Here is a 243,793-nt window from a genome sequence, read left to right as displayed (position 1 = left end):
AGAAGAGTGGGAAATCAGCAGTTAAAAAAAAAAAAAGCTATACAAACATATGAGAGGGACCCCCGTACAGTTTAACAGATTGATGACACAGCTACAGTCATCTGGTGGGGTTGAAAACACACATGAGCATTCTCCACATCCCCGTTTGAGCGTGCACATAAACAGTGCAGGAGGAAAAAACAAGTGACTCACTGAAAACCAACTGGGACACACAGTGTCATATCCTGTGAGGGAGTGAGAGATGCCCTCCTCTTATTGAAGGACAGATGGATCCCCCAATCTGTTCGGTGCCAGCGTGCCAAAGGACAACTGGCCACCAAACATCTCGCACCTGAGACTTCAGACCAGTTCAGAAATATCCGTTAACTGACTCAAACTGTGCAGGACAAAACCTCGATGTGATGGTGTACTGTTATTCTAGTAAAAGCTCTTGGGCGACCTCTAGCGGCTGCGCAGAGTCTACATGTTGGCATCACACAGCCTATGGTTGGCATGACGTCAACTCGGAACGTACCACTGCATCGAAAACAGGTGTGAAGATATCGATTTTAAAGTCTAAAATACTGTCATTTCTCGCATTTCGTGAGCCTTTCTCCACACAGTAGCAATCATTTAACTCTAAAGGAATTAAATACTTTAACTAAATGGACATAAAATGAGCAAGAAAGGGCGTTATTAAATTCCGTGTTTTATTTCGTGTGGCATACCCAGGAAGTGAACACGGAAAGGCGCCTTTTCTGAGCTCATGTTGTCAGGCAGAAAGTGAGCCGACACCGTTATATAGGTCAAAAAGCATTAAGTCTGCATCACCGGCGAAGCACGAAAGCAGAAACTCACCCCGTTAAGTTCACTTAAACGGCATGGCTACTAAAAAGAAGCGAGCGCCCAACGTAGAAAATGACAGCTGGGTTGTCGTGGCTGCAGGTAGGTCGGCCAGTAGCTGCTAACTGCGCTAGCTTTCTGCGTACGTTGGAACCCATAACAAAGTTGTTAAGACTTAATAACTGACTTTCTGTAGCAATTACTGAAACGGTTAGCCTTTGTATTAGCTTGCATGCTCTTAGCGTAATGAGTAAATAAAAGTTTCTTCCTGGAAATTGAGTAATTACTCATTAGCTGAGTGTTATTACATGTGCTCGTAACTTTTGTTTTGGTGTCCACAGACTCTGTCATCGACTCACAGAAGCACCACAGTGATCCAGCTTTCGTGAGACTAAGGAATCCCTCAACAGGTGCAACTGTACTGTTTGACATTATGCAATACTGAACAAGATAGTAATAATAATAATAATACCAATAATAATAACAGCTTTATTTATGTTGCACTTTCTGATCAAAGTGCTTTACAGAGCAAGCAACAGATAAATTACAATGAAATGATAAAACTGATAAAAACAATATCTAAGAAGACACAGTACCTCACAGTTAGGATTCATATACAGCAGAGAACAAGTGGGTCTTCAGCCTTGAACATCTCTACTGAGTAAGCTTACTGAATGTCAGATGGAGATTGTTCCATAAAGACAGTGCATGGAAATAAAAAGCTCGTCTTCTTTTTACCTCTAGGGACAGTCAGCAGACCCATCCCCTGGGAGCACAAGGACCATGCAGGTTCAGCTCCTTTAAATGTGACAGCCCAGTGCCATTTGCAGCTCTATATGTTAATAGAAGTATCTTAAAATCAGCTCTAACATGAACTGGGAGCCAGTGGAGTGTGACAAACACTGGTGAGATGTGGTCATATTTCATTCTGAACCATCTGTAGACTCTGAAAGCTCCTCTTAGGAAAGCCAGACAGGAGAGCATTACAGTAATCCAACCTAAAAATCACAAACGGATGGATAAGAACCTCAGCATCCTTAAAAGACAAGAAAGAGCGAATCTTAGCAATCCTCCAAAGGTGGAAGAAAGCTGTTTTTGTCATCTCTCGTATGTGGGAGACAAATCTAAGAGACTGATTGAAGATCACGCCGAGGTTTTAAACTCTGTCCTCACACTGAATGATGCTGTCGTCGAAGGTCCAGACAGCATTATTGTTCAGATGATTTAGTCTTTCTGAACCAGTCACCATCATTTCAGTCTTTTCTGAGTTTATTAAAAAGAAATTTGCTGACAGCCAGCACTTCACAGCAACCAGACAGCCCTCAAGCTTCAGTATATCCGAGCGACTGTCTACAGTTATTGCATCGTGCATATAGTCTTTACAGACTTGGAGAAAAAGGTTAAAAACGTCACTTCTGTTGTTGTGGTTTAAAAAAACTTTTGAAGTGTTCAGCTGATGACAAATTCTGCACCACTGATTGAATCCACACAGGATCAGACAGTGTGACCAGAACACAGACACGCCTTTGACTGTAGAAGGCCACGTTAAAATGCAGCTTTGTTCAAATGACAAGATGCCACAGATGGAAAGAGACGGACAAGAACCAGCTGCTGGAGAGCTGGATGATGCCATGTCAGTTTGGGCAAAAGCTAGGCAACTTGAGTGTCCACAACTTTACCATTTCTCATCGAAGAAGCAGCAGAATACGGCAGAAAATATGCCACACGATGCTCTGGATGGATGTGTCTGGCAGCTTATTCCTGTCCCTTCAAAATGTCTGGCGACTTGGCCAAGTGCTTCAGGAACATTGGGACAGTATCTGGCAAACCAGCTTCAACAGCCTTTTAAACTGTGATGCAAATGTGTGACTAACAGAATAGAATATCCTTCATTCGTCCCACAAGAGGAATTTCAGAGCAGGAAGGTGAAGAAAAATCAAGAGAACATATCTGTAAATTAAAGACATAAGATATATAGACTGTATATACAATATTAATAAGAAGAACTGATGAACACAACGATACTGACAGCAAACATTCAAGAATATTTACACAAATGAATTGCAGAAAAGACTTGTGATTTCTGCCCACGATCATTTCCTTTATAGTTTGTGTTTTGGTTGTTCTTCATTTTGTCAACTGTTTTGAGATTTCTTCTTCTTCTTCTTTTCCTTTCGGCTTTTCCCTTCAGGGGTCGCCTCCATCTAACCCTGTCTGCTGCATCCTCTTCTCTCACACCAACTACCTTCATGTCCTCTTTAACCACATCCATAAACCTCCTCTTTGGTCTTCCTCTAGGCCTCCTGCCTGGCAGTGGGAAACTCAGCATCCTTCTACCAATATATTCACTCTCTCTCCTCTGGACATGTCTGAACCATCTCAGTCTGGCCTCTCTGACTTTATCTCCAAAGCCTCTAACATGTGCTGTCCCTCTGATGTCCTCATTCCTGATCCTATCCATCCTGGTCACTCCCAAAGAGAACCTCAGCATCTTCAGTTCTGCTACCTCCAGCTCTGCCTCCTGTCTTTTCTTCAGGGACACTGTCTCCAGACCAAACAGCATGGCTGGTCTCACCACAGTTTTGTAAACCTTTCCTTTCATTTTAGCTGAAACTCTTGTATCACACATCACACCTGACACTTTTCTCCAGCCGTTCCAGGTTTATCAGTGATTTTATATCTAACTGTGTTTATGCTGCTCTTTTCCAGTTCTGTTAGGCAGAATAAAATAAATCACAGATAAACAAAGTGTTTTGTGCTGTCATAAAATATTTGTGATATTTGTAATAATCCTAAGTCAGAGTTTAGTGAAACCTCTAAGTAGAGAAACCACAGACTTCAACTTACAAAATTCCTGCGTGTTTCTAGTGTATTTGTGAAGTGCAGATGCAGAAGTGAGAATAACACAGTTCCCTATTTCTGATTGTGCAGATGCAGCATCTCTCTATATGCTGGGTAGCGGTGATGTTCAGCTGTATGAGGTCAAGGCGTTCGAAGAAGATTTCCACTCCTGGTTTATCGGCCAGACTGTGCAGAGAGGTGGGTCTGTTTCCTCAATACACTGTAAACTCTGATTCAGCTCAATCACAGTCAGAAACCGTTACAAAGTTGGCTCGTTTTAATCATCATCAGCAGTATTTTGGCCAAATTAAAGAGTTCTGGAATCAGCACAGATGGCAGCTTAATTAAACTAACAGATTCAATGAAGTGATGTCATCCGTTCAGGAAACTGCTGCTGTATTGGTTCTAAACGTTGACTAAAGCACTGAACATCTCCACTGTTTTTATATCGTGACGAGAAAAAACTTAAAGTAATTAAACTAGCTACCAGGTCTGTGGTTTACAAAGACCTTCAGAAACTACAAACTGGAAACAATCCTTTATGAAAGTCTTAAATAGTAGTTTATTTCAAAGTGTGAATGCAGCTGATGGTGTTCACTTTTAACATTTAAAAAGATGCGTTTCATTTTTTAAAAAAATTTGAACTGTGATGTCAGGTTAATCAAGTGTCTTAACTGTCATCTTTTTTTTGGTCAACAGATGGGAGACTTATTTTCGTCACACCAATGGATCCGCTCTATCTAATTTTGCCATATTTGATTAAATCTGGCAAAGAGGTACGAAGCAGAAATCCTAATCTTACACTTTCACAGTGTGTTACTGCTGTGCTAGAGTGAAGTTTTTGGTTTTCCCCACTCTCAATAAGCTGTAGGTGAGTGAAGAGTTGGTAACTCACATATCGAGGCAGATTTACTTTCTTATCATTTATTTATGCAGTAGATGAAAGTGTATAGCTTTAGTTTATTGTTACTCTGAATTCCTGCTTCTAATACGTGATTAAAACCACTTATTTATTAGTATCAGCTCAAGGCTGTTTTAACCAGTGAAGACTTAAGTACAGATTGACTCAATTACTAATAGGTTCTGGAAATAGTCTAAAAAATCTTGAGATATAATGTTTGTTTCTCATCCAGGGATAAATACGACTAGTTGTGATGTCTTTAAAATTATATCTATATTTTTTCTATATTTAGGTATATATATATATATATATAAATCAAAATATTATATAACAGAAATTTCCAAAAATTGTTGTCAGAAAGGTATAAGTTATGGAAAATGTTAAAACAAAAGATTATTTGTTGGAAAATGTAATCGCCAACAACTACCAGTGAACAAGATCTGTGCTTGTCCACTGGACTGAATTAAAGGATAAATAAAACATCAATAAAATAAAAAAAATGCAAAAATAGATAGCACAGGGACTGAAATGGAACACCAATAGATTACACTGTGTGCTGATTATACACTGCATAATTACAGTAAAACGTTCTACTACGGAACAGTGTACAGATGCTGCAGTACAGTAAAGTACAGAACAGTCTGTTGGAAAATGTTCAGCAGAATTAATCGTGCATCGGACATATGCATAATATATATACAGAGAAGCAGTGTGCGCTCTCGCATTAAAATCACATTCTCTGTTTTATCTTTTATGTATTAACGTTACCTGCTGCTCAGGGCAAGTTCCAGCCCGTGGATCAAGTTGTTATGGATGAGGAATTCCCCGCTTGCTCCAGGCTGCTCAGCTGCACGCGCTCCCTGGCCTCTTTGCACCACATTGCTGAGGAAAAAGGTGAGGTTCATTTTTTAAAGCTAGTATCTGTGAACTTCAAGGTTAGGCTAAATGCCTTTTTTTTTTTAAATGATGTGCTTCATGATGCTCCTAGAGGCGGGAAGCCTGAAGTTTCATCGATACAGTCAAGAGAGGACCATGAACTGGTTGAAGAAAAAGGTACTCATTAAATCATTTCATGTGAAATTCAAACATCTTTTCATGCTGGGCTGAAGACAGCTTCAACACACTTCCATCAGCGAAACTGTGTTTGTGTAAAAATGTTTATTTTTTTGCACAATGAAACTGTCTTTTTTGCAGGTAGAGAGGACGATTGTTGCCCTCAAGAAGAGAAACATCTCTGTAGGGGAAGGAGTGAAATCCACAACATATATCAGAGTAAAGTCAGAGGCAGACAACCATGAGGGTAACTGGTTTTAACTTCACACTTTAGAGCCCTGAAATTTCCACGTCATCCTTCTGTGAAAAGACGTTTTATTTTTTCCAGTATTTTTGCAAACTTGCAGCATTTAGAATGTTGACCAATAGATGGCAGTAGTGGTGTATAGTTTTTTTCTATAGGTTAATCATAAATCCCTGAAACATCTCCCTAAGTTTGAGGTTGATTTTTAAATCTCCTGGCTATAAAGTATACCAGTAATTAAGCTGTATTATGTTGGTCATCACCGTTATTCCCTCATCTCTATGAAACAGAGGACTATCTCCGCTATGCTCATGGGCTCATATCTGAGTACATCAGTGACGACCTCAGCAAAGCCCTCCTCAGTCACTTGGGGTAAGAAATTGACATCATAATCATTATTAAAGCCTACTCATAGTGACGCTATACATCACATATCGGTTGCTTTTCTCCACAGTTTACCAGAACTCACAAGTCCAAAAGAGACAGAACCTCCTTCCAAGGTACGTTCTGTTTGTGAGTAAAGCCGCTGTAGCAACTTTCTCTCAGTTCTGCATGCTGCCGAAGCTGCCGTGCACGTTCCATCCCTGTAGTCCTCAGCCTCACTCTAACGTAGCTGCATGTTTTTAGGGGGAATTTGGGTTGACCTTTGATTACAAGAAAGTAAGGAAGAAAGTTTGGTGCTGTTTGTCATGAAAAGCATTTCTTACTTCCTCGTTTGGCAGAAGCGGAAACTTTCAGACAAGCCGGTGGAGGCTGAAGAAGACTACACCAAATTCAACAGTGCAGACTTTGCGCGGAAAGTGAGTGTATGCAGAGCAGTCTGCCTGAACAGAGTGAACAATTATCAAAGGACGATCATTTCTTTTCAGTATGTCAACATGGGCAACGCATCATGTTTTTGTTTTTGGAGTATTTTTTTTGTTAGTGTAGTTTTTTTTAAATTTGCTTCCTGCTTTCTTTAAGCTTTCCCTCTAGAGTCTACACATGGGCCAGTGGGGCTTACCTTGTGGAAACATGATTTTTTTTTTTTCTCAGATTGAATTGAAGTTCATGATATGTAATGAATTCCCTGCTGTCTCTGTGCAAGGTCACTGAGTCATATTGATTTTTTTTCCCCTCCCTATTTCAGCCACCCAAAAAGATGACGGCAGCTCAGAAAACTCTGGCGAAGGTGGACAAGACGGGCATGAAGCCAATGTCGTCCTTCTTCAGCCCCAAGGTCAAAGCAGAAAAGAAATGAATGTTTTGTAGCTTCTCATTTGTATATGACATATTTGTAATAAAGAAAAGAAAATGTATTTGACATGGTGTCTTCATTTTAAATTAGGGGAAACAGATAATGGCTAGAAATGATGCATTGTTGTTTAACCCTGTAAGACCCAAATATTGGAAAAAAAGCATAAAATAATAATAATAGGTGTATGTGTGTATATATATGCACACACATTTAAAAGATTTTTTTAATAAAAAATTTCTTATTTAAAAAATTATTTAAAATAATGTCTTTATATTTGATTTTATATATAAACTCATATATGTATGTATACACATATGTATTGTTATTCTTTTAAGCTTTATTTGTTGCTCTATATTTTAAAAATAATTGCATTTTTTTAGTTGTGTATATATATGCATACATATGAATTTATATATAAACTCATCCATATATACAAATTTTTTAAAAATTTAAATTTTTTCATTTATATATATATATATATATATATATATATATATAAATTCAGAAAAATAGCACATATAATTTTTAGTTTTATTTTTTCAGATTTTTGTCTATATTTGGGTTTATAAGTATAATTATACTTAGAGGGTCTGAATACTTCTTTCAACACTTACAAACTTTTGAAAGTCCTTCCCTCACTGGTGTTTTCTCAACATCTATGAAATATCCTTTCATCCCCATTATATCATACATTTCACTGACAGTTTTTTGAAAACTAGAGCAATTAAAACCAGAAGTCTCAGTTGTGTTGGATGCTGTAAAGGTCAGGTCGGGTCAAGGCATGCGTTGTTTTGACCCTTCATGTTTAAGACCATTTCAGCTTTAGAGTACAATAAGTTTAGCTGGTCTTCTGCTATTCAGACAGCCCAGCACTCCAACTTCGCCTCGATGAACCTCACTTAAATGAGACAGATTCATGCGAGTACTCTTTGACTTCCAGCTTGAAAGGAGACATTGTTGCATTTTACAGTTTGCTTTGATACTTCAGAGGAATGCAGTCTCTCCTCTGGTCTGAACCATAAACTGTGCTCGCCAAAATTCCATATCCATCGCAATATTGAACCATTTCTCTTATGCGGTTCAGTTCAAAGACCCTCTTGAGAAGAAATTCTATTAACAGATGGGTCAAAGTAATCTGTAGATGTCGGAAGGAATTAGTTTTTATTTCAGACCATGTAGCAAAAACCATCTAAGCTATATTCCTCCAACTGAGATTAATGTACGTCTCTTCAGAAAAACAAGTGATCCTGAATGAGCCTCCTTTGAAGACATCTGACATGTCATAGCTGGAAAAGCACAGATAATAAAATTAATCAGTTTCAGGGTCCTGGTGTTGTGATATGTATGATGGATGACACTATATGTTTCTTGGAAGTCAAAATTTCTTCTGATAAAATGGCCCATTTGGACCGGTAGAATTTATTTCACCAGTTGTCCAGATTTAAATGCGGTTTCCTTAATTAAGTGTTTTAATGTCATCTTTGACTGAGTGGACAGATGTTTTTCCAGAGTGTGGCGTCCGACCAAACAAATTCGGCTGAGCTCTGTGTCAGCGGTGTGGCAGTGCTTCTGGTTTCAAATGTCCATCAAGCTTCACTGCTTTTTTAATTTGGGCTTGAAGCGCAGAGTCTGGAATGCGCTCTCCACCACTTTGGGCAGGTGGATCGGGTTCCTCTGGAGTCGCAGTCTGCTGCTCGTGGACCCGCTCTGCTTTTTCTTCACCGGGGCGCTTTCGTTGGCACAGTCCTGTTTCTGTTTGGAGTCGTCAGCGACCCGAGGAACCCGCAGGACCCAGTTAGAGTGGAGGTCGTGTTCGGCCGAGCTGGAGGCCACTGTGGGAGGGAAGAGCAAACAGCGAGAACCTGAGATGAGGCTGAAAGAGGCTAGTGGTGTTCAGTCCTGGACCTGAAGGCCCAGAATGTCTCTGGCTTCAATTCTACGCTGCAACAGCTGAAATGAGGCGGGTCAACATAGAATTGTGGGACTTTTTGTATTATAGTTGACATTTTTGTTGTTTTCAGGTCTAAAATCAACATGGTCGCCCATAACCAAACACCACATGGCATTTTAGAGAAAGATTCTTCGAAATATTATATAAACAACTGAGTAAAATGGAGTTATTTCTAAAGATCTTGTAGCAAACCTGTTGACTACTTTACATTAAAAAAGTCAGAAAGTCTTGGAGTCTTCCAGTCTTTTCTTCAGGAGGAAATGACATCATGTGGAGCAGGTCATGTGATCTAGAATTAACACACTTCTTGGAGAGGTGTTTTTGGAACGGGGAACTTAGTGGAAAGTGATTTGTTATTTTCCAGATTAAATTTGATATATTGGCAAAAAAGAAATATCTGACATGATTATCTCATCTTAATAAAAGAACACAATCCAAACTCTTTGTGAATCAGCTCATTTTATTATTGTTTAGCTCATTAGAAGGTGGTTGGTGTTAAATTCAGACGTTATTTAGTTGATATTTTAGTGATATCCAGTCATTTTTTATTAATAAGTGATTGTTTCCATGATAAATAATTATGAAATGTCTAATTACATTATCATAATGAACATAAAAACATTAGTTTTCTTACTTTTAATAAAAATGTATAGAGATATATTCCATTGACTTCAAAAGTCCCTCAATTATAGATTGAAAGTCGCTGGTATAGAAAATCATCTGGCCCCCGAAGAGCTTCACTAATATTTCTATCTCACATTCATACATTAACAACAGCTGCATTCAATTCAGGTGTGCCAGTTCACTTCTACAGCCTTGATGCATGCTGAGCCCTTACTAGCATCATCAGTTACATCAGAGTTTTAATCGCAAAGTACAAGCCAAAGCAGCATGTGTAGACATATATGGATATAAATCTATTGTAAAATAAAAATGAGTTTAGTAACATTTTTGCAAGTAACTGCAGAAAAAACTTACAGAAGCATCACTACAAAAACAGTGACCTCTTGATAAAAAACACCTTTAAGGATAACTCAATTATTTTGCAACAAACAAGAAGATACATTTTGAGCATGATATACATAATTGCATAACGTTATTTGACTTTGATCTATAAAAACAGTAAACTGGAAGGTAGCTAATAACTACACCTGACACATAAGTGATCAAAAGCACATTTTTCTTTCAAATGTATCACTGTGCAAACAGGACAACGAGCTACTTTATATATTAGAATAGAATAGAATAGAATAGAATAGAATAGAATAGAATAGAATAGAATAGAATAGAATAGCTTTGTTGTCATCATACATGGGGGCATGACGAAAATATAAGCAGCAGTACAGTGGGGAGGTAATGAGACCGAATAATAGCAGTAAAATAGAATAAATATGGACAGGATATCACACTTACACAGCATTGTTAAAACAGGCACTGTGCGTTATTCTGGTACATCTGACATTTGCTCGGACTGAAAATGAATTTGCACCATTTTACATGATGCGACTAAGTTTCTGACTAAATGTGACAACGGTAATTTGTCCCATCAACAAGCAGTCAAGCCTGGTGTATGTGAACACAAGCCAACAGGAGCATGAATAAAAACACCTGTACATACACCACAGATGAAAAGAGTGACAAGTGCAATACTTGAATGAATGCTTTTAGTAACTTTCCACATCCAAAACTGATATGAATCATTAAAAGAATCATCACAGACCTTGATTTATTTGTGCATGTTTTTAATTACACACGTCAACCTCCTGTCTACAAAGGATGACTTTATACACAAGTTTCTGCAGCAAATGTACAGATGGTAATGAAAATTTTACTAACACTACTCTTTACTTTTTAAATGTTTTCTGTATAAAATTTAAATTTGTAAAGCACTGTAGCATCTGATCTGAGACATGTATTACCTAATACGTTAGTGGAGTAGAATCTGTTTTACCTGTTCTAGTATCTGATAGGAGTTGGTATTTGGGTGAAACAAATGTGGACTAGTAGAATGGAATGTGTTCTCCTGTTGGAGGACTCCTTATAAGGGTTCTTATGTCCAAAACGGTGATTTAGCTCTTCAGGAGCTGTAGAGTTTGAGGGGTTGGTTGATGATGGTCCCTGCTTCCCTATATGGTAGGCAACAGAGAATCATATGTTGTAACCCCCCCCCCCCATATGTTGAAAACCTATAAAAGCTGATCGCTGGCCATTACTCAGGAGGGAATCAATCGGCGGGCTCCTTCCAGACAACTTCTGTCTGTACTGATGCTGTTCTTTCTTTTAATAAAAAACTAAAAAAGAAAGTCAGTGTCACGGACATTTATTTATTTTGGATGACTATGGCTTATAGTTCATAATAAGAAATCAGAAATCCAGTATCGTGAAATATTAGAATATTTCACTTGGAATTTGAGTAAATAACATATTTGTTTTAATGTAATTACACAAAAAAATTTAACAAATCAATCTGTGCAAAGATATGGAACCAATAGTTTTTTTCACTGGGATCTAATTTTAGAAAGATATTTACTATATTAAACTTGAATTTAACAGTTTAATCTATTAAATAAAACAAAATATCTATTTAAAGTTGCAGGTTTTATGTCTTTTTCCATTGGTAAATTACATTTTAATTTTTTTATTGGCAATATTTTTATATATAACAAAAATGTAAAAGAAAAAAGTTTCAAAAAAGAGTCAAATTTCTCTAGAAATATATATTTTAACCAATGTATCAAACACAAAATAGAATACTTGGACAAAGTGGGAATAACTTGATCTCCAAGAACAATCACATTAAACTCCTCGCAGTTAGAGACAGGTGTTTCAGACTCACCTATGAAGTCAACATCTGCGTGTCCATCATCCATGTAAGGTTTGCGCTGAGGTTCATTGTCACAGCTGGCAATAACGGCATCAAAGAACTGCAGAGTGTCCTCTTCGCTGGGGACCGGAGGGGCCGAGGGTTTAGCTCTTGATATCTGTGGTTAAATGAATGGTAGAGCATTTTGAGTTTAATCTTCCCCCTTCAAGTGTTCAGGGAAAAATGATTCAAGCTTACCGGTTCTTGCTTTTTAGGCGGCGGGGGCGCAGGCTTCTTCTTGGAGGACACTGTGGCCTTGGCGTCGCTGCTTTTCAAGTCACTCACGCTCTTTGTGTACTGCCTCCTCAGAGCCACGAGTGCTTCCAGGTACTCCAGGCAGTTCTGGTTCTGCGAGTACAGCCATATCCTGTCCTCTTGTCTCTGATAGTAGTACAAGGTCGACTCGATGCTCACTGTGCTCTTGCTGCGTTTTAACGTGGAGCCCTCGACTGTCTGAGTTCTCTCTCCCACCACCAGCATGGAGGTGCTGCGGACCAGCCGGACGGTGCAGGCATTGTGGTAGTCCTGCTGGGTCTGGTTCCTGCCACCGCCATCCCGACCTCTGTGTCCTTGCTGGTTGGGACGGAACACATTATTGATCTTCCTGAACATCCCTCTACATAGGCATGGTTACAGACTTGCCTTCAGGTTGCTTATCCTCTGTGTGCCTTCATGAAGATAATGAAGAAATAATCGGCCTGACTGAAGCAGTTCACAGACACCCGCCGCTGTCCAGGGTGCTGAAATCGTCCTAAAAGCAAAAGCAGATCTGAAGCAGGTGTCTAACCTGATCTCAGCATGTCTTTAATGTTATCAGATGTTGCTCAGCAACATTGCTGTAGCAACCGGTGGGTAACTCTACACTTTGTGCCACCATTACTACATCGCAGCAGTCGTGTGTCAGATAACCCACATGAGACAATGTGCACAGAATAACATCCACCTATGCAGTAAACTCTAGGCTTTAACAGTTTAGTAGCTATGAATCCATATGTTTATAACACACCTAATAATGAGAAATATCATAGGAGTATATTATAGGCAAAACTGTCGTGAGTGTTTTTTTTTTCTTCAATTTTAGGGTATGAATGAAACACACTTAAACTCTAAATGACCAATTTAAACTCCCTGGATCTTGTAAGAAACACTAGAATTTATATGATGTTGACTTATGTCTCAGGTTTCCTTTCCTAATTAATTATAAAACACTTCTCTCGAGTGTCATGTGCTGCTATTGTTGGGCCTCCCAGTCACAAGCAGAGGAAATCTAAAGAAAAGAGTCTCGACTGATGCAGACAAGGTGCTTTCATCTCAGGGGAAAGAAAAAAAATCCCAGCCATAAATATAGTCTGAAACTTTCCATCCCTTTCACCACATAACTGATTTAGACTTTTCAAACTTGACTTTAAAGCTATTACAGAGGAGCTCAAATCAAGTGAGGGAAAAGAAAAAAAACATCACAATTGGTAAAAATGAAGTTATATTTCAAGGTCTGTAGACTCAAGTGACTTAGCATTTACATGCTGAAGAGCAGGCACAGTTTCAAGGAGGAAATGATGACTTGTGGTCGTGAATTCACACTTCTGCTTTGCTGCAGACACACAAATAACATGAGGAGAGAAGCTTAAAGCGCTCAGCAACAATCAGCCGACCACAAAGCTGCATCTTTAACCGCCCTCACTGAGAGGATAACACAGAATCTGAGGCGTGACAATCAGAAAACGAAAACAGGAATCAGTCTCTTTCCAGTTTCCAGATATTTCTTTAAAATCACATTTAATATGACTTTCTTTTCTGCTTTTACCTCAACCTCAATCACACACCTGTCTTTTTGCACAGAAACGGAACATGGGCGGTTTCTTTTTGCAGCTGTGTGTCGTTCAGCATCAGCCACTTTATTTTACAAGAAGAAAATCTGACGCAGAGGCAAGTGCATCTCATTTGAGACCATAAAGTGAAGAGAATTTTCATAATTAAGAGCGTAGTACACCAGCTCGTCTGTAATAATCCAGGGAAAATAAGACGTTAATTGCTGTGATCACGTTAAGTTGGCGCATACGGGAAGAAACTGAAGAGAGTCTGGCATTCCCACTTCCTCTTGTGATGCTATAAAACAACATCAGTAACTGAATGCGTGCTCATTCATACAGCTCTTGAAAACACAACACTCTGTAGACTCCTGATAGAAAATGCAGTGTTCTTAAGAAGTCTGTAGCAAGATTTTGATACCCAAATACACGTAGTCTGCTGATTTGGAGGCTGTTATTCTGGTCTAAGGTAGGAAAGTGTTTAAGATAAGTATGATTTGTCTTTACAGTTTTTGGGGAGGTGTCTGTGTTTTCATCACTAAGCCTCCTTTGGACTGACATATTTGTCTTTTGGAGGACCAATATATGACATTCTTAGGCATTGAAATTAAATTAAACTCAGCTAAAATAGCTTTTAAACAGGGATCAGTCATGCAAAACTGTCATCGAGTTTTAAGATGATTTTTCCTGTGTAGCATTTTTGGCTTAATTCAAAAAAACTTTCTTGATACTTTTTGTATTTAACACATAAGGAGAGGGGAATAGGTGTAATAGGTCTCTGCTATATGTGATTTAAATGTACAAATAAATATTAAATAGATAGTTAAAGTCATGCTGTTTCCCGTTTATTAACTCAGCTTCTTCTCTCTTGCAGCCATGCTTTGTGAAGGCAGATTGTTGAGCATGACCTACGGTAACCTGGAAGAGCTGGACTCCCTCCCTCCTCAGAAGGCTCTCCAGAGTGCTTATGGGCTACCGAGAGCAGCTGCTACCCGCATACCGAGCTCCGCCAGACGCACTCCACTCGTTCATCATGGTTCCCCGGAGCAGACAGGCAGCGCAGACATCAGTGGTGCTTCAGCGGAGTCGTACATTTCTCCCCTGCAGTCCTTAGATCCCCAGAGAGCCCGTGCTGGCAGACAGATCTCTCCAGAGATAGAGATCCCAGCCCAGGATCGCTCAGGTGGTGATGCCCCGTTCTTGGTTCCCTCCTTCTGTCAGAGCATCTGTCTAAACTACAGCGACCTCCACATTGGAGGTGACCAGGTTCTGCCTCTATCAACCAATGATGGTGAGCTGAGGGTCTGCACTGATGCCCAGGCAGTCGGCCCCTTCCTCCAGTCCTGTGACGTCCCCTCGGCTGTGGAGGATTCTCTCCCAGGACAAGCATGTCAGGGTGGGCTGCTTTACCGACACAGAGGAGGCTCGAATCGCTGGAGACTGGGGAGTGCTCGTGATCGGAGCTTTTTGCTTCAGGGGCGTGAAGGTCCGTTCTCCAACTCCCTTCTAAATCACTACCTGGAGCAGAAACTCCTGGATCTGTACCAGCAATTTACGATGGAGAACATGGCCAGAGAAGGGGCCCCTGGTTCGGATTCCGACGGAGGCCCCATCTGCCCTCTGCTGGCCTCAGAGCTGGTCCTGACCAGCTTGGACCAGATTACGTTGCAGCTCAGCCGGGAAGGCAACCTGGAGGCCGGCCTAGCCAAAGACATGGTCCTGAGCTGCCTGCTGCGGGTGGCTGGTGACATGCAGTCAAGTGAGATCAGTACTCCCTTTCTGCAGCTTTCAAGCGAGGCATCCAGGGAGCAGCTCACACAGAATAAAGAGGAGTAACCCTGGTGTCAAGGAACTCTCATCCAAATCTCCCTTTCTTTTTAGTTGAACACCAAAAAAAAGGACGGATGATTATTTTGTTCTCCTATTATGTTTTGAGAGGATTTTGAGAGCAAGTTCTGTGTGTGATTATTAATTACCAGGAGAGTCTGCTCTATTTATGTGTCATAATTTTAACTTGCAGCATGTTGTACTGTTTTTGTGCAGCTTTCTCTTTCTAAAAGGACAATAAAGACAGGAACTGAAAACTGAAACTGATATTTCCCTTTTTTTTTCTAACAGAACAACACATCATCAACATCAGCTCTGTGAATGGCAATTAAACATTTCTTATGGTTGCTTATCATTTATCCATCTGTTGTGAATCTGTTTTAGTGGTTAAAAAAAAAAGAGGAACATGATTCAGAGTAACAGAATAAAACCACGCTGAGAGGTTAAAGTTCCCCTTCACTCAAATATGTGTCTTGCTCATTGTTATTTAACTTCGATGTTCGACCTTCGCTATGCAGAATGATGTATAATGCTGGGCAAAAAGCGCGGATGCTTTTAAAACCCTGTATCTGATGTTGCTAACCTTCACCTTTAAATAAGAGGCAGTTCTCCTAGGTACACTGGTTTTTCATGGTAAGTATTTTGTTCTGTTTATCCTGAAAAACTTGCCACATTTCTTCTGAAATATCTTCCGCCCTCATGTAATCCCAGACAGATTTTCTGAGATCAGGACTCTGTGTGCAGGCATCTGGCTGAAGATGATTCTTTATGACTCTGGCTGGAAGTTTGGGGTTGATGTTACACTGCAGAGTGGGTCTGGGACAGATCTGACACCTCCTCCATCTGCCTGATCGCAAAAGGTAAGAATCCAAATATCTTTAGAGCCTCAAACCTACCGCAGTGTGCGCAAAGTTTAAATCTAGAAGGATCTGTTGTTTTGTGTTCACTTCAAATGTGACTTTAAATCGTATACATGAAAGCAGGATTTTGAGATTTCACAACAGTTTAGAGGCCCATTGTTTTCCACTTTATAAGTTCCAGCTCACATAGGCTAAAAAAGAAAAGTTAAGTGAAGTAAATCTGTAGTAAAATAGTATTTGTAACTGAAATGTCGACATTTTTATGGATTCTGGAGGAAGAAACAATAAAAGTAAATCAGCTTGTATGGAGAAAAAAACACAACAGACATGATGTGTATAAGTGCTGATATATAATAATGATATTAGTCACCACAGCCACAATTAAATCAGTCTCATATGTTTTTGTGCCTCACAGATTCAAACTTTATCATGTACTCCCTCACAATAAAGAAGGATCAAGGTCGACTTTCTGACAAAGTCTGCAGTTTGATAAATAGTCACAAGGGGGAAGCATTATCACCTATTAACCCTGATGACACACACCCTCCACCCCTCTGTTTCTTTGATTCCTCCTAACCTTCTCCCTCACCCATCATCTATCCATCCGCCTCCTATCATCTGTTATTCCGTGACGTCATCAGGACTGGGTTGTAAATCTGTAGCCGGGCCAAATTGTTCATTGTGTTTGTGACACCGGTGCATGCCTGAGATAAGGATATCTGCACTGCATGATTTGTGCAGGGGAAAATATTGCACAAATGAGACCCTCCGCTGGGTTGCAAACTGGTGCATTTGCACATGAAAAGTCACATTTATCTTCCCCCCCCCCCCCCCCATTTAAAACAATTTGAAAGACCTGCAACTCCATTCCAGCTCTGAGTAGCCGTGGCCTTCTGAGCCAGTGTTTGATCAGCTTCCTTGTTTCCTGTCCAAACAGAGAGCCACAGGAGGAAACCGTGTTTACCGAGCCGAGTGCCGCAGTCGGAGCCCTGTGAAGTCTCAAGGCCGCAAAGACACATGTTTGGTGTTTCTGTTTCTATCCGGACTGAACATTCCAGGTACATGTTAAAGGGGAACCGAGTCCTTATAGACCTAAACAGAAAAAGCTCACATATAAATACGATTCAGGTCCAGCAGCAGGAGCACATTCAAATAAACTGATTTCCACAAACCTTGGAAAAATGTAAAACAGACCTGTTGTTTCTGCTGGAGGTCAAGAATTGTTTAAAGGGCTGAAGGTAACGCTTCCTACAGCGGCATCTCTAGCAGTCTCTTCTTGTTCACAAATCCTCAACTTCACCAAATTATCCACATTATTCTAATTATTTTCCCTTCTCAACAGATTTACAAAACATTTCGCTGTGCTTTACTTATTTGTGAGCAAATAAAATATAAATAGAAGGGCAAAGAGTTTAAAAATGTTTGTAATTAGCAGTGTTTGTTTTTTCTCTTTAAGGAAAAGAATGGTTAAGGTCAAGCAATGAAGGAGAAGCCATGAAATAAGAGCAGGGACAGAGGCGGATAAAACGAACGGCAAGCTGGAGAGATTTAAAAATGGAAAGAAAAAACACATTTCTCTCATAGTCTAGCAATGAAACTAACAGGGAGGCTGAAGTGTTGGAGTGTCTTTCAGAGGTTCATAAAGTAATTTCCTTGTCACAAAGAGCTTTTAACATGGAGGGCAGTAGAGGCAAGGCCACAAGATTTCATATCAAAACCAAGGTCCCAGATACACTCTCACTATTGTGACTTTAATGCCTGTAGCACTCTGCGGCTTGCCTTTATTTAAAAAAGCTTTTACTATGTAGCCTTGTTAATTGGAACAGTCATGTATGTTTACTTATATTTCTTTTTCTTTTGTGACTGTGATTAAAAAACTTCTATCACAAGTTGTTGGAGCATACTGATAGTCAAGAGGCTTTGGACTCTTTGCAGAATTGGACATGGATACACACGCATGCACACTTAAACACATACACACTTGCACACACTTCCAATTCTTCCATGTTTTTTTTGCATTGGAGAAATGCAGTTCTCATTAAATCCCTTCTTACACATAGATATAGACGGAAGTGGAAGAGCTGCACTTAACATTCATTCAGAAGCTGAACTCTTTCTCCTATTTTTATGGATGGCCTTGAGTGAATGTCCTTTTCCCCCCTCGCCCCCCGGATTACATCTACTGGAGTGACCTAATGTCCAAGTGGCAGCATGCTGGAACATTTAATGACAGCCCTGCTCTGTATCTGGCTGATTGACACTGGGACACATCGGTGGTGGAACAGGAGAACACACATTTCCCGGTCAGTTAGCCGCTCAAGGTTGCAGGGAGCCTGCAGCGGCACTCGTGACCTTGGTTAAGCTACAGCAGACAGAGAGAGACCTTGAGAGACAGCGGTGCAGCAGGATCTGGCTCTCAAAGAGCTGGGAAACATAACATGACGATATATCATAGAGCACACGTGCATGTGGACGGCAACTGGCTGGAAAAGCAGATTTTATCCACATGTGCTTCTTTAGCAGATACTTTACTCTGGACTTGATTGTTTTTAATGTGACTCTCATTCGTGGAATACTAATATTTTAAATCTTTGACAATATAATTCTTAAAACTGATTGATAAAAATATGTTCATGAAACTACAACAGTTAAGTTTTTGAAGTTGCATTTTTTAAAGCACATTAGGCTCTCATGGTCAGTTTCTCTGTGAATGAATTCAGCAGTCGGGATTTTCTTTTGGTTTTGTGTTAAGGATCAAAGTTTGGAAGCCTGTGGTGTAATTTCACAGCTTCTTTATAAAATCTGCTCTGAATCCGCTTGGCAACACTGTCAATGGGATCATACAGGTAAGAGGTGAGCAGCAGCTCCTCGTCAGACATTTTTAACAGCAGGTCAGGTCAAAGCTTTCTAAAAATGAAAGGCAGAGGATTAAAATTTTACTTTATCCATTCTGCAGCAAAAACTCTATTACTCTTCTAAATATTACAGTTTTTCTGTGCTTTAATCACATTAAGCTTTTGTTGTTGTGTGTGTTGCTTGCACACCAGCACTTCTTATGTTTCAGCACAATGTGCGTATTACATTTACATATTTTGCACACATATAAAACTTCTGCCTTTCACACTATCTCCTTGAATTTACTTTTTATGCCTCCACATATAATGTATTTGAATAAAACGTGAGAAAACGTATAGGGTTTCAACTCACTGATGCACAGAATGAGCCTTGGAAGACAGAAATATCTCACACATATGTGAGCTCCAGCAGCCTGTCTAAGAGTGACATGGTGTGTGAAAGAGGCTCATATGGAAACAGATGAAAATGAAATGTTTTAGTGAAAAATTGTCTTTGATTGCTTCATAAAAAAGGCAACTAAAGAAATGCACGAGCAAAAAGGTCTACATTTAAGTGTACTGTCTGCTGGCAGGGGTGACAAAAATGTGTTGTGAGTCTTTGTTCCACACTTAGCGTACCGTATTTGCAGAATTAAATAAACTAGTCTGCGGTAATTAGACTGAGTATGCATTTATTTAGGAAAATTCTACATGCAAGCATAATGTGTTCTGAAATAATAAAGACCAAAACACTAACTTTAAAATCTGCTTCATGGTGTCAGTTTAGCCCCTGAGCCGATGCATTTCGTGTGCTTTATCATGATCGAGGGAATTTGCAGACGGGGCTCAGAAGTTTCAGAAGTTTCAGTTCAATATTTCCGGCACTGAAATTATCCTTCCATCTCACAACAGCAAAAGTGATGTCCTCTCCTGTTGCAGTCTAACTTGACTGATTAAAATGAAGTTGTCCAGCTTTCAGTAGAAAAAAAATGTGAAAATCAAACGCAGCTTTATAGAGAACAAAGGCATATGTAAGAAATACAGTCTGCCAAGGTAGCTCGGCAAAGGATTGCCTCCTATAAACAGGAAGTTCAACAAGTTGAGCTGGCATTTAGCGGAGGCCTTGGCCTTGGCAAAAGCAAACATGTATAGAAAGCAACACCCTGAAAAGAGATGAAAAATTTACTGGTACAAATAAATTGTGAAGAGGAGGCAGAATGATGGGCTAAAGCAAATTTTCTAGTTAAGCAAGGCCAAAGGATGAACTTGAAAAGGTAGAAAAGAAGGAAGCGTAATTGGAAAGAACTTCTTTTTTGTCAAAGAATCTGGGATCATATTAATACAGGTGAAATGTGGCTGCCTTTCAAACCACCGCCAGTTGTCACAATTCAATGTTTTGTTCAGGCAAACAGTGCTCACAACAACTCTTGTCCGAGATGGCGATTATTATCTTTTATGTTCCTTTCATTTATAATAGGTAATACTAACCTCAATCAGACATCTTTATGAGCTGTTGACCATTCCTCCAAGGTCACATGGAGCTCATTGTGCAAAGGCAGATCATTCAAGAAAGACTATTTGAAAATATGCTGTATATACACTAAAACAGAGAGAGTACATACGACAGATACAGCACATATAGTGGTGTAGATGGAGTGTAAGTGCGACATAATGACTGATTTGTGCTGGTTTTAAACTCCGTGTCCACTTCATCCTGTTTTAATGGAAACACATTTTTTGTCTAAACTGGAAGAATAGCTAAATCTAAGATGCCAAAATGTTTTATTAACAATATTTAGACCTTAATGTAAAATATATTAGAATGAAAACACATTTGTTTCCGACTGAAAGAGACACAGTTTACACTGAATGAATTCTGTAAAACAAAAGAAAAATTCAGTGCCATTATTGACTCATGCAAACCAACAGTCACATGACAAAACTTCAGGGACTATTTGGCTAAATTAGCCTGAACTGTAGGCTCTGCCTACATGTAGTAGTAAATTATCTATTGTATGTAGAGCTATTGGTAACACCTATGGACATTTGGAAAAATATTATGCACATTAATTGCATTTTTTTCCTTAAGCTTTTGTAAAATGACTACAGACACATTTTTGTTCTATAGAGGTGCAGGGCTTTATTGAAGGTAGTTGGTGTGAGAGAAGAGGACGCAGAAGACAGGGTTAGATGGAAGCAATTGATTCGCTGTGGCGACCCCTGAAGGGAAAAGGCGAAAGGAAAAGAAGAAGAAGAAGAGGTGCAGGACTTTATATTGCAATGAAAAAGGAGCCAACAGTGAATAAAAATGTGACAAGAGCAAAAAAAAAAAAACATTGAGAAATTGCATGTGGTTAATTGATTAAAAAATGTGTGTGTGTATATATATATATATATATGTATATGAAGAGTTCATTTGCAAAAACAGACAACTCAACAGAGGTACAGCGGGTCAAAAATTCTCAAGGGATAACGTATGCTGAAGCAGCCAGAAAGGTATCGGTCAAAGAAATAAGAGTTAGTACAGAAAATAAGCAAGTGGAGTCATGTAAAGGATGTCAGAAAATTAAGGAACACACATTGATCATGGTGAAAAGGGAGTTTATTCTTTTTATGGTTGATGTAATAAATTGTTCAGCACAAACTGAAAGGAAAACAGAAAAGATAAAAATCATAGTTAAATCAGCAGAGAAATATCTTGGGGTGAAAGGGTTGCACTGGGAGGGTGTGAAAGAAATGCTTAATGGGAATCCTCCTAACTCGCAGACATGGGTTGGTGGTTCTACATGTTCATAATTATTTTGCAGTGGAAATATAACAATAGTTAATACTACAACCCATGTAATAAATTAATATTGGCTTCATTAAATAACGTAGCTGGGCAGATGCAAGACAAAATTGTATGGTGTGGGGACTTTAATGTTCATAATACACTTTGGGGAAGGGTGATATAAATGTTGCAGAGAGGAAACAGGAGTTAACATTAGGTTGTCTTTTAGGGAGTGCGTTACAGGAAGGATTAGCTGTTTTAATGAATTATTTGAGGGCAACGGGGTTAGGAAATAGGATATATATATATATATATACAGTGCCTTGCGAAAGTATTCGGCCCCCTTGAACTTTTCAACCTTTCGCCACATTTCAGGCTTCAAACATAAAGACATAAAATTTTAATTTTTGTCAAGAATCAACAACAAGTGGGACACAATCGTGAAGTGGAATGAAATTTATTGGATATTTTATACTTTTTTAACAAATAAAAAACTGAAAAGTGGGGCGTGTAATATTATTTGGCCCCTTTACTTTCAGAGCAGCAAACTCACTCCAGAAGTTCAGTGAGGATCTCTGAATGATCCAATGTTGTCCTAAATGACTGATGACGATAAATAGAATCCACCTGTGTGTAATCAAGTCTCCGTATAAATGCACCTGCTCTGTGATAGTCTCAGGGTTCTGTTTAAAGTGCAGAGAGCATCATGAAGACCAAGGAACACACCAGGCAGGTCCCAGATACTGTTGTGAAGAAGTTTAAAGCCGGATTTGGATACAAAAAGATTTCCCAAGCTTTAAACATCTCAAGGAGCACTGTGCAAGCAATCATATTGAAATGGAAGGAGTATCAGACCACTGCAGATCTACCAAGACCCGGCCGTCCCTCTAAACTTTCACCTGGAACAAGGAGAAGACTGATCAAAGATGCAGCCAAGAGGCCCATGATCACTCTGGATGAACTGCAGAGATCTACAGCTGAGGTGGGAGAGTCTGTCCATAGGACAACAATCAGTGGTACACTGCACAAATCTGGCCTTTATGGAAGAGTGGCAAGAAGAAAGCCATTTCTCAAAGATATCCATAAAAAGTCTGGTTTGAAGTTTGCCACAAGCCACCTGGGAGACACACCAAACATGTGGAAGAAGGTGCTCTGGTCAGATGAAACCAAAATGGAACTTTTTGGCCTCAATGCAAAACGATATGTTTGGCGTAAAAGCAACACAGCTCATCACCCTGAACACACCATCCCCACTGTCAAACATGGTGGTGGCAGCCTCATGGTTTGGGCCTGCTTTTCTTCAGCAGGGACAGGGAAGATGGTTAAAATTGATGGGAAGATGAATGGAGCCAAATACAGGAGCATTCTGGAAGGAAACCTGTTGGAGTCTGCAAAAGACCTGAGACTGGGACGGAGATTTATCTTCCAACAGGACAATGATCCAAAACATGAAGCCAAATCTACAATGGAATGGTTGACAAATAAACGTATCCAGGTGTTAGAATGGCCACGTCAAAGTCCAGACCTGAATCCAATCCAGAATCTGTGGGCAGAGCTGAAGACTGCTGTTCACAAACGCTCTCCATCCAACCTCACTGAGCTCGAGCTGTTTTGCAAGGAAGAATGGGCAAGAATTTCAGTCTCTCCATGTGCAAAACTGATAGAGACATACCCCAAGCGACTTGTAATTGCAGCAAAAGGTGGCGCTACAAAGTATTAATGCAAAGGGGCCGAATAATATTGCACACCCCACTTTTCAGGTTTTTATTTGTTAAAAAAGTTTAAAATATCCAATAAATTTCATTCCACTTCACGATTGTGTCACAATTGTTGTTGATTCTTGACCAAAAGTTTTATATCTTTATGTTTTAAGCCTGAAATGTGGCGAAAGGTTGAAAAGTTCAAGGGGGCCGAATACTTTCACAAGGCACTATATATATATATATATATATATATATATATATATTTTTTTTTTTTTTTGAAATGTTTTATTTTTTTTCTTTCTGTTCTGACCATCTCTTGACTCACACTCCAGTCCAGTAGGTGGCGGTAAATGCACCTAAAAGTTGGTTGCCAACCGCCAATAAAAAGAACGAAAGAAAGAGGATGAAGTGACTTTTTACAGTGACTAGAAGGAAGATGACTAGAAGAGCAGGTCTTTAACCAGCATCCCTAAAATCCATGGAGATGTAAATTTCCAATGAAATTTTTTTTTTTTTTTGGGGGGGGGGCATATGGGGTGGCCAATCAGATCACAGTGGGGGCCACTGCCCCCCCGTGGCCCCACGTAAGATCCGCCACTGGTCATTATTAAACTACGGAGGAGACGACGTTGGATTTTTGTAGCTCTTAAGGGAGTCATTGAGTCCAGAATATTAGCACAGCTTGAGTTGATAATTTTACTGCTGCTCTTATTATTCACAGAGGTCAAAGCCTTTGCTAGAGCATATAGTTTATTTGCTGAATTGGAATTAAAATGCAACAATGGGCCAAGTCTGTGCTATTATTTCATGTGTTATGGAAATAAGCAGACAATAGTAGAGGAACAAGCAGTCAAGTACAAGTAAATGGTCATTAAAATAACAACTTGATCTTGCCCAGTCTGCATCTCTCAAGTATGATTCATTTGATGTCATTTGTATTCTTTCTTCGTTGCAAGTCAAATAAGCAAGTCAGATAATTACAAACCGTGTATATTTTGTCAAACCATCTATCCATCCTCTATGCATTGCGTTATCCTCTATAGTGGACATAATTAACACACAGAATCATATCAGTGAGATCCCTGTCATTCATCTTTATAGAGTGCAGCTATTTAGCATTAACACAAAAGACAGACTTTTTGCTCTTTGCCTCTTCTGTGTCTGTTGAAGCCAAACTCTGGCAATAGAAAAATTAAACTGTTAAGTCATGAATGCTCTGCTTATTAAATTAATGCTTGAAAAGTGCTTCAATACAACCAAAAATGTTACTTACAAAAGTTTCCGTTCAAAAGTTTGGGCTGACTTACAAATGCCCTTATTTTTAAAAGAAAATCTTTTTTTTTCAGTGAAGATAACATTAAATTGATCAGAAATCCAGTCTAGACATAGTTAATGTGGTCAATGAAAGCTGGAAACAGCTGATTTTTAATGGAATATCTCCATAGGGGTACAGAGGAACATTTCCAGCAACCATCACTCCTGTGTTCTAATGCTACATTGTGTTAGCTAATGGTGCTGAAAGGCTCATTGATGATTAGAAAACCCTTGTGCAGTTATGTTAGCACATGGTGTGAATCTTCATGGAAAACATGAAATTTCCTGGGTGACCCCAAACTTTGACCGGTAGTGTACATGTACATGGAATAGAGTAGATATAGCTGACTGCTAATCAGTTCTGAGCAGAGTTATTTATTAGAAGGCAGTTATGATCAGGTGTCATTGTTTCTTGTCATACAGCCAAGCTAATAATAACACACAAAATCAAGTAAGGACTGTTAGAGCAAAATAAAAGTAAAAATCAAGAGGCAATCTGGGAAAAGTCTGGAAACTGAAGCTGCTGTCAAAGTACCGAAAACTGTAGTTCCTCCAATGGCCACTTGAGGCTGGTTCTAAAAGCGAGTCATTCCCCATAGAACAACATGCTAAATTGTTCAACTTTACAATTGAAATTAGCATGTTTCCAGCCTGGTTTAACAAGCAGTTTGGATCTATAGAGCTAATTAATTTCTCTGTTTATGACGACTGTAAAGGGGTGAATTTGTACATAACTATTAGCTATGATCGTCACCCACAGGCCCGAGCTCATTCAGCGATGGTGGAAACTGTAAGACCAATTTAAAACAGGGACTTGTTGGGTTAATGTTTTTTCTTCTTACCTGTTTAAGTGCAACTTAAATCAGCCAATGCTTACATCTGGTTCCTTCTCTCCTGCTCTCTTTGTCCACATATCATCCATTTTACCGTAAATCCTCTAATAATGACCTGTGTTCCATTAAAAACCCGTCTCCTTTAATGACAGGGTACGTCTTTGAAGAAAGCTCATAAAAGCCGCCTCCCAATATAAGCTTTTTTTTTTGCCTTTTCTTTTTTTCTGTGAAGCGCTACGGCGCTGTACTGACAGCGTGCGTGCCCCGCCCCTCTGCGTTCTTTCGCGCCGTATACGGAACAAGACAGACAAGACAACAACGAAAAAAGCATGGCTACCGGTACACCAAAAAGATGAAAGTTTGACGTAAAGTTTAAAGAGGAGGCTTTGCGTTATGCAGCGGAGTATTCAGGAGAGAAAGCTGCAAAGCACTTTAAGGTTCTTGAAAGGTGTGACCATATGTACTGTAACTGCACTACTGTTTATTACTGTTTTAGTATTGTTTGATACTTGTTTTCAATAAATGAGCTCAGTACATTTTACTGGGTTCAAACTGACACAAAAGATCTTTCTGCTCTTTTTAAAAATTTTAAAATATAAGCCTCTCTCTTATACATAGCTCCTTTCATTAAAAGCCTGGTGCCAGCTACAGTTGAGACAAATAAAAGCCCCGGCTACTATAAGAGGATTTACGGTCATACAGCTGAATTCCCAATAAACCTTTTCTTATGGACACATTTTTCAATACGAGTATGAAACAGTGATTAAAACGCAACTTATTAAGATGACATAAGTGAGTTAAAGTCAATGACTGCACTATTATAGCTCAGAGGTGAAGTAAGAAGCGACATAAAGTTCTGAAAGTCTTTCAGCTGCTGTGTAGCATGCCGATCACAGATGCAGAGAGAGTCTTCTTCCTGAAGCGGGCGTGGACAGCAGCAGCAGCTCAGCTTCATTTAAAGCTACAGACACTGAAACAGCACGGGACAAAAATCAGGCATTAAACAGTGAAATTAACCATCTTTGCAGCATTTAACTGAAGTAAATTAAACTACTCTATACATTAGGGTGGGCTTAGTTTACTGCAGTGCAAAAATCTTAATCTGCCAATCAAAACAATCAAATAAAATGATTCAAGCAAAAGATACGAAAAGATGAAGAAATAGTTTTTCTCTCTGACACGCAGTGGTGTAGAAGTACAGTAAAACTAAAAATTGTCTCGAAATAGTTTCAAAGGTTTCAGAGGATGGTGAGTAATTTCACAGCACTTCAACTAAGAAGAAAGTTGGATACTTTCAGTTAGGAATATTAAAAGATAGAAGAACATTTAGAAAGCATTTTCAAGGTCCTCTGGATCTTTAATCACACAATTATCAAGGAAACAAAGCGAAGTCAGACAGCGTGACTCACTGCCTGCTGGCGAATCACTTACAGAGATATGAAAACGTCTTTGTTGTTTTTCAAGGTGTGTAAGTTTCAAACGAAGAGCAACTCGCTGACAATTTTAATGAGAAATTTTTTGTGGATGAGAATGAAATTTATGCATTTCAGCTCTCAAAAAAACAAAAAGACACCTGATATCCTTGATTTTTGTTTCAAATGTGCATTTCACCTGCACTGATCTTTCCCATATGTGAGCTCTTTCCCTGTTTTCCATTCAGCCCCTCACCCTCGCCTCCCCCACTTACGTCTCTTCCTGACACGCCAACATTGTTATTGGTGTCATAATTTACCTCCTTATGCAAACATGACCCTGTCCTCGATATGCTGTAAGGCAAAAATATTCATACTGTAGCCACTGTGAGACTAATACAGAATGAGATGGGAGGGACATAAATTATTGCTCAATAGTGGCTACAATATTTCATATTTCACTCTGTAGTAGTACACGCATCGAATCACACACACACTCTTTTGCATGTACCTGAGTTTTCAGCGTGGTCCATACATACAAAAAAGGAGCATTATTTCACGGCATGACATATAATCGGACAAGATAAATAGATCAGCCACGACAAGCAGGGATGGGGAGAAAGGACAAGTGTGGGAAAGAGGGAAGAGGAAGGGCAAATTGGATGTTCAGGTGAGGCAATCTGCATTTGAATCGCTGTTATCTGTAAATATGTTTTTACGACGCTACCTCAGAGTGCATCTTTTGTGACTTACTGTCCGAGCGAGAAGGTAGGAGTTGCCAAAGTGAAGGTGGTCTTAAGTAGTGAGGAGAAATAGCCCCCTCAGAGTGGCACCAGGGGGGCTATTGTGCTCTGTGTGGATTTCAGTAGCACATGTACACTCATGGGTTTGACCTTGGCAGCCTCTCTCACACCGACTCCCTTCTCCTCCTCCCTCCCAACATGTTAACCCTCCCTCCCTCTCTCCCCTCCTCCCCCAGAGTCCCACTCAACCTTGGCTAATTAGCTCACATCCCAGTGGCATATGTTCAACACACAATTTACCCACAACAAGGACATCACAACTGCAACATCCCGCCTCTGCCTCCCTTCCTCGTGTTACTGGCATTTTATTGTTGCGGGTTTAATTATTTATCCGTCTTCTTTTGTGCTGGTCTAATATTGAGTCACGATGAATGCTCTGAATTTTTACTTCTGCATGCTGGCGTTTTCTGTCCTTTTATAACATTTAACTTAAAGTTGTTGCAGTCGGCATACACATTTTTTTTGATTAGAGATTAAACAAATGAGTCTGTGTTTTGTAAAAAGAGTTACTCGTAGTCATGATCTTGCCAAGACTTGTAAGTTTCTGTCGGGCTCATTGTTTTTTTCAAGCTTTACCTCAAGAGCATCCCTTTCCCTTAACATGTTTTTCAACTACAACAAGCTGATAAACTCCCTGTACAGCACCAGGTGGCAGGCAAACAAAGTTGACATGTAAAAGAACCAGATAGTTTTCCTTTGAGGCGTCGGGGACCAAACTCATAGGATAATGGAGAGTGAATGTTGGAACTACATTTGCTTGACTTGGGTTGTGCTTGCTGGACGTGTGAACAGGCAACCATTTGCTAATAGGTCTGCCATATTGATTTAATTGATGATAATACAGTACCTATAAAAAGTATTATTCTACTTTGGAAATTTTCATGAAATGCAAAATAAATGTCTGAACAAATATTAAAACAGTGTTTAGTAGATGCAGCTTTAGCCGCAGCTGCAGCATTGATCTCGTAGGTCTCAAGCAGCCTTATACCTTCACTTTGTTCTCTTTTGTAGTTCTGACTGTACGCCTCACATCATTGTCTTGCTGGAAAACAAATCTGAACTGCACAAGGTTGCCTTCCAGGATTTTCTCATGCTTTGATGCGTTCATTTTGCATGCCTACATCATGATGCTGCCACTCCCATGCTTCACTGTGGAGATGGTGTGTTTGCCACAATGTGCACTGTTTGGTGACCGCCAAACACAGCAGCTAGTCTGATGACTGGAAAGCTTGATTTTGGTTTCATCAGACCAGACAGACACAGACAGATTTATGCATGCGTCATATTTCTTCCATTTCTTAATAATAGATTCAGCTGTACTCCAAGAGACATTCAGAAACTTGAAAATGTTCTTACATTCATCCCCTGCCTTGACACGAAAAAGTGTTTTTATTATTATCATTTTTTAAACTTCTTGTCACAAAAGCTAAATAATATTGAACATTGTTCAATGTCAAAAATAATAAAAGGAGAGAACTTCCAAAGAGGGGTGAGCTCTTTTCTTAGGCACTGTATGTCACTATTGTGTCTTTGGCTGCTCACAAGGGGCCTTAAAATCAATTAATGCACTATGAACATTTGTCCTTTTATGTACACAAACATTCTGGGATGCAGCTCAAGGTTTTGGAGGTTATTCTGCATCTCACAAGTAAACAGTGACTGAGACTCAGCTTGCAACATTTCTATTCATTTCAATATATTGTGTGCCTCTAAAGTTCCTCTAAAATGCTTTCAGTTGGAGTTTCTAACACCGTTTGGCTGTAGTCACATTGCTCAAGGAAAAGAAAGGCTCTGAAGAAATGATGTATTAAACATTTTAGTGGCAAAGCTGCTCCTAAGCCTGTGAAATGTCAGGAGTAGCTGAGAGGACCCTTGAACACAAAGGTTGTATGTACTTTTTAGTGTATGTGTCTTTATCTCTTTTTTATTTATTTTGTTAAGTGTGCAGACTATAAATAAATTGAAGCTAAAGACTGTTAGAACCCAAAGGTCCTCTGAACTAACTGTGCACGTCAGTGTTTATACACCGAGATCAAATCATAAACAGTCCTTCGAGTGGCTGCTGCCAGCACTCAGCGTCATTACTGGGTCAACGTTCAAATGTGTCCTTTGATGAGAGCACAGCTGGTGTGCACCCGTCCAACCAGAAACAAAGACAACACAAACACACCATACAGCAGAGCTCAGCTGCACAGTGAGGAAATTACACAAAGATTAACCGAGAAGAGCTCAGTAACCTGTTGGTGGAAGTACGCAGCACAAGGGTCAATATATAATTGAGGGACTTTTTGTATCATAGTCGACATTTTTACTGTTTTCAGGCCTAAAATCAACAACCAAACACCACATGACATTTTAGAGAAAGATTCTTCTAAATTTTATACATACAACTGAGTAAAATTGTTAAAAAGTTATTTCTAAAGATATTGTAGTAAACCTGTTGACTACTTCATATGAAATAAGTCAGAAAGCCTTGGAGTCTGGCCAGTCTTTTCTTCAGGAGGAAATGACATCATGTGGAGCAGGTCATTGTATCTGGACTTGTCAGACACAGATACAATTTGTTATTTTCCACATAAAATTTGATATATTGCCAAAAAAGAAATATCTGTGATGATTGTCTCAACTTAATAAAAGAACACAATCCAAACTATTTGTGAATCAGCTCATTTTATTATTGTTTAGCTCATTAGAAGGTGGTTGGTGTTACATTCAGACGGTTATTTTAGTGATATCCTGTTTTGTTTTGTTTTTTAAATAAGTGATTGTTTCCATAATAAATAATTATGGAATTTGTAAAGACATGATCAAAATGAACATAAAACATGTTTTTTTTTCACTTTTAATAAAATGTATGCAGATATGTCCCATGGACTTCAAAAGTCCCTCCATTATAGACTGACCCACAAACATAAATTCCATCTCCAACAAAGCGTTTGATAGTATTTTGCAAGCTATAAGGTTTTCTGTATAGTTTTTTTGGCAACATAATTCAGTAAAAAAAAAAAAAAAAAAAAAAAAGCTGCAACACCTGATTTATGTCCATATAACTAAAAGCCAAAATGCTGCAGAGTACAGATATGAAAATATAGCTGACAACCTCAGGCATACAGCCTTAGCATCCAGGTTATTTCTACTGGCAGCTGGTTGCCAGGAGGTCTGGAACAACTCAAGACTCCCATGTTTGGCTGGAAGGTGGCCTGAGGCCTCAGTTTGCAGGGCATCATGCCCCAGATGTCACTGTGTCTCATCATTCCTTTTATTCACCCTCAGACCTCAGTTAAAGACTTAACCTTTATAGCAAGCAGAGAGCTGTTATGCAGGCTGGTCTTCCTCTCCACAGTTTCAACACAAACAGAACATTTGTAGTTACTTGCTGTACAAATGGCTAAACTGAAAATATACGAATATTTATACGTTTCATAACATACTTTTCTTGTACATCATTTTTTTGTCATTACAATTCCTGAAACTCTTTCATAAAACACTGCCATCTGAGGCACAGATTAACAGCAGAAAAATAATAAGTTGATTTATGTTTTTTCTAATCTCATTAAAAGAATGGATTATCCATCTTCTTTGAGCCTTAAAACTAAATTATTTAAAGACCTTCTCAAGTGAAAATGAAGTTTCCTTTATTTGCCTTATCACAGTAAAATACAATGTTGTTTTATATGCCGGAACCTTATCATGAATGAGATTAGCAGTCAGCACCATGACTGAAAATTTCCACCTTGGAGCTACAGTGTAACATCTGGTGTTTGAGGAGTAACAAACAAAAGGAACTGATCCTTTCTACGTGCAGTGACAATTATTACATTATTCTTCTCGAGGATCGGTTTCTGGTTCCAACACATATGGCTGAATTGCTCTAATACGGCAATTTCCCATTATGTATTATCAAGTAGTTTTACAGTGCTTGAGTCAGCTGCTGTTAGCGGTGAGATGTACTTTGAGAGAGATGGAGAGACTGATAGCAAATCTCACTCCAGCCTTCCTTCGCTCTCCTTTGGGTTTGCGACTCCAGAAGAGAGAGGAATCCAAGTCGTTGAGACTGCCAGACTCTGAGTTCCATTGCTACTAGCGCAGTCCATCCTTCTGGTTGGTAAATGGAAGGTGGGGTTGAACTTGTCCTTGGTATTCCGGGCAACGACCGAACTGGTATGGTGACTCTTGCGATTGTGCTTTTCATGAAAGCTACTGTAACTGCAAGTGTGTTGAAGTGCTGCTGGCTTTTGTAAGTGAGTACTGGGACTCTCTTGGGGAACCAATAGGAGTTTTATGCTGGCAAGAACATCTCCAGAGAGGCACAAGCTGTTAGTCCCTGCAGTACTGGCTGTAGTTAGGCGGATAAGACCGAAATTTGGGGTCGATAGTTCACTTTTTCAGGAAACTACCAAATTTGGTACAGACATAGTATATGACCTTACAATTGATTTAAGAGGAGTACCCCAAAAAATCTAAGCCCCCTGGTGGCCGCTATCTTGAATTCAAATATGGCCACCTTGCTAAACCTATTTATGTAATATCTCCCTTAATACGGCAGATACAATGTTACTTCCAAGATCTACTCCCATTGTTTAAGGGTCTGCGGATTTAATAAAGCCATTTATAACAGTGTTATAAATGGCGGCCACCAGGGGGCTTAGATTTTTTGGGGTACTCCTCTTAAATCCAAATTTGGTGCTTTCCTGAAAAAATGAACTATCATTTGACTTATCTGCCTAACTATTGGGAGATGTTGGGAATTCCCTTCATCAGCTGGCCTTAATGCACCCATGGTCACATGGCTTTCTGTTAGGGTTTGCTCCATTAGTGTTCTGTTCCATTTAGAACCTGGATCATAAGGCATTGGTTTATGCAACTTTTGGTAACATTTCCTTTACCAGGGAGTATGAATCCCACTCAGCTATCTGAGTTGGCCGGGTTAATTAACCGCCGCCCGGGGTTCGGCGTTGGTGCACGCTGGCTGTACTGTCTCACCTTCAGCCTCGTGCCTGATGTTGCATCTACAGTAGCAAGGAGATATTCCTGCTCCATCGGCAGAGGTATCTCCCTGGCCAGACAAGTATGCATATTAGACATGTCTATCTAATACATTTTATATGGTAATTTGTCCTTTACAGGGTTTGACCATCAATTTACAGTGTTTTATTGTATCTAAATAGCTTTAAAAATCATTCTTTACAGATACTTAATAATTTTCACTGTTCTTTCTGTTTTTGGACAATTTGGTATGATGCGGTTTTTTAAAATATTTTTTTCAGATATTTTTTTCAGTTTATTTTGCATGAGGACTTGTTTCAACAGACATGAGGCCAATTCAGCTTAAGATTCCTCTGTAGTCTGAAATCTTTTCATGAGGTCAAAACACAAAATAAATTTTTCCTTTTGAATGTTCTTGGGGATTTTGATAAATATGTATTTTAGGGAATAAAAATAGTAAGTTCTTTTAGTAAATATTAAAAAATGTGTTCTATATACTGACTGTGCCAAGTTACCGATCTGTAACACAAACCCAGTGTCAGCAGAATGAATACCCGATGCACAGCTCTAAAGCCACTACAGATAAACAAATAAGTAGCCACAATACGGCATATTTTGAATCACAGTAAGTTGGACTACATCCCATTAGCAAAATCATTTGTGCCTGGCCTGAAAGCTGGAATATCTGCTGCTTTGTTTGTTGTTATCAGGGTGACCTTGTGTTTATGCACCAACCTTGAACACTGTTACAAGAGGAGAGTCAAACAGACTACGAACCATCCTATCACAAGCTTTCGTGTCTGTGTGTGCTGTTTACCCACATTCAGTGAGAGGTTCACAGCTGAGGTAAATAATGAGGAAAGTTGTGTTTGTTCAAAGAGAGGCTCTGTGTATCACTGAGCTCTTTTTATTAACTGGTGGAGTTACTACACACGACTAAATGTAAAACCGTAAAGCTCAGAGACAGGAGTAACTACAGCAGTAACTTCTAGAAGATACGGTGGCTCCATCTGCAAAGTCCTACCTCTGACTGGTCAAATTAAATCTGTGCATCACCTGGAGTCAATTTTTTAGTAGTATGAAACCATAAATTTGTCTCAGAGGCTTTAAAAAGATTATTTATGTGAGATAAGATTTAGTCTGATGGTTCTGTTTCATCTAATACAGCTGTCTACATTGACTGTGTTACACTTTATCATTTTCCATGCAAAAAAGTGACCTAAACAATCTTTTAAGATCATTGTGGCACTTTTAAAAGATATAAAATAAGATGTGGCAACAAACTTCCCACTTATAGATCTATAACTGCACAATCCATAAAAAAACAACAGCAAAAACAGCCTATAATAAATCAGCTCAAACAAAAAAAAAGCTAAACCCATACATGTATGAAGGAAAAAAGTGTGTCCCAATACATATCTTTAAATTCCAAATGAGATAAAACAGCTTCAACTGATCAAAAATATTACAAAATAAACACACACACAGACACACACTGGACTGATAACTGACCTGCAGACTCTTTTATGATTGTTTTTTGTGCTTTTAAGAAGTAGTAAAAAGTACTGTGTAAGATGAAACATCCTACGTGTGGAGCTATAACTGCACGAGCCGTGAAATAAAATATGGAAAAGAAAAAAGCCTGTAACAAATCAGGTCAAATTTCAAAATTCATGAAGGAAAACTATGTGTAACTAAATCATATCAAATGGCTTTCACTGATCAAAAACATCACAGAACAAACACACACAACGAAAACAATATCACACCAGACTGAGTTGGATAAAAGATTCAGAAATATTAGGACAACTTACAGCATCAGGACAAACTGCTAGTAACTAGAAACTATATATTGCCTGTGTTTTCATGTTTTTCCCTTTTTAAAGATGTCTGTCTTAGAAGGAAACAGTAAGCTGGAGCTGAAGAAACACTTTTGGTGTTTTTGTGGAATTTATAACATTGTAAAAATTATAGAAAGATGCAATTCTGAGTCATTTTGTGATTCCTAAACTTTGAGAAATCCAGGTGCAATTACTAAAGCTGGAGTCAACATTTTATCTTGAAGTAGCCACCACAGATTTCCAACATGACCTCCTTTCTGTTTCCTCCGTTTGACCTGCGATTCAGTGTCGGCAGGTGAAATATGGAGGAGCAGCGGAGCGACAAGGCAGCCCTCACATTAGTGATAAGAGTAAGAGTTATGTCTCACAATTTGTTACGGCTTGAACGGCTGTGTTGTTGTGAAGACCACCTAAACCGTGAACCAGGTGTTGACCACGGTGACCAAATATGGACCACGGTGACCAAGCCAAGACGTTGAAGGGTTGAGACCAAATCAGCACCAAAGCTGCAGTGTAATGTTTTAGTTCCTAAAGAAGTGAAATGACCCAGAAGTGCCTAATGAGTTGGTTGACTTCTCAAAATGATAAAGAAGAGGAGCTTCACTGTTACCTGTCTCATCCTCTTTAGCATAAGAGAAACCGCTGTGTCCTTTATGAAAGGAAAGACGATAAGTCTGTTTCACAGTTCCTTAAAGGCATTATGGAGGATGCTTTTTTTGTTTAATTTGTCTGATTCACATAAAATGAATATACTGACCTTTAGTGGACTTGTATGTATGGTTTCTAAAAAAATTAAAAAAAAAAAAAACTGTGGACATGGCAGGACCTGAAAAACATCAGCCAATCAATGCGCTCGGACCGAGGCGTTTGGTTTGCTCCCTTTCCTGTCAATCAAAAATCTTCCGGCTCAGGCCTAGTTACGTAGATTACGTACGCCTTGGACTTACGTGTTTTGTGTATGTGTTGCTTTGGTATAGCTTCGTAGTTAGCTGGCGACTTGTTTTGCTCATCTTTTTTTACATAATGGCAGATAAAGATCCAGGGGACCCAGCCGTAAAAGACAACTTCACGAGTGCTACGCAAGTTTCTGGAGGGGGGCGTTTCTTTGTAAATGTTAAAAGGGGGGAGGTTAGAGGGGGTGAGGGAGAGGTTGTATGTGCGCATGTGCATGCTACGTTCAAAGTCATAAGAAATTAAATCTCCTCTAATGCCTTTAAGGTGGAAACATTCAAATCGATTGCCTAACTGTAGCAAAAAATGGCCAAAAATATCCACATCAATGCTCTGCATATGCAATTGTGACCCAGGTTACCAGGCAAGTTACACAATGTTGGAAAAAAGTTTTCAGACACCCCATACTTTTATGAAATATTGCATTAACAATCACTCTTAGGTCTTCAAGTGTAATTTCCTTTAGTCCAATCACAGCCATAATGCTAAACAAATCCTAAAAAATCCATTAAAAACTTAAAGCTGATTGGTTCCATGAAAATGAGCAATTTTAAGCATTGGGTCATTTTGGTAGAATTTAGTTTTCTTAGTTCCAAAAATACCATTTGTATTTGTTTGTGCCTGTCTAATGCAGTCACACCTTTTGAAACACAAAAAACGTTTTTTCTCACAAATATTTCCTGATAATATTTCAGATTGTGTAAAATTTGACAACTTTTTTCCACCACCGTATGTATTTGATGGTAAATTGTTGTTTTTTTCCACTATGTTTGGCTATAAAATTACACAGTTTAACTGCATTTCAGTGGCAAAAATGTCAGAATTTTACATATTTGCTGTTATTTTCACAGTTTCTATAGTATTATGTCACCTAAGTGGGGTCAGATTCTCTTTGCAACGCCGCCAGCTTTTCATATGTTCTCATGAATTCTCTTGCACATCTTTCCTTGACCGTGTTTTCCATTGAGGTCAAGGAAGCGTGTTGAGAAAAACATAAGAGGTGACATTTTAAATCTATTTGACTCCACTCAAGAGCAAGGCAGGGCGACAAGGACTCTCAGGCTCTCTTCAATTCAGAGGTGAAGATATCTCTGGAGCTGTGGTTTAAAACCTGACTGCTAATGTACTGGAGAACGTAATCCTGCTTTGTGTTTTCATCTGGTTGTTTTGCAGATGAACTCTGCAGTTTTGGTTGTTAAATTTTATGACAGAAGACTTGCCGGCCGTCTCCTCCCAGACGGCCTCAGCTTCTCTTCCTGTCTCCTGCATTTAACCTTCATTCAGTGGCTGTGATGAGTAACAGGGAGGCCGGTCACAGTAGCATCAATTCCTACGTAGAAATGAGTCCATTTGCTGGTTGCACTTGAAGCAGGACGTTTAATATCTAATCACAATAATGAATGAGTCCTCTGTGTCTGAGACCTCTTGATTTTGATGTCATCATACCGGTTGGGTGGTGAGAGAAGAGACAAAACTCAATAAAAACACGGTCGATTCTGAGACCTTCAAAAATTGGTCTCGAGACCAACGACAGAACTCCTGAATGGTTCACTTTGCCTGAACTGAATTACTCGAATTTATCTCAATCATGACCTCGTGTTTGCACATCCAGCTCCTTTATTAATCTTTGGATTATTATTTTCTTTTTTTTTACATTTTCTCTCTCATCTCTTTCTCTTGTTTTTTTAGGATTCTTTGCTGCATCTGTCCACATTCGTTTTTGTGTTGTTTATACAATTGCATTGTTGCTTCTATTTCATTTTTCAGCTTCAAAAAACAAGACAGTAAAAAAAAAGAAGTACATTTTACCTCTCATTTATCCAGCACATCTAAAGCCAATGTGTCTTCTTTCGTCCTTCTGACACACACACACACACACACACACACACACACACACACACACACACACACACACACACACACACACACACACACACACACACACACACACACACACACACACACTTTCACTTTGCTGTAAGTTGGTGACATGAGTCCTTGGAAAGTGCAGTATTCAATTTGTAACTATTATGGAGACAAGGACACAGTCCTTTATGTGAGCAGCCACAGAGAGAAAATGGAGGCAGTCACTATAGCAACCGCCAGAAGAGTGCCCAACAAATCAACAAACAATGCAGTACAAGACTTTTCCAGGGGAGCCATTTAATGCAAAGCCTTGAATCATACAAAGTTGTCCTCTTAAGTTTCTGAGACCTGTCTTGGAGTGTCTGTGGGTGTCTAAGCCCCAAGTGTTTGGTAAAAACCTTGTGTTTTTCTCCACACTTGCGTTTCAAGGCCGGCTCGGCTGAATGTGCCAAAGAGCTGTCTTCGTGGGTCATGGCAACCTCAGAATTTCATTTGTGTGATCAGCCTTCAGGAAATGCTTACCGCTGCAAAAGCACGTAACAATACTTAGTTATTAAAAAAAAACATTTTGTATATTTACGAGAAGAATCTGTACATACCGGAAACATCTAAATTATGTGGATATAATGAATGTTTTTCCTCTTTTAAAAGATGCTAATTCCAGAAAAGTTTTGATGAAACTCCATCAAAAAACACAGAAAATCTAAAGCGCTGGAGTCTGTAATGAATCACTTTTTGTCCTTCCTTCCCGCTTTAATTCCCGCTCTTGTCGCTCTCACTTTCCCATGCTCCTCGTCTGAGTAAATATCTTCTTTTGGGTCTGACCTTGCTCTAAATTTCACCACTAGACACGAAAACTGCGGCACGGCTGATGCTGTCTGACTCGGACTGTCTGGATGTCACAGCAATTAGTCTTAAGAAGTGCAGATAAGAGGCAGACGAGTGCGTGTTTGTGTGTGCACGTACACACAAACCACCGATTTGTTTTTACACTTGGTTTTCTTGTATTTCCTGATCTTTGGTGATGTTTCAGAGAAGAGAGCACTGTTTTCTTTGCTGAAGCCTTAAATTACACTAGTTACAGGCATAACTTGTGAGTGCAACTCTGAAATACTGTTTACCAGCTGTAGACAAACACCACCTTTAACAGAGCGCTGAGCTTTCTGAGAAGTTTCCTGAGAGTTATGCGGAGCGGCTGTGAGAGGGCCTCATCATGCTGAGCCAGTTTAAAACTAGGCTCAGGACCAGCAGGCAGCCGGCCAGAGAACGAGTCTGCTGCATATCACTGGAAATTAAATGTACTAACTTGACATGTTGACACGGAAAATCTGAACATTTCAGAAAACTGTTATCAAGCCCTCAGCAGCCAGTGTTACCCCTTAGTTTGCCCTTAAAGTTCAAGCCTGAAGATTTTCATAAAATTAGACTCATTTTAACACTTTTTCTCTATTTCATGCACAGCTATGAGAGAAAATCACATCTCTGTGAAGATTTTTTTTACACATTATTTGATTAAATCTAACAACCTCTACAAACCAATCCATGCAGGACTTATCTGACTCTTCCATGTAGAGGTTAATACTGAGTGAAAAAGGACAAATAACCAGAACTTTATGTCTTTACAACTAATCAGCAAATAAGCAAATAAAAGAAAAAATCTTTGAAGAAGAAATAGAGTCGTACGATCTATTAAAGCAGGAGAGTCAAACTCATTTTAGTTCAGGTTCCACATTCAGTTTGATCTCCAGTGGTGAGGACCAGTAAAATCACAGCAAAATAACCTATAAATAAACACAACTCCTAATGGTTCCTTTGTTTTAGTGCAAAAAAGTGCATTTTGAAAATGTTAAGGAACCATCTTTTTACAAAACATCATGAAACACCTGAAGTTTCTTAAGATAAATAAATTCAGTCAGACAAGAAAAGACAAAAAAACAAGATAAATATGACAAAAATGAGACAAACAACACTAAACAAAACAAAAAAATTGACAAAAAGGTTACAAAGCGACAAATAATGACAAAAGCGAGAAACAGAATGACAACAAATAGGCAAACAACACAAGCGAGACATGAAGGAAACACAAAACGACAAAAAAGATACACAAAACAACAAAAACATGAGACAAACGACAAAAATCTGACAAAAAGGCAAAAAAACAACAAAAACAAGACAAAATATTACAAAATGAGACCAAAACGACAAAAAATTAGACAACCAACACTAAAAACAAAAAAATTTAACAAAAAAGTTACAAAGCGACCAAAAATGACAAAAAGGAACAAAAAACAAAAAAATAGACAATAACAAAATGAGACAAACAACACAAAAGATACAAAAAATGTGACAAAAAATTTACAAAATGACAAAAAAGATATAAGGCAAAAAATGACAAAAGCGAGAAACAAAAATGACAGCAAATAGGCAAACAACACGAGTGAGACAAAAAGTGAACACAAAATGACAAAAACATGAGATAAATGACAAGAGTCAGACAAAAAAAGACAAAAAACATCAAATACAAGACAAAATATTGCAAAAATAAGACACAAAATCATACAAAAAATGAGACAAACAAGACTAAACAAAACAAAATATTTGACAAAAAGTTATGAAGCGACAAAAATGTCAAAAAAAACCAAAAAGGAAGAAAAGACAAAAAAGACAAAGACAAACAAAAAATGTCTTACTTTGAAATCTACAGATATACCATTAAATAACAGCAAATATTCATTATTTATTACTGATTATCCTGTAAAGGCTGCACAGTGTGGTAGTGGTTAGCACTTTCATCTTGCAGCAAGAAGATCTCCGGTTCAAATCCCGGCCTGGGCCTGGGATCTTTCTGCATGGAGTTTGCATGTTCTCCCTGTGCATGTGTGTGTTTTCTCCGGGTACTCCGGCTTCCTCCCACAGTCCAAAAACATGCTGAGGTTAATTGGTTACTCTAAATTGCCCGTAGGTGTGAATGTGAGTGTGATTGTGTGTCTGTATATGTAGCCCTGTGACAGACTGGTGACCTGTCCAGGGTGTCCCCTGCCTTCACCCGAGTCAGCTGGGATAGACTCCAGCACCCCCCATGACCCTAGTGAGGATAAAGCGGTGTATAGAGGATGGATGGATGGATTGATATCCTGTAAAAAAACAGAAAATATGTCAGTTCACTGTTACAAAAAAGAACATTTTTGAGTTTCTTTAAATTTTTTAAGCTGCAGGGTCTCTATGAAAAATTTACTCTCTGTTTTTTCACTATGGATTCACTATTAAAAATGGATTATTTCATAAATTTTTATGGCATTTATATATATTTCACTGTGCTTTCTGGTATTTTACCATTGAAGCACTATTTACATTCTGACGCTATGTTAATTTTTTAATTGCTGTGGACACAATGGTAGTTAAAAGAACATTTCTGTTTTTTAAATTTACAGAACCAAGTCCTGGTAAAGAGCTGCTAGTTCATTTTTTTCTCATTTTTGCTGTTTTATGTATTCATTTCTTAGAGTGTATACACTGTCTATTCATCATCACGTCGTTCCAGTTTATGGCCTCTGATTTTAACTAAATATTCTTCATTTCATCTTCATCCCTTCATGCTGGTCAAGGCTGACACATTTGGTATCTTTTTACACCTTCTGATCTCATTGAAAATGAGGCACTGCAGGTTCAAACAGCATTTGGCTACACATCGTGAGATGGGGGTCAGTGGAGTTGAAGATATCAAAGAAATATTTAAGATAAATTCTGTTTATTCTGTGAGAACGAAGGATGGCTGAGTGGAGAGCTACTTAAGTACATCTTGTACAAATCTGATAAATGAACAAAGGGAGAAAAGGAGGATCTGAGAGGAAGACAAAGGGCGAGCGGCAGGGCGCTGTAGCTGTCTTTTCAACTCTGCTTTTGCAACAAGACATAATGTAATCTCTCCTTGAGACGGAAGGATTTTTATAACCTGCGCTGGCTGGGCCTTGAGCAGGAGAAGAGACAGGCTGAGTGAAGGCTGTTTATCCCGTGCTGTCCTTGATATAAACATGTGAAAAATCTCTCTGTTTTTTTTCTTCTCTTAGCTAAATCAATACAAAGACATTCGGCCTCTGAACAATGTTGCAGCACTACAGCAAAAGTTTTTCATCCTGCCTCTATTCATGATGGTGTCCTTCAAAGCAACAGAGCAGGGGACACTGAGGTCCTGCTTACTTCTATTCCATGAATGCAGCCATGCACTCAATGTCATCCTTTCTCCACACCAAAGACGACCTTCTATGAAGACCCTCGGCTTTTGACGATGTGGGGGGATCTGTTGAACCTCTGCCCAGGATTAGTTAGACAGGACCAAACTTTTGCATCATTCTCCCACACTTTTCCTCCTCCTGCCTGGTTTAACTCCTCTGTAATCACTTCTGATTCCGCTTCAGCCCTCCTCCTTCCTCTCTCAGGTAGCAGCCAACCCTAACCTGTGATCCCTCTAAGGAGCAATTAAGATAAACCCCTAATTCATCTGCTTTATCCCAACCTGTCCTTCCTCTCCGTCTCTCATTCACTGACCTCCACTCTCCCCCATCTCTTCCTCCCCCATCTGCAGCTCTCGCTCCCCCTCTCCACCATCCTCCTTCAGTGACAGAGGCAAGGAGAGCACTGAGTCATGACATCATAATTCACCGGGCTCCCAGTTTTCACGGTTAAATCAATATCAGCGTGTCCGAGTCAAGGTTGGACTGCGGCCTTCACGGCTCAGCTCTTCTTGCTTCTTTCTCATAGAAAATCATATAAATTGTCCCTAAAATAATTAAGCCTTCAGATCCGTCTCTGGCCGGTATTTTTTTCGCTCTTTCCTGTCTGACAAACAGCACTGCCACAGAGTCAAGGTGCTGCTGCTGAGGACAGAGCTGATTCCCTGTCTGTCTCTTCCCCTTACACCTTTAATTAAGCTAATAACAGTTTATTTTTTTTAAAAAGAGGCCAGTTTGGTGTATCAGACTGAGATGCTGCTGCCACATATTTTACTTTCCTAAACTTTCACAGCAGAGCAAAGGAAATGAAAGCTGCTATTGTCCAATTTCTTTGAAAATTTGGACTTTTGCAGAATATTAGAGCTGTGGAAGGCGTGTGGTTTTGTTTGTGTGTGTGTGTGTGTGTGTGTGTGTGTGTGTGTGTGTGTGTGTGTGTGTGTGTGTGTGTGTGTGTGTGTGGGAGAGAGAGGGAGGGAGGAAGGTAGAGAAAGAGGAGGCGCCTGAGTCTGGGGAGGCGGAATAAGCAGAGTCTGAACAGGCTCTGAGAGCGCAGGGACAGACAGGAGCTAATATAAACGTGCTGCCCTTCACTCGGGGGCTATCAGGGGCTAAGAAAACAACGCTACCTCTGTCACTGACCTCCGGCGCTTCAAAGAGACGCGCTGAGCTCCGGCCCATGTAGAGCGGCCAGCGGTCATGGCCACGCTGGAGGGCTGCCGCTGCCGGGGTGCCAGCGGCCGAAACAACAACAGCATCCTCTACAGCATTCTGAAGAGCGACAGCCTTGTGACCGCCGAGGAGCAACAACAACATCATCATCATCAACATCCCCATCAACAGCAAACACTGCAACACTTGTTCCAGAAGACGCCCTCCGCCGCCCCAGCCTCCCTGCAGGAGCTCCGGCAGCAGGCGGCTTGTTCCTGCGGCTCGACGCGCCGCCGCGGAGTCCTGAGCTCCCCGCAGGTGACGTGCAAAGCGGCGTCCGCGGTGCTGGTGAAGACGCTGCGCTTCGTGAAGAACGTCCCCTGCTTTCGAGAGCTGCCCGAGGACGACCAGCTGATCCTGATCCGGAGCGGCTGGGCGCCTCTGCTCGTGCTGGGACTCGCGCAGGACCGAGTGGACTTTGAGACCACGGAGACGGTGGAGCCCAGCATGCTGCAGCGTATCCTCACGGGGCTGCCGGACAGACAGAGCGACTTGTTGGCCGGACAGAGCAGGGGGCGGCCGGGGTCTCTGTGGTGGACATCGAAGCTATCAGAGCCTTTCTGAAGAAGTGCTGGAGTGTAGACATCAGTACGAAGGAGTACGCGTACCTGAAGGGAGCAGTGCTGTTTAATCCAGGTGGGTCTTTATACCTGTGGTAAAAGTTATGATGTTTGTGGCACATAGCTGAGTTATGAGTGCATCAACTCACTTAAGTTATTTATACGAGAAGTTTGACTTATTTGGAGAATTAGCACATTTTGCACACAAACATGCACCAAATAACCCTTTGCAGAGTGTTTGTGTTGAAACCACTCTAAACTTTTCTCTCTACTTTCTTCTCCCTTGCTTCTCTCTCTCCACCCAGATCTGGAGGGTCTGCGCTGTCTGCACTACATCCAGTCGCTGCGTCGGGAGGCGCACCAGGCTCTTAACGAGCACGTCCGGCTGATCCACCGTGAGGACACGTCGCGGTTCGCCAAATTGCTCATAGCTCTGTCCATGCTGAGGGCCATCAGCCCCCCGGTGGTCGCCCAGCTCTTCTTCAGACCCGTCATAGGCACCGTCAACATCGAGGAGGTGCTCATGGAGATGTTCTACGGGAAGTAGGTCACAGGTCGACGGCGGAGGGAGATGAATTCAGCAGCTTCAGCTGTCAGATGGACTTTAAATGTTCCAATAAGTTCATATTGGGTAGAATGAGGAGGATATCTGGGACTGAAGAATCTTTAAGGACTGTGAAATGATCAACTTTAAGCCAGAGTGTGTGTGAATGCATGTGAGAGTGGCAAAGAGAGTGTGTTGAGGGAAAGAAATGTTATAATAGAGGAAAAATACAAAGCAGCTGCTGGAATTCATAACTTATTTGTTTTTATAAAAACTATTTTTCTATAATAATAAAAAATACAACTGATTAAGTGTGTGTTTGTGATGTCTGCACTGTCACCAGTGACACACTTTCCTGTGGTGTGAAATCAGTCCCAGACAGAATCTTATGCAGGAGATGATGTTCCTCAGTACACAGACAGAGATAACAGTGTACTTAAAAATATGACGTATGTCTCCCTGGATAACCAGAGTCACGCTGACTGATGTTAGCTGCATTTGACAGAAGTTACTGATAAAGATTCAGGCAACAGTAGAAGAAGCCGAGGCCCAGAAGGCTACAGTTGGGTCACTCTTGCCAGCTTTTCACTGCTCAGTGTAGCAAATAAGTTAGAAAGTTTAACTGTCTAAATCCTGGTGAAATGCCAAGTTAGACCACCAGAGTGCAACAGCACACCAGCAATCGTGCAGCTCACATGCATCCTTTCTCATCCCCCAGAACACACAGACAGGTGCAGAAATGGTGTAGTTAAAGTGCCTCAGGTAATGTTCTACCCGTCCCTCCATCTCAGACCATGACAGTATGGGATTTTGTGGATGCATGTTAAAAATATCTACAGGAAGAACTTAGACATCTAGCACATATAGACTGCACATAAAGACAAACAGGTAATGTCGACTTTATGCCCTCATCATAAACTATTTCATTCCAGAAGTTCTACAGAAATCTATGCAATGAAATGCTGATCAAAGACTGTTCACTTTGGAAAATGAGACTTTATAAAGCCCCAAACACACGAATCCCACCCTGAGCAGCTATCGTAGTACTTTAACCCTGTTCAAAGCCTCTTCCCTGCTTTGTGTTATTTTGGCTCACAATAATACAAAAACCAAGCTAGAAGGTTAGTATTTCACATTATAACAAAAAATGATCTAAGAAATGTCCAGATCTGTTAGTTAATTAAAGGTGACAGCAAACGGTGAAGAAATTCTCTGTCCTGCATTCAAAAATGTGCTCAAGTAGACAAATGCCAGCATCAAAATAAACATGAGAAGCAACATAAATCATTGTATGTTAAATAATATTTGGATTATGATCACTACGTTTGTGTCAATGATGCAGCAGACAAATACTACTTGGTAGTTTGTGAATCTGGCCCTCAGGAAATTGTAGAGGCTTATTGTTATTGTATTTTCAATCTGAATACGGCCGAAATATCAAGAAGAAGAAACTGGAAATACTCAGAGAACAAGCACTTGAAATTGTACTTAAGCGCAGCACTTGAGTAAATGTGCATAGTCTCTTCCTATAAAGAAGGGGAAGCGAGAATAAGATGGAAAGAAAGACACAGAGCCTGACATACATCTCCACTGCTGGGAGAGAAATTAGAGAAGATTTTCTCTCAGTCAGAGAGCCACCAAACCATGAAATGACCTCTTGTTTCTGAGAAGACCTTAAAACTGGGAATATAGCCATCCCTGGCTGTGCAGCAGCATGACTGTGTGTCTGTAAGCTGCGAGCAGGGAGAAAGTGCAGGTCGGGAGGAGGTTTATTATTTAAAAAGTCACAGAGCAGGAGGGGTTTTCAGCGAGCAGCAACCTTATTAAGCTGCTCTTTGATGTGGAGTGAAAAGAAGTGAGGAGAACAAAGGTTACGAGTCACATTTCTGCACCTGATAGAAGTGTTTGACAGGACCGACTGAGCAAAGCTTGTTAGGGACCTCTCCATTATGAGCTCACACGTTTGCTAGCCCTTATTTGCTCGAGCGGCCGCTGGTGAAGGGAACAAAAACATACAGAAATCGAACACTAGAAGCAAATAAATTGAATTTTCAGTAATTTTGCAGTCTGGCTTCGTATCAAAAACCCCCTCTGAAAAGATGTTTATGAGAGCAGCGGGGCTTTCAAGTGTGCCTCAAAGTAGCAATGGCTTTGTCTCTGTGAATGTTTTATTCCTGCTCAGTTCAGAATAACCACACGCCATGAAAATGGAACAACACTGGAAGGAAGGGAGGTGGTGCCAATAATAACCAGGGCCACTGAAAAACCTGTGATACTGACTGACATCCATGTGAGAGCATCACTGATAACTCTCACATACCTCCTGGTGGCGTGAAGAAGCACTGCAGGAAACGGCAAAACACACACACACACACACACACACACACACACACACACACACACACACACACACACACACACACACACACACACACACACACACACACACACACACACACACACACACACACACACACACACACACACACACAGTTTGTACTTCTATCTTAGTGAGGACATCCATAGGCGTAATGCATTTCCTCGAGCCTTACCCTAACCTTAACCATCACAACTGATTGCCTAAACTTAATCCTTACCCTAACCAAACCTCAATTCATACCTGTTCTCTAAAAACAAGTCTTCACCCTCAAACATGGCTGTTTCAAAGTGAGGACCGGCCAAAATGTCCTCACTTTATAAAAATGTCCTCACTTTGATAGTTAAATGCAGAAAATGGTACTCACCATGTAGCAAGTACAAGAACACACACACACACTCTGAGGACGTTGCTCAGTAGATATTCTTGTCTATCTCCTCTGCACGTTGCTTCTCAATGGGGCCTATTTTCTCTCCAATTAAGTCCTTAATTGTTCTGGGTAATAAAGAGTCTATTAATCCTGTGTCTGCTAATAAAACTCCAGCTGTCTGGCTGGAGGCTGCCAACAGGCAACAGTCGCCAGCGTTTCGTGTGGTTCACGACATGTGTGTGTTTGCATACAAAAACTGCAGCCAAAGTAAACTCCAGCGAGCGGTTGCGGCCCATTTATTATTTTATTTATTGGTACTGATATAACAGCGGTGTTCCTTGTGTTTGCATAGTCTGAAACCATCCCAGCCCTTTTTGTGCACCCCGACTCCAACCAAAAAAAAAATGTCCACAGCCTTGTGTTTTATGGTGACAAACTCTGTCTTTAACTCAATTCCTCATTCCTCTGCCTTTAACTTAGCCTCATCCTGTCTTTTTTTTAACATTTTTTTTTTTTTTACTCTGCCCCAGTTTCTGTTTTTCTCTGTTTTCTCCTGGGGTTGGCAGACATCAGTAAGTCTGCTTTCTGTTTCTGTGTTTACCAGTGTTCAATCACAAACACGCGTTGTAGGTAGTGTTTATTCCCAGGAGATGGCACTGTTTGGCAGCGTCTCACCCACCGGTGTGTTTGTGTTGCCGAGCAAATGTCAGGCATCAAATGAAACTCCTTTGGCTTTAAGCCAAATGTTTCTTACATCAACATGTTCTTTTTTTTCCTCATTTTTCTTTTTAAAAAAGGTTTATCTTCTCTTGGCATTTCTGGGTCTATCTGACAGCAGAGATGGACAGGGAAACATGGGGGGAGAGCAGACAGGATGTCACGCAACAAAAATTCTCCAGCCAGTTTCAAACCAGGGGAATTACTGCTTACTTGGTGAATGTTTTACTCCACAAAGCCTTAAAAACGTATATATCAGTGCATTTTCCATCATAGACTCATTTCATGACTGACACCTTGATTTGTCAGAGCTTAAAAGCACATATGAGGCAAATTTAATTAACTCCGTTCCATCAAGTGTCCTAGTCAGAAGTAACGGTGATCCAGACTGCACAACACAAGGATCCTGGAACTGGCTCACATAAATGGAATGCAGCCTTATTTTTTAATTATATGACTTACACCTGTGCTTTTCCTGCTGTGACAAGCCAAAACATCTGCTGTGAAAACTGCTGGCCTTTCTCCCTCGCACGATGCACCGATATTTTGCTGTAACTGAGGCGGTTTTCGTTGGAAGAGAGGAATATAAATAGTTCATATCTTAAAATGAACTCCTTCTGATTCTCCTTTTAGAACACAATGAGCTGTTTGCAAAGCACATTTCCTAAGCTTCTCTTAGAGGACAGAGAATAAAACGGCACACACACGGACACTGCTTTTCCATTTGTCTCCTAATACTAAAGTACTGTGGTGCAGTTTACTACAGAAGCAGTTGGATGTCGGAGGCACAGTTTAGTTCTGGTTTGCTCAAAGACATTTCGACAGGACTCGGAGATGATCACAGCTGTTTGATTTTTCCCGTGCCAGATTTTTCAGGGGGATAACGGTTTCCAATTCACGTGTTCACACACAGTGGATCATCAAAGGAGTCATAGTTAATGGTGATTGATGCTTAATCTGACTATCAGAGTGGGATCAGAAGTGTTTTACCAACGGCTAAAGTTGGACGCAAAAAGAAAACATCAAAAGGAAATCAATGTTTTTAATGTGCAGTGAGAAAGTAAGGGCAACTGATAATGATTGTGTTTCTATAAAGATAGACATTTCTTTCCAAGTGAAAATTGTGTTTATATATTTATATAAATATCTATATTATATATAGAATACATATCTATTTGCTATGCATACTCAAAAATCACACCTTCAAATATATTTAAAAAGTCTTTCAAAACACAAATGTATTCTTTTTCTTTCCTTAAACATGAACTATCCATATGAACCAAATGAATTATTAGGATAGGAATAATATTATGTTTTAAAAACCAAAACATTGAAAATGCTTCACTTTTGAATCTAGAACAGTAGAGGACATATTTTGTCATGTGGGATTCAAAAGCCACCGTAATCTCTTAACAAACCAGGAACCACACTGCAAGTGTACAAAACCGGCATAACACTTATACACAAATCCTCTTTCTATGGAAGATGAAATGCAAATAAGTATGACTTCTCAAGCAAACTCTTTTCTGTTATAAAAATAGAATTCTTTTTAAAATAATCTACAGATTTCTTTTTAAGGTGAGGCATTTCACTATCACTCTAAAACAGCAAGGCTGTTTGTTTCAATAGAAAATATGAAGCTTTAGAGAGAGATCTGCCAGTCTATCGGTGTGTCTGATTGGAGAGGACCAGCACCTCTCCCCAGCCAGTCCTCCATCTCGGTCCCACAGGACGGTATATTTTTGCCAGCTCCTCCTTCTTTTTGCATATTCTATGATTTTTTAAAAGAGAGTTTCCTTTTAAACTAGATACACCCTTTACAGGTAAACAAAAACAGGTTTCAGCTCTTTCAAAGCTCCTGAAATGTCCAGGCAATTCCAAAAGTTTGAAAAAATGTTCTCTTAAACTACACAAAGATTCGAGAAAACAAACAAAAGAACACAACGGCGCAGGTACATGACATACTGGCTCTCCAAACAAGCGTGTTAAAATAAGAATAAAACCAAACTGAAAGGAGAAAACAAGAAAAAATATACAACTCTGTATAACAAGTTAAAGCAAAGTCCTACAGTAGAGAAGGCAACAGACATGATTGAGTGAAACAAACAAAAGAACAAAACAGGAGAACACTGATGCTACAAATAAATTGAAATATATGTACAGACCCTGTTTTCCTTTTGTTTGTATGTATGCACATTTTTTGTGTATGTGTATGCATGTGTGTGCACAATTGCCATAGTGTTTCTTTAACGTGGAGTTCTCGCGAGTCCGTTTTCTCGCTAGTCAGTGAAACAGTGTTTTCATTATATCCCCTGTAGTTCCTCATAGAAAACAGCCTCTGGAAAAGACGTGCAGTCCACTTGAAAAACAAGGGAAACCGTGTCCAAAAACCTGCTGTGTCTCCGTTATTTGCTGTCAGTTAACAATGACTGGAGCCAAATGGATCCAAAACACTTCTATTTATTTATTTTTGCCATAATCATGACCTCTACATGTGTTCCTAAGAACTACCAGACTGAGCCTAAGCGTGTCTGACCCTGACTGATCTTCCTAAAGCTGAGGCTTAGTCGGCTCATCATTACCAGATGACGCTGGAGATGCTGGTTTCTCTGGGCAGCAGAGGCAGCATGGCGTTGTTGGCGTGTGCCTCCTCCAGGCTGTGTTCTCGGCTCTTTCCGGGAGGCCTCTGTCCGTTCAGCAGTGTCAGTGGGATGTTGCAGTAGGTGTGCTGGTTCCCCAGAGAGGAGAGGGGTGGCAGGGTCCCTCCCGGGGGTATGTCATACTCGTAGCTGCGGTAGTAGTGTTTCTGCCTCATGGTGGTGTGGTAGGTGTTGTGGAACGTCGAGCGCAGCTCCGGGTGGGCGGTGGCCATGGCGGTGGAGGTGGCCGCTGCCATGGAGATGGCGGAGACGGTCTGCAGCTCTCCGAACGGGCCCTGCTCGCTGACGTCCAGCGCCGGCTCATGTGTGAGCATGGGCTCCGTGCGCCTGAACGGCATCTCGTACTGCAGCTGCTTCCAGAACTTGGAGCTGAGCTTGTTGCTTTTGGGCCCGCGCCACTTGATGACAGTGAGGGTTTTAATGGTGTGTTTAAGGGCCTCCACCTCCTGGTAGTTCATGATGCCGCGCAACTCGGCGCACTCGATCAGGATGACTTTGATCTCCCCGGTCACCAGCATGTTGCGCAGACGCGTCTCCAGCTCGAAGATGCTCCAGCCTCGTCGCACCACATAGTTGGGTGTCATGACTATAATGAGGCGTTTGCTCTGGTCCACGCAGCGAGCCACGTCCTCAATATAAGCTACAAGAAACGGGAGGGAAGGAAAGAGAAGAAGAGATGTTTATAAGATTGAGAATATCATTTAATGGGGGCAGAACTCCAACACATAATGATGGATGCAAAACACAAGACACAAAACACAAGACAATGACCGCAGGTGGGCGTCTTGCTGTCCACCTCAAGTAGCTGCTCTAATAACATTCATGTAAGTCTGTAGCTTTAAATGTGTAGTAATACAGGAGCTGTATGCGTGTGGAGATACATATCTTACATAGAGCAGATCCACATGGCTTTGACTGGGCATCAACCACTGATAAAGCTGCACATTCTGCAGGATTAGGCTGCGTCTAGCTACTGAACGGGACCTGATGTTTCAGATCACACTGCAGCGCCACTCTAAGCATCTCTCTGAGGAGCAGGTAAATGAAAGCAGCTGATGCAAGAGGAAAAGACTGAGGGCGAGTACCTCCAAAGAGTCGTGTGTCATCCTGGTAATGCTCATTGGTGAGACCTAAACATAAACATTTTAACATTCAGGTCACAGGCAGAACAGACACAGAAACATGCTCAACACAGTCGTAAAAAGTGGCCGAGTCTCCTCCTCTCACTCATCGTTTCTTTTATTATTTTTTATTTCACATATGATTAATCACACACCATGTTTCCCTGATTGGACATTCATCTACAATGATTTTGCTTGGCACTGATGCTGGCGGCAATTTTCTTTTGATTAAAGGATAGAGGCGGCTCAGTCAGCAGGCTCAGAGCCTTCACACATTTCCCACTGATGTTTAATTCTGTCTGGACCAACTAGGACGTGTTTGCGTTTTATCTGTTCCACATGAAGCCTACAGTACAAACACACAGCATCGCTACTAACTAGAGCACACTGTGCACTGCTGCTACAGACGGATTGCTAAGCAGAGTTAGCACGCATGAGAATATGTTCAGACAGAATTTTCATGGATTTATTAATGCATGGATGAAAAACCAGGGAGGATGATAAATTTGTTCAATATATCAGCTCCCTGTACACACTGTACACGAATATTCCCACATCTGTAGTGCACAGTATGGAAACAGCCAGTGAGAAATGCTATGATCTTCTACTTTTATCCAGAGCGGTTTGACAGGATAGAGGAAAAAAACATCTTGTTGACAGGATTGGAGTGAATATTGCAAACCCCCCCCCCTTTCCCCGATTTTGGAAATTTGAGTTAATCATGTCTTCACCACTTATGAGTGTGAAAATCTTCTGCTTGGATCTGTTTTTACAGCACAAGACATTGAAACACAAGACAGCGACAGTGAAAAACACTGAAGACAAACGACACACAAACACTTCAAACTGTGACAAAGTGGAAGCAACATGCCAAACACTGCAGCAACAATACACACACACACACACACATATTTGTTGTCATACTTTCGTACAGCAGAGCACATTCAGGAACACACACACAGTCATGCTACTTACTTCCTGTTGGGATGAGGTCCCGGTCTGGGATGAAGAGTTTGTAGCCGTAGTGTTTCTCCAAGACGTCGGGGAGGATCTCCAGGGCAAAGCGCTCCTCCTCCCTGGTCTCCTGACTCCACTGGTCCGGATCCACTTTGGTGTAGGACAAATATGCATCGTAGTCCTTGTTCTCTGAAAAGACAGAAACAGCAAAGAGCGGTTTATGAAAAATGTGGTCGCTGACATTCAGCTGGGTCCTCATAGGCTGGTCGAAAAGCTTGAAAACGGCTCGTTCTATCTCAAATCAGCAAATTTTTTAGAGAAATTTCTGCTGAACCATTTCTGATTTCCCTGAAAATTTTATAGCTTGAAATATGGACATTTATGAAGATATTTTTGAAATTGTATCTTGATAATAAGTTTCGAGATGATTAATAAAACAAAAGCCTTTTGACCCAATTTCACCATGCTTGTTCTGCACATTGAAATTTTAGTCTGTATTTGGTGGCAATATCTCAGAAACAACTAAAAATAATAGCCTAAAATCATCACTGTTATTTGTAATCATGCCATTGATTCAGGCTCTAAAATAATGGTTCAGTAGATCAAACAGCGTCTGATCATGGATGAGTTGAAATACGATAAAGAAAACTGAATCTATCATGAAAGGTCTCATCTTTGAGCACACATTAACAGAAGTCAACTAGTGGTATTTTCTAAACTATATGTGATGTATTGTAACTATGCTACAAAACAAAACATATAAAATACTTTTGATATAAAATAGTCAGTCACGGACTTGAAAGAAAGTCTTTTTTGTTGACATTTCATTGTTGATTAAACAGGTAAGACAAGTTGTACCACAAAAACAAAACTATTACTGAATACCCTAATCCAAGAAGAATGGAATTCTGGAAAAAAAAAAAAAAGTTTTGATATATCAATCCGGAATTTCCCACATAGCATTTTGAATATCCATAGTGTATGATAAAAAAAAGCTTCAACCAAATCAGAGGTGATTGAGCAGAAGGCCCCTGATGATTACAGAGTAATCTACACATATTCAGAGAGTCAAAGAACATTTCAGTCCAAACCCACAGCCACCACAGGACTCACCTTTCACAACAATGTTTTAATTGTCCAAACTTCTTTCATCGCAAAATGGCATGTTCCAAGTTTGGGGCTCAAAATCTCATTTATATTTTATACGTCTGTGGATTCTGATGATCGATAATGACTAACAGCAGCAAAACTCACATTCATTCAGGATAAAATGCATGTATTTCACTGCATCAGTCTTCCCTTCCTGTGTCGTCTGTAAAAGGCTGATATAACAGAGTTTTAGAACCTGGCTGCTGGGATTTACTCTCTTTCAGCCACTAGAGCAGAAGAAGTTGGCCACTGATGTTCAGAGATAAGGTCTGGATTGCAGTTTGTGAACCTCCGCTGTCTGTGTAGCCTGGACAAGTTCTTTGATATCAAACTCAGAACAAATCTACATTTTTTCATTGACACTTCTTGAATCCGTTGCATAAATACACTGACTTGCCATTTTAGTAGGTACACCCAATACGACAGCCTCACTGTAAATTCCACCTCTACTGTTTCTACATTTTCAGTTTTTGTTGATGCTGTCAAAATAAGGATGATTTTGGTGGTGGTGCATTGAACTGTAATTCATTTAATAGAGTGTTCCTAACTTATGTATATTCATGTTGCTCATATCACTATAAATATGGATATTACATATCATATCACATCTATATTTCCCAGCAATATGATGCAGATAGTATATATATCAATGCTAAATACAATCTAAATATGTTTTGAATCAAGACAATCCCTTTGACGATTAAATAATTAAACTTTCACACTGGAGTCTTGACTCCATTTGGCCTAAAATAAAAACTTTATAAGAACACACAGCAACAGTGGTTGTGTAAAATCTATTTTTCTCTAAAAATGACACGGATAAAAGCACAAAGTAATCTGCAAAAAGTCTTTCAGCACTTTTTTCAGAAATCAGAGCAACAGTTTTACGTAAGAATCTTTCAGAAATCATCAACAGTTGGAAATCTCCTTGGTTTTACTGTCTAGGTGTTATTTTTAAGAGAATTGAAGAAGCTTCTACACTTAAAACCAAGCAGTTTGTTTAGGATGATAAAATCTCTGAATAAAATTAATATAAAAGCGGAGGGAGTGGAGTTAAGGTTTCATATACAAGTTTTTGTATATATATAGTTATAGTCACTTAAAAATGTCCTTATTTTTTAAAGAAAAGCATTTTTTTTTTTCCAGTGAAGATAACATGAAATGAATGACAAATCCAGTGTAGACATTGTTAATGTGGTAAATGACTATTGTAGCTGTAAACGGCTGATGTTTAATGGAATATCTCCATAGGGGTACAGAGGAACATTTCCAGCAACCATCACTCCTGTGTTCTAATGCTACATTGTGTTAGCTAATGGTGCTGAAAGGCTCATTGATGATTAGAAAACACTTGTGCAGTTATGTTAGCACATGGATAAAAGTGGGAGTTTTCATGGAGAACATGGAATTGTCTGTGTGAGCCCAAACTTTTGAACGGTAATGAGTACATACATAGATATATATATTCAGGAAACTGGTGTTCCTAGTATATTTCTAGCTCCTAAAGTGGCCAGTAAGTGTACAATTCTTAGTATCTTTATATGAAACAGTTGCACTCGCCTGTTTTAAAAAAGACAGACACACACTTAAAGTACACACAGGCGTTGTTATATACATTTGATGTCGTATACCTTTGGTCATGTGGATGTATAAGAAATAAATTGGTGGTAGATACAAAAATACCCAAATCAAGACTCAAGCAATACCCTCTTTCCCACCTCAAACTGATTTCCCAGAAGACAGTGGGAAGAACTGAAAAGGCAGAAAATAGAAAATAGGAAAAAAAGGAAATAGTTCTCGTGACATGTTCAGTAAGTCCTAGTCATTATGCGCTGTAGAAACAGAATGTGGGCCAGCCAAAGAGGGAAGAGGGGCTGTTTCAAAAACTCATGCGCAGCTTTGAAACTCACTGGAAAGGCCAGGACTGTGCTCGATAGGATCCAAACATCAAACAAAGCTTTCAAATTAGCAACCAACCTTGCAAATTAACCACTAGCAAAGTTGGGAAATCAAAAACAGCTTGTATCAGCGGTCCCCGACGGTATGACTTAATCATGTAGAAGTTTGAGTCAACAAAACCGTGTGTAATAGATAATTCATGCAACTGTAGAAACAATCCAGTGAGCTCAGTCATTTTTTGAAAGCAGAGTGAGCCGAAAAATACAAAGCACAAAGGGAAGATACTGGGACATAAACAGACAAATCCTTAACTGAAGCAAAAGTTAACTATGTTCTGAAGAGAAAACAAAAAGTTGCTCTCCAATTTCAGGCTACTATCTGCCGCCCGGGGAAGGCGCTTTCGAGCCGATCCGCTCCCTGTGCGCCGCTGTCTGGCCTTCAGCGGCAGAGGGTGGGCATCATTCCATGACATATTGAGACTGATCTCTTTTTAAATGGGCAACAAATTGAAAATCTGTCTCCCCTCTCCCCTATGCGGTCATGGCAGTAATGTACATACACAATCACATGCACCTCTACACCGGCGGCAGAGGGAGGAAATGGGCTGCTGTCACTGAGATAGAACCGGAGAAGACATCTGTATCTACCAGGGAGCCTGTTTTGGACAGAGGCTCTGATAGAACACACAAACAGACAAAAACCTAAAGTGAACTGGGAAATAAACAGAACACATCTATGAAATCAAACCTGCAAAGGAACAGATGTAACAATTATGCTTGCTTGGCACTGACTTTTAGATAAGAAAGGTCCAGTGGAGTTTAAAAAGCTACAGGAGGCTTTTTTGTGATGCGTTGTCTTTACCTCCGTCCACGTCCTCGCTGCCAAAGTGCCGCCTATAGAACAGCATCAGCTCTATCTTGTAGCATTTGTAGAGGGAGATGAGGAAGATGAGTAGCAGCAGGATCGCTCCCAGCCCTCCTGCCAGCTCCACCGTGTACATGAGCTCTGCTGAAGACAACACACACAGACCAGAAAACAATCAGAACTGCTGAGACAATCATGCTTCCAACTCCATTTACACTTTGGTCTGTTCTGAATAAACCAAACAAGGAAGTCTGCTCCAGGTTGGACTCAAGGTACTCTTCTTTGTTCACCATTTTTGTGTTAAACTCACACAATGAGGCATTTGCATTTGTTAAAAAATGCAGAACGAAGCAGAATCAGTCTTAAAGAGGACATACAGTATTTTGCAAACTTCCAACTCTGTATTTTTATTCTGCAAATGCACTAGAGTGGCTTAGCATGATTCACAGTTTAAAATAAAGCAACTTATTTTTTTCATACTCCTCATGAAGCTCCTCAGCTGAGCCTCCGAATGAACCAGACTGTATGCAGTGCATTCCAATACCCGTGCTATATAGTATGCCAGATAAAGATTTAATGTGTCCTAATACAAAGTATGTTGGCTGCAGTGTGCCAGAAATAAAAGGACGTCCTACTATATTTGGTTGCATTTTGCAGTATTTAAGCCAGCATGATTTTCTGGCCATTTTATCTCACAATCCTCTGTGGAGCTGAAGATACATCACATACGTCACGGTGTCTTGCGCGAGCACAAAGGAAGCTTTAGCTGTTGAGAGTGTACAGACAGACGACAGCTCATTTCACACTGCGGACCGCCATGAATGCATGAGGAAGACAGAGCTTAAGATGCAGCATTATGATGTTCTATGTCCCAATGGATGCACACTGCATGCAATAGTATGTCCTTTGTAAGGGCAGTCACAGCTTATACGTACTGAGAGTAAAAAGAAAAAGTGTGTCATCTGGAACACAGCCACAGCGTGTTGGCTCTGGCTGTCATCAGTTGGCAGTGCCTGACTCCACCAGAGTCTTTTCTAATTTAAAAATTAGCAAAGAGGTGGAGTGAGTGGGGCCATGCAAATGTCTCTGGGCCATGGACTGTCTTATGACGGCACCCAGCTGTCACTTAAAGTGTTCACACCTTTTATTATGCATAATTTTAGGACCTGATACAATTGAAATAGGGGAGTTAGATAAAAATGTGACCTCCCTACAGTTGTCATTAAAGGGAAATCAGCTACAGAGACCAGAACCAATTTTGTGTAATGTTATTAAAATGTTTATTTCTGTGGTAAGGTTACACTATTCAACAAGGGGGTCTATGTCCCCACTGAGACTCATATGAGAGGGCACGCTGTAGGTAAACACAAAAAAAGAGAAAATAATTAGAAGATGGGTTTGATTTCTTTGGAGCAGCTCAGTTAATGGCACGTCTCTGCACTTTGGATGCCATCCACTCTGGGACTGAGAGAATTCTGGACAGGGACGGCAGCATTTTCAAAACAAGAAGCTTTCCTTTACTCATCTCACTGTCACTCCCTCTCTCTCTTCTCGTTCCTCCTTCCCCTCCGTTCATTTCTCTTCTCCATTATCTCCTCTCCATCTCCCCAGAGACCTGGCTTAGGGACGGATGAGTTATGGTGTGTATTAAAGCAGCATTTACCTGGTTGGCTCAGCTAGAACAGGTTCACCTTACTGTATATCTCTGTCACACTGTGGGCTGTAACACTGCATGGCTGCCATGGCAACCACAATGCTCCACATTATCACAGCTTAAGTGCATATCTCTGCAAGTCATAATGGCGTCTGTCATTAGGTTTTGCTTTTGATAAAAAATTATTTAACCTCACAGTCAGAGTTTTGCATTTGTTCAATAAAATTATGTAAGAAATAATGTTTGCTTGACCCCAAACAGCTTTTGACTAAATTAAAGTGTTTAAACCAGAGGGCTTTGTGTCTGAGATGATAGGATCAGTAGGACTCTCACATATAAACGTTACATTAGAAGCTTCTGTCAGCGGCCAGTTAGCTTAGCTTAGCATAACAAGTGGAAACGGCTTCTATCTGCTCTAAAATTCACTCATTGACCCCTTATATGTTTTTTCCCTTAATATATACTAAAACTAGAGTGTAAAAATGCTACAGGAGGGTATGTGTTGGACTAGTTCCAGTTAACTTACTCTCTTGTGCAAACTGGCTGCTGTTTTTTTGCTGTATGTTCTTTGGTTACAGACATGAAAGTGACGCTGATCTTCTTACACAACCCTCTGCAAGAGACTGGAAATACGTGTATGTTGCAAAATCTCAAACTAACTACTTCTTTAACTTGCAAAGACAGCTTTTCTGTATCACTTGATGCATTATCCTGCCTGTTTTCTCATAAACAGCAACTAACACTATGACTCAGAAAAACAGCCCTGTTGTTTTGCACCTCTAATGGCCTATTTATTGGTCTTCCCCATAACTTCAGTGCTTCTAACTCATTATCAGCAATCATCCTCACTCTCTAAGCAGTTTATGTTCCACTGACCACCACCTCCTTTCTTCCTCCTCTCTTTCTTTTAAGATGGAGAGGAAAGGCAGCCCATGGTGACATTAAACCTGCTGCAGGCCCTATGAGTGATGTATTCTTGGAGGGGCTACATGAAATAAACATCACACTAATACGGACGAGAAAGACGGAGCGAGGGAGGGAGAGGGCTTGACTTGAAGTCTTTCTTAAGCATCTGTTCTACTCAGAGCTGCTGCACTGACAGAGTGAGTGAAAATGAAGCTGTCTGCAGTCTGCAAAGTCCACTCAAACAGAATCGGTCAGTCTACAAAGGAAGATCACAGAGGCAGAGATTAAAGTGGGGCCATATAAAGACTTCAGATGTAATTGTATGCTTGGACTTATTGGCCTGTTGGGAAAAGCTGAGGAGCAATTTGCTGTTTAAACAGCCATCAAATTACCTCTCTTCCAGGGTGACAACCAGTGCATGAAGAGAGCTTGAGACGAGTCATGCTAGAGAGCCAAAATAGCTACACAGCTACTTAGGCACTTACAGAAGAAATGACTCAACCAAATGGAGTCCAGCTCTTGGGGAAATGTAAACAAAATAATGAACAAGGCACCTAGAATATTTCCATTTGATGAAATAGTGCAGGCAGACTTTGATTATTATTATTATTTTATCATATAGCTTGAAGAGAGTCGGAAGAAGCAGATACTGAATATATGCTGCCATCAGACAGTCAGAAGGTGACTTTTGAAGCATTTATTGGGAAATGAAACACAGTGTCCTTACCCCGCCTGAACAGCTGGATGGTAGCTTGGCGACGGCCGTTACCATTTTCCACATAGCAAGAATAATTTCCCAAATCTTCCTCCTCCAAAGAGTCAATAGTCAAAGAAATGGCCACTTCCTGTTCACCAAGATGCTCCTTGACAACCCTGCAACACAAATGAAACAAAACTGAACAAGGCTTTCCTTGTTCTGTAGGAGTGACCAAGAACATGTATGTGTATGTACGTGTATGCAATGGGGCTTCAAAATCCATACAAGAGAATTGTTACACAAATATTGTCAGAATTCACAAGGATTAGGCATTTCACACACACTGTGTTCCTGTGTCTTCATGAAGCCCCCCTTTGTGTTACCTTAAGTACTTCATGGTATGTTAATTTCTTTTCTTTCTCTGCACTCAAAACATATGAGAAATGAAAATCAATAAGGGATCTTCCTCTGCTTGTGCGGGGGGGAAATCAAATAATGGCAATGAGAAGAAAATCTTTTTATAGCGGCTGCCATGGCAACGCCAAGAAGGAGAGAAAGTAATATTCCATAAAGTAAATGAGTGTCCCCCGCTGGGCTGGTTGAGCCTGATGGAGGAGAGAATGGGGAGATAATGCTCCCTCATACCTTAGACACACTACTTAGCCTACTTTTACAGCACCCGCAGCACAAATGACACTTTGGAGGAAACAAAGTGCAAATGAGAAACAGATCTCCAGTGTTTGTACACGAGTGTGTGTGTGTGTGTACGGGAGCATGTGTATGTATCATCTACTGTGTTGAGAAGGCGGAGTGGGATGAGCAGAGAGTGTTTGCGAGTGTGTGCTTGAGTGTGTAGGGGGGATAATGACTCTCAAGCATCTCACTTCTCCCTCGCCTTCAAGCCGATAAAACTGCACATAAGGACAGCTTGTTGGGGAGATTTGGCATCAGTAATTGAAAGTGTATCATGGGCTGTGTGTGGAGAGGCTGAGGCAGCGCTGATGATATTGAGCTTGTTGTGCAGTGGGATAGGGGCTGTGGGGCACTGGGAGAAGGAGGCATGGGAATAATTCATGTCTCTCCAGGGAGTGGTGGGTACTTTGAAGCCTCCTATTTCATATTATCACACCATGTGAGCCAACACAGCTCGCTGCCGTGCGCACTGGCGGATAATGACCACCTGAACCTTGAGCGACGATGATGAGGACCTCAAGTTTGAGTCGGTGGATACCAAGGTCCAGGTGAAACACATGAGTACAGATTGAGAGCAGAATGGCAGCTGATTGCACAAACAGCTGGGCTGAAGAGCGAGTTTTAACTGTATCAGACTGTGCAACGCTGCAAAAATGTGCCTGCACTGGTAAATCAGATAGACTGTCAGCTTTGTCAAATGCCATGTAAATTTTTGTAAAACCCTGAGCACAATCCTCTGCTTCTCTTTTCACTTTATTGATACAGACACAGCAAGAATGAGTCAATCATGAACTCATTCTCAACCTATGACTGCTGCAGGCACTTTTCCTTATATACTCTCCCTCCTTCCTCGTTTGCAAAACCTCTGTGTTTGCTCATTTAGTGCTTTAATTTCCAACTTGTTCATTCCTTTCATACATTCAGCTCAATGTACACCTGCAAAACAGCAACTGAATTGGGTCAATAACGTATCGATCGCCTCCTTTATTATGCTGAGCCAGATTTGTTTTGCTAATTTATTAATGTCTGCATGCTATGCTAATGTCCACTCATCCATGGTGTGATAACTGCAACGGCCCTGTCCTGGTGGCACAAATGAGAATTTATGGGCCTGGTTCACCGTAGAAATGAACTCCTCTGAATCAATAGGCTTAGAGTTGGGTAAATAAATGCCTGCAGAAGCTCTGAGCTCAAGGTATGAGTGCTCCCTCTCTGAGCTCAAGTTTGGCTCCTGATGCATTAGTAATAAAGCTAAAAGTGTGTGGGTGCTAGCCTGATGAAGAGAGGTAACCCTTAGAAACATGCCTACTGTATCATCTCAAACTGAGAGAGCCTGGCTCCAGGGAAAGCACAGATTTGTACATGTTTAGTGTCTCCCAGCCTTTCTGTCTGTCTCAGGCTGCCTTCATGGACGCAAAGGCATCGGTTGGGTCTGAAAAAGCCTAAGGTAGCAGCATCAGCAACAGAGAGTGGATGATCGAATATATTATTGATCTGCTGCATGAAATATCGGTATGAATTATTGAAAAGATAACCCCTCAGCCAGTGAACGGGGGAATCCTGGTGTCAGGGAGAAATGGAGGAAGAGAGAAAAAGGAAAGTGCAAGAGAATAATGAGACTGGTTTAACAGAGATTTGTTTCTGTCGCATGTTCGTATCAGTGCACAAGAAAACTCACCAGCACAGATGTGTCTTCTTTACTTTCCTCCTCAGTGACTTGTGCCATATTTCTTTTCCCTCTCCTCTACTTCCCTGTCTGCTCCCGCTCTCTCTCTTTCCTCTCCCCCCCTCCAAACCTCCCCCGTGGCCCATCTGCATGCCGCTATAGGTGGGTGCAGCGAGGGAGATAGCGATAGTGGCGGCAGTGTGAAAAATGGCAGTTGTTATGCATCTGACAGGGCTGTCTCCCCAGAGCTGCAGCCTCTCCAAACAGCCCTAATGGGAAACATGCACACGGACCGGCGAATGGACTTGTTTAAATGTGTAACACCACTAGGAGGGAAGAGACATGTTTTAAATGTCTAAAAGCCCCTGAAAGCGAGGCTTGTTGGGGGAAACTTTACAGCAGTTTCACTAAAACGACACCGTACGAGAGGGAATAGAGCTCAAATAGCTTTTTAAAAATGTGTTCAGCGTGGATTTTAGAGATGGACTTGCAAGGACATAGACTTGCTTTATTGTCAAACTGTGCGGTGGTGAGTTTAAACCAACAAACATGCATCCTATCACACTGGAGATAAACAGAAAAAGAGGTGCTTGGCACAAAAAGAAATTCACGTTCCAAATGAGACACCTACCACCTTTGTAAAGCTGCACAAAAGTCATGCAATTTTTCACAAAATCTTGCACAGGCTCCTAATTAAAAGCCCAAATTAATCTTCTTCCTGGGAAAAACTAAAACACTGAGAATTTATGACTGCATGTTACACGGCAAGGGGTGTTTTTTTTCCGTTACATCTTCTATAAACAATTATTTCTGTGCTTTTGGCACATGAAGTCAATTTTAGCTCACAAATAACACATTAAAAACATTTAACATTTTCAGTCCTCAGACCTTTGATTTTGATGAGGAATAAATGCTCCAATCACCTGGTTAAGGAAAAATGGATGAAACCTCAGAAAGAGCAAGACAGACAAAGATTAGTGATAAATTAGGGAAAAAGCCAACATGAAGTGGCGTCTTAGGAAGGTATTGTGTCACCGTCTGCCTCTGACTCTCTCAGGCTTTGGCGCTCTGCCGGGGGGATGGAGCATCATTCTTCGACAAGATGTTCCCTCATCTGGCGTTTTGATGACGGTGATGGAGAGCTTTAGCCGAGCAAGTCAGTTCAAAATCTCCCATCGCCGTTTAACTGATTTGAGATATGATGATTGTGAAGGTCATAATATATGATTCACATCATTTTCATACTCATCGAGCCCTTGTGACCCCGTAAATACGCACCTCAAACAGGATAGAAATGCTTCATCACTGGTGCGGTGACCTTTCCTTCACAGCTAAACAGAGCCAGTAGGGGTCAAGAGTTCAGTTTGTTCCCTTTAATCTCTCACTTGTCTGTACACGCAATTAACAGAATAAATTGCTTTTACTTATTTTCTTGGAAACATGTTGTCATTTAAGTGTCGTTGAGACTGAAAATGAAAAGCAGGCAACAGAACAACACTCAGCCATGACAGTTATGACACCACATATTGATTTAATTAGTTTTTTTCTGTTTGTTCCACTTCATCTGAAGCTCATTGCACGACAATAATGGCACCATTTCTCAAAGCATCCCTCCCCTTTAAGTGCCTAAATCATATGCACAGTGATGTGATGTTGTCCCGGTTCCACAGGACAATAATATAAGTTAAATCAAAAAATGAAGGTGTCAGAATGAGTGAATAATAACAGATCTCTGCATGATGTTCATACCATAGCAAAATAAATGGGACACGGCAGCTGCTCGGAAGGCGGGGAATAAATCTCTTGGAAAATGGTTGGTTTAGCGTATGCAATTTGGAGTTAATGGGCTAAAACGTGCAATACCATTGGTATCGTCCTTTAATATTTTGCGGCAAATTTATCCACATCTGCTATTAATTCCTCATTACTGCCAAGTCCAGTGAAATGACTTCAACTCCAGCCTCGCATGTTTCTTACTTGATGTCGCTCTCCTGGACTCGCTCTTCATCCAGGTCCTCTATGAACTTCTCCCCCTTCATCCAGTAGATCAGCGGGCTGACTTCACCGCTGTAGCCAAAGAACGCCCGGCAAGTGAGGTTCAAAGCGCTTCCTGCAAAGACAGGAGGTGACACGAGGTCATGTTTGATTGTCCTGCTTGTCTTGTTAAAGCATTTCATGTGCACGGCTCAAAAATGCTGTTGAATAAAACAAGCGACCTCAAAGTCAAACACTTCATGTTGTTTTGTTCATGACTAGCTTGGCCAATTCTTCATATTTTGTTCCTCAAACACATGCACAGTTGCCTACATTTATACATTCACACATTCATGCCAAGCTGGGTTGCACGAAATAACATAAGTTTAACATCTGCCTGACCTCGGGGGAATGCACAGCTTTGATGAAAGCAGACAGTCTTTCCTTTCACACAATGTAAATCTGAACATGTTGGACAAATGTGTTGATTTGCTAATTTGGTCAACAGTACACACACACACACACTAACACACACCATACTGTACTCTGAGAGCGACTAAATAGTAACGAACACATGAGGGCACTCAAGAGCTTCCTAAAATCCCCCTCGAGACCATGTCCGTGAGAGAAAATATGGCAAAAGGAAGTGAGAAAAGACAGGCAATAACATTATTTTATTTAGAGCTGCTGCTGGGTATGAAGGAAGGTCAGGAGTCAACAACTGCAGTTTGCTGAGAGTTGATATGTGGAAGAAGCAGTAATTGTCACTGGGGAGTCGGTGGGGTCTTTGTTCTGTGAATGGACGGATTATCTCTTTGGTTCAACTGAGAGGCCAAGAAAAAAGTGATACTTTAGTCCCAATTAAAATAAAACAACAACTTACTTTTAGAATCCATTGGTATTAGTTCAGTTGAGAAAGACACAAAAGACACAAACTCTTTGATAAATTAGAAATAAAAACTGATGAAACTGCTTCATTACCACCCGTGAACTGTGCATGCTTCAAAGTTAAGCTCGAGCATCGTTGGCATATACTGTACACGTTTATTTTTGCATCCCACTGAAGTGGTTTTCTGAAAATGCCCTGGGTGTAGTAATCACATGCTGCTGCCTCTCAGCGAACCACACAGCAACATGTAAACAACACACAGACGAGGGAAGGCTTGTCGTGCAGCACATAGCGTAAGCCGCATGGCACACTCCCCACGTGAGGACCGGTGCTGCGAATCGCTTCAAGGTGTTACATTTACAGAAGTATTGGGAGAAAGGCATGAAGGGGAAGGATGTGAAGGAGATGCTTTCCCCTGTTTTACAGAAGAATTTATTAGCAGAGTGCAAAGGAAACTGTGCATTTGTTTATTCTGATTAGCATATTCCAGCACCACGGACAGCTCCATGTAGGGAAACACCGGTTATTGGGAATGTTTTCAGATTTATTTGGGCACTGTTCTGCTGCGTTACATTACACAGAGGTGTCCATTTTATTTGTTCTCTCACTGTAATGATCTCTGAACCCTCTGCACACCACTGACAACTCCACACCTTTCTCTCAGATGCCCCGACTGCGCCACCGGTCGCATGTCTTCAAAACCACACTGGCAGGGTTATTTTTAAAAGACTGTTTGTGTTTGAACTAAGGGCCTGTATCCTCTGTGCTCCTCCTGTCCACAACCGAGACACAGCTTCAAAAGATTTCAGAAGGTCACTCTCGGCACAAGGAAAGTTTTAAGGCGTGCGGGGAAGGAGGCTGGGAGGACACCCAGGAATGAACTGATAGTGCTGTCTGTGAGGAGCAGTGGCTGACATTTCCAAAGTTCAACAGCCACTCTCAGCTTGGTATTTGTGCACAGCCGGGCCCTACAAAGGCTACACGCTGTACCTACAAAATAGGAGCCTCCTGTGTGTGATTACAGACACACACAGGTTTTAGTGCAGCGGTACTTTCCTATACAGTCAGATTAAATGATTTTTATCATGAGCATATGGCAGAAATACATATTGTGCTACTGCGTATCTCTGTAGATGATGCATTCACATTTTGCTGTGTTTATAAATCTGCCCCATGCTGTTAGTTTATCCCTTAGATCAACTGTGAACGAGGAATATCATGCTGCCAGCAGCCGCTGCCTGGAGAGGAAGTCTCCACTGAGCTGCCTGGGAATCACAGGAAACTGTTGAAGGCCTCCTGCTGTCTCATTCTAATCCAAATGCAGCACTCCCCCTCTCACAGCCACCTTTTTTACTTCTTCCTACCAGTGGGTGGTGTTGCACCTGCAGCATCATCATCATCATCACATTCACAGACAGACTCTTAGAGCTGGACATTGTGTTCCAGGATGATAAACTACACATTCACCGCATTCAACAAAAAGAAAGCTTTTATTCCAGATTGGCTCCTGGTAAAAGAGTGTCTCCTTCTATTTCTCTCATACACTTTAAAGTGAAGAGGTGTCTTGATTGATGCTGATTTTGACTGTAACGTATTCTCTTGATCAAATCACGTGATTATTATGGGATAGATGGAGTTCTTCTCATCCTTGCTGATTAAAAAGTAGAGACTAAGAGTTTCCGAATGAAGACTGAAGAAGAATCAACTGTCAGTCTTAAAGTAATTCATAATATTTCTTAAATTTTAAAAATAAGACATTGTTACACTGATGATTCACAAGCTGAACCTCATTTGTGCCATTCAGAATATCTGATTAATCTTTTAGAATAGTACTGGATTTAATCATGAGGACAAAATGCTGCCAAAGAAGACTCTATTAAGACCTCTACCGGCATTAAGCGTACCTTCTCCTGCCTTTCCTTTATTTCCCTATTCCAGTGCAGCTGAAATAACACCTAAGTTACTTGAGATAACACTTGTTCTGTCCTGGTGTTAAATACACAAACTGCAGCTGCAGTTTAAATTGGCAGGATGAGAAACAATTGGATGACTGTGTTTGCAAGACAGTCTAAAAAGATGTGCAAATATTAGCCAGGCAAAGAGAAGCAGTCTTACATGAGCCTGGCATGACTCCGTCATAATACCACTAACAAACTACTACGATGTCGAGCCAGCTGAACTTTAAGCAGATGGTAGGAAGACTATTAACCAGGAACTGGAACAACAATGTGAATAATTCGCACACTGTCGAGCCACAACGAAGGAGGAGCAGCTTTTTAAATCTCTCTGTTCTCTTCTGCTGTCAAACCCCTCAGCAGTGTCATTATTATGATCTATTAATAGTCTCAGAGCGGTTCGTAACCCTTGGTAACTAACAAGAACAGTGTCTGTGTTGACTGTAACTGATCTTGAAGGTGAATTATTACTGGGACGGTGCTGATTTTTAAATGAAGCACTTGTGTGCATGTGTGGAAGAGAGCTGTGTGTGCTCGATTGTGTGGCTTCAAAACAAAAGAAACACATACATGTCTGAATCCTGGGCAATTTAAAGCTTCTCGGGCCATTTCAAGAGGAGAACAGGAGGAGAGGAAAACTCAGAAGAGTTATATTATGACCTTGGGTTGTCGAGAGAAGAGTTTAGAGAACAAAATCAACTAGTTGTTCGAACTGAAAATACGAAAAGAGTGAAAAATATCCATTCCCTAGATTTTCTGAAGCCAAGTTTATAAATTAGCCCAGAGAAAGTCAGCTCGCGCTTTAAGACCAACAAAGGAAAAGCTAAAAACTGTGAACACATAAAGCTGCAACTTTGTCAGTTTTCTATACATACAGTCCATCCATACATGTGTGTAAGCTGTAAATCTGTATCTATATCTACAGTTCCAGTTGAAGGTTTTGACAACTTCTCATTGAATGGTTTAGATTTATTGTAATCATTTTCTATATTGCAAATTAACACTGACTACATCAAAACTATGAAAGAAAACATTTGAAATTTTGTGGTTAACAAAAAAAAGAGTAAAACAAATCAGAATATGTCTAATGTTTAAGATTCTTCAAAGTAGCCCCCTTTTGCTTTGATGACAGTTTCTCTCAGTCAGCTTCACGAGGTCGTCTCCTGGAAAGCGTTTGAATTAACAGATGTGCCTTGTCAAGAGTCAGTTTGTAGAACTACCTGCCTTCTTTATGTGTTTGAGACCATCAGTTGTGTTGTTTAAAGGTAGGGTGAGTGCCTGAAATGATGGATTCTGCTTGAATGAAAAAGTGCATTTTCCAAGCAAGTCACTGCTAATAAAATATTAAACTCATTAGAAAAAAAGAAGATCACAGAAGAATTACAATTCTATTGTGACATTGTCATGTTTTGGTTCTCCAATAGAAACACTGGAAGTGGAAACAGGACAATCATGCAACTGATTCTTTACAAACAAAACAAACAAAAGCAAAAGATGGAGCAGGACTTGAAAGAATTCCTTCAAGTTCGATAACTCCTCACCTCACCGTTTGTGGATTAATATGCGTTCGTTTCGTTTTCTTGGTAAAAACTCCAAAATAATTCAGATCTCTGCTTCGTTTATTGAAGTTCACAAATAAATGTGCCATTACAAGACTTGGCAAGATTAGGTGTGAAAAATATCCCCCGCTGACTGAGTGTGCGTCTTGTACAGCATGAGCGTGATTAAGAGGTTTTTTTTTTGTGAGTGTGTGTTTTCTTTATGTGTGCACGTCTTTGTGTGTTGTTTCTGCCTTCACACGTGCGTGGGTGTGGAACAAATCCATGTAATCTGAGTGATTGACATCCTCCCCCCGGCTGAGAGTTGGTCACGGCGCCTGATGGAAATGAGACTTACAGATTCACAGTTTCTTTTATTTCTGCCCAGCATCTTTGGAGAGACTTCCACGCAGACTGATTACAGCTCTGGTCCACCTCAAGATAGAGACGCATATTTGGTGGAGGACTGTATGATCCAAGCATAGCCGTGGACCCTAATTATTACTGTGTGCGTGGTGGAGGAGACAGGTCAAGTTGTGTGGAGTGCTGCAGACCCATTCCTTCTTAATCTCACCTTTGTGCCTCATAGATTCTCACATAGATGGTTTCTTTCATCTATCTGCCTGAAAAGATGAAACTGCATATCAAGACTAATGTGTGCACCTCTTAGGCATTTAGTAACATCATGACTCACACAGGTGCTGTCAGAATGGGAGCTGTAGACTCCAAATGCTGAAAAAAACAGAAACTAGACATTAGACATTTTGAAAAATGTGCTTATTTGCTTTCTTGCTGAGAATTAGAGGAGAAAGATTGCTGCAATATCGGAGTGTGTACATTAAATTTGAAGCTACAGCCAGCAGCAGCTAGTTTAATTTTACGTAAAGATGAGAACAAGAGCTCTGTTCAACTAACAGAGACTCCAGGAAGTAGCTGCACCCTGCCAGGAAATAATCTCACGTATAACCTCCAGGAAAACCACAGTTTGTTGTTTTTACTATCAATTTTTTTTGATAACTTACCAGTTTCTGGCTGCAGCTTCATATTTGAAAAGCACACTCCCCAAATGTCAAATCATTCCATTAGAGCAACTAACAGCGGGTATTACCCTTGTCTTTTTCTGGTTTAAATCTTACTTTGTCAGTACATTGTGACATTAAGCACTTTTGAGTGATGAGCTGTTGTAGTTTTTACTGGCCGCTAACAATGCAAATGCCCATTATACCACATTACATTCATCTGGCTGGAGCTTACATCTAAAGCAACTGTTGCTTAATGAATGCACTTACTGTACATGCAATTAGCATTTTCATGACAATCCAGGCTATAAATAGAAAAGCACATTATGCCTTTCAAAGGAATCACAAAAAGAAGCCCTCTATTAGAAGACACATCCAGCGATGACAGCGAGTGGAAAAACAAGCCGAGTCCTTATGTGGGTCAGGCCTTCCTTTACTGTGGTGAGTTAAATGAATACATAAATGGATGAATAAATGAAGGAGTTAGTAAATGACTGAGTAAGAGGGAGCAGAAATGCTGATCGGACTTTGAAAGGCTATAAAATGATGTGCGCTACGCAGGGTCATAAATTTGATTTGCATCGACTCTCAGTGCGTGTTTAGCTGATTTCAAAGTATTTGGGATAATTAGGCCTCACAGAGCTGGCACTCGGATTCACACAGAGGAATACTTTCCAAGCCAGAGGAGAGGAAAACAAACCTTGCACAGAAAACACTCTGCAGATGCTGTCCAAACTCAGCACAGATGCACAGAGCGCACAGCGAGATTGACAGATACGCCGACAGAAGGGCAGATGAATGAACAGACAGGCAGAAAAAGGGAGGAAAAAAAACGATAAAACCATGCAAACATGATTATAAACGAGCAGAAACACACACACATGCATGCCATGTCATTTCTTTCTTTTCAGTCTCGTCTCTTTCTACACTGGATGGGCTCCCTGCAGCAGAGCTGGATTGTATGTTTCTTTGTGTGCGACAGCCAGCATCATGTTTTATTTGTAGAATAAGCAACAATCTGGAGAGCATTTTGAAAAAGTCATAGAGTGGGTTTGATGTTTCATAACACACTCTGGTCCTCAGCTCTGCCCGGTACTTTGTTTTCAAGGTATGGTGAAGTCTGGCACAAGAAGTGCGATCACATGTTGTTTTTCTCACCCTGAAGTGCACTTTGCTCATTTGTTTGATTTTCTTGCCCTCTGCAAGTAGGAGGGAAGGCACAATGAGCTGGGAGTTGAAAGCAAGTTGAGCTGCTGTTTTTCTGGTAGAACTTGAGAAGTGTATCACCAAAAACGTACAGCAGTGTTCTGTACAACGAGGAATGATGATTAGCCTAAAAGCAAAATAACCACGTCACTGTAGTCAAACAGAATAATCTGAGAATTTAAAACCGTTCTCAGTAAAAATGTTATAATTAAAAAACTAGTCTCCTATCAACACTTCTGCCTGCTCCCACTTCTCAGTGTCCTCATTCAAAACTAGGATGTTTCAGAGAGAAAAAACACTGTGCATCAGCTCCTTCTTTTATTTTTTTCACATCGTGTCTGGTAAAAGTAACGTTTCATTTTCGAAAGGATTCGTGATTGCACAATGATGTCATTCAACAAGAAGGAGATTCCCACCCAGACACATGGTGAGACACACAAATAATCTACTTTGTACTTGATTTTGTCCAGAGCACTTTTTTCCCCACCAAAAAAACAGCCTCAGACTACAAAAGAGGCTTAGAAACACATCTGTTCAGTCTCTTTGAAATTGATGAAGTAAATCTTAAAAACATTTAGTTTTCAAACAACTAGTTGGATTAAACTGACTCCATTCAAGTTTGCTTTACAACCTGCGCACTCAAGTTTTCACTTTCACTGGATTTTGGGCCATGATCGCTGGCTTCCAAATTGGTTGAGATGCCACAAATATTGGTCCATATGTGCATGTCTCCAACTTACAGTGGAGCAGACAAATGTGAAAACAGATTCCTACAAACTCTCAACACACTGTCCATCAGTCTGCACAGTGAAAGCCAAAGATCCACGGGAGGAAATCACAACAGGCCTCCTTTTTTTTTGGTGCATTTCTTTCTGCTGACAGATTGGATCAAGCAAAAACTACCCACCTGAAAACTTGGTTGAGAGCTGGCACACAGACAAGGAAAGAACTCATTCAACTTTGGTGCAAATGTGGATCATTTTCTTTTAAATTGTGAGAGAGGTCAGTGGCCTTGGCAGAGGTTTGTCTTCTCCAAGAGCACTTCTAGTTTGTGATTGCAATTGAGTTGTACTTGGCAACTTTTGAATAGAACAACAAACCCAACCGACCTGAATAGAGCCTCACTACAATAGTCACTTAAAAGCTCCCTATTAATCATTCAAAACCAGTAAATTCGGATTAGCTGTTTGCCATATTGTTTGCACAAAAACCGAGAATGACCTCAAGAAGAGCCCAGTGTGGCTCCTGTGTAAGACTGAAAAAAAAATCTTTAAAAAAAATGGTGAAAATCTTGCAGCAAGTGCTGGAAAAAAGATATTTCTGTGTATCTATAAATAATGATATTTATAAACAGTAAAACAGTGTAATTTAATGGTCATACACTGTTAAAAATGATTCATAATGCCATTTGTAAAATAGAATTTCATTTTGACACAGCTTCGGCTCTTTTTTTCTTCCCACAGTCAACATGTCAATTCAATATGACTTTTCCTGTGGTTTTACTAGAGCTGATCAGCAATTTAGCAAAACAGGCAGAATCTGTAAAAAAAAAAAAAGAAAATCTCAACATACATAAGTTTTCATTTAATGACTGCAAATTGATGGTTTAATGTTTTTTTTTTTTCATTTTACAGGGTGTTATCTGTAATTAAGCAAAATTGAAAATCTCTAAAATAACAATGAATTGTTAAAATAAATACAGGTAAAAAGAGTTACAAAATGTGCAAAATCATGATAACATGCAGTGTTTTTGTCGCACCTTGCCACTTAGGATGACAGTACTATTTTTCTACTCGGTCCGTTCATAGGAAGTTAAAGATGATTATTCTTTGATGATTTTATGTGAAACAATGACATCCTACAGCCTACTTTTTGACACAAATGTCAACAAAATGGCCCTGGCATACATACAGTGCTGCTGAGTGCATACTGTATATATGCATTTATGAGCGCAAGTGAGCAGAAGAGAGAGAGCGAATGTGTTTGTGAAGATTTTCTGTGGATAACGCTGCAGGAGAATCTGATACAAGTCCTGTCAGTCATGATTCTTCCCCCACAAGGTGTGAAACAAGCATGAAAAAGTGCACATGGTGCTGTGTAATCCTTTTTCCGCACACGGATGAGAGAGTGAACAAGACAAGCAACACGCAGGCACTTGTGGCTTTGGACAACAAAATTATGACATATTTCAAACCGCGGGTGCTTTGTGATATGCTTGAAATTGCTATCAATACATTAAAGCGATGCATCTGTGTGTTTGTTTGTGTCTGTGTGCACATGTTGCAAACGGAGCTGCATCCATCTGTGCAGTTAAAAATGGATGCAAGGCGGCAGCGAAGAAACTCCCTCATGTATGCATGCTTATGATAATACATACATTTTTGTGGCGTCTTATATAAATGACACGCAGCCTCAGATTCACCCCACAATCATATCGCAGCGCTCTTTCAAAATTTACACATGTTCGAGTCAAGGGCAAAGGAAGAGAGGAGAGCAGGGAGGAGGCGATGAAAACGAAGCACCGAGAGAAGATGGAGAACGACAGCTAGTCAGCATCGCTGATATCCCCCGGAGACTCCTTGAATTTCTCATTCCAATTCCCTCCGCTAAAAATATCTGATGCCGCTTCTTGTCCATCTCTCAGAGCAGGAAAAGGCATCTCAGAGAACCATCATGGTGCAGGTGTGTTCACTGTTTCCTGGTTGTATCAGGAGTGGGGCACTGAGCTGAGGAACGTCCAAATCTGTCTGTCAACATTTCTTTTCTTTAGCCGCCTGCAGGTTACCATGACTACACCTACTGTGCCGGCTAGCAGCAGCAGCAGCTCTGGTGGCTCCGTTAGGATGGAAAATACAGTCGAGACCTACACTGTGGTACACTGGGACCTTCACTGGGTCCGTTTGGAGGAAGGCCAAAACAAAAATCTGTCACATCTTCTTCCACCGAGCGGGTGTTAGAGCTCCTGTATCTGCACAGAAGCCCTACTGTATGCAAAGACGTGGCTTTTTTGTTCATGGCATAGAGGTGAGCTGATGTGGAACAATGACGATAGGCTGAACTGATTACTTTTTGCTCTGCATTGCGGAGAAGTGCAGGTGGTGGTGGGGATTTTTGAGGGGCGAAAAGTGCAGCGAAAGAGTGGATTTGGGCAGAATAAGTGGAGGAATGAGCAGGGGCAATGAGAACATAAAAGAGTTGGGCCCACCCCCCTCTCCACCACCTCAGCTTCTCTTCAGTTCTAATATCGTCCCCTCTCGAGAGACCAGCCCTTAATTACCATTACAAGCCTGAGAGCTTTTAACAGAGGAGAATCCTGCTTCTTTTCCTCTCTGTTGCTTCTTTTCCTCGTTTGTTCTGTGGCCCCTGATGATCCGTCAGGGAAATGTAAGCCTTTAATTACCGGTAAAAAATTACGGCCTTTGCGAACAGGTAGTTGGTCCCCTCGCTTTCATCTCCCCTTTCGTCTGTTAATCGTCCCTTTTTGATGACATAATAGGTGCTCTGTCCGAGCCAGTGGAAGACAGAGGCCCATTATACCATGAGAAGCTCTGCGGGGGATTATGCGATTATGTGATGGCGAACTTAATAAACGTTTCTTTATCTTTCTAGCAATTTAATACCGAATGAGGGATCAACGTGGCAACAAGCTCCCCACCTCTTCCTCCAAATCAACCCCGTCTACATCCTGCCAGTCTGACACTGTGCACCGTGGGAATAAAACTCCACCAAACACTCTGCTTCTCCCTGCTGCGAACTCTTAACTCTGTCTACACTCGTATGCTATAATTTAGACTTTTAGGAAATACTGCTTCACACAAAGTGCCTTTGTCGCTCATGTCTTATCATCACTAAAGGCCCCCTTTTCTTTCATATTTCCTTCATTTTAACACCAGAGGGGTTTGGGATCTCTTCTCCCACTACTCTGGGTTCATGTCAAATCTCCTTTTATGGACAAAATGAGACCAAAGACTATGTAATTTTTTTTCAATGACACTAAGTGTCACGCTTCTAAAAACTGCCTTCAGGGCATTTTTGGAAAGCTGGGGCACTTTGCCATCTGAAAAGATTTGCCACTGACCAAGAAAATATTTCAATAAGTAGAATGAATCTTGGGGTGCACAGTGGAGTAGTGGTTAGCACTTTCGCCTTGCAGCAAGAAGATTCCTGGTTCAAATCCCGGCCTGGGTCTGGGATCTTTCTGCATGGAGTTTGCATGTTCTCCCTGTGCATGCGTGGGTTTTCTCCGGGTACTCCGGCTTCCTCCCACAGTCCAAAAATATGCTGAAGTTAATTGATTACTCTAAATTGCCCGTAGGTGTAAATGTGAGTGTGATTGTGTGTCTGTATATGTAGCCCTGTGACAGACTGGTGACCTGTCCAGGGTGTCCCCTGCCTTCACCCGAGTCAGCTGGGATTGACTCCAGCACCCCCCATGACCCCAGTGAGGATAAAGCGGTGTATATATATATATATATATATATATATATATATATATATATAGAGAGAGAGAGAGAGAGAGAGAGAGAGAGAGAGAGAGAGAGAGAGAGAGAGAGAGAGAGAGAGAGAGAGAGAGAGAGAGAGAGAGAGAGAGAGAGAGAGAGAGAGAGAGAGAGAGAGAGAGAGAGAGAGAGAGAGAGAGAGAGAGAGAGAGAGAGAGAGAGAGAGAGAGAGAGAGAGAGAGAGAGAGAGAGAGAGAGAGAGAGAGAGAGAGAGAGAGAGAGAGAGAGAGAGAGAGAGAGAGAGAGAGAGAGAGAGAGAGAGAGAGAGAGAGAGAGAGAGAATCTTAATGGAAGCTATTGTGAAAATGATAGTGTAAAGAAATGGGAGGAGCAAGAAACAAATAAAATATATTAAGAACATTGCAGCAAAAATACAAGAGCAGACGTGCACAGCAAAATATAGAAAGATCTGTAATTGGCTGCTGTCCAGGGGGCTGGAGGCCAATTAAACGGTGTGATTTGAACTCTTGACGAGGAACATCACTTTAACGAACAACCCAAGAGAGGCTCTGCTGCAGGCGCTGACCCACTGACCGGAATACCAACCGAGGCCAGACTAACTCAGTTAAAACCAGGGCTCACGATTCAAGATCGGGTCACACCAGCACATACCGTCACTATTAACCCACATCTCCCAGTGGACTTTATCCAACCCCTGTTCACACACTGGTTCAGTCAACAGTGCGGCCCTCGACTGCCTCACTGCACCAGATATCCAACCTGAAATGAAGAAGCATGTCCATCCTTAGCTATATGCTATGAAGAAAAATGATCAGTCAACAGTTCTTGATGGGCAGGTGTAATAAATTTCAGTAAAATGTATGGATTCGACACCAGTATAACTTCAACAGCTCAACTGAAGGCTGCATTTTTGTGAGCACTAGCTGCAAAGCATCTGCAACACAGTAGGTAACACAGTTTAGAGTTAAAACAAGCGTGCTTCTGACTGATGAATCAGTGGGATAAATGCCAAATTGGATGGAAAATCTGGTCGGGCAAAGTGAATGATGAGTCACTCCTGCTTAGTAACCATTGCTGAGGCGTTAATGAGACAGGAAAGGCGCCTGAACAACACGTGCGGTCAATAGGATACAAATAAAAAGTCACAGAACATTGACACGAAGTGAAAACTAAAGCTTTGACACTGAAAAAACAGAATAAATCACAGAAAGTGGTGGAACTGCAGACTACTGAACATTTTCAAGCCCAAAATTTGGTTTAACAGCAAAGAGAAACAAAAGTTAAGCTTTGTCATCTTTGTGTCACCAGCAGATTGTCTGAGTCGAACATTCTGTAGCTACAAGCAAGAAGTGCAGATGCAGACAGACCTTGTTGATATCCTTTTTGGATCCATTATTTGGGTCAATATATAATTGTGGGACTTTTTGTAACATAGCGGCCAGGTATCATAGTTGACATTTTTGCTGTTTTCAGGCATAAAACCAACATGGCCGCCTATAACCAAACACCACATGGCATTTTAGAGAAAGATTCTTCTAAATATTAGACATACAATTGAGTAAAATGTAAAGTTATTTCTAAAAACATTGTAGTAAACCTGTTGACTTTTGTCTATCAAATAAGTCAGAAAGCCTTGGAGTCTTCCAGTCTTTTCTTCAGGAGGAAATGACATCATGTGGAGCAGGTCATGTGATCTGGAATTAACACACTTCCTGGAGAGGTGTTTTTGGAACGGGGCACTTAGTGGAAGGTGATCTCTCTGACACAAACACAATTTGTGATTTTCCATATAATATTTGACATATTGCCAAAAAATATCTGTCATGATTATCTCACCTTAATAAAAAGAACACAATCCAAACTATTTGTGAATCAGCTCATTTTATTATTGTTTAGCTCATTAGAAGGTGGTTGGTGTTAAATTCAGATGGTTATTTTGTTGACATCTTAGTGATATCCAGTCATTTTTTAAATTTAATAAGTGATTGTAATGATGGAATTTGTAAAGACATGATCATAATGAGCATAAAAAAACATTACCCTTTTTAAACTTTTAATAAAAATGTATGCAAGGTATATCCCATGGGCTTCAAAAATACCATAATTATATATTGACCCATTTAAGGTATGTGAGATGCTATATTTGTTTTTCTGTTGACAGTTTATTGCAAAGCACATCAACAAGTTAACGTTCTTTAGTAGCTTTCTTAAAGGTGAGAAAACCTAGAAAATACAGTATGTACAAATCTGTAATTCATAAAACAGTACAACTTCAGAATAATAACGCCAGACTTCCCTGTAGAAAAATACCAGGCCAAGAAAACATATTATTTTCACAAGATATAGAAAGAAAGTTTTTTTCATGAGTAAATAAGTGTTTGGGCTCAGCTGGTGAAAGCTGTTTCCCATCACTTCACCAGCAGCCACGGCGACGTTGCGCTGAACTTTAATGTGGGTAGCCCGATATAAACAGCAAAACACAGTGAGGTAGAAACAACTCGAAAAAGCCCCTATTCACCAAACTAACAAAGGACGCCAACGCTGCAGCAGAGGCATCAGTTAAAGTGGCACACAGCCTAATGAAGCACAAGGAGCCCTTCACCAGTGGCGGGCGGCATGGAGAGGGAAACCACGACTGCAGCGCCTGAAATGTTATCAGAGAAAAGTAAGACAAAAACCTCGTCAGCTATTGCGGACGTACGGCTTGCTGCATTAAGGAGAGTCTGCATTTTTTTGTCTTTTTGCAGGTGCAGAAGGAGGTATGGCAAAGTGCAAATGGGTTTCAATCGAGTGTGATGACAGCTCTGTGGAAATGGAGATGGAGCTAAAATCTTTGCAGCATTCCAACATTTTAGGAACCTGTTAGACTCCGAAACACTAGCAAAACCTTCGCCAGGCTGCTCTGAAAGTAGTTTTGGGTCTGAACTTTGCAAAGACACTTATTTTTTGACATGAATATCGCGAAAGTTCACAGGATTGACAGATGAACATTTAAATGACGCTACAAAGTGAACCTAAGTGGATACACTCCGGCGTACAGCGCTCCTGTTGACTGAGTGCCCTGTCAGTCACCTCTCAAGGAAAGGCTGACAGCATGAATCATAAATGGGAGCTAGAAAGTCAGATATGATATGTGGACAATGAAAAAAGTGTAAGGAAATCTAAGTTGTAATTAAATGCTATTGTTTGCAACGACTTGAGAGTGATGGTAATTTAAGAGGTACATTTTATGAGTTTGATACACTGAAAATGAAACAGAAATAAGATTGGAAACTCCCCGGAAGGTGGGAGTTTTATTAATTTCACCACAGGACAATATTTTGATTCTAAAGGTTTATTCAATCAACCAGCTTTAAACATGTCAACTTTCCTCGAGAGAGTTTCTGCAAATATTTTAGAAAAACTGCTCCAAATTCTGCCATTTTAGGGACGCACCAATGTCGAAAAAGCCCACGAAATCCTTGGTGGGACTGGTAAAAGGCTGCTGTACGTATGTGCATGATAGAATCGATCACTGCGTCTCCTGGAGCTTTTTTTCCCTGCTAGTGCTTTGTCTCTTTATGGACTCAGTGTAACTAATTATATTGCAAGTCTATACTTTAGCGAACCCGTTTCTTGTTATTCTACTCATTTTCACTTTCACAATATCTTAGCATTGTGTACATCTTAATCCAAAATGCCAGCATTCTGTGAAAACTCCAGTTCATTCCCATTGAACTGCTGCAGGCGGAGGACACACGAATGTCCTGCAGAGTCCAACTCTGGTGAACTTTGACTCGCAAACTAACACTGTTGACCAAAAGCGAGTTGGTCTTGACAGCGCTGACCTTTGAGGGGACGGAGAGCAGGAGAGTTCAAAACTCATGAAACCAGTGGAGCACATTAGCAGCGCTGCACTATTAGCCTTTATTTAACCTACTGTATCAGGGGAGGTTAAATAAAGAGCAACGGTTTGCAAAAGAACGACTGTTTGTGGACAGTCAGTGCCTCAAATATTTCCTTTGAATAAACTGAATGAACTTACTGTCCTGTGTGACCAAGCTAAGCAAATATTATTGTCTGGTTGCACAATTCAAAGATCAGCGTCTGCCTTCAAAGTCTATCCAACACCATCACACATATATGTGTAACAGAAATGATGTCTTAGCCTAAGATTTATAAGTGAACGTGGGTAAGGTGTTTGAAGAAGATCCGCCATGCATGTTCACTTGACATAAATCCCTTGACTAAAGCGTCTCTGTGTTAACATGGCTTAAATAAAGCACACATGCTATTAGGTAATATTAAAATGATTAACAGCCACCCTTAATAACCATGTTACAGTTATATGTGTAATGGCTGTCAGGAGACATAAAAATAAATGTTCATGCAGAAATTTGGTGCGCTCAAACAAATTTGGAACAAAATACATTCATGGTAAAGCTAAAAACATGAAGATTAATTATTCTAATTAAGGCATCAAGGCATATCCCCTTTTTTTTTACTTAAATGTAATAATTTGAAGCACAAATTCTGATCTTTTTGCTGACCTCCAGGACATACCTCAGGCCTACACTAATGCACTATTTCTCTTTCATCTCATTTCTTCATGCAATTGAGATCCAATACCTCCACTTCTAAGAGAGAAGAAAAACACTCCGTATCTCAGCGTTATCCTCCAGACATGTTGCCCCTCCACTTTGCAGCTAACCTTATTCTGGGTGTTCATGTGGCTATTTCCTCCAACCAAAGCTCCGACTTATCTTCTAAGCATCGCCCAAACCCCCACTGACCTATTTTTTTCCTCCATTACCTGCCTTCCTTTTTTCTGAACTTCCCTACACCCACAGAGCCTCCTCCAGACCTCCTCCTTTCTCAAACACAAAGGGGTTCCCACCCCTCTTCACCCTCCACACCTCGGCCTCTTATCGCGCCTCTTGCACTCCGTCCTCATGCTCGCCCTCTGGTTTTTTGGAAGCTGACCCCTCAAATCTCAGCGCACCACTTCAGCTGATGCCTCTACAGCCACATGGGACTCACTAGCTCTCCTCCCTGTCTCCCCTTTTTTATCTGTTTTTCCTCACACTTCCCTCCTTCTCTCGCTCTTTGTTTCAATTTCTGATTTTTCGTTCCCTCCCCCACATCTCATCCTCCTCTTCCAGATCTACCAAGACCATGTCCGGCAGATTCCGGTGCTTTTGAGTGGGAGCGCAGATTGAGCTCGAGCCACGGGAGGCCTATGTGTTGATAAATCTAAATCAAGGCTGACAAATGACTTGTGCCGAGTGGGCTGGAGACACTGGGACAGGGACACAGGGGAGAACAGAAATGTTTGCACACAAACACAGGCTGATGATGTCCCCTGGTACTTGGCAAGCACTGGGATAATTTCACTCTGGCAAATTACCTGTGGGAGCTGCGCAGAGCGGCTTCTTAGGATGACTTTCAGCCAATCAGAGTGGCAACGAGGGAGCACGCTAGGACATTAATTACTGCGATGATTTCCTGCGAGAAGCACGGTGTGTGTTTGATTTGTGTGTGTGTGTGTGTGTGTGTGTGTGTGTGTGTGTGTGTGTGTGTGTGTGTGTGTGTGTGTGTGTGTGTGTGTGTGTGTGTGTGTGTGTGTGCATAGAAGAATGCATGTGCTCCATCATGCAATGAGGAAGAGCGCAGCGTCAATCAGTGGCTCCTTGTCTCTTAAAGAGATTAAATAAGCTGCACTGCAAAAATCCTTGACTCATCACTCATTTTTCCTCAGTTTCTGTCACTTTGTTGATAACCTTTTTTTTTTTTTTTTTAAATGTCCTGTAACTGTTCTCTGCCAGAACGGAACAGTCTCCTGATGATCCAAACTACCAGTCCATGCCAGGACCCTATTTTGAAGGCATCAAAACACAGAGAATCATATTCTATTTTCACTTTTTCTCCTGTGGTCCCCGGGGATCATTACTTTAAAAGAATACCACTGGGATCTGGTTGCTATAGTAACAGAAAAGTTCCTAGCTTATTCACAAACAGCGAAAGGAAAAAAACGGATTTTAATTATGGCCAGAAAATAAACATAGTGTGCTTTTATGAGGGCAAGACGCACATACACACGTGGACAAAATTGTTGGTACCCCTCAGTTAAAGAAGGAAAAACCCACAATTCTCACTGAAATCACTTGAAACTCACAAAAGTAACAATAAATAAAAATTTATTGAAAATTAAATAATCAAAATCAGCCATCACTTTTGAATTGTTGATTAACATAATTATTTAAAAAAACAAACTAATGAAACAGGGCTGGACAAAAATGATGGTACCCATAACTTAATATTTTGTTGCACAACCTTTTGAGGCAATCACTGCAATTAAACCATTTCTGTATTTGTCAATGAGCGTTCTGCAGCTGTCAACAGGTATTTTGGCCCACTCCTCATGAGCAAACAGCTCCAGTTGTCTCAGGTTTGATGGGTGTCTTCTCCAAATGGCATGTTTCAGCTCCTTCCACATATGTTCAATGGGATTCAGATCTGGGCTCATAGAAGGCCACTTTAGAATAGTCCAATGCTTTTCTCTCAGCCATTCTTGGGTGTTTTTGGCTGTGTGTTTTGGATCGTTGTCCTGTTGGAAGACCCATGACCTGCGACTGAGACCAAGCTTTCTGACACAAGGCAGCACATTTCTCTCCAGAATGCCTTGATAGTCTTCAGATTTTATCGTACCTTGCACACTTTCAAGACACCCTGTGCCAGATGCAGCAAAGCAGCCCCAAAACATTACTGAGCCTCCTCCATGTTTCACCGTAGGGACAGTGTTCTTTTCTTCGTATGCTTGGTTTTTGAGTCTATGAACATAGAGTTGATGTGCCTTACCAAAAAGCTCCAGTTTGGTCTCATCTGTCCAAAGGACATTCTCCCAGAAGCTTTGTGACTTGTCAACATGCATTTTTGCAAATTCCAGTCTCGCTTTTTTATGAGTTTTTTTCAGCAGTGGTGTCCTCCTTGGTCGTCTCCCATGAAGTCCACTTTGGCTCAAACAACGACGAATGGTGCGATCTGACACTGATGTACCTTGGCCTTGGAGTTCACCTTTAATTTCTTTGGAGGTTGCTCTGGGCTCTTTGGATACAATTCGAACGATCCGTCTCTTCAGTTTGTCATCAATTTTCCTCTTGCGGCCACGTCCAGGGAGGTTGGCTACTGTCCCGTGGGTCTTGAACTTCTGAATAATATGAGCCACTGTTGTCACAGGAACTTCAAGCTGTTTAGAGATGGTCTTATAGCCTTTACCTTTAAGATGTTTGTCTATAATTTTTTTTCGGATGTCCTGGGACAATTCTCTCCTTCGCTTTCTGTTGTCCATGTTCAGTGTGGTACACACCTTTTCACCAAACAGCAGGGTGACTACTTGTCTCCCTTTAAATAGGCAGACTGACTGATTATGAGTTTGGAAACACCTGTGATGTCAATTAAATGACACACCTGAGTTAATCATGTCACTCTGGTCAAATAGTTTTCAATCTTTTATAGAGGTACCATCATTTTTGTCCAGGCCTGTTTCATTAGTTTGTTTTTTTAAATAATTATGTTAATCAACAATTCAAAAGTAATGGCTGTTTTTGATTATTTAATTTTCAATAAATTTTTATTTATTGTTACTTTTGTGAGTTTCAAGTGATTTCAGTGAGAATTGTGGGTTTTTCCTTCTTTAACTGAGGGGTACCAACAATTTTGTCCACGTGTGTAGATGCAAGTCAACTGGTTAAACAAGCTAAGAAGCACATCGTACGTGTCCATGCTTTTATACATGCACTTGTCACAACAATTTAAAATGCATAAAATATAGAGTGCACATATACACATAGAAACATTTACTTTTGCACAATGTAGCTTAACATCAAATCCAGTGTTCAGACATCTCAAAGATCGCCTACATCCGTGCATGGTCAGAAAGAAGGTATTTATTTTACACCATGGTTGGTTTACTTGAGCCCTCATTCTTGCTCCATTTTCATTGCAAAATAAAGTTCTACACCTCTATGGAAACAGCACAGCCATACCTAGAAGAAGTAGAGAGAACTCAAAAATGTAATTCGTGAAGTATGACAAAGTTAGATTGAAAGAAATCACAAAAAAAAAAGGAAAACCAAAGTTGAATATCTTTAATTATTCTTTGATTTTGAGGGAAGGTGATATGCGGACGATGAAAAAAGGTGTAAAGAGATCTGAGCTGTAATTAAATATTGTTTGCAACGACTTGAGAGTGATGGTAATTTAAGAGGTACCTTTTATGAGTTTGATACACTGAAAATGAAACAGAATTAAGATTGGAAATTCCCCGGAAGGTGGGAGTGTTATTAATTTTACCACAGGATTATGTTTCGATTCTAAAGGTCTTTTCAATCAACCAGCTTTCAACATGTCAACTGTCCTCCAGAGAGTTTTGTTTCTGTCAGCTTTGGATATCAAATGGATTGAAGGCTGGAAGGTTGGAAACTCCCTGGAAGGTGGGATTTTTTAAGCAATTTTACCACATATTTTACAAAAATAGAAAAAAGACCTTCAGTCAACCTACACAACATTTTTTTTAACCCTTGTGCTGTCCTTACCAAAAAATCTTGTTGCCTTGTCTGAAAAAAGTCCAAAAATTCAGAAAAAATTTCCCTAAATTTATAAAAATTTGCAAAATCTTCAGGAAGAAAATTCCTGAAAAGTTTCCCCCAAAAGTTTTATTTTTTTAAAATAAAAAATCCCCAAATTTGACAGCGAAATTCACTGGATTTTGGTTGATTTTTTTTTCTGAATGTTCTTAAACATTTTTTTAAATTTGTCTTTTTCCACCAAAAAATGTTCAAAAATTTCCTAAAAATTTTTTTGAAAATGTGGAAGTTTTCACAGTGAAAATAGATATTTTTTTCCCCAGATTTTTAAAAGTCTAAAACGGGTCAATTTGACCCGCAGGACGACAGGAGGGTTAAAGTGCCCACAGGTCTAACCAGTACTGGAGATGAACTGGTGACTCTCTATACTACAGATATGTTACTAATTACGTTTTTTTTATTTGTTCCATTCTTTTCTCCTATCTGCTCTGTGGAAACACAGCCTGCAGTTCAACCTCATTCTGCCAAAAAGTCACAGATTTTTTGTCACATGACTGTTAGTCAGAACTGAGTTACTAATGTTTCGGTCAAGAACGCAGGTTTCTCTTTTGTTTGTTTGATTCTTTAGATCCTACAAAGTCTGGTTAATGTAAACTTTTTTTGTTTGTTTGTTTTTTGGTTAGCCCTATAAGCTGCAGTCAATTCCAGCCATTTTCAGTACAAAAAAATCGCTTTTATTTGTAAATAAAAATATGACGAGAAATACAGGGAATATTGGAAGTGCATCGCGAGGTGCATTTCCTTGAAAACGACCGATTCGTGGATCATATACCGACTTCAAGACATGTTTTGGACAAAATATTTTACTGGCTTGTTTCGTCTGGATGTCCAAGGTTGGATTATGGCCGTTTTTTGTGGAATATTTTCATCTGTGTGTAATAATGAACCTGCAAATGTGAGTCGCGCTGTGTACGTTGAAGCCGTGTATAGAGCACGGATGGATGGATATACAAATGTGTTTATATTACCCGCTGTGGTAATCACATCTGAAAGTGGTTTATACTGGCGGATTCATGAGAATCTAAGCTTTCCATTGGTGTATAGTGTTTGTATAATCGCGTTTGCAGCTTCAGACATTTAAGGAAATGCTTATGCAGATCTCAAAGTGTTCCGCGGGCGGAACACTGAAGCGCTGTGGGTTGAATTGCAAATGAGACAAGCAGAAGATTTTTGATGAAATATCCCAATTTTAAGCTCAGGTTTGGTTAAATTTCTAGACAACAGATTCAAGCGTTCAATCATCATTAGAAAGTTGAAAATTCATAGATTTTTTTACATTTTAAAATTTTTATTTATTCCTTTATTTTTTCTTTTTTTTTTTTACAGTTTTTGGTTCTGATTAACGGTGAATTTGGGCGACTTCCTAAAATATAACATGACTTTCAAACCCACCAGTGAGTAAAAAGGACGAATAGACCTTTATTCTTGATGGACATTAGAGAAAACAGAATGTGTCACTTATAAAAACGTGCGTATAACCATCGGTGTGTTCCAGTTTTAATGTTATCACTCTAGGAAGAACCTGTGCCTTTTGGCCCTGCATCAGCTGACTTAAAAGGTTCAAATACAAGTTTATTATCACATCTTTTCTATTTTGTGTTAAATTCCTGCATCTGCAAAATATGTGCTCACTTTAAGAGAACATGCGAGCACATTGCTGAACTCAGACTCTTATATGCAGCCTTTGTTGAGTAAGGACAATTCTGCAACTAAAGTATACAGCGGTCCACATTTATCAATGGTCTGCTGGGCTCAGAGAAAGTGTGAATGTGTGTGTGTGTGTGTGTGTGTGTGTGTGTGTGTGTGTCTGATAATAGAAGCTGTGCCTTATGGTGGACTCTAATTGATTCCATAAAGAGGCAGGTATTACCAGTGAGGCAGCATGGCAATTCATTTTAGAGACAAGAGGCTCTGAGATACACTCAGAAACAGACACAGCCAGCAGGTTTGTGTATGCTTGTGTGTCTCAAACCGTACATGCACATACAATACACAACCGAGCAATTATAGAACAAATTGGTCTTGAAGCGAGGCAGGATGGGAGCTCCTGTACACTCAAATTAAGGATCAGCTTGGTGTTAGAGCCATTTAAATGATTCAGTGCATGTTTGTGTTACGGTGTGTGTTCTAACAGGAGAGTGCTTTTTAACACGCTTGGATTATTGAAGTCTCAGATTTGACGTGCGAATTACATTCAGGCAGGATTGGCTATTTAAGTATTATAAAATCTCACCCATTAACAGCTTGTTATATTCGTTATTTTGCTATATTTTGTTAATATATTTCGCATGTGGACAGACAAAATAGAGTCAGGACTATTTAATGTAATTTCCTGTTTACAAAGAACTCTACAAATGTGTAGTTCAGAGGGAAATAAAGAAATAACAGTAAAGAAAATGTAGAATACCACAGCTGAATGAAAACATACTGAGAAGAAGAAACAGATAGTGCAAACGTAAAGGTAGTTGCCCGGATGAGCAGTGACTCAGAGTGGTCAGAGCTGTGAACTCTCATGATTTCATTTAAATTAAAATCCCCACATGCAGTGAAATTTAAAATGAAAGACTAAGGGGTCTGGGTAGTTGTAGAATTTGTAAAATACAAAAAAAGAAGTAGAGATGTAAGCAAATAAAATACAGCATTAGATTAATTAAACTGTATTTCTAATTATTTTAATTTTACCATCTTTGAAGAAAGTCCACGATTTCGAGCAGGAATGTTTGGTTTGCAGATCCCAAAGTCTCACCCATAGTTCTAAAAGCACACTTACACTGTAGAAAGTGCATTTGCGCTCCAGATAAGTAACTTTTCTTAACTGATCTCATGTAGCTTTCTGGTTTGATGATGTCACTTTAGTTTAGTTTAGTTTATTAGTTTAGTTAAGAGGGACAATGCACAAACACATTAATCTTAAAAAGAAAAGATGCTTTGCACCAGATTATAGCTGTTTGCTAATTTCCATCTGCAGTCCCTGGGCAGATACAAAATATATATAATGAATATAAAACAGTATATTAAACAAATTCAAAAAATTAACCTTAGCTCATCAATAAAATACATCAGAATTACACATACATTTATATATAACTTATTCAAGATAAAATTAGCAAAATATATAAAACAAAAGTAGCAACAAACACTTACTTTTCTGGCTGCTATGAATTTGAAAATACACTTTGTTCCAATTAACTAGCATTCTAAATTCACTGAAACTGTGAAAATTAGGTTTTTTCTGCAGACTGCAACTCAACTGCTGCTTTCTTTTAACAGGAGGTGTAATGACAAAGACAAAAAAACGTCCTTCATATTTTATGCTTGAGGAAAGCAATCAAATTGAATCAAATAATTTAAGTGTATAGCTTAAAACAGTGGCATTAACGTTAGTTTTAATTTAATTTGGATAAACTGTACTAAATTGTTTTTTTATTTTATCCTTTATGTCTTTGAGTGCAAGTGGTCACACAAGGACTCAGATAAATACTACGTGCTTGAAAAGAGCTGACTAAAACAAAGCATACAATGTGTGGTTTGTTGTAAAGGCTGTTTAAACGGTTTTATTTTTGTTTTAGGATGCAATATCTGACTGCAGTTGCCCAGGACATCATTTCCCTACGACTTGGAATGATGCACTAATTACTGGTGCATCATTCCAACATTTTTTTTTAAGTTTGAAGAAATTACATTTACATAAGACTAATTTGCAACAGTAAGTACATTTAAAAAAAAGTGGATTATGTTTTCTATTAGCATAATGACAAAATGTTGTTAATTGAAGCGTTTGCCAGGTTGCAAATATGTTGATACTGAATGTGACAAGAAAAATGTTTACAGACGTCATATTTAATTAGTTTTCCCCAAAATATCTGTATTTCTATTTTGAAATATTCTTCTCAACTTGTAGAGACAGACTTTGACAGAATTATGTTCAAGCGTGAGCAGCACAACGGTGCAGTGGTTTACTTTGTTGTCTAGCAAGAAGGTTTGTGTTTAATGTGTCCATCCACATAAATGTAGCACTAAATTCAAAACAAATGTTGCCTCTGAACATGTTCCAGTCAGTTATTCCTGTCAACACAATGTACAATTTAGCAATATATATGTGCAGAATTTCTGTTAACATTGCAGATGCTTCACTTTGATTTGCATTTGCTTCTCCTCGTGCTGAACTACACGATGCACTCAGTGAAACGGATGACGGTAAATTGCCAGACTGGGATGGTTTCCCTCCTGTTGTGTGAAAAACTGTTTCATACAGTCATATTAGATTAGTCTCAGCAAAGAAGTAAATATTGTTAAGCAGTCTAGACTAACTCTAATCGTTACTTTTTATTTTTATTATTCTACATAAAAAAGCAAAGTCATCGCAAACCTGCCTCTTCTTACCAGACAGAAAAAAATTACATGAAACTTTCCTCCAAACACTGCTTCATACAGACCAAACAGGAATTATTAGGCAGATTCCACATTTGCTTATTTCATGAGGACTTTTGGTGACAATTTATGGATGAGTAATCATTTCTTGAAGAGTTTGCTGAAAAGAACTGTGTGATTTGGTTTTAATTAGAGTAAAAACAGAGACAGTTCTCACTTATTTGAGCTCCTTCAGCTATCTTTACACTGGAAGCAACTGCAGATTCACAGATGAAATTCCTCCAAATGAGTCACAGCAGAAAAATTTGACATCTGACCACTGCAATGCAGATAAACCTCAGCCTGATAAATGACCTACAGTACCTTCGATATTCCTGAGTGCACACAGTTTTGTTTATAGCAGTGTGGTAACCAAAAAACAAGAAGATGCTCGAAATTTGAAGGCACAGCCAGAGAGGTAGGTTTGTGTATGAAGCTGGAATGCATGTTAAATGCAAACATTTGCATGAAACGGCAGGGTAACTTCTAGCTGTCTGTAGAGACAAATGAGAGAAAATTACTGAAGATGCTGTCATTATCAAATCTCAATGTTACTTCCTTCCTTCGGTCAATAAAACCCCATTTGCTGGAGTCAGTCAGATGATTAAACAGGTAAGATGGATGGATGGATGGATGGATGGATGGATGTGTTTTGAATTGAGCTAGTCAAAGAAATAGCAATAAGGTGCAACTTTGCTGGTGTTTACAATAAAATAAGTATCACAAAATTACAAAAAGGTGCAATGTGAAAACAGAACTAAGAAGAAAAGCGTCCAGAGAGCACAGTCTTCCACCAAGGCTGCTCTGTCGTTGTAGAATTTCCAACTGATAAGTCCCGATAAGACGGTCGATTTATACTAGGATCGCAATCAAGTGATCGTCAGCAAAACGTAGCGTTCACTTGTCGTCATAGTTACAGTGACATTGTGGCGCTATCTCGCAATGATGAGGAAATAATTCACAACTCTGTGGATCTGGACTCTAAGCGTATCGCTTCCAAAATCTAATCACTTGGTCCTTGTGTTATTTCTGACCTTCCCTGAAAATTTCGTCCAAATCCATTAGTCTGTTTTTGTGTAATGTTGCTGACAGACAGACAGACTCACAGACAAATGTACGCCAATCGTCACATAACTCTACCACGTTCTTTGGCGTAGTAATAATAATAATTAGCATATAGGATGGGTCCTGGTGGGTTGAGTTAAGTAGGAAAGAGGGTTTCCATTCAGAACACAATCAGAGGTTCACAACATTTTCTGGATTGTGACAATTTGCAGCTAAACAATGTCACCGTGCAGCCCTTGAAATGCAGGAACTCCTGCATGAGCTGAGAGCAGTCTTTTGTGATGATTGCGATTTATATTCACAATTTGCTAATTTATTGAGGTAAATCATCGTATGAACTGATTTCTTATAATATTCTGATGAGGACCAGGTTTGATTAAAGGAAGGGGTGGGACTGAGGGATTGGTTTCTTAAGCAAACACGAGAAAAATTGGTACTTTGACCTCATATTGGACCTAAAATTATAAGTGTTTAGTTCTTTTCCTTAAAGCGAGATAAAATCTGCTAAATGAAGGAAACAGCATCAGCAGCATCAGTGTTGTGATTTGGACACTGTAAGTCAAAAAGGCCATGGAAAAGAGTTTTACACACCCAGGAATGCGCAGAAGGAGGTGAGTACGTGCGACAAAACCAGACAAATCAGTGCAATGCAGATTTCAGACGACTGTGCCCGTATCTTCTCCAGACGAGGGGGATTTAGTCTACCCTGCTGTGAAGTTGTTTCAACCAAAATTACTCTGAAACTTTAGCAAAGCTGTTAGTTATGTTATCAAAACCAACGGGAACAATGGCCAAAACTATTAATCCCCGGATGAAAAAAGAAAATCCCTCAGTAGTTTGGAGTGGGCCAGTGGTTCAGCGCCATTATTTCCAACAAACCATCTGCTGTTTGTTCACACCCACCACCATAGTAAATCTGAGTGAAAAATTCAAAACAGAGCCTCCCTAAAAAGCCAAACTTTGTAATTACTTGAGGATGTTACACTATCAAATCTTCTATCGCACAAGTGACAACTGGAGGCGTCGTAGTGTCACAAACCTGGGACTTTATCACAGATCAAAGGGTCTCCCCTGACTGAAAATAGAAACAAGTGAAAACCGCCATGAAGCATGATTTTTTGGTTAGATTAAAACGGTTAGGGGCGCTTCTGGTGTGCAACGAGGAAAACATAAATCCTCTGCTTGTTTGTTTGCATTTTATGCTTCTTTGATTGATCTCGCTCCGGGTAATGAAAAACTATTTGGTCCCTAAACTGCCTACAAGGCCATCCGCATTTAAATGCCAGCGGCTTTAAACAGGAGAAAATAAAATCAATAAAATTTAACTAAAGTTCAATATCAGCCACTCAGTGCCACTCTGGTGCAGGAAACACCCCATCTCAATGCAGAAACTGGGATGCAAATGAATCCATAGTGTGCAGCTTCAAATGCAGACCGGCAGGAGGGCTCATTTTACAAAAACACACAGAAAACTTGGAAGCACTGACAAATGCAGAAAGCTGACTTTCTCCCCCACACTCAGTCTTTTTTTTCCTCTTTCCATACTGCCTTTTTTCCTTCTTTCCCATACTATAAACTGCAGGTATTTAGTCTGTATGGAATCTTGCTGCAGTGCTCTCTCTGAATGCTAATATGCCGGGCTGATGTGGGTCAGGACTTAATCCTGTAGAAATGATTATCGCTGCACGACTGCAACTTCTCTTGTAGGATATCATTTGGTACTTTTCCACTCTGCTATCACTCCCACCAAGACAACCACATTGCTCTGGAGAAACTGGAACAATCAAAAAAAAAATTATGTTGTTGCACGCAGCTGGGCAATCTTATTCTTTTCTCTCTTGCAGTCATTGTCGCATTGTGTCGTGTGTGAATACGGCTGCCTCAACATGATAGCAGTTTATCAATCAATCCAAACTGTGTTTTTTGAACATAATGCTGCCAAAAACTAGCTTCAGACAGGACGACTGGTGGACTCCTCCTTCTGACACTTAGATCAACCAGAAAGTGAATTGTGCCCAGCGAGTGTAAAATTCAAGCCAACCAGGCGGCTATTTCTCTGCAGTGCATGTCGAGCGATCAGTTAATCCAACCATGTATTACTTGACTTATAAACCTCATTTCTAATTTTGCAGATAGGCTCACGGTAAACAACATTGTGAAGTTCTTCATCTTAGCTGCTGTCATCATAGCGACGCTTAAGAATCTCACCAGAAGACTCGAAGGATGAAGCTTTGGACAGAAACTCGCGCACAGAAGCACAAATCAACAATACACAAACAACAATCCTGCGTGCCTGCTTGCATGCACGTGTCTATGCATCCTTGTGTGTGTGTGTGCATGCGTGGTTAATTCACACAGGTGAAAAGTCGAGCTACCTGCAGAGCGCTGCGGGAATGTGGGTAGTGGAAAAGCTATTCGTTTCACAGGGTTGAAGGCAAAAGGGACTACTGTTGTTCGTTGGAAATCACGAGTGCATGCTTGAACAACCACGTACATGAGCAAAGAGGGAGCCTGATTGAGGGAAAGACACTATGAAGTTGCACAGCTGCTGATGCAGTGCACACACACACTGTAAAAAGTTTGACTTTGTTTTCTTACCAGCTGCTGAATATTAACTCCAACCGCAAAGCCAGCTGTAGCATATTAAAGATGTGCTTATTTTTAAAATTACTTTCAATAAAATTGTCACTTATTCTGTAGGTAAAGGGTATGGAGGGGATGAAAACAATTTATTTTTAATACCCAAAGGAAAAGAAACTAAAAAGAATCACAGAGGTAAACAAAATTGCAAGAATTAAGATGAATGTTGAAATATTTGTTTCAGGAAGTGAAAATGAAAGTGTGTATGATGATAACCTATTTAACAATGTAGTTTCAGACGAGGGAAAAAAAAACACTAAATGGATGGCACACTGCTTTTTTGAACCTATTTCTTTGCCTTTTCTGTATCTCTTTCATTCAAACACTGTGCTGGCATGCGTTCAGTGTTTTCCCCAAGGAAACTTCGAAGCGTAGACACGATGAGCCAGCGATAGACCCGGCAACTCTTAGACTTGGTGGACAACCTGCTCTAGATGTGCTACAGCCGCCCTTGAGAGCAGGAATCGCAAAAGACAGACAGATAAATTGAAAGGGTGATGGAGCTGGAGAGAGAGAAAACAGAGGCAGGACTCCGAAGCCAATGAGTAGCAAAGAAAGTGATGAGGAGGAACACCCCGAAAGAGTGAAAGTGACAGATTACTTGTGAAACACGGCGTGATCTGGTGGGCCTGTTACAACGAAGAGAACAATAGATGAGGTCAGAGGAGTCCTTGTAAGCTCGGCTACACTTGCACGTACGTAAAGGTGACTAATTTTCTCATTTTCCAGTTGAGGACAAAATGTTGTAATGGCCCACTCTGGCTGAATCCATGATAGAGTCCACTTTAGCTACACATTATGCTCCACTCGATCCACATCTGTTCTCAGTCTGCCTCACTTTTAAAGGTCACACAGGAAACTGCCAACACACAAAAGGTCACGTTATCTCTAATAGGGGAGCGCATGCGATTAGAAAAGCCACTGAGTAAAAGAAAAATTAAGTGAGAAGAAGCCAGAGAGGAGATTAATATAGTAACCATTCAGCAGAGAGAAGCCGGACACTTGATAGTTAATGTCTGCTGTGTTCACCTCACATATAGAAAAAAAAGCACGACATATATTGTGATATTTAAGTAAGTGCATAAATAGCAAGAATATGAGTTGTTAAAGAGAGTGGAAAATAAAGAATGAGTACAGAGACTATGGGAATATCCTCTAAATACAGAATACAGGAGTTGTGATTTCTAGTTTTACAAATTTGTTTAATGCAACCAGATAAATTCCAATTGACTTTCATTGATGCCTCTTTTTAGTTTCATTTCATCGCGCAATTGTTTAATATTACTCAAATGCTGTTGCAGTCTCACTTCTTTTACAATCCAGCCAAATACATTACATCATTTTTCTCCATGCAGTTGTTTTACATTTCACGTTATTAACTTTGCATCTTCTCTCTGCCGTAGTTTTGCTTTGTCCTCTCTCTCCTTGTACCTCTCTGCAGGTATTTCTGGCTCTGGAGCTGCACAGATCTGATCTATGGTCAGCTTGTCCTGCCAACCAGTGTTTATGCTCTCCTGTTTGTTCTCTGTTTGTCTCTGCCATCCTTTTCTCTCTCCACTTTGCCATCATCCAAGTCCTACACAGCCAAACCATTCTGCAGTACAGAATGATCTGGGTGCACCTCATTCTGCTATAGGGGGAAAAAGAAAAAGCTCTGGCTCGCTTGTGTCACTTTAAACTAATTAATCAGAACAGTAGAGTCTTGAATAAATTTTATTCAGTCAGGTAAATGCAATTGTTATATCATTTTTTAGGGGCTTAACTGTTATCTCAAAATTATTCTGATGAATCATAAACAATGCTGTGAGGTCTTAAAGGGGAACTTCGTTTTTTTCAACCTGGGGTCTGTTTTCATATGTCATTTCATACATGTGAGTAATGGAGAAATGAATTTTGGACATAGCTCCAGTATTTAGCCAGGCAGGCAGCTTAGCAGCTCAGCTAGCAGCTCAGCTAGCAGCTCAGCTAGCGCCAACACCGGTGTTTTGCCGCGAGCTATCGCGTGATTTCGGAACGAGATTTGCTTTCTAGCGTCCTGAGATTTGGATACAGACCACAACAAATGGCAATCGCCAGGTAATGTGGAGGTTTTCGTTCACTTCTCATCTCTAGTATGTTGTGGGACACTCGTTGAGACTATCCGAGCCGGTCAGTGTGGGGAAAAAAGCACATTAGGGCGGACTTTGACGCGGGGGGGCAAGTTGCCCATACTTTTCGCTAGCTGAGCTGCTAGCTGAGCTGCTAAGCTGCCTGCCTGGCTAAATACTGGAGCTATGTCCAAAATTCATTTCTCCATCACTCACATGTATGAAATGACATGAAAACAGACCCCAGGTTGAAAAAAAAAAAAAGAAGTTCCCCTTTAATGCTAATATTTAAACTTACTTACAAGAATCTTATTTCTCTACTGGAAGACACTTTGCCTCAATGGCTGTTCTGCTCCAAAGGTTTAGAAATTGTGCCATAAGTAAATAAAAAATAACAATAAAGGAAAAGTAAATAAAACGAAGCACATTGCATGATTACTTGGAAGAAATGAAAACTCTCTCTGTTAAGGCTGTGCACTGTGAACTGAGACATGAAGGTGACTGAAGTAAAGTCGGACAACTCTGCGGTCTTGGGATTCCTCAGTACAGGCAGCTTCTAGTGGACAGATGGTCAGAGCTTCATGAGAATTTAAACAACACCTCTTCTGTGGAGAGAGACAGTGACAGTAACCTGAGGTGAGAATAAAAGAGGAGCGAAGACAGACCAATGAAGGTTAAATGTGTGAATCTCTCATCGTCATTATTTGGCATGGAGCAACGCTTTCAGATAAGGTCTTAGGAAAGTCTAAAACTACTTATGGTTAATATAATAATATGGAAGTATTGTTCTCATGATTTAAAGAAACTAAAGATGCACATTTACTCAAAAAAAATTTGTGCTCAAAATATTTTGCATCAATCTTCTTGAGTTCAAATTGCTTCTAATAAAACGATGTTCAACCATCAAACTGCACCAAATTAGTGGAATTAGCTTTTCCTACATTATTATATTGACATTGTTTATTAATGGTGCAGAAACACAACTTTTAAGTAAAAATTGGAGCATTCCAAGTGGTATTTTCACATTATTTAAAAGGATTTCTTCAGCATTATGTACTTAATTACCATAATTATGAACTGTTGGTCCACATTAAGTAGGTATAAGAGGGGAATTAAACTCCTCAAGCTGAATTCTTTAAGTTACCTCAAGTTAAATTTATTTTTAAATCACATAACGCAGAAAGTTGAGTTTAAATTACACACAATAATACGTTGATGCAATTACAAACATTATTATGTCAACACAAACCATGAAAAATAATCTTAGCGATTTATAGCTTTTATCTAAATCATTAAGTTAGAGCTTTTATTTTGCATGGCATGCATTTACACAATTGGTGGAAACCCCTTAAATTACCTTGTGGAGTTTTGATACTGGATGCAAACCATAACCTCTTCTGTCTGAACCTGAACAAATACTCTGTAAATAAATGATAATGTGATAATTTGTTTGTTGTTTAGTTTTTGAAGAGGAATGGCATTAAATAAAGACACTGCCTGTGACTCTTCCACAATAAAAGCTGTTCAGCATTCTATTACATAACGCTGTGATATGCAGCACTCAGGCTGAGGGTCTCCTCAGGATAATTAGCAGAACTCTGTTTTCACTTCTAGTCAGGTGAGATATGTGTGAGCACCTTACTACACCTCCATGTCTGCAATGTGCTTCTATAATAATAATAATAATAATACATTTTATTTGGCAGCGCCTTTCACAACACCCAAGGTCACTTTACAGAGGATAAAAAAAAACAGTAAAATAAATAAACCAAAACAGACAAAGTTACACAACAGTTAAAAAAAAGAATGAATGAATTACAATGAATATGCAGATTTAAACAGATGAGCTTTGAGTCTTGATTTGAACTGGGGTAAAGAAACAATGTTGCGGATGTCTGGTGGGAGAGAATTCCAGAGTTGGTGCTTCTGAAAGCTACATGTAGTCAGAAATAATTCTGATAAAGTTACAAACATAATAGCTCCTTAGATTTAACCTAATCACCAAACTGAATGCTGAAACCCAAATACTGTACTTTCAGACGTTCATTTTGAAAATAGTTTTTTCATTGCAAAAAGCACACAGTCATCAGTCACTGACAAATCATATAAGGAATAACTTCTGGATTTCCCTGATGACCTCGACAAGTAAACATGACCGGTTTCCGCTTTACTAGCTGGTACACTACTTGCAAAAAGGCGTCCTGAAAAAGAGTCGCTCCTTGAGAAAGTTACTGTGGTAAACAAGCCAGAGAAAGAGCAGTTTGCAGCGTGGTATTAATCTCATGTAAATGAGGGAGGAAAGATTTAAGGGGGGAGAAAACCGAATTGAGTGGAGAGAAGTGATAGTAGTCCAGCCAGAAATCCGAAGAATCCGATTGGTTTGGTAGATTTCGTGGGTTTACCTAATTTAGTTGAACGGAGGCAATAAAAAAGAAAGAGATCTGGGTTGTGAGATAGTTCTGGAGCTTACCCCCATTGTCACGGTCTTTAGCCTGAAACATAACACTGCCATAAGAGCTCACAGAGGAAAAGCCAAGGCAGTGAGAAAGCTGTTCTTTTTAAAATCAAAAACCAATCCATACTCCCAATCTCACATACATATTGAGCTTTTAGATCAATGTTGGCTCAACGTGAGCCAGTTAAGTGGCTTTTAAAGACAGCAAGCATGTGCTATTAGCCCACAGGACGGCAGAGTTTAGCCAATGTTTTGATTAGATTATTATCTTAAAACGGTGCTCACGCGCCATGTCGATCCCATCATGGTCACTGAACTGCAAGATCAGACAAAATTTACCATATTAAGTGGACCACGTGTCGCTGATATGAAAGATAATTTTTGATGTTGCCTTGTGGTTAGGACGACGTACTCCTACAATGTCTGCAGCTGGATTCTAGTTGAGGATCTTTATATTTATGTTTCACTACAAAACTTCTATGAGATACATTGATTAGGCTGTGACTCATGCTACTTTATTATACAGAAAATTAATGCCAATTACTTGAAATTTAGCTTAAAAACAAGATTAAAAAGTCAATCCATGGTAATAATTTTCTTTCGTAATGGCCATGAGATGACACCCAACTAACACTAAGATTAGAAACAAAACATGCAGTTTGAGTTCTGTGCAGAAACGCTTCAAATTAAGTCCATGTGCAGCTTCAGCTGTCTGATAAATCAAATGCATTTCTTTCAGCCTCTTGATTCAAAATTCCTTCATTTTGTTTCCTCAGACCGTGTCTCCGTGATGAGCATCAGCGGACTGACATCCTGATGTCCGGGTGAAGGTGAGCTGTGGCACATTAAGAATACCCACTTGATTTGAGTAAATCACGACTGAACTTCAGAATAGATTTCTGCCCAGAATGAGGACAGCGGATTTTACCACCTTTATGTGGAATAGTGATGCTGGGTGGCACTGTTTAAGGGTGAAACAATGGAGAGGAGGCATGATTGTAGTGACAAGGATGCCACAGCCGTGCATGATTAAATGGCAATTTACAGACAATAAGTAATCAAATTTCTGTCACCAGAAATGTTGAAAGCTTCGAGAAAACTTATTCAAAAACTGAGAAACCAAACAACAATGAGAAAAAACAAACTTAACTGCTTTCTGTTTGAAAAAAAACCAAAACAAAGTCCATTAAAAGAAAAAAATCATGAAAGAAGCAAAAAGGTTTGTAATCTGTAATGATGTACTCAACTATATATATGCGCCACACAAACACCAGCTGCACGCTTACTGCCTAGTAACCCGAGAAGGGTTTTTTTCTTTTGTTTTAAAGGAGGTAATTATCACCATGGAGGGTAGTTATTAACTAAAGTAAAGCTGGTACTTAAAATGCCCATTCTTCCATTGTTTAATACTAATAACACTTTTCAGGGGTTGAAGAGAGTTGTTAAGGCTGGGAGGAAAGATCCTGGGAGGAGAAAAGTGCAGAAGAGAAGGAAGAAATTGCAAGGAGAGGCGAAAATAGCTGAAGGAAATGAGGCTTTCTCTCCTCCCTCTGCTGGGTAAATTACTGTCACAAAGGTTTATCTGATTTTTTTTAAACTTCAAATTTACCACCAGATTTTCGTTCATCCCATAAGCACTTTCCTGAATGGTAGCAGGCATGTCAAACAAAAAGCTGACACTAGCTTCCATAAGGATCCCCCCAGGGCTAACGCTGGACCTGTAACTTCTGTTCTTTGAAATACAGACAGCAGCCAATCACAATGTTTACAGTAATGACAAAATTGAAGATAATTATCCTCCTCTGTGTTTATTCATAAAATTATGCAAATTGTGCACAAAACCACTTCTATACTGTGTCCGTTGCTCTGCTCTGCGGTGTATTTATATCTACATGTGCGACTGGGAGGGGATGGATAAAAGATTGGCAGAGGAGGAGAGCTGGGGGGGGGGTGAAAGGGAAACAAGAAAGACGAAGACAGAGAAAGTCCATTAACACACTTGTAAATGAGTCTGAGCTATTTACCACATGCTGGGCCTTTCGAATTACTGACTGCGTTCAGGATGCAGATTGCAGATGGCAATTAAAGATGAACCGTGTGCACAGACACAGAAAGATGCACGCACACATGCATGGGAGTGGAAGCTCGCATACACTCTCCCTAAGGCGGTAGTTCAGTGCAGATCTACTGATCTCCATAGCAACATTCACTGCCGTGGGCGATGGTGACATCATGAAGATTGATTGTCATAAAAAAGCAAAAGTAGAGCAGAAAGAGGGCAACGGTAACAGAGGTGATAGCTAAAGTGCAGGAGCGCTCCTCGTCGCCGGGTGAAGCCGTGGCCTCCAGCCAGAGGTTTTTCTTTGGTGGGCCTCAGCTGGTCTCCAAATACTTGTCAGCAACGAGAATGGAGAGATCCGTTTATGTAAGACGGACGAGAAGAGAAGGAGAGAAGGAGAGTTACTGTATAGCTCTCTGGGGTTCAGATGCTCAGTGTGGTCCCTCTCCTCTCCTCTCCTCTCCGTTTATCCCTCCTCCTCTGTCTCCTTATCTTTCCCTGTCCGACCGCCTCCTCTCAACCCTCCTGTCTTGTCTCTCTTCACACCACTGACTGATCTCCCTCTCCTTCTGCTAACTCTTTTTACCCCTCACTCAACACCAAAGCTTTGGTGCAGCGTGGTGACTAACTCCATCGTCCAAATACAGCTACTCGCTCGCCGGAAACATCAGAGCCCTGAAGTTTAGAAGTTCTGTCTTGCCTCCTTTTTTTTTCCCTCTCTTCCTCTCTCCACCCTGCCTAGTTTTTTGGCACTTGTTTTTCTTCATTTTTCTGTTACGTAAGAGAGACAGAAGTAGAGCAAGCTTCAAAGTGAATGGCAAAGCCGCCTTTTCCCTGCTCGCTTTGCTGTTCATGCATGTCATTCCAGTGCCAGCTCCCCCTCCCCCCTTCCTTCCCCCTCTTTCTCACCCCCATCCTTGTCGTTATTTTCTCACTTCTTCATCCTCCCTCCATCTTTTCTCGTTACTGTAAATCCGTCTCTTCCTGCTCATTTGGTCAATCACTTAATTTTCGCAGAATTCTATTGATGTGGGTCTGTTTTTCAAGTTGCTCTCTTAGGTGATGTCCACTGACCTCCGGCTTTTGCCACCAACAGAAGTGGTAGCGAGTGGAAGAAAATAACAAAAGGACAGTTTCTGGAAGAAAAAACGCTCTAAAAAGGAGACAGGTCTCGTTATATCCGTCTCCTCCTCCTGTCTGCCCTTGTTGTATCAATTACAGTGTGATGCAGAGATGAGTGAGTTCTCCTTTTCTTTGATTACCTGTCAGTGAGCTGCAGCATCAGAAGGAGATGAGGTAAAAGCTACCATTACCTAAATCGCCTCCCTTTAAAGACATCTCTTGACTTAAACATGGAGAAACTCTTACCGGTGACTGATTTAACGCAAGTGCTCGCAAAGGCCTGGGTAATGGTTGTGGTAAAAACACCGGCACACACGTATAAACACATACACGCGTGCACAAACACACCACTGACAGACTGAGCGAACACACACGCTGACAGTGAGCAGAAAGCAGAGCTCAGGCCAGACAGGGAGGAAGCACATCTGTTGCCCTTGTTGGGGGGTGGACCTTATGGAGCTGACAACACAATTAGAAACAAAAAGCGACTGATCTGTCCTCTCACACTGCCTCACATCTCCAAAGCAGCACTTGCAAGGGCTGCGGCACGCAATCAGCTGACAGACAACCAGAACACACAGGCTGTGTGTGTTGCTCGTTGTGTGTTTGTGTCCAAAAATATCACAGAAAGACAAAGCAAACAAGTCTTGAAAAAGCTGCATTTTCTCATATTATTGAGGTTCATCCAACAGTTGTCAGTCATATTTGTGTTTGTAATTATTCTGTCTCTACGTGCTACAATACAGGAGCAGATACTTTCATTATTTGTCATTATTCTTAGTGCCATACATTTTTGGTGAGCACAAATAAAAGCATTTAGAAGCAACATGGAGCTAAAAGAATGTAGACAAGTCTGCGCATTTCGAATGGAAACACACATTTGACCACATCTTAGGAAAATGCAACAATCTGCTGCAGCTTAAGTGGGATATAAATTGAAAATATGACTCACAGAAGACAGTCTGTCACTAGAAAAGTTTTTCTTTATTTGAGACTACTGCACTAAATGGGTAAAATCATACACAGGGAAGAAGGCCAGACAGCCTTTTCTCACTGACGGCCTCCAAATTAACAAAACAAACGTGTTTCTGATAAAAACATCGACTAAAACAATGTCGCTAAAACAGCTAAAACAGTGCATCTTCTTATGGACTCACTGGCTGTGGTGAGTAATTTCCAGGCATGAACTAACCGTGACGTCACCCGTTGGTTTCAACGCCGAGAAAATGAAGCCCGGATTTTGCCACTTCCTGGTCGCCATTTTGGATTTTTTGGAGCCAGTGACGTAAAAAGCGTCATCAAACAGACTGGACCGGAGAGCAACTAGGGCAGGACCAGTCAATGGGACTGTCTATCAAGTATAGCCACGCCCCCTGGATCCGCCAACTTTAACGATTTATTTAAAATTCAGTATTGATTTATTTTAAGATCGGCCACCTGATCTCTCATTTTGACCATGAAAACTAACGGGAAAAAAATCCTGAGCTGTAGAACATCAGTCTATTAAATTTTATTTTCTCCAAAATGAATTGGGGTCTATGGAGCAAAAGCTTTTTGGAGCCAACCCTAGCGGACGGCATGATATTGCAAGTTTTTGACACTTCCGGGTGGGCTTCAATTCTGGAGACAGATGCTACGTCCATCTTTATATACAGTCTATGATAATTTCAAGGCAGCAATAAACTAACCACTGTATGTGATGCACAGCGGGGTGTCATGTTGGACTTTATTGCATGCTATGTGTCGCTGCTTCTGTCTTTGCCTTTGTATGTTTTCTCATTTCCCTGCCTTCCTCCCTCTCTTTCCTGTTAGGCATGTGTAGAGGCGCTGTTAGTTCATTTATCATGCTGCAGTCTCCTGCTCTCAGGCCCAGACGCAGTGATTAATGACGACCGTTCACACTTAAACATTTAGCTTTGTTTCGCTGACACACTAGTTACCAAACCGGTCACCGCGGGTTACTTAACGCTGGGTCACTGTGGGACCGCAACCGAGTACAATGACGTATGTGCAGTGTGACCTTTAAGGGCTCTCTGTGTGTGATTTCTCTCCTCTGTGTTAGAATATAAATATGTCATTTATCACAAAAAAAATTAACAAAAGACAGCCAGTTTGGAAGAGGCTTTGCAGCCCTTCTTCTCAGAAACAGATATACCGTTCCTCTGCACAGTGACAGAAAGCAACTAAATACATTTAGTCAAGTACTGTACTTTAGTGCAGTATCGCAGTACTTTATTGAAGCATTTTTTGGTCTGCTACTATATAGGTATTCTCAAATACAACAGGTGGGACTTGGCCCTGTTAACTCCATTATATTTATCTGATAGCTTTAGTTACTATATTATTTAAATTAAAAACAAATTACTTTGAACAAATGAAATCTTATGCTTTATTATATATCAACCCTATCTACCCAAAGCAATTTCTGAGTGTCTGTTTTGCTCCTGTCCCATTTTTAATCACCGTTTACTCCATTTCAGTGTAACACCAAGTTCTGCATCTTGAGTTCTAACCATAATTAGAAGTAGAAAAAATTCAAAATACGTTCTGTGCTGCATAACTCAGTTAAAATGCCATATAACATTAAACATTAGCAAAAAAAAGGTGATTAAAAAACTATTATTTATTCTACAAAACGTTAAAAATCTACAGGTAACATGTAGGTACAATATTTTTCCAAATGCTCAAAGGTGTTACAAAGATGCTACTAGGGAAACTAAAAGTGGAGGCTTGTTATACCGTAGGAAGTTTGTTATTTACGTATTTAATTTGCTTCCATTCTTGTCTCCTATCTGCTCTGTGTAAACACAGCCTGCAGTTCAACCCAGTTCAGCTGAAAAGTCCACAAGTCGTTGTCATATGACTGCTGGTTGCAGCTGAATCTCTAATGAAATCACTGCTGTGTTCAAGAATGCAGAATTTTTTGTTTTTTACAGTCTGGTTAAAGAGGACTCTTTATTTTGTGTAAAGTTCTAAATGAAATATGTAAAATAAAGTGATCTTGATTTTAAAAAAACTATAATTTTATGCTTAGATTTGGTTATTTCCTCAGCAGAATGGTGAGCAGTTTTGGGAAAATTAGAAATCCAACTATTCAATTCATTTCTCAAAAAAAGAAAAAGAAAACACGCCTTTCAAACCCACTGGTGAGTTTCAGTTCAATCATAAGCTACCTAGCAGCATACAAAGGACTCCAAATTTACCAGATTCAACATTTTAATTGAAATACATATTCACTCATCAACAGTTAGAATCTAATATTATAATGTGTATTATTCTGAAAAGGAACAGTATGAGCATGTTTTGTATTGTCAGGTTTTTATTTGTAACAGGCTATTTGGCGGTATTGTTACTTTTGCTTAAAAAAAAAAAAAGGATATGACGACTTCTTCCACCATTGCTTGCTCAGTTCTTCTCACAACAGATTCTATTGTATTAAATGTGATTTAAAAATGGAAATCCACAACTGATATCACTGTGCTTTTTTTTTTTTTTTTTTTTTTACAGATACTTCCATTTCCATGCAAGCTGAAAAAAGAATTGTGATGGAAACTGAGGTGAGAGGGAGTGACAGGAACTGTCAAAGATGCTGCGTTAATGTAAGGGAATGGAGTGTGTCTAGGATTCGTGTTCATGCATGTGTGTGTTCACGTGTGTGTGTGTGTGTGTGTGTGTGTGTGTGTGTGTGTGTGTGTGTGTGTGTGTGTGTCAGATACAGACTGAAAGAGACATAGAAAGAGACGGAGAGTAATTTAATGAAGTGACTCTGCCTTGACCTTTAGTAACTCTCCAGGCAATGTCAATTTCAATTTCACCCTTTTCTGAGGAAAGCTGACATGTTTGTTGTCAGGACGAGGTGTTCATGCTGAGGAATGTCCTCACTACTGTAGAGATCTGAGGGATTCACCAAAACAAAAAGCAGAGGTGAGCAGGTTAGGAAGTGACAAGAGAAGAGAGGGAAGGGAAACAAGTTTGTACAAACAGACTGAGAAAGAGTGAGAGCAAGGATGTGACGAAGGGTTTGACATGAATGAGAAGAAGGAAGATGTTATATAGTATGTGTTAGCAGCTTTATATTGAATGGTACTTCAGGTAAAAATGAAAATTTGTGAAGGACTTTCTAGTAGGAAAAACACAAAATATTGCCTTTGGGCATTGCTAGTATTCCTCGCTGCTTCATTGTAGCTTTTATGTACTCATATCTCAGTCACATGAGTTTAATCAGCCAAGGAAAGTAGTAAGCACATCAATAAACCAAAAACAGACAGTTTAGTGAAGCTAATCGTGGAGCAAACCAAGCATTTTTTGGTAGATATGAACAATCTGTTGTGAATAAAGTCCCTTTTCTTCTCTGCATGCTACCATATTCAAAATCCACTTCACTGCAGGAAACAGCAACAACAACCTCTGAGCCAGGAAACTTCCACAATGAAAATCTCTCTCTATTCTGTGGATTATCTATAATTTTTTATATACAGTGGTCGTCTCATCTGCATGCAAACGTTCCTTGTGCTATTTTGAGAAAACATCAAGCCTGAATTATTCGTTTAGCTCCGCCCAAGACAATTGTGATTAGTAGACAAATACAAAGTGTGTTTTTCCCTCTGAAGCAGAATGAAACTTAGGAACAACCAGACCATTTTGTTCCACAGAATGTACTAGAATAAGAGGCTAAGTGAGATTAATGTGTCATAGACGCATAGTAGTCATAGCAACATGACACAAAATTAGGAAAATACCCTCCTTTAAAGCACACAAGTTTATTTTTGATATGGAAGCTAGAATGAGTCATAGTAAAAGTATTTTAATTCTGTATCTTCACTCTTTGTCTTACCCATGTTTACTTCAGATTTCCAACACAGCTTAGTGTCCTGTTTTTAGCAGAAACTCTGAAAGGATTCTGCAGTTATGGGGTGTGAGGCTGGAGGACAGGGGACAGAAACGGTGTACTGCTTTGAAACGTTCTCCTAAATGTGACCAAAATGGAGGAGATGGTTGTGGACTTTAGGAGGACAAGGACTAAGCTGAACATTATCTTGATCCTGGGAGAAGAGGTGGAGGAATACAAGCATCTGCACATGGACCACAGACTAAACTGGAAATGCAATGTTGAGGCTGAGCTTAGGTGTATCACTGTGTGCAGCAAGACGTTGGACATCTTTTACCAGAACGCTATGACGAATGTCATTGTCTTTCCATGGCAACTCAAAGAAACTGAAACCAAATAATAAACTAATAAAGCTTCATAAGTTCAGGCCCCATTGCTCAAATTAGCATCCAGAAGCCACCAAAAGTTATCCATCCATCCATCCATCCATCCATCCCAGACCATGTGGTATTGCAGTTGTCATGGGTGCTAGAAGATTACTAAAGTATCAAAGCTTCTAATTGCACAATAAGTTGACACAGTTTATTTAAGACTTACTCGTTCCATCGACTCTTTCCTCATAACTCACTGCAAACCACATTGCATTGCTTTTGTTGGACAGTCAATCCACTAAACCAAATAAAACCATGAGAGAAATGTCTCCAAATCACGACTGAAGGAGATGGACGTCCACACCGTCTGTCTGTTTCTCTGAGCTTTTCAGCAACATACTGCTGCATCACTTGCTAAATTGGAAACGTCAGCATCTTTCAGTGTCAGTCTATTACCCATCCATCCACCACTGACTGTGCGCACTGTGAGAGCATGTGTGTGTGTGTGTGTGTGTGTGTGTGTGTGTGTGTGCATGAGTCTATGCCGCTCACGGTGAAGTGAAGTAGGTATAAGAGTCGCCTCCCTCCCGCCGCCCATCCTCTGCTGTTGGGTCCTGCTCTTTGAAATAATGGATTCTAATTCCTTTCCACAAGAGTGCACCCATCTGCTGGCTTTGGGGGACAGTAAAATCCTCTATCAGTTACAATTATCCCACGGTTCCCGAGGACTGTGCTGCGAGTGTGTGTGTGACCTAACCACGCCGGGCGGTGTATGTTTGTGTGTGTGATGAGAAGGGAGAGAAAGAGGGATGCTCAAAGTGGAGTGCTGCGTAAGCGTGAGCTGAATCCCTCAACCTAACCCCCAACCCCCCCGGGACGATGAATCCATGACAAATCATCCCGAGGGAATCAACACCAAGCTCTGTGTGTCAGTTTCTCTTTGAAAGTCTGTGTTAAGTATAAAATGCCACATACTGCAACTGTGTGCGTGTTTCCCTCTCACCAACCCCAGATTTTAAAAACCCAGCAATATGAATCATCCTCCTCTTCCAGATGAATTGGAAATGGACTTCACCAACTCACCACTGGGGGACAGCAGTAAATCTGGCAGAAAGAATAACTGCACGGCTACTGACAAAATCCAACCATCCTACACAACCTTGATGTTGTCTCCTTTAGGAGCTGCAGCCAAATGTCAAGTTGTCCAAAAGCAATATTTGTGACGCAAAACGGGCCGACTTTCAGCAGCTTGCACCCTCCCTGAGGACTCGTTGAGCCCTGAAGCAGAGATCTGTGGTGAGAGCAGCACACACACACCATTATTTTATGGTGGCATTGGGGTTTAATGTATGTAGTCCTGAGTGACAATCTGTAGCTGTGGGATTTTTGGCCCCCTCAGCAGAAAAGGGACAAGCTGGCACAGACATCCAAGGATACCTGAGAAGAGAAGGGGAAGCTTGACTCCAACTAAACCCTCCTCGGAGACAAACAGCCTAAAACCCTGTCTCTGCTTCCCCATTGTGCGTCCCTCTCAACAAGCCTCTCTTCTCTCAGACCCCCCTCCTGCGTACGCGGCCACTCTGATGCCTCTCATCAGTTCCTCGCTTTCAGTTTCATTCTTTTTCATGCTCTTTTGTGCTCTAATCTCTGCATCATCCTCTTCGACTTTCCACTACGTCTCTGCTAGAGAGAGTTTATGTAAAATATGTGTTTTATTTATGCGCGTGTGTGTGTTGTGCAAAGCTCGCCGTGATGGAGGCTGTATGAGACCTGCACCGGTCGCAGCGGCAGAGGAGATAAAGTGGGTCTGTGCTTCCCGGCAGTGTTGCAGATTTATCTCTCTGCTTACGGCTCTGATTTTACTGCCCATCCACCGGCCTCCACTGGATCCCCCGTCTTCTTTTTTTTTCCCTCTCCCTCTCCCTATTTCCCACTTGCCATAAGGGACCGGCCTCTTTCTGTGCACGTTCTGGCCACCATAAATCTGCCACGTTGCTCCATAAAGCTGCTTAGGGCATGGCTCAACAAATATTAAGGAAGAAGAGAATAAATAAATAAAGCTAAATAAAAGAGAACTTCCCGTCTGGAGGGAGAGACAACTTTTCTGCTCACAAAATGGAGCCCGACTGTAAAATATTTACCTCTGTGCTATGGATGAGTCTGGGTGTGGAGGGGGCTCACTTCACGACATCGCACATAGATTTCCTTTCTCGGCCAGTCTGCTTTGCTATCTTTTGCAGACGGCAGTGCAAAAACCCTTGTGAAGTGTAACATTACAGGTGGATTTTACATATCTAGGAGGATCAGTGTGCCAATTAATCAGTGAAAATAGTTGAGCAGTATCTTCTATAACCTTGGAATGAGTTTGTTAAGTCTATCCTGCCTTGAGCTAGGAGACAAACATTATTGGAATGAAGCATGTTAAATGTGAATCCAGTGTTTTTGGAGCATGAGCCAGGGTGCAAAAATGAGGATATTTCAACTTCTGCTGCACAAAACCTTGAAGTTTTATGAATGTGCACCTGTCCTTAACGCACGCACGAGAGCAGACCTCCACAAAAACACTTTCTCACACAGAAAACACAACATAAACAACTGACAGTGAAGCTCTAAATAATTGCTAGACAGTTTTAAGGGAGATGCAAAGCCTTTCCTGAAAATCTCAGCGGAATCAGGATAGAGACAAACGACACAAATAGCTGAAGGGCCCCGCATTGTGCAACCTGTTCATGCATGGGTGTGAGTCGGCTGACATGTGAGGCTGTGCCTGTCAGTTTATCAACAGCAGCAATTTTTCACTCTTGATCAGCCAACCGTGGCGGCATTTTAAATGAACTACCTGCATTCCAGTAGCATCAGATTGAAGACAAAAGGAAACCGCTCAGTGAATCATTGCACCTTCTTTGTCTTTGTCCCTGCCCTGTCTTTTCTGTCACATACTCTTCCAATCCCTCTCTGCTTTCCAGACCTCTCAGTCTTGTCTGATCGACTTCACCATGACAGACGCATTAGCCATTCATGGAGCACCAAGCACCATGTGGACAGCGGACTGTGCCCAGAAATCAAGCAATATGCTGTCACTAGAAAAAAAAGAGAAAGAAAACCAAACAAACAAGCCATACTCGTATACTCCCTCACGCACACATGGACACATGGTAGGCCTGTCGTGACCCCACGTCAAACAAGACAAACAACGGCGACAGAAAGAGGCCGCCTCTCCATGTGGCGAGTCAGCGTATGGAACCCTGGCACCATATGGGCTCTTCATTGTTGACAAAACAGCCTTGGGGACATTAGCACCCACCATTTGCATATATGGGAGCCGTTTTTTACAACTGCTTTTTTTTCCTCTTTTGCTATTTCTCCAGCAAATTAAAGTGCCATGATCGATCTGCATTCAACACCCGCAGGTGTGTTGGATAAGATTTGTAAAGTCATCCCTCTCCTGTCTTTTGGAAATGACAGATATCACTGACTGCAGTTGGAGGAAATCCCATGATGATCTTACCTAGCTGCAGCTCCATGTTGGTAATCTTGCTTTCCGAGGGAAACAGGATCTTTGGCGGCTTGTCGGTCAAAGGAGCTGAAAAGGGAAAAAAGAGACGCATTTTAAATAAGATCCAAGACAAACCAGCAAGACAACAAAATGTTTTTGAAGGATAGTGAGGATTTCTGATGGAGCTATTTTTAGTCTGTACTCAGTGTTCCTCTGTGCCTTACAGAGATTTGTTAGCATTTCAGCGGAAACAATCTTATTTTTACTACTCCCTTACTTGTCTTTTCTACATTCCTCTGAATAAATAAATGCTCATCCACTCTGTTTTCATTCCTCTTTCTAACTCATTCTTTGCATCTTTGTGGCCACAAAGCTGTCTGTCGTCTCCGTACCTCGGATTCCATTTATCCGACCTTCTTCTAATCATAAATGAATCACTACTTTGCCAAGAACATGCCACCATTTAATCTGCATAAGCGTTAGATATTTGAAGAGCCATCAAGGAGTGTGTCTGAGTGAGAGGGAGCAGCTGATGCAGTAATGATGCTAATCATCCATACGGTGGATGTCAGACCTGCTGCTCAAGTCTTTCCTCTGGGGACCGCTGGAACAGGCAGCAGTTTTATTGTTGTTAAAAGCATTTGTGTGTTCTGCATGAGAGGCTGTACTCTTTAGGACTTGAGGGTTAAGAGAACACAAAGAGGATCTTGTATGTGCATTAGTGAAGAGCAACAAGAAATGGATATAATGGAGCATGTTTTCATGTTAAATGTCTTCATCATAAGGCACTTATCTGCTGCAATGATTAAAACAACCTCTGCATTTGTCCTTGTTTGTTTTTTGCAGCAATGCTTTTACACCTAAATAGTCACACATTTAAAGCTGGAGTGTGGAATGTTTGTCTCCCCCTTCTGGCAATGAGAGTAATTACACTGTTGGTACATGCTTTTTAGGTGTGCTGGGCCAACTACCTTTCTTTTTAAAACTAATTCTTCCTCTGAACACAAGTTTCTTTAATATCTGGAACATCAAAAGCTTTTCTTAGATGCTACCTGGGTTTATCCGCCACCCTTTGCCACACTCCTAGCTGTAGTCGCCTACTCCATTTTCATTGCCATGGTTGCTCCTCTCTTCCAAAATCAAGTAATTTAAAAAATGCATCACAATTGAATGTCTCCACTATACTGCAAGAAACAGACAGATTGTGTGAGCTTTTGTTCCCCAAAAATTCAATGCAATGGATGTTAATCTATATGTTAAAGTTTCACACTCTACCTTTAAAATTATAATGTGCTTAGCACAGCTACTCTCGGATGCTACACGGCCTCCATAGCAAATGAGGGGTTCTACATGTTGGCAATGGGATCATGAACAGAATTTGTCACTATCGTTAAGGTTGCTTTGCCGTGGGCATTAGGGTGGTATGGGCCTTCAACATATGCATAAACCAAAGAGCTCAAGGCTCTTCTTGTATTTTTAACACCGCACATGAAGCTATGAGTTATGCAACCTTCAGAGTTCATGCTGCAAGTTTCTACAGACCATGTGATGTTTTTGTTTTTGGGATAAATAAAAACATGTTTTCTTGCGACGCTGTCAGTTTCTGTGAGCGCATCAACTTCGGACCAACTATTTTCACTACAGTGACATAAGTGATAACATACCATAAACATGAGCAGTAATGTACACTAGTAAGTTTCCATGTCAAGGAAAATGCAACATACAGAAGAAAAGACAAAAGAGAAAAATGAACTGAATCTCCCACAGTCCAGCTCAGGTGCTCTAACAGCAGTGGCTCATCCAGTGTATGCTCAGACCAGTGCCACTAACCTGGAAATCACACCTTCTATGCCAGGGTGCAAGACACTTAAACTGTGCCACTTCTCTCACCATGTCAAGCCACCATGCTGTCTCGCTAAATGCATGTAGTGCTAGCTGAATTAAACAAAATGATAGAAAAAAAATCACTATAGCAATTGTTTGTATTTATGTTGGTGTGTTGCACTTAAATAGATCTGGATCTCAGACCTTATCTATGTGGAAAAAATAAGAATAAGTGCTTGATGGCAAACATCAGCATAGTAGGAACTAATAAGACCAGTCAGTCATAAACTCACTTATTCTTCAATAATTATGAATTGTGATCTGTGCTCCTCTTTATGGGAAAAGAGAAACTCTCAAGTCACGCACATACTCTTTCTTTGTCTGAATCTAGTATATTTGGTGATCCATTAAAACCTATGAGACATTTTTTTGTTGCTCTGCTATTGCATCATGAGGAAAAACTGCAGAATATTAAGCACATTATAATCCCCATTTCTCCGCTAGCAGGCATGACATGTTTGATATCATAGGCCTTGGAGTTTCTTCTTCTACACTGAAATGAATGCAGAGCTCGACCATTCTGATTATATTACAGTGATTATGCAGCTGGTGATGAAGATTTACCGTTTACTGAACTAAAACAGGTTTGATATTTATTGTGTTTGTCTCTTCATAGAGTGATCCAAATGTTTTTATTCAGACAGTATATCTTTATAGGAAGTCAGCTAGGAAGGGTACAACCTTTAACCATATGGTACACTCCAGTGCACAGAGATGCAGATGCAAACCATCACTCATATTGCATTCTTTAGTATCCACTAAGGAGGTAAGAACTACTTCTGTACTTTCTAAACCAGCTCCTAGAATTTGTGAGCTTGCTTTATTCAGGCCAGATTGTTTCTTTCATTAAGATGTTCTCTTAGAGTGTCCTCACACGCCCTCTTCTTTAGCCTTATAATAACAGTGCACTAACAAGTCGTTTGAAAGCCCTCCTCTGTTTTGGTGTCTGCATTTGAGAGGAACAAGCTATGTAATCTTGCCGTGTTAAGTAATTCAGTAGAGTAAAGTCTAGTCTCAAGTAAAGTGCACGGTCTTGTAAAGTGCTTGGTTTATGGCTTCATAATGACATATTTAACAATTACTGAAGCGACCAGGAAGAAGTGTTCGTGTGAATCCAGACAAGCCTAAATTTGAACGTGTATTATGTGCTAATCTGAATACTATTTCTTTTTTTTTCTTTGCTCAGATGTAGCACCTGTGTGTATGCAAATACTGACAGCAGCACAGTGACATTTATGAGAGGGGCGGTCACGGGCTTTTAGGCACAACTGTTTGCACTGTTAATAGGTAATCACATAGCACAAATTACACTGGATACTGATACAATTTTAATTGCATATCAAACTGCTATACATAATTACACAATGGGTGATCCTATAGCTAATTATGCACTGGGCAAACAAATGAGGACAAGCTGTGCACGGGACAGGAGAGGGGAAGCAGATGTGGAAAGAAGAGCACAGATAGGAGGAGGCAGACATCAGTAGACAGAGAAGTAGAGCTGGTGGAATGAATGGGGAAAAAAAGTGATAAAAGCTAAAGTGAACCAGTCACGAAACACGCTCCCCCTCATTTTGGCATGCCACACTTGCTTCCGAAAATCTCATTATCTTAATTACCCCTCCTTTATGGGAAATACATCAATTATCACGGTTGGGGAGGGGGACACCATTTTAAATGTGAAGGACTGCGAGCAACTCCGAACAAAAGGGAAAGAGCCTCTGCTTGCTATTACCAGGTGAAGTCTGGAATCAAGCGACCAGAGGCATAAAAAGGTAATTAAACATGCAAATATATCTGAGCTGTTAGCATAAAGAAAGGCTGGTGAGCTTCACAAAAAGAGATTCTGGGAGACCTTTTGAATTGTGTGCACCATTTTCAAGGGTAAACTCAGCTTTTACACACCTGTGTGCCTATTAGCTCGTTGAACAGCAGATTTCAACAAAACCTGAAAGATGAATAACTCTTGGCCCAAAGATGATTTGAGAAGATGTGGGTCAGATTTGTGTTGTGATGGTTGTAGGTTCTGTTTGCAGATGTTTTAAGTCTTCCTGTAGAAATTTCAACCTCTCGTGGGGCTATTGAGCTTCATCTTTGATTCCCACATGCACAAGGATGCACACTAACCCATGCCCACGAGTGACACGATGCACACTCCTGTCAGCAATGCCACTATTCCACTAAAACAAGTAGATACCGAAAAGAATTCTCAAAGCCATGCCGTGTTGATGTAGCTATTTCTTTAAAAATGCACACAAGTGAGCTTGTAGACTCGCTGTGTGCAGCTCCATACATGTGGGTTGAGCCTCATCATGATCGTCGTCGCCTCCGTTTTTGCGAGGGGAAACCTTCAGCTTTCATCCTTCGACTTGCATTTTATTTCCTTGACTTTGGAGCATAATGAAAGGCTGGTGAGCTTCATGAAAAGCTGTGAGATGCACATAAGGCACATTGGGAGTAACGCGCAACTTTTGTTTACACCAAAAACTCCACAGGGTCCCTGAAAAGAGCTTTTACAATTCATCTCTGATTCATCCGCTCACACAGATGGCCACACATGGCACGGTCCCAACCACTGAGCACAATTGTCTTATTAAAGCACACTTTAACATGCGAACTGGAAGAGATGAGTTACAGGACATCTCCTTTTATCTTCTTAGCAACCGCTCCCCTACATATATGGAGGAGAAACAATTTTCAGTTTACAAAAAAATGCTGCTAGAACGCCAACTTTGCTTGTCAGAGAATTCGGTAAAGTTGATGAAAGCTGATCTAAACCAAATGTCTTCTCACTGGTATCCGTGAGCAGAGAGTAAATGTCTCCTGGGTGAATTTGTGCCTTTAGGGAACTGAAATGGTTGACCTGGTATGCTTGTGCAAATTTTATGCTCTGAGATCAGTGATTCACGATAAAACGTTGATGCCTGAGTACCCCCAGGGCAGAAGGATTGTCTATTCTGTGCAGCAAACAAGGCTGAATTAATTTGTGGAGGTGACACAAAGTATCTCTGAAAACTTTTCATCCACATGGCACATGACTCATGCCTGATAGCGTGAAAAGAGTAGCAAACAGTGTCTAAAACATCCAGGGTTTGTGTTTTTCAACATTTTCAAATCCTGACATACTTTGACATAAGACAGCCTGCATGAAGCAACTACATGGCTTCACATGAAGCAGGTTTTAAGTGCTCTTGAAGAGGGACTAAATCAAGCTTTGTATGCATGTGTGTGCCGGCCTACATGTGGATATATTAACACAGCATGAGACTCTGTGGACGTGAGCTTTGTGATCAGTCATCCACAATCCCATTTCTGCTTGGTGGTGGTAAAGCTCACTGGACTTTCCAGATGGATTATTCCGGGTGAGCGACTGTAGGCAAACAGCAAATTAATGAATTAAGGATGGAACTGAGATACTTGGATCATTGGGCTTTTTTCTGTTGCTTGTCCCATTTGTGGGGGGCAGAGTGAGGGGGATTTGCAGGGAAGAAATAAGCTGCTGGCAAATTGCTAACAAAGGTGAAAATGAGAAGGAATCAAATATAAAAATGACTTCGATACACAGCATATGGGTGCATATTACACAGGCATACAATGGACACAGCACTTGTGCATTTACAGTGATGGAAATTGAAAAAACATACACGCATGGACACCCAAAGATACATGAAGTGGTGAATAGAGGCCTGCATTGTCCTTTGGTTCCACAAAATTGGCTCCCAAAGGTTTTCAGCATTTTTTTCCTAACCAACAAAGGCAGTCAAGCCGGAGAAGAAAAGCAAAAATAGAAGGAAGGAAACTTGAGCAAACATAAAGTCCTTGTGAGTCTCCCAGGACTGCTAAGCTTGAATAGAAAAGTCTCAGTTCTCCTCTACGGCTGGCAGACTCCTATATTGTACTGCAGGAGATCACCATATATTAACAGTGACCTTCCCCTGTACTGTTGTCACCTTTGAGCCAGTTTCATTTCATTCCTGATGGTGCAATAACCGTCCTGTATGATTCCCCTTATAAAGTCACCTCAGAGTATACAGAATTCAATTCCAGACCTGACCATTTCCCACATGAGAGAAGCTGTGCAGGGAGCCGGTTGGTGTCATCCAGAGGAAGCTAATAAAAGCAGCTATATTCATCCTGAACCACATCACAACCCATCCACCGGTGCTCTCTAAGAGCCCAGCTTCTGGCACAGCTAAAATGTTTCAACATCAAAGCAACAGGAGTGTTTTTTCCCCATCCCATCCTGCAAATATGACTAAACAGAAATCGTAGTCCCTGGCTGCGTCAAATGGCTATCATTGAGGAAAGCGAGAACAATTGGCCTCTTTTGGCCAAGTGGCCGGTTGAACTTTTCTGACTAAGCAGCTCTCAGAGTGACTATCTGATGATAAAACATGGCAGCGATCAAACCGTTCAAAGCACGGCTCCAGCTGTGACGTCTCAATAATCCATATCTTTGTGAAATAAGAACAAAGAGTAAATTAAAAGTCCCATCCTGACAGCTCCCTGCTCATTTCCAGATCATGTTAAGTAACCATTAGGAAGCACATTGAAAATTTCATTACCTAAAAAGTGCTACACGGAGGCCAATTAAAGAGGAATTTTACTGAAGAAGGAAACCGAGAGATGAAGTGAGATAAGACAAAGGCAGGAACAGTGACAGAGACACAGAGTGAACAGAACAGATGGAGAAAAAGTATTATTGATTGCAAGAGGTTTACCATGATTCTGCCCTCTCAGCAGCTGTATGTACATGTGAACACTTGTACTTACGTGTGTGGTCACAGATCTTTGGTCCTTATAAATGATCTTGCTGGATCCAATACTCTCACTGGTAACTCCCTGTATGGGATTACTCTCCCTCCCTCCCTGCAGACTTTAACAGGCCTTTTACTATAACTCAGCATCACTTAAGTAAAGAATCTTCTCGAGTCAGGCTAGTGGAAATAAAAATGAATGCTCAGGAAGTATCCACCTCCGCACATTATAATAATGTGTTCTCACACTTTATGTAGTATTTAAAAAGCAACCTCATTAAGGCTGTTTGTTTTTTCCACACACTCAACAAGGATTATATTTTACACAGGCCGACAGAATAACTTGCGTTGCAGTAAGAGGCTCGGTTAAGCAGTCAGGCAATGTGAAGTGGGTTTGAAATGAATGAGGAGCGTTTTTATGGATCTATTGTTTACAGAATAGTGAGCAGAAAGAAGTGGGGATGGTGAGGCGAGGCGAGAGGGGAGTCAGAGGTAACTTCAAGATTTAATGGTCTCCCTTGTGCTTCGGAGTTGAGCAGAAAAAACAAAAACACATGCATGGACTCAATTTATCCTTCCATTCATGAAGTGTATTGAGAAAAAAAGTACTGAGCAGGTTTGGCTTCATTGTTGAAAGGACAACAATGACTTTACTTCTAGATTTAATTTAATCAAGTGAAAGTAATTACACTGATAAAGCAGATACAACACCAGCAAAACCGGTCTAACAACTGCAATCTCTCTACATGCACACACAAACACAACCCCCGCCACATAGCACACACACACAACTTGCCCAATCATCTCTCCTAGCGGTCCATAGGGATGTGTGACACATATGGTGTGTTGCACTCTGTTGTGTTACAGTATGAGAAGTGACTGTTCCAGCCTTTCACTTGCCAGATGCTCTATGCCAAATAACTGGCACTTGGGGCAAGACTCACAAGGCAGAGTTCAAACCATGTTTTAATCTTTGAACGTACCGTATAGCTATATGACAACAGCATCCGAAAACCTAATGAACCCACCAGAGTGAGCACAGGAGGGAGCTGTGTCTGTGTGCAAACTTGGCAAGCACATCTGCAAAACCCTTGCAAGTGTCTGTCGCAGCACTTGTGTTCATGTGAATGCGCTGGAGGAGAAGACAGGAAGACATCTAGCAAACATAGAGGGGAAAAAAAAAAGAGAGGCATGTGCCGGTCAGGATACATACAAGTGGATCATGAGTGGATTTGTGCGCTTCTGATGAGTGTTAATACATGGGAGGACACACCACAAGTGGCATGTCTGTGTTCATCTAATGAGGGCTCTGCTGAGACCTTGATGCACTATGAAGTGGAAAGAAACAAAAATGAAGACAATATGAGGGAAAAGACAATGCAAGAGGAGACAAAGGAGTGGAGGATGTAAGGACAGAAGAGGAAAACAAAGAGCAACGGAGGAGCACTTCATAGGGAGAAGATCCTTGTGCTTACAATGAAAATCTGCCCAGATGCTGGCCTCAGCCATATTGCAGATGAAGTATCAACATATCAACAATCTGTGAGGGTGTAGCTTAGCATAGCCTGTTTTGTCCCCTCTGTGAGCACAACATGACGCTCTTTTCATCTGTCTTTGATCTGCTCTGCTCTTAACCTCTCGCTGTAACAAAAACTGATATTTTCTTTCATTCTGTCTCACCAAGAGTGTGGCCCTCTCTTCCCCACTGTCATCTTTTCATCCATTAGTCACTGTCCCACAATTGGCCCCACCATACTCTTTTTTACCTTTCAGTAAGTCTCGCCAGTTTCTTTTCTCAGCCTCTTTTCTTCTGCACTCAACCCAGCTTGTGCCCCTGCATCTCCCTGGCAGCTTGTACCGTATCCGAGTGTCTGCGCAGTGTATCTTGGATAATATCAGTGTGAACTTTAATGTTTCCCAATGGGTAGAGTGCACACTACACTGTTCTTCCATTAGGGCGCGGCTCACAGACGGCGTGTATGTATTCAATAATGCAGGCCAGTGCTTATGTCTGCCAGTATGCAACCTCAGCATACACCCTGGTGCTTCACACAAGCTCATGCAAACACATGCTCTATTCGCACACACCCTCGCAAAAACGTGTGCTCCGTCTAACAGACATTCACTCAAACAGTGCACACACACCTTCCTGTCGGCCTCAGATAACAAAACCCAGAGGTGGAGTGATGATAAAGAAGCTGTTTCTACTAAATGAAAGAGGAAAACGTACACAAAATACGCCCCTGTGGAGCTTATGCAGATAGGCGTAGAGGGGAATCAACAAGGTAGACATGTGACACACGCAGGAAGAGAAAAAAACACGCTTTCAGACAAGACAGAATCTGACCATCAAAACATCCGGGAATGGTGGTCGGCAGTGACAGAGGATTAGCTCCTAATCAGCGTCGATCTCTGTGGGCAATTCAGAGGGAAGCCCTAGTGGTCTAGTATCCATTCTGTTACTCTGTCAGAGCAGGCTAACCCAGTCAACCGCAGGAGAGAGCCAAAGCAGGTGGATACACACCTGAGGGACAGGATTAACACAGTCCTGGCACATTACAAGCAGCATGCATAGTGTAAAATCCCACTGGAAGGGTGTGTGCATAGGTCTGCCGCACTGTATAGCAGCCTCAGGTCGGTCCAGGTGTGTAAACACATTGGTAGTGCCAGTAGGCTACCTGCGGCGACATATATAGGGCTGAGATTTACATGAAGTAACAGAAGAACAGATAGGCAGCCTGCAGGGTCACCTCACTGCCATCTGCTCCATCAGCTCCCTTTGACCCGTCTCCACAGCAACCTCAGCAGCTCCCCGAATCCACTGTTGCCCCTCATCTGTGATAATAAGTCTGTGATAAATGTACCCAGTTGTCTGTGTTGTCATACACAAATGTTACTGTACTCTTCTTAACATGTATATTTGATCATTTTGAGTATTTTACTATTTGAGTGAGGCTGTGTAAGACAAAGTGAGACCGATCCAGGCTGTATTTGTTCCCTTTGATTACAAGAATGCCATCATCCATTCCTTTATTCTGATCTTCAGGGCTAAACAACTAAAACACCAGAACACTCATGTTTTACATTGTTAGAATAAAAAGCAGAACTGTGCAATACACTCTGCGAGATGATGCGTCACTGTCAGCCTTGAGATAAAATGCTGTAACTGAATAAATGCAAATATGGTGTTATGGCAAAACAGCATCATTTCATCTTTACTTGATACCAATAATACTCTGAACTCCTGAAATATGTGTCTTTTTTCTCTACTATCCTTATGAAGAAACATTCAAAAAATCTACACTTACAGTCATTCAACTCCCCGTGGCCTTGGGAAGCTTTCAGTAAATGTGTATACACGTATGTGTACAATACGAGACTGAATTTATGTAAGTTGAACTGCAGCATGCATTTGTGATCCAAAGAGAATAAATTGACCAATGGACAAGCATAAACATTACCTGAAAGTTGTAATCGACTTAAACCAAATCAAAATGAATTCAATGCAATTTAAATTAGCAACAATTAAATGACAGTATACACACTCAGTGACATCAGAATGGGTGCGAAGGTTAAATAGTGGTTCACGAACTACCTTGAAGGTAAAATCCTGTGTGTTTATGCAGCACATTTTATGGAGATCTCTAAGGGAGTCAACTCCAAGGTTCAGCTTCAGCTCTGGCCTTATTTTCTATTTTATACATAGGGCTGGGCGATAAATTGAAGTAATTCGATTAATTTGCGTTTTTAAAACCTGACAATTTGAAATTTTGCCAAATTGTAAAATCGAGGCGAGCTTAAATATATAACAATACAGATTCTTCTTCTGCCTTTCAAGACTTGTGCACTGGCATTTGCTTCCGCCTCAACACTCACACCCCCGTCATGGCGGACAGAACAGCAGACGAAGAGTTGGTTGCTAGAAAAGGGCCTCATGTTACATCGATTGTATGGAAGTGGTTCGGCTTTGACAAGACTGACACAGAGCAAACTACAGTCATGTGCAAGGTTTGCAAAAGTACTGTGAAAACGAAGAGTAGCAGCACAACTAACCTCTTTCAGCACCTCCAGCAGAGGCATCCTAAAGAATGGGAAGAGTGCTGGCAGCTACGGGAGTGTGGCATGGCTAGCACTAGCCATAGCAAACAGACCGCAAAGAAACAACAAAAATCCATTAAAATCGTAATCGTCCAAGATGACTAAAAAAAAAGAAAAAAGAGAGAGATTTTATTTTTTGGCCATATCGCCCAGCCCTATTTATACATATTATTAGAAAGCTAAAAGTACATCTTTATGCAGATGACACAATGATGTATTCAGCTTCTCTGAGCCAAGCTGTTGATGAGTTCTAGACTGCTTTTCAAGGCCTCATTGCAAGATTTAAGGTCAGTTTTCAATGCTAAGAAAACCAAATTTATGACATTTTGCTCCCAGAGCTCACATAATGCAAGCACTCAGACATGAGACTTGAGGTAGGAATGAAATTAAAAGAGTATCTTCCAAGCTGTGGGTGTGTGTTTTGATCAAGCCTCACATAGATTTTTTTTCATAGATGAATGACTTGACAACATTGCAGTTTCATTTAACTTCATTCAGCTGTACTACTTTGCATCATATCATCAACAGCATTAAACAGGCTTAATGGCAAAATTGGGAATATGCTTTACAGCTGAGGAATAAGCCTTTAGTCCAAACCCAACCATGAATTGGTCTGCATTGACAGAATAAAAGCAACTTTCTTGGATTCATGCAACAGTTTGCCTAATGCCCTAAAGTACTCTGTCTGCTGCCTGGGTTGATGTGCTGTCGTTAAAAGTTTTAGACATGCTTTCAAGAGTCTCTTTGCATCTCCAGCTCGAACTGAGTTTAAATGCAATTTCCAGTTCCGGTTTGGGCATGTAAGGAGGAAGGCACGCTGGAGAGGGCTCCCAGTTCACTGACTCATTTAACCCTTCTTATCTCACTATTTTGTTGGACTATCAGTAGTATCTTTTTTGTGAGAGCTTCGGATACAAGTATTGATGCAAGATGAGTAATACAAAAGTCAACAAACAAGCCAGTGCCGTTCAAACTCCAGCGACACGTGCAGCCACTAGTGCAGCAAGTAAGCTAGCATCGTTTGCTGCTAGCAATACCTCGCCGCCGACAACGACTCCTCCAGAAACAGTTGCCTACATCTCCGTGGCTCAGCTTGACGCACAATTCGAAAAACAGAGGGCTATGCTCAGAGAAGATGTGTCTTTCCTGATTCAGGAATCTATAAAACCTCTCCAAGCTTCGCTGGATTCAGTACAGGCCACGGTGAACTCTTTTCAGGCACGTCTTACTTCGGTTGAATCTGTTGCTGGGGAGAACTTCGAACGTGTAACTGAAATGGAGTCCATCATTAAAACTCTCTCGTCCCAGAACCAGTCTCTTTTGGACCGACTCGACGACCTTGAGAACCGTTCTCGCAGAAACAACCTTCGTGTCCTGAACATTCCTGAAGGCAGCGAGGACGGTAAAGACCCTGTTAAATATATGTCGGATGTGTTGATGCATATAATGGGACCTGAAGTCTTCCCCGTCCCCCCCGAGTTGGAGAGAGCTCATCGGACTCCGACGTCCCGGTCTGGTCAGAGGAAATCTCCCCGCACCTTTTTGGTCTGTTTCACCCGTTTACAGCAGAAGGAGGCTGTGCTGCGATGGGCCAGAAACCACGAACTAAACTACCACGGAGCCACGATACGGATTTATCAAGACCTCAGCGCGGCATTGGCAAGGAAACGGGCTGCATACAAAGGAATAAAACAGTCATTGTACCGGAAAAATATCAGATTCCAGCTGATCTACCCCGCTCGTCTGCGCGTGATCCACGGGGATGATGTGCGCATTTTTGATTCACCTGATGAAGCCCAGAAATTCTACGATCTGGAGTTTGGTAAAGAGTGAACGTTTGGACTCCACGTATGGAACTGTATATCAGTGTTTCAACTTCACACCCGCCCAACAGGGAAAATGTGACCTGTTGTGAACTCTGTCATCTAACCGGAACTTAAGGTACGGACAATCACGGGTATTTAACACTGGGTTAAATTGTACTATGTATGCAATTGTTTGTAGCCCAACCAGTACGCACCTTATTATTCTTAGAAAACGACCACTATGTTTACCTGGCTCTTTTTTCTTTTTAGTCCTCTTTCTTTCTTGAATATCCAACAGCTTGCAGTATTGTCATTATACTGTTTGGTTTATGTGAGATAAATACTTTGAACTACAGGAGCTGGGAGCCTTCTTGTTTAGAGTTTTAAAGTGGTGTCTAATCAGAAGTTATTGTCCATGGCGTTTAGCCTGCAGCTTGCCTCTGTTAGAGGTACTAGTATAGGCATAGTTTTATGTTTTATTTTTTTGTTGTTAGGGTTGTGGGACTGGGTTATGGGAAAGGACACTCTTACACTTTTTAAGTTTACCTTGTTTTATGCTTATATTGGTGAGGTTACCAACCAAATTACATGCTCTGTTAATGCCATTTCAATGCTCCACTTTTATTGAGTTTTTATTACTTTACGTACTCTGACATGGATAATAGTGCTGGTACAGCAAAGACAGATGTTCGATTTATCACATGGAATGTGAGGGGTTTAAATGGGCCAGTTAAAAGGGCAAGAATATTCAATCACCTTAAATATTTGAAATGTGAAATTGCATTTCTTCAGGAAACTCACCTGTTGATTAAAGACCACAATAGATTAAGGAAGAATTGGGTGGGTCAGATCTTCCACTCAAACTTAAACTTAAGAACGCGGGGAGCATCCATATTAATACATAAAAAGGTCCAGTTTAAAGTAAATAAAGTTAACTCTGATCCACAAGGGCGCTTTATTATGGTTTCAGGACTGCTTTTCCACCAACCTGTGATTTTGGTCAGCGTGTACGCACCAAACTGGGATGACGAAAACTTTATGGGGAAAATTGTGTCATTAATTCCAGATTTAAACTCCCATCACCTAATTCTTGGTGGTGACTTGAACTGTGCTGTTAATCCAACACTAGATCGTTCTAACCCCAAATCTATAAACCCTTCAAAAATGGCTAAATCAGTTTCCTTTTTAATGGATAAAATAGGCAGTGTTGACCCATGGAGATCCCTATTCCCACAGAAGCAGACTTTTTCCTTTTTTTCTTCAGTACATCACTCTTATAGTAGAATAGATTATTTTTTTATTGATAGAGCCCTTTTTCCACAAGTCACTAAAGTTGATTATTCAGCCATAGCAGAATCCAACCATGCACCTTTAATACTGGATCTTTCAATCTTTCATAATGTTAAAGAACGTCCCCTTTGGAGGTTGGACACTACTCTATTGTCCGACAATAAATTCTGTGAATTAATATCTACAAAAATTGACGAATTTATTGAGTTCAATAAGAAAGATGATATCTCACCAAGTCTGCTTTGGGAAACACTTAAGGTTGTAATCAGAGGGGAGATTATAGCTTACTCATCTAGAATTAACAAGATGAGGAGAAAAAAACAGGATGAGCTAATCAAGTCCATACGCATAGTGGATGCACAATATTCTATCTCTCCTTCCCCTGAACTCTATAAAAAAAAGCTCGACTTTCAAACTCAGTATGACTTGTTATCAACTCAAAAGACAGAGCAGCTCTTGCAAAAATCCCGTGGTTTTGTTTATGAGCATGGTGAGAAAGCAGGTCGTCTTTTAGCACATCAACTTAAGTATCAATCAGCTGCTCAGCAAATTTCACAAATAAGAAAACCAAATGGAGAATTAACCATAGAACCTAAAGAAATAAATGAAATATTCACATCATTTTATTCAACCCTTTACAAATCTGAAACAACAAATGACTATACTGAAATGGATAACTTTCTTAACAACCTGCAGTGTCCCATAATAAATTCAGCACACCGGACAGAGATTGAACTCCCTCTACAGGAAAAAGAAATTAGAAAAGCAATAATGGCAATGCAAAGTGGCAAGGCACCTGGCCCAGATGGCTACTCTGCCGAGTTCTACAAAAAATTTTCCAACAAACTTTCAAAATTCTATTGGACATGTTTAATGAGTCATTGTTGCAGGGCTCACTCCCCAAAACACTGACTGAAGCATCCATTATTCTCCTACTTAAACCAGGTAAAGATAGTTCAGAGTGTGCCTCATATCGACCTATTTCTTTATTGAATAATGATGTGAAGATTTTGGCCAAAGCCCTTGCTTTGAGATTAGAAACCACAATGGATGATGTGATCTCTGCTGAACAAACAGGTTTTATTGCAAAAAGACATTTGTTTACAAATATTCGTCGACTTTTAAATATAATTTATTCTCCTGCGTCCAGTGAGTCTCCAGAAGTGGTTATCTCGCTGGACGCAGAGAAAGCCTTTGATAGAGTGGAGTGGGAGTTTTTATTTACATGTTTAAAGAAATTTGGTTATGGTCCTAATTTCATTTCCTGGATAAAACTTTTATATACTTCTCCAAAAGCCTCCGTAATCACAGATAATAAACGATCCTGTCTCTTCCAGCTTTTTAGGGGGACCCGTCAGGGGTGTCCAATCAGCCCGCTGTTGTTCGCTTTAGCCATAGAACCCTTATCTATTGCACTTAGGTCATTAATATCAATCAGTGGAATTCAAAGAGGAGGGGTAGAGCACCGTTTATCTTTATACGCAGATGATTTGTTACTTTATGTAACTGATCCTATCAGAAGTGTTCCTTGTATTATTGACTTGCTGAAGAGATTTGGTATATTCTCCGGCTATAAGATAAACTTTAGTAAAAGCGTGTACTTTCCTGTTAACGACCTGGCTCTCCATATAGAGGAAGATAATTTCCCCTTCCAAATATCTAAAGTCGGCTTTAAATATTTAGGTATTAAAATTACCAGAGATTTTCAGACTTTGTATCATGAAAATTTGTTGTCACTGTATGAAAAAGTTAAAGAAGATTTAAAGAAATGGAAAACACTTAATCTGACTTTGGCAGGAAAAATTAATTGTATTAAAATGAACGTGCTTCCAAAATTTCTGTATGTGTTTCAGTGTGTCCCTCTATACTTGCCCAAATCTTTTTTCAAATTGATTGATAGGGCTTTCGTCTCCTTTTTATGGAACGGTAAAAACCCTAGAGTTAGGTTAGAATTATTGCAGAGGCCAAGAACTCAGGGTGGTTTGGCCTTGCCAAGTCTTTGTCATTATTACTGGACTGCAAATATCCAAAAGATTCTGTATTGGCTGCACACTCCAGATATGGATTGGTGTCAGCTAGAAGCCACATCTTGTATCTCAACATCACTTTCAGCACTGGTTACCTCCAGCCTTCCCCTCTCATTTTCACAACTGACGAAAACCCAGTTGTTTATAATACCCTCCGAATATGGATCCAATGTAGGAAACATTTTGGGTTCCATCAGTTTCTTAAAATAAGTCCTATTTGTAATAACCATCTCTTTCCCCCTGCTGTATCAGACTCCGCATTTTTAATGTGGCAAAGACATGGTATTTCTAAATTTAAAGACATGTACATTAATGGTATATTTGCTAGTTTTGAGGATCTCTCACGTAAATTTAGTCTCCCCCAATCCAGTTTATTCCGCTACTTTCAAATTCGGCATTTTTTTCAGCACCATGACCCCAACTTTCCAAACATCCCATCTACCCCAGGTCTTGATATCATACTGCAACTCTCTGCTACTTCAAAATGTCTGATTTCTAAGATATGCTCTTATATTGCTTCCATTAAAAATGTGTCCCTTCAAAAAATTAAGGCAGACTGGGAGAGGGAATTAGGAGAGGTCATAGAAGAAGATATCTGGAGGTGTGCTCTACAAAGAGTAAATGACAGTACTTCTTGTGCCAGACTGAATATCATACAGTTTAAGGTTCTCCATCGGGTTCATCTCTCCAAAGAAAAACTTGCTAAAATATACCCCCAACTAAGTAATAGATGTGACAGATGTAGCTATGGTCCTGCCAATTTAACTCATATGTTTTGGTCTTGCCCTGCTCTGGTAACCTTTTGGACAGGAATTTTTAAAATGCTGTCAGGGGCACTTGGAGTTAACCTGATGACTGATGCCACAGTAGCTTTATTTGGTATTATAGAAAAACAACATTCTGACCTAAGGAAAAGACACAAAAACATTATTGCCTTTACAACACTGCTTGCACGCAGAAGAATATTACTACACTGGAAATCATCAAATCCACCCAAATTATCCACATGGTTGAGCGACTTGATGAATTTTATTCAACTAGAAAAGATAAAATATTCACTAAGAGGAAATAAGAGTAAATTTAATTTAATATGGGACCCAATTCTATCATATGTAGGGGGACTAGATGTCTTACCTGACAGCATTTAGCTGGCTCCTTTTGTAAGGGATACCTGTCTTACCCCAATCCCAGTCCATCTCAACATTCTATCTATATCTGTTTCTTGTATGTACATGTCGTGTTTTATAACCTTACTCTTTATTATTTATGTATACTTGGCATACTTAACAGTTATATCCCACACATATTTGTATATATAAAATAAGGTATAGTGTATCCTCACCTGAAAATGCTTAGTTGTTGTTATCTCTGTCATACCAACCTTTATACATTGAATTATGTGTCCTGGGTTTTTTTTTTTTTTTTTTTTTTTTTTTTTGTTCTTTTGTGTTCTTTTTTTCTTTTTTTTTTTTTTTGGGGGGGGGGGTTCCCTTGTTTCATTATAAAAAAAGTGGAAATATGTATTGTAAGCATCTTGTCATTATGAGCGTGTACATTTCCAAATAAAAAGAAGTTAAAAAAAAAAAAAATAAATGCAATTTCCAGTCAAAAGAAAAACACTTTTCTTAACTACTGTAAGTCATTTTCATATTGTTTAGCTGTCAGAATTTCATATGTGGCTGTCAAGATGCAATTTACAGTGGAGTGTGGGTGCCGTTCTAACTGACTTATTGTGCTATACATTTGTCATATTGAAATCACAAGTTTGTTATTCAGAAACAGCTTTGAAGGGTTATTAGTAATGAATGGAGATGAGGAGAAGAAGCTAGAAAGAACTAAATGAAAGCTTATATTTTATTCCAACCTGTGCATCTGTTCATCTGTTCATTTAATATTGTGAGGCACTATCCTTTTGAAGAAATCCCACTTTGTTGTTCAGGTAGAGAAAATTGGTCGTCAGCAGGATCAATTCCCGCAGTGGACCAAATGATTTTTACATCTCTGTCAGATAGCTTAACTGTTAATTGACATCCTGATGGCTCTTTTTTGATTGTGTTAGCAGACAAAATGGATTTGGCCAAGGTAAAACAGGTGATAATGTTCGACTAGCAGATGAGTACATGTGGACAACAGGCACCTTCTACAAAGATGAGAGTAACTGAGGAGCAGAAAGCAGAGAGACAACTCACTAGCTCTCAGTTTCTCCCTACTCTGCACAGCGTACAGCTTAGAAGTGCTGTGTCTCTGAAAAATATCTGAAAAACACCCAGAAACTTGCTTGATATACAGTACGGTAGAGGAACAATAAGCCAAAATAGAATTCACCTCGAATACAGAATACTTTGTAGGGCGAACTCTTGGTTCTCACTACACATTTGTCTTCTTTGTAGTCTTCCCTCTACTGCAGAGATACTGTATGTTTCAAACAGTAACTAGTACATGAGAATCTTGTTGAAATACTGATTTTAAGAGATTGTCCTCCCAAAAACAGTTACTGCATCATTTGCTTTAATAAGTGCCCCACACGATAAATGACAAAGTCCTGTAGTGCGAGAAGTAATTAAACCTCTGAACTCCAAAATGCAACTATGGGTTGTCATTTTTTCCTTTTAAATCATTAGAATTACAGCATTTATCACAAAAAAAAGAAAACAGTCCTTGAACTACCTGTATATGACAAATGGTTCTGTGAGGAAAATAAACCTAAATCTAACTTTATTTTACATGTGTTATTCAAAGGTTTACCCATAATAAACACTAAAGAGACCCAGTAAAAACAAAAAAGCATGACTGGTTTGTGATCATGTGACAAAAATGTATGTGTTTTGTGCCGAACTGCAGACTGTGTTTACACACAGAAACAGGAGACAAGCATGCAAATAAATTTGTGAAACTAGGAGGAAAATAACACAAACACCATCAATTAAATCAATGCAGCATGGTTCAGAATGGTATACAGTGGGGTAAGTTGTCAGAGGATACATTCAGTATGGTGAAATATCCCTCTACAGTATGTTTACAGAGTAGTGTGACAGAATATGAAGATGCCAGAAATCTTGTAGAGATTATAAAAAGCTAAGTAGTAAAATATCTACAGCATGTGGCGTCACCATTTTTATTTTCACCGTTGGTTATACCTGTAGATAATTGGGAAAATGTGGTTGAGGTTTTTAGGATTTATGGCATTATGAGAGTGTCATACTATGCAAAAGGCATTTCTGAGTTCTCCCAAATTCTAGCCATGGTTGTGCCGTTTCCATAGAATTGTAGGTCTTCATGTTGCACTAAAATATGAGCCTGTACTGAGTAAAAATGTGACAAATGCCCTGAAACTGCTTGGGTTTTAAAAGGGTTGAGGTGGCGACAAAGGATGGATGGACGGGTCAACAAAACATTGAACAGTAATTTGTGTCCTGTTTCCAAATGACAGTCAACATTTAACACAATCCAATGTCTCCCTAACCCTTTAACAAAGTGCTTATTCCAACCCACGACCTTTCATTAAACCTAAGTGGAGTGTAGTTATAGCGTTGTTGCATCATAAAGCTGATTCACCAGCAGTGATTTGTCATGAGTTTAAAAGTCACAGGCCAATTATGTTGACCTGACAATGGCATCCAAACGGAAAACATTTCTTTGTGAGCACGGAAGACAAAAACAACCCCAGATAACTTAACTGGACAAAGCAGAGGGGAGGGTATTAAACACAGTCCTAGCATGAGTGGCCACACTAACGCTGCACACACTCCCCCCTCCTTGATGTTAGAGTGTGTCTAGCCTGTGCCAAATTCTAATTAGAGGTTCATTAGTCTCATGTGTGATCATAAGCACACGATGTGCACATACATGCAAATTCAATATGCTCAAAGTTATAAATAGATGAGCATACATTCCCACAGACACACACACACACACACACACACACACACACAAACCTAAAATAGACACTGGCATCCATAGAGCAAACACACACAGTGTTACACAAACACTCTTACTGGAGAACAGCAATCATTAGCATGACACATCTGATGGTCTAAACTGTCTCTGAGCTATGTTTCACCAGCTGACTCAAATGGAGCCAGTCCCATAACACAGTGCCAGGGTAAGGTCTGCAAATCATGTGTTTGTTTGCTTCCCCTTATTCCAAAAGCCTAACAATGCTCTTCTCTCCCAGCCTTCTAAGACAGATGGAGATCATTAGCTTTCCTCACTCCCCTCCCCTCCACTTTCCAATCTGTCACGTCTAAACCATAGGCCCTCTTTGTCTTGCCTTTTCACTCGTACCCTCCTCTGCTTGCCCCTCACTCACCGTCTCTGTCCATCTCCCGCTACACAGATTTATATCTGAAGGTTTCAAACTCCAGCAGAATCTTACAAGTTTAACAAGTGCTTCATCACTCTTGTCAGAAGTAGTTACAGGAGTCATGACACACACTTTCCTAGACAGGAGGAATTGATGAGAAGCCATTAGACTCCGCTGATCCCAGAGTGAACGGGAGGGCCTCCATCACTGCATTCCTCTAGTCCTTGACATAGAGGCATGGACACCAGCAGTTCTTCAGACAAGTGTCGGGCGCACCAATTCCTCATAGACATGCGCTCTTATTCTATCTGTTTTGAGCTGTAGTCATCAAAGGAAGTAAGAATCTAATGTTCATGATGAAATGCACAGCTGTGATTGCCATAGCATCTTCCAGAGGGTTCAGATTACAATCACAAATTCTTCATCGGCATGTAGAACCTATCATTTGTTCACGAATCTCTGTCATTGACGTCATTATTAGGAGACGCATGTGGCTAAGTAAACACCACACGGCACGGAGAGATGGATTTCATTGTTGGTACTGTAACGGTTTTAGCTGTGCGTGTTTGCAGTAGTGTTACGTGTTAACAGAACTCCTGCTGTCCTGCCCGCACTGGTGACCATCTGGACTGAATCCATCATTTTGTTTTGCACTTCCTTTATGGCCCCTGGCTCTCAATTTCTAATTATTACACCACAGTTTAAAGTGTTAAATGGTATTTTTTTCACATTTGTAATAATACTTTATGATATATTTTAGTAGATGAGCAAGATGTGAAGAAAACCCAGGCAGTTTTATTTGAGAGCTGATGACAGGCTTTACAGTGCCAATCTTCGGATATTATTGGTGCAGTGACTGGGAAGGAACATCTGTTGCATGCAGCTATTTTGGCGTGTACACACGTGGACAAAATTGTTGGTACCCCTCAGTTAAAGAAGGAAAAACCCACAATTCTCACTGAAATCACTTGAAACTCACAAAAGTAACAATAAATAAAAATTTATTGAAAATTAAATAATCAAAAACAGCCATTACTTTTGAATTGTTGATTAACATAATTATTTAAAAAAACAAACTAATGAAACAGGCCTGGACAAAAATGATGGTACCTCTATAAAAGATTGAAAACTATTTGACCAGAGTGACATGATTAACTCAGGTGTGTCATTTAATTGACATCACAGGTGTTTCCAAACTCATAATCAGTCAGTCTGCCTATTTAAAGGGAGACAAGTAGTCACCCTGCTGTTTGGTGAAAAGGTGTGTACCACACTGAACATGGACAACAGAAAGCGAAGGAGAGAATTGTCCCAGGACATCCGAAAAAAAATTATAGACAAACATCTTAAAGGTAAAGGCTATAAGACCATCTCTAAACAGCTTGAAGTTCCTGTGACAACAGTGGCTCATATTATTCAGAAGTTCAAGACCCATGGGACAGTAGCCAACCTCCCTGGACGTGGCCGCAAGAGGAAAATTGATGACAAATTGAAGAGACGGATCGTTGGAATTGTATCCAAAGAGCCCAGAGCAACCTCCAAAGAAATTAAAGGTGAACTCCAAGGCCAAGGTACATCAGTGTCAGATCGCACCATTCGTCGTTGTTTGAGCCAAAGTGGACTTCATGGGAGACGACCAAGGAGGACACCACTGCTGAAAAAAACTCATAAAAAAGCCAGACTGGAATTTGCAAAAATGCATGTTGACAAGCCACAAAGCTTCTGGGAGAATGTCCTTTGGACAGATGAGACCAAACTGGAGCTTTTTGGTAAGGCACATCAACTCTATGTTCATAGACTCAAAAACCAAGCATACGAAGAAAAGAACACTGTCCCTACGGTGAAACATGGAGGAGGCTCAGTAATGTTTTGGGGCTGCTTTGCTGCATCTGGCACAGGGTGTCTTGAAAGTGTGCAAGGTACGATGAAATCTGAAGACTATCAAGGCATTCTGGAGAGAAATGTGCTGCCTAGTGTCAGAAAGCTTGGTCTCAGTCGCAGGTCATGGGTCTTCCAACAGGACAACGATCCAAAACACACAGCCAAAAACACCCAAGAATGGCTGAGAGAAAAGCGTTGGACTATTCTAAAGTGGCCTTCTATGAGCCCAGATCTGAATCCCATTGAACATATGTGGAAGGAGCTGAAACATGCCATTTGGAGAAGACACCCATCAAACCTGAGACAACTGGAGCTGTTTGCTCATGAGGAGTGGGCCAAAATACCTGTTGACAGCTGCAGAACGCTCATTGACAAATACAGAAATCGTTTAATTGCAGTGATTGCCTCAAAAGGTTGTGCAACAAAATATTAAGTTATGGGTACCATCATTTTTGTCCAGCCCTATTTCATTAGTTTGTTTTTTTAAATAATTATGTTAATCAACAATTCAAAAGTGATGGCTGATTTTGATTATTTAATTTTCAATAAATTTTTATTTATTGTTACTTTTGTGAGTTTCAAGTGATTTCAGTGAGAATTGTGGGTTTTTCCTTCTTTAACTGAGGGGTACCAACAATTTTGTCCACGTGTGTAATTTGGATGGAATGAGGTACAGGATCATTGTTCTTGAACTTATATTTGTGGTAATCATAGAGCAATCGTCTGCACTTCAAGCTCTACGCGTTGAATGTCACAGTACTCTGATTTGGGGGTAATTTAGGATATTAGTTCGCCTACAAGTATATGTTCTCTTTCTCAGATTTTGCACTTCCATTCATTCACACTTGTTCTAAAAACACCCCTTACATTAAGCTAAAGGCACGCACAACTGGTGTGTTTCACTTTAAATTCTGTGAAGCAATTTGGGAAATGATTTTTCCACATTTCAGCACCAACATTGGTCTAAAAATATCAGAGACAGCAAAAGACACAGTTTTCAAGCCAAAAATCACAAAACACCTTTCTCATTCCCTTTGCCCTATTGCAAACTAAGATTACTTTAAAAATCACACACATTCCCAAAAGCAGTAACGTAATGAATTAAAAATTATCCCCAACACAGAGACAGGACTGATAGATATCCTACATTAAACAGATGAGCCATCCAAAAACACAGTCACAGTGTTTTAGCTTCAGTCAAATCCTTTATTGCAAAGCGACCATCCTCAGATTGAGTCCTGAGCTACGTCACAGCTGTCAGGATATTTTGGTAAAGCAGTTGTAGAAGTAATCACAGTAGTTAGACAATCAGAAATAAATGAGACTATTAGTTATTTGGAGAGCTTGACAAGCTCGCTGTTAGCTTAGTAAAAGTGTAACATAATGAATTATACAAAACATGCTGTGCTTAAGTCCCACATCCATAACATGATCATTTATGATAAAAACAAAAGCTACATCTTCAACAAAAATCGTGCACCAGACCTACTTTTGTTTGGGCCATCACATCCTGCTTTTTCTACAGTGGTTTGGTACATTACAGTCACTACCCCGATAGTACAGCTTAGAAATACTGCACCATATGTGTGTTTCTAAGCAAGCACTTAGCACAAGATGTAGTTTCCATTCTGCATGAACAAGATGGACATAACATATTCAGACACTGGATAACTGTCAGGTTTCACCGCTGACCTCCCTTCCTTGTTACTCATTGCTCAGTCAGTGTTAAAGTGGCCTCTAGCAGCTGCCTCACAATTGCTGGTTAGCATTAAGATTTTGTGTTTGTTCCACGAATGACTGATGGACTATGTTCCAGTACCCTTCACCAGCCCGTCTTGGAGCCCAGCAGAATTTAACTTGCTGTAATTATCATGCAGCGGTCGCCATTGTCAGCACTCAGAAAAGGTTACAAAGTCGCAGTTAAGCTATTGTTTATGTAAATGTCATCCTCCACGCGCATTCCCAGGTGCCCACAAACAACCGAGTGCGTAAAAGCACTAGACTCGACCAATAGTCGCTCTCTTGCCGGCATTTTACATTGAATCCTAAGCTAATAAAAGTAGAGAAGCTGATTGAGTGCTTTGACCTCCCTGGAGGTGGTCGAGGTTAAATGGGTGCAGGGCTGGGCTCTTTTTTCGTCCGCTTTTAAAAACCTGACGTGCTCCCTGTAGGATGTCTGATCTTCTGACCACAAATCAACCAGCAATTACGACCCTACAGAAACCCACTCACACATGCACAGACTCTCTGGCAGTGCTGCTGCATGGAAGAGAAACAAAAAGGCGAGGCAATATATTTGTGATGAAGGCAAAGTGTAATATCAGGAAAAGCAGAACAAGGCAGAATGTTTAGTAGAAGGTGGAAGCAGTGAAGGAAAGACACGCTGGCAAATGGGAGTCAAGAGAGGGAAATGTAAGAAAAGGAGACAAGAGCAAGCATGAGGCGCTATTCGTCTCACCAAACAGTATGTGTCATATTGTTTTGACCTTTACTGTGTTAATAACATCTCCTTTGGCTCCATCAGAGTATTTCTAAACCTCCCCCCAAATAAGTGATTGCATGAATCATCTGTCTATCATGTCATTCAGTTACAACATCTGAGATAGTGTGAGTGAATAAACAAACAAACGGACTAAAAGTAATTTACAGTTCTCTACCCAGATGCATTTATTTACAAGAAAAGCACCGGAGACCAAACGTCTGAGTGGCAATCATGTTTGCCTTTTTTTCCCCTTTTCTATGGCTCTGGTGTTCACCAGTGTCTCATAAATAAAGTCCCAGAGGGCTGGAAAGCCAAGACAAAGCGCCTTTTTTTTATTCCACTAGGAATGACTTGTCAAAACACAGCCGAACCCAAGGTGCCATCCTATCAATTTCCATGGCAATGGGATTGGTGGCATTGGCAAATGTTAAAAAAAAGAGAGCGAGAGAGAGACACAGTTGGTATTTTTTAGGGAACTTTCTTCAGCTGAGGAGTATTTACTTGAAATTCAAAAGGAAAAACAAGAAGAAAGTTTTCATTGCACATGCAAAAATGTATGTAAATGCTGCTTCTGAGCCTGAGTTTGTACAATCAGCTGTTACTAAAAGTTCTAAGGGGGACCTAACCATCATATAATCAACAGACAAGCTCCCCTTGACTGTCAGAACAGAACAGCTCAGTCCGGTAATCAGTTCTAAAAGCGTTTAATAACTGTACAGACAAGCATCTACAACATTTTATTCTTTCTCTGATGTTCCCTTATTGCTGTTTTTAAGGTTGTACGGTCTTTACTGGTGCGATATTGCCTTATTTTAATACTTTATTGTTGCTTTGTCATGTTCTGTGCATTTTAACATGTTGCAAAGCACGTTGTAGCTTCAGGTTTGAACAGAAAACAAGTTTATTATCATTTGTGATCAAGTCACGGTCAGTATGGACAAAAGGAGCATGAACAGTCACAAATGATTAATGCATATATGGGCATCTGACTATTAAACTGAAAATTAGAATCCATCCTTTCACAAAGAGTGGAAAAATCACGTCAGTGCTGCATTTGATTACACGTAGCATTACCACCACTGAGTTAATGATGAAAATGAAATTCTCCTAATTGCCCTGTTAATCTGCCTAATATGAGCCATGAATCCCTGAACACACCATGTTCCACTGAAGTATGAATTATTTTGATCATTTTTAAACCATAATCATGAATAAACAGATTAGCCGGGTGCTTTTAGCGGGAAAGCACATTTTGAATTGTGTTTCGGGACTTTGATTATTGCTTATTTAGTCGTGAAAATGTAGAAAAAGTCGAGATTTTAACACCACATTTTCAGAGATTTTTATCTAACTCTATAGATAAGTAGTAATAGTTAATAATTCACAGAAAAAATTAATGGGAAAGAGGAACCAACCTCCAACGCTTGAGTTAAAGGGAGTAATCTAACAGCCGCTCCATACATTTATGTCTCACAGAAGAAGCACCATGGGCACTGTACTATCACATTCTCTAAGAAGGAGGGGACACGAGAGGATGTAATGATATCTACGTTATTTGCATTTTGGATACAACCACCTGTTAGCTTCAAAGCATAGCAACAGAGGGAAACACTGAGTTTGACAGCAATGACTAATCATGGAGCGCTGATACAAAGCAGGCCTCTTCACAGGGAGCCTTTGATGCAGGTGAATCACATCCTAAACATACTTATTAGCAGGAGTGAGGGAGGAGAGTGAGGGAGGAAGGGTGACGAGAGTGGAGGGGGGAGAGAAATTTGTTCCGCACGTTAGCTGGCATGCTTGGGTGCGCGAGAACAGAAGGTTGGCATAATGAATTTTGGCGTGCAAGCGGCTGTTAATGAAATAAAGAACCCCACCCCAACAGAGGTGTGAATGCGTGTGTGCTGGAGTGTCTAAGCATGTGTGCAAAAAGAGAGAGGGAGGGGACCAGACACTGGAAGTTAGAGGAGCGAGGAGAGAGAAAAACACGGGCGAGGATTTTGTGAATTTAAAGCATAGGGGGGAAAACAGAAGAGAGAAACTGTAAGAGTGAAAAAGTTTGTTATGTGGAGCATATAACCATTTCTGTGTGCTCCTGTGTGGGCATCCAAAGAAAAAATATTGTTCCCCTTAGCTTTGAATGTTTGGATTACTTATCTCAGTCAAGGCTGCATAAAAAAGGAATAATGTGGGACAACAAGCACTTTCCAGTCGTGTTTATTGGATGTTAATTCTGTCTCTTTGTAGTCTCTTGCTTGAAGAAGTTTGTGGAGAAAACAGACAGCTACAACACAAGATACTGGACTGCTAACAAAACTTAGTTATTAAAAGTGAAAAGAGGTCTTGAAAGTTATTTTGCTTATCAGTGGCATAACTTGCTAGAAAGGCCACAACAGATGAAGTCGTGTTTCTTGGTATTTGGCCTCAACAAAGAAGGATCTCGCCCCCATCGGAGATCTATTTGCCAAGAAACACTTTCAGGTTGAACTTTAGCAAAAACTTTCTGACTTCTTCTTTATCACTTCAGTCTCAAGAGGAGCACAAGCATCATAATCCACCTGGTGCAATTTAGAAATTAAAGCTTTTCTGCTGAAACAACATAAAGTACATGTTTTTGGAGCACACTATCTCAGATCCCTCCATCTGCTGGGGATTGTTGAACGTTGTTTTTTACACAGACATTCTGTGTAAATTATTAAGGTGTAGCAATTATAGTACATTGGAAAATCATATGCATGTGACATACAGTATGTTCTCAGCAGACCAGGTGGTGGCTGAGGCTCTGATGTGATTTCTGAAGTCTCTGAAGATAGTCTGTCCCCACCCTCTCAACACGGGTTGCCTAATTGAGTGTTAATTTGGTGCTAATTATGTAACATGTTATCCCAGCGAGACGCCCCAGATGCCACGAGACGAAGGCGCGTGGAAGAGTGTGCAGAATTGCAAAGCAAAGCATTTAGGGAGACACTGTGAAGCTCGTTCTGCATCTGTCTCCTGGATTCAGTGAATCATAATGTAGAAAACACACACACACACATGGAAGCACACGATCCACATTAAGACGCATTCAATCGACTCCAGATAAACAGGGAGAAGCGTGCACTTTTAAGGCCATCCTCATATGAACCGCAACTGATTGTTAAACAAATATTCCTCTCTACAAGCAAGACTTTGAATAAATCATTCAACAAACATTTCCCAGTGAAAGTTCGGCCCCAGTATTAAAAATTAATGAGTTTTTTTTCTTTTTAAAAACTGTGAAACACACACTGAAGCTGTGCTGTTTCGTTGAGCAGCTGGGCCAGGGACAGTGCTGTGGTGCTGAAGCTCTCTACTCCCTTTTTTCTGTTTGTTCCTCAACATAAATATAACATGATTATGAAGACAACCTCTCTAGTCTTTTATTTATCAAAGTTGTACAGCCTCATACAACATACACTGCAGCAGAAATCTCTGCATGAGCACCAAAGGAGTGTATTAGGATTTAAGAGAGTGACTTTCTACACATGACTGTGCACACTTCACTGTGTGTTTGCCACTTCCATCAAAGGACAATGCTGTTGTATTTAAATTCCAGAAAAAGGCCAAAAGCAACAGCACTTCCTTTAGACTTAGACAACAGACTGCTCCGAGGCATTCATCTGCACGTTCACAGACTTTAAACTTGAAACATATGTCAGAGATATATTTCTTTTAATATTCTATTTCTCAACATAGTCTCCTTTAAAATCAATGCGCTTGGTCTACCGATGTTCGAGCTCGGCTAGCCTTTCGCAGGAATAAAGTTGCATCTCGAGCCTCCAGATCTTCCTCAACAGCATGCATGAATTCATCACCACTCTGAAAATGTTTTCAGTTTGGGAAACAGACAGACATCAGATGGTGCAGGTTGGGTGATGCAGGTTCATGGAGCCACAGTTCAAAGTCACATTTTACTTGGTGGCTGCTTCTGCCACCTGTGCTGTGTGGACGGACGCATTGAAGCAACAGCACAACAGCTTTCATCTGCTTTTTTTAGGATTACTTCAAATATTTGAGTTCTTCTGGTTGGTGATAAGGCTTTATATTATACAATGGTGCCCCAAAATGGAAGTTACACCCCTAATTTCAGGGCTCATTCATCATTAAATGATAACAAAAAGGTATTTATTTCTAGAAACGGCATCCACTTGAGTTTTTAGCACACATTCTTCTAACAGCAGTAACTAGTGCATGCTTTGGGGACTATTTTCAGCTGTGGATGAACACATGTTTGATTGAATATGTACTCCATCAGAGGCCCGTGGGTGGAACTGACTCCAACTAACTACGTAAATCAGCTGAGGTCAACAGAAGCTGCACAATACATGTCATCAGTGTTCGTTGTGGTTTTGTTGTTTTAGGAGTTTTGTACCAATGAGAACAATATCGAGTAGTGTTGGTATTATCCCCGAAGAGGTTTGGTCTTCTACTGCCTGTGGATGTAGGTTCACATCTGGAACAAGCCCTGATCTCCAGCTACCAAACTGTAATCATGTTGTTGTGCATTTTAACTCGTTGTCACTGTCTCATGACACATAAATGGAATGGAATTAACTGTATGAGTAATACCTGTGCAGTTCCTACTATGACAAGTCAGAATGCCTGCTGTGAAAAAGGCCTGCTGATGGCTGGAGTCAGTATTGCAAAGATAATTAATTACTTTGCAGTACATTATGTTTTTGTGACAATAAACCCATCTGGTTCCTAACTTCTGATACCTAAATTGTCTCACACATCAGAGGATGGGTGAGAGAGGGAGACAAAGAGGCCATCAGTTGTTTACTTGTGAATGCAATAATGGCAGGGGAGATGACTGTAGTTAGTTCAACACCGACGGAACTCAGCAATCCCTCATTCAGCACTGAGCCTTGTCTGCATTCACTAATAGATTTCCTATTCTTGTCTAATTAAAAAGGGAAGCCTTTTTCCCCTGAAAGGCTCCCAGAGCTATATTGAGGGGTGGAGAGGTCGCTGGGAATCCATCAGATGTGATGCAGTTAATCAGCATAAAGCCTGCTTCAGTGCACTGCTAAACAACAACTGCAGGAACGGACCCAGCCCTCTCACTGCGCCACACTGGGACTCAGAGCCATACAAGCCTAGAGCTGAGAGAATATTCCTATACGTTATTGTTTAGCTTTGTTACTATTGTCTCTGTTCTCTTCTAAATGGCTTATTAGAAAGGATTTTAAAATAAATACAGAGACTGTTGGATGCAGAACGATATATAGGGAGAGAAAGGTAAGAGGTTTGTAGGAGAGTACACAAAAGGAAAGCAAGGATGAGGAATGAGTCCTCAACCATGGCAATTATCTGTTTATGCATCCTACCTTTTACAGCAACAGCAAAAATGCTAAGAGAGGGAGAGGAGAAAGGAGACAGGCAGGGAAAGGAGAATGAAGGAGAGGAAGGGGAAAATTGTTGACCATATACAGGATGAGAAAAAAACGACATGACATTCCTCACACCCACATCATTCTGCAGCAAACTGGCAAGTCAGTAATAAAGACTGAGTCAGTCTTCTACTGGAATGCACATTTTAGCTCATTGTTGCACACAAATTTGATAAAACTACAAAAGGTATCTGATCATGAGCTAGACACAGTGAGGAGCAGACATGGCCACAGAGACAACAGATGAGTCACATTTCCTTTTGTTGAGCATCTGACTAGCTAGACAGAAATGTCAGAGTGTAATCTCACTAAGGTGAATGTGTCAATCAGTGACATTCATCAACATGATCTCTCCCACACCATCAGCCTACATATCTGCTGACCACCTGTAGCTTGGCTACCCATCACCTAATCACTGCTGTAGCAAAGAAAACTGCTATGTGGGTGCTGCTGGCACCAACTACACCCATCTCATCTGTCTTTTTGGTGCACTGCCTGTTCCAGGGAAACCAGTTCCTCTTGGGCTGACAGAAACAATCAGACTTACACCTGCATGTCCAAAGAGGCAACTGGCTTCAGGAAGGAACAGGCAGAACAGAAAGTTCACCTTTTGTTTGCAGTTATCACAGCTGGGCAGGCATACATGATGGGTACATACAGTTGACATGCAGGAATGTGCAGCAGATGTACAGGTGCAGTGATGTATGCAGACACATACTAAACAAACACACGCACACGCACAGTATGCGGGCATAGGCAGTAGCATAGGCAACAGACTATCCTGACACACACACACACACAGTCTATAGCTGCTGACACTGGCTTCTTGGACAGCCTCTGTAACTGTGCAGGGATGCCAAAGGAGGAGGGAGAGAGAGAGAGAGAGAGAGCAGCAATGCTGCTGTAAAGACATCATTTTCATTGTGTACCAGGGAAAGTGGTGGCAACACAAAATGGTAATGACAGCTAAGGCGTTTAGTCACGGACTTACTGGAAGGTAGTGAAAAAAACATCCTCATTTTGACATGTGCAACATTCTCTGAGGCACCGCTACACGGTCAAAAATATCTACGATTCAGAAGGAATTCTACCAGTCGGTGCACCTGAAGAAAGTGAGCAGCATGAAGCAAATACACGTGTGTGCACGAACATGTGCACATGCATGTAGTGTGAAAACACAGGGACATGTTCTGTAATTAGGAGGGCTCTTCTACATGAAACAGCCACACAGAGCTCTTTTTGTGTCTGCAGCCTGGAGCGAGGATGCTTTGATTGTGTACTATATGCATGATTTAGAGCACTGAGTGACAAGGAAAGGGCAAGGGTTGCATCAACCTTATGAAGAGCCATAACTCCAGGGGGAAACAGGGCTAGAGGTGGGGGTATACACAGGGAACAAATACTACATTCTAGTACAAATACAAGTACTAGACACTCATTGTACCTGAGCCTTATGTATAGTTGCATGTTTTAGTTTAGTTTTTAACCATACTGACAGGAAAAAATATTTCCACTTCCTCTCTGTAAAAGGGAAAACAGAAGCTTTTACTGTGACGGCCCCAAACTGTCTGCATAGTTAATTCACATACTGTACATTTGAAAGGGAGGCTGCCAGCACACAGATATTTCCAAGAAAACCTGGGAGCTTGGATATTTCAGTGTGTGGACAGCCTCTCCATTTGCTGAGATCCTGCTCCTTCCCGTTGTTAGTGTTCTTTGCCCTGCACCTGCGCTCAAGTGCGGTTGGATGTGCACACGCATCACATTTTTTGGCTTGCATACATACACTCGAACACACGTCTTAAAATGTCTGTAAACACACCCACTGATGCTCAAACACACTGACTACCCCCTCATTAATTTGAACAGGTCAGATCTGGCATGTGTCCATCGTTGCTCTGTGGCTGAGATCAATTACGTGACAATTTTCTATTGTCTACGTCCCCTGTGGTTGTTAATGGTCACCTTCTTATCTATTAATTGGACAGCGGGCTTTCTGGGGTCTCTTTTCTTAAGGACAGTGTATAATGAGAGGGTTATTTAGGGCCCTCTAATTGACCTCCAGCTCTTTCATAGCCTGTGACGAGAACCATACTGCAGTTGGCACTTTATTGATGATCAAACAGGTGTTCACAAGGAAAGGAAAGGAAAACATGATCATTATTGCATAGGAGGCAGGTAGACAGGCAGGAATTGAGAGAAAAAATTCTAACATAAATACAATGTTTTTCTGTAAGCAACATATTCAGCCACAAAATGTTCCTGCAGATTGTTCTAATTACACGTCACACTGAGGTCTCTGCTGTGTTTAAAAATGTGACTTTTTGCGAGCTCTGCTGTTACTTTAAGGCACATGATTGCACAATAATTCACATGTAGGCCTCAAACTTCATGTTCACCATTATCTCAGTGTGCAGTTCAAAAGGACCTCGTCTTTCAGAGCAGGAAGTGGAAATAAATCGGAAGCAAAATGACAGCTTTGCAGTGGCTGCCTGGACTTGCACTGTAAGGAAATAGGCTACACGCAGAAAAGACAGAGAGAGTGAGAAAGCCTAGATTTGTCCTCTCCAGAGACGGAGGATTGAAAACACTAACAGCTGCGATTTACATCAGGAGGAGAGTACACGACAACAACGCTTTGTTTTTCCAGTCACCACATTGAATGTACTGCACTAGTGAGTGGTAGGCTTACACCTGCAGTGTTTAGGCAGCACTTTGAAAATTGTTTGTAAAGACAATTTAAAAAAAATAGCCTAGTTACATCTGTAGATCCCTGAAGAGTTCCATATGTTGTGATTGAGATGATGCGGAGATGCTGAAGCTGGGGATGAGACGACCACAGATGTTAATATCGCTGCTGTTGTTTTCACCAAAATGATTTTGTTTTCAAATTATCCACTTGAGGACATATTTTCATGAAGGTTTACTGTATAATAACAAAAAATGCCTTTGGAATTCTTTGGTAAAAAGAAGCAAACTGGGTTCATCTTGCCTGGAAAATCCAGACTGACTTTAGTTATGTATTAATATCAATACAAATAAAGGCAGTCTGGCATGGTGATGATAGGAGACGATTTCAAAAAAGGAGGGGCTAACGAATGCAGCTTGAATGAGAAAGAACCAATCAGCGTAACACGGATGTGACGCACAAACAAATTGACCTTGAATTCCATGTAGTCCAAACAACAATGGCATGCAGCCGAGAAAGCGTCGCGGTGAACGATTACTGCCGTTTTTGTCACAAAAATCTGCGAATACATGGGGTACTCTCAAGTACAACACTTATTTTTGAAAAGGCTACGCAACAAAAGATTCCTTCCGAACGATTAGCGGTGTCAGGAATAACTTTAAATCGGAGCCAAACCAAGTCGGTGCGTATGTGTAAAAGTTGCTTAAATTTACTCACACGTTTGGAACGGGATTTTCCTCTGTACAAACAATGGCAAGAAGCCGAAAGTAACGAGCCATCCACTGCCTCCTCATCGTCGCAAACGTCAAGTGAAAAGAGGCAACGACTAACGCCATCCAAAACGCCAAGAGACCACAAAAAGATTCGCTTTGGCCCTCCTCCTCCTCCTCCGGCATCATCTTTATGGGTAATCCAGGCGCTGAAGATGACGCAGCATTAACTCCCGCCTCCCGTGCTATGATTGGTCGTACCAAACTGTACCGGGAGGGAAACGCGCTTCAATTTGCACAATGCCAAACTGACTCTCCTGTATCTCCTAACATGGAGATAGGAGATTACATGGAGATTCAGTTTGGATTTTCCAAGCTAGGGTTCATCATTAAAAAAAAATAAAAAATCAGTAATGCCACCATTTAGAGAATTTAATCTGAAGCATTATCTCAATGGAAAGGAATTCAGTGCATCACATGCTTTGATTACATTCTGGTAATGTAAAGGAAAAAAAAGTGTAAAATTTGATGGGTTCGTAAACTAGAAGTCTACTGGATAGGCGGCAATGTAATGGAAAGATAATAAGAGACTCTAATATCTAACCTCCACCTGTAAGTGAATGTTGTGAATGTGATCTTCACACAAAGTCAACTAGGTATCATCATGCTCAACCATTATCATCATCAGTAAAGCTTAAGTAAACAGGACAAGCTGTTAAAGAAAGTAAAAATAAAGTGGAATATCATTTGAAAGAGTTCTTGGAGGGGACAGCAGGGGACTGTCTTTGAAATATGGTTGTCTGTAAACCGAAAAACATGTCAGATACACAACCTTTGAGCAGATCTTTACAAGCTTTATGGAAAAGCAGCTCAACCTACAAGTCTGTTTTGTAATCAAAGCATGCGAGATGTTTAAAAACTGGAGTGATGTGATTGAATTTTTTGAAGCTGTAAATGAGCTGAAACCATCAAATGGCTTTGTATCAGTGAACAGGACATATCAGTAATCTGTTTTTTAAAAAATCTGACTGAGACAGAAAGCATCATATGCCTGAAATATGATGGAGACTTGCTTTAGTGTTCTGCTGAGGTGTTTTCATCAATAATAATTGCTTTGGTTTGTACTTGAGCAGTGTTCCCACAAGAAAGCTGCTTGCACTCAATTCTTTTTTACCCCTATTTAACTGCAGGCCATTTTGTGGCTTAAAGAGACCGAGGTCTTTAAAGCAGTGGAAGAGCTCATCTAAAGTGCTCGTGTTATTAGGAGATAATAAAATGTGGAATTGTGTGTCATCTGCTCTGGCTGTGACAAGTAACGTCAATGTGATCGATATTTACCTGCTGAATATCTTATTCAGGCTTTTGCTGAAAGGAAACCAATTCACGCGGCTCTAAAACACAGCTGCAGTGTGCCTTTTCCAGATGTGCATTGCCAGCCACGGAGAAACACTGTTTAATTATTGACCTATACTTCAAAAGGCTTCAGAAGACGGAATTATAATTTTAATTTCACTCATGCTCTGGTAGCGGCCCTGTAGGCCCAGATAATGATAATAACCAGAGACTGAGGGTGTGCACGTGGGTGGAGTGGGGCAGGTCAGGCAAAATTAATTGTGGAGTATGTAAATTTCATTCGTCACATGCAGATTGATGTCAATTTTAATTGAATTAAAACAATGTGAACTTTAGTCCGCTTAGAGTCTAAGAGGACAGCTGGTGAATAGTGATGAAGCGAGTTGGAGAACACTCGTGAGGGGAGGGATGGGAGGAGGGGGCGGAGAGGTTAGGGGTGAGGGAGACAAAGAAGGGGAGGGAGATTAGTTAATGACGAGAGAGATAGTTGACCTTAAACGAATAATGGGACATTCTGCTCCGCCCTGTGCTGGCAATAACACGAGTAACTGAGCTGCTCGGGAAAATTATCAGCGCGCGGAGCTGCATGCCCCGTGGAAATCCTCATGCCGGACCTTCTACACGCTAAACGGATGTGACGGACAGTAGGTTGCATTGCACATCGCTTTTACAGTGTGTGCACTCGCCTTTCACGGGTGTGACTGATGAAAGTGTCTGTATGCATGTGTGTAGGTGAAGTTAGGAGACGTGAACTGCTGGAGTAACACTTATCTCAGGTGTGATTTTATCACCCTCTCTCCAAGGACATGTACAGTAGCCGAGGCCGAGTGTTTAGCGCGATCATGACAGGGCCGGCAAGAACCGCAGAGCTGCGACGTATTCAGGCTCAAGCATATAGAGCCAGAGATAGAGGAAGGTTTTCAGCTGAGAGCAGAAAAAAAAAACATCTTTCTCTCACCCCACACCTCTTATCTCTCCTCCCCCACCCCACACACACTCATTCCTCTTCTCTCTGCTCTCTAGGATAATATCAGTGCTAATCGCTGCCTCTCCGTCCATCTATCCTCCTTCAGCGCGATGGATGAGGACGGAAAACAGATGGAGGAGGTGTGGATGCCACGACGGTCCTCTCTCCTCGCGTCTCCACCGACTGCCTCTGCCTCCGCCAACATCCGCTGAGATTACGTCCAGCTGGCTAGGTAAGAAAGTCGAGTTGTCGCCTCAGTAAATAAATAAATAAACCACCCAGTCACGCTCGCACATGTGCACACAGGCTGTAACGTTTTATAAGGCCGTGAAGTGTTTCGTGCTTCTGAAGGTGACCCCACCCTATCGAAGAACTGAACTGTAAGGAACCTTTTACTGCGATGAGACGACGTCCCGGATCACCTCACCACACCTCAGCTCCTCGTCGCGCACAGAACAAACGCACCCACTCTGACATGCACACATGCACATCACACATGCAGCGCTGTCCTAGCTCAAATGCGAGACGGCGCCCAAGGAGGCAAGAGCAATCAGGTTACCGCGAACCCTGATGGAGGAATCTTAAACCGTCGCCCGCTGAGGATGTGAAATTCAGCCCACAATGCATTCCTATACAGTGAGCGGAGAGGATAAAGCGTGCCACATGCAAACAAACAAAATACAAACAGTCACATATCTTATTTTCCACACATAAATATATTTATTCACAGTACATAAAGTGAGTTTCCCCCAAGCGTCACCTCTCTCACTGTGGATATTCTACAGGCGGTAATGTAAGGTAGACGATTCCTCTCCTCCCCTCGATTTCCTCTTGCCCTCTGCACCTCCAATTCACTGTGCCAAATGGTACATTTACATTGGCCATAACCTCAATCACCATGCTTGCAGGCTATGCTGAATGTGCAGGCAGACATTTCTACAGTGAAGGGATGCAGACAGAGGTATAATGGGAGCAATAGATAGAAACCCACGCCTGAGGCATCCATCAAACCAAACGACTCCATTACAGTAAGTCCGACAGAGGCAAACGGTAATGTGCACTGTGATAAACACTAGGATAATAGTCTGTTTATAGTCCTGGACACACTGTTTCTGCTGGGAAACACTGGCGAGGAATACAGATAAGATACAGGAGCACCAACCTCTCTATCTTTTTCACTTCTATCTCTTTCCTCTCTCCTCCGCTGTTATCAGTCACTTTCACTCCCTTGTTCTCTTTATCCTTTTCTGCGCTCTCTGTATAATATTTTCCTTCCTACATAACGCAGAGGGAGCTGCATACATCAGCTGAACAGGGCTTTTATCTGGTGTTACACTATTGTAGCATTACCATCGCAGTGCTGGAATGAGGCCTAGGAGGACCATAAAAATTGAACACAAATGATTCAGGATGTACAATGAAAAAACAGACATATCACACCAGACTGTACTGGTTATGCATATAGAACTAAAAAGACGACAAACACACGACCATGCATAAATAGAGCGGCCCCTTAGCGTACATGGACGTATCGGTTAATCACAGGTGGGTCGCGGTTTCATCTGAGGCATTGCTTCTTGTTTCTCTGATAGCAGGAAGGGGTAAACACAAGTGAAGACTAATCTGACCACACTCTGCATTCCTCAGAGGAACCAGGAAATCGCAAACCTGCTGCTGCTGCTATGAATCAATTATAAGAGTACACAGAAAGGCACTCTCTTTACAGATGGGAGGTGGAGGTGAAGGTCCATAGAGGGGAAAGAGAAAACAAATTCTTTCCATCTGTTGATAATGGTGGTTTTGCTCTCCGTACGCACTCCACAGCTGCACATTCCGTACCTCATTGCGTCCACATGCACACAATGCGATAAGAACATTCAAATGCACCGTGCCATAAACATAAAACGAGGCGAGGGGTTTCGTTCACATTTTTATTAACCTGAGCAGCATCGGCGCTTGATTAAGGGGCTCCTGAATCAGTCTGATCCGCGTGAGCTGGTGTTTATGCCCATAGTTAACCTCTATTACAAGACTGACCTCAGTTCAGATAGCGTCTCCTTTACTGCTTCTAATGTAGGCCGTTACAGCGCCGAGCAGGGTCAGAACACAAGACACTCGCACAATCTGCAGCAAGCCAGGGTCAAAGCAGAGGCCAGTGTCTATTGCACTATATTTAAGATCAGTTAAACTTAATGACCTCCTTCATCCTCTTGGCCTATCAAATAAACTACAACATTAGCCGTTCGGATCCTAGACGTAGTTTGGCCTTTTATGCCTGCTGTCCAGGCGATGTCGGTTTTAACAGGATGTGATAAAACGTGGATAATCGCACGCCCACTTGAGGGGATGATGGTGTAGGTTTATTAAAGGAAATGAGCCCATGGTGAGAGTGAGCTAATCTAATTCTAGCAGGATACTATAGCTTTAAAGAGGTGGTTCAGCGCTACAGTAATAAGGCTAAATGCCGTGTGTGTAATGCAGAGTATGCCATATTTTTATTGCAGAAGCTGCATAGTTAATGATACAGGGCTGGAGACAGGCATTTACTGTGATTCTGTAAAAGAAATCAAGCCAGTGATGTTTTTTTTTTGCTGCATTAAAGCTGTGGAACATCACATCCTGGGTGTGAAATAAACTGACTTCCTTTATTTTGATGACTAATTATTGACATTTCTTTATGGGAAAAATACTTCAAGCTACCTCAGGGAGGGTGTGGCTTCTTCTGTGCAGCTCAATATGGGCACGCAAGACTATATAGTAGGTTCAGAAAGCAAAACGTTGGAAAATATTACACTGTGAGAGAAAATCTGAAATAAAATGACTTGTTTTTTCCATCGTACTCTCTCATTTATGTTGAAAAGGTTGCTTTTCTCTATGGTTTGCAGTTCCAAGCTGCATATTTTCTGTTGTTCTGACTCGTGTCATACCCCCCCTGCACACAGCCAACATAGAAGACTCACATATGAAAAGAGAATTTCAGTGGAACACATTTCTTTCTTTCCTTCTGCCCTTCTTTCTGTCAGAATCTGTTGCCCACTCTTTCCATTCCCTCCTTTCTCCTCTCTGTAACATTAATGTAGACTGTGTATATTTATAATGCAATAAAGTTTTTATGGCCGCCTTCATTATAGAACATTAAGGTCACGCTGACAGGCTAACAAACACACAAGGATACAGCCAAGGTACTCAGAGCATAAGGCCAACATGAGATCCACTTGCCAAACATATGCAATGTATGGAACACATATGTGTATATACACCACATTAAACATTTACCTTTAACAGCAAGGATAAGATGTCAGAGAGTTCAAATGCAGAGAAAGCAAAAAAAAGTATCAAAATCACAGATTTTTGCAACAAAGGATGAAAGGGACTTAGTTTGTCTTTCATATTAAAGGAAAACACAACACCAGCGGGTCTTTTGAGACAAAACCTCACACATGTTGCTTTCAACTTAAAGGTCATAAAACAGTCCACAGCAAGGCAGATTACCTTTAATTATTTTTTACGCTGGAAGAACTCAAAATTCTACTAGCAGGCAGCAGAAATCTGAAAAGAACATACTTAGAAACCTGAGCAAATAATTCAAACCAAAAATATGCAAAGAAAGACACCACAAGGGCCACATGTAGGTCCTTTAAAGCAAGCCATGGAAAGGCTGATCAATTGGAAGACTCTCCTGTGATGGTAAAAGTGATAAAATCCAATTTACCGTATCTACCTCATATCAGTGAACCTTGCTGGGGATAAAATGCAGGTCCATCAATCACAACTGCAGCCAATCTCGAAGCCACACCTTCAGTAGGAATCTTATCAAACAGTGTACCGAGTTCAGGTAAGTATCTTCCTGCTGATCTTTGCTAGATAGAAAACAGTCTGCATATATCACATGTGTGGTCCCTTCATACCACAAGAGCTATGACCAGCCACACAAATAAACACCCATTTAAGATACTCATCAAATGCTTTCAGTGTACACAAAAGAAATATACACAAAAGTCAGTTGTTGAATCCAGTATTGGAGCTTTACCATGCTACGCAATTAAAAAAAACAAAAAACACACACAGTACATACAAACACCACAACAGTTATTCTGTGACACTCTGGCCAGAGCTTACATATTTGTTTGCATGTTTATATGTATGTCTGATGCAAGTTGTATCATGTATCCATTGACCAGAACAGAAATGCTCGCATGAGGAAGACATTCTCTGTGTTTAGTTTGTGTAATCGTTTAATCAGTTATTGAATGATAGTGCTGTAGATTCAAAATTTCCATCGCACACATCCTACCAGAAACTGTATTCTTGCTTTACAACACTTTCATGAAAGGATCAGGATCAGTTAGCCTTGATCAACCCGATCCCAATCACTGGGATCAGTTTGGGACATAAACCCCCTGGCAAAAGTTTTAGGACACTTTCTCATTCATTTGAATGCGAAAGTGTCCTAAAACTTTTGACAGGGGGTGTACCTCATCATAATACCACAGATCATAATAAAAGAAAAAAAAATAAAGATGAATTTCTTTGATCATTTTTTGAGCAAAAATGACCAAAAAGGGTCCCACACAGAAAAATTCTGATGATTCTTGATAAATTTTTTCTTCTTACAGTTTCGGGCTCTGACAAATTGCCTCATTTTGGGGACTTGAAAAATGTCCTTTAGAAATACCAATTGATTTTGGAGTTTAGATTTCATCATGCACCGTCCTAAGTAGTACCAAAAAGATGCAGTGAGTGCACTTATGAGTTTTTTTTTCTGAAAATGTAGAGCTTTCTCGAGATTTTCACACTGACGGTTGCAAATTAGCTATCAGACATAGCATTTGTTACATTTACTAAATCATCTCTGAGAACAAGACAGCCATTATTTTATGCTTTAGTTTAGTTATATTTGCACAGCATTATAGATGGCATCTAAGAGATCAGTACCGTTTAGACTACGTAGGTTGGGGTCATGTAGACTGGTTTAAAAGGACACGGAAAAACTAGACCTGACCTTTTCATCAACCCTAATCAGAACAGTTGACCTGGCACAACACTCAAGCTTAGCGCATCCCATCGGCGGGTCTCATGAATGCATTTATTTGTCATGTGTTCACCTTGCAGCTATACAAGATAAAGAACTGTAAGGAGAGAGAGAGAGATGGAGCGTAGAAACAAAGAGTAAGTGTACTGTAAATCTCCTGACCTTGGTCCGGGCTCTTTAGCTCTCTGTGTGAAGGGGTTTAGCCTACAACCTTAAATATTTCAACAGTGCTTGGCTGACTGGAAAGTGCTGAGTTAGAGAAAGGGATACAGGCCAGGCCACAGCATTCAACCTCCCCCAGCAATTAACACAGCAGCAGGACATCATTGCAGTGCTCGGCGGGTGTGTGCGCATGTTTGTTACAATTCATTCCTTTTAATCAAGCGTCTGCCACATTTGCTATCGTCACATTCTTACAACATCAACTGCTATCAGGAGAATTTATAAAAAGCTCCTCCCCAAAAATAAAAGCACACTTTTTTAAAAATTCCTCTGAGGGCTTACCAGTTACTGTGAGCTCCGTCGTCCTTCTGACTAGAAAACCACCAAACTGGATTTCACAGGTGTAATTCCCAATGTCATCCTCCTTTACCTCTTGGATAGACAGAATGTCTCTCTTCAGGATGATGCTGGCACGCCACTGCTTGGGACGGCACTCCTGCATATGAGGAAAGGACCGGCAGGTCAAAAATTCTACACAAAAATTACTATTGATATATCACTTGAGAAATCAGATGCAAAACAACTGGCAGATGGAAAGGTATTATGGACTGCACGTGGGAAGAAAATTAAACATTCTGGGCAAGTCTGACATTATCAAATTTAAGACCTTCACTCTGCTTCATAATGAATTACATCCATAAGATTTCAAGTGGTTTGAGCTCGACACAGAGGCTTTAAAAACGTCACTGAGCGTTAAGAAAGTAGATGAAGTGGTAGGGATGCATGGCTTGGCAGTCTGACATAAAAGTTCCATACGGTAAAATGATAAGGTTTGGCCATTATCCTACTTACCTGATCAAGATTTATTGCTCTGAACTGAATATTCTCCATTCAATATTCTGCTGAGGCCACATAGGACACAGAATTTTATTTCCAGTACTCTCTGCTGGCAAAATAAGCATGTTTGCGCTGAGTCTGTGCGAATGTGTGCGCAGACACAATGAGTGACTTCATGACACGATGCTCTCTTCGGCTCCTCGGTGCTCTGGCAGGGACAACGATGGTTCGGTGGATTCTATTCCACCATTGCTCCCGGCAACCTTCGAATTCAATCACAGCGGCTCCACAGCGGTCCAAATAACTCTGGGTTCCAGCACTCCCAGTCATTACCCAGGTCGTAATTGAATTCTGGAAAAAACCTAGAGGTCGAGCCTGGCCAGCTAATCTACTGCTGATCTGCCTGTGATTAGTCTGGCCTGAGCCCTTCTCCGGGATGCACTTTGTTGTCCGCAGGCCGTGCCTGACCTGGGAAAGGCAAGAACTCAGGTGAGGGAGGAGGAGCTGCATGCTGAATAAAGATCAGGGACCAGGAGCATTTGGAGGGCATCCACTCCCTCCACAGGGCACAGAATGACATTTCACAATTTTCTTCCCATAGAAGTTTTGTGTTCATTAGGAAAGCCATTTCTGCGGCTGCCCTCTGCTCAGACCTCATTCTCTCTGGACGGCTCTAACAGTGGTCTGGTCCACTGCAAACACAGCTTAAGTGATTCATTGCCATCATTTGCCTTCATACATAATCTGCCTAAGTGATCTGGAAGCGCATTTCCAACAAGGCTTTTTAAACATAAACGGCCAAGAAATTAGACGAAAACAAACCAATGAACCATTGAAGAATATTTCTCGGCTGTATAATCACAAAGACAGACACTCACAAATAACCGTATACAGCACACACAGCAAATATCAATGGACCTTCAGGCAAGTATACAAATAACGGACAAATCACACAGCAGTGGATTTATTATCACATATTAACGAACATGCTCAGTCAGACAGGAAGCCCACCTTGTACCAGACGATGTCTGGGTCTTTGCCAGGTTCCACATAGTCGTCTATGTCAGGACACAGGATGTCTTTACTCTTGCTCAGCTCTGCCTTCTCAGCTTTTCTCATGTTGGAGTTGTAGCACAGGTTGGTGTCATTCTCTGCCACAGTCAGAGACATGGACACCTTCATGCAGTACGTGGAGTTCCTGTTGGCAGAAAACAACACAAAGAGTTCAGGAGTCATCCTAATTGTAATAGTTATCTGATGTAATCTCACTTTGCCACATTAACAGTACTGATATCACATTACAGACAGCAAAACAGAAAGTCATATTTCTTTGATTATTGTTTTGCTGTTTACAAAAATTGAGAAGAGAATCAATATGCAAAACAATTTTGTCCAGAGGTGTTACTAATATTGAAAAAAAGGGGGGACTCCGCATACTGTAGACCAGGGGTGTCAAATATATGGCTCCAGGACCAAAACTGGCCTGACAGAGGGTCCAGTCCGGCCCACAGGACAGGGGTTTCACTTTAAAAAAAAAAAAAAAAAAGACAGCATACCTTTTAAACTTGCTCTCAACCTAAATATATCTAATGATAATATAAAAGATAAAAAATAGTCTTCATGAAGAAATTTCACCAAAAAGCATTGATCTTATTACGTCACATAGGTAAATAAGTCAATGTATGTTTATTCCCTTTGATAACCTTTTAGATATCTTCATTGTTTTCCATGCATCCTCAGCCTCCCTCGCCCTCCTCTGTGTTTGCGAGGCTCACAATAACGACGCGTTCAGCAGCTTTCCTGAGTCAATGCCGACTGCTCATGACCATTATTGGATTTATGGGGGGAGGAAGGGAATGCTAATCAGAGAAGAGACAAACACTGAGATGGTCTCCCAACACAGAAGAGAAAGCTGCTTGGTCATCACAAGGAGTTGGTTCTCATGGCACATCCCCCCCCCCCCCCCCCCCCCCCCCACACACACACACACACACACACACACACACACACCCACACACACCCACACCGGTTTCCCAGCAACCATCAACACATCATTCAGGTAACTAGCTTTGTTACCTAGCAAGAAAGTCTCGCTTTCATTAATGTCTTTCTTTTCATCATCAAAGCTGCTGTCAGTAAAGCTGCCCCACTGTGCCCGCCTCCCAGGATATGACCCTGACAAGGTGTTTCGTACAAAACTTAAACTAGATGATCAAAAGTATCTGGACGTCTGTGTTGCTTTAATTGCGTCTAGTCTTCAAGATTTTGGAGCCTGACTGAGAGAATTTGTTTGCATTTAGCTTCATGGGCATAAGTGAGGTCAGGTGTTACAGCCGCAGGTAATTGAGTGCCGTCTTGTTTCTAGGGTGGTTTCTTTTTGGGCCTTTGTGTGGGGAGATGGTATGTGTAGGCTCAGCTGTGGCTGGTTTCAGAGCCTCTCTGGAACCCAGCTGACACTCATCTCAATTGATGACTCCAGAGTAGACGACCTGCACGCCAGCCTTGTTCTACCTGCCTCCCAACCTGTCTGATTGAGCCACCGCTCAGTTCCCTCCACCTTCGGCCATCACCACACCTGAAGAGTATATATCTGCAACCTAAACTCTCGGTTGGGGCGGCTGGGATTTGAAGTGACCAGTTCACCCTGGTGCTTCTTTGTGTTTTGTTTGTGGTTGTATGTGGTCTGTTGGTACCGTAGCCACTGAGGGGTGACTATGGACATTTAGAGCTTCTGCTGGCGGCTGCTACATTGATGAGGAGACTCCAGCTGACCCTAACGATTGGATCGTAACATCAGGCATTGTTGGCAAAAAGTCCTTGGCTTTCGTGTTCCAGTTCATCTTGATTTGATTATTGAGGATGAGCTCAAGGCTGCGTAAAACCTAAACTTATATCTATATTTTTATTTTGAAGCACTTTTCAACGCGCATCATACAAAAAACGTATCTAAAACATGGTAGAGATACCAGGTTGAACAGGACATGAAAATAAGCATTAAAATGAGTTTTATGGATTCATTTTGAGTCAGATTTTGAATTTAACAAGATTGGGGCAGATGTGTCAGGAGAGAAAGTTCCACCTAAGAAAGTCCTGTCACCCCAGCTCAAGCTTTTGTCCTAAATAGTGGTGACAGGAGGCTGGTGTCAGATGATGGAGGCTGTGGGAGGCAGTGCGGTGGTGGAGAAGGAGAGCTGTATGATTGAACAGACGCAGCTTCGGGATAGGGGCTGATGTGGCCGTGAGATTGGGAATGAGTAAGCAGGTGAACAGCAGAGCTCAGGATGCAGTTTGTTAAGGACTTTGGATGATGTACCGTGAAGAATGCTATTGCAGTAATTGAGTTTGGAGGTAATGAAAGCATGGATCAGAATGTCAGCGACAGCAGCCTGGTCCAAACCAAGACGAAGAGACCCGCCCTAAAAGTCCACATACTTTTTTTCTCCTCTAAATGTATGTCTGCCTCTCTCCAGCCCGGCTGTGATCTGACTCAGCCGGGCACTCGGTCGGAAGGCTGGGCGTACAACCATATGGGCTTTCATTTCATTCCATTCCATTACATTTACGGCTGGCCAGATGCTCCCATTCACTGTAAATGACTGGGTTTCATATGATCTACTCAGGTTATGGAAGCAATAAGGGAGTCACCCCTCTCATATAAACACCTCTGACCCCCTGGGGCCATAAAACACAGATGCAGACACATACACACACATGCTACAAGGACAAATGCGGCTGCATGTAGCTGTGGAAGACCAGCTAGAGATAGCAATGAGCAGAGCAGAAGTACTTGGAGGGAGAAAAAAAAGAAAGATACTGTATGCTTCTACTACACAGAGGATGACTAAAAGGGCATCTAGAAAATGCTGTAGGAAGCAAAAGTCAGATGCAAGATATTGCAACAGTGCTATGCCCTCTCGGTGCTGAAATGTAACATTATCGACTCGATACCTCCCATCTAGTGGGAATAGAGTGGGAAGATGTGATGTTGGAGGCTTACAGAGCACATTTGGACAATACATTCGACTAAAGACGAAATGCAACAATGCAAACATGCATTCCTGGAAACATACATGCACACGTGGACAAAGTCACACACCAACAAAGTCAACCCCCTCCCTCCTGCTTGTTGACATAATGGGGAGATGATCAGAGATGACCTCTTGCAGTCATGCACCTGAGCCATTAAAGTCCCCGGGGAGCCAACAGGAGACATCTCTACATGTTAAATATTCACAGCAGGGACCATGTGGCATTGTGGGAAGGCGTAGGCGGTGGGTCTTGATTGATGGACAGCCGGGGCTCGATGCACAGTCCTGTGGTGTGTCTTTCACGTCTGTCACATTCTATTTGAGCGTCGTCGCTTCGGAAATTCAGTCTGCAGGTCACGGTGGCTGTAATTCTCCACACGTTATTATCCAACATGTGGGATAATGTAATCACCGGGAAGGAAATGCAAGCGGTTTCACCCACTCCAGAACACAGCCTCATTACTGGAAATATTATAAAATAATTTATCAGGTGAAACACAGAGGGACTGATGGCAGTGACAGTGTGGAAGAGCGGATGAAAGATTGATGGATCTGAATTAGTGCTACAGACCTCATGCGAAATGATACGCAGAGGAAATAGAGGTGTGGAAAGAGCAGAGCGAGGAGAAAAACGAGAGAGTCAAAGGGAGCACATGGAGATTGCTATGTAAATGAAGTCACCTTCACATGAAAACTGGCAATTAGACTTAAATTTCCAGAAAGAGAAGGACAAAGATAACCGTTCACACACCCTAAAAGCACACATGGTGCATGTGCGGTACAAACAAACACACACTGCGGCTAGCCAGTGTGCCTCCATATCTTTTTCTGAGCAAAACATCTGGAGGGATTCAGTGAAAAGGTGAACTCAATGCAGACGGATTTACCTCCATTTATAGATGGTACACAACACACAACGCCCTAGCTGTAGCAAACGTTCATACTATATATAATTAAGTCAGAGGATATTAAGACAGTTGCATATCTTTTTCTTGTTAGCTTTAGCACAATGACTGTGACTAAAGTAATGACAAATAACTGTGATTTGAGGGTGTTTACAATAACATTAGACTGAATTACGATACTGTAGATTATTGCAGCGAAGATTGTGATCATCATCCCTTTTAAAGATTAGAAGATTAATAATACCTCCAAATTTTTGTGTATGTGCAACTCATGCTGGCATTAGAAAATATAAGCACCCTACTGTGACCAATCAGTCATTGAAGTCAAAATATCTACTGCCTTGAAATGCAAGAGCAACAAAGTCAAAACAAATCCTGCATTATCTTTAAAACAAAACCACAAATAAAATGTTCTTGCTTTGGAAGGGTAACTGTTCTGTAGATATTATCTTTTCCAGTAACAACTAGTTAAATTTGTCAACAAAAGACTCACAAAAGTGGCAGCTTTGTGTTGTAGTTGACCAGGTAATCCGATAATAAGTTATACATGTGCTTCTGTGAATTTCAAAATGTATGTTATCCTTAAAAAAAGTGAAATAATACATTACTTATCAGAGCCAGACACTAAAAGCAGAAAGAATCATTGGAGTCATCTGTGACGTGCTTCTCTGTTGTAAAAATTAAACAAACCGTGAAATTTCATCAAAATCCCTTGAATCTACATGTCTCATTTGTAAAAAGTCACCAAAAATAAACAGCTTACACTGAACAGATTTAGAAAAAAAAACAAAAAAAATTCTCCACTCTGTGGTGCAACTGAGAAGCTATTAGTGACTCGGCTGCAACCAGCACTCATGTGACAACAAATCCGACAATATTTGGCTGAATTACAGGCCCAAAACAGATGGGAGACAAGTACGGGAACAAATAAAAAAGTAACACATTGTTTTCCACATTTGTAACACCTGTGAACACACAAAAATATCACACATGTGGATTACATGTTGTTTTCAATATTTGTAAAAAAAAAAAAAAAAAAAATCAAAGAAATTCTACTTCTGTTTTTAGGTTTTTAACTTTCCTCATACTGCACAAAAACACGTTGAATTCTCTCTGCTTCTAGCCGTGGCTGGGCCGTTTCCATAGAGGTGCAGGACTTCATATTACTGTGAAAAACGAGGCCGTAGTGTGTAAAAAAACAGGAACTGCTACAGCAAGTTATCTGATGTTAGACCTGAGATTTTACCTAATTTATTTTTAAATTAAATTACATCCCTGAGATTTTTCCATTGTTGTCAAAACTTTAAACAAACCAAAAAAAAAAAATCTTGTCCTATCTTTCGTCTGATGTTAGACCTGTGATTTTACCTTATTTATTTTTAATTAAATTACATCCCTGAGCTGTTTCCATTGTTGTGAAAACTTTAAACAAACCAAAAAAATAAAATAAATCTTGTCCTATCTTTCGTAACCGTGGTAAACACGGATTTGGAGAAAAGCAAAAAATCCAAGACAAAATTAACACAGAGAAATAATGGGCATGCTCATTTGAATTGCTATACGGTACCAGTAACACATAATGTACTTTTAATTGCATGTGGAATCTCATCATGTATTAATGATGAGAATCTACAAACCTGACAAGTCATTATGGCTAATTGGCCAGTTTATAATGTACATAAAAGGTAAATTGAATATCAGATTAGTCCTGGAATACATATTATCTCCATACAGCTTACCGTATATAACCAATTTTGTGGTGATATGTCAGGAAGGTGTTGATTCAGTTCTGTAGTCACATGATTCTGTAGTATTTATCCAGCCCAGTAATGTCAGTGAAGGTTGGTAGCATAGAAGGTTTAATTCAGTAGTTGGAGTTCAGATAAATTAAGGTCTGCAGCATATTCTGTGTTTAACCTAAACTGGTGAGGAAAAGACTCCTCTTTTTTTGCCTGCAGGGAGTTTGAGGGGAGAGTGTTTGGGTCATATGTGCTCCAACGTGTGACTCAAAAGCTTACTCCCCAACAAAAAGACAATTGATTTCAGCTCAGAGGCAAATCTCTAGCAGTGTTCTGATTAGAGTATCTGAGAAGTTTGAAATCCCCCCAGCTCAACACAAGCAGACTGAGAAACACAGAGCTGGGGGCACTTTTTTTTTCTTCTGCAACCCAACCAAATTATAGTATTCTTCGAATTCCAAACGCAACATTTGAATAAAAGATTGTAGTCGAAATTGTCAACAATCAAAGGAAATATTAATTTAGAGCAAGACAACACTGGAGAGCGCCTTTGTCAGCTTAGGCTACAGGGTGCAGTAATGAAATGCGGTACAGGCTGGGGTCTAATTGCACACAAACACACTCCCCTCGGTCACACTCAATGTATCCTGCCTCTTTGGGTCTTTAAGAGACCTTTAGCAGGGTTTATTAAAATCTCTCTGAAATGAAGAACTGCAATGAGCCGTTTATTGAGGGATGTTCTCTAACATAAAGGTTAATAAGTTACTGCCACATGATTATGCATCTTGTATTAGGAAAATCCTCTCTGTAACAGCCCACTGGAGTGTGTGTGTGTGTGTGTGTGTGTGTGTGTGTGTGTGTGTGTGTGTGTGTGTGTGTGTGTGTGTGTGTGTGTGTGTGTGTGTGTGTGTGTGTGTGTACATGTGGGACTTTGTGTTGTTGCTTGCGTCTGTATTCAGTTTTCTGACTGTGTCCGCATAGATTTTAATGCAAAACTTTGGGCACCCCTGGGCAAAATACATCTTTTGTTGCCTCCCGAAGCGAAAAGAAGTAAATCCAAGTGCTGCAGTAAACACACTAATGCTGCTCCTTTTTTAGTTTTTCTCCAGGCATGCCTTAAGTTGGCCAAACAGCTCAACTTTAACCTCATCTAGCCCACAACTTCCTTCCATAAAAGACATATCCTAATGTTGCTTTGCTTATTTCAAATGCTGACTTTTTTGATGAGGTTGCAGGAAATTTGACCCAACTTTTAGCTGCAGTTTCACGATAATTTACATTTCACTGCTGCTCTTATTCCTTGACACGGGCACAAAGACAGCTTTACCAGAGCCATGGTGTTTAATTTACAAGATGTTTCAAGATTTAAGACAGATTTGCTTATGAAATAAGCCAATTTCACTTGATTTAAATTGAGAGATTGGAGATTATGTCACCTTTGAGGATACAGAAGTGTTTTCCTTGCCACTTATCTGCTTAAGTGAGAAGATGAATACTACCCTCATATCTCTGTATTAAGCGTGGAGCGGATGGCAGTAAGCCTAGACATGACTGACTCTGTCCAAATATGAAATGCTTCCTCTAAAGCTCACTGATTTATATGTTGTGTCTTGTTCAGTTAAGCCCTGCACAAACCGTAATCTAAACTCATCTATTTGTTGTTTTACGATGAGCTACTTGCTGTAAATGTTTCTTTGGTAAACAACAGGTGAGCAGTATCGTCTCATGTTAAAATGCATCAGATAGCTGGAAGATAAGTCTACTTAAACCACATATTGTCAGTTTTATATGTTTGTTTGGGAGCAGATTCAAGGAGGATACAACATGTAAATTACTGAGTCTTAGAAGCGCTGGAAGAGATATTTTTGAACCCTGGAGACAGACATTAGATTTTAAAAATATTTGCTTCACTTAAAGCTATGCAGAAAAGTTTCCTGGCTCCATCTGTGCAGTTAACACCCGAGAGTGGCATCATGCTGGCAAGAAAACTAAGGTTGCTTCTGGATTAGGTATGACAGATTTGCATTTTGCTCACATGTACTGGCCTTTGACCTGAAAAATACCAAGTACAGTACAGAGTAGCAAAGTATAAATAAATCAGATTGCAAAGACTGCACTACAGCCAAATTATGCAGCTTGTTAGAACACATTTTAATGCCTCATCCCCCCCATTTTCCTCTCTGCCCTCACACCTACCGCAGCACACAGGAGTAGAGGCCCACATCCTGAAGGTCAGCAGGTCTGAACCAGATGGCATCCTCCTCCTTGCTCATGCGCATACCGTCGAAAGAGATGGGCTCCTCGAAGTCGCTGTGGCCGAGGCCAGAGCTGCGGTACCACATGAGGCTGAGGCCCACGCTCTGCGCCTGGCTGTAGTTGGCCCTGATGTACCCATAGAAGAGTGCGCACTTCAGTCGCACCGGCTCACCCTGAAGCACCCGGTACTTTAGGTAGTCCACCGACCAGTCTGTGCAGCCATCCACTGGAGAGAAACACAAGGAGGGAGACATCTATCAACATGTTTGAACACACTAAAAGTGGCTGCAGTGTGATCACAGTACATGAAGAAGTAATTTATTTAAAGCAAAACAATGCAGTAAGAGTATGCATACTCACATTGCAAGAACATATGAAAGGAATAAAGATTACTAGGTTATTAGAAATCCACAATAAGCCACTTTTTTTTTATTAGAAAACACTTCCTGAAATAGCTGTTGGAAATGAGACACTAAGCTATGCACAGCAGGCCAGTACACAGTCATTTTATGGTGTTTACTGAATGTTTATTAAGGTGGTTCATGCATCTTTGCTCCATATTGTGCGTCACTGTGTAATGCTGGTGCTAGACGCTTCTCCTCTCCTGCCATCTTAACATTGTTCACACATTGAGGGCGTGTGTGCCACCTTAGCCTCTGCAGAGACAGCTTAGACACTCACGCAATATCCAAACACGCAACTGCTGTGACATTTGGGAATTAACTGTAAAATATCTCCATAAATGATGTCAGGCTCAGAGCCTGGTTCAGCCGACTGGGAATATCACACTTTAGACACCAGGTTAAACTGCAGTGAAAGAGCAGCTTTATTTACTGAGAAAACCCAACGCATGCAACACAGGTGAAAACCGTATCTCGCGGCTTAATCTGTCAAATGTACACACCTGCTTCAGCTGCTGCGGCACAACAAGGCGCAGAAGGAAATAAAAAAAAGACGAGTGAGCCAGAGGGCACAGTGGCTGAAAAGACATTTGACAACAATCAAAGATGCCGGTGCAGCCCCTCAGGCACAGCGGTTGTTCTACTTGTAGCGAGCAGATCTCGCTCAGTTCCCAAGCTACTGGATTTTAACCTATGGCCAGCTATCAGTCTCTGACTAATTAGCTACCATTTGTTGATCTGGCAGGTGTATGTTTGAGTGTGCAACCAGAGAGAGAGAGGGAAGTGGTGATGGTGTGGTGAGATAAAGTAATAAGAACCCTGCTGCGTACCAGTCTGTGAGTGATACAGAGCCTCACAGGGACAGCTATGCTTGTAATTAATACTCTTAATTACCAGGGAAGTAATGTGTGTATATGTGTGTGTCTGCGTGTGTGTGTTGTCATGATTGTGCATTCCCTATACGATTGGTTGTGTGCCTAATTATGTCAGTAATTACCAGTAGGCTTAGCCACAAATGTGTGTGTGCACTTCTGTACATCTGAATATGACAGGAACTGAAAGAGTGTGTGCATGTGGCATAATGTGTGAACGCCCGTCTAATTATCACTCCTGATAAAGAGCAGAGCCCATGTAGATGAAAACAGGCACATGTCCACCCTCATATGTGTTCACATGCACTCCTCACAGCTTAAGACTGGATTACTTTAACTGCGGAGCACTTTCCTGAAGAACACTGTGAGAAATAGCATTTTTTTTGTCAATAGTTACATTTTTAACATCACGCAAACATAACAATTTGATTGGCTACGATGGAAGAAATGCTTTTGAAATTCCAAAACCTGTGTGATAACTTTGGAGAGGCTTGGTCTGAGAATCATCTGTGCCAATGTTGGTGGAGACTGGGGAAAAAAATGTAACCTGTGAGAAAATTTGAAGCTTTTTCACAAAATCCAATATGGCAGAAAATCGAATTCAACAGGAATTCACATCAGTGAATCCAATCTCAGCTTCATCTAAGATATCCAACTTTACATCATTTTTGAAAATTGGGAATTTGGCTCAAAAGTTACATCCATAAGCGCACATCCAACTTTGACCCATTGGTGATGCTGGATTGCTTGAGGCACAGACATAAAACTTTGCAAAAAGCCTGATAAATGCTCTACATATAGTACCTTTTAACCTTATGTTTCCTACAGAGAACTCTACAGTGTGTTTTAACTATTTACAAACAATATGCAGGGTGCACGCCTGCCACCAGAGGCAATTTTTTTGACTCTAAGGACTTATTAGGGACAATCACTGAGCCAGATGTGAAAACTTTTTACTCTATAGTTCTTAGTGCTTTCAATAGACTCAAATGGCAAAAGAAGATGGAGAAAAATGTGTATACAAAAAGGTAGAAATACAACGTTCACTGTTGGTCACCAACCATTGGAGAGAGTTTCCACTGAAGGCAGCAGGTAAGTCCTTTGCCCTCTTTGCATATCAATCTGCTCATCAGCAGGGACAACAAAGGCTTCAATCACACTTTTCTTTATTCACCTTCTGCACCTCTAATGGTTATGACATCTGTATCGCATTCACAATCTCCTTTTCTGCTCCCTTTGCCACAACAAAAACAGTTTATTCTAACAGCTGTGTATCCTTATTCATAGTGAAAGCAAACACTTCATTCACTGGCAGCACGCCTGTCGTTTGCTTTGTCCGTGCCGACCAGCATACATGTGTTGAAACCCCACATGCTTAAGAGCATGCACATGTAAACACACACAACAAGCAGACCTTTCATTCCTTACAGACATCCCAATGGGAGTTGTCTAATGTGGTGGCCTTTTGTGGGGGAAACCATATTTACGTCTGAGACTCAAAACGGTTTTATCAACTCAATTAGAGGCTGACATTTCCCACATCCCCATGCTGGGCCGGAAAATCAATGCTTCCCGCTGGAGGAATACTGCAGTCCCCACCTCTCACTCTCTCTGCTGACAGCGCGCACACACACACACACACACACACACACAGGATCTCTCCCTTTTCCTCCCTACACCTCTGGGACATCACACATTTGTAGCGATTCTGTTCAGCCACTCTTACACAAGCCCGTACTGTAAAGGATGTTTCCATACGGACACATTCCCACATGGCTGTCAGTCTGAAGGAAAGTGGCCTCTGCTCCTCTGAATCTTACTGCAGCACTGTAAGCTGCAGCACTCCTCTGCTGCTGATGCTCTAACGCCGCTACATCGCATGATGTATAGGGCACAGGTATGGCCGGTGCAAGAAAAATAGCAAGGAGGGGGAATGTCAAGCTACAGGATATGTGCGCGAGTGTCACAGAAACCTTATTACATTCTGCATCCAGGCAGACCTGTCCGTCTTCTTGTGACACTAAACCAAGGCAATAAATACAGACCCTTGAGCTAGAATAAATTTACCCACCCTCATGCATACGCACAAACAAGCACATGCACACTGCAAAAAGCACACACACTGCAGAGTGGGCTATGTGTCACCTGAGTCAACTCCTGCTTTCTTTTCTCTCTCTCCCCCTCCCTCCATAATCAAATTCCAATGATCCTTTCGCGACATTATACGCATTACTCCGCCGTGCTTCCTGCTTGCATGCCTCTCATGCCGCCATCATTAGTTGGCCTCTCTTCTCTCATCACTACCTGCTCTCCTAATGAAGTTTAATTATCAGATGTTGGGTGGGCGGCAGGGTTCTCGCAGGGCCAGGAAGACGTTCAGTGATCTATATGTGGATGAGGATGCTTAATAACTTTGCGTCTGTCTCGTTCTCTTCCTCTTCTCCTTAGTTTACACCCACTCCACGTACATGACTCCATCTTCTATCTCTACCGGTTTAACTCCAGCTCCAAAATCACTTTTTTCTCATTTCTGTTTAAGGTTTTCTAGCTGATCTTAACAACAGTGAATAAATCCCTTTTTGTTCACTATTGTATAGAATTTACTTATAAATGAATCATACTATTGCCGTACAGATAAGCAGCAAAGGCAAAGAAATGACCATCATTATCCACTACGAAAATACAACTATGAATTCGCGGCAAAGGCTCATTATGAACTACAACTCTGCATGGTTTTCTGACTTCAAAGATGTGGGCATGTTGATCACTCAAGGTAACTGTGCAGAATCACAGTAAATAGTTCATTATAAGGTGGGATAAGATGAGATAATCCCAATGGAAATTCTTTGTCAGATATTGCTCAGAAACTAAAACACACAACATTAGAAACTGAAGCACTTCACAGAAAAGCAATTAGACATACATGCCCTGTCAAAAGTTTTAGGACACTTTCTCATTCAAATAAAGTAGAACCTGTCCTACAACTTTTGACAAATTTGGTACACATATGCAGCACATCAGGCTGAACAAAAAAGTCAGTGACAGTCACATTCCAAACCCAACAGGAAGTGAGCTATTTTGCGTTGAATGTCAGATTTTGCCCATTTTTTCATTTTTTTCCAGAGCGAACTCCTCCTAGGGGGAAACTCCAATTCACCTCAAATTGGGCCAGTACATACAGGAGGCCTTAATGATCCAAAGTTATTAAAATCTTTTTCCAAAGTCAAAGGGCGTGTCCGTGGCGGCCTCTGGAATTTTGATCCTTCGCCATGAAATTTCAAATGCTGTGTAAATGTCCTGAACATGCTCCAATCTGCCTGAAACTTTACATGTATGATCAGAGTCCTGCCCTGATCACATCCATATGATGGAATACACCCCCTGTCAAAAGTTGCAAGACAGGTTCTACTTTATTTGAATGAAAAACTGTCCTAAAACGTTTGACAGGGGTGTAGGTATGACACACTACTGAAAATAAAGTAAGTAAGCCAACATAAGAGTGGACATAACAGAGATATAAAGTAAGAAGTGATACTGACAATGATAGAGCTAGTAAAGAGATATCACACAGAATAATAATGACATATTGCATATAATACTGCACATTAATTTGACAAAAAAGATGTGAAATGTGAAAACTTAATATGCAGAGTTGTACTTTTACAGGAAAAAATAAATTCTCACATTAGTATTCAAATGGAGTCGGCCACAATTTACTCTGTTAGACTGGATACCTGGCCATCGTTCTCTCTGTGTACTTCTCTCTGTAAGATTATTTAATCAAGGATCAGTACAGTTGATCACAACCTGAGTGTTAACCTGTTGGGCCAGCTGTCTCTGTAAATCACCGGCTTTGTCTTTTTAGCCATTACGTCCACTGCGTATGCCAACCTGCTCCCTGAATGCAAATGTTTCTTCAAGGCTAGTCGGTCTTTAAAGAAAGGTATGCATTTAAAGAATCAAACCTGCACTAGAGTAAAGCCATATTATCCACTCATCACAACAAATTCACATGCTATCCTTGTGCAATTGTATAATAGCACCGGACTGTTGAGTTGTGCATCTTGATACACATAAAACTGCTAAAATCCACATGATGGTATTCAGTGCAAATGCATATTATTTAGCGTTTTCCGGAATCTTGCACAAACTTACATCACAGAAGCACTTGTGCAAAAACTGGCCATATATAACAAGTGGCTAAATTAGGCTAAAATGGCTTTTCTTTCGAAGAAAATAATAATCCAAGCAGTCTTGAGGATTCTGCGTGGAGAATAACCCCACAGGGATGTAAGAAGTCAGCTGATAGCAACAGTTGGGAGTGAGCCAATGATTGTGAAGCATGAATGCAAAAGCTGGTGTCAATCATCGATTATGCAGCCAGGACTCTGACTGAACTGACACAATGCTCTATTATTTTTGTTCTTTCCCATGTCAGATCTATTTTTTTTGTTGCTACAAAAGCATACAATTTTGGCTCATGAGAATAATTGCTCTTACTTCCAAGCATGAATCTTATAAACAGGACGATCAGATCAAACGGTTCTGTGGAAACTGTCCAGTCGAGAAAGGGAGAAAGAAGCCGTGTCTGAGCTTCAGTCTGAGGACCTTTGAAGCTGAAATGTCGCTGCAGGATGTAGTTTTGACGAAAAAACTTGTATAATGATGTGGAAAATAAGCTTCTGAAGAACGAACAAACCCAGGTGATGCAGCCTGGCTTTGATTAGGTCGTAGCTGCCGTCCATTCTGACACAAGACCTGACACGACCTGAGGTAACATCAACACCAAGAGTTTTCTGCATGTGAGCTTAAAAATAATTTAGAAGTTTGTCAAGTCAGAACCAAACTCCCTATTTTTTCAACCCTTTTAAAAGCTACGTTTGGAAACTTTGGAATTACATAATATCTGCCAGACAGAGTGTCTCAGCTTTAAATTTGAAACATCAAGGTCTTCACCTGCATTACTTTGCGCAGCTTCGTCTGATTGGCTAATTGGCTTATGGGAGCAGCTACCCAATCACTTCCTTCTCTGTCTTCTTCCTAAACACACCGAAAAATTTCAGCTTGGACGAATAACAGATATCTGTTTTTCTAATCGCTCTGCCTGTGCTGTGTCACTCCGTATTTCACTGTTTACTGTTGTTCATTTATATGCAAATGTGGAGCAGCGCAGATTATTTTTCTCTAAAGATGGTGAACTACCTTTTGCACTCTATCCAAAAAAACAGAGGTAGACTGGGAACATCAGTCCTGTTTGAATAAATCTGCTCTTCTTGCAGTGTTTTACTTCCTGTCATGACAAAATAACAAATACAGAAATGAAAACACAGAATTAGCTTTAAACAAATAACCTCTTAAATTCAATAACTGAAATTGTCAAGATGTTATAATGGAAACAACATTTTATCCGACAATGGTTGACTTCTGTTAACATTGTCTCACAGAAATCAATTTGTTTTGTCTTTTTTATTTCATTTCCAAAGCCACCTGAAGACAATAATCCTATTCCTAGTATTTTTCTTCATCTGCTTGCATGTTTTCAGTTTTTATTTTACTGCATACTTGTTGCTACTTGTGAACCGTCATTTAAATATTTGAAAATGATCCATAATAAAACAATATCTGCAATATCTTTGGAGGAATCATGAATATCCACATCTAACTGCCTGTCATTTGGCCAGTAGTTGAAAATATGTCCTGCTCTGAGCTGAACATGTTAAGGTAAATGATGAAACCACTGGTCATCTTTAGGTCGCAGAGTCGAAAAATGAATCAAGTATTTCCATGCCACCTAAGATGGCTAAATTCTTCCAAAGTGTGTATCCATAATTAAAATTACGTAAGGGAAAAGCAGACAGAAAGAAACAAAAAGAGAGAGAAGCCAAACTGTGACAGGATGTGATGTTCAGACTGCATAAAGCGTAAAAGCAGCACATCTGGCAGGCCTGCTGCCATGCAGCTATGACACAACCCCCAGCTGAACAGCTCAACACCACACTTGGAAAATGTCCCCACTGCCTCGGCTGCACTGGGCCAAGTCTGGATGTTTGTGCCGATTGTTCAAAGAAGAAGTACTGAGTTCGGTGAGGTATTAAATTATTTACCCTGTATTGTGGTTCTTTTACAGTCTTATTATTTTGTTTGTGGAAACTTAGCCCTTCTCCTAATTGCAACCAATTACAGCTTATTTGCGACGGTAGCTTCTATAGAATACAAAGAGAGCTTAAAGTATTTCACACAGAGGTTTCACAGCGTGAGGCACATCCTCCCCATGGGTGCGGAATGAAGGGCGCAGTGGGAGAGTGGTCGGGTAAAGATGCTGAGGGAGGTACAGGAGGTAAAAGTAGATGCTTTTGTGATAGAAAAACAATGTCAAGGTTGCATTTTGGCCGCTGATTTGCCAACAAGGTCACCAGCCGCAGCAGCAGCTATGACACACAGCTTATGGAGCCAATTAAGACATCTAATGGTGCCAGATTAATGAAATGAGAACAAATTTTAAAAAAAAACCCACAGGGCTCAAGTTGATGCTGACAGTGTGATTCACTGAATCCATGGCAATGATTATTCCCTTAATACAAGAGAGACGAAATATACTGACAGGAGGTGCAGAATCCAAGAGTGGTAAGTCAAAAGTCAAAGCCGATCTCATTATTAAGCGGGATATAAATTAGTTTGACCTCTGACTGTGTCTCAATCTCCACCCTCATGGCTAAGCACCAAACTCTTATTGACTGGAATGTGTGACTTAAAAGGGGCTCAAAATGGTATTAAAAGGAGGAAAAGGACACATTATTGAGACAGCATTGCCACTGAAAAACTAAATTTCCATTCACAGGTCGATTAGCTGCTCAGTTGATCAAAGAGTGTTTGGTATTTTAGCAAACTGCCAAAGTTCACTAGAGCCTTAAATCCTGTTTTATCAAAAATGCAAACAACTTTACAAATGTGCAAAAAAATAATCACATCAGCGAGCACCCAGATGCTGCTATTACACAAACGTCCAAGCAGATTTCTTCCCCACACTATCCATGCTTGGTTTGTGCAGGACAACCCTCGACTGTGGGTCCCTCAGGAAGGTCTGCATATATGCGGACTCACAGAAAGTCCACATCAGAGTCTTTGTACACTTAGCAGGAATGGGCCTCAATATTTGTGAGTCTGTGAGTGTTGACATTGGGATTAGGCCTTAAAGTAGCTTCTTTTTTGGGGCGGGGGAGCATAGCTACTTCAAAATCTTGGAAATGTGCTAATTTCACACTGATAGATTGACTACAATATGACAATACTTTATTTCATTTACTGCATTATAAATGTAACAACAAATGTTTCACAATTTGTGACAAAGTTTTTTTTTCTGTTCTTTCTGGGTTTACAGTGACACAGCTTAACAACATATTACACTTTCTTGCTTTAGATCCCATTTTAGTCTTTAGAAAGAAAGTTTAAAAAAAAATCAGGAAGATAGTGAACACTGTGGTCTCGCTGCAGTAAAACAAAGCTCGCTCTATATGACTGTAAAAGCATGAACTTAAATGACCACAACCATTATTACAATTTGTAAATATAAGGTAACACACTTTTAGATAATGAACCTCTGCTATAATGTTCCAGTAGATGATTTTTATTGTATTTTTCTGTCATGTTATTACTGCTGTGTCTGTTAAGTTTGGGCTATGTGGAAATAGGTGATGATTTCCTGTATATTCCCTATAAACTGAGGCCATTATCCTCATTACATTCTGCTAGAAAGCATATCTCGGCCACTCCATGCATGTGTGTGTGTCTTCACATAAATAGGACGCACTCATCATATAGTACTGTATGTGAAATAAATCAGATTTCCCATTTCTGTGCAGCTTGCTTTATTATTTTTCTGTCTGATATTATTTGTAGTGCTTGCACTGTAAATTGTGCTGTAATGCACAAGAGTGCAACATTAAACTACTGAACCTGCACCTGAGGAACGCAGAAAGGATATAGGAACAATAGGGAAATGAAGTAAATCTAATTTCTGGCAGTAGATGTTGATATTTGCATACATATTGGCAAAGTAATTTCAAAAGCAACACGAAGCTTTGAGAGATAAAACAAAAATAAACCTAAAACTGAAGCAAATCATCAAAATGAGTTTTCCCGCACAGAATCTAAGCAGGTGTTCTGAAAGAAAGAGCAGGCGAACGCATTTGTGGCTAAAATAACTACAGAAAGCTTAAAAGGCTGGAATCCAGAAATCAGCATATACAGTGCAGACTTAAAGGCGGTTTATGGGCACATCTAAACTTTCAAGTTTGCCTGAAGGTGACAGTCCTGTTTCTATTGTTTCGTACAGAAACCAGGGTGGGTTTGTTGCCCTTGACCAAGTTCAGCACAGCTCAGATCCTTTTAATAACTCTCCAATTGACTTCAAATTAACCAGAACCCGTTATAGAACAGAAATTTCCCCTGTTGTGTGCGAAAGGGTGTCACTGAGACATTAGCTTTTTGACTTTTCTCTCTCTCTCTCTTGCTCTCCCTCTCTCTCTCTTTCCCTCACTCATCCTTTCTTCTTTTCTCTTGATGATAAAGGGGCTCTTTTTAAGGAGAACAGAAAGCTTGTCAGGATTTGGCCAGCTGGAGAAAGTCATTTGAGGCCCAAATTGATGTGCCCGGGACTCTCAATAGTATCTCTCCAATAGTGGGGGCAGGATAGAGGGAGTTGTGGTGGCCGGGACATTGTTCCTCGTAAATGGCTCTTTATTTCATAGGCGAACTTGGGAAATGAGCAACACCGTTCATGGTTTCTGCTGTACAGGGGAGGACGGCCATGCGTAAAATGGAACACTAGGAAACGGCAGCCGCTAATATCTTAACAACTAAAAAGTCTGCGGCTCCCCTACATCATGTGCAGTTTTACTGGCGATGAAAACACATGCAAATAAAGTCCCAATAAGTTATAAAGTCAGGGCTGTGTGTGAACACCATCCATCATGCTGACAGAGTGTGGGCAGGCTACATGGACATGAATCCATACACGGGCTGAGCCAGGTCCCTGGACCATGACTAGAAGAAAGGCCTGGGAAGAGAACACATTTCAAATTACAAGATTTTCAAATGCACAACGTATGTGCACACTTGCATTTTTCTGTGGGGAAATCTTTGTCTGTCTATGCAGGTGTCAGTCTGCAACGTTGTATTAAAATGCCAGTAATTTCCTCCCTCTGTGTCTCTGTCTGTGTTGGTGTGTGTGTGTGCCAGCCCTCTCCATTGTGCAGCTGTGATCCATGAGATTCAGGCTGAGCTGTCACTCTGCTAATCTCCCCCAGTAGAAATACAGCTTGGAAAATGTCATCTGAACATTCCGAATTGTGTTTACACTCGCTGCAGGTTCCATCGCTTCTAATTTGACAAGTCATTATCACCCATGCTCCTCTCCCCCTTCCCTCTCGCGGCCCGAGACACAAAAATAAAGAGGAGCAGGAAGAATGAAGGAGACAAAACAAGGGCATTAAATTCCACTCACAGACACGCTGAACTGTGCTCTCAATAATCAGGTAATCCAAAAAAAAAACCTTAGCTTAGAATAGCGAGGATTATTGTTATTCTCGTTAATTTACATAGGCTATTCTGCTTCGGATATCTCTGTAAAGTTCTCAAAAAGTCATTCCCCGAGGATTGCTTATGTTTATAAAATGCAAAAACCTAGACAGAAAGCCCTCATGGAAAAGTTTCCTGGCTGACTTTTAGAAAGTGGCAGCTGGTGGCTATGTGCGTTGGGAAAGGCAAGAAGCTTTCCACACCCTTAGGCCCACAGCAAAGCTAGCAGTGACAAGTACAATGGGAATTCTTTATTAAAGAAAAAAAATGGAAGACCTTTCTATGCAGCAAGTCCTATAAATAAAACAAGAAAACACGTTATTAGTCCATATCCTCCAGAACATCTCGTGTATGCTTTTCATCATCTGACACCTCGATCAAGAGGACAACATTTCAAATATGAAAAGGTTCTCTGCTCTAACATTGAAGATTGTACATTAAGGCTCAGAAATAGCCAAATTTATGTTAAGATCATGATTTGTGTTAAAAACGACTTCTTACTCTTACAGCAAATGTTGCTTTTCTGCATTTATGGAAAGTGACTGACGGTTTTCAGTCTCCTCTGTACAAGTACTATGACTTTAACTTTGGATGTGACTCTGTGACCATGTTCCCACTAGATCATATCTGTGATTGACACAAGTGCTCAGTAAACAAATTGCAGAGTGACAAATCCAGACAAAAGTCGACCCCACCTTCCAAAAAAAAAAAAACCTTTCTGAAACCGAGTTATCTCAAAGTTTTGCGGGCTGTTGGATTTTTGTATCCTCGGGGTGAGTGAATGAGGATTTCTCCTGACCTCTATTATCGGGCGTTCAGCTCGCAGCCTGCAGGGAACTCCAAAATGCACAATGTAACTGCAGATAGGGACATACAATGAAAACGGGGTCTTGAGTAGATGCAGGCAGTAATGGCTGGAGACAAGTGAACTGTGCCGATCGCTGCAGATAAGCTCTTTAATTCAGATTAGCGCTCCGTTGTGACTGAGCTATCCATGGTGCTGAATAGTCATGGGTGGAACGCGTGAGTAATTCTGAAGCAGACCACAGTGTACAATATTCATGACTCCTGTCCTGGTGTCACTTGGCTGTCAAGTTAGTTGTGGATAAACTCTTCTGTTACTTTTGTCATCTGTTTTTTCATTATTTAGCATGTTTCATAATGTATTCAAATGATTTATTCATCCGCATCCCAGTGATACTATAGGGATGAGCATTGCTATAGATGGCTCTTTTCTCCTTTCTGTAGCCATCTGTATGTTAAGAGAAGATGTATTTGTATTTTTAGGTTATTTTTTGGGTCATTGTGTGAAATAAAGGAAATCAATGCATCAAAAACAACCCAAAAAGTAATAAATAGCATTGTGTTCACGGTTGAATAAGGAATGTGATGTTAAATCAAGGTGAGAGCAGAAGAGCGGACATCGAGAGAGAGAGAGAGAGAGAGAGAGAGAGAGAGAGAGAGAGAGAGAGAGAGCGAGAGAGCGAGAGAGAGCGAGAGAGAGCGAGAGCGAGAGAGAGAGAGAGAGAGAGAGAGAGGGTGGGAGAGCGATGGAAGCAGTGACCCATCCATCCATCCATCCATCCAGTCATTAAAGACACAACCTCAGTGGGAGCCAGTACTCGGGGCCAGAGGAGTTAATGACACACTGCCCCGAGCCTGGATCCAGGCACCAGTCCCATGACAACACACACACAAAGAGAGTTCTTTTCAGACTTCTGTTTTTCACAAACAAGCCCTCCAAAGACAAAAAAGTACCATGAAGGACTGACAGTGGTGAAAAATGACCAAGTACATTTACGCATGTATTGTACTTCAGTGCAATTTTGAGATATTCAACTTGAGTATTTCCATTTTGTGCTACTTCAGACTTTCCACTCCATTGCTTTCTGAGTAAAATTCTACTCTACTATATTTATTTGACAGTTTCACAACACATTTTTAAGGGTTAAACCACTGGTGTCCAACTTTTTTGGCTTCCGACATCTTTTAAAAAACAGTGCGTGGTCATGGTTTTCAAACGTTTTATTTCAAAGGCCTGAGTCACTAACAGCTCCAATGAATAGTGACTTTTCCATCTAAACTTCGCACATGTTTTCATTTGACTAAAATTAAAATGATCCAGTGTATCATCCAAATCCACAGGCTAAAGAAAAATCCAAAAAATGAAACGGATCTCTGTATCAGAACCTGTTTTTTGTTCTTTTCTCTCTCATTACCCCTCAGACTTCTGATATCTTTGCACAGAAAATCACATGTAAAGTAGTTCAAACTTCCAGCAGCTAAAACAGCAACAACAATCAGTACTTTAACACCTTAAACCCCTTTTTTGCAAGCAATACTTAAGTATTTTTAAATAAATATAGCTTTTCTTCTGTCTTTTAATTATAATGGTGTATTTTGGCACAGCTGTATTCACAATAACTGCACTGACCATAACATTCAAAAAAGAGCCTATAATAAATTATCTTAAATATTAGAAATGTAACAGCCATATATTTAGGAAGGGAAACTGCATATAACTGTCTAGATACACAGTTTTAAAATTTCAATCAGATAAAACAGCCTTAACTGATCAAAAATATGATTAAAAAAAATAAAATTCCACTTGACTGAGTTGTACAATATGCCCAGAAATGTCAGGACCAACTTACAGCTCATTAAGTAAAGGATCTGAATCATTCTTCCACCACTGAGGACTGTTAGAACATGAGAGCAAAGTCTATCCATCATCACCCAGCAGCATCTGATGCTGGTTATTAACTGGAAGCACTAAGATGAACAGGTCAATGAAAACCTGTCGCTACTGTTCTGCCAACACGCGCCCTTAAATGTTTAATCTCCTCCCTCACATCCCTCTTTTCCAACTATCCCTGAAATCTACGATGAAGTTTCAGTGCCTCACTGAAAAATCACTGCCCGGGTTTGTAGAAATGACATCTTCTGGTTTACACCCACCACTGATCCTCCTTTTTACTCAACCCTGAAAAACCCTTCTCAGTTTCTGTCATCCCTCTGTCCCCAAACCATCTTCATCCCTCTATAGTTATTGCAATGAGCTAATTTGCATTTATATGTGGTGCTTTTTATGTTAGTGGAAGAACATACACGCACACAAAAAATAAAAGAATCCCTGAAGCATGCAAAAAGTCTTGAGAGATTGAAAAGCTGGACTGGGGGTTCAAAAGCAAAAGAAAGAAGACACAGGGGGCGTGTACCATATGTGCTATCTACAGGTTATGTATTACACCACTTGTATTAGAGCGGAGGATAAATGAGCATGTGCTGGAGATAAAAGAATATTTTCAATTAAGATGAGTATGAAGCCTGGTTCATTAATAATGCAAAAATCATTACCCCAATTGCGATAGTGTCCCAGTTTAAAGACACTGTAAATGTGCATGTGTGTTTGCTTGCCAGCTTTTGCATGCAAGCGTGTGTCTAGTGTGTAGGTAAATTGGATTTCTTAAGCGATTTGGTGCCAATAATTCATGCTTCTTAATGGCCAAAGAAAAAGAAAGGTATTAGAGCTTCTAAGAGGCAAAAAAACACCCCTGTGCAGCTTGTGTGTGCATTTGCATCTGTCTGCATGCACAGCAGCAAGAAAAAGACCAAGAGCAGTAAGATAGGCAGACTTGTCCGATGCGTTGCTCTAAAATATTTATGTAGCTGGAGATTTCTGTCCCTGATTCTGAGTCCAATTAAAGCTCCTCTCTAAATGAATGTGCAAGAAACAGGAGAGGAGGCAGCTGTAGTAAAGTGCAGGCAGTCTACAGCACCATACGCTACAAATAAATACACGGACAAAACGCTTTTGCCCATGAATGCAACGCTCTCTGACAACACAAATTCATGCCCTTGTTTGCTATTTGCATTGACAGCACTGACACTATAAATTACTGCTTGCGCTTAACAGAACAACAGACTCTTAACAGTAACCTGCAAGTCGGGAATTACAGCAATCCCCTTTACGTCTGAAACTTCTGAATTATTAAGTGACTCGCCAATAAGTAGTTATGCAAGGGAGGCTTTTGGGTGGGTACTCTGAAGACAAATAACACAGATGCTAACATGCACTGCTCTCCGGTGGCACGCACATTTATCTGATGACGTTACCTCATAAATATTCAGGAGAGAATAGGAGAGGGGTGATTTATAGAGACTTAACAGATGAAATCGGTGACAAGAATTAACAGAAATTACACCGACTAACAAAACACTGACTCCTCCCCGCTCCGTCTCCGAGCTTCCAGCTCTCCCTTGGCCATGGAGAGTGGGGAGGGCAGTGTCTGTGCGGCAGCTTTAAATAGGAATTAGCAGCTTTTCATTGTGATAGTGATTGAGTGTGGGTCCCTGGGGTGGACCCGCTCATTGTTACCAGGCCTTGTAAATCTACAATAATCCTTCCAGTGCAACACACACTTAAATATTGTACACACACACACACGAATAGAAATATTGTGCATACATTCAGTTTTTTTTGCTTCCAATAGAAAAAATAAATGTGTAAAAATAATCCACAACAACACGAGCAGGACAGCCTGTGAGTTTTTACAGCGCAAAATGATACCCAAGTGTGTGTCCTGTGCTCTGTGTGAATATGATTAGAATAACTTTGTTAGAGCCAGACTTTGCTTCCCTTGTACTAACTACTGTCCATACAGCTTATTCCTTAACATTTGGCCTCCACCCACTCATCCGCCCGCACAAACACACAGACGCATGGTTGTTAAGACACAGTGAGAGTGTAAAACTAGCTCACAGCTTGCTGACTCTCTCTCTTGCACGCTTCCCACGGTCAGGGTTCACCTGTGTTTGCACTTTACATATTTTCAAATTGAGCACTAGTTTGTGAACGTCACTAAGTCCTGCACAAAAGATCACTGGAAAAAAGAAAAAAAAGCCGCATCAGCTCAGATTGTGCAGCACTTCACTGCAAACTGGAGAGAAGAGAAGAGGCAGTGACATGTTAAATTTCTCTTGCATGCCATGTGAAATGTGCCCTGTAGTTTGTGTTCAGAAAGATGAGAAAGGTCGAGTTAAATGGGGGCTGTATGAAATTTTGTCATTTGAAATGTTGACTTTGAAAATCAGAGTATTTGTAACTTGAACAGCGAGAATGTGCAGTTGGACTTTCAAATTCACAGTAAGAAAACCGACAAAAATGGGTTCTCTAATCAAACTCAGCTAAAATACATGCAATACAATCTGCGGTAGAATAAGTATTTCTATGTTTAGAATATTCTTGACGTCACCAGAATACGTCACAGGAGAGAGACTGCTCTCGCTTTATTTTTCAACATAGTCTCCTTTAACTTCAATGCAAAAAGGTCACATCTTGAGCCTCCAGACTCTCCTTAACAGCATGCATGACTTCATCGTCACTCTGAAAATGGCAACGACGCAAGTGGGATTTCACTTTGAAAACAGACAAAAGTCAGATGTTGCCAGATTGGGTGATTAAGGTGCATGGAGTAAAAGTTCAAAGCCACATTTGGCTGCTTCTGCCACATATACGCTTTTATATTGTAAAGTTTAGCTGCAAAATGAGACTTACACCCCTTTTTAAAGCATCCGCATATATGTGTGTGTGTATATACATATCCAGCAGTCACATAGGAACATAGAATGTAATGTTTCCATTTCCAATTATCAGATGTGTGAATAGGTGTAGTTGACCCAGTAACCCCTTGTTCAAATAAATCTCTAACAATCAGTTTCTGCATGATAACATCAATTTAAAGCATACAGAAACATGCACGTTTTGTAGTCCTGTGCAATATTGCCCCAGTTGCTTAAAGTGAATTATAATGCATTCATTTTAAACATATAATACCAGCAGTCATTTACTAGCATGCCCTGCCCTCACACTTCTCTGCATGTACTCAACTGTGCCCGCAGACACACAGATCCAGTGCACGAACCCACACTGAGCAATTGTATCTGCTGCTCTCTCAGGCATGCACTTTATATACTATTTTCATATTTAAGTGCGCAGTGGGTAAAGTCTCCTCTGGAGCACAGTAGGTGTTGTGGAAATAAATATTTTATACTAGAATCTAATTGCATTTTGTGGCCCTGAGCGCCCTACCAGACAATCTGCAATGCTGCTCTAATGGCTGTGCTCCTCACTGTATACTGGGAGAACACACACATGCACGCACACACACACACCTTATGATCTGGTTCATGGACTGTGTATTTGTGAAGCGCTCACACATCTGTGTTTACTGTCTGTACAACAGCAGGCTTTCGTAGGTCTGCAGGTCATGGAACTGTGTATGTTTATGTGTGTGTATGTGGATCTGTTTACATATTCAAGGGAGGCAGAATATTCTAAATCTGTGGCAGAATCTCTGGAGCATACAGTTGTGCCACTGAGAACTCAGCGTGCCCTTTCTGTTTCTGCTTATTGACCGGAAAGGCCTTGTACGTCCCACATGAGAAGCTTTTGAGGTTAAGCATATGCACATATACATGTATGAAACTCTATAATAAACTTACAAATGATCTCAACATGACACAAAATGAGACTAGTGTATTTGTACATTTGTAAGGAATCTTTGTATCCTAAAAAAAAAAAAGAAAATCAACAGTTTAGCTTCAAGAACTGGCACCAACAAACAGACCAACACAGAGATAACTAAATCCTGTTTGGGCTACAGGCCACAGAGATTAAGCATAGTCCCCCAGTGGTGGCCTTCCTGACAATCAACAGTGCCAGAATTGTATAATCCGAGAGAAAGACCAAATCAATATCCACTACAGGATCCAGCACCTACCACTCAGATGAGGGTTTAACCCACTCAAAAGCTTTATCAACACTGGAGGACAACTAGCAGACAAATCCCAAGCCCTGGGTTTAATAGGAGAATCAAACTAATCGTCAGGCCACAGGCTGGCATTCACTTTGTTTTTGTGTCTTCCAATATGGGCCGATGGATAGTGTACAGAACGGATGCTGGACCAGCATCTCTCTCCATACAGAGAGAGCAAACAAACAGATGGCCACAGTCAAACATCATTTTCTAAAGGTCGAGTTGTTAAAACAAAAGAACTCAAAATACTAAAAAATGCAGTACGTGGTGAAGCTACTGAATTCTGCTGCATCCCTGCCGGTGTCCAAGTCCACTGCAGGGCTGCAGAGGTGTCCAGAAATCCCTTCAGGATTACCCAGTGTTGCTGTGTGTGTTGGTGATGCACAGTCACAGAGCAGGCTCGATGCAGCGCACAACTCTGATATGGGTTTCTGCTGGCACACAGCCAGCATTTACATATGAATAAATATGAGCAAAAATCAAATAAATAAAAGGACAGCAGGGAAAAATAATCCTGTTAAAGATCAAACAGCAGGCTCCCTTTCCCCTCCTCCTGCCATTCTCTCCTGCCTCAATTTTTCTCCAATTTATACCTGTACTCCTTTGCTCATCTGTGCTCCCCCCATTCTCTCTTTTTTCCCTTGCTTTTCTCACCTGTCTTCTAAGCAACTCTACCTTCACTTGCAATATTAATTTCTCATTCTCCTCATCCTTTTTCTCTCCATCATTTTTCCCTCTCCCCCCTCCATCCTCCGCCTCCTTTTCGATTTCATGGCTAGCCATATCTTCAATCTTGCTCTTCTTCCTTTTCCCCTTATCCGACGTTCACTCCCTGGCCCTCCCTTTCTCCCTCCCTCCCTCCCTCCAGTGCAGAACTAAATGGAGATTAATGAAGGAAGGAAGATGTGTCTGTCATCCAGACAGTCTGATGCAGCCACCACAGCCAGTAAAGTACTGGATCTATTCAAAACACACCAGGGAAAGCTCTAATACTGCTCCAGCTGAGAAGTACGACAGATTAGCGCTCCACTTCTATTTAGCTGATTTGTAAATACTAAACACACCATCGAAGCATGTGTCCTTTCTACAGCGATATATAGTGTTTGGCATGTGAGGTTTCGTAGCTCTCTCTCTCGGTTTTATCCTATCATTTTAGGATATTCAGAGCACACCCCAAGCGTCTCATTTCCTCCCTAAGTTTAAATCCTGACAAGTGACGGCCACTCGCTGCTCACACGCCAGTCAAACGGCTCCTGATAAGCCCCGCAGGAAATTGACTCGTATTTTAGAGCTCTATCTTCCCCATCACATCCTTCTACCACCCATCATGCCCTTGATTAGAGGTCAAGCAACTTTCACTAATCTTACATGCAAATTTGTGCATATTACAGTGTGAACGTGAGGGTGATGTATGAAGCATGTCCATAATTCATGGTCCATTACCGGAGGCAAGTCACATTTGAACACCACTGGGCACCCTTTAGCGTCATTTTCAACATAGAGGGTAGCTCTACGGCCTTTTAGAAATCCATGAAATCAGCACCATGAGCATGTAGCCAAATATTCTCTGCTGGTGTCACTCCTTTGCAGGCGATGAGAAGTTTGCTCAGTAGCATGTGGTTGTTGTTGTGAAAGGGTCTCTGATACCAAACCATGATCTTTTCCTGAACTGAACTAGCAGTGCCTAAATTTAACCGAACAAAAGGAAATAATAAAAGTAAACAGTGACAGAAAATTAGACTTAAGTCACAAAAACTACAATCACAAACAAAACCAATTAAAAAAATAATGGTTTAACACCAACACAGCTCCTCTTTTAGACTCTTCTGAACTGGAAACGTTCCTGTATGACTATCAACACAGGTAGCACTGATGCTAAAGTGCACCTTGCGCATGTCTCACACCAGACAATAAGGCAACATTCAATACTTGGAATGAAACTGGCTGGGCTTTCTTAGTCCAGTTAGTGTTGGATTAAAGCATAAAAGAAGTCTTAAATGAATGAATGAATTTAAATATTGTGTCTTACATACATTCAGTATGCCCAGCCCTACATGGGCTTATAAGACACCAAAATAAACATCAAGCCAATTGCCAGACAGTAGGCACAATAAACACATTTTAAAATTTCATTATTTAAATAAAGAAGACTTCTGCCTCTTCCAGGCTTTACAAACAAATGCAGCCAGGTTGTAAACATTATATGGACACAAATATTTCATCTTGTCATCGTCACTACACCAGAACAAATCAGGCTTTTTAACAGATACTTCACTGAACAAAACATTTCTGAGGTCATCATAAAAAGAACAATACAACAAAAAATGAGATTCACTCTCAACTTCTCCCAATTTACATAGTCCACAAAGTCTCTCTTCCTCAGCTTAACTTAAAAGTAAACTGTCATTTGTGAATTTAGAGCATGTGTGTGCGCATTCAGATGTTGAACAACAAGATATTTCACACAGCTGCACACGGTGTGAAATACATAGTATGGAAAGCAATAAAATGCCCTGGAGTTGCCTGTTTGTCTTCTTAGCATATCCTAACCTTTCTCCCTATATATATATTCCCATGCTGTCTTATTGAGATGATATCATGTGCATTAGAATCTAGAGGGTCGCTCTCACCTCCAAACACTCCACATGCATCCATCGACTAGCTATGCTCACTTCTTCCTGCAGAGGGCCATAGGAGCCTGGAGGCTTTCACAGCTGACATTGGACAGGAGGTAAAACCTGCACAGGTGGCCAGTCCATCACAGGACTAACACAAAGAGACAGACAACTAAGTACATTCACACCTACAGCCACTTTACAACTCCCCAATTAAACGTCCGTGCATGTCTTTGGGCTGTGAAGCATCCAGAGAAAACAGGCACAGGGAGGACATGCAAACTCCACAGCGTTAACCGTTCTACCAGATAATAACGATAATTACTCAGAAGGATACAAGCATCATTTAAGACCCATCTATAAGCAGGAATGTATGCTCTACGCTTAACACTACAATCAGTAGTTGATATCAAGGCTAACACAGACTATATGGAGAGACAGCTGTTTCTGTACAGATTAGTCTATCGCGTTCCTTCTCTCAGTATAGCTGAATGTTACTTTCGAGGTGTAGACGTTTCCTCTGGAGTTTTTCTGTGGCAGTGTGCGCAGCAGCCAGGCGAACAGAACAGTGGGATAAAGGACTCGTATGACTGTACTGCTGGCGAGAAAGAGGCAGAAAACTGACAGGCTGGCAAACACAACCGAGACTGCAGTTAAGTCGACACGAAGACTCCTGTGAGGCCACTGCAGATATGCTTGGAGGAACTGCATTAAGCGAGAGCATCTGGCCAGTTAAAAGTGATTCCAATTTCTGGATCTGTTTCTTGAGTTCGCGACAAAAGCCAAGCTGGTGGACTGAAATGACCTGAAATCAGAGACGCAGAGTTACTGAACAGTGCAACTAAGCTCTGACAGACAAGATAGTGACCTAAAAAGCTAATGGATGAGTTAATGCTCCAAGGCAGGAGACAGCAGAGATCGTCCTTTTAACCTTCCATATGTAATTAAAAAGCAACTCTGACGTTCACGGGCTTTTGAACAGCGGACCTCGACCTTCCATACTGGGTATATCAATATCAGAACTTTAAAAGCAAAGATAATTAAGGTTCTGTGTGTGTATTTCTAGCCTATTTCAATAATAAAACAACCCACCCCATCCATACGTCCATCACTCACACACCAAAATATAAGAACATTTCCTGCTAATGTACTTTTAACCATCTTCCTGCTCCGCTTTCTTGAAAATGCCACACAGAATTGACATTATTAATAGCCATGGAGTGATTTCTTTAAGCGACACCCCCCGACTCTCGTTCTTTTTTCTCTGCATGCCTTCATCCCTCATCGTAATCAGCCTCGGGGTAATGCCGGTGTCAGGTTTGCTTATCTGTGTCTCTTACATGGCAACCGCTGGGACCCTGAATCTAACTCTGTACACCCACAAGCAGGTCTACCAAAGATAACACGCCACAACAGCATCACAGTCGGGTTGTCGGTTATAGCGAGGCCTAATATAAGACACTTATCAACACAAAATCCCAAATGACAGTTAAAAAAAATCTGCACACCTCACAAAACCTCTCTCAAACCCTCCTTTTTCACTGAAAGCAGGTGGGAGGCTCATCGACAGCCCAGTCAAATTAACGCCTCCTGCAACACTCTTATCACGACTTGTCAATTCTGTCGACGTCACAGTGAAGCTGTGAAACAGGACCGCTGGCCTCCTATTCAGACAGATGATGCTCAGAAAGAATGCTGAAAGGAAGAGGCAAGAAATGTTATTCACTATGTTGTTACCCAAGCAGGATTGTGGTTTCAGGGTAAACTGAAAGTCGGGGTAAATCAGAAAAGAGATTGCAAAAGATGAAAATGTGTCCTGCACAAAGCACAGAAAGCTGCTGTCTTCCCGTTCATCTTCACTTTACCTCGGCTGTTTTCTCTCTCTGTGCAATCACAGCGCTCCCTGTCTATCATTTTATGTATCAGAATGCCGCGCTATTTTCTGGTTTTCACTCTGTCTCATTCATATGCTAATATTCTAATTTTAATTCCTTTTGCCCTCCCCTTTACTTGCAGTGTTCACTTTCTCATCCACTGTGTTAATATCAGCGTTCCTCTTATTCCCCCCCCCCTCCTCCATCCATCCTCTTTTCTCATCCTCTTCCCCTCCTCTTTTGATCTGCGAGCTGAATTATTCAATCTTATCCCGGCTTTTAATTCTCTTGATTGAGCCAATTACCTTCTGGCTGGATCAATGTGGGAAAGGTAATGATTTAAATGGCTGCTGCATAAAGCCACATAGCCACTTTAACTGGTGCAAAAGGGAAAAGGAGGGAGATGTGGAAGAGGAGAAGAAGAAGGAGGAGGAGGAGGAGGAGGAGGAGGAAGGAAGGCGCTTTAACAGAGGTAGGGAAATGAATATCCTCTCTTTAACACAACCGTGCATGATTCAGCATGTACGTTTAAGTGCTTCATTTTGTGTCCCTGACTCTACCTGCCGTATGCGACGATGTAAAACCACGCGAGGGAGGCAGACTGTGCAAACCCAGTTTCCTCGGGGATTATCTAAAATGTATGGGCTCTGTGGAAACTGGGTCAGTCTGATCCTAAATGGTGCCATCGTAGCAGAAACTCACTAAGTCAACATCCTTCAGTATCCAGCAGACCCTCGCTCGCTTGTCATCTTATCTCTCACATGCACCTCCAGTTTGTGTAACATGTACGACCCTATGCACACGCTGTCCTACTGTACACGTGCGCACACAAACACACACGCTTCCCCACCCCATCATTGCAACTTGTCATCTCCTGTTGAGTGAGCTGTCCCATCCTATTTGGCCTACCTCCTTCATCCTCCTATCTATTATTGATGTAATGGAGCATTGTATCTAAATGCAGCTCTGCCTGCGACAAGCACTTCAGCCTGGAGGGAACCAGGGAAGCAGGCCAGCGGCTGCCAGCTCCTACTGCGTTCACTCTGCAATGATTGGGCAGGTGGTTATCTTGGGCTCAGTCTTGGCCTGACACATATACATCTGTGGCAAAGGAATTTTCTCCTCGTGTTATAATCTAAAGGCATTTCCAAGCATGGCGTATGTAACATTGCCAGCATCATCAAGCTGTTAATCGATTTAGAATTTGACATACATTACGTGCACATTATGTAAATGTTCCATATGGCTGTATTAAGGCAAGAAAGACGATGCCACAATGCAAGAGGGAGCAGTATAATTGCTGGAAACAGTGGTGAGTTAACTTCTAGTTAGGAGTAGTGACGAATTTTAAAACTTGTTTTTGCAGTTGAGGCCTTAATTGATAACAACTGTAAGTAAGAAGGATACCTGATGTGAAATGGTCCTAATTTTTTACATAATAAAGAGTTCTGCTGCCTCATTTAGGTCCTCTTTAGACAAGGGAAACATATTCCACTAATAATCTAATAGCATGCTTGTCAGATTCTTTAAATAGAGTCAAAATTTAGGAGTTCCTAAACGCTGATGAAAATCCAAACACTTCTTTACCAACAGTAAAAAAAAAAAAAAAAAAATGACAGCTGCGATGGAGCTTAGGACTCTACCTGAGGACGGCTGCTACGCCACAAACGATTTAACTGCAGCTTAGAAACTGTGACAGCTCACCTGTCTGAAGTGAAGAAAAGTATGCAGAGTGACTTGCTGTCAGATCCTGACCGATTCTATCACCATGCCAGACGTAATTTATAATTAGGAATAATCAATGAAGCCCGTTGTTCCAAGTGCATAAATGCTCTCTTGCTGTGGAGTTGCTCATGCAGGTTCCGCTGCCGTTTGATGCTGCAGGTATTTACTGACCCAAAGACAGGTAACCCTCCTACAAACAAATGGAAGCATCCAAACAACCTTCAGCTTCTGCCGTTCTTTCAGAACCTGGACTACAGTATTATTGGTGAGCTTCATTAATCTGACCTGTTCTATCTTCTTTACAGTAAATTCGATTTTTGGACATTTTATATTAGAATGTTTTTATATTTTTTTTTAATGTATAGTATAGCAAGTGAATGATGGTGTTTTGTGGTTTTGACATCCAAATTGTGTCTTTGGAGCTTTTTGTGATGATTTTGGATGGATGTATTTGTAGAAATGTGACAAAAGCCCAACTAAGATTCCTAATATATTGTATAAAAAGGATTTTATTGGATGTTTATCAAGTCAATCGCTATCATGCATTGGGCATGAATGAAATTTGACAATATAAGGAAGGAAGCGGATGAATGGAATTGTACTACTGCTGCACAGTCCTTAGAATAACCTCCATTTCAGAACTGACTGAAAGAAGGCAGTTTTTATTTAAACTGATGTGTTCAGTCTAAATAAAAATGATGAATGGGCTTAATAAGAAAAAGGCCCATTCATTGTGTATGCATTACTTTTGTCCTATATTCTTTCTATAAACAATGTGTTTATTTCATCTTTATGCTTGTTGTACCTTGACACCATGTTCTGCTGAGGCCTTCAGTCTGTTGCAGAAGTGGCTAGGTGTTTTTGAGGCATGACGCTGGCATGCTACACTTTCACATTACAAGGAGAAAACAGGGCGGAATGTATACACTTTCTTACCAATTGACGATAAAAGGAAAAATGAGGCTTGAAGGGCGACATTTTATCCCGAAGAATAAGTTTGTTACTCTATGTTTGAGGTTTGTTCCACCTCAGTAACAATTTTTCTTCTTTTATTATCCAACACTGACAGAACTACTTTGTACTCAGTTTTTTTTGATGCAAGAAGTTGCTGAGTTAGGATCAACTACCCTCATCTTTCCTTTCTATTTCTGCTTTGTTAGGAACACCAACTGGAATCCTGTCCCCATTTTCCAATCACATACCGGCTTAAGTGCAGCACCTTTGTGAGCTATTTGAAGCCAAAAGTCCATCTGAGCCACTGACTGTAACGCTGGATGAGGAGGCCAACAGCAGATTTGGTTACCACAGCAACTAGAAACGGGTTCTGTTGGAGGGGTCAGCGGCAATCGGTCTCCTTCAAGGGAGATTTTTCAAGAGGCAGTGGAGGCTCAGGCTGAGCCAGAGTATAAATGCCTCTCCAAACCCCTCGCTTGTTTCGTATGTGTGAACCAGGACTCTCTGTTTTCTATTACGGCATATGATAGGCTGCTGCGCAACTCTGTAAACGCTCTCTTCCTTTCCCCTCCCTCTCGCATTCCAACTTTCTCTTTTCTTGCCTGTCATGTTTCCAAATTAATATGTAGATTTACCAGAAAATGTTCGGTCACCGTTTTACCTTAAATGTAAGCTTTCTGCAGCATATAGAAGCTGTACATATCTACTATGCATTGATAACTTGTGCAGCAGCAGCTTTCAGTGTGTACAGGGAAAGCTAGCCAGTGGACTTTTAGCTTTACATTTGCATAATTGCATAAATCTGGTTGAATTTAAGTGTTCTTATTTCCCGGGAAAGCAAATTGTTCTCATAAATAGCTCCCTTGGTGCGCTTTCCCTTCACTGGATTATTTCATGATTTGCACTTTAAATCAATTAGTTTGCTGCTTTTAAATGTCATATTGATATATATCGTATTTGTGTTTTGCTTGAATCACCCCATCTTTCCGCGTTTTACAAAATATTACACTTTGCAATCGCTTTCATTAAATAATTAACGTCTCTACTTTATGCCTTCACCTGCAGTTGCTTGAATTTGTTATCTCGTGAAGTATTTGCGGCTGCACTTCTTGTATGGGAGGCTAGATTCTCACAGTAAGTTGCTTTTCAAAATCCATGTGTTGAGCTGAGAAGAAGTAAATGAATGAGCCGTACAAACGGTGCTACTAATAACATGGAAGTTTAAGAATCAGAGAAAGAAATGATTTGCAAACCAATGGCAGGAAACTGATTTTCAAATGATTAAACCTTGAATTCTGAATTGAAATTTGCCGCATTGACACCATGAAAACGACACGTACGTCTCAGAAATCCCAAGCATGGCGTTACGTCACTTTCCTAGCTATAAAAGACATCCAGACTAATCAGAAGACAAACTGCTATCCAAAAAAGCTTTCTTGCTGGTCACATCAAACATTTAAGGCTCATTGTAAATGTAACCGTCTTCCATTGTGCAATCCTGTGCTGTGTCATCCAACCGTCCAATTATAACAATAATAGAATAATAGACTTTACTTTTTTGCAAAGAAACAACACGTTATTCTCGACCAAAATAATAATAAGAACAAGTAGCAACAGATCAAAGAACGAAGGAATAGAAGCAGACAGCATCATGGAAGAAAGCAAAAACCTGAATCAAAACAGGAGGAGAACATAGATGTTATAGGATATGGTTAAAAAACAAAAGGAAATCAACAGAGCTTCATTTATTGCTTAGCAACCAGCCAATTCCCCACAAGGCTACAATAACAGATGTAATTACACCAGGAAGACTGTTCACCAGAAGAGGACTCAAGGTCGAAACACTCAGTGGGTGTTCTTGAACTAAGATGTTAAAGGTCAGGACAAGGTGTACATCAATTTCTAACTCAATGATTGCTGTCTTTGTAAGTTTAACATCTTGGAATTGCGTGTAGAAATGCGGTTTGACAGTTTCCCAATGAAAAAAGAACCTTACTTGAGATAATAATACCATTGGAAGTTGTTTACTGTTGGACACTAATCTGTATGTCCTTGTGTCACCATTAAAACATGTACTTAAACATGTCTTATAGCAAAAAAAAAAAACACCATCTGTTCATCTTTGCATTTGTCTTTTTTGAAAAAAAAACCCTGCAAGATAGATTTTTTTGACATGAATATATTTAAAATTAAGATCTGCAGGAGTTTATTACTCAGTTTCTTTTCTTCTTACGTGTGCACAAATTCAATTGTTTTCTTTCATTAATTCAGGATTCCTTTCTGTATGCATAATCCTGCTTTATCTCCCACCCAATCTCTCATTTTCTGTCCACTCTGCAACTTCAGGCTGCTCACTCTTTTAGCCCGCTCCCCCCCCCACCCCCACCCCATCCTATTCAGAGCATGCAATAATCCTGCACTACCCACACCTTCCCACCTGCCTCGCTACCAGTTTTGCATTTTACCTCTCTACTCCAAGCTCACCCCTCTCTTGCTGCCAGCTCCTGCCACTCGCCCTCCGATGGCATAATCCTTGTCATATTGTCACATTACAGGAGGTTCACATGCTAATGGCTGCACGGCTAATCCAGCTGCCGGCAAGTCTGGACCAGTGCATAAACTCGCTCTGCCCGGCTCTGCAACAGCTGTGCCTGGCTCAGTCATGCCAGTGATGCATCAGGGGGCTCACAGATACACAGGCAGAGCTGGTAGTTGGAGGACTGCATGTTAAAGACCCCCTCTGGTGAAAATAACATTTTTTTTTACCTTGTTAACCTGCCCATATGGTGTTTTTCTATATGCTAGATGAGAATAAAAAAAAGCAGTCAATGTCATGGCTGAGCATTTCCACCTTGAAATGGCAGCGCACTGATTGAACTTCAAAAAGCATGGATTCACATAGGGTAGTTTTAGCTGTGGGTTAGCTAGCGAGCTCAAGCTGCCATGCATCCGGAAAGGTGAGTGGAGAGACAGGTACCTAAGACAGTACTTTAAAAGGTTCTTGGCTTTACCCTTCTCTCCCATTTTGGGCCATACCTGTGTACTACAAAGCCTTATATCACTTTCCACAAACACTCAGATGTTGTACGGTGGTGTGCTGTTGAACATACAACACAGGTGCCAGAAGCAGTCATATGAACTGCATCTTACTCACTCAACTTGAACTGTCTGACTTCTGTTTTCCAAACTCAAATCCCATGTGTGGCCACCATTTTCAGACTGATGAAAAGCTTGAACATTGGTGAACCAAGTGCACTGAAGATGAAGGACACCATGCTGAAAAATTATGCAAGAGCAGTCTTTTCCTGTGGTGTTTTCTGGTTATGCCTTTTTGGAGTGCCCTTGTCCATGTGTTCATTCTAAAGGATGCAGTTATGTCTAGGTCATTTTAAGTCAGGAAGGGAATATTTTCAAGAAAAAAACATCATGCACAAAAACAACTTTGTAAAGGTTACAAAAATGACCAAAGAGAGACTTGGAGCAGGAAGCAAAGGAGACCATCGGATATAGTGGGCACTAAGAAAAAAAATGTATATACTGTACTGTGCATGCACTAACAGAGTTGGAGGGTACTGGGGCAGGAGCAGCCAAACGTGGCCTTGAACTGCACCTTACTCGCCCAACATGGCACCGTCTGACTTCTGTTCTCCAAACTGAAATCCTACTTGCATGGTTTCCAATTTCAGGCAGATGATGAAGTCATGCTAGCTGTTGAGGAGTATCAGGAGGTTCAAGATGTGACCTTCTTCCATAAAGCTTGAACACTGATGGACTAAATGCATTGAAAAATAATGCAAGAATAATGTTTTCCTGTGACGTTTTCTGATGAAGTGTTCTCGTAGATCTGTGCATTCTAGGGGGAGCAGTTAGATCCAAGCCTTTTTAAGACAGGAAAGGACTACTTTAAAGGAAAAAAAACATTCTATATATGCAACTTTATGCACAGAAACAGGTTTACAGGGATATAAAAATGACCAAACAGTGACTTTAAAATGAACATGGAACAGGAGGCACAGGAGACTATGAGATATGGTTAGGACTGAGAGAGAAAATGTATATATATTGTAAATGTACTTGCAGAGTTGAAGATACTGTGGCAGAAGCTGTGGGTCAGGGGAGTAAACCCTCAAGGTTATTTTGCAAAGTCTTCTTAGGCTATAATAAGATGAAAGCTCCGGCTGCACCCTAAAATAACATTTGGATGTTTGAAAAAAGAAACCAACGTGAAGGGAAGTGTGAATGTGAATGAAAGTCAGGATCCACTAGAGAGATGCAGATACAACAAGTAGCATATTGAGCTGTGGACGTGAATGAGCCTTGGCAGGCAATTATGGTCATTACTGTCTCTTGCAATCTTTCAGAAATAGAAATTTCCCATTCTATGGGAAGCAGGGAATGTACTTAAGCTCCAGAGCATTTGCTGTTTGTTATAAAGTTGCTCCAACAGCTCTCCCATCCATTAGATGGGGAAAAATCAGTTTGCCTATAATCTAAGTATAACACTACTTATCAAAAATTTAAAGTGAATTAAAACCTCCTTCTTTTCAATAAAACATCTGCCCGAAAGCGCCATCCCATTAGCGAAAAGCAGGCATTCAGCTACTTCAAAATAATTCAGCTAATTTGGCTGAAACCTCCGAGTTCAATTATTGATGAATGAAACCTACAAGAGCAGGGGATGGAGTGGAACACAAAAGTGGACTGAATGCATGATCGGGGATGTGAGGGCTCTTTCAGGAAGGGTGATGCGCACCTGTGGAGAGGTGTCGTCCTTCACCCAATCACCTCCAACGTTACACGTCGCTTTCCATTCCCTTCTCTCTCTCTCATACAAACGCATACTAAAGATCAGCTTTAGATGGATTTGAAATAAAGTGTTTCCTCTGGTACGAACAAGTGTGTGTGTTTTTGTGTGTGTCGTGGTACTTTAGCTGTATGATGGATGACAACAGCAGGCAAATGTCCTGTTAATAGATGAGTATAGTACATCGAAATCAACTCACAATCACATTGAGCTACAATATGGGCTGAGCTGCTCTGTTAATTCGATTGACATGTTTTTGGGCAAAATCAAACCAAAAACAGGGACGAATAAATTAAATTCCAAAGACTGAAACAGGATTATTCGATATCATTACTCATAAAATCAGGAAACAGAGCCTCGTGATGTCTGATTTTCAAATTGGCCCCGGAGAAGAGATGTAGGCAGCTGCTCTTGCATAAACACACAAACTCTCAATCTTCTCCTGTGTAAATAGGGAGACCTTTGACCCTCATATTCAAACAGAGCAAAGTTTGGAGAGTGGATGCAGAGCCTGTTTACTCAGCCCTTATGCACACAATGGTTTGCCTCCTGTCTGTGTTTTCATGCTGTTTACCTTTCATTAGACCAGGAGATGTGTCTATTACGGTGAAAGCCTTTGAATTATGGCAGTTTGCACATTCCATCATAAATTGCTTCTCAGACATAAAAAATACAAATAAATAACCAAATTCAAAAGATACAGTGTCAGACTCAATTAGGACAAATATATTTGTCAAAGCGGGGAAATCTGCCATCACATTTTTATTCCTAGCAAAGGTACGGCACGTTAAGAGTAAAATGTGAGGTAATTTGTCATTTAGAAATTTGCATAAGGCTGTCTTGTTTTAACAGAGGAATAGAAAATGTGAATCTATGTTACTTAAACTACTGTTCAAAGGTTTGGGGTCACTTAGAAATGTCCTTATTTTTGAAAGAAAATCTTTTTTTTCCCAATGGAGATAACATTAAATGAATGATAAATTCAGTGAAGACATTGTTAATGTGGTAAATGACTATTGTAGCTGGAAACAGCTGATTTTTAATGGAATATCTCCATAGGGGTACAGAGGAACATTTCCAGCAACCATCACTCCTGTGTTCTAATGCTACATTGTGTTAGCTAATGGTGCTGAAAGGCTCATTGATGATTAGAAAACCCTTACACAGTTATGTTAGCACATGGATAAAAGTGTGAGCTTTCATGGAAAACATGAAATTGTCGGGGGTGACCCCAAACTTTTGAATGGCAGTGTATGCCCCAGCATTCAGCATTACAACAACAGTTCTTTATTACATCACTACACAGCATATGTCACAGAGAGGCAGCAGTATGCAGCAGCTGACTAAAATGAACATTCTTTGAGGAAATGAGCTGTTCCTGATGTGCTCACCGAGCCTATCTTTCTTTTCAACATATTTTCTCCAAGGTTTTCTCTGGACTGCAGAGAGGGCCCCGGGCTCGTAGGGTGATGAATTCACCCAGCACACACAACCCAACAAGTGTGAGAGAAAAGATTTTAAACAGAAAATTCCTGAGAAAAATTTGATGAAAAGAAACCAAGGGAGAAAGAGAGAGAGGAAAATAGAGTTCTTTCCTGTCATTGTTCTGTCTTTTTTCCTGTTTTGAAGAGAGGGTCTCGAGGTTGCAGCGGTCGGGAATGTGCACTGAGAGAGTTGAAAGAGAGAAATCCGTGTCCACGATTGGCTGAGATTCCCAAAGGACAATCGGTGAGGTTTGAGGAAGCCTCTGAGGCTAATCTATCATTAGCATTCTAAAGAAACTACTGGGACTTGGACAGAAATGTAAAAAAACACAGCAACATTGCCACATTTATACATTTTTACACAAAAACCCCCCACATTTGAACGTGAACAAACATTACGCTGCAAAAAAGGCAAAAAAAAATCTTATGAATGCACCAAAACACCAAGAAGAAGCATTTATTCAATCGAGAACTGCAATTATAGGGCAATATGCAATAACTGATTAATGGCCGGAGAGATGCTACAAGCAAATATACCAAACATTCAAAGGTTCCAGCTTCTCAGATGTGAAGATTTGTAGCATCTTCTCCTCTTACATTATAGCAAATTAAATATCTTGGGGTTAGAGACAACTGGTCAAACAAGACGTCTGTAGATGCTATCTGGGGTTCTGGGATTTTAACCATCCTTGAGAATTTATTCACCAACGTCAGACAAATGTAATGAAATAAATCCACATGATACAAAGTCATAAAGCCACTACAGCAGATACAAGGAGAAAAAAATGAAGCGGCAAGAGAAAAGGGCCAAAATTCAGATACCTCATCAAACACAAAGGCTGAGAAGCACACATGAACAGAGTTTGATTCCACTAGTCCATTGTATGGTAAACACAATGAGATCTGCTCCAGTAATGAGGGAAGCCAGAGCGGTATTGATCACATGCAGTGGATCAGAGGACCTCCGTCAGTCCCTCAGAGCCCACTTTACACAGCCCGAGAACCCGACACAATCCTGTCTCATTTAACATTTTACATCTATCTTTCTCACTCCTTTCTGCCTCTGCATCACATCTCGTCCTCTTGATCCATTTTAGAGGTTCTCTCTCCATTTGCACCCCCCACCCCCCTCACATCTTTTGTTGTCTCATCTTCCACTCTGCTACCATGTATCAGCCTCCTTATTTATGTAAATCCATTTGCTGTGAGAATGAAGCTTGTCTAATGTCCTGAACACTGCTGGATTTCATGCCATTTCTTCCTGGTAACGGTAGAATAATGAAAATGTAAATAGCGTTAAGCTGGGTAGCTTAAGACAACCTCTTAATGAAGGCAGGGAGAGAGAGAGAGGGTAACAGAGACAATAAAAGGAGACAGGGAGAGAGAAAGTGGGCATTTTTAGCTTCAAAAGAGTCCCGATGTCACAGGCTACAAAATCACATAGAGCAAGCCACTGAAGCATGTGTATGGGAACTAGCTAGAGAATGGACATTATAGGAATTCAAAATGTGTGGCGAGGGCTGCCTTCGAATAAAGCCTCAAAGAATATCCTTTCAAATAACATTTCAACTGCTATGCTCCAAACACCATTCAGTCTCCCCTTTTCTCGTGTTTGTTTCTTTAGGATTTTCCTTTTGGTTGCCAGTCAATCTCGAGGGAACAATCCCAGCCCTGTAATCTGAGGAGACGTTAATCAAGCTTTGCCTCACTCCGATACCGCTATCCATTAGAGGGATAAAGCTAATATTTTGCGAAAATTGATGATATCAATATTCCCTCTGCCTTACCACTCATGTTGCTTTTTACACATGCGCTTATCCAGGAGAGTGAGGGGGAGGCGGTTACGTAAGAAGGGATCCAGGAGGGCTTCCCTTGAGCTTTGGATAGAGAGTGAAAGGGAGAGAGCAAAGGAGACGAACACAGTATGAGAACAGAGGAGAGCAGAGGTGCACAAAGGTGACCTCACGTGTGCTGCTGATGAAAAGATCGAGTCAGGGAAGGAAGAGGTGGAAGGAGACCAAATAAACCGGAATAATTAGCAATTTCAAACAGTGATTAAACAAAAGGGAGACGGGTAAGGGGAAACGATCGAGGCAGGGGGAAAAGGGACGCAACATGCAAGATGAATGGAAGTGAAGGTTTTACGAGCGCCTTCTAAACACAGACGAGTGTTTGCTCTGCCTCTACATAGACTGTGGATCTACTTAGACCGCAAAACAGCATGTGTGTCCTTGCTATCCTGCTCAACCTTGGGATAACTCTGCATTAGCACATCAGGCTGTTAAGTCAATCCCAGAGCTACTCAGCCAAACAGACCATTGGCTTGATCTTTGATTGTAAAAGCCTGCCAGGCTGGCAAGTTAATCCCAGAGCGTAGTAGGCCAATCAAGTTGTCAGACCAGGCTCACCGTCAATAACACATTTAGGTCAAACACAAAGGCACGGAACAGGCCCTGATCTTCTAAAACCGTCCCTCCATCATATCACGTATGTATCAAACTGTCTGTATCTATGCATATGTGTTTATACAAGTATGCCTTAAAACGTCTTTTTTTTTTCTTTAAAGAGCATTAAATCAATACAGGATTGGGGACTTTGCTGGATAACTTGTTATAGCTGCCTGTTTTTATTGATCGTCATCTGAACTAAGGCACTCGACAACGTGAAGCAGTAGAAAGGTTATTGTGCAGTCACCAGAACCACCCACATCTGCAGTGGCACAGAAAAAAAAAAAGAACTCTGAACAGAACAACTAGATAGGAGTGGAAGAAACGGCAGCAGTGAAGGACGAGGGAGGCGGTGTGGCAACAAGAGGAGTTGAAAGAAAGAGACAAATGCAGAAAAGATCGAAAGAAATGAAGACGGATGTATAGAGAAAGAGAAAGAAAGGAGACAGAGGCAGACAGGGAGACAGCACTATTTACGGTAGATTAGTTGTTATGGTGATAAGCAGAAGGGAAAGGAAGGGATGTAGTTGTCAGGGTGATGGGGCTGCACTGGGCTACTAACGATATGTAAAAATAACTGTGCTTAGAAATCACCCTACCTTTGCAGAAAAAAAAAAAAACCCTCCATAACACACATACACACACAAACATGCTCAGATGAATACACACAAAGCAGTCTATTGAAGCAGGCTCCTCTCATTAGCATATGGAGACATACTCAGATTCCTCCCCCACACTCTCAGCATGGAGCTCACTTTTTTGTAAGTTTTTGCTTAATGAGGGATGGTGGATAGATACACACAAACACTGGGGATGCGCATGCAAGTGTTTATTCCTGTGTGTAACGATTGTAGCTCGGCGCTTCTAAAGGTCCAATAACAGCATCTGAGTGCCATGTCACTTTGACAGAAGGAGATGACAGAGGGCTGCGGGTAATTGTAGTTTAAATGGCCTGAAGGGGTTTCTAGAAGGCTGGTCTTTGTAGTTTCGCTGCCTGCGGTGTAACCTCTGGGTTTTCTAAAGGCATCTGATGTAATGACTGTCAAATAACAATCAAACACTCCAACATATGCCAAGTGCCAACAAATAATATCTCGCAGCACTGCTAGCAAGTACATGCTGTGTGTTGTGTCCAGTGGTGGGATGTGACATGTTTGCTTGAGTAACTGCACTTAGTTCCTTTATTTTCGGAGTTAGATGTTGATAATACTTGGATGTTTTCACCGATGTATGATTTAGAATGCTGGACCTTTACACTAAAAGTGCCCATAATATGCTCTTTTTCCACTCATTTCCTTAAATTTGTTGTGTAGCTGCTTTTTTCACATGAAAAATATCTTCAAACTTACAAAATCCACACTAAATTGAGCTCCTCTCCCACAGAAAACACTGCTCACTACCCTCCTGAAATGCCTTGTTTAAATCCTGGCTCTTGTTCTGTTACTTTTCTACATCATCATGTAACACATTTGCACAACGCCTGCTTAGAGTCTAGTTTGGCACTCAAAAAAAGACTCAGCACCTTCTGTCAGTGCTGCATCTCTTCTCCTATACTACACTCAGAGATCTGCAGTTACAATACCTCATTTTTGTTGGGCCAGCTGACCAATCAGAGCAGCCTGGGCTTTTTGGGAGGCGGGCTCTAAAGAGACGGGAGCTAAAACGAAGCATTTCAGACAAAGGATGAGAAGAGATGCTGCACTAATGTACAGTATGAGGAAAAAATGTGTTTGCAAAATGAATCTCCTCTCAAGTGGTCGAGTGATTAAATGTAAATATTTAAGAGTTTAACACCATGTTTCCTCTAGAATGTGCAGAGCAACAAACCTCTGTCTTCACCCACACCTCTGCTACTTGCTACAAATCAAGCACAGCGTCTCACCAGAACGAGACTACACAGTGGCAGGTTATAATATTGTCATTAAGCGACGTATTTGAACCAGAAACTGATTCTAAAAAAGCATAATGATGTGGAAAAACTCACTCCACAAGACTCATTCGTATGAAGCAGCTTCATGGTGGAAATGCTCATTCATGGAATTCGATGCTTATTTTGCTCATGTCTCTTCAAACATGCAAAAATCCCCATATGAACTTGCTAACAACAAAATAAAGAAAATACAAAAGTAGATTTTCATTAAAAGGGGATCTTTAAAGCCTGTAAACACATTCTGGTGTACAATTATAAAACTCTAGAGGTACATATTCAAGGTTAATTTAAGAAATGTTGGGTTCAATTGTAGAGAAAACTTCTACAATGAATTTAAGGAATTTTAAACACACCACGAAAAAAATCACGCTGCTCAGTCAGCCGTCGTACAACAGACACTTTCTGGGATATTATACACAGCAACTTGCTTACAAACAGAGCACATACACTGCCACTATATCACAGCCATCTAATGCCGACTAAATTGCCTTGATGTCGATAAAAGTGTCTAGTGGCACTTCTCATTTACCAACATTTAATTACCTGGCAGATTATTTCTGTGGTAGATATAAAACCACTTATTTAAAGATACACACACACAGACGCGCACACACGTTGCCGCAGCACATATGCTGAATACTATATGCACTCGTGCCACTAACATGAATGATTCCCCAGCATAACTGCTTCATTATCAGTGGCGACCAGCACACAAATATAGCATGCCTCTCTAATCATGTGTTCACACTGGAGCGTACAGCTTTCAGCCTCCGCACACCAAAACACGTGTGCAAATGTACACACATGGCATCACACACATACATGTAATATTCCAGAGCATACATTAACGGGAGTGAATAATTCCCAGGCAACGATGGTCTTTAAATGGAACGCGTTAAAGGGGATTTAAAGACTGACTGTCTAAAAACCACTTACAATTTTGTGGTTTTCTCAAGCGTAACCCAATACCTGGCCACTGACCAAAGACACACTCTTATTAGTGAAAGCATTACAAATTCTCCACATGGACTCTTACAGGATCTCCACACCTCCAAACAAAACAATCAAAACAGTCAAATTCAATCCTATAGCTTCCCATTAAAATGATTGCATTATGGCTCCATTGTTTGCGTATGTCGTCTCGCCCAAATGCTGCGCAGCTTTTGTGAGCCGTGCACAGCAAACAGGCTTCCTATCTGCACAATGCACCATCCAGGCGCAGTCTGGCTTTCCACAAGAAAGCCATTTAATCTTCAGTAGTCTGCATGTGATCAATCTCCCAGCACAGTGTTACTGCAGCGCAGGCCATTCCTCATCATTTAGAGAGAGAGGTATTGACCAGGCCAGGACAGCCTCCGCGGTGCATCTGTGTGTGTTGTGAGCTAACAGGAAACAATAAACAAAAATTTCCAGTGGGTATGTCCTGCGTTTTTTCTCCATTATATACCTGTTTGTGCGGGCGTATTTATTTGTGAAATGTGAAGATGCGTGCGCATATCGAGGGTCAAAGCCAGCAGGCTAACAAATGTATGCAATTACACGTGTTCACATATCTTCCAGTGTGTTTCCACATCCATGTGTTGTGGGTTAATACAGGCGCCTGTATTCTCCACTTATCAGTACATCCTGAGCTTGACATTCCTACTTAGCAGCTCACACTAAGAAAATGCACCAAAGACAGGCACAGCATTGTTAATGAGCAGCTAATGGAATTGGTTTAGCGCTGCGATGCAAAAGAAAAATAGAGAGAAAAAACAGACAGGAACGAGGATGAAACTACATTTGAATAAGTGGCATCATTTTAGACACATCAAGTTTAAGGTTCAGCGTGATCAGTCGTTTAACTTCAGACGGGGTGCAGTCATATATTATGTGCGTATGGATGTCAAAGTGGACAGTTTATCTGTCAATAAACTACTACAATCTTTTCCCGCGCTAGAAATGAGAGGAATGAATGTTCAATACGAGCATCTAGGAAGCCTCGAGGGTATGAGACAGGCATGACAAGTAGAGACAAGGTCTCTCTACAGCTTATTTGTGTATGTCATTTAGCTCACCTACTTGACAGAGGAAATGTATAGACGGGCACATTTCAGTTTTCAAGTGTCAGGGAAATTGCAGCCATATGATTTGTGAAATGAAAGGAGAGCACCTTGACAAATAAATTAACTGACTGACTGACTGGCCAGATTTTGGATTCCCGTCCTCGCATTTATCGAGTGGTTATTCAGGCATCAGCTCCGTGGACTTCATCCCCCACACTGCCTTGGGGCCATGTCAGATTTACGGTTATCCATGACAGGCTCTTATCAGGGATTTGAAGCGAGACTTTGCAGAGTCATCTAGAATATTGGCTGTATCGTTTTTATCCCCGCTCAGAGAAACAGCAAGAGGCCAAGGTTGGGATATCACAAGTCGCATATATACAATCACACAGCGCACGCACACAGACACACACACACACACACACACACACACGCACACAGACACACACACACACACACACACAGACACACACACACACACAGACACACTCCTGACATCCCCTGCTGGGATCATTGGGTAGAAATACCCTGTCATATCAAAGTATGTAGACAGCGAGCTGACTGCAGTGGTTTTTGCCGTAGTCACAGCTAGCAGCACTCTCTGCAGATCTTAAGTCTTATTTGTTCTTTTTCAAATTCGTTTAGAACCACCAGGTACACAGCAATACTTTCTGCGTAAAGGCATGAGCCCTAGCTTTTTTTTTTCCCCTGCAGAGGTTCATTTGCATACATTGCTGCACAGTTTGACATAAAATTCAGCATTTTGTGGTTTTTCAAAAGACCATCAAAGAAAATCAGCGGGTATAAATGCCATTTTCAGAGGCGTTCCTGATATAAACAAACCTTAAAATCCTTAACCCCATCTCTGCAACAGCTGTTCATAGATTTTTTTTTAACTTGATTTTACAAGTCTCTGATTAATAATTAATAGCTTCTCATGCAAACATCACAGATCAACGGTTAATGGCTTAAACTGAAGAAGACACATGTACCATCAAATGTGTTATGAACATAAATTGCCTAATTTATGGATATCCATGAAAACATACAACATTCAATGCACATTTAAAAGAAAATGCAAACATTAATGCAACTAGACAATATATATTTGAGTGCAAATGTGTTTATTCTTTCTGACATTGTACTGAAATGATTTTAGTGGGGATGATTTTTTGAACAGCTTTTTTTGTACCCATTGTGAAAATTGAAGGGTGGAGTGGATTTGAAAAATAAGTAGGACACGTCTGTTTCCCATATTTGTACTTTGTTGATAGCTAATAATTTTCCAGACTACAGTATTTGTGTGCCATTTAAATGATTTGGATGGTTGTCTCCTACAGAAACTAATCAGTGAATTAGTTTTATGTTTGTCACACGATAACCAGACATCACAATGATTCAGATTTTGTCTGTAAAATTTTGAGTTAAGCCATTCATTTATGTACATTGTGCTGTTAACATGGAGGGAGTAACCGCATTAAAGGCGACTGAATTAACTCATGCACTCTGCAGCTCTAAAATAGGATACGTCCTCCACTAGGCTGCGTGTTAGACACAGAGAGGCTCCCATTCTTGAATTTGAGCTGAGTGCAGAGCGTTGTTTTCCACTGCAGCATGTTCACTCATCCCTGCAGGCTGTGTTTAAAAGCCATTATTCCAGCTAACAGACCGGTCAGCAGGCCTTGGATGTGTTTAGTGATGTGTATTGTCTGGCTCTCTTATGACATTTGGAGTGCATAAATGGACAAAGTGTTCATACAGTTGTTTTTTTTTGTCTCTGTATGGAACAGCAGAGGCAGTGATGGTGCAGAATTGCAGCTGTGAACAGTTCATAATCAAGCCTATTGTAGGTTTATTCAAAGCGAGTGGGCCTGGTGAAAAAGAAAACACATACTGCAAACTATGTACTATTTTTATAGTGGTACACGATGTTCCTGTTTTGACAAGCTGACACAGATTGATTGGCACATAGTGGACCGTTATCAGCAGAGTATTCCCCCTGTGACGAACCATTGATGACGTCTTTGGTGCTTAAAACCGGAATCAACAAAAGTTCTTTCACAATAACCTTCTGGATTTTAACCCAGATGTGTAAAATACATTAACTCACAAAAAAACCCTAAAGTTACACTCATTCTCAGATGTGCTTAATGTTTTAATTTAGTCACCTAGAACACTTGCTAGGTGCCGGGCTGCTGAGTTGTTATAAATAATAACCTGGCACTGCTTCTAATGACAACCATATAATAACAACATCAGACAGGACTCTCACTCTGCCATTATCTGATCTCATCAGGCCTATTGAGGCGTGTAATGATTCCTACTTTTGTGCAGTGATTGTTGAATACTGGCCACAGACAGAGCTGCTTGAAATGTGATGAACTGGGGCAAAACAAAACAAAAAAACAGACCAACCAAACAAGTTGCGCTGTGCACACATAAGCCTCAAAAAACTATTTCACTCTTATGTTCAGGGAGTAAGCAGTAAGTTAGCCGGTGCACCTAAAGAAATCAGGGATCATTTATATATACTGACAGTCAATAGAAACTTTGAGGTAGAAATGTAGGCAGAATTCTACTTGTAGGGTGGTTGTAATTATTCATTGTGGATTTACTGATGATCTAGTGCCCTGGTAGTTGAGATAATGATGAGTTGTCATTTTGTCACGATTCATTGCACATGGGTTGGTCACTTTGCAAAAGTGAACCAAATACACACCAAGCAATACTCAGTGAGTATCTGCACAACGTGAGAATGGGTTTGAAGGCCTATATAAAGGCCCAAAAAAGGCCACCATTGTTAGTCCAGTGAACAGCATCATGCCGCGTCTATCACATGAACAACGTCTCCGGGCACTGGGTATGGTGGAGGCCGCTTTGAGCTACAGTGATGTATCCAGGCGTATGGGCTGTTCCCAACCCACAATCAGAAGCCTGGTCCAAAGCATGCGCCGACGGATTGCTGCCTGCATCCAAGCAAATGGAGGCCGTACTCGGTATTGACTGTTGTGACTTTGTGTTTGGCAGGTGCCGTTTTCTTTTGTGAAATTCTTTATTTTGAAATCATTCTTGAAACTTTAGATTTTTGTTTCTGTATGCCAATATGCTAAACAAATGATTCATAAGAAGAAAATCCAGTTTCGGGCTTCAAAATAAAAATTATGTTGAAAAATATAGTCTGAAAGTTTCTATTGACCGTCAGTGTACTTTGTGAGAAACTTGCAGGAAACTTGTAACATCTATTTCTCTTGAAGCATCCAAAGTTAATGCCAGAGTTTACAGCTCAATCACTGCCCCGCCTTTTACCGTTTTCACCAACCCAGAGCAGACATGCCGATGCATACGATGCCTATACATCATGACTGCAACAATATTTGGTGTGGTCATGGGCAAAAAGCCATATTGACTTCCTATAAGCACAAAGCCATCAAGACAGAACTAAAGGCTATTGCTGAAATAGTATCAGTTGCACAGTGGCTGGCGAAGGGCCATTGTTGTGACACATCACAGTCCAATGGGACTTCACGGTTCTGTGTGCACTTCAGAGGAGTAAACGAGGTGTCATGTTTTGATGACCATCTGAATCGATCAGACTATGCTTGTGACTTTTGCCATGAGCACTGACCAAGTGAGAATTCTCCTTGTAATTAGTGTCAGTCATCCTTCTTTCCACAAGCCTCATGCTGACTTAGTAAACTTACTTCCAGGTGTTTCAGATCTAAGTTGCCACTTTTCAGAGCCTGCTTTACACATCCTTAGTCCTCACACTTCCAAATGCTATCATTTCAAGATAATAATGCCATTTTTACTTATAATTCAACCCTCAAAAACGTGTAAATGGAAAGGGGATATTGCTTTGGATTAGAGCAAGTGTGTTTGACAAGACTCAGAGGAATGTTGTGTGCCCAAGGCCCGAATCTAAAGAGGTTTATTTGGTTGACTGGCCAACTTGAACAACTGCCACTTCATCTTCAACTTCCCACAGTGATCATTTTCCTTGACTGATCTCTGCTGAAACTCTGATGCAGTCCAGTGGACAGAGCAGCAGCAACAGGTGTTTGACAGCATCCACAGACGGATATTTCTAAATTTGCTTTTTTGTTTTGACCACAGACTGTTCTCCAGTCATACACTGGTCACTGAGACACTGAGCTCGAAGCTCCCAGGACAGAGCGTGATGATACTACATAACATAGCTTTAGCAGTGAGAACCAAGCCGTGAAAAATAGAAAACGAAGCCAACATGGAAGTGCCAAAAATGCAGCTTCTCAAATCGCTATTTGAGTCTGATTCCAAAAAAACAGTGAATCCCCATTGCCCCTCATGTTAAAGTGCCCAACTTTAGAGCAGAAATAAACATATTTACAGCCTGTTACAAAACAAATGGTGTGACAACTGGAGAGGGAGTAAATCTAGCATTGCTCATCCATTTGAATTGTATTAGGGTTTAAATGTATGCATAATAAATGTGTGATTACTATGACAGGTGGTGCCTAGAGATGTTTGTGTGGTCGTCCTCAGTTCCCATCACACTCCACCTCCTTTTTCCATTTTTGGAACCGGACCCACCACACTGAGCTTCTGAACCATTCTTCCAGAAACCTATGAGTTCATCCATCTTTGTAAACAATCTGTGGTGACAACATATAAATGACAAAACACATCAACAACATATGCTCCAAAACCATTCTTGTATTTGTAAATACAAGTGTTGTCCTGACCACTGTCCTTTTCTCAGTGCTAATACTAAAAAAACACTAATTCCATGGAGTTATTTCATCAATTTGATGTCTACACAGAGCTGAGAGACTCTGAATCAGGGATCAGACTCATCGTGTCTGTCATTTGCACCGATCCAAGCTTTTGTGACAGTCCAAATGTTGAGGCATCTTCAAGAGTTTACACCACCTTCTGTTTTAAAGTGGTGGCTTCACCATGTCCTGTCTTCATCCTGCTTGATGTTGCACAAATTATCTTTGCGTGACCAATGGTGAAACTTTCCTGTAATGTAACTTTTACAAAATTCAGTCCTACTCTCACGTGTAGAATAAATCTTCCCTCTTTCTCCTTTCTGATTAATTATTATTAAAAAATGAGATTCTTAAGGGAACAGGCTAAATGTTGTCTCCGAAACTTCTGTTTTCTCTGACAGCAGGCACGAAAACAGAAATAAATCAAATGACTCAAATGTAATTATGACGAGACAGTTTTACATGATGAAAGCCAGACTGATAAAAAAATCATAGATTAGTTTATGCATTAGTGTAACTCAACTATCCTTTTAGCAATATTCTGACACCATATGCCATTTTTGTGATCTGATTTTGTCTTACACTAAACAAGGTTTTAGGTGGTGTGCTGTGCAGACACCTGGGTTCTGTGTTTCGTCTGAAACTTCTTACCCATATTCAACACTCTCCAGTGTGGCTTACAGCCTGCTGCAAACTGGTAATTGGGTTTGCGAGCAGACTGAGACCCCAGTTAAAGAGTCTCTGTCTTGTCTGATTAAAGTCTGGATCTTTATGGGCTGATATCCAGCAGGGAAACTGGAGCAGGCCTGCTCAGGTCGGACCGGGCCGGTTCGGACCAAGACGGAGACAATTGGAGTCTGATGGATGGAGTCTGACAGCTTGTTTCTGTCAGAGAACTGCTCACAGTCCCAGGAAGTGAATCTCTCGCAGTGTCAGCATGGCCTTGGTCAGTCCACTGAGCAATCACACCGAGGTGAGCAGAGCGCCTGGAGTAAAAACCCTCATTTGCAGCAACAGAGCATACACACTCCAGTATGTGGGTCAAACACGGCTGTGTATGAACCGCTTATACATGCTTCTATAGACCTGTGTGCGCAGTCACAAAGCAACAACAGCAGTCTTCCCCCTTAGTAGTCATTAAAAGCATGAGCAGTAGGACAAAGAAATAGGGAATAAGAGACACATGCAGGCTTCAAACCTTTGGGAAACTCATTAGTCTGGGTAATACAGGCCCAAGCAGAATCCACATTGAATAATTATAGGATTTCTGAGTGCTACAACACTGGGAATGCCACCCGGACACTGGGAGGGAAAATCAATTGAATAGTTGCTTTATCCAGTGTCTCCTGAGAGCTAATCAAGCCCTCACAGCTGATCTCTTACCCGCAACTATTCAAGGTTGTGCAGTCAAATTCCCAACTCTAACAGCAATCCTACAGAAACAATAGAATACTCCCATCTGAAATAGAATATCCCACAAACAATCCAGTGGAACACTAATCCAAACAAAGGTTTCCGTCTTTGTCTTGAACTTGTTTTTTATTAAATTTCGGGTTTGAACTCGACAATAATAGTAACTACCTATAAACGGCTTTGACCTAGCTCTACAAGCCAGAGGTGGTCATGAAGCAAATTTAATAGCAGTCATGAGAGTCCACCTGCTTCATCTCTTTCATGTTCAGCCCATGAAGACAAATGTCCTGATCTTCTGAACCAGAAAACAATCACCCACCAGGGGCTTTATCAGCCAAATAATCTCCTTTAGCACTACATTTCATCTTTAACACACACACCTAACCTCTATCTTCTTGGTTTGTCACAGATTTGTACGTTGAGGAAAGTACAAGGGTCAGATTCCGTTTTAAAGTAACGAACGCATATGGACAGCATTATTTATAAAAGAACAAAACTAAATGATGAGCAAAACATTGATATTATAGCAGCTGCACTGTCCACGCTGACAACAGCCTGCTGATGGTGCTTTCTCCTACATTTAGACGAACAAATGAAAAAAACTGCATTTGACTAAAGGTATGTAAACACTAAATGACATTTCTATTTCATGCATGCAACCTAATTGAATTTGGCACTTTAATCATCCACTTCTGTCTTAATTTTTCCATATTTTTTCTTTAAAACATAGATTACAAAGGGACTATGAAATGTTTGTTTGTTTAGTGCCATTCACAGCTGTGTATAAATGTTGTCCCACATATCGTTGGCCTAATAGCATAGTTGCCTAAGTCATGAAGGCCAAAAAATGACTTGGGCAATTATGCTATTAGGCTAACGATATGCAAATCTATGTGTATTTAACGCATGCAGGAGCGTGCCTGTATGTAAATGTGCATGTGTGTTTACATCTGTGTTTTCATGTCTCTGTGTGTGTGTGACACAGAGACAGTAAGACAGAAAGTGACGGCGTATACATCCCAGATTATACGTTTTATGTGAGCTTGTTTGATTTCCCACATGCCTTCGTTTATTATACGTCAGGTAGACAGAGTCGCCTTTCAAAGTGGGATTAAATAGCCAAAATGCGCAGTGACAGTCCATCACCTTTGACCCCACACTTGGGAGGTAAAATTGACTTTACTGCTATCGATATTTGACCGAAGGACCCAGAGGACCCGCTTGATTGATCTGATGTGCTGTCCTGGCTGTGATCTATGCGGAAATCCTCCACGGACTGAAGCATCCAACCACACGGTCCTAGTGCATGTGTGTGTGTGTGTGCACACGCAAAAGACTGAACAATCACACACGTGACAACTCTGATTATACAAACACCTAGTGACATACATGTATGCAGTCGATCAGCTATGGAAGGCAACTCCATATCCTGAAAACAGAAACCGTGTTACATTTTATTAAATTAGTCTCCTATTGTGCTACTGCAAGCAGGAGACGGACAGCTTTTTATGACCTGACCCATCACATTCTGTTACTTAGTGAGATGATAATTATGTACTGGTTTAACAGACTGCAAAATCGATCAGCAATTATACCGCACTGATCTTTTTTAATTATTCCTGTGGGCCTCATTGAAGTACAAGGTGGATTTTACTGCAACCACACATTTTAGAGTCAACATGCATAAAATTTACTATTTTTTAAAATACAATAACAACAACTTTCCACCTAAATGGACATGACATTTGGAAGATTTAACATGATAGACGCACAGTGGAGTACAGAGGTAGGCATTTTCAGAGCCCAAACTGTTTACTTCAATTGATTTAGTCTTGTTTTCCTGTTGGCGTGAAACTGTGGGCAGATACGGACACAACAATCACACTCAGGTATGAACAAAACAATCACACAGATGCTGTTTGGTCACCTCAGTCCATTTGAAAGTTAGCAGTGAAGTGTTTCAATAGCGCTGGGAAAATGATGCAAACTGAATTTCATACAGGTTTAAGGTGTAGCTTGAAAGTCTAAGGTGTGCCGTGTGTGTTTGTATGGAATATTTTGCTGTAATTTTCTGACTTTTTTTTCATTTAGGTAATGGTAAACACCTGTATGTAGCTGAAAGCTGCATGCACATGCTATAGATAAATGTGACTGCAAATGTATCTAGCTGTTCATAATGCAAAGCACATTTTTTTGGAACCTTTACTAATAATTGAAGTTGGCACACAGTGTATTCTGAATCTCATTCAGCTTTCCCTCTTGTCCAGTTTATCGACTTCATCTCCATTGTCGCCCTCATTTAATCTTTCCTTGTGAGCCTCAGACGCATCAGACAGAGATTATGCAGCCGACTGAAGGAAATGTGCACCACATTTTGTTTAAGGAGGCACCTCCATCACCTTCCGTGGTGCCCAAATTTCCTCTTTACAGTCATCCATGCCTGACTCAGACACTGATTAAAGCTTGGCTGTGCAGCTGCTGCCCCTCTGAATTCTGGACTTCACGAGTCAGTGGAGTAACGGAGGCACTGAATCACCTGGAATGACCAGCGGTAGATCAGCTGAATGCTTTAGTCTATCTCTGTAATAGTTTGTTGTTTTGGTCTGAATTCTAAAACAATGAAAGAGCAAACTACCATGGCTTTGACCAGGTTGTCCAGCATTTGTATTCCAACATTTCATGATGCTGTCTATTACACCTTGTAAAATGAATGAATTCTGCCTGCAGGCCATTGGATGGAGCCTTAAAGTGTGTCTCCGTGGCAGCAGAAACATGGGAATCTCCACAAGTTACAAAAACCTTGCAGTACTGCTCACATTATAGTTGTTTAACCTGTTTCAAAAATAGCAACATTCTGTGATATTCCTGGGTGGAGATATGGTGAGATTCATTTAAGTTGGATCAAGGCTTAAAGTTGTGTATAATTAAGGCCGCAGCTGCGATTCATCCTTGATTTTGCTAGGTATATTTCCCATAACACTGCCTCATGAAGGACTGCCATTTTTAAGGGTGCTTTATGTTAGCAACATTTCCCTTTAAGCTGCAGTCAATTCCAGCCATTTTCAGTACAAAAAAATCGCTAATATTCTATTTGTAAATAAAAATATGACGAGAAATACAGGGAATATTGGACGCGCATCGCGACGTGCATTTCCTTGAAAACGACCTATTCGTGGATCATATACCGACTTCAGGACATGTTTTGGACAAAATAGTTTACTGGCTTGTTTCGTCTGGATGTCCAAGGTTGGATTATGGCCGTTTTTTGTGGAATATTTTCATCTGTGTGTAATAATGAACCTGGAAATGTGAGTCGCGCTGTGTGCGTTGAAGCCGTGTACAGAGAACGGATGGATGAATATTCGTTGTTTGTCGGACAAATGTGTTCATATTACCCGCTTTGGTAATCACATCTGAAAGTGGTTTATACCGGCGGATTCATGAGAATCTAAGCTTTCCATCGGCGTATAGTGTTTGTATAATCGCGTTTGCAGCCTTCGGACATTCTTTAAATTCCTATGCAAATTAGTAGGTGTACCACCGGCGGTACACTGAAGTTTAACGGGTTAAACAGAATTAACCGTAAACCTAACAGACAGCACCTTCCTTTTGTTTCCTGCTCCAGATACATCTAATCAATGAGCAGAATGAATGTTTTCAGCAATGGATTTTGGTTCAACTGAATTTTTTTCTTTGTGAAAGAAACCAAGCCCAAAGGAAATTGCATCAAATTTACCAGCTCTTCAAATGATTCAGACCAGAGCAAACTATCGGTTTGCTGAGTATTAAGGCTTCAACATAAAATGGAAAAATATTTTTTTTCCCAAAGGGCATTTATAAAAGGAAATTCTGGAATTCATTTGCATGGGTGAAGTGAATCAAAGCAACTTTTTCAAGCTCAATTTTGGTGCGCCTAAACATGCTAATTTGCATACTGATGAATACCATACTGACTTGACAAAGCCAATTTTCATTGAAACAGAGAGTGGTAGAATCCAAAATGGAACTATTTGGTAGGTTGCACAATTTAGTACTATTTCACTTAATTTGTCAGAGAATAAACTGCTCCACAAAAGAGGAATGGTTCACAGACAGTTATGAGGCAGGAGGGAAAACTGTGTGAGCTTTGCTGTTAGCAGCCAGGCTAACAAGCTTGCTAGTTTGGAATGTTTTATCATACAGTGGTGGTGGTGTGTAATCAATCAATCAATCAAAGTTTATTTCTATAGCCCTTTACAACAGCCTGAAGGGTGACCAAAGTGCTTCAGCAAAAAACAAGAAAACAACTTAAAAACACAACAGTAACTTAAAACAGGACGAGCACTCACACCTACGGGTAAATTTAGAATAATCAATTAACCTCAGCATATTTTTGGACTGTGGGAGGAAGCTGGAGTACCCGGAGAAAACCCATGCATGCTCAGGGAGAACATGCAAACTCCATGCAGAAAGATCCCAGGAAGGCTGGGACGTAAACCAGGGGTCTTCTAGCTGCAAGGCGAAAGTGCTAACCACCACATCACTGTGCAGCCCGTAAAATACACAATAAGACGATAAAATAAACAGCAATAAAACAGCACTAAAATATATGAGATGAAAATCAACAGCTCAGAACAGAGAAAATATATTTTTTAAAACCCTCAGTGACTGACTCATAGGATCAGCAAACTCACTACGTAGAACTTCAAATACTACACCAAGCTTCTAAAATTACGTTTCCCAAATGCACACTGTGCCACTTTCTTTTGTGACCAGGCCTCAAAGCTGTTTACCTTCTTAAAACCGTCAATCACAGCAATGGGGTCAGTAAAGTACAGTAAACTTTGTTTCCTGGGCGTACTATTGTTATTTTACTCGGTGTATGGGTCAGTGTGTCTGTATTCTATGTCACTGACCATCTCGGCTGCTTGTTAAAGCAAATCATTCATTGATAAGTTGCCCTTATGCTCTTTGTTTCTCTGTCAGTCTAGCGTAGAGCCCTGTAAATATAAAACCTTTAGCTAAAGGTCAGCCTTTAAATTTTCCGACATGCCCACCCATGTCCACAGTACATACACACAAAGACACACACTAAGACTTAAAACACACACGCACACACACACACAGAGATATATGTTCCCGCATGCAAGTAATTAATTTTAGATTATTTCGTACAATGGGAAGACTCTGGCTGATTTTTAACATGAAAGAACAAACACTGGCAGCATGAAATTGCAAAAATAATGCATAAGATTTACTTTTTCCATGGAGTGGGAGCTTGTTTTAACAATGCCCTCCCTATCAGTGCAGTATTCATGTCATGAAAAGTTTCTACCTTCAGTATTTTTGCTCTCCATTTTCTCATTTGACCTTTGCATTTGTTCGCAATTGATGTTCAATTTGCTGGCATTTAGAGCCAAAATGAGTTTCACATTAACCCCTGCTGACCCAGCCACTGAGCCATTGGATCACTTGGGAGCTGTCACTCTCTCTAGACTGAGGTAGGTCTGTTTAATCCTAAGAAGTGCACTATATATCTTTTCATTAAGTCACATGCTCTTCCCCTGACGCTGCGCTTACAGCTAAACTGCTAAAAAGCGTTCCCTTTGTGGAGGGGTCAACATAATTCACAATTAGCTGGCTATCGTCTTGCTGAACTGTATTTCTATAAGCATATGCACCAGTGTTTTCTACTAGCACCCAAAGCCTGCAGAATCATGGCTGCTTGTCATCAAAAGGCCATCATTTTTCACCATCTAAAGACAAATCAAAAGTGACAAATAACAGCAATAAAAGTACTAGATTATTCTTATATAGCACAGACAGGAGTGTGCAAAACAAACAATTCAGTTACTAAAGCAAAAGTCACCAGAGGTCTCCAGATTACATCAACAACGGCGCCAGCCATCGGCGGTTGGCGACGACTATAAATTTAAAAGATAACACAGGAACACACTCACAGACGTGGAAAAACAGTCTTCGACATGCACCATTCAGCCACATCATTAAAACCGTCTGCCTAATGTTGTGTAGAGTCCCCTCGTGCTTTCAAAACAGCTCAGAGGCAAGAAGAAGATCTGAAAGTGTCCTGATAGCATCAGGTGTCAAGATGGCAGCAGCAGATCCTTTAAGTGTTGTCAGTTGTGAGGATGAATTTATTTGTCCAGTGCATCTCACAGATGCTCAATCAGACTGAGATCTGGTGAATTTGAGGTATGTTTGCATTATAGAAGGGAGTATTATACTGTTGAATGAGGCCATTGCCATACATGGTCTGCTACAATGTCTAGGTCAGAGCTATGAGTCAAAGTGAGATCCTCATGAATGCTAGGACCCAAGGTTTTCCAACAGGACATTACCCAGAGCATCACACTAGTTCCGCTAGCTTGCCTTCTTCCTATATTGTACCCTGCTGCCATCTCTTCTCCAGGCAAATGATGCATATGCACAACAACATGATGTAAAGGAAAACATGATTCATCAGACCCAGTCACCTTCTTCCACTGGCTCCATGGTACAGTTCTGACATTTGCATTGCCATTGTAGGCGCATGGGGCAGGAAGGGAGTCAGATTGGCCACTGGTCAGACTGTGGCTGCAAAGCTCCATGCACTGCAAGCTGACATATTTCTATCATAGCCAGCACTGAGGTTTTCAGGAGTCAGTACTGCAGTAGCTCTCACGTGATCAAATCACATCGGCCAAACTTGGGAGCCTATGAAGCGCTTACTGGTTTACAGGTATTCCTTTCTTTGGCCATTTTTGGTAGGTACAAAATACTGTATACCATAGAAGACGTGTCGTTTTCTATATCGTCTGATCCAGTCATCTAGCCATTACAATTTGGCCCTTGTCAGAGTCACTTACATCCTTACGCTCGCCCATTTTTCCTGCTTCCACCACATCAGCTTCAAGAACTGTCTGTTCACTTGCAGTCTAATATATCCCACCCCTTGACAGGTGCCACTGTAACAAGATAATCAATGCTCTTCACTTCACCCCTCACTGGTTTTAATGTTGTGGCTCATCGGTGCACATTATCATACAGAGTGTGTGTGCAGGCTTCAGACCAGAAGTCACAGAGAACCACAAACCTGAGCCTCTCTTGGAGACCACCTTCACACTCTTGGACAGGGTGACGTAGAGCAGGATCAGCAGAGGGCTGGGAGGTCTCATCTTCCCCTCCCCCGTCCTCACAGCCTGAAAAAGAAGAGCAGAGGCGGGAGAAAGAGAAAAGGAGCCATCAGTCACTGCTTGTACATGAGATCAAGTGCCTCCTTGTTGCTACTAGACAAGAGTAAGTGTCAGCGTAGAGGGACGCTCTGCAAACACTACAGCAAGAAAGCACACACTATTGTACAAACATTTGCACACCCACATGCGTGCACACATTCTTGGACACGCAGAGCAACACACCATTTTCCACATTCCCCCGGGGGGTCTTTCTTGTAATGATTTTCTTTCATGATTGCAATTGAGACGAGTTATCATTACGGGGATATATTTCATGAGAAACCATTCCCTAAGATGCTGACGAATCAATAAAGAAATAATTACATGTGTAAGAAACACCACTTTTAATCGCCGTTTTCATTAAAAAAGAGGAGACCTTGAGGGAATTTCACATTATCACCTCGTGACTCACGGAGATGTGGCAAACATCCCACCGTTACCCCTTATCGACTCATATATTATATTAATTGATGGAGGTGACTCATTCTCTATACTCCTCATCTTCTGAGTAAATGACATAATCTAACATGTAGTAATTACCCTCTAATAGCCAGCTCCTGAAATAGAGCTGGTGCTGCTGTATAAATTTGATGTTAAATGAAAAACAGAATACACTCATTAAAGAAACAGTTTATTAGCTTCCAGCGCTAGCTGATGGCAACGCTCTTTGAAATAATCTAACCGTAATGTGAAAGCATTAAAGAAGAAAACAAGAAACAAAAGAAGACAAAAAAAGGTCCAAAAGTTTAAAGTGTTAGGGAAATCAAATGGCAAATCAGCTCAGTTTCCAGGATGTCCTGATGTGTGACTGATTTGGGCACATCTGTCCTGAACAGCAGATTCCCAGCCAGGGACCATTTTCTGGGTGTCACGTCACTGCTCCAGCTTTCAATAATTGCAAATTGTCCATTTCTCCAGAATTATATTAAGTCACTAGTTTTTTTTGTTTGTTTGTTTTATTATGAGTTTATTTAAGAAGGGACCATGTACAATATTAAACATAAATGTTTCCATTTGATGCATTGTACCAGAGATAGCTTTAAGCTAATTTTCATCTGCAGTCCCCTGAAAGTATTATGGTCAGCTTAGTATAATACGTAGGTGGAAACGGGAGGAAGAGCTCGCCTGATTCTGTCCAATAGTGTAAAAAAAATTCTATCAACACATATGCTCAAAAATTTATACAAATATTTCTTGGTCAGAAGAACTAATTTCTCCACCTGGCTGGATTGATTTTGCATGTTTTTGTATAGATTCAAGAAATAGGATGCAACATGCTAATTAGTCAGCTTTGGACGGGTTATTGGGAAAACTTTGTTAACCGTGTGCAGATTAAGGTTAATTCTAGTCTAATGTAAAGATAAATTAGCTTTTTTTTTTAATGAGATATGAGATATTTCATCCAACTGTCAGTGAGGAAGTATATTTCCTAAAATATTGAAGATTTCCTTAACATATGAAGCCAGGTCACTTTATTTACAAAGTACATTTAAACTTAGAAAATAAATGAATCATCACAGCATAAGCAAACCAACTAATGTCAATGTACCATTTTCCAATATTGCCTTATTCAAACCTAGTGTAACATGTATAGCACTTTGTGCTGCATTTTAATGTATGAAAAAAGTGCTCTATAAATAAAGTTTGGTTTGGTTTTGGTTAATGTCTTGTCGTACTCTGAACAGACAAGAATAGAAGGAATAGAGTTGACAGAGGTGGCCCAGTCAGAGCTCTTACTACTCACAAAAAGCTGTTACTCTGTATAGCCTAGGGTAAAGGGATATAGGGGGGAATGGAGTACATTTAGCAGTAGGCAGATCCATGTGTCTGTCAGTCTAACTATATAGAAACACAACTCACAGCATATTAACCCAATGAACCTGAAAGGAGAAGACAGGGCCCTGGCCTTTAGAAGACCGAAACCAAGAGATGGAGCCAGGAGGGACTTTGGAATCGGCAGCAGTCACGTGTCCTCCAGATTAGCATAGCTAATGAAAGGACCCTCTCTCAGTGTGTGTTTACACGGCACTCGCAACTCCTGCTTTAAAAGGAAGCCTTTCTCTCCCCCTCGATCACATTCTACTAGGAACCAACTTTCAGTCGATAAACACTGCTCTGCCAATAACATTCTGGCAAATGCCAGAGCTGAAGGATTTGCTTCTCTTTGTATAGATAAAAGGCCTTTAAAAAAAAACTTGCCCATAAGCTGGTCAGTTCTAAATGTGTGGTTTTAGCTGCAGATGTAACCCCTGTCAGCCTCAAAGGTCCAAATCCTTTTGAGGTCAGCTCAGATTTTTGGAGCCGTCAGTCTTAATGACCACATCTCTTTTTAAACACGAACACATCCTGCAACTATTACTGCAATATAGTTCGAGGAATTCAGCAAGACAGGAACAAAAAGCCAAAAAGTCAAGGAACATAGGAGACCAAATACACACAGACACACACATGTACAAAGGAGTGAAAGTAAAACAGGGGCAGATATCACCACTGTGGCAGCAGGATATTTAAGTTTCCATGGGTACTTTCTGAAACAATTTGTTCTCTGTCCTTTACAAACCTTCTACTGTACTTCTCTGATGTTATTTTATAATTAGGTAGCTTGCTCTGTGTCAGAAAATGTCTTTATATCACATGATTTGACCTGGTGTTCAGTACTAAGGCAGAACGGGATCACAATGTGCCAGTGGTGACAGCCAATTGGAATTTGTTCTGGTAAAGTTTGTTTTATTAAGCAAAAAAAATCAAATTAAACGAAATAATGACACCACTTAAATTAAGATAATTTCATCCAGTGCCCCAGGGGGTAAAGATGAGCACCATATCACATATTTCATGATGATATTTTCCATTGTAAGCTAATTGCAAAAACGCCCCCCTACCCTGCCAAAAAACAGGCCACATAATGTCTTATACAAGTTGATTTACTCAACTTAACCGCATGAGTGGCAGCCCATGTGTTTGTTAGCAGTAGAATGGAGATCTGCCCCCCCGTCACAGCCTAATTCAGCAGAACAATGTCAGTGACCCTCTTCTGTACCGCCATCATGTCACGCCTTCACAAGCTCAGCAGGCTCTGGGTCCTGCCAGGCATGACATCACCCGGCCCGCCATCCTCACACACAGAGGCGCTTTGTGCACGTCACACGAGCCTCCGAAAATCACCCGAGACACCTCATCTCCCCTCGCCTCGTCTTCCTCCTCACCCCCTTCCCCCCGGTTCCTGCATTCTTACCACAAAGAGGCTGGAACTCCAACACAAAAGGCAAAAGGTCCCCACAAGGCGAGGTGGCCTTGCAAAACCAAAAGGCTCCGGTGAGTTTCTTTAAAGTGAACAAGGTGAAATTCCTCCCACTGGAGCTGATCATGTGAGCAGCAAAAGACCGTTTTATCCAATGGAATTTACAAGTTATTTCAGTATTTTTGAAATACACAAAAATGTCAATAAAAAAACAAACAAAATTATACACTCAATTCATGATGTAAAATAAAAGAAAAACTATCATTTTAAAAAGAAATTACTATTAAGATCCACCACCAATTTGATATTTCAGATATTTTTGATTTATTTAAAAAATAAAACTAAACTTAAATTCAACTTTAATACCATAAATATATTTCTAAAAGTACAAATAATTGCCAGAAGTATTGGTTCTGTAATTTTACATAGAGATATTTTGCATAATTACAAAAGCATTTTTTAAAATCAGACTATAAGATCTGTTTGTCTCCATCCATCTATCAATCGTGTGTAATTTGTTTCACATACAAATTGCTCCATATTGTTCCATATTCTTCACTGAACACTAAAGAGGTCAAAAAATCTTACATAAAATTAGGGCTAAAATGCATTTCATTTATAGAAAATTACTCTATTTTCATGAGAGGATTATTTTCCATTATTTCACAGTATTTCTGGCACCTCAGCTGCTGGAATGTTTCTCTTATTTTACTTTTCTGAAAGGGATACAACTATAATTTCTACAGCAACATGACATGAACACCACAAAGTTGAGCCACCGTTGCTCAACGGAACTATAAAAACGCAAATTTTACACTGAACAGAAGTAAACGGTACTACATGCATATCTAATGGTTCTAATATGACATTCAGCCACTACTTGTGTAGTTAACTATGGCCAAGCGTTTTCTCTGAGGCGTCGGGAGCAGGTGTGCTTTAGGAGGCACACACAGAGGCATGGCGTGATACCCACGCTTCAGCGATGCATGAAGCATGCACACATCATCACACAGAGTAGCACACATGCCGTCCGCCTGCTGCTTCTTACCAGAAAATGAGGGCCACGGCCCAGCACTGCCTGCTGACTCGCCCCGACAAAGGAGCTCAGGAATCCACTGTCTGTTGCCATTGTTGTGGGACTGCGCTTTCCAGGATAGCTGTGTCTCTTCCCAAATTCAATTATCACCTCACGCTATTTGTTGCTAACCCACTCCCTCTGCAGTGTGTCACTGGACTCTGGGTATGCTACACTCATATTCCATTTATTTACTTATTTATTTTTTATCTCTCAAGACTTCACAGGAGACACAGATTCACACATTTCCAGCTCTGTTACTGCTGGCTTGCAGCTGTGCCATCTTAAGACAGAGAAGGAACGCTCGGCCATCTTGGAATAGCGAGCTGAGGATGATTGATCATGTGATTTAGGGATTTCTTCCAATTTGAAAGCAGACTGCTCTGCCGTCTTAGGTAAAGTATGTCTTCATGGTGAAACGTGGCTCTGTGCCCTGGCAGGACCAGAAATACAGACCCTGAACTTCTGCATCTGAAAAGAACTTCTCTGAAACCTCCTGCTGCTTTCTGTGTACGAGCATTGGTGCTTCTTGTGGCTTAATTATGGAATATGTCATCCAGCGTTTTTATTGTAATAAATTAATTGGTTCCATTTAATCTAGTATTTACAGCATGTGGAATTCTATTTTTCAGAAGAAAAAAATGGCCTTACTTATAAACACACTTTTGAATAGAATACATTTTGTTGCTGTTAGGTGGAAACATCGTATCATCACACTTGTAGGTTTCTTCATGAACCAATGCCGTTTGTCACCCTTTACTTTTACCTGTGGGTTTTTATACATATTTAATCAATGAAAAGTATTAAGAGCTTGTGACTGAAACTTGTGACTCAAATGGATTTGACAGTGGGCACAACCTCAAAGTCGCACAAATCTATGTAGCAATGTAACTGGCCTCGTGTGAGGTAAACAGCTCAATACAGTCTTTTCAAAATAGCCTGAAGTGATTTTAAACACAATTAGAAACTATGCAGTATACCTCTTTATGAAATACAGCTCTGATGTGAACACTATCATTACAGTTGGTGAGATTCTTCACAATATTTCTCTCCTGCATCGAAGGTAACACTTTTAGAAAACACAGTTGAACCTCTCTCCATAACTGAGTCATCACTCAGTTAAAAAACATAATATTGTATGTATTTGAGGTCTGACACCTATAGGTGCAGAAAAAAAGTGCAGAGAAGCCAGTCCAGGATGGAGTGAAGCGTAGGCATGAAGCCACGGTCCTCAGTAAGCTGTTCATAGTGATTAATATTTTATAAGAAAAGATTCTGGCTAAATGTTTTCAATGACAGGAAAAGCCGAGGGCACCCACACAGTGGCTACAATAAACGGTAAGAACAAAAAATGGCTAATTTTTTTGCTGGTTTGACAATTTGAGCGTGATTGTGTTACTTTTTTTTTTGAATAAATGACATTTATTTCAATATTGAGACAATAGCAAAACTTTTTTTAAACATAATTGGATGTACAGAGTTTCCAACTGACAGTGACAAAATGTGAAACTGTGCCTTTTAACACGGACCTCAGTATTACCTGTTCACTCTTCATTCATTTCAATATGAAGCTCATTAAGTCGAGTGAAGACAAAGCTGAGTGCATGGAAGGCAATGCTGCTCCATGAACTAGGTGATGAGTGCACGGCTTCATTTACGTAGCATCAAATACAAGGGATTCAACTTTCTTTTGCTCACACATGAACAGACGCAGTAGCGGTTTTTGATCAATAATGCATGAGTATTAACTGCAGAATAATAAATGAGAATTTGACAGGTGGAAAGATTTTCCTAAGCTGCATTCAGATCACAGGCGCTGGTGTCATGGCATGGAAAGATGCATATATGGTATTTGTATACCACCCTGTACTCCATGAAATACTGCATTATTTATGTGCTTGAGCAGCCGCAACTGTACAACATAACCTTTTGAAGCAACGCTCTGAGAGACAAATGCTGATGATGCAGTGCCAGGAGTCAAATGCCGCAATTAGAGAAAGTCAAAATTATTCTGAAGCGAGAGTAAATTTGTGTGCAGATGCAGCTCTCTAACTTTCATCGTTATCTCTCGTCGTCTTTAGTTTTAGCTACGCCAAAATCAAATGTGACACCGACAAGGAAAAGCGGCCACAGATGAAGAGAAGCAGCACGCACACGCGCGCACACACACACACACACACACACACACACACAAAAGTGAACGACTCATAGGTGTTTCTGTGTGTCACTGTGTCAAAGAGATTCCTGCTGGGGTAGCTATGGCACAGCACACTACGCTTACTGTACCTGTTCCTGAATTTGCTCAATGTGGCATCTGTGTGTACATGTGTGTTTGCTGTGCTGCTTGCCAGATGTGTCACAGTGTGAGTCAGACCCCATGAGTATTTTTCTGCAGCAGTAATGCGAATCACTGCCTCGGAATAAAAAAAAACAAACCACACAAGCTTGGTGGTACCCTGAGTGAGCTTTCGTTAAAATGCATTTGACCGCTTTTGACCACATCTAGCCCTCGTTAATCTCCCGAGGCCGGCCATAGGTGGTTAGAGTTAACGAGCAAGGTGCGGCGAGCTATGCCCTGCCTCAGTCCCAACATGCACCTCTTCACTGAGCGAGATTAATTACCGCATGATCCTGAGCCAATCCGGCCCCCTGCCGTCCTCCTAGCTTCGATCACAGACACACAGAGATATGCCGTGCACGTAAAGAGCACATTCGGGCACATAAAAAGCAGCGCTGTGTGCATAGTTAATTAAAGAGCTTCGAGGCAAACTGGAGCCATTTGCTCATGATCGGTCAAGAGCGGAGCTGTGGGTTTTGTCGAGGTCTGAGTTCAGACGCATTCCACCAGCAGCGAGGCGTTTTCCTCCAGTTGTTGTTGATTGCTTTCAGCTACGTCCCTCGTGTCCGGGCCATTGTCAGCTGTCCAAGGATGACTGACTGCAGAGATGCTCTCGTGCTTCCAGTCAATGCTGCCTTTGATGGAGAGCAGAGGCCGACACTCTCCTCACCCATTTAGTGAGCACACCCCACCGGGGGCAGCCAGACCAGTGCTGACACACAGACTGGAAACACTGTCACACACAGGCACACACACAGGATAACACACACATTCAGGTGGGAACACACATGGAGCAACTTTCACATTATATTTATATCCAGGTTAAGCTTTTTTTGCCAGTCTATATATCATGTCATTTTTTAGTGCATCAGTTTAAACCTAGATCCTGTTAAACTGATTGAATATTTATTACTCTGCCAAATAACGCGGCCGGCATACGTTTGTCCTTTCATTTGTGAATCTGTCTTTCAATTCAATTCAATTTTATTTATATACCCACCAATTACAGTCAGATTGTCTGTGCACGACATTACTCCAAACCATACTGACAGAGTTGGATTAAATGTTTTGTGGAGATCAAACAACACAAGGTCAAAGTGATTAGCACTTGGCAATGATGCGGCTTATAGTCTGGATAGACGATTTGTTATAGATTTCCGTATCATTGTGAGATAGCGGCACGGCGTCACTGTAACCATGACAACGAGTGAACACTACATCACTGCTTGCTGACGATCACACGATTGCAATCCCACTACAAATCCACCACTGAGGACTTATGCGTCAGAAATCATACAGTGACTGAGTAGCCTTGGTGGAGTGCTGCGCTCTCTGAGTGCTTTTCTTGTTTACATGTTTTTTGCCTGCCTGACATTGCGGAGGCCCTCCTTGTGCTGCTAACAGGACCTGTAGGGGTGTCTTGTGATCGATTAGATTGAAATCCTAGGAGTTTTGAGGCCAGGTCAATGCTCACTGCTCCTTGTGCAGCAGCTTTTGCAGAGTCCCATTGTCCTGCTGGGGGAGATTGCTGCCGTTCAGCTGTGCTTTTATCTATGATGGGTCTGTGTTTGATCTGCTACAATATTTAGGTGGATGATGCATGACAAGGTAACCATGTCAGTGTCAGGAGCTAAGGTTTCCCAGCAGAATGCTGCATTTTTTTCAAGATGATCAGTGTCATACATTCCCTTTTCCATGTAGTGGCTGATTAGTGTAAGTCCTGATATCACTGCAGCTCACACAATAGTCTTAAATTTGATTTAATCAACCAAGCTATACAATATATGTAGTCCTATTTTTTCCTTTGTGTGCTAGAATAAAGGTAGAGACGCTACATTTATGTTGTTTATTGCAGTCATTGTACACATTAGTACTATTGCATTGCAGAACACACTTTTAGTAAAGCTTTCTTACTGTTACAGCACAGTTACTTTGAAGGAGTGATTATGGTGCTTTACTGGTGCCGTAACATGTAAATTACATGTTACGGCACCAAGATGTTAGATGTTTTATCTATCCTCTGGTTTTGTGATTATAACGGCCTAAGTCACAATAATAAAATGGTGTTTAATTAAGTGGAACACCACAGTCACACCTAAGATACGCAACACAGATTAAGTGGCTTGGAAATTCAAAAATGGCCATTACAGAAAGCACTTAAATAGTTTTTAATGAATGTGCTACATAATTACAGTTGCTATTGTCCCTATTATCATCATACTATACACCACATTCATATATGCATTCAATTACACACACAGTGCATCCATGTCCTTCCCATCTCTTATTTTCCGGTCTGTGACGCGCTCCCACAACATTAATGTGAAGTACTAAGGTCAGCCTTTTGTAGTGAATCATGTAGCCCAGCAATGGAGCTGGGTATTGTTGTAGATCTGCTAAATTGTATCATCTCGTCAACTTAAGCAAATAAAATTACCACCAAATGGTTATTGATTCGTTTAAATGGATTCTTATTTTATCAGGCGTAGAACATAATATCCTTCATTTGCCAAACTGCAGTCTAATATTGACATCTGCTGTTAGAGGGCATCCAAGTATTCAATGCAATGCCAACACACTTGTCTAATTGTGCAACCGTTGCTGCAGCCGAACGCCCTGCATGTCACACTTGGAGATTTGTGTCAATATAATGTCAGAATGACTCCAAATCTGACTTGAATTTGACATTTTTCTTCATCAATATATGTCTAAAAATGATCTAAAAGCCAGAAGGAGAACATATAATTCCTGGGACTCTATAGCTCAATCCAGAAGTGGGTGTTTCACTTTGATCATTGTAATTCCTGCATTTTTACCACAAAGAGGCTGGAACTGAAACACAAAAGGCAAAAGGTCCCCACAAGGCGAGGTGGCCTTGCAAAACCAAAAGGGTCTGGTGAGTTTCTTTAAAGTGAACAAGGTGAAATTCCTCCCACTGGAGCTGATCATGTGAGCAGCAAAAGACCGTTTTATCCAATGGAATTTACAAGTTATTTCAGTATTTTTGAAATATACAAAAATGTCAATAAAAAAATCAAAATTATACACTCAATTCATGATGTAAAATAAAAAGAAAAACTATCATTTTAAAAAGAAATTACTATTAAGATCCACCACCAATTTGATATTTCAGATATTTTTGATTTATTTAAAAAATAAAACTAAACTTAAACTCAACTTTAATACCATAAATATATTTCTAAAAGTACAAATAATTGCCAGAAGTATTGGTTCTGTAATTTTACATAGAGATATTTTGCATAATTACAAAAGCATTTTTTAAAATCAGACTATAAGATCTGACTGTCTCTCCATCCATCTATCAATCGTGTGTAATTTGTTTCACATACAAATTGTTCCATATTCTTCAATATTCTTCATTGAACACTAAAGAGGTAAAAAAAAAAAAAAAAAAATTAGATCTTGCATAAAATTAGGGCTAAAATGCATTTCATTTATAGAAAATTACTCTATTTTCATGAGATGATTATTTTCCATTATTTCACAGTATTTCTGGCACCTCAGCTGCTGGAATGTTTCTCTTATTTTACTTTTCTGAAAGGGATACAACCACAATTTCTACGGCGACATGAACACCACAAAGTTGAGCCTTGCCGCTTGCTATGCCAGAAGTGGGTGTTTCACTTTGATCATTGTAATTTGGTTAAAACATAATGTGAGCCAATCGAGGATAAGCTGTGGCTGGAACTGCAGAAGCTTTCCTGGAACCTTTCAATCCTAGATAGAGAAAAAAGGCTGTGATTGGCTCTACACGCTTGAGCTGCTTGACAGACGTACAGCTGCTATAGAGGAGCAACGTCCCCTGATGAGGAATCAGCAGCCGCTGTTTACAGTAGAAACACACCGCCATATGTTGCAGACTGCACAAAAACTACGGCAGTGATGAAAAAGTGAAAGGTGGCATTCGATAAATAGCATGAAAAAGGGCTTATACATTAGCTATATTCCCCTCCTATCTTTCCTGTGGCTGTGAAATGTGCTGGATGCGCCTATATTAGTTTTGTGTGGAGAGGCATTGCGGTCCATCCTCTCAAACCGACAAGTTTAAAATAAAAAACAAAAAAACCCCACAAAGCTCCCTAAAGACAGGAAATGCTGGCCTGAGCGGTTTTCGGCTGGAATGTGCATGCACGCTTTCGTATCCATGACAGAGTCTATCCTATTGTCTAGAGAAGCCATCGTAGTGGCAATGGAGCCTAAATGAGGCCAATAATGGTTCTCTGCTCGGTCCCCAGAGTCTTGCCTGTTTAAAAATCGATTCTCTGCTTGACTAGGGACAGGCTGGGAATAGAGAGAACTGGAAGAAATGGAGAGGAAAGCCGGGGAAGGGTGGATAGAGGAATGAGAAAGGTTACAATAAATAGGAAATATAACATCACTGAAAAACCCTGTCACATGTTTGATCATCAATTTGTCATCAGTATATCATAAATGAAGATGTATACATTGCTGTGAAAAACAGTATTAAGGGAAAATCTACCTCTGATTGTTTTACAGCTCTGTAGATTGTTTTCTTTTGTTTCTAGTCAGCTCATACGTTCAAAAGTAAAAGTAGACACTCTTGATCATAGAAAGCATCATGCAAAATAAACCTCATCTGAGCTGTATATACACAGACTTATAAACCAACAGGTGCACTTACAGTCATCTGCACGGTGCACGTTGTACAATACAGTGCAATGTACTGTACAATGACTGTACACATTGTACAGTACAGCATTCTGCTACCTCCACACTATTGATTCCAGCATTCTTTGCATTTTCAGTTCATCTGTACAGAACGGTTGCCAGCCAGACCAGAACCCTGTGGATATCGCTGTTTGCTGTCTAGCTGTTGTTTATCTCTATTCTATCCCAACTTCCCTGCACATAAAAGCTGCGTCTTTAAGTTTCTTCAGCTTTATCGTCGGCTGTTATTCCAGGCGCTGCATGTTGAGAGTGACAACTGTAGTCAAATATGCATTTATACACACAGTCAATAAACCATCTCTCTCTTTTACATGCGACAGTGTGCTCCTTTTTTTTTTTTTTTTTTTTTTTTAAACAGTTGTCTGTTTCAGGTCAGAGAAATTGACTGGAATGCAGCATCATGCTTTGATTAGTATGTTGCCTGGCCAGCCTGAGATATGACTGACAGAGAGCCAGACCACAGAGAATGCTAACTACTGAGTTTGTCAAAGGTTTGACTTTGTAGAAAAGACAGCGAAACCAGGGAATCGGGAGGCAGACATGCATGCACAGCAATATGACGCAGTGATAGGAGCATTATGTACCAAAGCTTTATGGTTTTCTGATTAAGAATAGCAGCAACTGACTCCTAGTGATGGATTCTGGCTATGAATTCAATAAAAAAAATTAAATTCCCCAGGAGTTTCACAGAATTGATCAAAAACAAAATAACTAAACATGCACTAACCAGTGTGGGGATGTAACCTATTAAAAAATACATAAACTCAAACAACTGTGATATAGAAAGAACAGATATCTACCTTGAAATCATTCATCTAAAAAACAATCATTCACTTTGTGCCAGCAGAGAAACTCAATCACACCGCACTAAAACATAAAGAAACTTACCACAGTGTGGGTAAACCGACGGTACTGACAGTATATCACTGAGGTGGAACAATCTTCCTTCCTAGACTTTGCTGCCTTACAAAGAGCCTAAGACACTGTCAGTTCCGACAGAGAAAGATATATGGGCTTCATCTGCAAGTGAACCAATGACAGCAACTGGCGATTGCTGCAGAACAATACTTACAGCCAACCAGACGTTCCAAACACACACACACATACACACACACAGAAGACAAAGAGAGGAGTGGAAGCAATGCTGGTATCACACAGTCACTGGGGATGGATGGACGGCATGGGGAATGTTTAATTGAACACATCATTATCTGTTGTTCTTATTTACACCGCCCCCTCCACCAGCTCCCCTGTGCATGTGGATTACATCCCATAAACACATCTCGGTGACCTTCAGTCGTCTCCTGTGTCTCGGCCCAGCATGCTCACCTGTTTGTCTCAACCTGGCTGCAGTGCACACTTCATAATGTGACACAGTGGGACTCCAGAACCGATATCTGAGACACAGAGCAGCATCGGCTCCACCACAGTAGACAATCCACGCTTAGAAACTTCTTGTTCTTTTGCACAAATGCTGCACAGGCACAAATATGTTTTTGTTTTTTTCAAGACAAAAAGTCCAATCACCAAATTTCAAATATAATAAATCCTTACAAGTAATCAGATGTGCAATTAGAGACAGTGCAGAGTGAAAACGTTTACATTATTCTTCCAATTACCTTCATTTGCTTAAATTAGTAACTTGAGCAGCTGCAACAACTGGCTGATGAATTGTTAGTTGGACAAAAAGACACTTTGCACTGTGGCAAATTAGGACATTTTCTCGTTTTTCTCTATTTTATAGAATTATTTACTATAAGATTAATGAAGAAATTATTTTTTTAGACAAATAAAGTTGCAGTAGTTGCAGCACAGATTGTTGATTTTTCACAAAACGACACTATGTCATAGCACTATAATGTGAAGAATACTGAATGAATAGTCGTTTGTTCGGTTTAACGTAATGTGTCTATCTTGTGAAGAACACAGATGCACTGCTGCTGTTGATAATGTGTTTCTTTAATTTATAATAAATACACATGTATAAAACCGGTGCAATCTAAATAATTAGGTTTTTCCATAAATTGATATGGTCTGTTGGAAAATTCTGAGTGAAACGTAAATATCTACTGTACACTCTTTCTATTTAAAATTCTCTATACACACACACATACACACACACAGTCGCTATCATTGATTGACCGTGGCTGTATCAGTTCCACTGTGCAGCTGCTGTGGGTCTCAGAGAGGGGAAAAGGCCCTGCAGGGACCAGTCAAGTTATCTCCAGATGGAATCTTATTACAGGATTTGTGTGAACAAAAACAGAACTGAACACACACACACAGCTTTTGCATGTGTGTCGAATGTGACTTTGTGTATCCCTGCTGTGAGGGTATCCAAGGTTTTGTCAGGGCTTTGTCGATCGCACATCCTTGCCTGTCGACAGCCGCAGCTTTTCACAACCCATGTGTTTGACATGTTTTGTGTAGCTAACATGGTACTGTCATACTACCGTCGTATGACGGCAAAACCATCACAAGCAGCCAGAATTGAGGAGGGGGCATATCAGGAGAGGCTGGGTGGAAGTCCAGTCAGCTTTCGTTCCCTCTTTTTTTTCCATTTCTCTGACACCCTGCAAGGCCTGGGCAGGCTGATCTGCACTGGTGTGTGGATGGAGGGAGAAAAGAAGGATATGAGGAGGAGGAGAGGCAGCAGGAGAGAGGGAGGGAGAGAGGGAAGCATGGCAGGGGCTGCAGGACTAGGAGAAGTGCCAGATCACTGCTGGAGCCAAGAACAGGACTGACTGGGCCTGTGTGTCAAATCAGTGTGCACAGCCATACAGACACACACACACACACACGAGCATATGCAAGATGAACAGACACATAGATGTCACTGACCTTCGATAAACACACTGCAATGTCACAGCACTAACAAACAGAGACACTAACACTCGGATCCTCTTGTAGAGCCCCGCCGTTATACGCACTTAAAAAGTAGCTTATGATGTTTGTTCATTAAAAGCTCTTTATGTCCAACAGTTCAACATTTTTGCTCATCCTCTAACAAGCAGGCTGTCTGCTATGCTACGCCGCTGCCATGTGTGTGCTTCTGTGTGAACTGGAGTGTTTAAAGACCTTTAACAGTTGGCTGGGACTTGGTATCCACTCATTACTGACCAACGGCACTAATAGCCAGCATCCTGTACACAATCTTAGAGACGGATGTTCAAACGGCGCAAAATTTATGGCAGTCCCCACTCCCTGTAGACTCATTGCACCATATCAAAGACCACTGCAGATGATAAAATAAGAGGGCAGGGTGTTTTAGCTTTAGGAAGCAGCAGAAACACCTCATTTTCTCCCTCTCTCTCTCTCTCCCTCGCCAATTCTCGCATGACCTTGTCTGTGTTTTTTTTTTTGTCTTTCCTTCTTTATAGCTCAGAGCTGGGGCCATCTGAGTGGATTTCAGAGACAAGTTGACAAGCCAAGCAACAGAAAATTGAGATAAAGTCGCTGCTCTCTCTCCCCCCTCTCTGTCTGTTTTTTGTGGTCCAGTCCACCGAGAGATCACTGCTTACAATTTCACTGTTGTGAACGAATCTGATCTTGAAAATCCTAACAACTCTTTTACAAGCAACTGCCAGCGCCGACATTTTCCACATCCGTGTCTCCGAGGAACGCTACAACTGTGATTCACTTTCTGCAGCGATTCTACAAAAAAAAGAAATGATTAAATTACACCTTAAAATACAATTTCATCCTGTAAGACAAGGCAATTTGCCAAGGCTAATCTTGTGAGTGTGAATGAGGAGAGCATTTTCTGCATTTCACATTCTTGTACTCTTTTTGTTTGTGTGTACTGTACGTGCACGATTTAAGGCGGCTCATATTGCATCTCCTACACGTTCACTCATGGGACATTGGCAAGATTTGCCCAGAACCAATGCAAAGTGACAGCTGAGAGAATGATTCCATTACAGCTGGTGTGGTCTACCCATCGTGTTTTATGCCGAATGGTAATAGAGAAACTTAATAAGAATAAGGTCAGAAATAAGATCTATTTAAGCTTGTTCCCATGCCCAACATAACCATGTGAGAAATAATCAACATCATCCAGACTGGGCTTTTTTTTTCTCTTGATGGGGCTGGAAGTCATGTTCACTCCCATATAGCAGCAGAGAGGGCAACGCATCCTCCAAAACGTAATGACAGGAAGATCTTTTGTCATCTTTCAGAATGGCACATATGACCGCAGTCTTACAAATGACTGTGACAAAAACTTGTAACGGAACGAGGGATTTAAAGATGTAATCAGAAGGAAGATTGCCGTCATCACTTAAAAAAAAATCCTGATTTCGCTTACAGAGAGAGGGCTAAAACAAAACATTTACACTTTGTTGACTCTTGACTTTAACGCCATAACTTCCTTCAGAGGTTGTGCACCACTATTGCAAAGTCTGGCTACTTCTCCTTTTACAATCAATAGTCATCATTTGCATATCTACAAATAGTTCTTTCAAAAATCAGTTTGTTCAAGTCTCGAGTATTTTCATTTTATGACTGACCAAGCAACAATCAGTTACTGTATTACTGTGGGTAACACCTACTTGTTCACAGATTTCTCACTAATGACTGTTGGTATGACATGGGGAAATAAAGAGCAGTCATACATCAAAAAGTCTGACCTTTTTGACTGATCTGTTCACCCTGACTTCCTCCCTCTGCAGACTTTGCTTGATAAAAATGTCACACTACTTGGTTCAGACCAAGCACAAATCTCTGAGGCTGAAAAATTACATCACTGCAGTTCCCGAAAAGGCCACTAGAGGCTGACTCCAAAAGTGAGTCAATATCCACTGATCAATGAGTTCTAATGTCAAAATTTACAGCAGAAATAAACATGTTTACGGGCTGTTAAACAAATAACATGGTCTCCGTAGTTAATTTCTCCATTTGTGGCAATTTTATGAGAGACAAATCTTTATATCTCACCTGTTTCACTTCTATAAAGGCTTGAAGTTATGCACAGTGAAGAGTATATTAAGTGGGGGACATCCTACAAGTGTTGATAGCCCAGAAATGTTTACTTAACCACCTTATCTACACTTCTTCATTAGTTTTTGGATTATCAGGGAGTTAGATGATGTCTGGCATAAAGGCACCGCACTGAGCTTCAAAACTACACGTTGGAGAACGTATAGGTGAGGCCATAGACAGTTTGCTCATCTTTTTATACAGTCAGTGGTCCAGAGAGACTAAAGCAAAGATGATTTTTTTAGGTGAGCCTCATTTGGGTTCAAGGGCTTGTCATTAAAATAGCATTAATAAAAAGTCGCTTCAGGTATCATAGAGGTGAAGAACTTCCATGTACACATTCAATCGGGTTTCAGATTTGTGGTCTCTGCTACATTCTGCACATTCAGCCTTCTTTAATGCTACTTTTTTCACCTCTATTGGCATTCATTCTTTCTTTACGCCTTGACTACCTCCTTTAAACATTGATTCAGAAGCACCAATCCTAATACATGATAATTCCACATAAATGCTCACACATAAAAGGGCTTCTGGTGAGTTAATTGACCCAAAGCTACGAAATCAACACCGCTTTTCTTAAAATATTTCAATGGCTAGCAAATTACCATTTCAAGTGACTGAATTAAAGGGCCAAGCTCTTGAAAGCAACCTTGACAGGCCTGACTTTGTTCAGCACATCGGCAGCTGTCAAAGTACAGTTAAAGTGAGAAGTGACGTTTTCTGAGAAAGTGCTTCAGGTAAGAACTTCAGGCAGAGAGAGAGAAGCTAGAGCATGAAAGAAAGAATATGGAGGATATCAGTGGAGGGGGATCTCTGCTATGTGCTGAGAGAGCGATAATAGTTTATCAGAGAAGAGACATTGGTGGAAGTGAGTTCATACATTCATTGTCATATGGTAAATGGTTGTATTTATATAGCGCTTTTATCCAAAGCGCTTTACATGATATGTCACATTTACCCATTCACACACACATTCACACACTGATGGAGGAAGCTGCCATGCAAGGCGCTAACCACAACCCACCAGGAGCAATTAGGGGTTCGATGTCTTGCTCAGGGACACCTCGACATGAGCTCGACAGGCCGAGGATCGAACCGGCAACCTTCCAGTTACAAGACGGCCACTCTACCCACTGAGCGATGCCGCTCATATACCCTCTGTTCTGCTGCCTTAACAGTAAAGTTTGAACAAGACTTTAGTCTGTTAGAGTTTTTTCTCCAGGTAAGGCATGCAGGAAAAACGAGTACAATAAAAACACAAAGAAGGCCAGAAACCACATCATTGTGCTTTGTCCTTACAACCTTAAAATAATACAACCAGACAAGTGTAAAACACTAAAAACTAATTTGAATGAAAAATGTCAGCACTGAGTACCTGAGTGGATTTTAACCGCTTTCTAAATGTGAAGTATGCAATTCTAATTCAGTACTGTTTTGGTAAAATTCAGTGAATATCTCTTCACCCTCTGATTGCTGTTTGTTCTGGTATTTGAGCACAGTTCTGGTTCTCTAAATGAGAAATAAACAAAGTGGCTTAGACCAATCCACACAGCACTAACTAACTAAATATCAACAATCTTTCCCCGGAATCCCAGACACCACCTTTACTATATAACAGACTTTGGAAAAAATGTGGCAACTACAGCTGCACTGGCACTGTGACAATGCAGCTCTTTGGGATCAAATCTCCCCATTCTGATAGAAATTTCTCCAAAAAAATACCTTCTCTATATCATGGTTGGCTTGAAACCTATCTAAAATATTGAATGTTTAAATGTCTCAACCACAGTTCCACAGGACATTTGCTGCCATTCTGAAAGGAAATAGTAGGATTATGGAGGAAAAAGCTGAATCATACTTCCTCTAAAAGATTTTATGGGCTGTTAGATAAATAGATTCATTTGGCAACATTGAAACCACGTACGACATTGCAGTCCTGCCCTACGGTTACGTGTAATTGACTATAATGTTGCATTGTTTGAGTGGCTGAACTGTTTTAATCATCCTTCCCTGGCATGTCCACAACAATATGATATGAATTTTAAACTAAATTAGACCATTAGTACTTTCTCTGTCATTATTCCATTATCATCCAGTTGATATTCGATCTGGGAGTCATTCATTTTACAACGAATATCGAGGAAGTAAAAACCTTAATGTGAGTTCTACCACCATCTTGGCTGAACTGCAAGAACTGAGAGGAGTTGTCACACATTAGCTTTCTTTACTCTCTCAGCCCCATTTCCTTCCTCCCAATTCAAACACTGTGTACAATTATGTAATTATATAAATTATTTTATTGCTCTTAAAGACCCACCGAGGAAGATTTTTATGCTCGTAACAAAGTCTCATATTAATGTGGATGAATCTTCGTTATTTACACTTATTAATGCCTCCATTTTCGATTCATGAATCATTTTGGTTTTGTAAATATTTGCATTTTATTAATTTTTTGTCGACTCGTCTAGAATTTCCTGTGAGAGACGGAGCGATTTACAGCAAATACGGTGTGTGAGCGCTGAAGGAGCGTAGCAGAGCGGAGCTAGTAGTTTTTAGCAGTAGCAGAGTGGAGAGTTGGTTGATAAGACGGCACATTATTAGTGTATAACCTCTTTGTTAGATATACGTTACCTTGTCGGTGGCCATTGTTCAACAATGATTTCAACTCCACCGGCTTTCCTGAGGCTCGCTCGCTCGTTTACGACGGTTTGCGACAGTGCGCGCCGAGGCTCACGGGAAATGTAGCGTTGCTTCGGCAATGCTACATTTCCGCTAAAATCTTCCTCGGTGGGTCTTTAACCTATACATCTTCACTGGGTTTCACTACCGTTTCGACCTCTTAGTGGGAACGTCTCATGAGTTCAGGCCTGAAGGTCATCAAACCAGCATCTAAATGCCATTGTCCTAATTTGTGAGATGGAAACCTGATTTATTGCACATGTTTGGTTCTTTTGAAGGGTAGTTAATCAAGCAGTATTCTCTCTGTGCCGTTTATTGTTCTTTTATTGTCAATCAATGTGACAAGGAGGAGATGGCCCTTTTAAACACGACCCTCCTCCAAATATCAATTCCAATAGTTCACTGATGAAAACAATGTGCATGTGTATATGACAGTGGATGAATTAATGAATTAGCTCTCAACCGATCCTCAACCTTTTCCGCAACAGGGACACAAATCATCTGACCTGTCCTTCCTGCTGTGATCTGGTGATCTGAAAGGCTCTATCGGACAACACACAGGCTAAAAGCTTCTATTCCCTGACACCACACTCTTTTACATGTATTGTTATTGTGCGATTGTATGTGTCAGTGTGTAATTGAACATTTTGAACCTTAGAGCCAATATGCCTCAAATGAATCCTCAGCTCCCACATCAAAATGATTATTTCTAAACAAACCGTGTTTAATCGACTGCGTGCCTCTGCGGCTCTCTCCATCTGGAGGATGCTGTGTGACAGCTTCCCTTAAATTACAAATATCAATCTGCCACAGTGGGAGCTCAGCTGCCAGTGGCCTCATGGGGGTCCACGTCAAAGCAACCAGCCTTCAAAACAAAGCCATCAAAGCGCTGTGCTTGCTGGATGCTTTGTTCTGAATCGGTCACGTTTGTCACCTGATCACTGGGAAATTGACCAAATAACTGAAGCGCGAGGGACTGCGGCATGCAGACACAGGTAGATGGGAAAAGCTACGATGGCAAGAGCAGCTAACTGAGCTGGCTTCAGCGAGGAGGAGGCTGACCTGAAGTTGGCCCAGTGTGTGGTGCTGGGTCAGCGCTGCGTGGTTCCACCACTCTCTTCCCCCACGGCAGGGACCGACAGACGTTAGCACCGAGGGCTTCCAATCTGCTGTGTGATTGGTGGGACTCTCCCTAAGCGTGTCCCCCCCCCCCTCCTCCCCATCACCGGCTGTCTGCCCCCAGCAACACTACCACTTAAACTCCAACCACCCGTTTATTGATAAACTTCGCTGCAGGATCGTCTTTGTTCCTTGGGAGAGCGATAGATCTGCAGGGCGGCCTAATTCAATCAACGTGAAGGGAGAAAGCACACACACATCATTCATCACCAGCATAAGACCAGTTCAGGAGGACTCCACCAGCCATTCCCTCATAGCAGATGACCATTAACACACAAATGACCTTTTCTGCAGTTCCACTGAGGGTTACCAAGCACTGTTGTCACAATAAAGTTCTTTTGATGCACACACAGTGGATCAGGCACATCCGTAGATGGCGAGCAACAGTAATCACAGAAAAGCATTGCAGTCAGTTATTAGGTGCACAGTTGATGTCACAGCTCCCCCAGGGTAAATTTGATTTCCACTTGGGCTGTGTATCGGTTCCCCAGCTGTGTTTATAGCCGGCATGGCGTGTATCCTATGCATCGTAACAGGCCCAATTGTGTGTTTAGCCCGCATAGAAATCCAAAATAGACTCCTAATAGAAAAATACTGCAGGAGAAGTGCTATTATTGAGCACAATTTTGAGCTGTGTAAATACAGTATTCAGTTTTGGAAATACTAACAAAACTGCCTTTAGAGGTTTGATGTTCAGGGTCTTAATTTAACAGATCTTAGCAAACTGTACACACAATGAGAAACATATTCCCTGATTGAATTTGCATTATTTACTAACATAAAACACAGAGAAGAAACAGCTACTCAAAGATGGACATTACGTAGTTAATACCTAGTTGCACCGATATTACAGCCCATTTGTAGTGCAGCACGTTCCTGGTGTTAATATGTTTCATTTTTACAAACCCAGATTTCCCATAGCTAAGCCAAACCCCACTTGAAGATGATCAGCTAATGGATTTTAACACCACTCACTGCACATGATGATGCCATTTAAAGCAAAACAAAAACAAAAAAACAACATGTGATCCAGGGCCAAAAACCGGGCAAAACACAGGGTACAGGATATAGGGCTCAATGTGTCATGACACCATGAGCGGTGTAGCCATGGGATTTGATGTGTCAATTAGGCTGGGTGAAATGAAATATGTATGAAGCATATTAGCGTAATTTACAACGGGAGGATTGAATGAATGAAGTTATTATTGGACAAATATTAAGACACTGCAGTTGGTTTGTCTTCTATCTTTTTTAGCAGTATCTCAAATTGCTTGTTATAGACATTCTCTTTTAAAAAAAAAACATACATTCAAGCAGCAAACATGAGTGTGCCTGAATGAATATTCCAACCAAACATTCAACTGAGAGCTCCACTGAACATTTCAACTTAGAAAAGCAGCCCAGAGTTGAACAAAAGGAGCTGTCTGTTTCAGCACCACGGACAGTTCCTGTCATCTTCCCTATGACGAGGCGCTGCTGGCAGGAGCGGCGGCCTGCCAGCTTTATCTGCTGCACTTTGGAACATCAGACACCAGTGACTTTACTGAATTCATTAATGCGAGGCACCTTGCTGGTAGAAATTACACCGAGAAGCAGTGTGACATCTTCTTTTACGTTTTTTTTCTCAGCCCCCCCTATGCTAACAACGTGGATTTGGAGACGTGGCTCACCTCCAAGTGGCCTCTGGCGCGCAGTACCTGCCAGCACGCATAGATATAGGTCATCTGACAAACTTAAAAAAAAAGATCCGTCTGCTCTAATTAAAGGTATATAAGCCAGCGTTTTAAGCAACCTAAAATAGCCTCTTCTTTGTAGTACATGTGCGTGTGTGAGAGAGAGACAGGCATCCTTTACACAAGCAAGCAATGGTTCATTTAAAGCACATGTTCAAGATGATGCCACTGACAGAAAGACCACCTACAGTCTCCTCTTCACGGCGACTTGTAGCAGGTTTGAGCCTCCACACTGCAGAAAAACAACAATAAATAACGATTCCCGAGGCTTATAAAGTGGTCCGGCATCTCTGATCCATGCAGGCGCACTTCCAGAAATGGATCATCATCTATCATCACTCAGATTCCTGCGTCATGCGTCGGCATTCGCACGGTTCCACCCAATGGGCCGCGCTCTGTTTGTCCCCATGGGTACACCGGTACAGTAGGTCGGGATGGCACAAAAAGAAAAAAGCACGCTGATTAAGCAGAGTGAGGTTGGATTTTCCCCCCCTTAGATTAGGCTTTGTCTGAAGCTTGTAATAATACAATTTTAAAAAATGAATGTGTGAGAGAGTTTTGGCATCTCCAATTTGGGCTCGGTAACTACAGTGACGCACTCTCTCACACACAATCAAACTCCATCATTGGGAGTGTGTGGGTGTGCACGTGACACACACATACTGAAAGGGGGGAGAGAGAGAGAGAGAGAGAGAGAGAGAGAGAGAGAGAGAGAGAGAGAGAGAGAGAGAGCATTATAAGTTTTTTTTCTGTGCGTATTTGTGCTTCGATTTTATTGTTCCATTGCTGCCCCGATACAACCAAGCAGCCTCTATCCTCCGTATAAAGGCAGGATTGTGCATATAATAAGGCTTACTGGTAGACTACCTTCAGGGGAAAAGCTGCCGCTTCGTTTACACCTTTATCTAAATCCTCTCCTTAGTGAGCTCCAGTGAGCCCGGCGGCCCGGTGGATGAGACTGCACTGCAGAGGGCTTCTCCGGAATCTCCATGATTGAGCTCATGAGCAAACACATCGTGAGCCAAACATACATAATAATAACAATAATAATAAAAGAAACACAGGCACTGAGCTTTCCTCTCACACTGCGACACACATCCTTAATTATTTATCTATCGCTTCCCTGAGTGTTTGTGCCCCATTTGTGATCTATATTCCAACTAATCTCGTTGCTGCAACAGTGGCAGGTGCTCAACTTCTCCTCGACTGCCTCAGAGGCTTTTGGAACTGATGAATGTTATTATAGGCTTTCCTCCACCACCGTGTTTTTCTTTTGGTTTCTAGAATAACTGCTGCAACTGTCCGATGGGAAGCCGGAGTCACGGCCGATCAATGTGCCGCCGCAATAATTGAAGAAGCAGTAAAATGAGGTCTGCGAACTTTATCTAATGTCGTGTTATGTCCGCGAGCCAAGGGGAAGAAGAGGGGAGAAAACTGGCCTACCTTCAACTCGATTCCAAAATGGTACGACGCCGTTTGTCAGTCAGTGGCTTTGGACATCACAACTCCGGGTCAATAGAGAAAACACGTTTCCATACAGTGGGCGCAAGCTGGTGATAGTCTGTGTTTCAGCGAGGTCACCCATTCAGCCAGTCGTCCGGTTTAAATCCAAACAGAAGAATGGAGATTTTTGTCTCTTGTCCTTTGGGGAAGAAGTGCGCCAAGCGCCTCTCTCCTACGCAGATGTGACTTTGCGCGCTTGAAATAAAACGGATGACGGGTAGAAAGAGAGAGAAAAAAAGATTCTACTACAGCCAATAAAACAATGTCAAACGAGTTGGGGCGAAGCTGCCAAATGACCAACCCTCCCCTACCTTCTTGTTCCAAAAAAAAAAAGGAAAAAAAAGAAGAAAAAAAAACCTGACAGCTGACTTTTACGCAAATCGCGTTCATCTACTAATCCTCTCCAGGGTGCTTGACCATCCAGGACGCGCTGGGTTTTGGTGCGATCCCCACTCAGCGGCGCCGCGGTGGATGAGATGGGAAAAAGAAATGTATGGATATAATGGCCAGATCCGATGGGGGGTTTCCTCCAACAGCTTTAGCTCTGTAGTTGCAATGCACACGACGAGCAGAATCTCTCCGCGGTCCTAGTGCACCACACGCCGTCCCCCTGCTGCCGCTAACACACGCCGCGGCTGCACCTGCACTCTGTCGTCTCCATCGATTACACAGTGGAATGGATGAGGGGGGAAGAAATTCCGGCAGACATCTATAACTCAGCTCCAAGCTTCAACGGAACGGCATGTGCTGGAAAAAACGAGAGAGAGAGAGAGAGAGAGAAAGGGGGTTTCACTTGTGAGAAGAGATAGAAGGAGAGGGAGACAGAGGAGAGGCAGAAGGAGGATATAAAAAGGGGAGAGAGTAACAGAAAAAGAGAGAAAGAGAGAGAGAGAGAGAGAGAGGGAAAGGGGCTTAAAAGTGGAGCCAACAGTCCTACATACTGCTGCCTCATGTGAGAGGAGAGCTGGAAATAAAACCATTCATGTTAAATGTCTCTGCAAATCAAGATATTAAGTGCACAAAGTGTTTTTCCCCCAATTAAATTCAGTTTAAATTGTTTTACTGCTGCTATTAGCAAGACCAATTAAAGCCAGGATACTACAGGAAAATGAGAAAAATACTGAAATTAAATCCTTTGAGGTTTGCAAAGTAAAATCCAGATGTGACTGGCAACAACAACAAAAAAAGAAAAATCTGGAAAATCTTTTATGCGGTCAGCGAGTGATTTAATGCAAATATTACATTTGGCGCTTATCAATGTGGCCCAGACTCCAACCACAATGAAATGTTTGTACTGTTGTAGTGGCAGTGTTATGTTCCTCCTAGAAACTCACAACATGGCTTTAAGCAGCTCAGATAGTGTTTAAGAAGTCTGTAGTGATGTAGTCACAAGAATCTGGGCAACCTTTTGAGCCCTGATATAACATCCAAAGGCTGCTGCTGTTTTCTAAAAGAGACACCTGGGGGGGACTAGCATCAAGCAAGAAATGGGTTTTGTTCAAAGGTGATAAAATAAGATGCACTTCCGAATTAGTCTGTATTACCAATAAACATCACAAGTCTAAATGACATTTAAAAGGATTTAGTTTTAGTGTTTTTAGGTCTGCCTCAGAATTGATATATATATATATATATATATGCTTTATTGGGACACCAAAAAGAGGAATGCACCACTTTTGCTTTAATTTCTCTTTTGTGTTAGTTTTAATGCATTAAAATCTCCATATTAAGCAATAACGTCATCATTCTTTCACAGACAGATGTCACACTGACAAAAAAAGCCTCTAAACAATCACCAGTTTTCCTGTCTCTTCGTCTAAATTACCGACACAAACACATCTCTTCCTGCACCTGAGCTTGCTGATGAAGCCGCTGCACAAACACAGCAGCACTCCGCAGACGCTCCTGCACATTAAAGAGGATGTAAATTTACCTGCAAATGTCACTTTCAGGTTGTTTACTCTTCTGCGGTGCTGCGAACAACACACCGTCTGCCCATGACTTACAAGCTTTCTGCAAGTTTGTTTCATTAGACCTCTTCTCAGGTCTGACTGACTCATCTGTTCGTTTGCTGCACCTGTTCTGGCAGCACAAATTATACCTTTTCGGTGTCTTATCAGTGCATGAACTGTAGTTACATTGCATAATTTCCAACATATTGCTGGTCTGCAGAGCCTGAGTGGAGGCCTGACCCGCCAAAAAAAAAAAAAAGAAAACACCTGTGTTGGTGTAAAGCTAGAAAACCAGTGAAGAATGATTCAGTTGTGGATTCAGTGGTGATGAGGCACATCCTGCTAATTAATGTCATGAAACAATGTCTCAAGTCAGCTGAAATCACACTTTGCCACATGCATACACAATTAGGACCAGTGAACAGAGTGATACTTGGTTCCATGTGTCATATTAGACACTGCGCCCTCAGCCTCTTTCTTACCATTTTGCTTGTGTGCCATCTATTTGGAGCTGCTGTAACATTTTGTTGGATTAGAAATTCTCAGAAAAATTCTGAAAAATAAATGTAGTTTCTTAGAATTCAAGTCACGAAACCAACTTAACTATGCAGTTTTTATCATTAAGGGTAAAAATTTGTTTCAAAACTTCTATTTTTGTCAATGTACCACTGTGAAATCTCTCAGAGGACTCAAAGGCCATGGAGACACTATTTTTCTTTCTTTCTTTTAAAGCATGTGAAACGGTATACTATTCATGTCTTCTCGATAAACGATTCAACATGTTTTCACTCTTATATGTCATTCCCTCGCTTCTATATGTGAACTGTTTTCTATTTACTGACGTCCATGTCACTTTCTCCTTGTCTAACCATGTTTCTTTACATGTCTCACTACAACAGAATCTCCTATCCAGCATAGGAAATGCACACAAGTGGAACTCTACACAACTCTCAGCAACAAATTCACTATTCCTTGGTTAAAAAAAGTAATAAAAACTGTCCACGGTGTGTTCTGTGATTCTAAAAAGAAACCATCTTGTCTTGTCGATTTTTTGACAATGCTACAAACCCCACAGACAAAATCATCTGTGGCAACTTTAATCAGCTATGGGCAGATGTGATTTCATTATTTTTTATATAAAACTGATCTTCTCCCAGCTGTGCTTCAAACATTCACAGAAACAGCCGATAAACGTCATTTAAAGCTACACCAACATGCCTCAGTGCAGACTTTATGTGATTTTTGAGGACTACTTTGCTTTCTTTTGTTTTAACTCTCTGCCGATATTCTCTGAAACATATTGTTTTGCACTCTTGTATTTTTTTTAAATATAATCTATTGCTATGCTGCAATGCAAGGAAGCTGGGAAATGTATTAAACTGGGTGAGACTGTTTATTTATGTTGCCAAACAAGGACTTGTGCTATTTTCAGTAATGCTTTTTAGTCTGTTAATCACTTAACATATCGTAGGAGCTTCAGTAGAAATCAACTGGACTTCAAGGTTCAAGAATCTACAAGAGAAGTCCAGCTCCTCTGATTAGGGTCAATGCAGAACTCAGGGATTTTTGAAGTTTATGGGATATATCTGAATATATTTTTATTAAAAGTAAAAAAAAAAAAAATGTTTATGTTCATTATGATCATGTCTTTACAAATTCCATCATTATTTATTATGGAAACAATCACTTATTAATAAAAATGACTGGATATCATTAAATGTCAACTCAATAACTGATTGTGTTCTATTTACTAAGCTGAGATAATCATGACAGATATTTCTTTTATGGCAATATATCAAACTTTATATGGAAAATAACAAATCGTATCTGTGCCCCAGAAATCACTTTCCACTAAGTTCCCCGTTCCAAAAACTCCTCTCCAGGAAGTGTGTTGATTCCAGATCACATGACCTGCTCCACATGATGTCATTTCCTCCTGAAGAAAAGACTGGAAGACTCCAAGGCTTTCTGACTTATTTCATATAAAGTAGTCCAATATCTTTATAAATAACTTTATATTTACATTTTACTCAACTGTATATATAATATTTAGAAGAATCTTTCTCTAAAATGCCATGTGGTGTTTGGTTATAGATGATTTTAGACCTGAAAACAGCAAAAATGTCAACTATGCTACAAAAAATCCCGCAATTGTATATTGACCTGTACATAAGTTGCGCTCAGACAGCTGCAGTGATGGACGGGAAGCTACGAAGAAAAGAAACACAAAATAAATGTAAGTTTTCAGGAGTCTTACAGGATGAGGGCTTATATGAGCGAGTGCCAGTCGCACCTCCGTGTTTGTGTGTCAGGATGAGGATATACACCTTTCTTTGTCAAATCCCATCGGGATCTGTGGCGTCTGTCCGGGAACGAAGAGGGTTGTCTTGTATAACTGCACTTGCCCAGGGCTCAGGAAACTCGTCACAGACGTATCTGCCTCCACACTTTTTCCTTTCAGAGTATGAGTAGGTACCTGACCATTATTCCGCCTGCAGAAAATATAGAGGCTGCCTGATATGACATAAATCCTCCTCTTCATCCTCCTTAAAAAAAAGATGGTCACTCACTCACTAACTCATTGGCTCACTCACTCACATATTGCTGCCTCCTCAATATTCAGTAGATAAATGGTGCATGAGTGATGCCATAGAAACTGCTGAGAGATCACAGGACTCCATCACATCTTACTCCCACACTTCTTTTTCTTTTTTTCCCCTGCTGCTGCATTGTCTAGTCTCCTTCTGCTCAATGGCACAGCACAGCAGCTTCTCTGACAGGACGTGAAATATTTCACTACTGTCCAAAAAGACCCAAACTTTGCTTTAAAAAGCAATATCTTCATTTAGAATCATGTCCCACTTTCCTGCACGGACAGAAATAGACTTTTTGCATTTGAATGCAATCAGAGAAGGACGCAATTAGTTCCTTGGCTTAAATAAAAAAAAGAAAAATAATGTGCGTCTCAGTGGGATACAGCCAAAACAGGAACAGATGCAGTCCTGGGTTTTTTGGAATACGGGCACCACAGTGTTCGGCCGCACACAGACAAACTGATCCAACCAAAGTCCTCTTTCTTTTCACTTCTTGAATATTTTTTAAAGTTTTGTTGCAATGCAATAAAGCCTTTTTTAATCTTACAGTAGGTTTGCTTCAGTACAAATGCAACAATGACCTGAATAAAAAGTGGATTAACACTTGTAGAAGTGCTGAGACGCTGCAGTTTATCAATTAAAAGACTGTTACTGTTCATTAAGACTTGAAACCTGGTTTAAATCTGGTTTTTTTTGCCACTTAAAGACAACTTTGCCTTATCAAGTTGGCACAGTGAACACGATAGCAAACACAAGCACTGTTAGGATTCACTTCAGCAAACGACTGATATGATGATACCGCTCCAATATTTACTCTCCCGTCTCTCTTAACCAGCTCCTCCGGGGGATATTTTGGCTCTTTAGCTGCGGCATCCCTTCATAGTTTCATTCTCACCACCTTCTACTGAGCCACCATATTTAGCTCCACGTGGTTCGTACGTCTGTGAAGCGCACGACAGCTGAGAAGGTCACGAGCACATCATCAAAGGCCCTCTGCATGCCATCCGGGACATATTTTCACCAGACCTGCATCTGCAGAGCCAGCAGCATTGAACTGGACAGTTCACACCCCTCCTCCTCCAACATCCTCACCCACTCCTCTACAACAAGTGGCTCAAAAACCTGAACACTAGAACCTCCTGCATGTAGAACAGCTACTTCTCCACAGCTAGTGAGACTCCTGAAGACTCTGCTACCCTCCAGCAGCCAATAAACACTTTTCTAGAGACTCTTTGCACCACAAATCCTTTGTGCCATTTACTCCTCTACACACAGACACTTATATCCAAAAGTGCTACCGTAACACAGCATGGTTCTCTAATACAATCCGCACCAACATGCAGCATCCACTTATCTCCTTCAGTTTACTTGTGCAATAAACAAACAAATAAGCACTGGGTGAACACAACATAGGCCTACATGTATAAAAATGGGGATATATATGCTTATTTGTCTTATTGTCTGTTAACATACAATAAATGTTCATGAAAGCTGCTTTGCTTTAATCTGCATGCATCACCTCACCTCACCTTGTATTCATCTTTTATTTTCTCTTTAAGGCCTCTGCAGAAAGGCATCAAATTATTTTCCTGTATTGCTGTTTTTGCGTCGTTATAATTTATTAACTAATCTTTTACCCTCTGCTATGTTTTTCACCAAATTACCGGATACTTTCATGTCATCTTATGATAGCATATCAACATAGAAAGACAGTAAAGGTCCTCTGTGCCAACTGCTGCTGAGCAGGTAGCACACAGTGGGTTTATAGAACACTTCGGCAAAAAAAAAAAAAAAACACCGGCCTGCTGTGTCTGGAAACTCAGCCAATGGGAGCAATGAGACGAAACCAGAGCAGTAAAGTTGCAGGCTGTAAAAGATGCTAAAACACTCTTTCATAAAAACAATGAAGCTACTCGAAGGCAGCTGAAAAGGAGCTCCTGCCTGACTCTCTGTGGAGCAGGTACATGCAAAGGATCAGATTGCAGAAGAAGAATGAGCGAGGAAGTCAGAAAATCCTCACAAACAAAATTAATAATGAATGATTTTGCATCCATGACAGTAGTTTTACATTAAAGTGAGCCAGCCTCTCAGTTTCATGCCGAGTTTTTGTCATGTAAACAAAATGATCTCTGTCATCAGTACGTTCCCTCTGTCTTTCATTTATCTGTCTGCCCTACGATGTCTCTCACTGCGTTACACACATACACACACACACACAAAAAAAGGACTATCACACTCACACACAGACAAGCAGATGTTTCACAGAGTGTGCTGACTGATACATGCCCATTGCCTAATTGCAGGTTTATGAAATCTGCAGGTTGCGGGTGCCAAGCAGTTTCCTAACGGATGCCAAGCGGTTGCCGTGACAGCAGGTCGTGACCTTCCTGTAATTGTAGAGATGATGCCATTTCCCCTGCTCATCTGGTATGCACATCTGTGCCAGCACAAAAAAAAAACACTGACAGACAGAACACACAATTGAAACAAAACCAATACATCAGAATGAGAGTCAGCTTATTGTCATCAATCCCTCTGACGCTTACTTTCCCAAATTCATTTTTCAGGACCGTCCCATTAGGACTGATTTCTCTCTCAATAATTGATACTGAAACTGCAGAGAGTTGTGACCTTGGTAATATACATTTTTCATTCAAGAAATCGTTTTTCTTGTCCTTGATTATGTCACAGTTTTGGCCAGGTAACGCTGTGGATGCTGGAATCGGCAAACAGACACCTGAATCAAAGTGGTATTTTTTGATATGACAGTGAAACAACCTCTGAATCAAACTGTCCTACCTAGGTGTCTGATGCCGCAGTGTGAAAAAGCATTAATGTCATACTTCACCAAGTCATCAAGTCCATCACAGCGAAGTCAAATGTCAAGCTTAGTTTTTAAAAATGCGGAACAAGACAAGTGAGGGTTAAGGTAAAGTTGTAGAGAAGGCGTGTTTAGAAGAATACAGAGTTATTCTGACATTTGGACACAAAGTCTTTTAAAGCAGCCTACATGTTTAATACTTTAATGTTTTTCAATGTTTAGTCAGAAAAAAATACTTTCTTTCTGCTGGGGGAATCTACTACACATGCACATTACATTTTTAATAACACTGCCTTCTGTCGTCATTCACTCCCTCCACATTTCTTCTCCTGACAAAAATCCCTATTTATACTGAGACCTTGAAATAATCACTGTATCACTCTGAGTCTTATTTAACTTTGTGCTGAGAGTTTGTGAAAAGCTTTTACAGCAATGTACAGCTTCGATTCTCTCTGCATTCTGCTAAATATTTCTACAGGGAACTACATTTTCTCGCTCCATAGCTCGCCAACAAACCATTAGCTAAATTATCACAAGAACTAAAAAAAAAAAACAGTGAGAGCAGATTCTCCTCAAAACATCGAGGAAGAGAGGAGAAAAGAGCTTAGTGAGTAGCACTCTAAACCTCTGCTGCGCCTTTGTGAATGTGTGCGGAGGGAATGCGGAAACTCTTAGAAAGTACATAAATGCATGTACAGCAGATGTAGGAGTAAGGCTATTTGAAAACAGCATCGGTGAGGAAGCCTGCACAGTACCTTCAAGCCATAGATTCATTTAAGCAGAGCCATAATCACAATTAGATCTTTGTCAAGAAAGAAAATGCCTTAAAAAAACACCAACAATGAGCAGACAGGCTGTTTGGTGACAGGTGCGAGTAATCTACTGAACACGCCTGGAGTGATAACATCTAAAAACAAAGAAAAAAAAGTCTAAAACAAAAAATATCAGCAGGAAGTCAACATTACAGCTGTATGCCACGAAAAAAGGAAAACACGACAGAATGTTAATCTAAAAATAAATGCATAACTATGTACTACAGATAATGGACAACGAGCTACGACAAATAACATTTTATGTCGCATTCTTTGTTTGGTATCAGTGCTACATTACATGACTGCTGGAACCCTTATTTAATATCTGGATCGTGACCTTGGCATCGAAACGTTGGGTATCTAAATGAATCTGCGAGTTGGCGGCAGTGTGCAGGCATTACTCTTTTTTTTTCTTCCCTTCAACACTGAAACACATGTCAACATCATTAGTCAGTCTCATTAAGATCTCCCATCTAATCTGAATTATACATCAAGCAGCCAATCAAGAGCTTGCATCCGGAGCCCGTCGAGGGAGCATTCCTGATGATTCCCAGTTGAGGCTTTTCCTTTTAATCAGAAGACTGGAGCAGGATCAGCGTTTTCCTTCCAAGAGGAAGACGTGGAAAGGTACAGCGAGATAGGAGGACAGCGAGTTAAAGGCGGAGGGGAAGAAGAAAAAGGAAGGAATCTCGCAGCATAAAGCTTCACATGCATGACCATGATCCCGTTCTGTCTCGCAGGCTGCTTTTTGTGCGCATGTGCTTGGTGATGTCAAAGAAAACTCAAAACATGGTCACATGTCTGTTAGTATGCCTTACATTTCACAAGAATGCACATTAATTATGCATTGCAGGCATATATTTCTCTGAGTATAAGTACAGTTTGATTAAACATCTAGGATCCTAGACATTTGCGAGACGCGGTGTGCATGGAAACATTACAGACTGATCTCAGCATCTATGACTGCATTTATGCATATATTCGCTAAAGAAAAAACATGGAACCTGCCAGATAAACCATTGCCTAAAACAAACAAAATAAAACCACATCACCATACATCTAACTCTTTGGACTTTTTGTATCATAGTTGACATTTTTGCTGTTTTCAGGCCTAAAATCAACATTTCCGCCTATAACTAAACATCCCACGGCATTTTAGAGAAAGATTCTTCTAAAGATTATATATACAATTGAGTGAAATGTAAAGTTATTTCCAAAGATATTGTAGCAAATCTGTTGACTATTTTATATTAAATCAGTCAGAAAGCCTTGGAGTCTGGCCAGTCTTTGCTTTAGGAGGAAATGACATCATGAGGAGCAGGTCATGTGATCTGGAATTAACACACTTCCTGGAGAGGTGTTTTTGGAACGGGGAACTTAGTGGGAAGGGATTTAATTTATTTTCCACATAAAATTTAATATTTTGCCAAAAAGAAATATCGGTCATGATCATCTCAACTTAATAAAAGAACACAATCCAAACTATTTGTGAATCAGCTCATTTTATTATTGTTTAGCTCATTAGAAGGTGGTTGGTGTTAAATTCAGACGTTATTTAGTTGATATTTTAGTGATATCCAGTCATTTTTTTATTAATGAGTGATTGTTTCCATAATAAATAATGATGGAATTTGTAAAGACATGATCATAATGAACATAAAAAAGCATTTTTTTTATTTTAATGTATGCACAAATATCCCATGGACTTCAAAAATCACTCAATTATATATTGACCTGTAATGTTAATTCTCTAAATGTGTCCTGGACTGCCATTTACCTCAGGGGCAGAGAGAACTCTGTCTTCATTTCTTTTTTTCTCTCATTCCAAAGTTCCTGCAAAACATTCTGCATAAACTGCATAAAACAGATGCAGAATGTGCATCAGGTGGCAGATGCTAACATGCTGCACCACAGATGGGAGAGATAATATATTTTAAAAACTAGACATATAACGCTACACTTGACCAGCTCTGATGTACAGTAGGATGTGGTCAGAGGTTCAAGAGACTTTCAGCTTAAAGATGCCAGTGCAGCTGTTTTTCTTCTCTCTGTCCAAAATGTAGTGCAAATTGAGTCTTTAATGTTTATATGAGTCTATCTGCAGACTTTACAGTCACATTGCCAGCAGAGATGTGCATTGGTCCCTGAGTTGGTCTCAGTTGGAAAATGAATCCTCCACTCAAAACAGTCATAACTTAAACAGGACACGGATTTGAAATCTTTTGTGCTACTTTTATTCTTGAAACATTTCAACTGACTGCTGTGGTGCATTTTCTGACTCATTCACTGTCCTATTCTAACAGACTTGAGAAGAAAGAAAAACTAGGCAGGGTCACCGGTCCTCAGTCCACTTGTATGTTTATGGTTCACTTCATGAACAGTACAATAACGCGAGCTGGTCTCCAGAGCGCCGATGAGACCACGAAGTGTATCAGTCCTCTAAGCCGCAA

At 40.8% G+C, this 243,793-nt stretch overlaps 5 protein-coding genes across 9 annotated transcripts; 3 read left to right on the top strand and 2 right to left on the bottom strand.

Annotated features, from left to right (window-relative positions):
- The first annotated feature begins 695 nt into the window (after window positions 1–695).
- On the top strand, window positions 696–7,159 carry rnaseh2b (ribonuclease H2, subunit B). Its single transcript, XM_022197320.2, has 11 exons — window positions 696–924; window positions 1,164–1,232; window positions 3,754–3,861; window positions 4,363–4,439; window positions 5,344–5,458; window positions 5,553–5,617; window positions 5,759–5,864; window positions 6,152–6,233; window positions 6,316–6,361; window positions 6,584–6,661; window positions 6,991–7,159. The coding sequence occupies exons 1-11, from the start codon at window positions 861–863 to the stop codon at window positions 7,099–7,101; spliced, it is 921 nt and encodes a 306-aa protein (XP_022053012.1). The 5' UTR covers window positions 696–860; the 3' UTR covers window positions 7,102–7,159.
- A 790-nt stretch (window positions 7,160–7,949) lies between these two features.
- LOC110953352 (uncharacterized protein C13orf42) lies at window positions 7,950–12,939 on the bottom strand. The gene is made up of 3 exons (XM_022197310.2): window positions 12,111–12,939; window positions 11,886–12,030; window positions 7,950–8,930 (listed from the first exon to the last, which is right to left on the bottom strand). Exons 1-3 carry the CDS (start codon window positions 12,522–12,524, stop codon window positions 8,692–8,694), a joined length of 798 nt encoding a protein of 265 aa, XP_022053002.1. The 5' UTR covers window positions 12,525–12,939; the 3' UTR covers window positions 7,950–8,691.
- Window positions 12,940–13,329: 390 nt separating this feature from the next.
- Window positions 13,330–15,810, top strand: LOC110953351 (TLR adapter interacting with SLC15A4 on the lysosome). Its single transcript, XM_022197308.2, has 2 exons — window positions 13,330–14,189; window positions 14,595–15,810. The coding sequence occupies exon 2, from the start codon at window positions 14,597–14,599 to the stop codon at window positions 15,554–15,556; it is 960 nt and encodes a 319-aa protein (XP_022053000.1). The 5' UTR covers window positions 13,330–14,189; window positions 14,595–14,596; the 3' UTR covers window positions 15,557–15,810.
- A 27,015-nt stretch (window positions 15,811–42,825) lies between these two features.
- On the top strand, window positions 42,826–44,569 carry LOC110953359 (nuclear receptor subfamily 0 group B member 1-like). The gene is given in 3 exon segments (XM_022197319.2): window positions 42,826–43,662; window positions 43,665–43,794; window positions 44,024–44,569. Coding segments are annotated over 3 exon segments (888 nt in total). The 5' UTR covers window positions 42,826–43,146; the 3' UTR covers window positions 44,266–44,569.
- Window positions 44,570–47,277: 2,708 nt separating this feature from the next.
- Window positions 47,278–234,000, bottom strand: il1rapl1a (interleukin 1 receptor accessory protein-like 1a). Of its 5 annotated transcripts, none has more exons than XM_022197315.2 (12): window positions 233,105–234,000; window positions 209,591–209,696; window positions 158,750–159,035; window positions 150,893–151,079; window positions 149,387–149,540; window positions 108,203–108,277; window positions 63,970–64,102; window positions 59,664–59,809; window positions 56,374–56,520; window positions 52,483–52,653; window positions 51,472–51,516; window positions 47,278–51,026 (listed from the first exon to the last, which is right to left on the bottom strand). In XM_022197315.2, the coding sequence occupies exons 2-12, from the start codon at window positions 209,670–209,672 to the stop codon at window positions 50,305–50,307; spliced, it is 2,148 nt and encodes a 715-aa protein (XP_022053007.1). In that variant the 5' UTR covers window positions 209,673–209,696; window positions 233,105–234,000; the 3' UTR covers window positions 47,278–50,304. The 5 variants fall into 5 exon arrangements, with proteins under 5 accessions (XP_022053007.1, XP_022053008.1, XP_051814449.1 ...); XM_022197316.2 differs by having other exon boundaries at window positions 56,374–56,517; XM_051958489.1 differs by lacking the exon at window positions 233,105–234,000 and adding an exon at window positions 231,850–232,225.
- Window positions 234,001–243,793: the final 9,793 nt, after the last annotated feature.

Source organism: Acanthochromis polyacanthus, chromosome 14, assembly GCF_021347895.1.
Source record: "Acanthochromis polyacanthus isolate Apoly-LR-REF ecotype Palm Island chromosome 14, KAUST_Apoly_ChrSc, whole genome shotgun sequence".
Lineage (NCBI taxonomy): Eukaryota > Metazoa > Chordata > Actinopteri > Pomacentridae > Acanthochromis > Acanthochromis polyacanthus.
The sequence above is the reverse complement of the archived record's forward strand: the minus strand, read 5'-3'. Positions and strand labels throughout refer to the sequence as shown.

Coding starts and splice junctions, on each gene's coding strand:
- LOC110953351 (XM_022197308.2), top strand. CDS start 14,597: ATGCTTTGTGAAGGCAGATTGTTGAGCATGACCTACGGTAACCTGGAA.
- LOC110953352 (XM_022197310.2), bottom strand. CDS start 12,524: ATGTTCAGGAAGATCAATAATGTGTTCCGTCCCAACCAGCAAGGACAC. Junction 12,031..12,110: donor CGCCTAAAAAGCAAGAACCG/GTAAGCTTGAAT, acceptor ATTTAACCACAG/ATATCAAGAGCTAAACCCTC. Junction 8,931..11,885: donor CGCAGATGTTGACTTCATAG/GTGAGTCTGAAA, acceptor TCCCTCCCACAG/TGGCCTCCAGCTCGGCCGAA.
- rnaseh2b (XM_022197320.2), top strand. CDS start 861: ATGGCTACTAAAAAGAAGCGAGCGCCCAACGTAGAAAATGACAGCTGG. Junction 5,865..6,151: donor AGAGGCAGACAACCATGAGG/GTAACTGGTTTT, acceptor TCTATGAAACAG/AGGACTATCTCCGCTATGCT. Junction 6,362..6,583: donor AGACAGAACCTCCTTCCAAG/GTACGTTCTGTT, acceptor CTCGTTTGGCAG/AAGCGGAAACTTTCAGACAA.
- il1rapl1a (XM_022197315.2), bottom strand. CDS start 209,672: ATGAGACCTCCCAGCCCTCTGCTGATCCTGCTCTACGTCACCCTGTCC. Junction 108,278..149,386: donor GACGGAGCTCACAGTAACTG/GTAAGCCCTCAG, acceptor TTCCCTTTTCAG/CTCCTTTGACCGACAAGCCG. Junction 56,521..59,663: donor CATCCAGCTGTTCAGGCGGG/GTAAGGACACTG, acceptor TGTTGTCTTCAG/CAGAGCTCATGTACACGGTG.